We start from the raw sequence: 234,081 nt of genomic DNA, 5'->3' as shown, positions 1-234,081 counted from the left end.
GTCTGGACCAGTTGCTCACCAGATGTGCTGCACAGGTGTCTCTGGGACCCACCCTTCACAACTATCCCTGGAGAGCCTCTGTTCTAGGAACCCATGTCTTTATTTGGTGGGGCATAGTTTTCAGAAGATTCCGGAGAAAGGGGAATGTCTCCTGGGAAAGGATGACTGTCGGGTAAGACTGCTGATGAGCAGTTTTGATACCATGAGTGGGTACCTGCCAGGGTCTGTCTTTATTCTACCTTCACGCTTAATTGATAATTTGGTTGGGTATAGAACTGTAGATAGAGAATAATTTTCCCTTAGAAATTGGGAGGCATTGTTTCATGATTCTTGTTACATGACTAGAGTGAGTTTCAAGGTCTGGGTTGGAGCCCCATAAACTAGGATACAGCACCAGGTGTTCTGGAACAGCATAGAACAGAGAGCATAGCACCCTCGGCCTCACCTTCACAGGCACAGCTTCCAAAATTCTGCTGTTTCCTCCTCCATTCTCTTTGTCCTGTAAGGTTATGTTTAAAATAAAACAAAAATCCTTTACTTTCATTTCAGTGATTTTGGTAAAGAAAAATAGAGGTAAAGTCATATCTTCCCATCTCCATTTTTGTCTTTTCTGTAACGTTTTTGGCTTTAAGCATCAAATTCCTTTCCCACAGTCATTTTGAATATTTTTCACTAATATATTTTGTACAAATAGCCACCCCATAACATCATTCTACATCTTTTCCTTGGGGATGAGGCCCAAAGATGCTGTGTTAGAGCAGTGCTCTTCCTCCAAGGGCTAGTTTTAAGGCTTGACAGAGATGAGGAGTACCTGAGAAAGATTTTCTAAAAGCAACATTTGCAGATAAAGAGTCAAATCTTGTTCGCTATCCCTGTAGCATCTGGACGTATTTCCATTTGTCACTTCTGATTTCTCTCTTTGGTTCTAGTGTTGAACTCTGATCTGGGCTGGAACTGGTCCTCTAGGTGGCTTCAGGCTCCAGTTTAATTCAGAGCCTAGCTGGCTCACACTGCACCTCCAGCCACCTACCCTGGGTACTGAACTTCTCCTGAACACTGAGCGTTTACTTTATGAATACTTTTGACAATAACTGACAATATGAAAAAGAAAATATTGGCAAGGGAGGGCTGCAGTATTTAAAAAAATAAATGTTTCTGAGACATCCGAGTGAAGTTTCAGTATGCAACAAATTCGTGGAATTTCAGTGATTTGTAATGATTATACACAATGGAAAAGCAGTGAAATGTTGTTTGTTTTCACAATGGTACCATCAAGCTTGAGTTTCCTATGTGGTGGTAGAAAGAATTCGAAAGAGTAGTGAGTATACATATCTACCAATATGTAGCAGTTTTTAATTTAAAAATTTTTAAAGATTTATTTATTTATTTGACAGAGAGATCACAAGTAGGCAGAGGCAGGCAGAGGGAGAGGGAGAAGCAGGATCCATGCTGAGCAAGGAGCCCGATGTGTGTCTCAATCTCAGGACTCTGAGATCATGACCTGAGCTGTAGGCAGAGGCTTAACCCACTGAGCCACCCAGGTGCCCTCAGTTTTTAATTTTAATTTACCACATAGAGTTATAGCTTTCATTTCTATAAGAATGACTATAACCCAGCAAGTTACTGTTCCTGCAAGCCTCTCTTGCCTTCCTTTGTCTGCCAGATCTTTTCAGTTCCCTCCTTCCTTCCTTCCTTCACTCCTTCCTTCACTCCTTCCTTCCTTCCAAAAGATTTTATTTATTCATTTGACAGAGGGGGGGGAGCAGCCGAGGGACAGGAAGAAGCAGACTCTTCAAGGAGCAGAAAGCCCAACGTGGGGCTTGATCCCAGGACCCTGGGATCATGACAAAAACTGATGGCAGATGCTTAACTGACTGAGCCACCAGGTGCCCCCCCCCCCCAGATCTTTTCAGTTTGGTCAGTTTTATTTCTGTGCCAACACTTTTTTCTTTATAAACATGAATTCTATCTCTAGTGACACTAAGATACATGACCATTGCTTCTAATTTTCCTGAATGTTATTTCTAAATCCATATAGCTTTGGGGGGAGGAGAAAGAAATAAGGGGAATGCATGTTGGTACAGAAACTTTTTGGTGATATAGCACAAAGTAATTTGTTAGGGACGCCACATATCTTTCAGAAGGGTATGAGCCAGGACTTTTCTGGAATAATTCTCCCCGCCCCACTCCCAGCCACTCTAGATGTTAAGGCAGTTGTGTTTCTGCAAGTTTCTACACTCAGAAATTGGGGTCCAGACCAAGTTGAACCAGGAGAAGCTGTGATCCCTCCCAGTGCTGACACCCATACATGAAGATGCTCAGCTGGGGGTGGGGGGGTGCGGGGAGCGCCTGGGTGGCTCATCAGTTGGGCAGCTGACTTTTGGTTTAGGTTTTTGGGAAATAACCAGGAAATATTTGGGGAAGCATCTAGAAGGAAAAGAAGAGCAATGACATTAAAAATGCAAATAACTATACTTCAGATACAAGTATTTCTGCTGACAAATTCTGCTATTCCTGGTTCGTTTTGACACTGAAGCAGCCTTATTAAAGGACCTCATTTCTCCTGAAGTGACACACTTGGAGTGTCATCTATGGAGAACTCAGATGCTTGTGGGGGTATTAGGTGGAAAGGAGTGTTATCTTTTACAAAAAGCAGAAGTTTGCTGTAGGCCAGGCATCTGGGCAACACAGAGCTGGGCAGTTGCGCTCCCCACAGGGCGGGCTACAGTCACTCGTCGCCACCCACAACGGTGGGTCAGCCGTGAGCAGGGCACATCTGGGCACTGGGACAGGAGGCTGGAGCTGCTTCATTCAGATTTCTGGTGTCTCAGCTTAGAGGCTGACACACCCGGGGGCTTGCCAGGCATCTGTACATGTGGTCTCGCCAGCAGGGTAGTCAGGCCCTGTTACCTGGTGGCTCAGGGCTCCAAACGGGACAAACCCTGTGTGCACATGCTCCACCAGCCACCCTCGCTTGCTAAGATCTCACTGGCCAATGCCAGTCCTATGGCCAGGCCCATAGTCCCCATGAGAAGCGTCAGCATAGGGCATGAGAACCAGGAGGCAGGGATCACTGGGGGTCCTGAAAGTAACGGTCTGCCACAGCCACTGAGCAGATCACAGAAGCTGATGCCACTTGAGACGTGAGCCACACGTCCTGGGCTCTGGGCAGAGTTCTACCCCCAAGACCGCTACTTGAAATGGAACTCAAGCTTTTATAATGATAACAGAACTAAGTACCTTAAATTTGAAGCTTTTCTTTTTTTTTGGCAGGGGAGATACCTTTATTTTTTTTTAAGATCTATTTGTTTGAGAGAGAGAGAGAATGCATGGGGGGAGGTGCAGAGGGAGAGGGAGAGAGAATCAAACAGACCCCTAAGAAGACAATAGTTCAAATCTAAAACCCAAATTCTAGTTGGCAAATGTGGGAGAAGGTTCTGGATAACACTCGCGCTTTGTGGCACACATGTGTGTTTCTGAAAATCTGTTTAAAATTTTATCTTAAACATGCTGGGGAGGGGCGCCTGGGTGGCTCAAAGCCTCTGCCTTCGGCTCAGGTCATGATCCCAGGGTCCTGGGATCGAACCCCGCATCAGGCTCTCTGCTCGGCAGGGAACCTGCTTCCCTTCCTCTCTCTCTGCCTGCCTCTCTGCCTACTTGTGATCTCTCTCTGTCATATAAATAAATAAATCTTTAAAAAAAACAATGCTGGGGAAAGCCACCATTCATACTGCTGTAATGATGTCCAAAGGATGCCCTAATTGATGGGTATACTTTAAGATGAATACAGGGCTGGGAAGCTCTACCCTTCTTGGCCAAGTTTGCCACCAAAGTGACAGACAGACCTCAATTCTTCCTGCCTACTTGATCCCTGGGAATCAGCCAGAATCAGATGCCTTCCGGAACTCTGCAGACTCTTTGTTCCAGGAACTCCTCTTCTGAAGTCCTTCTGAGTGACCGGGTTGTGGCCTTACACCTGCAGGGAGGGTAAGACCCTCCTCCAGACATCCTCTGGCCAACAGCCCCCTGCCTTTCTGTGACCAGGCTCTGAATAAGCTGAGGCGAGAGGAGGGTGACAGAGAATGCAGGGTCAGACCTTGACCTTCCTTTAAAAATGCCTCCATAAGAGAAATACCATCAACAGCAGAAGCAAATATTTACTGAATCTACTGCTTTGATCCAAGCCCCCTAATTGAGAAAATGTGAATGCTGGAAGAAAGAAGAAGAAGAAGGGGGAGGCGGAGAAGAAGAAAGTTCCAGTTCAAACTGCCTGGACTTTTTTTTTTTTTTTTTTTTTTTTAAGAAAACAGACATCTCCAAAGAGACTTTTATGTTCTAAGTGGCAAGCAAAATGATAGTAAATTAAATGTGTACTGTTTATTTCAACTAGCACATTACCTTTCTAGCTCCTGCGTCACGAAGCAGGGTAGTGGCTCTCTTTACATGCTTGAATAATCAGTGATTCCTGTACCTACCAATCTTTTCATAGCCCTTTACACAATCCGGTGTGCTGATGGCTGTTTTAGAAAACTGTAAGGGGCACCTGGGTGGCTCAGTCAGTTAAGTGTCTGCCTTTGGCTCAGGTCATGATCCCAGGGTCCTGGGATTGAGTCCCACATTGGGCTCCCTGCCCAGCAGGAAGGCAGCTTCTCCCTCGTCGGCTCCCCCTGCTTGTGTTTCCTCTACTACTGTGTGCCTCTCTCTTTCAAATAAATAAGTAAAATCTTAAAAAGAGGGGGGGCGCCTGGGTGGCTCAGTGGGTTAAACCTCTGCCTTCGGCTCAGGTCATGATCTCAGGGTCCGGGGATCGGGCCCCACATCGGGCTCTCTGCTCAGCGGGGAGCCTGCTTCCTCCCCCACCCTTCCGCCTGCCTCTCTGCCTACTTGTGATCCCTCTCTCTCTGTCAAATAAATAAAATATTTTTTTAAAGAAAACTCTAAGTATAATTTATTGTTGTAAGGGATTATAATGTTTTGCTGTTGTGACTGTGGTCATTTAATCATATCTAAAATTCTTCTAAGTCCAGTACTTTTTCAGGGCAGTGAGTCATGGTGGCAACACAGGTTGGGGGCCTTGCTGGGTTACATCTGTTAAAAATGGGACATGCATTTATTGGGACCCCCAAGACTAGCACTTAGAAGGAAGTCATCTCATCCAATGTTTACCAGCAGGGGCACCGACAGCATGTTGAGTACAGTCATTTCCCATCATTTAGGACCGTCTTGAGCATTGTCTGAGATTTGGTGCCCTTGGCCCATACCTACCAAATGCCACTTGAATCATCCAGAAATGTGACAACAAACGTCTCCCATGGGGGTGGGGGGGGATAGTAAGGGGCAGCGCTGAGAACTGCCGATCAATTCAATGACCCACGAATGGCTGCATATCCCCTTCAACTGTTCTCTAAAGATAACAGGTCAGCAGAGCCCTGCCCACCACCCCCAGTGGTGAAGAGATCAGCACCCCCTAAAGCCACATTTGAACTCTACTCATTACTAAAAATGTTATTTTTTTATGACCTAACTCCCCCACCCCCATTTCCATCATTAGCCCTTGGTCTGTAACACAGACCTCTTTGTGTCTTATCTCCTTCCACATGAATGCCCTTCAGTCTTTGAAAGTAGCCATTGTGTTCCTGCTGTCTCATGACCGCCTCCCACCTCTCCTGGAAGCTTACTGTGTCATCGTACGTGGGTCTGCACTTCACAATAAGGCACTTTTTCTAGTACCTCATTTAATTTTCACACCAAGGTGTAGGGGTGATCACTTCCTCTTAACAGGTAATGATGTGGAGTCTCAGACCCAGTGACTGACCCAAGACTGCTCTGCTGGTCATTGGTAAAGCAAGAACATGAATGCAGTTCTTCTGAAAATTTAATGCCAGTCACACTTTTCCCAGCATTCACTGAATTTTGTCCAGTCTACCTATTTCGGATCCCTTCTTTCCTTCCATCTCCGCTTGCCTCCCATAGTGGAAGGCATCATGGCCCCAATTTTTTACCCTTTTTTCGTATTCACATCCTTTACCATATGGCTTTGCATTTCCTCCCAGCAACAGGTAGAGTATATTTCTCAGCTCTTCAGCTCTTGATTTTAGGCCCAACAGAATGATGTGAAAATGCCATTATGCTAGTGCTGATACTAGGGCTTCAAGAAGCCTTGTGTTCCCACTTGCTCTTTTGCATTTCTGCCCTCATCAGACACAAGGAGCGGAGCCGCCTCAGCCAGCCCTACCTAGATGAGGTGACTCCAGCCAACCCAAGGACCTGCAAGAAAAAAAAAAAAAAGGTTTTATTTAACTCACTGAGTTTGGAAAGATTTGTCATGCAGCAGTGGCTAGCTGATACATTTCTCCAACCTTCAGAAAACAAAGGCTCCCCTTTCCCATTGTTTTTCTTTCCCTCATTACATGGAAGCCTGTACTAGGTTTCTCAACGTCTTTATCCTTTGTTTATTCCACAAATCACTGCTGCCTTTCTGCCCTACTGTTCCGGTGGGAAGGGGCCCCCAACTCCTAATGGCCAAACACTACTTGGTCCCTGCAGCATTTAGAGCTTTGAATCACTATCCTGCCTTTCGGAAACTCCTTCCTTGGCTTTCAAGACGTGTCCTGTGTTTCTCATCTGCCTCCTCTCCTCCCAGGAGTCTCCTCTCTGCCCTCTTTGCCTCTGGCTTTGCTTTCCTCCACCTGGGGGAATCCCAGCCTCTCACATGACTTCAAGGACCACAGAAGTCTTGGTAGCTGTTTGCAACTCCACAGCTCTTCGAGGTTCCAGCTGTGTGTCCGTGTGTGTGTGTGTGTGTGTGTGTCTGTCTGTCTGTCTGTCTGTCTGCTTGACAGTCTCCCAGGAGGCCCACGGTGTTTTTCACAGGGAATGAACCTGTGCAATGGATTGCATGCCTCGTGGAAGAGGGACAGGGGTGGGGGAGAGCTCCGTGCCCAGTACTCCAGACAGGAAGGTACGCAAGAACCCAGGCAAGAGGTGACGTAGCCAGACTCAGGGTGTCAGGGTCACCAGAAACCCTTGATTGAGCACCTGTGCTTCCTCCTGCAGAGTCGGAGTATTGTTTTTGGACCCAGTGTAGGACTTCATATTTATCCTTCTTATATCTAATCATAGTTAAATTTAGCCCATTACTGCAACCCGTCACACTCCTCCTCAATGTCATTATACCTACTTAATTAGGCATCCCTCCCAGACCCGTGTTGATCCAGTCTTTTGGCCAATGTATTACTTCTCTCCTATCCAAGGCACAGATCACACTGAAAAGAAAGGGCCTGGCGGGAAGATCACAGTAAGGCCTGTTGTTTGTGTTCGCCACCAGAGGGCTGCATGTCCCAGAAATTGATGCAGATACAGCTTGTAAGGGAAACTAGGATTTGAGCATTATTGGATACGTGGGGATTTGGAATTGAGGGGTGTGGGAGCATGGAGGGGACATGGAAGGAGAGTATGGATCCCTGGAACTGCATACATTGTAGTGTCAGCCAGCAAGGAGGAGGAGGCTGGCAGCAGAGAATGAAACCAGGAAGGGCATTTGGAACAATTCTGAGGTGCAATAGGGAGCCATAGAGGGTTGTAAGCAGAAGAATGACATAATCATATTTGTGCCCTCAATCACTCCAGCATGAGTGTGGAGAACCCATCACTGTGGAGTGACAGCTGGTGGTTGGATCAAAATGAGAAGTGATAAGGGTCTGAGCAAAGGTGACGTTTGTGGGGAATGAGAGGAGGGGACAGAAGAATGTGACTGAACTGCGCAGAAATAGGGCGGGACTTGCAGGGAGTTAGCAGGATCCCCCCAGCCATGGTGCCCCTGGGAGACACAAGTGAAATTGTCATTCATAAAGAATGAATCAGTTGTTTCTTCAAAAATATCGATAAACAAACAAATAAATAAAAAATATAATATCGATAAACAAGCAAACGAACAACAACAACAACAATATATATATATATATATATATATATATATGCAATCTATCTCGATTAAGCATTACTATATTCCAGGCACTGGGCTAGACCCCGGGGATGTTTCTGTGAAGAAAACAGACATGGCCTGGCCCCAGGAGGTCTGCCACCGGGTATGAGAGGCAGCCTGAGATGTGGCCCGGAGGCTCCTAGCGCACTGGGGGAAGCCCAGAGCAGATACCCAAGCCGGGGGATGAAGAACCAGGTCAAGACGCGGCCGGCCATGCAGGGAAGGCTGATAAGATAGTTGCAGGCGGAAGGAACAAACAGCCTGGAAGGGGGGAACAGAAAAGCAGCGGGCTTCGCGGGGATCTCCTGGGAGCCAGAGGAGGTAACGCGGTGAGCAGAGGACAGGGCCAGGGGCCAGGGTTTTCTTGTGAGTGTTCAGGGCCGGTTAGGGCCGGGGCCGCTCTGAATTATGAAAAGTTCTGCGTGGACGTGCGCGGAGGGGCCTGGAGGGCGCGCGGGGAAGCGTTCCGGGCTGCAGCCGCCGTCAGGGCCGGGCCGCAGAGCAGCGAGCAGGTTGGCGCAGGACTAGGCAGGTAGACCGCGCCTGAACGGCTGCGGGTGAGGGTGCCCGGGAAGACCCCTGAGGACCTGCGCGCCCCTGGCAGGAACAGCGGGGGCAGCGAGGGCGCCCAGCACGTGCCCAGCTCTGCTTCGGGCTCGTTGCCTTTGCCAGCGAGCAGGAAGCCAGCTTGGAGGTGAGAAAAGGGGCTGGTGGCCGGCCTGCCAGGGGGTGTGCAGGTAGCGGAGCGCCCGGGGGCGGTTCGGGAGAGGAGCGGACCGAGAGGAGGACTGGGAAGGACAGGGCCCTGTGCGCAGCCAAGAAGGCTGAGCTGGAGGAGCTGAGAGGGTCTATGGGGGAGAAAACCAGGAGAAGGAGGGGCCGGAGCAGGAGAGGACACGGCTTTGAGAAGAGGCCGCCTGTTGCCTGCAGCCCGGAGCGTGAGTTAGAGGAGGACGGACAGCCGCCCCTTGGACCCAGCGACAGTGACGTCTCGGTTGGCCCTGGGAAGAGTGTTTTCAGAGACATTGGGGGAAACTGGGGGCGGCGGGGACCGGGTACGTGCCAGGTGAGGAGGTGGGCCCAGAGAGGTGCCTGTGGGAGCCGGAGCGCGAAGGCTGAGGAACTTGGGAAGGTGTTTTTAATCTCAGGTGACGGTGCCGATATGGAGAGAGCAGAGACCAGGTACCCTCCAGGGACGGGGAAGGGCTGCGGACACCTGTGTGATTGAAGGCGACAGCGACTTAAACCAGTGGGATCAGGGCTCACTCAAGGCAGTTCATGGGCAGTTGGTTCTCTCTGGTGGCCATTAGGAACTCAGGCCTCCTGGATTTATCTGATGGAGGCGGAAGAAAGGGAAGCATTAAAGATCACTTCCATGTTTGTAACCCGAAGACAGAGGATGGCAGCGCCACCCAACAGAAGTTGGGGAACTGTTTTTGGTGTCTCCATCTGGTTTAAGTTTTGATGAGTTTGGGGTTTATGGTTAGGTCTAAAAAAGTGAAGTCCAAGAGGCAGTTGAACATGGAGAGAAAAGTGGAATGTTATGGTTGGAAACACACACTTTCTGCGGAAACTACCTGAAAACTTGGTGTTGGGAAGAAGAGCCAAGACCCAAGCAGAGAGGTAGAGGTTCTCCTAAGGAGACAGTAGGATAAGTGAGAGATCTGGAAACAAAGCAGTCCTGCAGTGCTGGTGGCAGTGGCATTGGCAATAGTAAACTCAGGAAGTGTGTAACCCTTTGACTTCAGGTATTTCTTGCAATTACAAAGCAATAGTCATGGATGGGTGCAAAATTAGTTATAGTGATAGTCATTGTGGTATGATTTATAAAAATGATATTCTGGAACCAAGTGGAGGTTGGTCTGGTAAATTATGCAGTGGAATACTACACAGCCACTAAAAATTCAGAACATTATTAAGTAGTGTATACATTCATGAGCTGTTAAGTAATAAAAACAATTTACAAAACTGTATCTATCATGATTCTGTTTTTAAACTTAATAGCTTTGTTGAGATATAATTCACATACCATGCAATTCACTCTTTAAAATGTACAGTTTGATGATTTTTAGGTATATTAAAGGTATCTGCAACCATTGCTAGAGTCAATTTTAGAACATTTTCATCACCTCAAAAAGAAACACTGTGTCTTTACTATTGACCTGGTATCTCCCTATAACCCTCCCCCTGCCCTCCTCAGCTTATGTAACCATTAACCTTTGTCTCTAGATTTAATGAATAGAATCATATAGTGTGATCTTTTACGGCTGACTTCTTTGGGTTTGCATAATGCTTTCAAGGTTCGTCCATGTTGTAGCAGGTACCAGTCCTTCAGTATTTGTGGTTGAATAATGGTAATGAATATAATTGATGGTAATGAATATAAATGAATAATAATTGTAAGGAATATAAATGAATAATGAATACCACACTTTGTATATTCATTGATCAGCTGATGGACATTTAACTTGTTTAGAACTTTTGGCTCTTATAGACATTTGTGTAGAAGTTTCTGCATACACATACGTTTTCATTTCTCTCAGGTGTATACTTAAGAGTGAAATTGCTGGGTCATATGAAAGCTATGCTTAATCACTTGAGAAACTGTCAGGTTCTTTCCCACAACAGTGACACCATTTTACATTTCTACCAGCAGTGTGAGAGGGTTCTGGTTTCTCCACATCCTGGCCAACACCTGTTATTATTGGACTTTTTACTTCTAGTCATTCCTGGAAGTGGTATCTCATTATGGTTTTGATTTGTGTTTCCCTGATGACGAAAGATGTTGGCAATCTTTGCAGGTGCTTACTAGCCTGTTGTATATCTTCTTTGGAGAAATATTTATTCAAGTCCTTTGCCTGTGTTTTTTTTTTGTCTCTTTATTAAGTTGCATATCATGATTCTATTTTTGTAAACAAAAGTTTTGCATCCAAAAAGGCTGAAATGATAGCGTGGTTGACAACTGTTGCCTCTGAATAGTGAATTACATGTTGATTTAATTATTTACTTTTTGCTTCTTTGTATCTCCTAAGTGTTTTGTAATGAACATAGGGGTAATAAGATAAACTTTACGAAGAATAGGAAAAGGGCCAATGAAAGCTACAGGTGCGCTCAGAGGGGCCAGAGAGCTGGGCTTTTGCAACGGCGGGTAGTGGGGACTGGAAACCTTATGACAGCAGGAATCATTTTGCCAGACACTCTTCTGGACTTTTCTGCAGTCTTGAAACATCCCATAGAGGGAAAGGGTTGGCGACAGAGACAGAGCAGGTGCAATTCTATGTGAGGAAAGATGAGTGGGGTCAGCGGGTAGAGAGCCCTAATCATTCAAATGAGTGGGAAACAAGTGTTCATTCCAGTTAAGAAAGATGACTTCAGTCTTCTGTCAGTATCCTCTTCTTGGGGACCCATTCTGTCCCCACTAGAGACAGTGTCAGTGGGACTTTTAATGACAGTGCCCTGTTCCTTCATTCCCCAACACCTTCTCCTGCTCCCCAGCCCAGGAGGGTGGGCATGTGACCAAGCATATCTAGAAATAGAAATAAAAATAAAATTTCTAGAAATAGAAATAGAAATAAAAAATTTCCAGGGATGAGCATGAGACATAAATAGAGACTGTTAGAGTGCTGTTAGGAGATGTGACAAATGAGCACCGGGGATAGAGGAGTGTTTCTCTCTTCCTTCTAAATCATGTGCCCAAAGCATGTTGGTTTGGGAACACCAGTGGCTACTTTCTCACCATGTGGACACATCCTGTCCAAGAATCATACACAAGAGAGCAGGGGAAAGAGTGTAATTTGAGTAACCATGCCTGAAACCGGTATACAATTTGTGGAGTTCCCAGTTATGTGAAGATTTTTACATATGTATGTATGTATATAGGTATGTGTGTATGTGTATGTGTGTGTGTGTGTATTTATTCATTTATTTTTGCTTAAGCTTATTAGAAGTGTGTTTCTTACCTGCAGTGGAAAAGGTCCTAACTAACCCAGGTCCCTTCCAGTCCTACGATTTGGTCACTCTGAGCCAAGAGAAGAGATTGCTCTAAGATGAGTTAGGGTACTGTAAAAGACTGGAGGAGAAAAGATCATGGCTAGAAAGTAATACGGTCAAGTGATAGATTTTTTTCAGTTAGGGCGACCTCTCCAGGTTGGATGGCAGAGCAGGAAAAAAGATGGTGGAGAGGGGCGCCTGGGTGGCTCAGTGGGTTAAAGCCTCTGCCTTTGGCTCAGGTCATGATCCCAGGGTCCTGGGATCGAGCCCCACATCGGGAGCCTGCTTCCCCCCGCCTCTCTCTGCCTGCCTCTCTGCCTACTTGTGATCTCTCTCTGTCAAATAAATAAATAAAATCTTAAAAAAAAAAAAAGATGGTGGAGAAAGAGCAACGAAGATGGTGGACTGTGATAAGCTGGAGAACACTGTCTGAGAAGAGATGAAGGAAAGGCCTTCAGGGTAAATACCTTTGGGTTAATCCTGGAAATGTCAGGATGTCCCCTCTCCCAGCCTGAGGAAAATCAAGCACATGAGCCTGTAGAGCGGGAAAGGGAACAGAGGCTGTGAACTCGGGTTAATGGGCTGGGGTTTCCCTGGTGGTCTACTGCTTTTGGACCCTCACAAGCAGCCCCTGGGCAGGGTCAGACCAAAATCTTGTTGCTGTCCCTGAGTTTAGGCAGTGTTCACAGTCTCACCCGGAGTGTGGAGGGAGAGAAGGGCTGACAGCGGGAAGGGTTTTTGCCGGGCTGGGCAGGCACTCCGTGCATGGTGCAGTCTCGAAGTCCACAGCCCCAGCCTCGGGGCCATCCTGGAAGACCTTTCCACGGTGAATTGATTCCCACAGACTCCTCCCTGATGGCCGGGGGACGGGGGAGGAGCTGCAGGGACACCCGGAGATCAACTCCAGTGAGGCTGCCGGCCAGCTCTTCACTGTGTCTCCACGGGCAGCTCAGGGCAGACTCTAGCTCCCCACCACAAGGCCAGGGCCAGATACTGAGCCTTTCCTGACAGCGACAGTGTGACAGTGTGACAATGCGACAAGCACCCTCCTTTCCTGGCCCCCGCCTCTAGCTGCCAGTTTCCTGGCTGCTTAGGCCACTGACTGCTCCGGGATGCAGACAGGCACAGCAAACTGACAACGGAAAACAGCCACTCTGCTTGGAAATGCCCCGGTCAAGGTAAAGGGCGGCCTGGTGCTGCCAGACGCTGCAAAGCGGCCACAGGCACACCCTCCTCCTTCCTCCCACACGCTGGGCAGCACAGGGTCTCATTCATGCCGCTGGGCCAGGTCGCAGCCACGTGAATGTCATGCTCAGTGCCCAGAAAACAGCAGAGGCTGCTTCCCCCCAACCCCCCCCCTCCCAGCAGGAACAGCAGTCTGCCGTTAGGGCCTTGCCTTTGTTCCTGAAGCTGGTGTCCTGGCCGGGGGCCTCTCGAGGTGGGAGCTGGGGAAACAGGCCTGGCTGGGGGGTCAACCACTTGTTGTCCCAGTGGTACTTTTTGGAAGGTATGTCAGCCTGGTCTTTAAGGCAAGGGAAATACCAAGCCTCTTACTGAGCAGCTCTGGCCAACATAGCTTACTGCATGAGACAGACTCGGATGGATGCGGCCGTGGGGGTGCTGGTGGACAGCTAGAAAGGACGGGAAGCGTCAGGGAGGAAGGACCTAGGGGCGGGGGTGCAGCACCAGCAGCCCTCACCCCTCACTGAAGAAAGGGGGGAGGCTGCAGGGGAAGAACATGGGGGTTTCCTCCTGAGCCTCTGCTAGGAGGGAGGAGAAAGCCCTCAATCAGGACACAGCTACAGAGAACGAAAGAGTACACGTGGAACCTGGGTGAAGGACTGGGTGCATTCTGAGGCCCAAACTACAGACAGAGTGGATGCTTCCTCGTCACATGGACTTCGGGGACCCCCCAGATCAGAGTGACTGGCCCACATGGAAGCAGGAGAGCGAGGTTCTCGTCTCACGCAGTTGAAGAGTGACTCTCACAGACAAAGGGGAGTGAGTAGCATGATCCATTCGAGTTTTATTGAGCAAGGATAAAAAGCTCTCAGGAGAGGGGTCCTGATAGGGTTGCCAGGGTGGGGCCTCTGCTGACAAGTCTTCTATTTAGAACTGACCGGGGAGCCTGTGTCCTTAACATTCTTGTGACGTCTTGGTCTGAGTAAGGACTGGTGATAACAGCTTTAATGGCTTACCTCTTCTTTGGGGTCTGGTTATTCTTTGTTGATAAAAGGTGACGGTCATAAAACGAGACCCCTCCCTTCTGATGCCTGGAGCAAGGTGTTCTGGTTTGTTCCCTTATCTCTGGTTCCCTTACACCTCTGCATTTTGGGGATTTCTGGGAGCCTGATCATGTAGCCCCTAACTATTTCTCCCTACCTAGCCCCGCCTGTCCTGTACTCAATACCGTTCTTGAGCTCCAGACTCATGTATCCACCTGCTGCCCAGACAGGTCCACACCAGACTGTCCAGAGCTGCCCTCACCATCTCTCAGCTCTGCCCCTCGGTTGGGCATGTCGTTGGGCATGTCACCACAGCCACAGGCCTGTGAGGCACCCTCTTCCTCACCCTTATCTTCTAGAAATGGTGCAGCACTAGGTGTGGCCAATATTGAATTGCAGCTCCTGCCTCTGGGTTCTGGGTTTGAATCCTGCTCAGCCATGTGCTCACTGTACGATCTTGGGCAAGTGACCCTCTCCATGCCTCTGTTTCTGCGTCTGCAAAATTAGGATATGGAGCACATGCCTCCTGCGGGGGTTCTGAAGACTGAGTTTAGTATTCATGAAGCACGTAGAGTAGGGGCTGACCCAAAGCAGGTGCTAACTCAGCAAATAGCTGCTTTGATGATGGTATTAAGCCCTTAGGATGCTTTCAAGATTCCCCTCCCAGCCCTCTCCGCGTGTCCACATACCTGACACACAGGACATGTGCCTCGTCATTCTCTGACCATGCCACGTTCCAACCACACCAGGCTCCGACCATGCCAGGCTCCGTACCCCTGTGGCCCCTTCTGCCTGGAGAGCCTACAGGCCCTGGGGATGGTGGAGAGAGCGGACAGGGGGCATCTCCTGTGCTGGCCCCTCGCATAATGTTTGTGAGTGCCTCACTTCCAGAGCCGTCCTCTGAGGCAGGTCTCTTTGCCTCACTTTTTGGGCAGGAAGCTGAAGCTCAGTGATTCTCAGAATCGAAGAGCTAGTAGTGGAGGGGGGCTTAAGTCCAGGTGTGGCAACCCCCAACCCTGTGTCGTTCCACTGTGTGCAAAACTCTCCGTCATTTGAGAGAGAAAGGACAATAAGTAGATGTGGAAACAGTTCCCTTAGTGGTGGGTTTGCAATGTGTTGATTCAGCAAAGCTGAAACATGTTTCCAGGACTAATGAATTTGCACTGGTCTCAAGGGCACGTTGTCAGAGTTGCCAGGGGAAGAGAAGTGGCCACCATCTTTACACCAGGAAGGTCAGCACAGGGGCTGTTGTAGCTCACCTTGCATTGGGTTGTGGGGGACATCCCCCTGCACCTCCTTCTTCAGCTTCTGTGTGTCAGGGTTCAGCCTGGATAGCTCCACCGTGAATTGTGCCGTCTTGTCCTGAGGTCAGCCGCATTCGGGATGATGGAAGATTACAGAGCTTCCTCATGACCTCCAGGTTTGTCTGCCTGCCCTTCCTTTGCTGACTCAGGGTCAGTGTGCAAGGTCGTTTCCCTGTGGTAATCTGGGTGTGTCACTCTGTGGTTGTTCCCTGATCAACCCCTGAAGGTATGGAGAATTAGCTCAGTGGATGCTAGGTTAAAGGAGTAAACACATGATTGGATAAAGAAATATTTTAGTTGGGCTTTATTTATTTATTTTTTAAAGATTTTATTTGTCAGAGAGAGAAAAAGAGAGCACAAGCAGGGGGAGCAGCAGGCTCCCCACTAACCAGGGCACCTAATGTGGGACTCAATCCCAGGACCCTGAGATCATGACTCAAGTCGAAGGCAGATGCCTAACAACTGAGCCACCCAGGTGTCCCTGCTTTGGGCTTTACATTTCAGAACTAAACTTGAGGGGGACTCATGTTTTCCAACCTTCCCTAAAAGACAAATTAATGTGTATTACAACGTGTTCCCCTAATGATCCCCCATGATCACAGTTTTTTAAAGTAACATAGATGACTCACAGTGTAGTGATTAATCTATGATCAGTATTGAATTAATTGATGGTAATGGAGTTGTGAATTTTATGTGGCCTTGTGACTTGATGGTACGGTGTCATTCGTCATACACCCCCCTCCTGACAGGAATCAGATGTGTGTCCATCAGACTGTTGCCTCGTGGCGGTTCTGTGGCACTGGGCCATGGGATGAATGTGAGATGGAAGAATGGCTGGCTGGGCAGCAACCACTCCTATCAGGAAATCTAAGCCAATCTTATGTCCAGCTGAAAAAGCAAGCCAAGAAAACAAAAGCAAGTGCAGTATTACAGTCTGAAATGAATACTGGCATAGAGTCAAGGGATTGCTCAAAATGGTGGAGAAATTCAAGATTGAGTTCCTTATCCTATAGGTCTAATTTGATCTTCCAAACATGAGACAACCAAGAGGAACAAATTTGACCTCCTTCAATGAATCTAGCTTTGGAAGTCTTTTCGCTGAGTTATCCTTGAGCCCTGGAATTCAGGATTCTCGCTTTTCCTTGGAGGCCATGATGAGGGAAGGGTCTACCCCTCCTGGGGTGGAGAGCTGAAGAGCAGGTCTGCCGGGAGGGAGGCTGCCTGGGTATGCATCCTAGTTTCCAAAGATATGGCTTTGGGGTCAGACCTCTCCCTAAATCCTGGCTCTGCCGCTGGCTGTCTGATATGGAGCAAAGTCCTCACCCTTTCTATAATTTAGTGTTCTCCTCTGTGAAGTGGATATGGAGGCCTAGTGCCAGCCAGGCTTATCATGTTTTTCTTTTGCTTCACTACAGTAGTGACATACAAGCACTTTCTGTATTTTAAAAACAACACTGTGTCCTTGCTCACATCCCTCTTCACTTTTTTTCAATCTTCTTAGGAAGACCACAGTCTAGCTTTATAGGTTTCGGACCTTTGTCCAACTGCAGGGCCCACTGCTGTATCCAAAACCTTCCTGAAAGAACATAAACAGAAAGTTGGTGATTTCATGCCAAACATAACACACATAGTGTTTCAGAGAAAACAAACAAACAAAAAATAGAAGATATAAAATCTTAATTTCCTCTAATACAAGTAGACTAGAAAGATCTGTGAATCTACTTTGAAACCTTTCTCTTTTCATATTAAAAATATTGTAGCAACTTTCCAGTTTCATTTTCTTTTACATTATTATGATCTCTTCCGGGTCTTGTGTACTTTCCAGAGAGTACTATGGCTCCATGCAGCTTTGTGTCACTCAAACCAGTCTGGCTGGTCACAGAGGCTTTCAAAAGGCTCTGCCACTCTTCCTCAGTGTATATGCTGCCCCAGAACCGCCAGGAAGAGAACCTGTGGAGGCTGACAGTTGAGAAAGGTTGCACAAGGGCCGTGTGCCCCCTGGCCTTTTCTCCAGGAGTAATCCTAACATCTGGGCAGATGCCTGGCTTTAGCCGAGAGTCTTGTCCAAGAAAATCATGATCTCAATCCCTGATGGCTCACTCTGGGACTGACCCCCAGGAGCCTCCTGGCCGCAGTGAAGGGCACAGAACACTTCCTGACACCCTTGACCTCCCCTCTTTCCCAGGCTTGAGGATCAACAAGGGAGGAAGAGCAGACTTTGGCCTCAGGCCACCATCAGTTTGTATCCAGGTGTAGTCCGTGCAGTCTGGGGGAGTTAAACTGCTCAGAGCCTCAAATATAAAATGGGAGTGCCTCTGGCTGTGATGTATTTGGTGGCAGGCAGGTACAGCTCCGGCAGTGACAGCCTCACTTGGACAACAGGACAGCAACAGGGTCATGGAGTTAACCAAGTGCCAAGGAAAATGGTGTGGGGTCTCTGGACAGCTCGAGCACCCCCCCAGAGGCCAGCCTGCCCTCCCCCTGTGCTCCCTGTCTGGAATGGGGGCAGGAGCACAGACCAGCCACATGCAGAGGAACGAAACTGACCAAGCAGTGTGTGGCACCTTTTTATTTAGTCAGTCTTTATTTAAATGTGTGTTTCGAAATAGCTTATTAAATAGGACTTCTCAAATTTCGATTCTCACAATATTTACAGTGAATTTTGTGCAAACATATTTTGACTGTGAGCGTCTTGCTCCCCCCCTTTCCCATTAATAATTTACAAATTTGTATCACACAAAACCCCAGCTACTTCATTAATGCCTCTTAGGCTCCAGTTTCCTTTCTGATGGGTACTGAACTAGAATAAGGACTTGCAAGCAAAGAACTAATTCAATGTTTTATTTATCAAAGGCCTTGCTTTCCAAATAGAAACATGTGTCCTAAGATGTTGTGGAACAGTGTTAGCAACCATAAACTACCAATGGTTATTGAGCCTTCTCTCTCTCTTTTTTTAATATTTACGGTCTTCTCTTTTAACCAAGTAAGTAAAACCAGAAAAGTCAGATTCTAAGACTCTGGACTGTCAGGAAACATTATAAAAATGATCTGACTTCAGTGAGTAAAGAATGAAGGTCATCAGTTGGCTATGGGCTGACCCTCCATGTTGACGCTGGCCAGAACGTGTCCCTCGGGGCCCACTCTATATGCCTCAGGGTCCACGCTGGGCCCCTGCCGAGAGGGGTGAAGGCCTGCCAGCTAATTCTTCAGATAGAAAATCTACAGAGGGCACTGATCCTGGAGAATGACCCCAGGAGAAGCACCCTTCCCTCTCTCGTGGAGAAACACCTGGTTGAAGAACACAGCACACGATATTCTATAAAGCAAGCGTCCTTACAGAAGGCCACAACTCACAACTTGGAAACAGAATTCTGAAAAAATACACATTAATCGTTATACCCCTAATGTCTTGTAAATATAGCTTTAAAATTTCTTTTTATACACTTGATGTCTGAAATAAACCACAGCCTTTTTTGTTGTTTTTGGCCCATGCCTTTTTTAAAGAACACAAATTAAGTCCTTACTCATACCAGTATGCAAGAGAATATTTGAGACCATATTGTTGTAGGTTTTCTACCTTTTTGATGAAAGCTTTGATGGGAAACTAGAGTGCCAGCTAATTGGAAAATAAACTGAAAAGATAAATTTTAGTCCTCTGAGAAGTTTTTCACACATTTACTCATTTGCCCTCCCAATGGCAAAGTTCCCTTGTCTATAAAAGCGGGCTAACCCCCTGGACCCACAGTTTTGTACACGTGAGGCATCCCAATGCAATGATTCCTACTCTAAGCACACTTTCACCATGAAAGAATTCTCCCATAATGATAGGAATGAAATATTCCAAACATTCCCTAATACTCCAGGAGTCAGAGCGAAATGACAGTGTTTATTACTGTTAGAGCTGTGGTCCTACACCATCTGTTCCAAGTTCTCAAGTGAGCAGGTCATACCCGCGGGTCCCCTATGTCCCCGTGACCCCTGCTGAGCTGATCTGTCCTACTTTGGCCAAGCCAGTTCCTGGCTACCTGGACTGTGGATGCAGGGGGTATGCCAGGAGTGGGGTGCTGAGGATAACTGCTCGGAGGGGGCTCAGGTCATTGAGTGGGACTGTAAGCAGGGAGAGGCCTGTGCTTCCCTAGGAAGTTAGTCACGGTCAAAAGCAGACGGGCAGGGAACAAGGACTTGTGATGACTGAAAACACAGGCCTTATCTTGCCAGAGCTTTCAGCACCATGAGAAATCCGTATGTCAAAAACTAATGATGAACTGTATGGGGACTAACATAACGTTAAAAAAAAGAAGAAGATATCTGTACGTCCAAGTGCAGATGGGTGGAATGGCTTTGCGCCTCTCGCCCCCATCCCCAGTTCTCTGAGGAGAACATAACCTTGAGGGCTCAGGGATGCCCGTCATTCGGGCTTCTACTTGGTGGCCTGTGGTGACTCAGGGCTCCGGTCTGCAAGCCCTCGGCCCTGCTGCCTTTTGTCAACAAAGGGTTAAAGCTGTTTTTATCAACGTCTAAGACAGTGACTCTGATTTCACATAAATCATCACAGACTTGATTCAAATGAATACATTATTCTAGGTTAATCATTTTTTTCATTCAAATGTTTATATTATATCTACCCTGAACAATGAACTGAGAAAAACCAGGTATCTCCTCCGAAGCCTTCCCGAGAACAATTACTTTTTGAAATAACACTTTCTGTACAAACTGAACAAATGAGACAGTGACTGTGGCGGGAGAGTGGCTGAGACCGTCAAGGGGTGGTTTTCTTCAAGTCCCGGATCTGTTTAATCAGGTAGTTCTTCTCATCACTGAACTGCTCATCGTCCGTCCTTTCCTTTTGGAAGCTACTCAGAAACTCAATGAGTTTGGGTTGATTTTTTAGTAGGATCTCCACAATAGGCTGTGTTTTGTGAGGACTGGCCACAAACACCTGAAATGAAAAGAAACAAATACCTCAGACAGGGAACGCACACCAGAGACAACACAGACCCTACTCGGGGTTCCCTGTGCTACTTGTGTTGGTAAAATACAGAAGCCCCACGTTATGCTTCCCTATTGATGAAAATCCGTAGCTCCCCATCCAGAGCCTGTTCTGGAGAGCCAGCTGGGAACTCATCAGCGCTACTGTGAACAGTTTTTACTTTTACTTTGTTTTGATTTTTTTTTTAAGATTTTATTTATTTATTTGACAGAGATCACAAGTAGGCAGAGAGGCAGGCAGAGACAGAGGAGGAAGGAGGCTCCTGGCCGAGCAGAGAGCCCGATGCGGGGCTCGATCCCAGGACCCTGAAATCATGACCTGAGCCGAAGGCAGAGGCTTAACCCACTGAGCCACCCAGGCGCCCCACTTTGTTTTGATTTTAAATGTCTTAAATGTTTATATGTTTATATGTTCTTAACGATACAATCTTTCCAACAGAAAAGAACATCAGACACCAATATACTCACCAACAACTTGAGCAGATTTTTGCCATTTTACTTCTAATCTCTTTTTAAAGGAATAAAACACTAGAAATAGATGCAAACTCTCACTTTCCATCTGTCCTCATCCCCTTGAGCAGTGTGCTTCCATCCCGAAGCATGTTTTTATCCTTTTTCTCCTACGACATACGTGTGTATACATACACCTACACACACGCGAGCGCGTGCGCGCGCGCGCACACACACACACACACACACACACATAAACAACATGTAGTATTTGAGTGCACTTTTTTTTTTTTTTTACAATTTAGTTTTTGAACAGGTAATATATTCATCGGGCTGAAAAATTCAAAAAAGACAAAGATGCAGAGTTCCCCTCTCATCTGCCCTCCCTGGAGGTCACCAACGATATTCTTTCCTTATTAATGTGGAGGTTTAAAATTTACAATTTTCCAGCCTCCATCTCCCAGAGATTCCAACTCAGCAGATCTGGGCTGGAGGTCTGGCATTCTGTATTTTTCTGAAGTTCATAAAAGATTCTTACGTGCACTCCTGTTGAAACCATTATCCTAGACTAGTAACTCAGCTGTACTATAAAAGACAGCAATGGCTATAATAACAGGACACAGTAACTCAAAACTATAATACTGATTGGTGTAATGTTTTTCAATGGACACACTTCTAAGTTAGATGGTATATATATGATGACATGAGAAAACCCCCAAAATTATGTGACTCTTATATACAGCTCTATGGTTTCATGTTCTGGGCATCTCACTCCTCTGAAGGGTTGAGTGTTTTACCACCAGGGCCCCCTGCCCCATCCCAGACTTCCAGCAGTGCATCCTCTAAACACACTATGGACAAGGATGGGTTATGGGGGAAAGTGAAGGCTAAAAACTTGAGCCCTCAATCATTGCTTGATCTCAGCAATCATGAAGAAAGAAAAGAATACACAGGATGTTAAGGCCCTATGAGAGGGTAAGAAAAGACTGTGGAGTGTCGAAGGAGGTGAACATAACATTAGATTTCTGAGTTTACTGTGTGACATGCAAGCTCATCCATGAATCAGATTTTTCTGACTGAAAATAGCCATTTTAAAAAAAAGGGTCCAGCAGAGAAAGTGAACATAACATTTGCTTACTTATATATATGTAAGTTCCTAGGGATTGTCCATTTCATTTACATTATCAAATTTGTTGGTTAGATTACACTACAATTATTCATAGTATTCTCTTAGTGATTTTTAAAAATTTCTATGAGGGGATTGAATTGGTTCCCAACAAAGAAAAGCCCAGGACCAAATGACTTCACTGGTAAATTCTACAAATTTTAAAGAAGAATTAACAGTCTATTTCAAATTCTTTCCAAATTCTTTCCAAAAAATAAAAGAGAAGGGAACACTTCCTAATTCATGCTATGAGGCTGGCCTTAACCTAATGCCAAAGCCAGACAAAGACATGACAAGAAAACTAGAGACCAATATCCTTTATGAATAAAGATGTAAAAAATCCTCCCTAAGATACAAGCAGCCTGAATCTAACATCATATTAAAAGAATTATATGCCCTCAACAAATGGAATTCTAGAAATATAAAGGAGGTTCAACATAATAAAATCAGTCAATATCATACACCACATGTATGGGGTTGAACTGTGTCCCCTCAAAAATATGAATGTTTAAGTCCTAATCCTTGGAACTTATAAATATGACCTTATTACAAGCATAATCAAATCCAGATGAGTTCATACTAGATTACGGTGGGTCCTAATTCAATGAGTAGTATCCTTATAAGAAGAAGAAAATTAGGACAAAGAGACACATGGGGATGCACAGATGTAAAGATGAAGATGAAGACAGATATTGCAGTTACGAATCCAAGGAATCCCACAGATTGCTGGCAATCACCAGAAGCTAGGAGGTAAGCATAGAACAGATTTTCAGGGTGAACCTCTCCAAAAGGACCCACCCCTGCTGAGACAATAAACTTCTGTTGTCTTAACTCATTCAGTCTATGGTACTTTGTTATGGCAGCTCCAGGCAACTGGTATCTACCTCACACTGGAAACAAAAATTAACGCATAATCAATCAAAGACCTTAATATAAGAGCTAATAAAACTTTCAAAGGAAAATATAGGGCTCTATCTTCATGACCTTGGATTCAGCAATGGTTTCTTAGCTATGACATCAAAAGCATGAACAACAAAAGAAAAAAAAAACAGATAAACTGAACATCAAAATGTAAAACTTCTGTGTATCAAAGGACATTATCAAGAGAGTGAAAAGACAGCACACAGCATGAGAGAAAATATTTGTGAGTCATATGTATGAGCAATGCCTAGTATCCAGAAAATATAAAGACCCCTTACAATTCAACAACAACAACAACAACAGCAAAAACTTTTTAAAAAGGGGTAAAGGACTTGAACAGACATTTCTCCAAAGAAGATATGTAAATGGCCAATAAGCACATGAAAAAACACTCAACATTATTAGTCATTAGGGAAATGCAAATCAAAACCACAACGGAGTGTCACTTCACAGGCACTAGGATGACTACAATAAAAAAAAACTGAAAACAACACAAATTGGTCAGGAAGGGGAGAAATTGGAACCCTGTACAATTACACTGCTGGTGGGTGTGTAAAATAGTGCACGCTCTGTGGTAAACAATTTGGCAGTACCTCAATAAATTACACATTTAATTACTGTAAGACTGAAAATTCCATTCCAAAGTATGGATTAAACTGTGGATTAAAATAATTGAAAAAAACTCTGTTCAAATAAGAACTTGTACACAAATGTTTGTAGCAGCACTGTTCACAACAGCCAAAAGTCCATCAACTGATGAACAAATTGTGGCATATCCATACAATGGAATACTATTCAGCCATAAAACTGATTGAAATATTGATCATATTACAACATGGGTGAACCTTAAAAACATGTTAAAGAAAGCAGACTCAAGAGGCTATACAGTATAATTCTATTTATATGAAATACCCAGGAGAGGCAAATCCATTGAGACCAAAAGCAGATTAGGAAATGCCAGTATGGGAAAACGAGGAGTAACTGCCTAATGGGTACAGGGTTTCCTTTTGGGGTGAGGAATATGTTCTGGAACTAGATAGTGATGATAGTCATGTAACACTGTAAATATGCTATATGCCGCTGAACTGTACACTTTAAAATGGTTAGAATGGTGAAGTTTAGGTTACTACAATACAGTAAAATTGTTATTTATATATGTTTTAAAAAGGACCCCTGACTGGTTTACATTGTTAGAATGCCTGACCTTTATATCATACCTATCAGCAGTATGTCAGAAAATCCTTTGCTGAAGCCAAATTCGTGGTTCCTGTGGTTACTGTTTGTTTACAAGGGAGTTGCTGTGAAGTTTTAGGTAGAAATTGTCTGGCATTTTGTGGTAACTCTATAAATAACTCATAACAGTCTTTCTTTCTAAAAAAAAATTAAATATATTGGACAAACTAAGCTTCTCTGTTTCAATCCAAAATAAATGTGAAATGTAGAAGAGTTTGGAGTCAGGCGCCACTGGATTGACTACACTGAATCCCCACACTGTACCCCTAACAAATGTTAAATTTGTTTTCTGGTTTTAAAATTTTCTTATTTTAATTCTTCATGGCTCTTGAACTGTGCTGCCTCTAAAGAGAGTTGTTGATTAGAGGCAGCGAAGGCATCAGTGCACAATACCCCGGGGTGGGGGTGGGGGGTCGGGGGGAAGAGGTTGGGCTGACCGCCCCAGTGAAGGCTGGAGATGAACCAGTACTATAAGGAATGCACTTCTGAATCAAGGTAGGATGAACCAAATCTTCTGAATATCATGTCCAGTATAGGGAGTTTCTTGTTTTTTTTCTCTGCTGGACCCTTTTTCTTTCTTTCTTTTTTTTAATGGCTATTTTCAATCCATCCCCAAACAAGTTAAACAAATGGAACTACCTATGGCTTCTCTTTGTACAGTGTGGTCTTATTGGCTGTATCCCTTAATTTACACATATTTCAGAAATATGATTTATGGAGTTCTCAAGTATGGTTAGAGAAAGGCAAATATCATGACCACAACTCAAATATTTTTAACTTAGAAAACTACGAATACTTTGCTCGCTATTTTAAACCTGAATGCTTTTTATGAAAGAGAAAAAAAAAAAGAGTGTCTTACACACACATTCATTCATTTCATTCAAATTCTATTTTGTCAAGAGGGATTTGCAATAGACAAGGCATTGGAAGGCTCGTTTTCCGTTTTGTTTACCTTACTGTCTGTGAGGCATGCTGTAAGCCTAGAATGCTTTGTACGTGGATTTGAAACTGGGGCTCCCATGACCGTTACATGGAAGTAACTCAAAGCAAAATTTCATTCCACTGAAGTATAAAATAAGGCCTTTTCTTTCTAAAGGCTCACCCTCTTGAATGAATACGAGCTTGAGCAATGTAATGTTTAGAATATCTTGACGTAATTCGTGCTGGTGTTGATCAGAGACTGTAATTTTTTCCTGTTTAAGAAAGAAGGACCTGATTCCTACCTCTGTAAGCTGGCAGATGTCTGTGAGCCCCAATGAGCCCACAAGAGGACCAGACCAGGCCCCACCACCTGGGCAGGGAGGAACAAAAACCCTGGGAAGGAAGGGAGGATGGAGGAGGAGAGCAGGCCGGAAGTTCAGGATGCTCTAAACATCTCCAGAATCTCCTGAGGTCCTCCTCCTCCTTAGGCCACCATCCTTATCATCACACTGACTAGGAAAGTGGCACATGTAGAAAACTAGGAAAACAGAGAAAAAGAGACACAAAGAAGAAAGAAAAAAAAAATCTCTTAAATAATTCCTCCACCCAAAGATAACCACAGTGACATTTGGTGTATATCCTTTTATTCTGTGCATATAGTTATATGTAAATATATTTTAAAACTGGGCTTGCATTGTGTACACGGTGGTTTGTAAATTGCTTTTTCACTTAATATGTTCTTAATATTTACAGCTTCTTCTTACATTAAAGGAGCCAATCACCATTTAAAGAGTAGTCAGGGCTGTAATAATAGACATTATTGTTCTGACAACTGCTTTGGCATTTTGGAATCCAAGTCTTTGGGATCTACAAATTGCACACAGCTGTGGATTACATACGAAACTACAAATTTATTCCAAAATTACACGGAAAAGCCACTTTTAAAAATGTCTTATTCTAATAGTATTCACATTTCCTATATAAATATTACTAGTCTTAATTTTCCTCTATCTTTTAAACTAAGCAATAATATCATAAATATGCAGCCTCAGGATGATCAAACCAAACCCTGAGTCATATATTTATATACTTTTTGGTGATGTTGATAAAGTTGGTCACTAAAACCCATTACAAGCCTTTCTATAGATAAATATAGACTTGATTATTTTATGAATTTTTATTTTATTTTTAAATATTTTATTTATTTATTTGACAGACAGCGATCACAAGTAGGCAGAGAGGCAGGCAGAGAGGCAGGCAGAGAGGGGGGAAGCAGGCTCCCTGCTGAGCAGAGAGCCCGATGTGGGGCTCGATCCCAGGACCCTGGGATCATGACCTGAGCCGAAGGCAGCGGCTTAACTCACTGAGCCACTCAGGTGCTCCTATTTTATGAATTTTTAAAGAAAGTATTTTAAAAAGTAGAAAAGAGAGGTGAAGTCAGGTTTCACGTTTTCTCCTCCACCACTCAGTGAAATAAGGGGAAAAAAAGAATTCAGATGAAGGCATGCCACCATTGAGCACTCTGCGCTATTTAGAATAGTTGATGAAACATTAAGTTGATATGAACACTTTTTCCCTGTCCGTTAACATTTTTTAGAAAAAATTACTAATATTATATCAGCTTAAAGCTGATTCCTAAATTTACCTGGCTCAACGGTTTTCTCTGTCAGTAGACTTAGATTTGGTATATTGTGACTGGAGTGGTTCGCCTGCTGAAAAAACAGGTCCTTAAGGAAGTGGGTAAGGAAGCGGGATGGTTAGGCTTTCACCAAATTAATTTGTAATTCTGCATTCTTTTCAGTAAGACCACACGGAAATGATTCTCAACTAATGTTTCTTGTTCTGTATCCTTTTTTAAGGTGAATTGTCAAACGGGCCGTTGTATTTTGGAAAGGGTGAGGGTGGAGCTTCTTGTTTTCGTGGAAAGAGCTATTGCGGCCAACTGCTAGGATCTGAGTGATGGAGTAGTACACTCGGGAACATTTCTGTCCCGGCCATGCCTGAGTTCCAGCAGTTCTAAGAGGTGAGCCAAAAGGTGCAGACCACCCCATCCCCAAGGATGGTAGGAAGTAGCAACATGGTCTTTCTATGAAGGAAGTTAACAGCGAAAGGAAAGGGAGCTCAGCTCATAGCTGATACTTGAGTTCCTATCAGACACATCTCTGGAAAAGCCAGGATCACAGAGACAAAGGTCTCCAGAACCTAGTGTCTTAGAACCAGACTACTGACTTGAATGTAACTCTTGCACTTTACAAGTGAGGAAATGGATCCAGATGGGTTTGCCCAAAGTCACTGGTGGCAACTAAGCCAGAACAAAGACCCAGGTTTCTTGGCTTCCATCCAGCACTTTCCCACCACACCATCCTGCTTGTCCACAGCACAAAAAATCATGAAATGGTATCTCATTCAATTCCTTGAAATTACCGGCAAGCTAATGAAAATAATCTGGCAAAGACATTTTTAGCAGTGTGTTCCACATTTTTTGCACCTTATGGAAGGTGTTTTTTTGGGGGAAAAAACCAACTATTAATACACAACTGTGGAAAAAAAAACCTCTAGGACTCATTACTTTTTCTAAATAACAAAATATTGTTTTTGGCAAGTGAACAATTCAGTTCATACTCTGGTGGTGGAAACATAGGGTACACGGTAGGCCCAGTTCATACACATACAAGTAAACAAGTGGTCAGCTATTTTTAAATGCACCTACTCTGTCCAGTGATTAGAGGATCCAAATTCTGAGGACGGAAGTAGGTTATTTCTATTTGACCACCCACTGAACATGTCCATAATACTGCATTTTTGAACAAAATTAAATGAAGCTTGTTCTCATCTAGGAGGATATATTAAAATTCCATGGGAGCTGAAGGACATGACACACAGCCTTCTATAGTTTCTTGAGCGGTCTTGAGAGGGTCTATCATTTCTACTGTTTAGACATCTTCCAGTGCCACATCCATCAATTTATGGTTCTTCTGAATTGCGTTTATTTTGTATTAAATAATTCTGACATAGAGCAGAGTATAACAAAACATATCACACTCATGTTCCCACTATGTGCTCTATCAAAATCTAAAATTTTTGCCATACTTGCCTTCAGATTATTTTTAAAAGATTTTATTTATTTGACAGACAGAGATCACAAGTAGACAGAGAGGCAGGCAGAGAGAGAGGAGGAAGCAGGCTCCCAGCTGAGCAGAGAGCCCGATGCACCTCAGGCAAAGGCAGAGGCTTAACCCACTGAGCCACCCAGGTGCCCCTTGCCTTCAGATTTTTTAATAAAATAAAACACTACAGATATAGTTGGAGGCTGTTGTCACCTCTTCAGGATACCATCCTCCTCCCTACCCTTCCCTGCTGAGGTGACTGCTGTACTGAATTTGGTATTTACCAACCCCATACAGGTTATTAGACTATAACTGCATAAGTTTGAATCCATATATAGTGCTCTTTTGAATGTTTTCAAACTTTAAATAAATAATCTTTTTTTTTTTTAAAGATTTTATTTATTTATTTGACAGAGAGATCACAAGCAGGCAGAGAGGCAGGCAGAGAGAGGAGGAAGCAGGCTCCCTGCTGAGCAGAGAGCCCGATGCGGGGCTCGATCCCAGGACTCCGAGATCATGACCTGAGCCGAAAGCAGCGGCTTAACCCACTGAGCCACCCAGGCGCCCCTAAATAATATCTTTTTAATGTTTGTTTTTTCCACTCGATGTTTGGGATTTACCCACATTGATCGATATAACTCGATTAATTTTAACGCATTACTACATGCTACTGTACAAATATAACACAATTTATTTTCCCCATCTCCTTTGATGACCATTTGTGGTTTTTTTTTTCTCATTTTACACTATTCTTTTTTTTTTTTTTTTTTTTTTTAAAGATTTTATTTATTTATTTGACAGACAGAGATCACAGGCAGGCAGAGAGGCAGGCAGAGAGAGAGGAAGGGAAGCAGGCTCCCCGCTGAGCAGAGAGCCCGATGCGGGACTCGATCCCAGGACCCCGAGATCATGACCTGAGCCGAAGGCAGCGGCTTAACCCACTGAGCCACCCAGGCGCCCTCATTTTACACTATTCTAAACAATGTTGTGATAAACATTTTTATACATGATTCCTTGTGCACATGTAGAAGAGTGTCTCTAAAAAATTGCTGAGGGGGCGCTTGCGTGGTTCAGTTCAAGTGTCTGACTCTTGATCTCAGCTCAGGTCTTAATCTCAGGGTCATGAGTTCAAGCCCTGTGGTTGGGCTTCTTGCTGGGTGTGGAGCCTACTTAAAAAAAAAAATTGCTGAGAGATGAGATTTCAGGATTGAAGGATATGTGTACATTCAGTTCTTTATTTTACTAAATTGCTCTTCAAAGTGGTTGTACCAAGTTACAGTATATAGACAGCCTCCACTGCCCTCCAACCTTACCAATATTTGATTTGTCAGACTTAAACATTTTACCATTACAAAGAATGTAAAATGATACCTCATTGATATTTCAATGGCAATTGCCAATTTTACTTAGTAAATGATCATCTTCCCCTATTTATTGTTCAGTTCCCCTCATCTGTAAATGACCAACTTGCCTCCTTTGCCCACTTTTCTATTGAATTCTTTCTCTGAATGATTTGTCAGTTATATGTATCATATTCTATCCTGTCTTTTCACTTTGCTTATTCTGTCTTTATGAACAGAAGTTCTAAATTTGATGTAGTTAACTAAATACTTCCTATTATGTTTTGTGGCCACACAAAATCTTAGGCCATTGTTCTACCACACAAATTTTAGAATCAGCTTGTCAAGGGCCAGGAGAAGTCCTGTTGGGATTTTGAACACCACTGAATGGAATTTATAAGTTAGTTTGGTATTTGAATTGCTCTAGTGACTCTCTGGACAATACAGACCTGGTAGCTGGAAGATGGACTAAAAAAAATTTTTTTTATTAACCTCTCAAAGCAACAATTACATACCTTATAAATTGCCATGTCTCTCCCATTTACAGATTTATAAATTCAGTCACTGAACAGACATTATAAATACCCCAAAAAAGCTTGGAATTCTCCTCTTAATTCTATTCCAGATATCTATCCTAAGAAAATAATCCTAAATATGGAAAAAAAAAAAAACTAGCTGGATATAGAAAATGCTCATTGTAGCATTCTTCTTAGTAGGAAAAAAAATGGAAATAACCTAAATATATATAAAAAAGAAATTTTTAAGTAAACTAGAGTAAACAAACCCAATGATGAACTGTGCCAATAAAACTCCTGGCTCTAAAACCCATACATAACAATAACGGATTAGTGTTCACTTCTGGCAAAGCATTAAGTGATAAAATTAAGATATCAATTTTGTGTACCATGTGAATATAGCTCCAGAAGAAACCGGTGTTATGGGAGCTACTTTCTATTCACAGCAAAATGCACTTAAAAAATATTTCTAAACAGGTAATAAAAGTGAGCAGTACCCCGGTATTTTTTTCAGTGCTTCATTTAAGGTTCAAAGAAACACTTAAGGCAGAAGTCAAAGCATTCAAATTCCAACACTCGGGATTTGTAATCTGGCTCTATCCTGATTATTTTAGTAACTTTGGGAAACAGTATCCACCTATTTTCTCAGTGGAAAAAAATGAAAATATTTAGAGATAGGGATTAGAAACAAATGGGCATTCATTAAAATAACTCTAAAATTTCGTCCAAGTCATGCAAATTGGAAAGACTGCCTATTTCATTTTCTCTCAAGTATAAAGGAGAGTAAACAGCAGGGAGTTTGCCACTGGAAAGCGAAAAAAACAAATGCCCAGGTTATTTCTGCGGCACTTTACCTTAAAGACATGGAAGGCTTCAAACTGAATGTTGGGACTTTTATCTCGAAGGAGGTTCATCATCAGTTTGAGGTTCTCTGGCTTGCTGATGTACTTTGTCATAATGGCAAAGTTGTGTCGGTCCAGGATCAGCTCACCTAGCAGCTATAAAAACAAAAAACAAGAAACAAAGAAACAAACAAAAAAATCAAAATCAGAGATATAATCTATCTGAGAGTCATCTGATTCAAAATCTATCGTACTTTTCTCTGAAAAACAAACGATAGATGTGGTTAGGAATGTTGACGTGAAAAAAAATGAAGAGTCCTTAAGTGCATCTTAACATTTAGCACAGGCATGAAAAGAGTAGTTATTATTAAGTTACTTTAAGCTTTTCACACAGTTTTGCTAAAGTTGGTGATTAATGCATTTCTGAATTTTTTTTTTAAAGCCAGTCGTTGCTGAAGCTTTAAAAAGCTCTCTTTGTAGCTCTCACCCAGAGCTAGCCAGAAACGAATTTATTATTTTCATTGCTCACTTTAATCTTGCTTCCCAGCACTGCATTGCTTCTTAGGCATTATGGTAGAATAAGAAAGGATAACAAAATTGATTCTACAGTTATACCTCCCTTCCCTGAATAAATGTACTCTAGTAGCTCACTGGGGAAAACAGGTTATGTCAAGTGAGTCTTACCTTCCCCTTAACTTCTGTTACAAAACCAGCTAGATAGCTGGGGGGCAGGGGGAAATTAACCCTGAATCCATATTAAGCAACTTTTTTAAAAAGAGTAAAACAAAACATTTTCTGGTGACAAATTAATAGCTCCCTCCAAATGCAGCATTATTCCATGTTATGAGCTGAATGTCTGTGCCTCCCTAAAATCTACATGCTGAAATCCTAACCCCAAATGTGAAGGTATTGGGAGGTAGGACCTCTGGGAAGGAAGGATCGCAGGAATGGGACAGGTGTTCTTATCAAAGAGACCCAGAGAGCTCTCTTACGGCCAGCACCTTGATCTTGGATTGCTTAGCCTCCAAAACTATGAAAAATAAATGTTGCTTAAGCCACCCAGTCTGTGGCATTTTTGTTATAGCAGCGTAAACAGACTAAGACAATTCAAAATAAAATAAAAAATATCCAAGAATAGTCTTCAACTAGCAGCACAGTTGACTGTTCTTTACTCATAAACTTTTATTCTCATACAGGGGTAGCAATTCCTAAAACTTCAGCACAAGGCAGCTGAAATGTATACCCTTCACAAAGTTTTATATATGATCTACTTATTTTCAAATTCTCCTATTCACCAGACTTTTTCTGGATGCCTCATGGTACTGATGCTTACAGAAATCCTGGATGGGCGAAGAAAGCACATGGAACTATGGGCTGGCTGTCTATCACAATACAGTCCAGCAACAGAACCCAAGAGGTGTGCATGTAGTGTGGGGTGTGCGTGTGTGTGTGTGTGTGTGAGTGTGTCTGGCTGCCAGTAAACAACGACCTTGCCTGTGATGCATCTTTTGTCTATTTAACAAATAAGAACTACATACCTTAAGGTTATGTTAGTGCACAGAAATAATTGTTGTTAAATATAAGACATAATGACCACTGTCGGATGTTAGCTGGTCAGTCTCAAACACGGGACAGTAGTCATGTAAACTGTTCATCTTCATTGTCCTTAATCTCTCTGCAGCATCTAAAGCTAACTGAACACTCTTCTGGAAACTTCTTTGCTCTTGGTTTCAAGGCCACTGCATTCTTCTGCTTTCTTATCTTTTGCAGCTTGTTCCTTTGCTCCTGTGTTACTGTTCTCCTTCCTTCTGCTCTACACATGTAGGCGTTTTCCAAGTGGTATACGTGAATCTCTGATCTTTCTTCTCTCTCCAGTCTCATCTATGCCCATGGCTTCAACTGTAACGTCTAGGGAGATGTCTCCCAAATCTACATTTGGAGTCTCAGTTTCTCTCCTGTCCTCAGGTCTATACCAATGCTTCCAACTGCCCGTCTGGTGGCTCAGTGGACCACTTTGCTGGCCAGTCACACTCGGCATCTCTGAAACCAGTTCCTTCCCCTCGTTGTTAATGACGCCATGGCCAGCCAGCCTCCTCGGAAAGAGCTGAAATCTTCCTTGGCTCCTTCTTTCCCTTGCATCGAATCTACATCCAAGGTCTGCCAATTTTCTGTCTGTAAATGTCTCCAACATTCTTCCTTCTGCTTTTATTGCCAATACCCTCTTTGCAGCCCTCATTGCCTCTCGCCTGCTCCTGGGCAAGCACGCTGAATGGTCCCTTCTTCAGGCTAGACCCAACCCAGTCCCTCCTGCTTGTGCCAAACGCACCTTCCTGAAGCTCAGCCCTATTCATGTTAGTAATTCCACCGAGAGAGCACGAATAAACAAATGAGTCCCTGGATGCCTATGGATTCGGGGGAGAAAATTAAACTCCTTAAGATGGCATTCAAAGGCCTCTATGCTCTGGAGTCGCTTCTGCTTCCTTTCCTTGCAGCCCCACTTACTCCTCGTTGTTCTGCCTCTGTGGCCTCACTCTCCTTGACCCCAGTGTTTCCCCCAGCTTTATTTAGACATAATTGACAAAACTGCCTATATTTGAAGAGCACGTCATGATGATTTGAAATATATTTACATCGTGAAACCCTGACTGCGATCCGGTTAATTAACACATCCATCCCTTCACAGCTGCCCTTTGGCTTGGTGTGTGATGAGAGCGCCTAAGATCTTCTCTTGGCAAATTTCAAGCACTCAGCACAGTACTCACAGTACTATTCACTGTAGTCACCAGGCTGTACATCAGATCCTCAGGACTTAGTCTTCTCATAACTGAAAGTGTGAACCCACTGACCAACACCTCCCATCCCCCTGCCTCCCAGCCCCTGCGAACCACCATTCTACCCCTGCTCTGTGCTCTGTTTCTCCCCAGCTGTACTCACTCTGCCTTACAGTACAGACTTACTTGCCTCTTTGGAACATAAGCTCCGTGTGGACACGTATGAACTCTTGTTTGTATTTGTCCCCTTTACAGCTTAACTGTGTGATGTGTGTGGGTGCTGCTGGGGAAATAAAGTCCACAAAATGCAGAGAAGAAAGAAAGCAGTTCGATGATTGAATAAGCGTATCCGCAACACAACATTATAGGTAATCTGTGCAAAAGACATTAGGAAGACAGATAAAACTCCACCTGATTTATATGGCCAAGCAGCCATGATCCCCTACATACGTGTCTCCTCAAGATAAAAGGTAAACCATTCCCTGTCGGAGGGCTTGACAGTGCCTTTCACTATGCACCCCTCACAGTTCCCTCTGAACCCACCTGGCCACTAAGGAAGCTACTTGTTTTAGCTAATTGCCTTTATTCAGGTAATGAAGAGAATCATAAAACTCTTATGTCTCTGACAAGCAAATGGTTACAGCTCCGAGAGAAGCACCAAGGGTAATTTCCCCAACGACATCGGGGACACAGGCGTGCCACCTTCCTACATGTTTACATGTCAGCAGGATGGTTCCCAGACTCTCAAAAAAAGACCCAGCCACTTTTGGTTGTAAAGCTGACAGAATTTATATATGTGTCTATGTATGTAATTTATACCCACTTAAGATTTACATGGGCATTTATATAGCTATGCTTCATTGCAGATATAGATCTGTATATCTACCTACAGATTCTATATTGATATAAAGATATTTTTATATAAAACATATATAAAAATCAAATATAATACATATCACATGTATACAAATACATATATAGTACACGCATAAACGTTATCAAAAGGTCTTTCAACAATACATTGCATTAAAAAAATTTACCCTTAAAATTTGTGCAAACACACACACACACTCAAGAATTTGCTGAAGTGACATTTATAAGTTAAATTCAGATTAAGTTAAGTCACTTAAATTTTTATTACAAAGGGATGCCTACATGTAAGTTTTATCCAATCTGTCCTTTGCTAATATAATTTCACTGCTTTTCTAAAACAATCAATTGTGTTAAATCATTTGACCAACACTGACTCTTTAGCCATTAAATGTTGATCTATTTTAATTAATACTGACAATGACAAAATGCTGCATTTCATCTTAATCCAAAGCATTTAAAATGATAAAATGGAAAAAAAATTGTTTTTAGTTCTCTATCATAGGTTTTATAGGCTTCAATATTACAGAGTAAAGCCAAGCACAGCAAGTAGAAATAATGAGTTTTTTTTTAAACTTAGTGTTTCAATGAAATTGACCAGAACCAGAAATAACCCCCCAAATTCTACAAGCTTCTTTTGATTTATATAAATCTTTCTTGCTAGTAATTAAATGGCTCTGAAGATAGTAAGAAATAAATTCCTAACCTAATAAATTCTGTCATGTGAGGGGAAGGAATTTCTCTGTTAATCATTTTTTATTGACACCAGGAATCTAAGCATCCCAAGGTAGTTCAGGAAAATTTAGAATATGATTACCAAAAGACAGCTGGAAGCAAGGGGAGTCAGAAAATAGCCTAGCTTTAAGACAGCTTATCACTTACAGAATACTGTAAGTATCCTCTTAAAAGAATCTAAACTCTCTTATTTTCTAAAATGATGAAACATCTATGTATAAAATGTTACAGAATTCGGAGATATAAACATGGCTGGGTCAAAACAGAACATATTGCTACCACAGACCTAATTCTCAAAAGGAAAAACCAACAGTGCACCAGCAGAACTCTCCAAAACAACATTTTTCTATTAAGGACAGGAGTACACAGCTCTCTCCTTGAATACAGGGAAATAAGACCATTTTAGTGATGTCTCTGCCTATAATCTAGCATTCAAAAAAGCCAAATCTTTAGTACCCATTTTAACAATTTCTGCATTCTTAGATATCCTTCATCTGTCTTTTACTAGTTTCCTTCAGTGTCCAACCAGTGCTTGGTTTTACCACACTGCAAATAAAATATTTGTGAGACATGCCACTGTCAAAGATTTTAGGCGAGAGTAGCAGCCAACATAGTATATCTGGGTGGATTAGCAAAGAACAGGAAAGAGGCCTTCTGAGTGGGCTGGGGCATCCGTACATAAGGAGGAAGCACAATCAAGTGGGAAAGGAAGCTTCAGTACGCCACGTGGACTCGGTTGCTCCTTGCCTGTGCGGAGGTGTCTGGCCACAGAGCCACGCAGAAAGGGGGCTGGGAAGCGGAGAGCCAGGTGGCAGCAGATAGCAGTGAGGAAGGAACCTTCTCACTGCCCTTTACTACCCACCAAATTTCGATTCCATATTGTACCAATCACACACGTGCTGAATTAACAGGCTTCTATTTTCAAGTGCAAATGCATCCTGCCAGGGAGCTGATGACACCTTGAGAGCAAAATGAGTGCAATGGGCACATGAGTAGGAAGGGATGACAGCGTGATATGAAGGAAGAAGTGAGAAGAAGGCCCAGAAGGGAGATGGTTAGAGGAACACCTGTTAGCTTTGTAACTTCACTTAAGGCCCTAGAGACAGTCAATCAACAGAAAAATTTCTATAACCAATTCCTGTCACTGTTGAAAATGGTACAAGGATAAATTCTAAAGTCTCTGACTCTCAGCTTTCTTGATCCCACTTTAGTTCCATAGCCTTAATTCATACCAATGCTGCTACTTTGGTTCAGGACCTTATAGATTACCACTAAAAAGAGGGAGGATTTAGAAAACGTATGAGAGATCTCAGAGCACTGTTAGGTCTGTTTACTGTTCCGTTTCTCCTTCCCTCTGAGGGCAATGATGTCCTATAATACAGACCAGCTCCCCTGTTTTGGCCGTGCTGTAAAGCCCTTCACAGATAAGGAATTCTGTTCTTCAGGTATGCAGCTGCGGCAATAGGATGCAGCCTTACCTTCAAACGCTCTTAAGCTTTCTGGACCTGGGAGAGCATGGCATGATGTCACTGCCTTTGTCTGAAGCTCGATCTCCTCATCCAGGCTCCAGCAGCAAGAGCAGTGAACCCAAGGTATGTTTTGTTTTCTTTTCTCTTCTTTCTTTCTTTCTTTTTAAAAGATTTTATTTATTTATTTGACAGAGAGAGAGGGAGAGATCACAAGTAGGCAGAGAGGCAGGCAGAGAGAGAGGGGGAAGCAGGCTCCCTGCCGAGCAGAAAGCCCATGTGGGGCTTGATCTCAGGACCTTGAGATCATGACCTGAGCTGAAGGCAGAGGCTTAACCCACTGAGCCACCCAGGTGCCCCCCCCCAAGGTATGTTTCTACATAGATCACCGTGTATGGGTTTCCACACAAGGGGAAACTCAATAAAGAGTGCTGAATGACTGGTTGAAATTAGCATGCTGACCCCCGACCCTCCCCGCCCCCCACCCCGCCACAGTGGGTAATGCTGGAACAGCAAGGGCACAAATTCAGGGGAAGGCGGATCACGGCTAAGGCAAAATCAGGGGTAAAGTGAATTGATAAAAATGTCACACAAAATACACTTTGTTTATCACTTCAGTTAAAAGTGTATTCAAGGGGCGCCTGGGTGGCTCAGTGGGTTAAAGCCTCTGCCTTCGGCTCGGGTCGTGATCCCAGGGTCCTGGGATTGAGCCCCACATGGGGCTCTCTGCTCAGCAGGGAGCCTGTTTCCTCCTCTCTCTCTCTCTCTCTGCCTGCCTCTCTGCCTACTTGTGATCTCTGTCTGTCAAATAAATAAATAAAATCTTAAAAAAAAAAGTGTATTCAATTTTTAGAACCAAACACATTGTTCTATGAATGTCATTATCCCAACATGTAAAACTAATGTGTGATGTTTAGTAAGCTCAAAAATCAGGGCGCCTGAGTGGCTCAGTTGGTTAAGCGACTGCCTTCGGCTCAGGTCATGATCCTGGAGTCCCGGGATCGAGTCCCGCATCAGGCTCCCAGCTCCACGGGGAGTCTGCTTCTCCCTCTGACCTTCTCCTCGCTCATGCTCTCTCTCACTGTCTCTCTCTTCTCTCAAATAAATAAATAAAATGTTTTTAAAAAAATCATATAAGTGCTTGACAAAGCCAGTCAATTAATACCTGCCAATAACATTCTTTGGACTATCTGAGTGGGATCTGAAGGGTAGATAGAGATGCAGCTCTAATGGACATCCCACTCCCACTGGAGCAGTCCTACCTCCTCTTGACCAAATGCCTGCTTCCAGGCACTTTTTTAGAAAATTAATTTATTTAGTTGAGGCCAGGCTGGGAGGTAGGGGAGGGGCAGAAGGAGAGGGAGAGAGAGTCCCAAGCAGACTCTGTACTGAGTGTGGAGCCCCATGTGGGGCTTGATCTCAAGACCCACAGATCATGACCTGAGCCAAAACCCAGAGTGGGACGTTCAACCGACTGTGCCACCTAGGCGCCCAAGAGGGAAGGCTACTCACTATGTGGCTCTACTTTGCTGGGCTGTCTGGGCTGGGGGACAGTGAACTTCCACAGGCATTTCATAGGTGATACAATCTCCAATAGCAAATGCCACACAAACACCCCATCACCTGTCATCACTTCCTATCCTTATACCTTCCTTAATTGTTCTGAAATCACCTGAAAGGGGCGCCTGGGTGGCTCAGTGGGTTAAGCCTCTGCCTTTGGCTCAGTTCATGATCTCAGGGTCCTGGGATCGAGGCCCGCATCGGGCTCTCTGCTCAGCGGGGAGCCTGCTTTCTCCTCTCTCTCTCTATGCCTGCCTCTCTGCATACTTGTGATCTCTCTCTCTGTTTCAAATAAATAAATAAAATCTTTAAAAAAAAAATAAAATAAAAAATAAAATCACCTGAAAGTTATATATTTATCTTTTTATTTATGTATTGTCTGTTCTCCTCCAACAGAATGTGAAGTCCATTGGGGTGTGACTTAATTTTGTTCTTGGCTGTCACTGTAATGTTAGGAATAGGAGCACATAAATATTTGTTGACCAAATGGAAAGCCCTATCACTCTCCTCACCATCCCCAATAATTGATCCAACTAAGCTATTTGCAAATAATTGGGAATTGACTTTATTTTCTTTTCCAGCTGGTGATACCATCTTTTAACCTCTTTCCAAAGTCTGTTTCAGTGTAATAATACTAGCATTTTTTAAAAAGCACAGTTTTGGGTCCATGATCAAGTACCCACATTTATTAAAGATTATTAAAGATTATTCTTTTAACACTAAGTTAATGGTCACTCTGAGAGTGACTATTTTCATATTTCAGAATCTTTGCTGGAAATACAATTTGAAAATGTCATTCATGTTAAATGATGGAGGTGTTAAAGATGACCTACGGTAAAACACTAACCAGAATGCTCAGAATATGAAATCCAGCAGTGCAAAATGGTAAAAAAACAAACAAACAAACAAACAAACAAAAAAACAAAAAAAAACTTTAGAAAAATTTGTTACAAATCTGGGGGTAAGTGTTTCTCAGATGGGGGTAAGCCCCATTACATAACCTTTTCTTCTCCCCTTCTCTATAAAATAGCCTACAAAGTCTAGTTTACAGAGAGATGTCTAAGAGAAATAGGGTCATTTTTTCCTGTTTCAGATACACCGAAAGAGAACTACAGGAGAGCCTTGCTGATTCTTCCTTGTAAATGGTAATTCAGATCTTAATGTCAAGCTAAGAGTGATTTCTTTTCATCTCCAGAAAACACACCCAAGGAGAGAACTGAGGTTGTATTTAAACTAACTTAAGCTTGATTTTCTTTCGGAGCTCCAATATACTAAATTCTACTTTATCATGTACCTATTGTTTATACTCTTACTTCCAAAAAGTCTTTGAGTCAGGGCATTTATACTGTTTTGCTACAAAGTACAGTCATAACATGAAACATATTTTCCAAGTTACAAAAAAAAAAAGGAACACCTTCATTTTTCTTTATGTACTTGTCCACTCAGAGCCATCATTTACCAGTAAGATATCAACTGATAACTTAAAGAAATTTTGTATTACCTTTATAGATTGCCTCTTAGTCACATAATTCTCAGACTGAAGCAATTTCTCATAGTCTTCAAAAATCTAATGAAAAGAAAATAAATATTAGAGCATAAAACTAGCAGTGGTTTCTCCGCATCAGGGTTGCTTGCTCTCTTGCTTCAAAGGTAAATCCCCAACTTGCCAGGCCAGGGCAGCCCAACAGCTGTGCTTTGCATCTGTCTCTGTGCTTAATAACCTTGTGCTGATCACACTGTCCACAGGGAGCTTTCCCCCATTTCGCCATTCTCATTTACACATAAAGATACTGGGGGGTAGGAGGGTCAAGTGATACAACAGATGTACTTGTCCACTTAATTTTAGCTTTGCAAATTAAAAATTGAGAAGAAAAATGGAGTATTTGAGTCCTCTCAATACATTCTTTTGAATAAAACATTTTATTAACTCATCTATTAAATGGGTAACTAAATAACACATTTCATGCCATTTTAGAGAGGTTGGTAGCTAGCTGGTAGCTATTAGCACATGAATAGTTTAGGAGAAAATTAAACACACTTAGGGCTTCACATGATACTCCATGAAGAATCAAACTGCCAAGTTCATAGTGTAGACAGAGGAATAGGGCAACTTTGGCCACCTCCAGCTGGTCTCTCTGGAGGACTTCCACTTTCACCAAAAGCTGGGGGACGCTGGGGTTTGGGGCCCCTGTTTCCCACTGTGGCTGTCAACCATTGCCCAGGTCCTTCATTTTCACACAGAGTGCCAGATGCTGGGGAAGCTAAGCGTGGACCTCCTACCAGGCAAGGACATGCCTCAGAGACCACAGAGGTAGGAAGAACAAGCCCAATGGAGAACTGAAGGTAGGAGAGTCCAGGGGCTGAGGAGGGTGGAAACCATTCCCGGTTCTCAGAGGGCGGAGTGTGAGATGTGTGTGTACGGGTGTGATGAGGGCAAGAAATGCCCACAGAGGATGATTACTGACAGGAAATTAAGAATGTGAAAAGTAACAACAAAACAATATAGCTCACATTAAAATCATAATAATTATACTCTTTTATAGGAAGGAATTACTATTTATTCTTTCAGGATTTTGTGGGACTCAAGTTTTTAAAACTTTTAGTTCCAGTATAGTTAATGTACAGTATTATATTAGTTTTAGGTGTATAATGTAGTCATTCAACAGTTCCACACATCACCTGGTGCTCAATTAAAGAGTGAGTGCACTCTTTAAGCCCCATCCCCTATTTCCCCCATCCCTCCACCTACCTCCCCTCTGGTAACCATCAGTGTGTTCTCTATAGTTAACAGTCTGTTTCTTGGTTTCTCTCGTTCTCTCTTCTTTTTCCTCGTTTGTTTCTTAAATTCCACATGAGTGCAACCATATATGACCAGAAACTTCAAATATGTGTATAAGGTATTACTGACTCCCCAGGATGCCAGTTTCATTATTTTAGAGTCAGATGTCATGTGCTCCCATTTCATAGTTTACTTTTTAAGGAAATATGAAACTCAGAAAGTATGAAATGTCTGAGCGAGCATGAGTTCTCAGAGCTGGTGTTCAGGTCAGTGCAGCAGGCTCAGTGTCTGTGTAGCTACCAAATTACACAAGACGTGACTATAGGTACAAAGACAAAATCGGGTAAATAAGGGATCAAAGAGAATGAGTTTACAGTCTTCCATATTGTTGTGTACTATTTCCTGAAGGCAAAGCATTCCTGCACAAAACGTTTACATCACTCATTCCATAGAAGAGATTAGTAGCTAATGCCGCGGGTCTCGTCATAAACTATCTTAGCTCTCTTATTTTCATTTATTATCAATGGACATCTAATGAGGCTTGAACATTCCATCTAGCTCTACAGTATCTGATCAGGTTCCTGCCTCTCAGGGAACTCAAGAACCAGCCAGGAAGGTACAGACACACCATAATACAGTGTGGAAAATGGAGGCAGCAGGGCGGGGGAGGGAGTACTCGTGCATAAATGTGAATGGGTGGGATTAAGGAAAGCCTTCTAGAAGAGTCATGTTTTAGCAGAATCTCAAAAGGATGGATTGGATTCACCATTTGAGAAGGGAGTTGGAAGACAGAAATATTTTGGCATTTCTACAAGTAAAACTAATTATCAAGCAAGTAAAATGATTTCTTTTAGTGAGGATGGAGTGCTCTTTTATGGATACCTACTGCCCCTTGAGGGCAATGTGGATGCTCTTAAATCAGGGTCAAAGTAAGCAGGTGTCAGTCATTTTCTGGAGCTCAAGATACAACAACAGAAACAGGTGTGAAAAATGAGAAAGCCCCGATCTCCTGCCTTTCTCAATTTTCCACAAAGTTTCCTGATGACCAGGTAAATAGACAAGTTGGGTGCTGGTAGACTATGGTTCATGTCTGTTGTAAATCATAAACAGGAGCAAGTGTCCATAGATCAAAGGCGGGGGGAGAGGGGGAAGAAAAGGAAGTAAAATGTCAAAAAGGACTTCTACTTACAGTGTCATAATTTTGTTCTAAGAAGTCTGCGACCAACGCTTTATGTCTGGTTAGTAAGTCCTAGAAAAAGAACAGTTAAGTGAAATATAATTACTATAGCCAATAGATTTTATAAATCTGGCTTTTCTAAGAATGTTATAAGTCCATTCATTTGAAACATATAGTTTCTGAAGAATATTTTCTTTACATCCACAAAATTATTTTCATTCTTAGTTTAAGATGTGAAATGCAACATCTTATCATGTCAACAACAACAAAGGGTTTTAATTTGTATCATTGTTAAATTTATGATAGGAATAATTTAACTAGTGAAACAAACAGCACCTAAAAGATGGGGTTTAACAGTATATTTCTTCAAGCCATGACTATATTGTGACCACAATTTAATAAATATCCAAATAAAGTCTATGATGAGCTATTCGAAATGTCGTTAATAACTTATTATTTTAAAAGAATGCCTAATGGCTTAAAACCATATCTCACAAGTTAAAAGAGTTTCAGGAATCTCAACCTTTAGTTTTTTTCTTAACCACGTTTAAAACAGAGGTGCCTAGGATACTGGGAAGCACAGAAATGATGCTTAACTGGGCCATCGCAGGCACCTCCTGCTCAAGGGTTAATGGACTGTGTGGTGATGTGTGGTGACTAAGTCATACAACACACTCGTTCAAAGCTAAAGACAAGTAGACTGATCTTATAGGCATAACTCTCAGAAAACTGAACAAAAGCATAAAGGAACATTTGACTGTCTTCAGCTCACACCTAAATTATATCCTTAATTCACCTTAATGTTGGAAGAAAATAAGCCTCACCTAATCCCTTTTATAAGCTTAGAGGCTAAATACCCTGTCTAGATAGAATGTAGAATTTAATTAAAAACATAACAAGAATTTTAAAGTTTTTCCAAATAAGTTCTTATGCTTTAATACACATTTAATTAAAACTTCCTAAAAGCATATAGAAGATCCCAACATAAATTCACAGAGATCAAGAAGGCAGCAGCAAGGGCAAAACTCACCTATTTCTATTTAAATAAGTAAAATATTTAATGCATTTTTGTGCTATTAATTTTCAAGTTCCAGGACAATGAGACTGGCTATTGATATCATTTTATTACTTATCACCACATGTTGATTGAGCACTGCGTCTATCAGTAGAAACCCGTACTTTTTTTCCCCAGTAGAACATTCAGCATTCTTTTGGAACTGGAACTTTAAAATGGGAAAACCCGCTGGAGGAATTCATTCCTGTTCTCTCTGAGGTCAAAATTCAAACTAGTTCCTCTATCACGGGACACCCAAAAGAGCAAGGTAGTTCCACGGCATTCTCTGGGGTCCCTAGTTTTCAGACACCCTCTTCCCTAATGTCCTGAGCAGGACCAGTGATTTTTCTGAGCTGACCCCTGTTAGAAAGGGTTTCCTTCTATGGACTGCAGCAGACCTGGATCCACTTGTTGTAATAGTCAGCAGGCTTGACTGTGGGGACGGTGCCCTCTCACAGCCTCGGGCCTGCACACACCGTGGTGGTGGCAGCAGACGGAGCACTGTGCGGATGAGTGCTGCCCGTCAAGGTTTCCATTCACTATCTGTTAGTGTTACTCTAGGGAAAGAGGAATTGGGAGGAAGTCCTGTTAGTAGCAGCTCCTTCAAATTCCAAAGGAAAGAACTGGAAATAACTTACGTATCCAATAATAGAAAAATAAAATATGATGGGGTAGAATTCCTCCGGCATGTGTACATGGTGGGTACAGCCAATAAATGATTCTCTCTCTCTCTGTTACACACCCACCCACCCACACCCACCCACCCACACACACACACACTCTCACACTTGTGTGTATATATTCCTAGCTACACCCTCAAATTTTTGTAGTAAATGTATGTGTAAAACTGGAGGAATTGACCATATATATACATATACCCATGCATATATACACATAATACAAAGACAAATATAATTGCTTTATCATTATAGATCACGTGACGTGGGGAAAAAAATCAACTAAAATCCTACCCAAAAAGGAAAAAGCAGAAAGTTGCAAAGAGACATAAAGTTCAGATTTTAAATAATTTAAAATTTTAAATTATTTGAAACAGTGTACGTTTTCATCCCACCTCCTCACAATTCTGTTTTGACAAGACTAAGTTTTGCATAGTCTATGCATTATGCTAAAAAAAAATCTGATATTGCTATGGAGGAACTTCTGCAGACCTTGGGAGACACAGGGTGAAGTGACAGAAACACACTCAGTGGCAGGGACGTGACAGTAGATGGGCCAAGCAGCAACTGCCGTTCTTGGAGGATTTACTATGTGTCGGGGAACATGCAGAGCTCTTTACACATGTGATTTCTCATCGTCACAACTCTGCAAGGCAGGGATTATTTTCTTCATCTCACAGGAGAGGAAAATGAAACTCCAAGGTTAACTCCTTGCTCAAGGACATAGAGCCAGTCAGGTGGCAGAGGGAGGTGGAATTCAAACCCCTTCTATCCTGTCATGGAAGGAGGGATGAAAGAAATGCTGATTGTTAGGAATGTTTTCTGGGAAAGGACAATTTGTAGACAATACTGTGACAAAAAATATAAACAATGTTAAATTATTTATTCATTGTTTATTAATGAGTAAACTGGGCAACAGTCATCTTAGAGCTCAAAACAAAAAAGGCAAGTCTAAGAGGTTAAAAACAAAAAGACAAAACCCAAAGAAAATCACACTAAAACCAAGCCAGCCAGACAACCAAAACCCCCTGAAGCCATCTACTTAAAAAGAAACTGACTTATGGTCACTGTTGTATTATATTAACCACAGCATTTTGGAGAAATATAAATTGACATTTCCAATATTGTTAGCATGCTGGAAAACTTTTTTTTTTTTTAAGCTTTATTTATTTGGGAGGGGAGAGAGAGAAACAATAGTAAGTAGAGTCCCTGGGGCACCTGGGTTGCTCAGTGGGTTAAAGCCTCTGCCTTCAGCTCAGGTCATGATCTCAGGGTTCTGGGATGGAGCCCCGTGTCGGGCTCCCTGCTCAGCAGAGAGCCTGCTTCCCCGCCCTCCCCTCTGCCTGCCTCTCTGACTACTTGTGATATCTCTCTCTGTCAAATAAATAAATAAAATCTTTAAAAAAAAAAAATAAGTAGACTCCCTGCTAAGCAAGAAGCCCAATACAGGGATCTAAGAATCCTGAGGTCATGACCTGAGCTGAAATCAAGAGTTGGATGCTTAACAGACTGAGCCACCCAGGGGACCCCCCAACTTTTTTTTCTTTTAAGCATACTAGAAAACTTTTTATGGTTATTTAGATTTTCAGAGACTTAAGTTTGACAGAAAATATGCTGAGGTATAGCTTAAAACATCAATTTATTTTTGATATTTAACATAGTGCTGCAAATTAAATTGGGTTGAACATATGATAGCAAGACATTATTATCAAGTATAGTTTATTTTATTAAATGTTGAAAAATCTTTGGGGGAAATTTTGAAAAATACATATTTGTTTCAGAGTTTGTTCTTTGTTTATAATTATTTGTGAAGCTTTACTTACAGTCTTTTAGAGAAAGAACCAACTCTGTTTGCATGACAGCAGAGTCATCACACAGAAAAGGGAAAAACAATGGGACTACACTGTCTATTAACAGAAAACATCTCCTTAGCTGTTTAGGCACAGACAGTTCGCTAGAAAGAAACAGAATCATGTTTTGTGTTAAGTGTTAGTCTTCAGAGGCTTCAAGGCCTCTCTCACTGTGTGCGCTAGATAGACTGTGGGGGCTTCATCAGTGGCCACTGTACAACCTCTGCTTTGCCGGGGGAGACTGAGTGGACAGTGGAACGGAGCAGTCTCTGGAGTTACACAGCACTCTGAGCACACATCCAGGCCTGTAGGCCTTGCTCCCCCTCCCCCTCCCTCAGCCCACCAGGAAACTCTCCTTAGTGCTGTCCCCAGACTTTTCCTCCCTTTCTTTTCTTCCTTCCCCTCACTCTTTGCTGTTCTCTCTAGTTTTCTTCTTCTCTTATTACATCTTTGTCTTCTAGATCCCCTTCTTCCTTCTCCTTCTTTCCCTTGCCCTTTGCCTTCTATGGTCTTCCTCTGCTCGGTCATGTCGGGGAGAATCTAGGGAGCAGACAGGACTGAGGGGAGACATGTGGAAAATGCCAGCAGGCTGGTGACCCCTCTCCCTTCAAACCCAGATTCTAGATTGGTCCTGTACTTATTTCAGGCTTGGCTGAGGCCTTTAGGGACTGATGGCACTCTGGCTCCTTTCCTCTCCTGTCTCAGGCAGTTCAGCCCTGGTTCCAAACAGGCACACACCCCCGCCCCCCATTTATTAAAACAAAAGTGCCACAGTAAATTGGCCCCCCCAAACAGGATTCTCTCTGACAGGAGTTCTTATCAATTCAATTTTCCTCATTTCATGACATTTCAGAGATATCACGGAAATATCATGATGGACAGTGTCAGGCGGAAGGGGCCCAGCCTTGCCTACCTCTTCATGAGGCTATCTTTAGGGTGGGGTCCACTCACCAGTGGTCCCTCTTCTTGGTCACAGCAAGCTCCTCTCACTGCCCTGCTGCAGGTCCCCCCTCCATCCCTTCCCTTTGCTGAGGTCCCCCTACCTCCTGCTCCCCTCCAGTCCCTGTTGTTTCTTGTCTCTGCTCCCTGGTGCTCTCTCACACTTCCTGCCACCATGCAAGTGTATGCATCTTTTAATGGATTCAGGGCACCTTCTTAGAACAGGCTGAGTAAAGTCCCTAGTCTATAGATAATACATAGTTTTCAGTATAACAAACTATAGCTTTCACTTTTCTTGACCTCTGGAGAGCTGTTAAAAGGAACTATCTATCATTCCAGTTATAGGCAAATTTAAAGTCATTTACATAAAGTTGTAAGATTAAAGTATTTACTAATACTGTTATATGGACTGTGTCAGTATTATTAAATTATTTATTTAAGATAATATATAAAAAATAAAAGTTGTATATGGATTATAATTAGGTAACAGTATTTATATCCTAAAAAAGTAGAAGTAAATTTGGAATGATATAAATGGAGCAAGTAAATTGCTGAAATGCTTTTAAAGAAATGAATCTGAGTATATACATTTAAACAAGTCTTGTCTACTTTGTAATTGACTTTTTTGTCAATAATGCTGTTATATCATCAGCTTAAAATATTTTCAGAAATCTTCTTCTAAAATTGTCTTCAGTCCAATATGGTATACACTGAAGAAAATCGGACTCTATTTTAGTCATTTTAAAATTTATTTTTATTATCATTCCCATTATTATTACCAAGACCAAAAACAGTCCTAGCTACCATGACCACCCACTTTATCCAGTTAACCTGAATGTCAAACAGCTTTGCGCTGTTTCCAGAACTTTTATCTGCCCTCAGAAAGATTTGCCACTACTGGAAAATGAACATGCCATGGACAGTGATACTAGTTTCAAAATATATTAAATAATGGCAGGATCATAAGAATAAGTAAATGATTTTCTAAGACAGAAATCTTTAAGGTGACATCATTCATTGGATGTCTAAGTTCTAGTATTTTTTTTTTAAGATTTATTTATTTATTTGACAGAGATCACAAGTAGGCAGAGAGGTAGGCAGAGAGAGATAGGAGGTAGCAGGCTCCCTGCTGAGCAGAAAGCCTGATGCGGGGCTAGATCCCAGGACCCTGGGATCATGACCTGAGCCGAAGGTAGAGGCTTAACCCACTGAGCCACCCAGGCGCCCCTAAGTTCTAGTACTTAGTTTGCAAATTAGGTACATTATTTTCTAGTATGCTTTCTGAACATCTTTTGAATGGTCAAACTCGGAAACAGAAAGTAAAATGGGGCTGGGGGACTGAGGGGAAGGGAGAAATGGAGCACCGGTGTTTAATGGCTACTAGCTGCACAACATTGTGAATATACTTCACACTACTGAACTGTACACTGAAAAATGGTTACCACGGTAATTTTATGTTATATATATTCTTTTACAACAATTAAAAATTTTTAATATAAAACTAAGATTAAATTCGTATTTAGTAACAGAATAGATAATAAGTTTATAAGAACACAAGGGATTATGAAGAAAACACAATTCATTTATGAGTAATTTGCTTCACCGAGTGAGAATTTACAATTACACTGATAAAGTACGGTGATGTCCTTCAGAGGCAAAGATGTCATTCTCCAGCTCCCATCACTACCCAGTCCCTTCCCCTGCTGGTAAACCCTGTTCCTGTTTCTCTGATAACCTTCTAGAGGTATTCAGTGCAGATACAACTGAAGTGGCAGCTTATACCCTTTGTTTTTAACATAAGTGAAAGCATGCTTTGCAGAGAATATTACATGTCCCTTTTTTCACATATATTGCAATTCATTCTGCATGAGTTTGTGACAAGTATTTTGAGTTGTTTTTTCTACAGTGTGATAGATTGGCCTAATAGAATGCATGACCGATGCTACACATTTTGCATCATAAATCACAGTTGGTTATGCTCAGGCCTAAGGAATAGCCTTTCCTGCTTCTTTAAAATTAAACTGCCTCCTCAGAGGCCAACTGACTTTAACTAAATGCTGAAACTAAATGACCTAGCTGATTCAGAAAAAAAAAAATTACCTTAAAAGTAGCAAAGGCATCAGAAGCAATATCGAATGTTGACAACTCCACATACTTAAAGAAGTCTCGGAACTGATTAGAAAAGAGGATGATTTTGGCAAGAGGTTCGTGTCGAATACATTCTCTCAGCATAATCCCACAACGTAAGGCGATCTGTGGGGCTTCATATCTAAAGCATAAACAAGACAGAAATGCAGAACACTGTTATCCTATTAACAAAATAATATTAATGGTACCAAAAGAACCATTTCAATACTGCTGTTAAAGGAAACATAGATATACCATTTGTCACAGTTTATTCAAATATCATTCATTCCATACCCACTGAATATCTATGATGTGCCTGGCACTATTCCAAATGCTGGGGATATAATAGTAAGCACAACACGCTACTGCCTTCCTAAAGTTCATATTTTTTAGTGGGAATACTATTTAGTGGGGTAAGAGACAGATTATAAGCAATGAAAAGAAATTTCATATTCTGAGAAGTGCTATGAAACTGAAGACATTAAAATATTGATAATAGAGAGTGTAACTACTTAATTTACTTTCATTCAGATTGAGTGGTCAGGGAAGGAGCAAAGCGTTCCAGGCAAAGGGAACTAACCACAAAGGCTCCAAGGCAAGAGCCAGCTTGGTGAGTTAGTGAAGAGTAAGGCCAGTGTGGCTGGAATGTAGGGGAAGAACAGCGGACGGTATGAAATGAAGCAAGAGTGGAGAAGGATAGGGGCCAGATCACATACCGCTCCCTAGGCTAAGCTAAGGAGTTTGGTTTTAAAGTGATAGGAAGACTTTGGAGAGTTAAAAAAAAATAACATGGCCTGACATATGCTTTAAAAAGATCACTCTGGGCATCTGTGGAGAATCTATTATAAAACATGGGAAAAAATGGGGACACCCGGGGCTCAGTTGGTTAAGCATCTGACTTGATTTGGGCTCAGATCTCAGCGTCATGAGATTGAGCTCTACATGGGGCTCCATGCTGGGCGTGGAGCCTGCTTAAGAGTCTCTCTCTCTCTCTGTCTACCTCTGCCCCTCCCACCTCCTCATGCACTGACTCTTTGAAAAAAAAAAAAAAAAAGAAGGAAAAATGAGCTGGAAAGTTAGAGTGGGAGCAGGGGGACTGGGTAGGAGGAGGAGCAGCAGCCCAGCTAGAGATGAGGGTGGCCTGGACTGAGATGGTAGTAGTACATGACAGGACTATGGGCAAATCCCGCATATTGCTTGGAGGAACGATGTAGCTGGGGTAGGGTGGGGAACAAATCTGGGGTGAGGGAAATTGAGGACTCAAGAACGATTCCCATATTTTAGGCCTGAATAATTAGGTAGATGGTGGTACCAGTTTTTAAAATGAATAAAACTAGTAGATGAGCAGATCAGTGAAGAAATTAAGTTTGTTTCTGACCATGTTAACTCTGAGATGCCTGATATCTAAGTAGGAATGTCTCCTTGGCAGTAGAATATATCTCTCCAGGGTTCAGGAAGAAGATAGGGATAGATATTACATGCACATATATGCAGTTGGTATGTAACAGATGACCAGTAATAAATAGCTGGGTATTGAATGACCCCCTGAAATCATGAATTACAGCTTGCAGCAAAAATTGCACTAGAAAAACACAATGTTTATTGTAGGAAGCAATTCAGGACTGGCACGTTAGATCTGTTCCCTTCCTAATTTAATAACAATGCTCCAAGTGTCAAATTCAACATTGAAATAAATCTAGTTTGAGTTACATTCCAGTGTATGATAAGGTTTCAAGAAAATGAACAAAACTTAGCTCAAGTAAAACAAGCTCAATAATAAAATGATGCAGTTGTCCATTGTATGGTAAATAGTAGAATAGAACAAAAGAAGGTATGATGGTAAAAGACTGGGAAGTGCGTATAGGATAAAAAAAATCTTATTTCATTTCATTTCAATTAAATACAATATTAATTTTTTTTAAAGATTTTATTTATTTATTTGACAGAGAGAAATCACAAGTAGGCAGAGAGGCAGGCAGAGAGAGAGGAGGAAGCAGGCTCCCTGCTGAGCGGAAAGCCCGATGTGGGGCTTGAACCCAGGACCTGGGATCATGACCTGAGCCGAAGGCAGCGGCTTAACCCACTGAGCCACCCAGGCGCCCCCTGCATTTTTTAATAGAATAAAATATACTCTTTTTTTCTGCCCCACCTATAATCTTTCAGATTTACCATGACTTTTCCAGGTTAGAAAAATTACAGCCAAAAAATGTTTAAAAGCAAAAATGACCACTGAACAGATGAGAATTGAAATGAACAAATAAGAAGACTGAATAGATGAAAATCAAAACAAAACCACCCTTACACAAAACTTCGACATATAACTCACCAAATATAAGTGGTAACATTCTGTTGAGCAATAAAAAATAATGCAGTATTCTTTAAAAGATAACATCTACATGACTTTTGATTTAAGAATAAAATCTGTCTCCTACAACCTAGGAAACTGGCTACTTTGCAAAGTCAAATCCACAAATACAGTAGGGGAAATGGTAAACAAGGATATTTGAGAGGATTCACTAAACTAGGGTAGTATTTATCATTTTTGTTGTTTTATGCTGAATACTATCTATAACTCCTTTGAGTATTCCCTGAATAACTCATATTAACATTAAATGCTAGTATATTCAGATAGGCATGATTATTTGCAGAATATTTAAAAATACCTATTTATAGTGTTAATAATTTATCTTACCAGAAGAACCTGAAAATCAGCCTGCTAGTACACATGGAAGAGTTATAGATGGGAAAATATTACAATGTTATAAAGAGGGGTGTATTTTCTGAAGTGTGAAGGAGAAAAACATTGCTGTTTATTGGTAGAGTACTTTAGAGAATATGAAATAAAGACTGTTGACCTAGAGAAAGAACCCAAGACCATTAAAATCTAGACTTATTAGTGAGATATTTATGGACTCTTGTAATTTGACCCTAAATTTTTAATTTCATTTCTCATCCCATTCCATACATCTTTGGGGTATGCCATCGTCTCAACCTAGAATGTCCTTCTCCTTACACCTCTACCTCTAAAATTCTCTCTCATCTTTCAAGGCTTCATTGCTGGGGATAGGTTTTACTTGTTACCATCTTGCTCTCTTGTTATATTCTCCTTTCCTCCTCTGCTCCCATCTCCATATGGTTTATCTTACTTGTTACTTTCCCCTATCCCCACCTCAGTCTCCAGTGTGCTTAGCATAATGTTTTGCACAAAGTAGGCACATAGTGAAATTGATGATTTTCTTCTTCTTTTCCTTCTTCTTTAGAGAGTGTGTGTGTGCACAAGTGGGTGGGGGAGGGGGGAGGAAGAGAATCTTAAGCAGGCTCAATGTCAATTATGGAGCCCTATGTGGGGTTCAGTCTCACAACCCTGAGATCATGACCTGAGCTGAAATCAAATCAGCTGAAAGCATCTGGTTAAGCCAGACGCTTAACCAACTGAGCCACCCAGGTGCCCTTGAAGTTAATGAATTTCAAATTCTGACTGAAATTCTTAAGAGTAGAACTCTAATGAAACTCAGACTCTGGCTTAAACAGAAAGCTCTATGATCTCAAGCCAACATTCTTCTCATTTCTTGATTTAATTTCCAGACTGAGACTATCTATAAAAAGTTTATACTTCAAACTTTTGTGTATAATTAGTTCACTTTTTCCTTTCATTTGGTAAAGTTTATTGGAACCATCTGTGATATACTATTTATTCTTGAGGATGAAAAAAATATTTTAAAAAATATTCCTCTGGGTCAGAACACTTATTGCATCCCATTAGTTTGTGCTTAAGAGTAGAAATGTCATTCTCTGAGATGACAGCTTCTTAAAGGTAGGAATATATTGAGATATATAGAGAAATTCTTAGTTTTCGTCAGTACCCTTTAAGCGATCTATAATTTACATATATCATTTCAACCTTACTACCCTCTAGGATATTGGTTTCTAATAGTTTACTGTTCCACAAATTAAGCCTATCTTAAGTTTCAAATCCCAGTAGGATTAATATCCTTATACTTGGTATAGAATAAATATCTCATCTATTCTAGTCCACTTATGACAGGCCTCCAATTAACTAAGTATGGAGAAGGCACACTACTATATATGCATGTTTATTCAAATAATCACAGCATATAAGATCCCTTTTGAATTTAATAACAGCTAAAACATAAGAGCAATTTCCTCCTCTAGCAGTGAGCTACAGTAAACATACAAAAAATGGTCAGAACACCTTGTGAAAGAATATCTCAAGTTAAGAAAGTGTATAAGGGGGAAAATGACTTGTGTTGTTGCTGGGAGCAAACAATGTCAGGCAGTAGTTAGAAAAGTTCTGTAAAATGTCACTTAACAAACACTTGGCCTCCTCAATATAGGCAAGAAGTTTTGCTTTTAATCTAGATATATTTGTTTACTTTATAAATAAGGAGATAACTCTGTCCATTAAAGAGGCTTAGAAGCAGTAATAATCCAATGTCAATGAGAAGCCCTAGCAACCAGATTATAGTCTCTAAGAACCATTCCTCACTAAAAAGAACAAGAGTCCTTGGTAGAAATGGCTGATTCCAAGTCTGTGTTAGGAAATATACAAAATGGGCCTGGTATATCTTGTGCCAAAAAGCAAGGAATCTCACTTGCTAATGTGAGTAATATCAAAAGGTCACGAGGCAACTTGAAGGATAGACAACTGGGCATCAGCAAGAAAAATAAAACATGGAAAAAAATTAAACCCACAAGTTCATAATGATAATAAAAGGATGAGAGGAGGGGAGAGAAAGAGCGAGAGAGAGCAAAGAAACCCAGATGCCAATGGAAGTTCCTAGAGTAACAACTTATTTCTCTCTAAATTGATAATGGAAGCAAAAGAATTAGGCATTTATTCTACTTCTCTGGTATGAATTGTATTTTAAAATAGTTAAATTGTTGTGGGAGATGATGGAAAGGTATTCTCTATAAAACTACATTAGTGAATAAATGCATGAAAAATGACAAGATTCTTTTTGTAACCGCTAATGAAATGACTGCATTGTACGCTGTTTATCAATGAATGGTAAAACAGTTAAGTGTAAAGCTGATGTATTTACAATGGATTAAGCTGTCTCCACCTGAAGCCACTGTTCGACCTTAGCATTACAAAATGTATGTCTCCTGATGAGATGAAATATGAACTACACAGCACCACCTACAAAGTATGATTGCCAAAATAGAACTGAATCTGAATCTAATCAAGTCTTTAAATATAACCTCCAGGACAGAAATACAGGGGACAGTGGAACAAGTTAAGTGACACCATTAGGAAGCAATATGACAAATCCAGAATGAAGAAAATTCTGTACCATAATGAACTCAGTTTTTCAAAAAGTCAATGTCATAAAAAAGGGGAGTGTGTGCAGTTCTCAATGAAAACAGATTTAAAAAAAAGACCAATGTGGTATTACAACCAAATACAGTAAGGGGAACTTGTTAGGATCCTTAACTGAACAACTATAGAAATTTGGGGGAAGGGACAATCAAGGAAATTTTAGTATGGAGCAGGTATTAGTTACTAAAGAATTATTGTGGGGGCACCCAGGTGGCTCAGTTAAGCATCTGACTTTGGCTCAAGTCACATCCACATTGGGCTCTCTGCTCAGCAGGAAGCCTGCCTCTCCCTCTCCACTCCCCCTGTTTGTGTTCCCTCTCTCTGTCAAATAATTAAATTAAATCTTTAAAAAAGTTATTGTTACTTTTTAAGTATAATAATTACATTGTGGTTATATAAAATTTATCTTTCTATTTTTGCAATGCATATCAAAGTAAATTATTTAGGGTTGATACAACAAGATGACATGAGGTTTGGGATTTGCTTTAAAATACTCCAGCCAAAAAAGCAGGGGTTGGTATTTGGGAGATGATGAAACAAACACAGTGAACTACTGATGGTTGTTAAGACTGGTGATGAGTACATAGGGTTTCTTTGTACTCTCTACCTTTGTATATGGTTGAAAATTTTTGTATTAAAAAATTTTTAAATAGTATTATTAGGAGACATTTATGATTTCAACATTAGACTTCTGGAACATCTTTCATTGGCTATGATTTTTAATTGATCACTGAGAGGAGTTTAAGTGACTTCATCCTTAAGTTCTCTCAGTAACTTGGAATGTCACTTGTCTGGTCCAAGAGAAAAGTTCATTTAGAGAAAGTCTTTATTTATAATTGTTTCATAAAATTTGGGTTCCAAATCCTTCATACCATGTTTTGTATCCTATATCCAGATGATCATCTTTGATGGGCAATTACCTAGTAATTTCCTCCTTTCTTTCTTTCTCTTTCTTTGTTTCTTTCTTCCTTCCTTCCTTCCTTCCTTCCTTTCTCTCTTTCTCTCTCTCTCTTTCTTTCTCTCTTCCCCCCTTCCTTCCTTGCTTGTTAGAATTAGGTTCAATCCAGAACATTACTATCATTTTCTTAAATAGTATCAGTTTGATTTGTAAATGCACCAATCAAGGTTTGTCCTGAGTTTTGAAAAGTAGTTTTACAAGAGATAATTCAGTAAAAATGCTGACCTTTAACAAAGGATTTAGCATTTTAAGCTAAACATGTGTGACAGGTAAAGTTGGTTCTGGCGAAACTGTTCTACTTAGGACTTCTGGTCTACCCTGTACTCAACATCTTCTATAATTTCCTTGCTCTTCACACCTGAATGGTCCACAAATCTTATTAAAGATACAGTAATGGTAAAGAACATGGAATTTAGAAACAGATCTGGATTGAAAACTTGGCTCTGTCATTTATTTGCTTTATTACCTTGAGCAATACCCTTACCCTAAGTTTCAACATCCTCATCTGTAAAATGGCAAGAGTAATACTCAGTCCTCACAGTATTATCAAAAGAATTAGATGAAATAACATAAGTAAAGATATTGAATGCAACAGTTAGCACATAGCAAGCACTCAGTAAATGATATCTCCACAACAGGATATGAAGGAATGGATTTAAAGTCTGGGTTAAAAAAAATAAAAGAAGAATCATTACAACAGAGAATAAAGCCCAGAGATATCATCACCAAATTGTTGATAATGGTTTTCTTTGGGAGAGATAATGGTTTGTACTCCCCTTCTATATTATACATTTTTTAAAAAGATTTTATTTATTTGTTTGCCAGAGAAAGAGAGAGAGTACAAGCAGGGGCGTGGCAGGTAGAGGAAGAAGCAGGCTCCCCACTGAGCAAGGAGCCTGATGTGAGACTCAATCCCAGGACCCTGGGATCATGACCTGAGCTGAAGGCAGATGCTTAACTGATTGAGCCACCCAGGCATCCCTATTTTATATATTTCTAAAATATTTGAAGTTTAAAATAATAAGTATGCGCTACTTTGAGTCAGAAAATAATTAAAATATATTTAAAATATCTGTTTTCTTCATTGCCAATATCACCACTAAAGTTTCGGTCCTAATTATCTCTTGCTTGGACTCTTCCAAGCTGGACTCTCAGTACCTCCATGCTCGCTCTAAGCCATTTTCCGCACTGCCACCAGAACTCATCATGTCTAGCCCCTGGGGAGTTCCATGTTACCTACGGAATGACATTCAGACTCCCTGGTGGGACATAGAAGGCTCTTTATAATCTGTTCTCAGCCTTTCCAGCTTTATCGCCCACCCTTCCCTCCCATTCACACTGGACTCCAGCTACACCAGAAATCCTGGAAACCTCCAAACACATTATGCATTTTGATGCCACCTTGCCTTTGCACACAAGACACTCAATGCTTCTCTTTGTGCTTATTTGGCAATTTCCTGCTTTAAGACCTCCATTTTTGATGTCCCGTAAAATAATAACAATGACGTGTAATGAGTTGTCTCTTCTCATTCTAGACTATGAATGCTTGAGGAATGGAAAGCTGGGTAGTATTCTGAGAGCACAGACTCTGGAGCCAGACTACTTGGGTTTAAATCGTACTAGCTATGTGACTTCAGATAAGTTAGTTAACCTCTCTGGGCTGCATATAAAATAGGTTATATTTTATAACAGCAACAGCAGCAATAATAACTATCTACAAGACTATTCTATGAATACAAAGCAAGGCCTCACATTTTATTAAAGGGGAGATGGAGAGGAGAAGGGAGTTGGAGGAAATTGGAAGGGGAGGTGAACCATGAGAGACTATGGACTCTGAAAAACAATCTGAGGGTTTTGAAGGGGCGGGGGGTGGGAGGTTGGGGGAACCAGGTGGTGAGTATTCGAGAGGGCATGGATTGCATGGAGCACTGGGTGTGGTGCAAAAACAATGAATACTGTTAACGCTGAAAAGAATTAAAAACAAAAAAACAAAAAAAATACAATCTAAACTTCTACCATGACTATGACTATTATTAGTGTTATTATTACTAGTACTGTTACTATTGTAGGTCTTTCATAAATGAACTAATAAGCAGTTTTAGCCTTATAAACGAAACTAAATATTAACTTTTTAGAAGAAATGTAAAGATATATAAAACTTTGCTAATGAATCAAAGTTGAGGAAGTTATTCTTAAAGTAAATAGTTCTTATTTTTCTTTTATGTACTATAATTACATGAAAATGGAGTCCTAGAATAAAAATCTGTACATTAACAAAGTGGCTTTTTAATTAAGTGATTAAAAATTATTTTCTCCACATACTAGAAAAAATGAAAGCTATTTAAGTTTTTCTTCTTAAATACAAAAAAATGACATACAATTATCTATTGCAAATTATACATAGGTTAACTGGTAAATATAGGTGTCTAATGAATAGAGAGTTCATATTTCAAATATAAGGAAGTTTACTTACATCAATTTAGTCATCTGTTTATACACTGAATGACTTGTTTTATCAAATAATTTGTATACAAATAGTAGTCCTTTGAATTCACCAGAAAACACCATCAAGTGGGACATAAGCACATTTTTAAATAATTAAAGATATAATATAGATATATAAAGAGACACTAATTATTCACACTCAGTAAACTCTATGTAATCCTAATTTTTTTTTGTAATCCTAATTTTGAAAAACCCAAGGTCCCACAATTTTACAGAGTCACATATAAACATAATCCAACAGTAAAAAGTCATTTTAAAAAAGTCATTAAAAGAGATTCGAGGGGCGCCTGGGTGGCTCAGTGGGTTAAAGCCTCTGCCTTCAGCTCAGGTCATGATCCCAGGGTGCTGGGATCGAGCCCCGCATCGGGCTCTCTGCTCAGGAGCCTGCTTCCCCCTTTTCCATTCCCCCTGCTTGTACTCCCTCTCTCGCGGTGTCTCTTGCTGTCAAATAAAATCTTTAAGAAAAAAAAAAAAGAGATTCGAATTGGGGTGCTGGGTGGCTCAGTTGAACGACTGACTCTTGGTTTCAGTTCAGGTCCTCGTCTCAGGCTTGTGAGATCAAACCTCACAAGGGTCTCAACTTGGGAGTCTGCTTGAGATTATGTTTCCCTCTTCCTCTCCCTCTGCCCCTCCCCCCCATTCATGCACTGGCTCACTCTCTCTTTCTGTCTCTAACAGAAATAATTTTTTTTTTAATACTGACTTATAACTTACAGCATCACTTCTCAAACTCCCTTCCTTCCCCCAATTCACTCTGCAGCTGCTTTGGAGCTTCTCGCCGTTAAGGCTCCCAAAGCCTTCTCATGAAGTGGGTGGTCTCCTCCATCTGATTCTTTCCTGCTCATCTTCCAAGTCTTGTCTGCAAATGGACATCAAGTCTAGCTTAGTCTACTTCCCCTGCTTGGCTTCCCTGTACCAATTCTTTTCTCAACTCTCTCTGCTGAAGGAGGGAGAAGGGGTGGGAGCTGTGGTACACAATTACACATTAACTCATCCCATGCATACCACAGATAAAAAGAATCACTGTAGATCTGTAATGTGTTCCAGCAGTTAAATTATTAATAAATGGCATTCAGAATTAGCTGTTTATCTTCTGTATTATTATTTCCAGAAATGGGGAAAAAAATTGTAAGAAAACAACTTACATTGTTACTTTGAAGAAACAATGTAACATAATTTTGTACCAACTTAATTTTCTAAATAAATATCCAATTATGCTAAATTTCTCTATCTTCCAAAAAGCATATATAATATGCAAATGTATGAAATTTATATACATTTTACCATATCAAAAGGAGTGAAGTTAATTTTATTTAATGAATCAATTAATTTTTAGAGAGAGCAAGAGAGTGCCCAAGTGAAAGGGAGTGGCAGAAGGAGAGAAAGAGAATCTCATGCAGGCCCCACTCAGTGCAGAGCCCCATGCAGGGCTTGATCTCATGACTCTGACATCATGACTTGAGTCAAAATCAAGAGTCCAATGCTTAACTAACTAAGCTATCCCAGGCGTCCTGTGGAAGATAGTGTTTTAGATCATGTTCACCACTGCTCTTCTCCATCAGTCAACACAATCTCCAGGACAACCCATTTCAGCATTCTCAAGGGGTCATTTATTTACAAGTTCATGGTTTTTTTTTTTTCTTTTTTTTTTTTCTTTATTTGTCAGAGAGAGAGGGAGAGAGAGCAAGCACAGGCGGACAGAATGGCAGGCAGAGGCAGAGGGAGAAGCAGGCTCCCCGCCAAGCAAGGAGCCCGATGTGGGACTCGATCCCAGGACGCTGGGATCATGACCCGAGCCGAAGGCAGCTGCTTAACCAACTGAGCCACCCAGGCGTCCCCAAGTTCATGTTTTAAAACTACTATTAATTTATCCTCATTTCCTGAAACACAAATCTGATATTCTTCCTCTCTCTAAAACTCTCCAGTGGCTCCCCATTTCCTTGAGGATAATGTCAAATGCTTTAGAGCTTAACATTTTAGAATCCCGGAAAGTGGGTATAAATTGATCACCTTGGCCTTATTCACCCATGACCAGCCGTGCAAAACATATCCTTGTGGGTCCATTAAAACTTGCAGATCCCTGTGAGCTGCAAGAAAGCACTTTACTTTATAATGTTATTCTGGCACTTGTATATGACCTTCATTGTATTTTTAAAATTGCTCATGTTTCTATAGGAATTGGAGTTCTTGGGAGGAATAGAGATACTAGTTTCTTTGATTAGTAGTTACTGAGTACTGTGTGCTAGATGCTGTGCTTCATAAGCATTATCTCATTGAAGACTCCTAACAACCTACTCATGTAGGTATTATTATTGACTCCATATTGCAATGAGGAAACCAAGACATAAAGAAGTTAGAGAACTTGCCCAAGGTCTTATAGTAAGTGGCACAACACTAACTGAAAACACAAATCTTTCTGATGGTATAGAGTCAATGGCATATAATGCAACATTATTTTAGTGTGAAGGTAATATTATAAATTTTCCTTTTATTTTACCAATAAGAAAACTGAGGTTTGGAAAGGTACACTGTCTTGCCTAAGGTCACAGAACCAGGAAGTGCCAAGAGACAAGAAAAAGGAAAAATCAGAGAACAAAAACGAGTTCTTATAAATTAAGAATAGAGTAGCTGAAATGAAAATTCAATAGGGTTTATCTTCAATTAAATGTAAAACTAGTATCTTCCAACACATAAAAAGATAAGAGAGGAAATGTAGAAGACCTAAGAAATCAATCCTGGAGATTCAACTCTGACTAACAGGAAATTCAGAAAGTGAGAACACAGAAAATGGAAGGGAAGTAATTTTCAAAGAAACAGTAAGCAACAGAGAATGTTAGCAATCCACCAAAATCCACTGTCCTCTTCTACCTGGACACTAGACAACATTTCTCAGATTTCCTTAAGAATTAAGGGGCTGAAAGACTGAGTGCTCTTAAATGGAAGGTGAATGGGAGTAAAATGAGCCATTTCCAGTGGCTGATAATTTCTTCCATGTATTTTCGCCTCCCTGTGAGATGAAATGGCAAAGCTGAACAAAGTGGTCTTGGAAACCATATTGCTTACCCAACTGGACCACCCAGGCGCCCATAGCTGTATACTTTTAACAGCTATTCTATACTCAAACCTACTTTAAAGGAAACCATGAACCTACCCTTTGAGGAGCATAAACAGAATATGAGGATGAGCACTAATGTACTCCACAGTAGGACTCCGAGTACCTATCTGTCTTCTCAGGATGTTGTTAAATATCTGGGTCACATCTTTTTTTCCCTGTTAAAGAAACAAACCACCATCAAATCACACAATCAAAATAGGTAAATTATATGGAGTGTAAGTTGTATCTCAAAAGCTGTTTACACATAAACACACACAAAGAGAAACAGCACTGTTCTTTGTAATATCCAAAACCATTAATTCATTCTTTTTAGTGACTCAACATTTATATACAATATAAAATGATCACCATAAGTCTGGTTAGCAGCTCTTACCATAAAAAAGTTAATACACTATTGTTATCTATATTCCGCGTGCTATAAATTACATCCCCATGACCTATTTATTTTTTAAACTTATTCTTGTCATATATCTTTAGTCAGCTGTGCTCCCAAACATTTAAACAGAGGTTTCTACAAACAGATGCAGCTCTTTTCCATTGGATTTGCACTGTGGTTAATTTGAACAATGAGAAGTCTATTTCTCACAGTTGTAAACGAAATGGCACAGAAGAATTTAAAACAGTGGATATGGTACAATTGAATTCCTAATGCTGTTTTACCTTTTAGCTTTATATAGGAAGAAAATTATGATTAACATTGTTAAACAATCTTAAATAAGGATGGAAAATGGATGAAGAAAATAAAGATTTTAGCAAATGTTGGTTAGAATCAGATTCCTTTTTCTTAAATGTACTTTAATTTTTTCCCCTCCACTTTATCCATTCCCATTCCAAGTTGGTGCATTGAAAAAAAAAAAAAAGAATGTGAGTTTTTCTGTTAGGTAGATATATATGATTTAGGTGATTGTAAGAAATCATATCTAACCTAGAGGAATAGATAGGACTACTCAGTCCTAGCAGCTGAAGCAGAATAACTATAGCCAGTGTTGGATGGGACTTTTTTGAGTCCTCATTTACAAAACTTCCACTCTCACACATCCTACAACCTGAGGCTTGTCTCCTTCTCCAACTGAAGCTCTGAACTGAACAGTTTTTGTTTTGTTTTGTTTAAAGATTCAGTTTATTTATTTGGGAGAGAGAGAGAGAGAGCACGAGCAGGGAGGAGAGGGAGAAGCAGGCTCCCTGCAGTCAGGGACCCCGATGGGAGCATGACCTGAACCAAAGTCAGATGCTTAACTGACTAAGCCCCCCAGGCACCTTGAGTTTTTTGCTTTTTAAGATTTATTTTTAAGTAATATCCACACCCAATGTGGGGCTTTAATTCACAACCCCGAGATCAAGAGTTGCATGTGCTTCTGACTGAATCAGCCAGGCATCCCAAACAGGAGTTTTTTATATGAAAAAAAAGGACGACATTCCATTGTGAGTTACTATGGCCCTGATTTTGGCCTTCATCTCTCAAATGAACTGTTAAAGATTATCTTCCAGTTATGTCCTCTACTCAAAAAAGTCTTCACTGGGCTGAGTGAGCTAACTAGAAAAGCAAATCTGACTGTGCTGTTCTCTTAAGCTCTTCAATGCCTTTCTTTGGCTTAGAGAAAAGTCTGACACCCTCCATGACCTAGCCCTTGCTTACCTCTCCAGCCACGTCTCACTTTTCAATTCCTACTTCAAGTTCTATTAATAACAATGGACTGTACTACATAAAGGTATACACAACTTTCATTTCTATACCTTTGCTCCTGTTCTGCTTGTCCTGAATTCATTTCCTTCCTTTTTGTAGCTAAGTCTTAGTCATCCTGTAACAGGGGCGCATGGGTGCCAAGAGCACCTGACTGCAGGGTTCCCAAAAAGACCAGGTTTCAGCCACTCATCGCTGACAAAATCCAAAGGCAGAGATATGAGTGATGGTGTAACAAGAAAGGAATTTATTTCAGTGAGGCCAGCACCGGGAAGACAGTGGACTAGTGTCTCAGACTATCTCCAAAGTGCTGAAAAATACTTCTGGGTTTATATAAGGAAAATATGGGACAACGTTTGGTGGGTACGCGTAGGCAAGCAGTAAAGATCATTGTCTTGGGGTCAATCACGTGTGGTCTTGCTGACGTCAGGGTAGACGTTTTTTGCTTGAGGGAGTAGTTTCAGTTCCTATCACGGGATGCTTTGCCTGTAGGGGTCTTTTGCTTGAGTTAAGAGATAAGCTGGAAAGAAGAACTTAGAAAGTACAGATAGGTCAAAATGGAGGTCATTGAAGTCCTCTTTTAATAGAACAGATTCAGTTCAGATGTATTCACCTCTAGGATAACTGCCCCTCTCTGTGTGACAAAATCATCTTTGCCTACATATACCAGTACCTTCTCTTCCCTGTCTACCCCTACCTCCATCTCTACCACGGTCATAGCAGCTAACATTAAGTGCTTACTCTGTGCCAGGCACTTATACAAAGAACTTTATATGTATTTTCCAATCCTCCTAACAACCTTATAATGTACATTCTGTAAGCAAAGAAATTAAGGACTAGCGAGGTTACCTTATATAAGTGGGTTGTTGGAGAGCCAGGACTCCCTCCAAAACTGATGGAATCCAGAATCTGGGTTCTTAGCCATCATACTAAACTGATTCCAGCACCAAACACAGTATACTGAAATGAATTTTGTCTCTAACTCCTTCATCACATTGATAGCTCCCAAGGACAAGCCATATTTCAATTCCTGTAGTAGGGCCTGACATATATAGTAGGCATTCAATATTTATTGGACTAATTTATTACTTTAGAGGCATAGGCATCTATAAGCCTTTATCACAAACCTAGACCACTGAATCTCATGCATCTATTAATGTGGCACTTTTTAAAAAGATTTTATTTATTTATTTGATAGAGACACAGAAAGAGAGAGGGAACACAAGCAGGGAGAGCAGGAGAGGAGAAGCAGGCTTCCCACTGAGCAGGGAGCCCGATGTGGGCCTCGATCCCAGGACCCTGGGATAGTGACCTGAGCCAAAGGCAGATGCTTAACGACTGAGCCAGCCAGGAGCCCAATGTGGCAGTTTTTAATACCAAAACAAGTAGGACCCAAAATTAAAAGACACTAAGATTATTCAATTAATTAGTCAATCTTAAAACTACTAGCCATATAAAATATGGACTAAGTACTGATTAAGAATGCTAATTGATATATAGAAAAATTCTTTTTTTTTAAGATTTTATTTATTTATTTGACAGGTGGAGAGAGAGATCAGAAGTAGGCAGAGCAGGAGGCAGAGAGGGAGTGGGAAGCAGGCTCCCTGCTGAGCAGAGAGCCCAATGTGAGGCTCGATCCCAGGACCCTGAGACCATGACCTGAGCCGAAGGCAGAGGCTTAACCCACTGAGCCACCCAGGCGCCCCATAGAAAAATATTCTTAAAGGATTCACTTTATCAACAATTGGCTTGAAATGGATCAGACTTAAATGTAAAACATAAAACTATAAAACTTCTAGAAAAAAAGAGAGGAATATCCTCAGGATCTAGAGTTAGGCAAATAATCTAAGAGCACAGTCTAGAAAACAAAAACTAACAAATTGGACTTCAGCAAAATTTAGCATTTTTGTTTTGTAAAAGATCTTGTTAATAGGATGAAAAGACAAGTTACAGACAGGGAGAAAATACTTCAAACCATACATATGATTAAAAAGAACTAGTGCTAGAATATGTAAAAAAGCCTTTGAACTTAGTAGTATAAAATACAAACCAATTAGAAAATGGGCAAAAGCTATGAAGAGACATTTCACCAAAGAGGATCTACAGATGGCTACAAGCACATAAAAGATGTTCAACATAATTAGCCATTAGGGAAATGCAAATTAAGGTCACCAGGAGAGATTACTACATATACCTATCAAAACAACTAAAATAAATAATGACAACACCAAAAGCTGACAAAAATGCAAAGAAACTACACTTGGACATTGTGGGTGGAGAACTAATGTATATAGTTAATCTGGAAAACAATTTGGCAGTTTCTTGAAAAACTCAACAGGTGGGGTGCCAGGTGGCTCAGTCGTTTGAGCATCCGACTCTTGGTTTTGGCTTAGATCATGATCTCAGAGTCCTGGGGTCAGACCCCACATCAGGCTCTGTGTTGGGTGTGGAGCCTGCTTGAGGGTTTTCTCTCTCTGCCCCCGATGCCTGCTCTCTCTCTCTCTGAAGTAAATAAATCTTAAAAAAAATAAAATAAGGGGCACCTGTGGTGGCTCAGGTCATGATCTCAGGGTCCTGAGGTGGAGCCCTGAGTTGGGCTCCCTGCTCAGTGGGGAGCCTGCTTCTCCCTCTCCCTCTGCCTGCCGCCCCCCCTGCTTGTGCTCCATTCTCTCTGATAAATAAATAAAATCTTAAAAACAATAATAAAATGAAATGAAATAAAATAAAAACAAAATAAAAACTTAACATGCCACTACTATACTAGTAGTTGCCCTCCTGGTATTTATCACAGGGAAATGGAACCTGGCCGTGAATGTTCCCAGCGGCTTTATACGTAATAATCAAAAGCAGGAAACAACCTAGAAATCTTTCCACAGGTAAATGGTTCAACAGACTGTGCTATAAACCCATACCACGGACTCAGTGATAAAAAGGAATGAACTTTGATGCATGCAACAACCTGGATGAATCTTAAGGAATCGTGCTGAATGAAAAATGTCCGTAACAAAAGGTTACACAATCTAAGTGTCCATCAGCAGAAATATGGATAAGGGTGTACGGCCATACCACCCTGAACGCGCCCGATCTCGTCTGATCTTGGAAGCTAAGCAGGGTAGGGCCTGGTTAGTACTTGGATGGGAGAAATATGGATAAGGAAGATGTGGTGTATTTATACCATGGAATATTACACAGCCATAAAAAGGATAAGACTGTGCCATTTGAGACATGGATGAACATAAGGAGTATTGCTAAGTGAAATAAGTGAGACTGAGAAGGACAAATACCACAAGATTTTCCTTATATTTGGAATCTAAAAAAAACCCACAAATGAAGAAGCAAACAAAATGGAGAATTAGATCTATACATGCACAGAACAAAATGATGGTTGCCAGAGAGGAGAAAAGCGGGGAATTGGGTAAAATGGGAGAAAGGGAGTAGGAGATATAGGCTTCCAGTTATGGAATAAATAAGTCAAGAGAGCATAACAAATATAGTCAATGAGACTGTAATAGTGATATATGGGAAGAGATGGTAGCTACACTTGCAGTGAACATAGCATAATGTATGAGCTTATGGAATCACTATGTTGTGCTATGTTGAAAGTAATGTAACATTGTGTGTCAACTCAAAAAATTAAAAGATTACACATTATACAGTACCATTTACATTCAGATTACAAAATGGAGAATGATTTCTGGTTGCTAGAGGCCAAGGATGGGGTGAGAGAGGGTAGCAGCTATAAAAGGACAAGAGGACGCATCTTTGTAGTGATGGAAATTTTCTGTATCTTCACTTTATCAATATCAATATCCCAGTGCTATCACTGTGCTATGGTTTTGCAAGATATTGCCATCAGGGAAACTGGACAAGGTACATGAGATGTCTCTGTATTATTTATTATTGGCTTTCTTGTTGGAGCGAGCTAGAGGAAGAAAGCAGGGGAGGTGCCCACTAGCTCTTTTGGGAAGACCGTAGCCAGCAATTAGATGCATGCTAATTAAAAGCCGGAACCTCAGACAGTCACTTGTAGAGGACGCATCAAACCCCTCACAGGGAAAGACTGGGAGTTGGGTGTTTTTGTCGCGCTTCCTCTGTGCTAGCTCGGGGGAGGCGGAGACAGTTGCAACAAGTACTCTTGCATCCATGAACAACTGCCCCTTTGTTTGCTACAGTCCTGTGGGTCTCATGAATGCGAGCCCTGTCAGCTTTCATACATAGGTGACTTGGGGGACCATTCCTCAGTGGGCAGCCTTAAAAGTTGGGCCACCAGGGTGCCTGGGTGGCTCAGTGGGTTCAAGCCTCTGCCTTCGGCTCAGGTCATGATCTCAGGGTCCTGGGATCAAGCCCCACGTCGGGCTCTCTGCTCAGCAGGGAGCCTGCTTCCCCCCCACCTATCTCTGCCTGCTTGTGATCTCTGTCTGTCAAATAAATAAATAAAATCTTAAAAAAAAAAAAAAAGTTGGGCTACCAGATGTGTGGTCCAAACCCTTTGCTCCTCAAAGAGAAGCTGGGCATTGGGGTACCTCCCCTCCAGGCTATATGGTGCTATGCCAAGGGGTGGGCTTTATGGCCAGTGTGTCTCAGCCTTTCCTACCCATTCTGAAGTGGCTATTTTCTCAGTTGCTCAATGAATAGGACCCACTTAGCTCATTTCTAGATTTCTCTCAGAGGGAGTTCCTGCATGTGTAACTGTACCTTCTGTTTGTCCATAGGAGAAGAGAAATTCAGGAGCCTCCTGTGTGGCCACCTAAGTCCAGAGTCCCAGAATTTTTTTAAATGTTACGTAAAATTCAGTGTTGGTTCTCATATATTGCTGGCTGATGTCCTAGAATCTCAAATTGGGAAATCTAGCCTGAGAAAATAATCCTAAATAACAATCTTAAATATAGAAGAAGAGGTTCAGACACAGAGATTTTTTTTTTTTTTTTTTGAGAGAGAGAATGAGTATGTGTGTGTGAGAGAGCAGGGAAGAGGAGCAGGATCGGGGAGGGGAGAGGGAGAAGGAGAGAGAGAATCCTAAGTAGGCTCCATGCCCAGCACCGAGCCTGATGTGGGTCTTGATTTTATGACCCTGAGATCATGACTTGAGCCGAAATCAAGAGAAAGAGTTAGAAATAATCAATATGTCCAGAATTAGGCACATTTACATAAATTATGGTATGTAACTGGCAGAAATAAGAATATCCAAATGTTGGCAATGATTAAATATAAGAAAAATCTATGACTAGCCACTACTTTCACTTGATTCCATGGAGTGAAACAGAGAAGGGTAGATAAGGGAGAAAGAGAGAGAAGAATTAAGAAGAAAGGAAGGAAAGAATTTTTAAAAAGGGGAGAGAGATAACAACAACAACAACAAAAAACCAGACACATGGGAAAGCAAATTTTATCTTCTTTTAAGAAAAACACAGAATATAAAATTCGAAGTTTTTCAGAAAATTAGGAGCTGAGTCTTCAATTTAAAAGGATACTTTAGGATCAACTGCTCTCATTTTAAAATAGTACAAATGTTCATACTACTTCATAAGAAATGAATTTCATTTACACAAATGTTAAACAATATACTTGTATAAGAGGTACAGCTATAAATATAAACAAAGCTTAAAATGAAAGAAGTCATCTATTCTGTTCAAATCTTTGTAGACTCTACAGTAATCCTGCACAACATCAATCCTCTTTGAAAAGTCATAAGAGCATGTTTTTCATACTTCCCAGTGAAATGCCACAAGCACATTTCCATACGGCATTCCAGTGAACAGTAGACACGAAGCTCCACAGAACTCTATCCAACTTTTACACAGAGGAAAACATTCTTCTGGTTCATTAGCAAATAATGTGCAAAGGCAAAGGAAGCCCCCTGTGGATAACAAAAACAAGCTTGGATACCAGGAACAGCTTGTCAAATCAGAGGAAAGGATCAGAATGGAAAGGATTAGAGAAAACCTTACCAGGTACCAGATGATTAATGATGGGCTTTCCATAATACAGAACCTTGCAGATATCCATTCATTACACTATACCTAACTGGAGTAAAACCTTAACTATTTCAAAACCAGTCTTCTGAAACCCTCAGACTGTCAGATTTCAAGTTCTAGAAGTGGCCAGAAGAAAAAGAAAAAAAAAGAAAAAAAAAATCTTTGATGGTAACGAAGCAACATCTAGAAATGACCCTGAATGCCTGAAACTCACCAGTAATTCTAAGATTACCTATAATTTAAGTGAGCAGATGGCAAACCTGAAGAAGCGCTTGCATTAAGCTGAAAAATTCAAGAAGGTCAGCCCTAACATGATCTAGTCAACAATTACCTGCAGAATGAATGATACATATGGAGGTGTCAACTGGAATTAAATACGGAAAGAGAAAAAGTGAGAAGAAAGAAGCAATGAACAGCAGGCAGAGCAATTAGAACTGCTGATAAAGAGCATCTTTTACTGATAATAGAAGGGAGAAAAGGCAGGGACGCCTGGTGGTTCAATTGGTTAAGCATCTGCCTTTGGCTCAGGTCCTGGGATCAAGTACCTTTCTTTTGTTCGGTGGGGAATCTGCAGCTCCCCTGCTTGTGCTCTCCCTCTCTCATTCTGACAAATAAGTAAATAACATCTTAAAAAAAAAAAAAGAATTGCAAAGGCCAATAAGAGAGTAAAAGAGAGCAGGATTGCAAAAGAAAACACCCATTTTTAAATTGCAGCCACTGACTTATATATAGGATATATAAAGCATTCCCCAAATTCAACAACCAAATAAAAAGAGGGCAAAAGACCTATATAGACAATTCACATGAGAAGAGAGATGGTGGGGCACTGGGGTGACTGAGTGGGTTAAGCCTCTACCTTCGGCTCAGGTCATGGTCTCAGGGTCCTGGAATCGACCTGCACATCAGGCTCTCTGCTCACCAGGGAGCCTGCTTCCCCCTCGCTCTCTGCCTGCCTCTCTGCCTACTTGTGATCTCTGTCTGTCAAATAAATAAATAAAATCTTTAAAAAAAGAAGAGATATGGTGGCAAATAAACACACGAAAATATGCTCAACATCATTAGTCATTAAGGAAATGCAAATTAAAACCACAATATACCACTTATACTTACTTGAGTGGCTAAAATTAAAAAAAAAAAAAAAGCTAAAAGCAAACAAACAAAAAACCCCAACACTACCCAACAATCCTATTCCTAGGTATTTACACAAGTGAGATGAAAACCTACATCTGCACACACAAACTGCGTAAATGGTTATAGAGATTTTATTTGTAACTGGTCAAACCTGGAAATTTCCCCAAATATCCACCAACTGGGGAATGGATAAATGGTCTGCGTACATCCATGCAGTAGAAAGCCATCGACAATAAAAAGGAACAAACTCCTGATGAATCCAAACACAGATGAATCCAAAATCATGATGCCAAGTGGAAGAAGCCAGAATCAAAAGACTACATTTTGCATGATGCCATTTCCACATTTGTTAAGGCAAATTATACAAGGACAGAAGATAGATTAGTGGTTGCCAGAGGCTGAGGGTAGGAAAAATGATTACAATGAGGCATGGGAAAATCTGGGGGGTGATGGAATTGTTCTATATCACAGAACTGTGTATTAAGAAGAGAGAGGGGCGCCTGGGTGACTCAGTGGGTTAAAGCCTCTGCCTTAGCCTCAGGTCATGATCTCAGGGTCCTGGGATCGAGCCCCACATCGGGCTCTCTGCTCAGCGGGGAGCCTGCTTCCCACCCCCTCTCTCTGCCTGCCTCTCTGCCTACTTGTGATCTCTGTCAAATAAATAAGTTTAAAAAAAAAATCTTAAAAAAAAAAAAGAAGAGAGAATGTTACTGTTTGTCAGTTACAGCTGAATCAAAAGAAAAAAAAAAAAGAAACATAACTATAGCCATTGAAGTCATGGGCATCTCTCTTCTGTTCCTCTGTGTTGGCTGGGGGGAGAGGGGTGGGGAGAGCTGTTGTGGGTAGGGCAAATATTTGTGCTGAATTTCAGTAGCAGAACTAGATAGTCTGCAAGGGTTTGGGGGTAGGGAGTGTTCACTGCATGGATGAATGCTTTTGCAGGGGACCAAAATTCAAACTAAACTAATTTACAGATACTGGGAAAGTTTCAGAGCTCAGAATTAGTTGCTCTCGAATTTTTTCAGTATAATTGTATTTACACATGACAGAGCTCTAATGCAGAGCTCCTTGTAAACCTCCTGGCCCTCTCTATCTCTCTCCTCATCTTCATTCTTCTGCCTTTTCTGCATGCTGGCTTCCTCTACTTTTTTAGTTTACGTGATAGGAAACCTGACTACTGATGCGGTTAGAGACTGATGCTCCTAGTTAGAGACTGAGGTTCCATCTCCGTTTTAGTTCCAGAATCCTGCAGACTACTCTGGCCCTGCTTTGATCAGATGACCACTGCTAGTCCACCCTGTGTACTGGGCAGGTGTCATGCTGCACAAAAATGTTGCTCCCACTGTAACTCCGTGGGTGGGGATGGAGGGACGACTCACCAGAAAGCAGAGGGGATAAAACATTTCGTACATTATACAATAGTGTGAACAGTCTTTATCTTTATGGCGGGTTACATTCATTAACAAGTATGGTAAGGTCAAACTAAAATGGTCATTGTCTTAATTTTTATAGGGGGAATACAACCAATTAACATGTTATCGCTTCTGATTAAGGGCCTGATGCCAAATACCATTTTAAATCACCCATAAATTATGTTCCTTTATAGGATAAATGTTTCTGAAGCTTATATTCATTAGTTTAAGATGATGAGAGGGTCATGGTAACACAAAATTCCATTTAATATGCTATAGTATTTCCTCACCTGTAATTGTAAATTCTGTGACTTAATTTGTCTAATGATGGGTGCAAAATACATGAACAACCAATGGACTCAAGAACAACCAGAATCAACACCCTACACACATAGTAAGCATTTCAAATTGTTAAATGCATGTCTTCTGCCCATTTTTGGACATGATTTTCTGTTTTGTGTGTGTTGAGTTTGAGGAGTTCTTTATAGATCTTGGATATCAGTCCTTTGTCTGTATTGTCATTTGTAAGTATCTTCTCCCATTCCGTGGGTTGCCTCTTTGTTTTGTTGACTGTTTCCTTTGCTGTGCAGAAGCTTTTGATCTTGATGAAGTCCCAAAAATTCTTTTTCGCTTTTGTTTCCTTTGCCTTTGGAGACATATCTTAAAAGAAGTTGCTGTGGCCGATGTTGAAGACGTTACTGCCTATGTTCTCCTCTAGGATTCTGATGGATTCCTGCCTCACGCTGAGGTCTTTTATCCATTTCGAGTTTATCTTTGTGTACGGTGTAAGAGAATGGTCGAGTTTCATTCTTCTACATATAGCTGTCCAGTTTTCCCAGCACCATTTATTGAAGAGACTGTCTTTTTTCCACTGTATTTTTTTCCTCCTTTGTCGAAGATTATTTGACCATAGAGTTGAGGGTCCATATCTGGGCTCTCTACTCTGTTCCACTGGTCTATGTGTCTGTTTTTATGCCAGTACCATGCTGTCTTGGTGATCACAGCTTTGTAATGAAGCTTGAAATCAGGCAATGTGATGTCCCCAGTTTTGTTTTTCTTTTTCAACATTTCCTTAGCAATTTGGGGTCTCTTCTGATTCCATACAAATTTTAGGATTGTTTGCTCCAGCTCCTTGAGAAATGCTGGTAGAATTTTGATTGGAGTAGCATTGAAAGTATAGCACAAAGCTTCTGTCTTAAGGCTTTATGATTTTTCATTTTTATGGTAATAAAACCAAAAGTGAAGGACCACTTTAAAGGGGGCCAATGAACAGAAAAAGAGTTTTACAAAGGGACAGAAATTTTCAAATATTTAAGACCATAAAATGGGTAAATGAGAAGCTGATACTGGAGTCCTTATTTTGCTGACTTTTTTTTTTTAATGTAGCAAGAAATAATAGAGATTAAATTATCACAGCAGAAGGTTTTCTGCTTCTTTGGACTGCTTTCTAATTCAGCCTGAACAGATGACTTTGCATCCACACTGGTTTTGCAAGGCACACCTGCCCTTAAAATGAATGCATCAATAAATTCATCCTTTGATCTCTTATCACGTTGTGTTTCAAAACATCAGAGTCTGAAGCTGTGTTTTGAATAGCGGCCAAACCTCAAAAAACACAGCTCTGAGTTTGATCCTGAGCCCATAAAATCTGAAGACTTGCAATCTCAACCACAAGTCTTTTTTTTAACTTCATAAAAATGTGCAGAAGTGGTTCTTTTCTGTCAGCAATTTTAAGGTTTAAAGGATTAGATTAAAAATTTATGGCTATAAAGTAATGAGATTTTCTTTTTAAACAATTTTAACTCAAAGGTCTGCCTCTTCACTAGCCCTTATTCCTGTAACAGTAGGATCCTCTAGTACTTTCCTCATCCTCATGGGCCACTTTGCTCTGGATTCCTGAAGGAGAAATGGGTTCGTCACAAAGACTGCCAAGGCAGTTCCTGCTACCCAGTCTAAGCCATTGCAGCTCCGGATCCCAAACCCCTTCTCCAAGCTCCTCTCAACCCTGTTCACGGTCTTGCCTCCCACCACTAGTTCTTTCCAAAAACCCTTCCTCTGTTATGGTTCTGGAGACACTTTCCCTCACTCCAAAACGTTCTCCTATTTTTCTTCTATTTCCTATTCCTATTGATCTTAGCCAAAGAGAGGGCCTTTCTCAAATTTCTGTTGATTTACTCTGCAAAAGAAATCTAAGCTCTTCTCTTTCAGTCTTTTCCTTCCAGACATTGTTTAGAGACCTAACCTTCCACAACTAACAAAAAAAGCCCATTTAGGTGTCCTCTAAACAAAAATTCATTTTTCTCTGTAAGGAATACTCCATTCTTTTAGGTTATCTGACAAAAGCTACAGCCCAACCCTAAATAATATTTTTTTCTCCCTGTTATAAACAAATACCAAAAATTTAACAGTCAAATAACTGTTGTACTCTCCAACAAACCCCCAGAGATGGCTACGCACTCACTAGAATGCTTATCACCACTTGTGAAATACCTTCTAAACCATTTACTAATTCAACAAGAAAAGTGGCTTATTGCCGTGCTCAGAACATCTTCCTTTGGTCTAATTTTCTTACTTTTTCTTCAGTCTCTCATTCTCAAGCCTACATTCATTCATTCACTCAACCAACCAGTGTACATGGCACTAGCTGTGGGAAACAGGATCCTAGTACTCAAGATACTTTCAGTCCAGAAGGGGCTGTACCAGTTCTACCTCTGAACTAAGACACAAGGAGGGCAGAGTTGTGTGTGATTAGACTGCACGATTAGACTGCGGCTCTAAAGTTAGGACAGGTTTTATCAAGTTGTCATTATCTTATGTGGGTACTTTAGTCTTGAAATGCAAAGGTGCTGCTTGCAGATTAACCATTAGGACTTCCAATCGGTTAAGTGTCTGCTTTTGGCTCAGGTCATGATCCCAGGGTCCTGGGATTGAATCCTGTGTGGGCTTCTTGCTCAGCAAGGAACCTGATTCTCCCTCTACCTGCTTCTCCCTCTGCCTGCCACTCCCCTGCTTGTGTTCTCTGACGAAAAACAAAAACTCTTTAATAAATTTATTTATTTTTAGTACCCCTGTAAAATAAGGGAAACTTGTATAACTATTTCTTATTGTTCCTCTTTTGTTATTTAAGCCAATGCTAAGCAAAGCCATAAGGTACCCAAAGTCTGTCTTGATATACTCGTATTCCCTGATTCTTGGATAGCACCTTGAACTACACTACTCTGTGGCTGCTCAAGACTTCCTTAGTTCACTGGGCCTGATCACATCTCGTGCCTGACTCATTCCTCAAAATATAACCATCCTTGGTCATATTCCTTCCAGCATCCAATGGCATATTGGGCTAATCTCATAAACCAACTCAAGCTAACATATTAATTAATGATAATAATAGTTTAATACATTTCTACTTTCAGGAAAAAGTGTGAAACAATAGGAGATTTATAGAAATTTAATACGATAATCCAATAATAGGGAGTATTTTTCCCATTTATGGTCACTGACCAACTAAATCTAAAATTAAAGTAATAAAAAAAAGTCAAGGGTTATAACAAAAATAAACCAGTTTACATTTAATGTTAGTTTGAGAAAGGGAGGAAAATGAGAACAAGTATATTCTGACATTTGTGTATAGTCTACACATGTATATATTGTTCTTATACCATATATATATATATATATATATATATTCAGTTTAATATTTAAAGTAGTGCTTTAAGTTCATACTTTTCCTATTTTAGAGATGACAAAAGTTGGTCTTAAAGAGGTTACATTACTATCAAATAGCCCAGCAGGGACACTAAACAATTCTAATCCCAAGTATTTTTCCACTGTGCACAACTCCTTTCAGTGTTCATTATCTCACTTGAAACTGAATAGAAAAAACATGAAAACACACAGATGCAATGATAAAACTATACTTCATTCCACATATGGCCAGTTTAAAAAGCGAGGAGTAAGATGGGGAGGGAGAGTGAGCAAGCCAGGCAAGAGAAAAAAGTAGACAAAGAGATTACTGAGTAGAAATGTCAAAGATAGAAAAATAGGTAAGGGAGGGAAAGAAAGAAAAAGACAGGTGTGTCTGAAAGGAAGGATGAGTTGTGGGGTCCTCCAGTCGGGGTCTGTGTCCAGCCCACACACCTGGCTTCCCATCTCAAGAGCAGTCTTGCTCTGTGTTCCTCATCCTGCCAGTCAGCCAAGCTGAAGCCATCCAGAGAGCTGTGGGCTAGTATTTCCACAGATCCCCAGAGCCCTGACCTTATCTTGGTCTAATCACTTAATCACCATAATTAGTTTTCCTTTCCTTTTCCCAGGGATAAAACTAAAAGCTATTTCAGAAATCTGCATTTTTGGGGTGATTGGGTGGCTCAGTGGGTTAAAGCTCCTGCCTTTGGCTCAGGTCATGATCCCAGAGTCCTGGGATTGAGCCCCACATCATCGGGCTCTCTGCTCAGTGGGGACCCTGCTTCCTCCTCTCTCTGCCTACTTGTGATCTCTGTCTGTCAAATAAATAAATAAAAAATCTTAAAAAAAAAAAAAAGAAATCTGCATTTCATCCATCTCTGAGAATCAGTGAAAACTCAAGCTCTTAGTATGAGGGTAGTAACAAAAACAATAAACAAATCAAAACCAAGACTTCTATCACCAAAATAGCCAATGGTCAAACATGCCTTACACACACACTGTTTACTGAAAAACCACCGTTCTCAGTCATATTTATCATAGATAATAAAACGCCTACACCTCTTCACTATTCATATTTCTAAGTTTTTGTTTTATTTAGCTCACTTATTATTCAGGTAAACTAGGTATAACTGCTTTCAAAATGAGATATGTATCCTATATTGCTAGCATTCAACAAACTTCTGAAATCATTGGTATAATATTTTAACTAAATGAACAAGCATGAGAGACACCGAGTTTGAATCCCAGCTTTGGCTCTTAGTATCCAAGTGACTGCACAAATTACTTAATAGCTTTGAACTTTAGGTTCTTCATCTATAAAACGAGGCTCATCGTATAGTACCAATCACACAGGTGATTCTTCACAAAGGAATTCCAAAGGAATTCCTTCCTTTAAGAAGGAAAGGAGATGAGTGCTTAGAACTGTATAACATGTAGTAAGCACTCAATGTTATCCCTTATTATTACCATTATTATTGATGTCCACTAGCCTTGCCTCCTAGTTGCAGAAAACTTAACCATAAGATATCTTTTTACCTTAATAAAGAAATTTGAGAAGTTTTAGAAAAATACTGGGTTTATACGTAATAGATGAAGAGTAATAATAGAAACAAAGTCAAATATTTATGATCATATACACTGAACTTGCAAAGCAGCGGCAGCACCCTTTTACAAATGGTTTACCTCGAAGTCTATGAGCTGTAGGTCAGCAATCAGGGTCACCAGCAGCCCACTATTATAGAGCTCTTGTGCGAGCTGGGCCACAGCTTCTGTGGGGGGTTCCTTGTCATTTGTGCCACACAGAATCTCTTTCATTGCTTGCAGTGATTTCGACACTTCCTCTGAAGCCTGGTGACCAAAAAAATATGCTCACAGTGAAGAGGGAATGAAAATTTTCAAGCCATAAACAAACAAACCAAAAAACCCCACTTCTTGGATTCTGTTCATTTATGATCAAAGAACACTACACAGTTACAAGCAACCAAAAAACTGTTTGACAGTGATTTTTTTATTTTGAAAAATGTTGCAAAAATGTATTTATGTTAAAAAAAGTCTCTGGCATTTCTATTTGGTCAACATAATCAAAACACTCTTCCTTTAAAACCTACTCAGATATAGCCTAACTAATCTAGTCATTAACTATAAATTTTACTCTTAAAAATTAAAATGACTGGGGCGCCTGGGTGGCTCAGTGGGTTAAACCTCTGCCTTCGGCTTGGGTTGTGGTCCCAGGGTCCTGGGATCAAGTCCCGAGTGGGGCTCTCTGCTCAGCAGGGAGCCTGCTTCCTCCTCTCTCTCTGCCTGCCTCTCTGCCTACTTGTGATCTCTCTCCCTCTCTGTGAAATGAATAAATAAAATATTAAACAAAATTAAAGTGACTGTTTTGAAGACTTATCAGTAGCTATGGGTCTTAATTAAAAGCATTTGTCAAGGTTTTCAACAAGTTCCTATCACTCTAATTTTTTAATGGACAATGTAGTAAACCTGAATTGTCAAAACACACGGTCAAATTATCAAAACCCATTAACTTTGTTAATCCACTTGTTTCTCCCACATAATCATCACCTTTTTTTGCTCTCTATGAAACTTAAAAACAACAAAAAAACCCACTTCTCTATATTGTGAAGAGTAATAGGGAAATCCACAGATGAGTGGGTGCTCAGGCCTGGGGAGGGGACAATGAGGAATGACTGCCAACTGGTACAGGATTTCTTTTGGGGGTGATGAAAATATTCTTGAATTAGATACTGGTGATGGTTGTAGAACCTTTGAGAATACTAAAAATCAGTGAACTGTACACATTAAAGAGGCAGATTGTATGGGATGTGAATTTATTCAATACATTTTTTCAAAATTAATACAGGTGAGCAAAAGAGAATAGGCCAAAAAGTTAACAATTTAATCTGCTGAATATTTTTTAAAGAAATATAGTTTTATTACTTTGAAGTATGGTTCTGTGATCATTATAACTGAGGAAGGGAATAAAGAGAATAAGGCAGATTAAATACAAATAATTCATAGTAGCATGACTACTTTAAAAAATAATTTCCAGATACATCTTATGATCTGACTGAAACAATTCTTAATTTATTAAAAGGTTGGAAGTTTCTTTAAGGGTGATATTTAGCCACAAAAGAGTGCTTTAAATTATATGCAGCTAAGAATAATTATAAAGCAAACTTCTGTGTGCCCGTAACACAGATTAACAGCAGAAAACTTCCAGAAATCCTGAAGTCACCTGAATGCAGCCTTTTTAACCTAGAAGTAAATGTTTTCATGTTTTTGACGACCATCATTTCTTTACTTTTCTTTATATTTTCTTACCTGTATTTGCATCGCAAAACAACATAGTTGAGCTCTGCCAATTTTGAACTTTTTGGAATAACACCTGGGACCTCTTACGAGGTGCTTCTGTTGCTATTATAGATGTGAGGTCCATCCATGCAGCTGCACAGAGGCAGCAACGTTTTAATTTTCTTTGCTCTCAAGTTTTCTACTGATGGCTGGACCCCAGTTCATCAGTTCTACTTTTGATGGACATTTAGGTGGTTTCCATTGAGGGATTATTAGGAACAGCAACGTATGAACACTCTTGTACGCGCATCCTGGTACACAAGTGCAAGATCATCTCTAGAGTTTATATGTAGGAGTAGAACTGCAGGGTTTTAACACAGGTACAACCTCAGATTTGACAGATGATACCAGCTGGTTCCCAAAGCAGTGACACCAGTTTATACCTTATCCCTCACAGTGGAGGAAAGTGCCCATTGCTCTCCATCCTCGCCGACACTTAGTATCATCAGACATTTTTCATTTTTGCCAGGAGAGTGAGTGTGTAATATGAATGTACATGATTTTAACTGGCCTTTTCCTGACTACTCATGAAAACGAGTACCTTTTTATATTTTTTTCTATCTTATGCAGATTTACTGTAATTTACTAGTAAATTTGGGTTTACTCTTTTATGAAGGTCATTTCTTCCATCTAATTGAGCCAATATTTGATTCAATACTACAAGTACACAAGAATTAAAAATACACTTCTACATCCCTTACAAGATGCAGGATAAAACATTATATCTCTACATCCCTACAAGATCCAAGATTTTTTTTTTTACACTGGGATAGGAAGATACTGTGAACTGAAGGATATTTATTTTCTAGATCTCTTAAGTGTTGCCATAAACTAACCAGTCATTTTAGAAAGAAATTGAATACGTAGGATCCAACATCCTATGAAAGGAACAAAATAAAAGAAAAGAACAACAACAACAACAACAACAAAAAACCTTACCTATGAGGAAATCCTGCTTAGTAGGACCTTTAAAAAATGTTAAAATGAGGTTGTACTGTCATAGAAAATATCAGGTGATCTTTAAATAAAAATGTTCTATCCTTCCTGTCAGTTTAGCATTATAAACCTGTGGAGCCCCTTAGATTTTTAAGCTCTGTAGTCTAGAGGGATCCAAGTTTTGTCAGAGGCTGAAGATAGTGAACCAAGGGTTCAAGGCAAAAGAGTCAACAACAGCATAAAACCTGAAATCAATTTATATGTATTTATAGAGACCTTATGTGCACATCACAGACCATATTTGGGGATTCTTCATCAAGCTTTTACATTGGTTTTTGGTTTTGGAAAACATGCATCTGAATAATAATATTATCATTTTAGTTCATACCTTGTCGGTTTTTTTTTTCCTGCTTTTCCAAAATCGCCAAGTTGTCTTTCAGAGCTTTCACAATTTCTGCTGGATTTTTGTGTGATTTACTAAACAAAGGCATTTTTTTCATCTATAGAAATTTCCTCTTCCAATACAGAATGCTACAAACAAATAAGCAAACAAGAATCGCGAATTTAACTTTTTAAAATTTTATCTAAAATTTTGTTTACATCCCAGTTAGTTAACAGAAGTGTAATGTTAGCTCCTGATGTATAATATAGTGATTCAACACCTCCATACAACACCCAGTGCTCATCACAAGTGCCCTCCTGAATCCCTGTCATCTATTTCACCCATGTCCCCACCCACTTCCCTGCTGGTAACCATCAGTTTGTTCTCTAGAGTTAAGAATCTGTTTCTTGGGCGCCTGGGTGGCTCAGTTGGTTAAAGCCTCTGCCCTCAGCTCAGGTCATGGTCCCAGGGTCCTGGGATCGAGGCCCGCATCGGGCTCTCTGCTCAGCAGGGAGCCTGCTTCCTCCTCTCTCTCTGACTGCCTCTCTGCCTACTTGTGATCTCTCTCTCTGTCAAATAAATAAATAAAATCTTAAAAAAAAAAAAAAGAAGAATCTGTTTCTTGGGGGGAAAAAAAGAATCTGTTTCTTGGTTTGCCTCTCTCTCTCTTTTTTTTTCCTCTTTGCTCATTTGTTTCTTAAATTTCACATACGAGTGAAATCGTATGGCATTTGTCTTAATCTGACTGACTTATTTCACTTAGTATAATACTTTCTAGATCCATCCACATTGCAGAGGCAAGATTTCATTCTTTTTATGGCTGAATAATACTCCATTGTGTGTGTGTGTGTGTGTGTATGTGTGTGTGTGTATCACATCTTTATCCATTCATCAACTGATGGACACTTGGGCTGCTTCCATAATTTGGCTATTGTTGATAATGCTTCCATAAACATCAGGGTGCATGTATCCCTTTGAATTAGTCTTTTTGTATTCATTGGGTAAATACCTAGTACTGTGATTGCTGGATTTTAGGAGAGTTCTATTTTTAACTTTGTGAGGAACCTCCAACTTGTTTTCCAGCATGGCTGTCACCAGTTTGTAAAGAATTTAACTCTTAACATGATTAAATTGTTATACCAAAATGTCTTATGTTTTCAAAAACCCTAATTCAATAATTTGAAACATTAATATTGATCAAACTAAAATGAGTTTCATCAAGTTTTACACCAAATTTAAATACATATATATATTTTAAGACAGGTATTTTTAAAACTTCGCCTAAAACTTTTTATTCAAAGTTTAAAATTTTTTCTAAAATACAAACACAAGGATTAGGGAAAGAGTCCCACTGGGAAAAGGAGTACTTTTAGAGAATAAGCTAATACTTAAAACTAGATTTTTTAACTAATGAGAGTGCTGCTGCCGACAATGACGGTGATAGATAAAATAAAACATGTAAAACAAAAGTGAGATTAGGATCCACATACTGCGGTAAGGCAATATTTAATGCTACCCATGACAATCACAAAATCGCAAGGTAAAATTATTTTAAAATCTGATCTGTTCTTTATTTACTCTTCAAACATTCAGCTGGCCATACTCACTGAGGAAATGAAGACCACCATGGTGGAGGGTGAGGAGAGTGAGGAAAAGGAGTATTAATTCTTGTTTTTGAGAACATCTATTTACATAGAGCAGAGAAAGCTGAATATGGCTGTCATTGCCCTACCATAACGTAATTATTTAGGAAGAAAATCATAATTAAAGTTTCCAGTTAGGAGAGGCATATTCACATACTTTATAGTTATTGGCAAAAATGTTTCAAACATTACAGAAACATGATATACGAAGTCAAAGTCTTCCATTAACCAACCACTCAGAGATAACAAATATATCAGTTTGGTCTATGTTCCTTCTGAATTTTTTCTTATATATAATATTAGATACATTTTTAAACAAAAATAGAGTAATACTAAACATAGTATTTTGTAACTTTTTTCCACTTGTTATATCTTGAATACCAGTCTATGAGTATATATTTAGATCTCCTACAATTGTATACAATATAGTATTCTATTATACAGACATGAATTATGTGGAAATTTCTTATTAAATTACTATATAATTTTATTAATACTCTATTAATGGACATTTGGGTTAATTTTATTTTTTCTAATATTTTTCTGATTAACAATGATGCAATTAGTCAATGGAGGATATTATACAAATGCTCTTTTTCTGATTAACAATGTTGCACTTAGTCGATGGAGGATATTATCCAAGTGTGTATACACAAATGTGCACCAGTGGATAGCAGCACTCTACCTAGCTATTCCTGTGGCATAACCATAGCTATGGTTCTAAATCCCTAATCTCCCTAAAATCCGATTTCCCAAATCTGGCTCTCTAAAACTTGTCATTCTGTGAGCTACCTTATATCCTTCCAATAAATTCCTTCAGGATTTGTTGTTTATAATCAAGAATTCCAATGGGAGGGGCACCTGGGTGGCTCAGTTGGTTGAAGGTCTGCCTTCAGCTCAGGTCATGATCCCAAGGGTCCAGGGATCGAGCCCATCCAGCTCCCTGCTCAGTGTAGAGCCTGCTTCTCCCTCTCCCTCTGCCTGCCGCTCTGTCTACTTGTGCTCTCTGTCTCTCTCTGTCAAATAAATAAATCTTTTTTAAAAAAATCCAGTGGGACATATATATGTTATGAAGTAGAAATCAAAACAGTTAGTGTGAATTTTGATGATAAAAGACTTAAATTCTCATTTTCAGAAGAAATGGTGTTTTCGACAGGGGTGCCTCAACTCCCCAGTGTGGGGAGACTAAGTCAGAGGGAACCTGTCCACTCTTGGGGCAAGGATAAGTTTGAAAAACAAGAGACTCCAGCGGCCTCTAAGGCAGATACTGAAAGTTGACAGAGTATTCAAAGATAAAGCATGTGAAGATCACAATGATTCTCACAGTAGGCAGTGTCAGGAGCAAAAAGAGAGTCAGAACATTGTATCATGTACCTTTATACAATTCAAGAACAAAACTGTAAAGACACACTAGATTTTACTTTAGTAGTCAGCCCTACACATCAATAAATGAAGGTGGAGTATATTTAAAAGCATATGTACTGTGGTAGTAGGGTGGGTGCTGAACCAATCATTAGGTAAGTTGGGCAGAGCAAGCCAATTGTTGCTTCTTACCTAAGTGATCTTGGGCACAGATCCTTAAGGCTCTGTGATCTCATCTGTAAATGGAGATGATAACATCTCCCTCTCAATGTTGAGACGATTAAAGGTAAGTAGAACATCTTGCACAGGGCCTTGTATAAGTAAAGTACTCTCCAATGTTTAGCTGCTATTATTACAAAAAGTTCTATGATATAATGAATGAATGATTTCACAAAAGAGAAAGGCATACTAATTGAGACATGATATTGTCTTAAGTGTTCTAGACACATCTGTGTCCTTGAATCACTTACACATTTTTTTCTTTTAAAAAATATAATTTATTCTTTTAAGGTTAAATATTTAATGTTTAAATACTTAGCATTAAAAGTTTTTTTTAGGGGCACCTGGGTGGCTCAGTGGGTTAAAGCCTCTGCCTTCGGCTCAGGTCATGATCCCAGGGTTCTGGGATCGAGCCCCACATCGGGCTCTCTGCTCAGCAGGGAGCCTGCTTCCCTTCCTCTCTCTCTGCCTGCCTCTCTGTTTACTTGTGATCTCTGTCAAATAAATAAATAAAACATTTTTTAAAAAGTTTTTTTTAAATGCTAAATGCATTTGTATAATTGTTCATTTCTTCATATAGTTCTACTGCACTAAGGAAAAGATAAGACTGTGAGAATTCCAACTAAATACTCCTGACATCAAAATAGAGTACAAATAAGAATATGGTATCATGCATGGGGTGCCTGAGTGGCTCAGTCAATTAAGTGTCTTCCTTTGGCTCAGGTCATGATCCTGGGGTCCTGGGATCGAGACCCACATGGGCTCCCTGCTTAGTTGGGAGCCTGCTTCTGCCTCTGCCTCTCCCCCTGCTTGTGCTCTCTGCCCCCCTCTCTGTCTCTGTCAAATAAATAAAATCTTTAAAAAAATAAAAAAGAATATGGTCATGTATATGTGATATGACATGATTTTTTTCCAGTACCTGTTGCTCTGCTCAGTTCTCAATGTATCAGGCTAATTCTAATGCTAATTCTGGTAATATCACAAATGTTTTCAGGACTCCCATGGTAGTTAGCCACCATTTTCTGATTTGCTGTCTTCCAACTTTTTATTTGCCTGTTGATTTGTTCATTTATTCATTCACTTGTTCATTGAACAAACAATCTGAGAAAATACTAAGCATGGACACTTTGCTAAATACCTGGGATAGAGTTATGAACAAGAAAAATACAATCCTTGCTCTTTTGAACTTATTATTAAACAGGGAAAGTTAACATTTTGGGGGCAATAAAATTATATAACAGAGGAAAAACACACAGTATAATGCCTCTTAATACAGTACTCCTCTTTTGAATTTGTTATTTTCATATTTTAAGTATACCTATTTTCTACAACTATAATATAAAATTAGTTTAATAATGTTTTAAAATTTCATTGGACCATTATTCTTCAATTCTGGGATCCATATTATGAGGGAAATCAAGACCTATATCTCAAACTATGCAGCTCCAGCCCCCGGTCCCCTATAAATTTTGGCAAAATTCTCCTAACTGCTCTGTTCTCCTCAGACCATAACCAGTCCCGTCCCACCCCCAGACTGAACACCTTCCTGTATCACCCTCAAACCCAGGGCTGCCCTTTCTACTCCCTGGGCAACCATGCTGGACACTTGTATGTGCATCCACCCCAATCACATCATTTACTACACTGTCATTTAAAAAATGAGCCAACTGGCACTCAGCACTACCTACTAAACAAATACAAGGTAGTTAAACCCCTGTCTGGTTCTGAATTGGTAACTGATCCACTATGATTCAGAAATTACCACCCTTGCCCAGCTGTCATTTGTCCTATCTATAAAGTGAGGGGATTCTTTTTTTTTTTTTTTAAGATTTTATTTATTTATTTGACAGAGTGAGATCACAAGTAGACAGAGAGGCAGGTAGAGAGAGAGAGAGAGAGGGAAGCAGGCTCCCTGCTGAGCAGAGAGCCGGATTCGGGGCTCGATCCCAGGACCCTGAGATCATGACCTGAGCCGAAGGCAGCGGCTTAACCCACTGAGCCACCCAGGCGCCCCAAGGGGATTCTTTAAAAAAAAAAAAAAATTTAACTGTGAATTCACCTAGTCATATCATCTAACTCCTATTTTTCCATTTCATTTATGAAGATATCAAAACAAATCTGCCAAATGTTTTGGGAAAGTCCAGATACATTGCCTTTATATTAATACTGGTTTAGTTATTTTATTTATTGCATCCCCATGACTTATTTATTTTTTATAACTAGAACTTTGTACTTTTTGACCCCCCTCACCCATTTCATCCACCCCCACCCCTACCTCTGACAATCACTAATTTGTTCTCTGTATCTGAGCTTGACATTTTTTTTAATTCCACTCACAGGTGAGCCCATACAATATTTATCTTTCTCTGTCTGAATTATTTCACTTAGCATAATGTCCTCAAGTTCCTTCCATATGGACAAATGGCAAGAATTCACTTTTTATGGGTGAATAATATTTATGGGTGTATTATACATATATAAGCACATTTTCTTTGTCCATTCATCTACTGACTGGCATTTAGGTTCTTTCCATTTCTTGGTAAATAACGCCACAACGAACATGGTGATGCATATAGCTTTCCACATTACTATTTTTATTTTCTTCTCATAAATATCCAGAAGTAGAACTGCTGGATCATATGATAGTTCTAATTTCAATTTTTTTGAGGACCTCCATACTCAAAGAGTGGGTTCTTAAAGGGCATCACCCTTTGAAAATAGCTACGTTATATACAGTGAGCTCCAGGTGATTCATCACTGGTCCATATCCATTCTAAATCTTAAACTCCTACTATCTATCCATCATGGCCTAAGATAAAGTGCTTAAGGCAGAAACAAAAGGAATGCCCGAGTCCTTAAAATGGTGCCTTCTGGGGATAAAAGGGTAGTAGGAATTTTTCTATAAAGTCTACCTCAGAGTTTTTAGACTATACATTGTATTTCAGCAAAGCAGGAAGCAGGGACAGGAGAGGATGCCATATTAAGTACAACAGACTAACTCTAGAGGAATGCCTCTTAGGAACTGAAAACTATGTAGGCTGTGCACACCAACATGCCCTCCAGCGTAGTGCTGACAGTGGGCCATGCAGCAAACAAATGTCCGTGGACTAACACTGGCCCTTTTGTACTTTTCCATTGTCAAGAGTGAATAAACAGAATAAACAACAAATAATGTAGGTTCTATTAAAAAAAAAAAAAAAAAAAAGCAGCCCAAGAAAGAGAAGAAATGCCCTGTGGACTTAAGACAGGAAAGGTTGCTTCCAAAATTAATTCTCTGTAAGAGACAGAACAGACATAACTGACAAAAAAAGAAAAGGACTTAAACTAAAAGCTGCAAAGATAAAAGATGAGAAACACACACACATATATATACACACATATACAGATAACACCCCAAATACAGCATGGTAATCCAAATCTTCATAGAGCAGAAATGACCCTATGGAAAATTGACTAAGGACAACTGAGAGGTAAAAAATGAGTGAGGCTACATTTATTCATTCAAAAAATATTTACTGAGCACCTACAATATGTATATTACAGAGATATGGAAAAGATAAAGTGATCCTATAAAAACAGGTATTTTAAAAAGTGAAGCAGAAGCAACAAAGATGTAACAGTTTAAGCAGAAAAAAGAGCTAAACCTCATCACTTAAAGAGCTCTTCTAGTTGAGATTAATGGTGACCCCCCAGATTCAGTGTCTTGTGGCTTTTAAAAGAAACAAACATTATACTTTCAAAACTCATTCCTACAAAATGACCTTAACAACAAAGGATAAAAATCAAGTTGCCTTTGAACGTCCATAAAGCTAAATGTCATCAGAACAAAGAGAAAACCTACAGAGTTCTGAGAGAGTCTATAGCCTCATAACTGAATCCCTAGCCAACATATTTATGTGTGAATAGATTGTGTATGCTTACTAAAAATTTTATAAAAAGATGACATGGAATCAAGCCCACAAGAGTTCAACAAAATAAATGGTAAAAATCAGAAATAATTCTTGAAAGGAAGCCTTGATATTGTTGGTAGGACATGTAGGAGGGTGAGAATCTACAATTATAATTAATTCATAGGGGAATAAAAATAAGTAAGGATTCAAGTTAAAAAGGAAACCATCCCAAAAGTCTCCAAGAAAAGAAGGATCAAAATAATAGCAATAGAAGCAGAAATTAACTGAATCAAAAAAGTAAAAGGACAAGAAAATCTCTGGTAGCTATTCGGTGCCTGTTTCTCGTGGTGATAGACCTGTCTGCTCTACTTCCCATCCTACCATACCCAAAGGGTGGGAACATGACCCAGGTGTAGCCAGAGTATTCTTTCCACTGCCCTGGCTACAGCAGTTGGCTCACAAGTGGATTGTGACAACATCAGGCTAATCAAAATGCTTCAACAGGACTTTTCCCTTAGGTATTTTAATTTAATTAAAATATATGGGGCATACAGATGAAGAAATAGAGAACAGCCTAACAAGCTCCTGTGTATTTACCACCCAGCTCAAAACAGAAAAACTGAAGCAACCCCCTTCATACACCTCCCTGATCCCAGCCCCTTCTGGCTCATTTTGGTGGGACTATTACTTGAATATTAACTTAGCAGTGTGGCTCTAGAACCTTTAAATGTTCACAACCTCTGATTTAGTAAGTAATTCTTGCTTCTGGCAATCTGTCTTAACAAAGTAAACTAAAAGAAGGGTTGTCTTTGTAACATTTTTAAAAACATTTTAACATCTGTGAAATTGAGGTGTTTCTTACAACTGAGGGGATTTTACCTTCCTTAACAGTTTTTTTCTTTCTTTCTTAGTGGTATACAAAGTACATGACTTATAGCCAATCGCTTCCTAGATTTGACCAAATACAGTCTTTGGCTATGAAAATGTTTGCAAAGAATGCGAAATAAAATGGAAATGTTGTTAAAAGCAGTACCCCATACTAGAGAACTATGTAAAAGCAAACAAAACACAAGTACACAAAGGCTATGCATAGAAAAAAATTTACAAAAGTTAATGGTGATTGTCTCTGGGTAATTGGCTTATGGATGCTAAATTTTCCTTTTCCTTCAAATTTTCTTTTTTCCAAGCTTTGTTTAATATCCCATGCAAATACTTTCATAATGGAAACACCTTCTCATAAATGATATTTTTAATGACTAAACAACTGTGTTTTAAAGTTCAAACTGTGGAATATCTGATCACCAGGTCTTTTCAAAGCATTAGTCAAACAAATATGATTTCTGTTAGTTTGGCTATGAAATTTCATAAAGAGTAGAACTTGGCTCAGAATCTGGAGAGAGAGCCAAAATAAATTATTCACCTCTGCTCCCAGGGAACTCAGGCCCTGTAGACTTTATAGTAGATTTTGGCAGCATTTCTTTTTCTAATACACAGCAAAATATTTCATATTCCTAACTTATGTGTGAGCGTCATTAAAGATGGCCCAAAGTTATTCACTCTGAATATGTTCAGTGACATTAAGTGCAGAGGAGTGCTTATAGGGGAAGGGAAAAAGGGAAGCTAGGAGAAAAGGTCATTTGGGACATTCAATTCCCTTCTTTTTATTCCTTAAAATACTGAAAGGAAAATAAATGTTTATTTCTAAATGGCTAATGAGTATTTCCACGCCTTTATGTTTAACCTCCAATTGTACTATTCAAAAATAGTTCTAATTTCAAAGGTTTCCCACAAAAGTTTAAGAGCGAGAAATTTATCTCTGAAGCCAAGAAAAATCTCAAGATTTCCATAGGTAAAACTATAAAAAGTAACGAAACTTCTAACTCACTGTAACAAAACCAACTCAAAAATGAGCCTTCTTTCCTTCCACATAAGTTTATTTTACAATCAACAATGACTGAGAGAGGAACATTTCCAAAATTTTCTTAAAGCTTGCTAATTTAAACCTAAGGCATAAGTACCTTCTCTTAAACTAAAGAAACTAAAATAAACTTAGCACTACATTTTTAAAAAATCACAAAAGTTCAGGAATCACGATTCTTTTATCTGCACTCCAAACAGAACTCACAGGTAGAAATGATATAAATCAAAGTGCATCTGTGGCAGATAATTGGGCCTGTAAGATTCATTTTTCAAAAACTAATGAAATGGAGGTTACATTAGTGTATACATTTGTCAATATTCATTAAACTGTTCTCTTCAAATGGTTTAAGGTATATTTTAAAACTGAAAACATATACCTACAGGTTCTACTGTATTTGCCATATTCAAATAGTCACCTCTCCCCCCACCGACAATGTCATACCTTAGAAGTGCCTGCACAGAAATAATAAATTACAGAGATATCAATCTAGTTACACATGCTATGACACCAAATCCATTATAGAGCGTATGTGTCAAAGTATCATCTAATTAACGTCTTCTATCCTTTAACGATTCCATTTTAAAAAAAGATTTTATTCATTTATTTGAGAGAGAGCATAAGCGAGAGAGCAGGAGAGGGAGAGGGAGAAGCAGACTCCCCACTGAGCAGGAAACCCGATATGGGGCTCTATCCCAGGACCCTGAGATCATGACCTGAGCTGAAGGCAGCCGTTTAACCCACTGAGCCACCCAGGCGCCCCAATGATCCTATTTTAAATACATATGCTAAATGTAATTAGAAGGCACCACAATTAAATACTTTACTAGAAAACCTACAGAAATGAGTGAAAATCTGTAGACAATAAAGTATAAATAAGGACTTTCACTGATAATTCTTTTTCTCAGTTCAAAATGACCAAGAATGATTGTTTTTATTAAGTTTTATTAACACAGTATGAAGGAGATCTTGATGACTAAAAACAGACAATTTACATAGGAACGGAAAACTCATGAGAATTTTAATGGATCCTCATTCACCTGGAAGCCTTGGCCAGACTTCCTTTGGAATAAAAACTCTTTTATAAGAAGAGAAACCCAAGTCCTTGGGAACTACTCCTGAATTCTAATGTATTGTAACCAGTGAAATAATTTAAAAATAGAACTAGTACATGAACTTAGGAAGACATAGAACTGCTAACTTATTTGTTGTTATAAATAACAACCTACTAGACTATTACTATTCCAGGAAAAAACCACCAGTAACTTCATTCATTAGGTTCATAGTGATTCTACTGACTGCTCCAGTCACTTGTCAGAACTAAAATTTTCTACACCTATTAACTATTAGTGATTGTCAATGAGTGATAATTCTATATTAGAATTTCACAATCTCAATTTATAGCAGAGGTCTGAAGCTAGGTCAGTGTTCTCAAAACTAGTACCTGTAGAAAACAACAACAACAACAAAACACTAGTACCTGTAATCAAAGCATCAGATCTCACTGAAATTCACAATTGATATTCTTTACAACAGAATTATCAAGGTAAGTGCGAAATTCACTTTTCTGTTTTAGTCTTTCTTCTAAGCACATATATAATTAACAGTCATCAAATTTTGGTTAAATATTATTATTATGATTATTAAGACAAGGTTTATAGTTTTGAAATAGAAGAAAGTATTTCTTGATCAAATGGAAAAGTTTTCTGCCACTAAAAATCATCTAGTATAAGTGTGCTCTGTGTATTGTTTATTTCATTATATATGTTTATTACATTACCAACTTTTACACTTTGTACTAGAGTACTTTAGAAAAATTTTTAGGACTAGTGTGACTAAACTTGATTTAGATAGACCAAATTTCAGTTTTCCACATAGGCCACATTTCCTCATAGGGGTCCAAGCACACTTAGGCAAATACGTAAAGTTGACACCTTACTTCAGAATGTCCCATGTACTCAAGATACCAAGCTTGTAAACTTGGTATCATCACCATCCCTGCTCACTCAGGGCTGCCACCAAGTCATACAAGGTCTTCTCTTTTTCTCTAAATAGGCCTATTCTGCACTACTATTGCTTTGTTTGTACTTCACAATTCAGTCAATACTTGTCAGGCCATATCTTTCTCATAATGAAAACCACATGCCCCTAAACCCCTTTCCTTTTTTGGACATCTTGGAAAAATTACTCAGTTTCCTTTTTTGTGAACCGAAGAAAAAATTTAGTCCTCATCTAGTAACTATTAGGTACCTACTTAATGTGTCACTGAGCTACACTTCATAAATGGGTGGTAAGCATAGAAGCAATGGCTAGAAATAGGCCTATAATAAGGAAAATAAAAATAGCAAATTATAACATGAGATTAGATCTCATACAGGGTGTGCAACCTTGTAAGCTCTTTAAAGTACCTAGAAATCCTGTTTATAAGCATCCTTCCAAAAACCCATCTATCTTATTAAATTTGCTTTTCTTCAAGCATTAGCATCTAGGATAAAAAGAATGTTTTATTCAACATAATTGTTTTTACATTTAGTTTCGTTACTAGAATTGATTTCCTACTATTTCTCAGGGTGGCAATGGTTTTTCTATAGTGTTGCTAAAATATTTTCTTCAGCTATAATAAAAATCAGACAAAGACTTTTTAAATAATTTTCCAGGGGAGATGGGTCCCAAATTCCCAAAAACCCACTCACAATAAACTTCTGAAGTACAAAACATTTGTAAACTGGGAATGACTTATTCTTTGCTGTCATATTTACATTCCTATGGGCTTAAGAAATGATGCCACCACTAAGGTAATACCAATGACTTAATAGTTTAAAATTAAAAAAAAATATTCTGACAATTGTGAAACTGTGTGCAAATCTGCCATTGGTCTAAGACCAAGTATGGGAAGTTCTGTGAGGAAGAAAAGTTGGTTTGTGATATTACCTTTATTTTATTTACTTTTGATTTTAAGTGTAAGAAACTGGTCTGGAGAAGGTTTCCCAAGACCAGCTGAGTTTCTTCTTATACATAGGTGAAAGGCATTAAGAAAAAAAAAACCACAAAACAAAACCTGTTCTACAGGCTTCTGTACACATAGAGGAAATACAGCCATTTTATATATCATGTCTAGTGTATAAACTCTTTCGATATGCTTACTGACACTCTATAGAAGTTTTCATTCCAGCTAAGTTGTTCTGCCTTAAAGGACTCACTTGAACCACTAAGGACATATTTTTTGATGCTGGCAGAGAGTAAATTCAAAACTTAGCTTAGAATGGTGCATCTCTATGCAATGACTCAGTTTAGCAGCTAACAATATATATTTTCTTCCACCCACAGAGGAATGATTACGTGTCTTCCACTGATGCCTTTAAAAAGACATAAGAAATTAGTATACAATGTTCTATGCTAAGGTTGTACAAATAAAATTTCTCTTGTAATGTGAATACATAATTCACAAGTTTATTTTTCTTTTCTCTGCTATATTGCTGGCATACATATATGCATCTGGCTATAATATTTCTTCAGCAGAGCAACAATTTTATATGAGAGTCTGGAATCAGCAATAGAACAAAATAACTTTGAATCCTTAATTTGAAATCCATGTACATTCATTTTGTATTAAATGGTAAATTTGATATGTAAAGTATCTAATTTTTATATTCATTACAGAACCTTGAAAAAATCACGTGTCACTTACTGGATCTAACAGAAGCATTCAACACTTAAATGATATGTCCTTTTAATGAACGGTATCATTAACACTTCTATTTGAATTATGAGAGAATGATGTAACTTACAATAATTGAGAATCCCAAACATCACAATGATAGTTTTAAATTTATTGAACAATAGACAGAAAGAGATAACTTTTGAATTTTCAGGCAGTTGAAAAGGAAACATGAAAAATGGTATACTGCCACTATTTTATTTTTGGAAACTCTTTGTAAATAAAAACCCATTTCCAGAATAAGATATTCCATGGACACAGAATAGTTGGTAATGGTTCAAGCGCCTTAGGCAACAGAGAAGTATTGTTTTGTAGTTGTTGTTTTTTTTTTAAACCTCTCCTAGTAACAGCAGTTCATCATGCACAAAGAAACAAGGTAACAACATGATTTAAAATGAATATATAAGCACTAGCTATAAAACCTCAGTGAAAACTGAAGTTTACTACATCAATTTCATTTCTATGAACTAGAATAGATAACCTGGCTGATACTCACCAAATGTTATAGAAATGTCCAAGCTTGTCTAAGCAACAAAAAGTAGACACATGGTGAGGTGCTGAAGACAGCTCTCTCTCGGTCTCAAAGCACTTTACATGAAGTAGCTTTATCTTCCATTTAATAGAGGGTGCCTCCTGTTACCAAAAGCGCTGCAGAGCGAAGAGTTTCCACAATCCCCTCTTCACTTTCTCTCTCTCTTTGAAGAGTAACAGTTACCACCGGAAAACGTTAGCAGAAAATGATCACTTGAACACTCGCACAGGGCAGCTGTAAATTTCCACTCTCTTTGCTTGCTCTCAGATTCCAAGCCTTGCCTGTCTCTTAATCTGTCACAGGCAGTTCTGTTTCTGGTCAGACCAGCTTGCTTCTGCCTTCTCCTCTCTCTCTCAAATGCACTCTTTTAGATACATACCACTGTGTAACAGCTCCCTCTTTTTCTTCCTCCCTCCCAACTGTGCGTCACAAGAATGTGTGTAAAGCAATTAAGCTGAGGCAAATTTAAATCTTGCTCCTTCACCGCAAAAGAGTCTAGGGATAAACAAAATATTTTCCTCACCGCGTTCTAAGTCCTATAGTTGCTCATGTGTGTAATTTTGTCCACAGATTAAAATGGCCTGACAACGCTGGTTAAAAATGTAAATAAAAGTTTCTAACAAAGGTGTGTTGATAGTGATAATAACAGCTTCATTTGCTAATATGTTAATTTCTTAGGGAAGATTCTGATTCCCAAACATAATAAAAGTGTAGCAAGGAAATACTCAAGCATCATGAATTTACTCTTCGGATTTTAAAAGACAAGGAAGATTTTTAAATTAGAGTGTTTATAATTTAAAGTATGTGAAAGTATAATGTATTTTAAAATATGGCATATTTTGAGAATTAGATCCAACATTTGCAGTTATAAAAGGGAAAATTACAAAGAACACAGAAAAATCTTGACACCAAAAATATTAAGTAGAGCAGCTTATACTATTTATGTGCAAACCAAATATAATCACTTTGTTTAGAAGTCCCCCTCACTCCACATACACATGCAAAACATTGGTCAGGATGCATAATATCTCTTCAATGAGAATTTAAAAGGCTTAAGAGTATTTTAAAAACTTTTTTCACTATTACACATGTATAATTATAAAGTAAAATGTCTTAAAATTATGGATCTCTGAAAAATCTGAGAATGAGGAATTAGGTAGAAAGCTGAGTGGGGTGGTTGGTGACAGACTTAAATGGCATTTGTAGAATTCTCTGGAATTAGGAGGCAATGTACTCAGCTTGGAATACATGCTGACCATGTGAGAATGCCGGTCAGAGCCTGCTTTAGAGTTTTCTGTTCCTGTCCCATAGCCCCAAAGACTTTCAAGTTCTCGGTTTCCCACTGCATGTTTCCAATCAAAATTCTTGGCCTCTTCTTCTGATGACAGATGCCTCAATTACAGAATGGACAGAAGTTAATAGGCCTATTATGTTTTAATCTTATTCTCTGCTAAAGCATCTCTAAGAATATGAGCTTAAATAAAGTGCGAGGCAAAAAAAATCTATAAATAGTTGGTTATTACCCCTAAGAAAAATAAGCAAATAAATAAAGCTTGGCTTTGTTTCTTAACCTATATATCAGGTGTTTAATATAGATTCCCTGATAGACACATATATTTATTTAAAAATATGTACTTCTTAAGGTGGCTCATTTAAAGCAAGTTTTATTTATTTACTTTTATTTTTAATATTTTATTTATTTATTTGACAGAGAGAGAGAGAGGGAGATCACAAGTAGGCAAAGAGGCAGGCAGAGAGAGAGGGGGAAGCAGGCTCCCTGCTGAGCAGAGAGCCAGATGCAGGGCTCGATCCCAGGACCCCGAGATCATGACCTGAGCCCAAGGCAGAGGCCCAACGCACTGAACCACCGAGGGACCCTATTTATTTACTTTTAAAGACTTTATTTATTTACTGAGAGAGAGAGAGATCATGAGGTGGGGGGAGAGGGCAGAGGGAATCTCAAGTGGACTCTCAAACCGGCGGGGGACGGAGCTGGGAGCCAGATGAGCGGCTCAATCTCACAATCCGAGATTATGACCTGAGCCCAAGTCATGAGTCAGACGGTTAACTGACTAAGCCACCCAGGTACCCCTAAAGTAGACTTTTAAAACTTAAATATATTATAAGGTAATTTGGTTCTTAACACCTAAGAAATAGGCACCAAAGAAGACTAGAAATTAGTCTGCCAATTATTCCTTTAATTTGGACTTTTGTAAAACTTAGAGTTTTATTTCTTACTTAAAGAAAAAAATGTTAAAGGGATATTATCTTAAATCACCAGGGGGCAATTAGTAATAAGTGCCTTGTATCTTCTTGAGTTCAAGATTATACTCAGAGAGTTCTGGTATACCTGGAGAAATTCAGGATTAGTAAGGATGGTGCTTAGACTAACTATGAGGTTAATTTTTTTTTAGGCACTTTAACACTGGGAGACATTATATCAGTCTATGATTCTAAGGCACAAAATAAAGACAAGGTATTCAAAATACACATTCAAACCAACTGCACATGACTGTATGTGTTTATATTTGACTTCTACCAAACACCATTTTTAAAAACACATGCAAAGAAATCACAGAAAGTGACCATATATTAATCCACAAAAAAATTAACAAATTTCCAAAATGGAAATAGTACAAGCTTCCTCCTCTGAAAACAAGATGAGAAAACTAAAAGTTATTTAAAAAATTTTTAACAGATAAGCAAATATGCTTTAACCAACCCTATTGATACTTGAAAATTTAAAAGTACACTTACAATGGACTATAATTCTCTTTCAGGATATGATGAAATAATAGGGACTGAATTTACCCTTCTGTCTTACATAACTGAGAAACTGGGCAAAATATATAAAACAATGGTTTTTAGACACTGGACACCAGGCAGCTCAGCCTAGTAATCCCTGAGAGAAGGGAAACAAAGTAATTATTGCCCCAGGCTGCAGAGCAGGAAGGGGAGCCCAAACAGAGCATGGCAGTCTTTCCGAGTGAAAGAGACAAGGGTTGAGAATTCAAGAAGGCCAATGAGACTAAAATTCACAGGGCAGAATACCAGAGGAGAGAATTGCAGAGAATCCCAGAGATCTGCAGAGGACTCCCTTCAAATCTTCATCTGAGAACTGATTAGCACATCTGTGAGAAAACTCCAAAGACAGGAAAGAATGAAAGGAAAGAATCAGGCTGAAGAATTCACAGTATTCACACAGGACTGAAAATAGTTCTTGTTCCCAAAAGCCAGAGTGAAGAAATCTCATGTGAGAAATCGGGTTAAATATTCTGAAAGATACTGCCTTGGCATTGGGACCAAATTAGCCTTAGATTAAGTGTTCTGGTCCTTCTCTATAGACCTTACAAGTAAGTCCAGGAATGATAAAATTCTTTCCAAATAAATTAACTGCATCCTAGAATAGAATTCAAAAATATCTAAAGGCATTTTTAGAAATCTAGCCTATAGCATAAAACTCATAATGTCTGGCATGCAGTCAAAAATTACTAGGCATGCAAAACCCAGGAAAATACAATAAGCCTTTAAAACAATAATAAAAGTATTTCTATGAGTTAAGGTGACAATAGCAAATTTATTTATTGAAAAGAATTGTTTTCCTTTTTAACTAGCTTGTAAGGTATAAAGTGACTGTTTGTAAAATGCAAATATGCAGTTCTCCACCAACACTTCCTCCAAGAATTCCAGTCTTCACTGATGATCTGTGTCTAAATCAATCATTTCATCAGGGACTGAAAACTGGTCATTTAAAAAATTCTGTTCTTTCTGCTATATTGGCTGACTTGTTTGATAGAGAAGAGCTTCTCCTCAACTATACTTCTAACTGAAAAAGACTGATAATGGCTTCCTTTAATTACCAATTTGGAGAGTAAAAAGCTGGTAACATTCACGTCCAATGGTGGCAAATAGAAGATTATTTTTGGTGAGGTTAAGCCTTTCTCTTCTTCTTCTTTTTTTTTTTTTTTTGGTTAAGATTTTATTTATTTATTTGACAGAGAGAGAAAGAGAGAGAGCACAAGCAGGTGAAGCAACAGGCAAAGGGAGAGGGAGAAGCAGGCTCCTTGCTGAGCAGGGAGCCCGATGTGGGGCTTGATCCCAGCACCCTGGGATCATGACCTGAGCTGAAGGTAGATGCGTAACCGACTGAGCCACCCAGGTGCCTCATCTTCTTTAGAGTATCATTCAAAATGGTTCACAAATCTTTATATATTCAATGTTTCAATAAATTACAGGCATTATTCCATTTGATGCCATCCGTCTAGCTTGGGTTTCCCCCAAAAGTAGGATCTGAAGCAAAAGCCTTATATGATATTATTTTTTTTTAAGATTTTATTTATTTATTTGACAGACAGAGATCACAAGTAGGCTGAGAGGCAGGCAGAGAGAGAGCGCGGGAAGCAGGCACCCCGCGGAGCAGAGAGCCCAACTCGGGGCTCGATCCCAGGACCCCGGGATCATGACCTGAGCCGAAGGCAGAGGCTTTAACCCACCGAGCCACCCAGGCGCCCCTGGGATATTATTTTTAAAAGTAATCCAATCACAATGAGCAGGAGTGAGGGACAAGGGGAATCAAGCAAAGCAGGGAGAGTCAAAATGACATTGCATACCAAGCTGGCCACCTGTTTAATCCGTCAGATCGAATCTCTTAGAAGCCATGTAAGCTGCATTTCAGGACCACCTCTAAGGTGGGAGGAGAAAAGAGAGGAGAAAAATTTACCCACTGGCTTCACTTCCCATTGATCAAAGGCTTTTCCAAAAGGGCATTAATTCCCCTACACTTGAGTCTGGCTCCACTGTACATCCAGGTTGTACATGTGTGGGTCCTCCTTGAGGACACTGCAAAAACAAGGGGCTTACAGAATAGCAGGGAATGAAGCTGTGTATGAGTATGCCTACACAAGAGTTTACATAGGGCTGAAATGAGGAAAGTGAATCCTAGAGGATATGCAATGAGGTATGAGAGGTATCTGTAAAAACCGTGCAAAGTTTCCCAGATTTGGACAGTGGAAGTCCTTTAAAGATATTTCCTGCATCCTTTTGATACAATTTCAGTAATCTTTGAATTTTTATTGCTTTCCAGTTCAACAGAATGTCCCAGCCTCACTTTGTATTTCCTCTGTCCCAGATCTGCAATGAGTCATTTCTCCAGGGAGCCCTAGAGCTTCATAGTGATGTTTGGGTATCGGGCACACTCACTGCTACTGACATGTCACTGCTTCTAGACCTTGCAGTGATGAAAGTTAGCAAATGAGTTTTTAAAAGTCATTAATTTACATTGATATTTCAATTCTAATTTATCATTACAGAGTTTCAACTCTATTGTTTTTAAATTTTATACTCATCTTCTCTTACATAAAAATCTTGGTTCTAATAACACATCAACACAATGATGTGTTTATCTTTCAGTATACCTAATATAGATTCAAAATAGCAATGCCACAATTTCTAACAATAAAACTAATAGAAGAAATTTAAATAATTCTTTGCAGTTAACTTCTAATTTAACTTGCAATGTACTGGTAAGCATATATGACTACCACTATCTTAAGAGAGTTCTAATGTCAAAATGTTGAATTAGGGGGCACCTGAGTGGCTCGGTGGGTTAACCCTCTGCCTTCAGCTCGGGTCATGATCTCAGGGTCCTGGGATTGAGCCCCACATCAGGCTCTCTGCTCGGCAGGGCGCCTGCTTCCCCCTCTCTCTCTGCCTGCCTCTCTGCCTACTTGTGATCTCTCTCTGTCAAATAAATAAATAAAATAAAATTTAAAAAAATGTTGAATTAGTTTACCTGTTGCAAAATCAAAACTTCTATTTTACATTGTTAATTCACAATTGAAAAATTTCCATAGAATGAGATTTTAATTGTTTTATTATTAGATGGGAGACTTTAACAACCCATAAGTAATGCAGTTCCATGGAGCTGTCTCAGTTATGGAGAAAGCAGAGAGGAAAATCGAAAAATGTAAATGATACATAGAGATCAAGCTATGGCCAAATGACATCATGGTACACTAATAAGCCATGATTCTACAGTAACTCAAATACAAAAATGTGGTGGAAAAATTATCACTATATGTGATGGTATAACTATGCAGAATTCCAAATTACCTCCTCCACCTTAGCAGTCACTTTCATGTTATTGATACGTTAAGACTTAGATTCCATCTTGAAATATATCTACTGCATCACTTCACTAATTCTAAGTATTGCAACTAGTTACAGAATTTTTTAAAGGCACATTATTAAATTGATTAGGCCCCCCTATCAAGGGGTGCCTGGGTGGCTCAGTCAGTTAAGCATCTGCCTTTAGCCCAGGTCGTGATGCTGGGGTCCTGGGATCCTGGGGTCCTGGGATCCCAAGAAAGTCCCAGTAGAGCTCCTTGCTTGGCCGAGAGTCTGCTTCTCCCTCTCCCTCTGTCCCACTCCCCTTGCTCTCTTTCTGTGTCAAATAAATAAACAAAATCTTTAAAAAATATGTATTAAAAATAAAGATTTTATTTATTTCTTTGACAGAGAGAGAAAGCACAAGTAGGGGGAGTGACAGAGGGAATGGAAGAAGCGGACTCCCCACTGAGCAGAGAGCCCAATGCAGGGCTTGATCCCCAGACCCTGAGATCATGACCTGAGCCTAATGCAGATGTTTAACTGACTGAACCACCCAGGCACCCCAATAAATAAAATCTTTACAAAACACTGATTAGTCCATCAAAATAACACTGGTGGTTTAAAAAGTTTACTGTCCACAGTAACAATAATTGACACAAAAACTAGTTTATCATGTTCAAAAAAATCAAGATTCTAACATGTAAAATACTAAACACAAATATGTATTTTTATGACTGCTTGATTGGCAATTTACTGGTTTCTATTGGACTAAATTATTGTTAATTTTACTTTATTAGTTTTATAGAGATATTTATGTTTAATGAATACATTTGTTTTTACTTACATAGAAAAGCTGGAGGAGTAAGTTAACTAAAACAATTGGACTGCAAGTGACAAACCCAAGGCACATAAGTTTAGCAAAAAGGGAACTTAAGGATCATGTAACCAAAAGGCCTAGGATTAGAGCCTAGCCCAGCCAGGGAAGTACCTACTGGGGAGAGGCGGGAGATGCTACTGAACATCCTAAAATCAGAGAACATCCTCTCTCTAATAAAGAAATATCTAGTCCAAAATGTCAACAGTGCCAAGGCTGAGAGACCCTGGATCAAAGCTAACTTCAGCCCAAGCTTAAACAATGTCATTGGAGCTCTTTCTCTCTTTGCATTGCTTTCTTCGGTGCTGTCTTCTTTCACAGTTGGGCTCTTCTTACATGGTGGCACAGATTACATGGCCTTGGTCCCCATAATCTCAAAAGAAGAGAAGCCCTTGGGCCTCTCTTTCAATAGCTACATCAAACCTGAAAAACGGCTTTGGTGCTGCTAGTTCAGGTTACCAACTATTAATAACCATATGCATAAGAACCAGGTGCTCTCGTTAACCAGCTTGGCTTCAGAGTGTGTTAGCATCAGTGCAAAGAGACTGATAGGCCTATAAGGCAGGACAAAAGCAAAGTGAGAATCTCACTATGAAAAGGCAACTTCGAGTCAAGAGTCATTAAGTGAAATGTTGGGTGAGATTATCTGCACCACGACTGAACTTCAAAGCTTATGTAGCTGGATTCCCTCAGCTACATTTGTGTTTTACATAAAACCATTCCGGGGGTTTTTATGTTTTACATAAAACCAAACCGGGGCACCTGGGTGGCTCAGTTGGTTAAGCAGCTGCATTCGGCTCAGGTCATGATCCTGGAGTCCCAGGATCAAGTCCCACGTCAGACTCCTTGCTCAGCGGGGAGTCTGCTTCTCCCTCTGACTTCTCCTCTCTCATGCCCGCTCTCTCTCACTCTCTCTCTCGCAAATAAATAAATAAAATCTTAAAAAAGAAAGAAGACATCTTATTAAAAAAAAAATTCCATAAAAAAGTTCAACCTGGCTGCTCAGCACCCACATCTACCCTTTTCCTACATCTATACTTTCAACAATGGCCCTGCCTAACGTCGGGCAAGGTTTCCAAATGTGACTAACGGTACACTCACCCTTGCTCAAACTTGTTTACTGCCGCCAGCTCCGACATCTGTTGAGTATAAATTTCTCAATCAAGTTTGAAGCAGCTCCTTAAGATCTATCATCCTATGGCTCAACTGTAAATTTAATCTCGCCACACCAAGACATATAATAAACAAGGCAAAGTAGAAAAACAGACACCACCAATAAAAACTCCTGCATGAAAAAAAGGGAGGTAAAGAAACATCAATTCATAATATATATGATATTTTGCTGGATAGAAGAGTAGGCATCCCTGTCTGGAAAGGGAAATGAGTTCTTTAGTTACCAAATTGATTGCCCCTGATTCTAATCTCTAATCTCTTGGAGAATCTCCCCTATCAAATATCTCCCAAAATCACGATGAGAAGGTCATTGCAGATGGTTCCTGACTGGGAGCTTTCCTGCTGAAGCAGTCCACTTGTTTTGGAATCACATGCAAGAGAATGGGAGTTTCTGGGGAATGGGAAATCATAAGCCTTTGTTTCTCAGACTTGAATATTTCTGATAATACAACTGTCTTAGATTCTCTTTGACTTTAATCATTTTGCTGCTTGTTTTCTACTAACCAAAATCAACAATTGGTGAATCCGGACCTGTGATTTTTTTCTCTAACTGACTTCGGTGCTCTGTGCATTACTCAAGCCTTCAGGTTAAACTGCTTCTTCCAAGCAAATGAGGGTAAACCTGTCCCCTTAGACCTAGGATGTATCCCAATAGACTGGTTTGTATTCTAGGGTTGACCATTACCTTTGCCCAAGGGAGAAGATGTTTGGGTCTTCAGCTTTCTCAAAGGTTCTGAGCGTATCTTTTCTTTCTAATCATATCTTTCATACCTCCTACTTGTATCTTCTCCTAGGTTCTTTCATATCTTTCTCAACTTTCTGTCTCCCTGCTTTTGCTCATACTAACATAGCTTAGGCCTGTGATCACACTAGGGAGATAAAAATCAAGAACAGTGGGGTTGGAATTTAATATTCAAAAATTTCATCAGAGACTTTTTTTTAAGAAAAGGTAGGAGCCTAATGAAAACAGCAGTTTTACATATGTTAAATGGTTAAGAAGTACATAAATGCTATGATAAATATGACCCTGTACCTTGAAAAAGACCTGGCACTTGCTAATGAAGGTGATGGGTGTTAGAAGAGCTGCATCTTGTGAGTTATTTTGAAATAGAGAGAATAGGGTTATCTGAAATCAGCTGGAAAGTTTTAACATCAAATGTGGATGGACAGGACTCATCACATGTGGTACACTGAGATTGCTGGCAGGTGTCTGAGTGTGCACATGTGGACATTTTGTGTATTCTTATGTGGCTTGGTTTAGCAGGGTGGTTTTTGCATTCATGTAGTACTTCTCACAAATGAAATGACCCAAAACAAACACGAAATGTGTATTATGCTCAAATTGCTCCCTAATATATCAATCATGTTGTAACACATTTGTTTCAAAATAAGTGTTATAGGAGAAATGACTATTACTTTTACCATTATAAAATGTATGTATATGTATATGCATATACATATATATGTGTTAGAGTATGCTAATATGTACTATATACCTATTGTTGCAATTTTGCTAATTTGAGTAACTACAGATCTTTGGGTTTTTTTTAGTGGCATTGACTTCTCTCTTATTCTCACTTCTTTTCTTCACTTCTCATTCACCCTTTTGTTTCTGTTTTTCTCTATTCCTAAAGACCACAATATATATACAAAGTATTACAGCTACACTTTCAGGGAGCCCAGAAATTATATTTGATTTACTCTTTAATAGTCCTTGGCCTTCAATAACCAATAAAGAAGCCCCAAAGCAAAGAACCTGTTTAAAGTCTTTAAGAGCTTGTCATGCTACCCATACACCATAAATATCTCTAGTTCTTCCTTCTCATAATTTCCATTTCGAACATTATTAACATTGTGGCCTTGCAAGTTGCTTAAAGATATTCAAATTGCTTTCATAAAAGCAGAATATAGGAGAAATTCTATAGGAGGAACACTGTAGAGGTTGCACAGCTTAACTGATAAAATAAAACACGTATTACCTGTTGTGCACTTGAAACTAATGTAACACTATATGTCAATTATACTTCAATAATAAGGTTTTTTAAAAACCACACCCACATTCTGATTGTACACTAATTGCTAACCCTTGGCCAAATCTGTAAATCTTTAGAAGGTCTTCCAATTAACTTCAACAAGATAAAAAAAAACTCAGCTATTCTGATTCTTCTTATACTACTGTGCTGCGCGTCTCATGTTCTTTCTTTTTTTTTTAGGAAAGAGGAAGCTGAGTAACAAAAATTAGGCGACATCATTACTCCTACTGGTTGTATTTGCAAAACACCAGAGTAGTCTCTTAAAGCCGAGAATGTCCTGTTTTTTTCTCACTTTTCCAGCCCTACTCTGGCCCCCTGCTGGTACTGAGCTGCTGTGACACCTGCAATATTCAGCCCCAGCATTAAGATCTACGATGCCAGTCCAAGGAATGACTGCTTTGTCTCCCTAATGCTAAGACAGTATCATCTACAGCTAAATCTATTTAGAAATAAATAGATGTACATATATAGCCTCCAAAGGCCTTTCTGTGATAAGCTATTCTGAATATTTCTCAGATATCGAGCGGTAGTTTCACGACTATTGGCTCTTTGGTATTAGGCAGCCCTAGATTTGAATGGAAACCAATTGTGTATAAGTATCTGTCTTTAAACTGGAGATAATAGTATACGGTTCCAGGACTGGTTGCGAGGATCAACTGAAGTAATATGCGTATGTGCCTGGCATTTAGTTAAGCGCTAAATGTTAGACATTTCTCTACTCATGTAATTAAAAAAACAAACAAACAAACAAAAAACAACCTTGAGCACATATTAAAAGTACATCAGCCCACTTGTGGTTGCCCTGTCACTACTCTGGAATAAGATAGATCCACTGGAGGACTCACAAGCAGTGTATCATCAACCTTGTTTGTTAAGCACTTAGTAGATACAAAGTGCTATACTAGGTACTCCAGAGATACACATACCCACATGCCAATAAGCCATTAACTATGTGCTTAAGGACTTTTCAACTTGCCTTATCTACCAACCAGACCAAAATAATTCCACTAAAAGAATTCTGGATGCAGGGACGCCTGGGTGGCTCAGTTGGTTAAGCAGCTGCCTTCGGCTCAGGTCATGATCCCAGCGTCCTGGGATCGAGTCCCACATCGGGCTCCTTGTTCTGTGGGGAGCCTGCTTCTCCCTCTGCCTCTGCCTGCCACTCTGTCTGCCTATGCTCGCTCTCTCTCTCTCTCTCTCTGACAAATAAATAAATAAAATCTTAAAAAAAAAAAAAAAAAGAATTCTGGATGCAGCATTTTAGGAAAGCATGGGATAGGGATAATACAGAAACCCTGGACTTTAGCTTGCTTCGTGCCCAAGTCAATTAACATCTCGGAGCTTTGTTCTATATATTTAGGTAGGAATACTCCATCTATCCCTCACAGGTTTATGGAAATTTTATATTACACAGACACATTAAGTAAATAACTAGACAAATTAGTAAACTACAAAAGTAGTAAAATGGAATGGATTTTAAAAATAAACTTTTTTTCTATGACTTATCCCTCAAATCAAACTAGAAAAACTTCCAGAAGCCATTATTATTGGCTCCACCACAATAGTGCTAAAGGAACAAGGCAAAAAAAAAAAAAAATGTCTATCTCATATCAGGTTATCTTAACCAAAAGATAGAGTTGAAGTGGTGGCAAGAGAAATGGGACCATTACTCAACTGACCTCAGTTAAAAATTGCAACCATTCTCAAATGATCTAGAACCATAAATTTGAAACTAATAGTAAATTGCCAAGGAGATGCTCTATAATATACTTTATTTCACATTTGATTAATCCATAACTTTTATTTCAACAAATAATTTTTGAAAAGTTTCTATGTGACACAAAGTAGTTTTCATAATCACTTCAATTAATTCTATCAGTACTTTCAGGGTTGCTCTTAGCTTATATGATGCTTTGGTAAGAGTAAAAAAAAAGGGACAGCTGCAGTCAAGCAGATGCAGAGATTAACCAGCAAATAGAACCTTCATGTAAAGAACAAGTAACCCGCCTTCCAGGCAGATGCAGCCCTGCACCAGCCTGGCACATATTTTGGTAAGGGGAAGGGGGAATGTGAGCTGGATTTCAGGCCCTGCTCATTCCGCTGGCAGGGGTCTTTGGACTACAAAAACCATACAACTAAATGTAATAGCCCTAGATACTTTACAATGGCAAGGCTCTGTTACAACTTTCTATCATTTAAAGGTACAGGATTCAGGGCACCTGGTTGGCTCAGTCAATAGAGCATGTGACTCTTCATCTTAGGGTTGTGAGTTCAAGTCCCATGCTGGGTGCAGAGACTATTTAAAAATAAAATATTTAAAACAAAATGCACAGGATTCATTCATCCAACCATCTGAGGGCAATATGGTTTATGAGGATATAGGTCGGAAAAAGGAATTTATATTCTAATAGGGGATATAATACATGTACCAAAAATAACTATAGTGTAAGACAAAAAGTTATGAATCACAGAGGAAAAGACCAATGAAATACCAAAATATTCCGTTGAACCAAAAAATAGATATATCTTGAAGAATCAGAGAATGTTTCATAGAGAAAGTGGCAATAGAACTCAGTTGTGAATGATGGGTATGATTTGGTCATGTGGAAATAGGAACAGAGGATTAGGAAGTGCAAGATGTAAATAACAAACGCTTTAGTTCATCAGATAAAAATGCTATGTGAATGATAGTAGAAAAAAAAAAGGAAAAACAGGTTGGAGTCAAATTATGAAGAGCCTTTAATGAATTTAACTGTTAATTTGTGGGCAAAGGGGAGCCACGATGTGGCTCATAAACATGTTTATAAACATTATGTTTCATTCAAAATATGAATTTGGCGGTATATAAGAAGAATCAAAAGGGTAGAGAAACAGTGAGTGATGAAATTAAAGGCAACTGCAGTAGTCCAGGATGACAGTACAGGTGACTTAGCAGATGAACAAGAGGAATATGCGAGTATCAAAGACAATAGTTTTGGCAACTGAATAAATGTAAACGGTAATTAGGAAAAGAGTTAAGATGGCAATGAGTTTCCTTGTTTTCCATGTGAAAGAGTAGACTGGTAATATCTTAAAAGAAATATGGGCCACAGGAGGAAAAAGAATTATAAAATAACCAGTTGCTTGATATGTAGCAAGTCTGAAGTGCCAGCAAGACATCTGGATATAGATCTAGATCTATAACTCCCAGATCTATAACTCCTAGATCTATAACTCTCCCAGATCTAGAACTTGGGAGAGAAAACAGACCCAGAGCAATATATCTGGGGGTCACCCATTCTGCCAATGGAGTACAGGAGGGTCCAAAGAGAGCAAAGGACAGAACTTTAGGGAGCACCTAGAGGGAGAGAGAGAAAAAGTAGCCAAGTAAAGGGACTAAAGAAATGCTCATGGTTAGAGAGGGAAAGAACCAGAAAAATATACTATCCCTATGACCAAAAGAAGAGAACATCAGAAATGTGGAGTGTTCAACAATACCAAATGCTGCAGAGCAGTGATGAATATCCTGCCTAAATCTATCATCTAATTTCTAAGACCCTCTTTCAATTCTTAGAAAGCAGTATTAGAGGAAAAAAGGATCTACAGAAAACCACTCAAAACAAGGAAAGGGATCTCTTAAGAACTCATATTCCCCTAAAATACTAAAGATACAGGCCGATAGAGAGACCAAACCCAAGTTGGGACCACCCAGTATACCACAGTACAGTGAACATAAAGCAGGGAGAGCACTCCAAGGCAGTCAGTCATCCTTGGGAAACTGGTAATATTGGCTCTGATCAGGTAACATGGCTCAACTACCATGCCTAAAAGACTGGATGAAATGTTGGAGTCTTAGTAGTGCCAAGACATAGAACAGTCAGAGACAGAATCAGGAATGTAAGAGGTTAAGTGTTGGAGGCACAAGCATATAATACTGTTTCCAGGTATCTGATAAGGAATGAAAGGAGAAGAGAACTTGAAGGGCTAAAGAAAGGGGTTTTTGTTTGCCTTTTTTTTTTTAAACTTTGAATTCTCAGTAGATTGAGTGGGACAGATACGAGGGAGATGCAAGATGAGAAGAGGATAATCGATGGGGTGAGATTCTTGAACTCACAATGGAAGGATCAAGAATTTAAGTCAAAAGTTTAACATCCTAGAAGAGTGCTACATGTTTTTCTGAAATGAGAAGAAAAGATAAAGTTTGAATAAAGAAACTGTCCAAGTAAAGAGGAATGACGTTAGGGGGCACAAATTTGCCTTAATTTTCTCAGAAAAGAAGGACTCAAGGTCATCTGAAGAGAATGAGGGTAGAGTAATAGAATGTGCCTTTGAGCAGAGTAAAAATTGATCTTATCCAAAAAAAAAAAAAAAAAAAAACAACAACAACATACAAAAAAACTAAGAGTAAAAGCTAAGGGCTGTAATTCATCTATACCAAATTCAAAGTTTATTAGTTACAATCCATGTCTTTCCAAAAAATAGAACCACACTAAGTGAAATGCAGGTTATGATTTTCTTCCAACTTCTCAATTTAAGGAGTAACAAAGGATAAGGTAAGAAAGAATTAATGGAATCATAAAATACAACATATAACCAGCATCATAATCAACAAAAATGGGCTTAGTGCTATAACCACTGTTAGATGGTAATAATTCTCATATTTCTCTGCCCTTATTTGCTAGATCTGATTTCTGTTTTCTCCATAGTTGATACTTTTGTGAAAAGTTCTTGCTTGAATGAGTTAAGAACACAATATATCTTTTAATAAAACAACCCCACCCTATTGAGCACTAATGCACATTCTCTCTTCTTCCAATTTTCCAAGTTTTTTTTTTTTTTATAAACATATATTTTTATCCCCAGGGGTACAGGTCTGCGAATCGCCAGGTTTACACACTTCACAGCACTCACCATAGCACATACCCTCCCCAATATCCATAACCCCACCCCCCCTCTCCCAACCAATTTTCCAAGTTTTTACAAAGTCTCACTTTTCTACAAATTATCGAAATCAGAACTAATGAAAATGTTATGTTGGAAAGTCACATTCTAAACCTGTTATAAATCTTTAAAAGTACAATTTGTGAGCTGGTATTCTGGAGCCAAGAAGAAAAACAGTATTTAAAAAGAACACAGAAAGGAAAAAGAAAGAAGTAGACTGAGTAAAGAGACAGAAAGCCTTGAGTTATAAATTACTTGGTTTAAAATGTCAAGGGAGCAGCCATCCAAATAAATAAATAAATAAATAAATAAATAAATAAATAAAATCTAGCCATTTGCAATAACGTGGATGGAACTAGAGGGTATCATGCTAAGTGAAATAAGTCAATCAGAGAAAGACAATTATCATATGATCTCACTCTCTCACTCATATGTGGAATTTAAGAAACAAAACAGAGGATCACAGGGAAGGGGGGAAAAATAAAACAAGATGAAACCAGAGAGGGAGACAAACCACAAGAGACTCCTAATCATAGGAAACAAACAGGGTTGCTGGAGGGGACCAGGTGGAGTGATGGGGTAACTGGGTGATGGACATTAAGGGGGGCATGTGATGTAATAAGCACTGGGTATAAGACTGATGAATCACAGGCCTGTACCTCTGAAACCAATAATACATTATATTAATAATACATTATGTTAATTAACTGAATTTAAATTAAAAAATGTAAAAATAAATAAAATGTCAAGGGAAACTAGTCTCAAAGTATCTCTTTCTACGTGCTTATGAAGCATGTTAATAATGAAAAGTACTTTTAGCCAAGATATTTAATTTTCAGATTCAACCATAGCCATTTATGACAAACAAACACATAGCATTTATAGTAAAACATATTCAAGTAATTTATCAAATGGAAAAATATCTATAAAATTAGTTCAGTAATTATAGGTCAATTCCATTACCATAACCCTTTAGACTTACAAAACATGATCTGGAGTAGGAAAAATAATTACAATCTATTAATTACTATTAATTACAATACATTAATAACTTTTAATCAAAGAAAAATTTCTTAATAAATGCAAACACAAAATTGCATCTTGTTTTACAAAACAAGCATTTATTGAATCTTTTAAAATGTATCTTTTTGCATTTTGATTTCAAAACAAATGCTAATTGTAGAAAAAAAGTTCTATTTTACATGCTTCTCTATTGCTTAAAAAAATCTCCTGCCTTCCTTTTCTCTAATTCCACGTCCTAAAGTTAACTACTGTTGACAGTTTAGTTCTGTTCTTTCATTTTTTCCCAGACATACACAGACATGATTTATTTATTTGTTTAAAACATGGTTTTAAAAACTGGTTTCATACCATACATTCTGCTTTATAAGTTATTTTTGTTTCTTAACAGTAGATTCTGGTTTCCTTACATGGCAGATTTAGCAGAAAGACCATTCTTTTTAAGAAGCTGCATGGTGTTCCTTAATATTGGTGTGCCACAATTTATTTACCCATCTCTCTATATGTAGACAGGTTGATGCTGCTTCATTTTTTTCTTCCTATTTTATAATCTTTTCATAACTTATTCAGGGATAATTTAAGCATAAGTTAGGATCTAAAAATCACGATGCTAGTTCTCCTTTGAAAGAAGCTATAAAATGATCATCTAATAGTAATAAACTTTTTCTCATTTTAAAGAAACATCTTGGCTTTTCATAGCTGATAAACATATACAAAAGTTGTCACTGTTTTCAAATCAATGTCATATCAATAATTCGGAAGACTTAGACATGCAGCCAGTTTTCAAACTAACTGCACATTATAGCCTAATTCTCCACTATTATATTTACCAATTTTTATTGGTATTTTTACAAGCCTAGTGTAGTACCAAGCTCTCTAAAGAATTCAAAAGAACTCGCTGATAAAGGACCTGCCTTCAAGAAGCTTATGACTCTTGGGAAAAAAAAAACACAACACAGTTATCTGTATGAAATAATTATACTTTTTTTGAGAATAAAAAGACTGAACAAAATGTAAAAGGAAGAGTAAATAATCAAGGGACCAAGTATCACAATATCTAGAATATAGATATTATCTAGTGAGGAGAGAAAAGGTAAAGGGTTAATGGAAGAAATGGGAATTTAGATGCACTTTGAAAAAGTACTAGGATTTGGATATTAAGATAGAAGGAGGGGGAAGATATTTCCAGCAAGGGGAAATGTTTTAGCAAAAACATGAAGACTGGAATGAAAGAAGAAAAAAGAAAGAAAAGGAAATGGGAAAGAGAGCTAGGAAAAAAGGAGAAAAAATCATGGTTAGGAGGAAAACATACAGGAAACACTGTTCAGGAAATCCTCCAATAAATATCTCATTGGCCAGAAAAGGCTAAAATGGCTCCCCCTAAGTGCAAAAGAACCTAGAAAAAAAATGAATATTTGGCATTTTTCAGCCTCAATCATGAGAAGAAGTCATGAAAGTGGGAGGTTTGGTATGACTTTTGCATAGACAATCAATAGTCTGCCATAAAAGTTAAGTAAAAAATATAGTAGAGATATATAAATTAGTGATCACAACTATGCTTTTTGAATATATATTCCTAAATTTCAGAAATTAAATGGCTTCCTCAAAGATGTTTGCAAAGTTGTTTTTAAGTTCGTACAAATTTGAACAAAATCCTTGAAATTAATATTCATTATTATCTATACAGCATTTTATAATATCAAACAATGTTCATATATATGTTCTTTACAAAAGCCTTGAAAAGAACAAGAAGGAAATATTATCATAGTAGCACCACTTTACAGATAAGAAATAGATAACAAATGTTATTAGTACAGCAGATTCAGATTTAAAAAATTGAAACTGAAAGGTTTAAAAGCTTGACTTGGATGCCAGCTTGTTGGTGGAATCACCAGGGTTCAAATCCTCTGGCATTTCTACTAATATCAGCTATTTGGTTTTGTACAGCATTATATTTGAAATAACATTTCGCTAATTGTGATTTCAAAATTACTGTAATTTTGATCTTTTATATTTAAAAACATCTCCTTACTAGAGGAGATTATTTTGTGAAGATATGTGCACCACAAGATATTTTCTGAATAGATGAGTTTATGAATAGTTTTAATTCATTTTTGGTTAACTCCCACAATCAAGAATTATCAAGAATTTTGGCATAAATATTGCTTCAAAAGTTATTTTAATAACCATTTCTCTGGCAACAAAAGGGAATTCTTTCCTTCCCACAAATCAAAGTTCTTTATTTAGACTTCTTTTATTTTCATTATTATTCATTAATTCTATGTTCATATCTGCTCAACATTGCTTATTGTGCACTGTTATAAAATGATAACCTCACAATTCTTCATACTTTGTATATATTTTCTTTCTCTTTTGTTTTGACAGCAAGTACACGGAATTTATTCTGGGATATCACACAACTAGTGGGCTGAATGTTTTTCCTGGGTGACTGGCTGGACCGAATGGTGATATTGTCTAACAAATACTTCTTTTTTTTTTTTTTTCATTTTCCATTTATAATAGTTATCACTTAATAATTCTCTTAGTTATAGCTGCCTCTTAGAACGTTGCTTGATCTTAGTCTTCACTGGCTCCACGCCCAATTAACTATCATTGTCTCTCATCACCCTCTTAGTACACTGCAAATCATTTCGCATTTCTAGCCACAAACGTTAGAAGAAATCTAATGATTTGGACTCTTCTGGGTTTTTAGATCAGAAGCTTGTGAGAGTTCTTTGTAGTTGGGGAATAAATGAAAGTCAATCAGGTTCTGCAGTAACGGAGTGGAAAGATAACTGAGATGCTAATCATTTTCCTCATTTTTCTGATATACATTTCTTTCTTCATAGCACTTGGGTCTGTTCTTGTGGACACATCTCCTCTGTCTTCTCCTGTGTTGAGTTAGGAAGAGTATACTGGTATTCCTGACTGGTACTGCCATATTTGACTTTGTTGATGCCACACCGGAGTTTCAAAGGTTCCATTTCACACTGAGAAATGGGTAAAGTTTCGGGAGTGCTGTTGTGCCAACACCAGTGTCTGCTGGGTGGTGGGGGGCGGGAAGGAAGAGAAAAGCCCTGGGGCTACAAGACCTGGCCCAGCCCCAGAGGCCAAGACCTGCTCAGAGTGTGTGGCCCAACACCTATTTTCTCTTATTTCTTAAAATTTATTTTCTTTCAAAAAAATTTATTTTCTTTCTTAGCTACTTAGTAAATTAGATGCAAATGGTGTTTCTATAAAATAGCAAGATCCCTGATTCAATTAAGGGGAAAAAAGAGCCTTGAATATTTCATGGAAAAAAACATTTTTCACAAATTTTTCCTCTCCAGAGTATTCCTGTTTCTATTGATAAATACAGGAATGAAGAGAATATCTTAAAGTGTTCCTTGTAACTTTTTGGATATAAGCAGGTGATAATATTAAAAAAGCCATAAATCATTAAATGCCAATAAATACATAGAGTTAAAAAATAAACCGAAATAATAAACAATATTTATTGATAGTCACATAATGAAATACACATGGTGTCATGAATATTACCAGTTTATACAACCAACAGAAGATTTTGCAAATTGTCTTAAATTGCAAAATACATGCACTATATTGATATTTGGATATGCCGGCATCCACAAGGTAATGTGCAAAATTTAAAGCTCATTTCTCTTTCTTCTTTCCTCATACTTCCTCTGTCACCCCTCCCTTCCAAGTCGCTAAAATACAAAGGGCCTCCAGTTACCTGAAGGGCTATGTATCCCTATCCAGTAAGTCTAAGACTGATGCTGCCTGGGCCACCATTCTCCAAGTCTTTTCCTTTTTTAAGTCCCTTGAGATGCACTTGATAATAAATCCAGTTCTTGAGTTCTTACCCAACATCCCAAAGTAACGAACATTTCTCAAGTGCTTTCTATGTCCCAGGTACCATGCTAGGTAGTTTCAACTACATTATCAATTCTCCTGAATGTTGTAAGACACAATTCTACCCAGAAAACAGTCCTGTTAAAATAACTCTCCCCATTACTTCATTCTGCCTCTCATTATGAAGTCTGCACACTGTCCCATAAAGCTACTATGATAGGTGATTTAGATTGCTTCCTTTTTCTCTATCATTAATAATGCCACACATATCCTTTAAGCAAGTCTTTGTGTCCATTTCTGATAATTTTCTTAGTATAGATTATATGGTGATTTGGCCTTAAAGATCACTCTTCTGCCCAACTATTCATTCTCTTCCTCCCATGTCTTTAGGGTGAGGCATTACTGATCATGTGCCACACGCCATCACCTACTATTTCTGGACATCAGTTCCTAGTTCAGTTTTCAATATTTCTCTTTATCTAAACTGCAGTGTCTTGCTATCATTCCTTTGGCCAACAATCCATAGCTTCTTGCTTCACTTTCTCCCACCTTAAGCCTCGGACAGTCAGAATACCTAGAAAGGCAGCATGGTATAAATTAAAGATGGGAGTAATTACTGTTAAATTAAGTCATAAATTTAGTACAATTCTGTATCATAAGAAAGCCAATTTCGAGTTAAGAATGTGATCTGTAGCTCTAGTTGTAAATTACTTAGCAGAGGGTAAAAATGATACGAAGAAAAAAATTACGAAAAAATATAATTATGGATATACTTACAACTAAACTCATAACACTTTCTGATTTTCTATTTCAAAAGCATAATTCAGAAGTCTACAATATACTTTTATTGCAAAATAGAGTGGTGGTATGTTAAGGCAAGAATAAAGGTCATTTAGGGCCATCATTTAATTCTTTTATTAAATATTCAGTGTTCTCAAAGAGACATGTTTCTCCATTAAAAAGTTCTATTTTGGGGAGCACCTGGGTGGCTCAGTTGGTTAAATGTCTGCCTTCAGCTCAGGTTATGATCCGGGGTCCTGGGATCAAGTCCCGAGTTGGGCTCCCTGCTAGACAGGGAGCCTGTTTCTCCCCCTTCCCCACTTGTACCCTCTCTCTCTCAAATAGATAACATCTTTTTTTAAAAAGTTCTATTTTTTTCTTTGAATATCCTAAGCCCCTCTTAGCTACAGTTTTAAAAACTTTTTATATCTGACAAGGGGTTAAATCCAAAATATATAAAGAATTCATTCAACTCAATAGCAAAAAAACAAACAATCCAATTAAAAAATGAACAGGGACCCCTAGGTGGTTCAGTTAGTTAAGCATCCGACTCTTGATCTCAGCTCAGGTCTTGCTCCTGGAGTTGTGAGTTCAAGCCCATTTTGGGTGTAGAGCCTATTTTTTAAAAAATGGACAGAGGATCTGAATAGATATTTTTCAAAAGAAGACATACAGGGGAACCTGGTTGGCTCAGCTGGTTAAGCATCCAACTCTTGGTTTCGGCTCAGGTCATGATTTTGGGATTGAGCCCTGTGTCAGACTCTGCACTCAGCATGGAATCTGCTTATCTCTCCCCCTCTGCTCCTTCCCCTGCTCACTCACTTTTTCTCTCTCAATAATTAAATCTTAAAAATAAAGAAAAGACATACAGATAGCCAACAGACACATCTGAAGATACTCCACATCATTAATCATCAGGAAAATGCAAATCAAAACGACAAAGAGATATCACCTCACATCTTTTAGAATGGCTATCATCAAAAACACAAGAAATAACTGTTGGCAAGAATGTAGAAAAATGGAAACCTTTATGCACTGTCAATAGGAATATAAATTGGTGCAGTCCCCATGCAAAACAGTACAAAAAAAGAGTTTAAATAGAACTACCATATGATACAGCAATTCCACTTCTGGGTATTTATAAAAGGGAATGAAAACACCAATTTGAAAAAAAAAATGCAACCCCATGTTCATTGTGGCATTATTTACATAGCCAAGATAGAGAAACAACCTAAGTGCCCATTGATGGAAGAATGAATAAGGAAGATGTGATCTATATCTGTATCTACATATCTATCTATATATCATAATGGGATACTATTCATAAAAAAGAACGAAGTGTTGCCATTTGCAACAACATGGATGGAACTTGAGGGCATTAAGCTAAGTGACATAAGTCAGGCAAAGAAAGACAAATACCATATAATCTCACTTATACGTGGAATTAAAAAAACATAAAACAAAACCAAGCTCACAGATAAGAGAACAGATTGGTGGTTGCCAGAGGCAGGGGATGGGGGGAGCACAAAATGGGTGAGGAGTCTCAAAAGTACAAGCATCTAGTTATAAAATAATTCATGAGAATATAATATACAGCATGGCAACTATAGTTAACTCTGTATTGCATATTTGGAAGTTGTTAAAAATCTTAGAAGATTTTTACATCTTACATAAATCTTATAAGACATCACAACAAGGAAAAATTTTTGTAACTATCTGTGGTGATGGACATTAACTAGACTTACTATGGTGATGACTTTGTAAAATATAGAAACATCAAATCATTATACACCTTATGTTATATGTCAGTTTAAAAAAAAAAAAAAAAAAGCTTTTTTAGAACTCAAGCCCCTAAAGATAACTTGTCAAACTTCCCTTTGGAACTTTCTGTATCAAGACTAACAGAATAACTTATGTGGTTAAACCATCTATACACATAAGTTTCATTCTGTCTCACAGCCCTTTAAACTATAGCTCACATACACATTCAATTCTCTGGACGCAAGTTATCTATTTGAAAATGATAGATTCATGTCTGAGTCAACCCCAACCTCCCATGAGAAGAACTAAGTTATGATCTGCATTACATTAACATGGTTTCTGTGATATGAAAAACATATACAACACAGAATTTAGTTCTAATAACTGAGATAAAAAATATTCAAAAACCCTGAAGAGAGGACATCTAGCTCTCTAACTAGATAAGCACTTAACCAAATTAAGGTAAATGATCTCATGTGGCTTGAAGATAAGTCAAATTAACAAGCTCTTTGATTTAAATACAATTTGCTCAGCAAATTAACAAAATAAAGCACCAATTCCAATCAAATCAATGACATTTCTATATACTAGTGATAGAAACCTAGAACAGGCAAAGTAAAATGTAATTTTATTTTAAAACTTTTAAATATCTGAGAATTAATTTAACTCGGGACTTCAATTAAGTCTAAGAAAATTATATAGCCCACAGTTTTAAGTCAGTAAGTATTCATTCACTTAATTCTTTTAAGTTGTATTTTTTTCCCACTGAAAATTCATTTTTAAAAACTTAGGGACAGGGACGCTTGAGTGGCTCAGTTGATTAAGCATCTGTCTTCGGCTCAGGTCATGATCTCAGGGTACTGGGATGGAGCCTGCTTCTCCTTCTCCCTCTGCTCTTCTATCTGCTTGTACTCACTCTCGTTCTCTCTCTCAAATAAATAAATAATATTAAAAAAAAAAAGAAGAAGAAGAAAAGATAGGATTTTTCATGGTACCAAGAGAAAGGGGGAGAAGAGTAAAAAAAAAAAAAAGAGTAAGGTAACTCAAATAATGTGAAATACTATTAGTAATCTGAATACTATAAATTCAACTGTAACATTTACCACAGAAAACCAGTAGATATGTATAACATTACCTAAAGAGATAAAATGGCTTCTAGGGCTGCATTACTTGGTTATAGCCTAACTGAAACTGTTAACCTATCTATTTTAAAAAATGAATGCAGGACTCTTGGGTGGCTCAGTCGGTTAGGCGGCTGCCTTCAGCTCAGGTCATGATCCCAGGGTTTTGGGATCGAGCTCTCCATCAGGCTCTCTGCTCAGCGGAGAACCTGTTTCTCCCTCTCCCTCTGCCTGCCTCTCTGCCTACTTGTGTTCTGTCAAATAAGTAAATAAAATCTTAAAAAATACATATATAAAAGATGAATGCATCATTCAGAGGAGACACTGGTTAGCCACTCAAACATATGCTGAGAGGAAAAGGTTAAATTTGGCAAGGCTGATTCACTCTAGGAGAGTTGTTTGGTACCTGGTATTTCTGCTATATAGTAAGATTAGTATAGAGATGGCTGCCCGAGGCTATCTTTGCCTGATGTCATTAAATAGTTTAATCCTAACTAATAAATCCTGTTGTTCAATATTTAGATGGTCACATCTATTCCCTCCATTTTCATAGAATCCCCTGGTGCATCCACATTTGATATTCATTCTGCCACTATAAGTTAAATTTTTGAGAATTTTTAATAAGTGGGATCAAATACTGTGTATTCTTTTTTGTCTGGCTTCTTTTATGTATTATAATTGTTCTGAGATTCCTCCTCTTTGTCAGGAGTACAGCTGAGTAGTATTGCACTAGAAGGATATACCATAACTTGGTTATTCATCTTCCTGTTGATAACCACTTTGGAAAAACCTGGCAGCTTCTTAAAATGTACAACACCCACCTACCACATGATGCAACTATTTCACTCCTACATATTTATCAAGAAAAAAGACAGTATATGTCCATATAAAGACCTGTACATGAATATTCATGGTATCTTCATCTGTAGTAGCTTAAAATTGGAAACAGCCCATTTCCATCCATACATGAATGAATAAATAAGTGAATTGTGGTAAATCCATAAAATGACATATTACGGGCACCTGGGTGGCTCAGTGGGTTAAGCCACTGCCTTCGGCTCAGGTCATGATCTCAGGGTCCTGGGATCGAGTCCCGCATCGGGCTCTCTGCTCAGCGGGGAGCCTGCTTCCCTCTCTCTCTCTCTCTCTCTGCCTGCCTCTCCGTCTACTTGTGATCTCTCTCTGTCAAATAAATAAATAAAATCTTTAAAAAAAAAATGACATATTACTCAGCAATAAAGAGGAATAAACTGTGATACATTCAACATAGATGAATCTCAAAATGCTAGGCTGAGTAAAAGAAGACAAAAAATGAGTACTTACTTCTTGTCTTCTGTTCATTTTGTTTTTTCTTTTCCCTCATTTCATTGTTTTCCTTCTCTGGTTTAAAAAAGAAACACTCTAAGGGTGCCTGGCTGGCTCTGTTGGTAGAGCATGTGACCCTTGATCTTGCGATTGTAAATTCAAGCCCTATGTTGGGTGTAGAGATTACTTAAAAATAAAATCTTAAAAAAAAAACCACTCTTATTTGTCTTCTACCATTGGTTACATTTGAAATGTTTTTACCTTTGGTTCACATAGCACATGGACCTTAGAATACTGAAATTCCAATCAATCCCTGATTTACATGGCACAGTGGGCCAGTACAATATTATAGTTCTGCCTTGCTTGTTAACAACATATTAGACATTACAGTAGTGCCTGGTTACCTGTGGGGGATGTATTCCAAGACCCCCAGTAGAGGCCTAAAGCCACAGATAGTACTCGACCCTATATATATATACCATATATATTACATATAGAGAGAGCTCATACACACACAAACACACACACACACACACACACACACACACACACACACCTTTGAACAACACGGGGCTTGGTGAATGCAGTTGAAAATCCATGTGTAACTTTTGACTTGCCAAAATCTTCCCTTCCCTATTATTGACTGGAAGCCTTACTGATAACATAAAGAGTCGGTTAACACATATTTTATATATTATAGGTGTTATATACTGTATTCTGTATACTGTATAAAGTGAGCTAGAAAAAATGTTACTAAGAAAATCATAAGTTAGAGAAAACACATTTACTGTACTGTACAAAACCTGCAGTTTAAACCCATGCTGTTCAGGGGTCAATGTGCTATATTTTTTCTATACATACATACCTACCTATGATAAAGTTTAATTTATATATAAGGAACAGTAAGGGATTAATAACCAATGAAATAGAACAATTGTAACAATATACTATATTAAAAGTTATGTGAATGTGATATCTTTGTCTTTCAAAATATCTTATTGTGCCATATTCACATCTCTTCTTGCAATGATGTGAGATAATAAAATGCCTACATGATCAGATGAAGTGAGGTGAATGATATAGGCATTGTGATACAGTTATTATGCCACTAATGACCTTCTGATGATACATCAGGAGGAGGACATCTGCTTTTGGACTGTGGCTGAACAAGGGTAAGTGAAACCACAGATAAGTGGTCACTACTATAGGGATGCCTGGCTGGCTCAGTCAGTGGAGCATGAAACTCTTGATCATGGTGTTATGAGTTTGGGCCCCATGCTGGGTACAGAGATTACTAAAAATAAAAATCTTTTAATAAAGGGGGGGGAACGACTATATTATTATTACTGTTTTTTTCTTCCACCAATGTTGGCTTAGCTTTACTCATGTTTTCTTTATTTTCTATTTCTTCTTTTATTTGATACCTTCCTTTTAGGACCATTTTCCTTCTTGAAGTATACCATTTAGAACAGTATTTTTTAAAGTGTGGGTTGTGACCTACTGGTCTCTCTATGCTTGGCATTCTACACCTGGACAACCGTAAGATGTATTTCTCTTTATTTATCCTGACTGGGATTCACTGGGTTCCTTAAAACTGACAACTGAGTCTTTTATCAGTTCTGGCAAAATTTTAAAGGCAACTACAAATATTGCCTCATTCCTATTTCATGTTGGGTTTTTTTTTTTTTTTAAACTCTTGATTAGATCATCTCACAGTCTTTTATTTTCAATAACTTTTTTCTCTGTGGATGGTCTTCTATGTAGTCTCTTCTTAACTGTGCCTCATGTGCTGGCTTAACTTAATCTTTAAGTTCTGTTATTATAATTTTCATTTCTGATATTCTAATTTGTTCTTATTTTAATGTGCTTTGTCACTTTTAAGTTCTATTATTCTTTATATTTTATTTATTAAACATTATTTATTTTATGTATTGGATATTTCTGATAGCAGAAGTCTCTGTAGATCTGTTTTAGTTGTTTATGGTTTCTGCTCTTTGCTCACAACATTTTGATTTTTCCCCCTTGGCATTTTTTTAAATTTTTAAAATTTTTTTTTTAATTTTTAAATTTTAAAATGATTTTTAAATCTGTGATTTTTAAATTTTTTCTGTATTTTCAATGCCTTTTTAAAAAAAATTTTTTTTTAAAGATTTTTTTTTTTTTTTTTTTTAATTTGTCAGAGAGAGAGGGAGAGAGAGCGAGCACAGGCAGACAGAATGGCAGGCAAAGGTAGAGGGAGAAGCAGGCTCCCCGCCAAGCAAGGAGCCCGATGTGGGACTCGATCCCAGGACGCTGGGATCATGACCTGAGCCGAAGGCAGCTGCTTAACCAACTGAGCCACCCAGGCGCCCCCTAAAAAATTTTTTTAATCAGTATGTTCAATTAGCCAGCATAGAGTATATCGTAAGTTTCTGATATAGTGTTCAGTGATTCATTAGTTGCATATAACACCAGTGCTCATCATGTGCCCTCCTTAATACCCATCACACTATTACCCCATCCCCCCACCCCCTCCCTTCACTGAACAGGAAGAAATCAGAGAGGGAAATCAGAAAGGGAGACAAACCATGTTCTGTGATTTTTAAAAAATGAGTAAGAGTCTATTTGTTAGAATTTTAATGATGATACTTTGACAACTGGGTTAGTAACTCCCTCCACGGAGGATTTTTAATTGATTCTGCCAAGTACCAAAAAGTGTTAGATCCAGGCCCATTCTAAATTAAAATTCTCCATTTGTGGGAGACTGTGAAAATAGGTATTCAGGGATCAGGAAAATAGGATAAATAAAGGCCTCAAATCCAAGTGAATGTGAACTGGTAACTAGGAATTAGCAGGAAAGATTTTACTTTATTTTTGTTAAGTTTACTTATTTTTTTTAGCAATCTATACACCCAATGCAGAGCTTGAACTCACAACCCTGAGATTAAGAGTTGCATGCTCTTCTGACTTAGCCAGTCATGTACCCCAGTAAGACAGATTTTAACACCACCCAGAGCTGTCTGCCTCTCCAAGATGGTCTCTGATGAGGATCCCTACCCTTTGGAGAACCCAAGGAATTTTCCCAATCCCCATCCCTCTCCCTTCACAAGATTCTATCCCAGCAGAAAGCCAAGTAGACCTCCCTGCAATTTTCCTTTATTTTTTTATAGGTTCATCAATTAGGTTTTTAAAATACTGAATCTAAGGGCACCTGGGTGGCTCAGTGGGTTAAGCCTCTGCCTTTGGCTCACGTCATGATCTCAGGATTCTGGGATCAAGCCCTGTATCAGGCTCTCTGCTCAGCTGGGAGCCTGCTTCCCCCTCTCTCTCTGCCTGCCTCTCTCCTACTTGTGATCTCTCTCTCTCTGTCAAATAAATAAATAAATAAATAAACTGAATCTAGTATTTTAGGTATTTGGTGGAGGGAGGGATTCAAGAACTCTTGTCTTTCATACTGTCGGAAATAGAAGTCTATTTAATATTTCTGCAATTGCTTTATGAAATTTAAATCAGGATATTATAATTATTCCTGATAATTTTATTTTAGTGTGTTAGTGTAATCTATGAGTCTGCCAAGAACATTTATATTCTTGATTGAGTTGTTATATTAGCTTACCTTAGAAGTTGTATATCATCTGCAAATTTGTTTCAACTTTCTTAGCCTTCACCAAAGTCACAGATCAACACAGCTTCTGACAAAAAGAAAAGCTTCAAAATTAATTTTTAAATTTTTATAACAAATCCAATATATTTTCTTACTGTTATCAGGTAATAGAATTACAAATTAATTTTCCATCATTATCATATATAGATAAGCCAAATTAAAACAGGGAAATCCCTCTACTCCAATTACTTCAAGTGCCAGAACTTTTCGAAAGTAGTGTTGAACTGAATGAAAACATTTTATCATTGGGGAAACCAGTAGTAGTGTGAAGGAGTGGCTTGGGTGAGGGGAGCCCTAGCATCCCCAAAATCTCCATCAGCCCTCATCTTCCACAGGTGGAAACATAAGTTATTTAAAGTCATATCTTAAAGGCCAATTTTTATAAAAAGGCTGTGCAGAGCTTAGAAGAGCTTTTAAGTATCATAAAGGGAAGCTTTGAAAGGTGTTTTTTAGCTTTTCACAGCATCATGAAAACCCATGCCTACCAGATTTTTTTCTTTTCTGCTTTGCCATACTTTCAGTTTGTGTCTTTCACTAAGTCATCAATGGCAACTTTTACAAAATTTGTATCTCTAACATCAATGTAAGGATATTTGTGTACGTGTGTTTACATTTTCCCGTCAGAAATAAGAGAAAACTTACACTTCTCTCCTTCAGTGCATTGCTCTTGCATGAAGAAAATATAAACACTGACTTAGGGTCTGCATAGTTGGGTATTTTCTGAGCAGCAACTACTGCTTTAAATAGAACATTTAGCTCCTGATGTTCTTTCTTCTCAATATTTGGTGTATATCCTGCAATAATGTAGTAGAAAAAGCACAGGCTCTGGAATAACATAGATCTGGGTTTAAGTCTCAACCTCCCACTCAGTAACTGTCTAATCTGAAGCAAATTACTTAACCTCTCTGTATCTCTTAAGAATAAAATATCAGAGTCTCAATGAGTATCTGCAAGAGTCAAATGATATACCTAGTGCCTGACTTAGTGCTGTGTAACAGGTACTGTTATGTAGCTGTCCTGTGTATTTTTGTACTTCACTTCCACTTTGCTCAATCTGTCAAAGAACTTTCCAGACTGCATTTTCCTGATTTACAGCCTTGATGAACCTCTGTGGTTTTGTTCAACAATTACTGACATTTTGCAACATCTATTTTTCCCAACAATATACATAAAATACTTTAAAAATAGCAACATAACATCATACTGTTGAACACCCTGCTAAGAAAATGCAGTCCCAAATCTAGGTTCTAGAATTACAAGAAAGCGTTCCTTTTCTTGTATCGTTATGACACCAAAATGCTATATAGTTATGTAAACTTGTTTCCATTCCTTTTTAGTTTTTCTTTTTGTTCTACTTTTTAAATTTAACTTTTATTTTTTGGAGTTTTTAAAAAGATTTTATTTATTTATTTGACAGAGAGAGAGAGAGAGATCACAAGTAGGCAGAGAGGCAGGCAGAGAGAGAGGGGGAAGCAGGCTCCCCGCTAAGCAGAGAGCCCAATGCAAGGACCAATCCCAGGACCCTGAGATCATGACGTGAGCCAAAGGCAGAGGTTTAACACGCTGAGACACCCAGGTGCCCCTAACTTCTGAATATGTAAACATACATGATTCAAAGATCAAACTATATAAATAAATTATAAGAAAAATCTCTTCCGTTGTCAGCACCTTTCCCATTCCCTCCTCCTACCTATAGATTACTATACATATTATTCCATGCTTTGGTTTTTTTCCCAGTTCACAATATATTCTGCAGATCATTCAATGTTGTTGGTACATGCAGATTTTCCACATTTTCTTTAATGATTTCTGGGGGCAAGAGTGACTTGGAAGGGGAATGGAGATTATTCCATTGCTGGATGTAGTTTAGTTGCCTAGTCCCCTATTAATGAGCATTTAGGTCGTTGTCAGTCTTTTGCTAACGTAAGTATTGCTGCTATGAATAACTTTTTAGAAATGCCAGTTTATATTTTATGTCAATGTGTCTTTAGAACAGCCTCCTAGAAGTTAGGTGCCTGGTTCAAAACGTTAATGCATATCTAATATTTTTGGATACTACCAAATTCTGTCTCAAGCTTTGGGCTTTTGTATCCCTACCAGCAATTCATCAAGATGCCTCTTTCTCCATAGTCCATAGAGCAGTATTACGTACTTTTGGATTTTGGTGAGAAAGGCTTGAGTGCAGCTGTAATTTTTAGTGTAGCTTTTAATTTGTATTTCTCTTTGTATGATTTAAGCTAAACATCTTTCATATGTCTATCATCTGCATTTCTTTTTCTGTGAACTCTCATATTGTTGGCCCATTTTCTGCTGGGTTGCTGGGCATTTGCTTTGACTTCTAGGGTAGTTTCATTAAGGAGGTTAGCCCTTTGTGATAGAAGTTCAAATATTTCTTCCTACCTTGTCATTTGTCTTTTTGCTTTGCTCATAGCACTTTTCATTATGTAAATTTTTTTAGTATATTGGAATTTATCATGGCTTTAATTTTTTCTGGGATGGAGTCATAGTGCTAAAATCCTTGACTTACAATTTCACAGACTTTAAATATGCTGTTCCATGGTTGTTCTGTTTTGTATGTTGCTGTTGAGAAATTTATTCCTAATGTCTTCTGCCTGGAAGCCCAAAGGAATTTTTCATTATCTTCAACGTCCAATAATTTTACTAAGATATGACTTGGATTGGACCATCCTAGAATAATTTTTACATTACACAAGGAGACTTTCCGAAGATTTGAGTCTTCTGTTACTTCCAGAATGTTTTCTTAGATTGAAGTTTAAATATTAGCTCTGCTATTGTTTTTCTCTTCTTAGGAACTCTAACTTTTACATATTGTCTGTATCATTGAATTTTTCTCTTTTTACCTTTCTTTAATTTCCATTCTTTTGGCCATCTTCAAGTCTTTCCTCAATATCTCTTACATTTAGTAAATCTATTCTCCCTTAGGTATCTTGGATGTTAGCTTCATTTTGAAAGATGATTTTTTTTTTCATTTTACTTCCTGAGTTCAGTAAATCTACTTTTCATATCTTCCTTTTGTTGTCCATTTACTTTGGGGTTCTGAATTTGTATTTGAGACCTTATTTCTGCAAATGCTGGTTCAAGGATATTTAATTCAGGTAGGAGTATTATGCTGTGGTCTTCTTTAGCTCTGTAGTTTAATTTTGATTCTTATTTTACATTTTCCACTTAGAGTAATTTTTTTTAAAAGATTCTCTTTATTCATTTGTGAGATAAAACGAGCAGTGGGGAAGGGCAGAGGGAGAGGGAGAGAGAGAGAGAGAGAAAGAAAGAAGCTGATTCCCTGCTGACCAGGAGGACACAGGGCTTGATCCCAGGACCAGGAAATCACAACCTGAGCTGAAGGCAGACCCTAAACTGACTGAGCCACTCAAGTGCCCCTTATATTAATTTTACATGAATGTTGTGTACCAGAATTTACTCATTTTGAAGTGTTTTAATTGTCCTAAACCAGATAACAATAGCATATAGACAGGAGTGAGGGATTTGGAGAAATTACTGGATTTTTTTTGTTCAACAGCTCCTTCTATTGGTTTAATAAAATGCAGTTTTTTAAATCAATGATTTCTTTTTGGGTGAGAGTGGTTGATATATCTTTTATTCTTTTTCAGCAAGATCACTGATTTCTACCATCTTTTCTTCCTCTTACCACCTCTTACCACCAAGCCTCCAGGTAAATGGTGTCCCTTCAAAGTCATATCTCAAAAGCAATACCCCTTATCAGACTGCTGTTTGGTCCCATGCACTTTCAAGTCCCTTCTATCTAACAGGTCTCAAACATCTTAGTATCTTCCTCCTTAGGGTGGGGCTTTCACTTTCTGGAGTTACTTTATTTGCATTCTACTGACTCTATGTCCTGCTCTCCTCTCCTGTTTTAACAGTCTCAACCTTACTTGCCACTTTAGCATGGGTTTCAGAGCTTACTCTATGCATTTCAGTGTTTACTGCCCTCATACCCATAATTTGAAATTATATTAGTTAGGCAAGGATGGTGGTGGTTTAATTTACTCTCTTTATGAATCTGTATGGTTTTTTTCAAAGACTGTATGGTAAGATCTGCATTTAGACAGTTACCATAGTCCTATGGACACCTAAAGTCAGGTTTTTTAGTTATTTTTTATTTTAAAAATTATTTTCTAGCTTTACTGCATGGGATCAAAAATTTGATTTTTGGAACTGAGTGTTCTTTATGGTCTACTTTAGAACAGATTTTTTTTTAAAGATTTTATTTGTTTATTTGACAGAGAGATCACAAGCAGACAGAGATACAGGCAGAGAGAGGGAGAAGCAGGCTCCCCGCTGAGCAGAGAGCCCAATGTGGGGCTCGATCCCAGGACCCTGAGATCATGACCTGAGCTGAAGGCGGAGGCTTTAACCCACTGAGGCACCCAGGTGCCCCTAGAACAGATTTTTTAAACTGTCCCCTGTGCACTTAGAAAGAGGTATTCTCTATTACTGGACTCGAACTTTGATATAAATCTGGATCTACCTTACAATATACTTAATGGTATTTATTTTGAGAGAGGTGTGTTAAAGTCCTCCATTAGCCGGTTTCTATTTCTCCTCACATCCCTTGTAGTTTTTACTTCATGAAAGCTGTTGATGTGTTGTTTAGTAAATAGACGTTCTGAAAAATCATTCTGAATACAGCTCTTTGCTTATAAAATATCCTTTATTTTAATGCTTCTTGAACTAAATGCTGCCTTGTCTGATATCGAAATGATAAACCTGTTTTAAAATTTGCATTTATTTGATATATTTTGATTTCCCTTATTTTAAATTGTTCATTCATTAATTCCCTTTATTATTAATTTTTATAGCTCTACCTTTTGTATACAGCAATCTGAAAATCTTTTTCTTTAAGTTGAGCCCATATATTTACTAATACATCTGATATTTAGGGTGTTATTGGTAACTTTTCATGTTTTACACATTTTGTATACTTTACACACAAATACAGAAACTGTGTGGTCTGTTTGCTCTTTTTAAAGAACATATTTTATATTTTAGTATTTAGGAAACTTTTGTGTATTTTATTCTTGGGGTTAAGTCTGTAGTAATATCTTTATATTATACTCATTATTCTCATCCCTTTTTTAAAGATACTATTAGTTCCCTGCTATTAGCAGTAACAAAATTATCAATTTCTTCTATCCTTCCTTCTCCCCCACCATCTATAGTTTTGATCACTGTATTATTTTTATCAGTGTTTTATATATCTAAGCATGTATATATACTTATGTTTAAGTATATATAAGTATATACTTCCTGTGTTTATATTTTCCTCACACCTAATTCCAAGAGGCAATTATTTTAAAATGTATTTATTTAAAAACTATTTTATTTACTCTCCCCTTTCTCTCCCATTTTTTGGTGGATTATATTACTTCTACATTGTCAGACTATTCACGTTATCAGTCTATCACCATAATTCCCATCTTTTAAAGCCTTCACCCTACATAAAATATAGTCAATGCTTACCACCTGACCTGATGTTGAAGGTTCTCCAATCATTTCTTGGTTGTCTGAAATTTTTCTCTAGAATATTCTTAGGAAGGATTCATAGGAACAACATTGTTTCATGTTTTTAAATGTTTGCTGATGTCCTGACATCTTGAAAGATAGTTTTGTGAGACATGAAATATTTATTTCCTTGGATATTTAAAAAAAATGTTTTGTTCTTATCTGCCAAAAAATGTTGCTGCTAAAACGAATTTTTAAACCCAATTTTTCTTTCCAAGTGGACTTTGTCTTTGTTTCCATGGAAGCAAGAAAAAAATTTTGTTTCCCCTTATTTTTAAAATCTAACAATTCTACAAGAATACATCTTAAGTGTTAACTTTCCTGGGTTGAATTCCCCAGATTCACAGTATGCCTTTCAATATATATAAACATTATTAGTGTTAAGTGCTCTTCAAGTCTAATAGTTCTTTGTGCCATTACTACAGTTTATATTTTTATTGTGGTTAAAAAAAAAAAACAAACGTAAAATCTGCCATTTTAACCATTCTAAATTCAAGTATACAACCAAACGGCATAAGGTACATGCAAATGTTATGTAACCAGCACCATCGTGCTTTGGTTTACATTTGGGCAATTCCTTATAAATACATTTTAGCTCTCTTTGCCTATCTTGTCACTTTCTCTTTACTCCTTTAAAATGTTTGATTTTTTTCAATTTTCTCCTTTCTATTCTCTGTTTCACTTACTGCTTTCTGGGATGTATGGTCACTCTTGTTTTCTTTCTCACTTAATCATTATTTAAAAATATTTTTCAGGGGCGCCTGGGTGGCTCAGTAGGTTAAAGCCTCTGCCTTCGGCTCTGGTCATGATCCCAGGGTCCTGGGATCAAGCCCCACATCGGGCTCTCTGCTCAGTGCGGAGCCTGCTCCCCCGCCCCCACCTGCCTCTCTGCCTACTTGTGATCTCTGTCTGTCAAATAAATAAATAAAATCTTTTAAAAAAATAAAAATAGGGGCGCCTGGGTGGCTCGGTGGGTTAGGCCGCTGCCTTCGGCTCAGGTCATGATCTCAGGGTCCTGGGATCGAGCCCCGCATCGGGCTCTCTGCTCAGCAGGGAGCCTGCTTCCTCCTCTCTCTCTACCTGCCTCTCTGCCTGCTTGTGATCTCTCTCTGTCAAATAAATAAATAAAATCTTTTAAAAAAAATAAATAAAAAAATAAAAAATAATAAAAAAATAAAAATAAAAATATTTTTCATTCTCCTCCTCCTTGAATTCTGTCAGCTCTCACTTCACATCCCCATACAGCCTAATCATCTCATTTCTGAGCTCCTTTTATTTCTGATTTGTGTGGTTCTTTCAAGGGTGTCATCTTTTCCTTAATTTCTCTTCACTTATTTTAAATATTTAGATTACCATTTTCATCAGCTTTATGGTCATATTTTTTTCTGGTGTGTTTTCACTATATAATGTAATTTATGGCTCATTTTTATTTTATTTTTTCCTCACTACAACTTAGTATGTAGTTCTAACATAGGTCATTTTCTCAGGTATTTATGCTATCCTACCAGGAAGAGATTTGTTTTGTTTTACATTGCATGGATCCCAGTTTTTATTGTATTTTTTTTTAAGATTTTATTTATTATATGACAGACAGAGATCACAAGTAGGCAGAGAGGCAGGCAGAGAGAGAGAGATGGGGAAGCAGGCTCCGTGCTGGGCAGAAAGCCTGATGCGGGACTAGATCCCAGCACCCTGGGATCATGACCTGAGCCGATGGCAGAGGCTTTAACCCACTGAGCTAACCAGGCACCCCGGATCCCAGTTTTTAAATACCTATTCCCCAATTAAGAGACAGCTGGGTTGTTTCCAGGTTTTGGTGTTTACAAATACAGCTGCTATAAATATCTGCAGAGAAGTGATTATAGGTTTCATTTCACTTTTCATGAGAAAAGCATGTAATAGTCTTTGGGGATATGCAAATTAAAACCGTAATGAGATGCCATTACATATCGCATATAATGGCTAAAACTAAACCAAACAAATACAATTACTGGTGCCAATTGCTGGCAAGAAAGAGAAGCTAATGGAGCTCTCTTACTTTGCGTAAACGTCAACAGAGGAGTGGGATTACTAAATCACATAAAAAAAGGTATGCTTAATTTTATACAAAAAACTGTGAAACTGTTTCCAAATGGCTGTGGTATTTGCATTCCCACCAGCAAGATCTGAATCCTGTTGCTTTGCATCCTGGGAAGTCCTTGCTATTTTTTCTTCTTTCCTCCCTTCCTTTTTTCCTTGGAGGATGAGGGGGCATTCTAAGAGGGTGCATAACAGTATCTCATTTCATTTCCTCAATTACTATTCTATACTTTTTCTCATTTAACACAAAATGGTGACCTTTTTCCACTGCCATTAAATAGCCCCTATCACTAAACAGTTTTTGGAAATAATCCTTTTTAACAGGCTGAAATATATCTATCACGATGGATGTATAATAATTTATAAAAACCATTCTTCTACAATTGGTTATTTTTTTTTATCTCCAATTACTTCCAAGTAAAAAATTATACTGTGATCATAAAGCTTTGACTCCATCTCCATTGCCATAGAAGTTTACTTAGGAAGGGTCAGAGATTATGCACAGTTTTGTCTTGATGCATTCTGACAAACTGCTTATTTAAATGTTTATTTCTTTAACTACGTGTTAAATATTTTCCATGTAAACCATTTGTGTTTGTTCTTTTGTGATCATGAGCTCATGTCCTTTGCTCATATTCTGTCAGGGTACTGATGTTCTTATTTTTTGATTTGTAAGAGATGAATACACTCTCCAAAGGTATAGATACTGCTTTACATATAAAGCAAGCTAGGCCCACCACTGGCCTCCCCATCCAATTCTTTATCCCATTTGTAATATGAAATATATTTCAAATGAGCAAACATATGTCCAATACCAATTTCATGCAAACTTGTTCATGACTCAGGAAGGAGTCTTGCCTTCCATGGAATTATTTTATTCGCCACAGCCAGCAAGAAACAAAGTAATATAAGATATGCTTAAATGAAGAATCTGAGTATATGGCAAGAAGAGGTTGTGATTAAATTAAACCTATCTATACTCCGAAGAGAAGTTAAGCTAGGCATCAATTACTTTCAAAGGTAACTGTGGGCAGTTAGAACCATTAGAAAGAGAAAAGGAAAGTACAAAGTAGTTTCTAGGTCTGCAAATGATGTAAGCCACAATCGAAGCATTTGAGGGTCACAAGCTGCACACCCTACTCCTCCAAAATCTAACTGTAGGAACCTAACAGAATCATCAAAAGTTCACAATAATCTCACAGAAATGAAATTGTTACTTAATTTTGGGGGATAATATAATTTAAAAAATTAAGGTAGAGAATAAGATCCTACTCCTACCACCCCTTGCCAAGATTCTGTGCTTTCTAACTTGATACGTTTTAGCCTTTAACTTAAGCACAAGGCATAAAATGGCAGGAAGTCAAGCAGCCATCTTGGTCCACAACATGAAGCTGCATGATGAGGTGGCAGAGTAACAAATTAGGAGGAGCTTGGGGGCCTCTGACAACTTATTGCAGCAAAGCTACATGATCAGCTCAAATTTTTACTTAGTTTAGAAATTTTTTATTTTATTAAAAAATTGGGGGGGGGCATGGAGCACCTGGTTGGCACAGTCAGTTAGGAGTCCAACTCTTGGTTTCAGCTTGGGTCGTGATCTTGGGGTCTTGAGATCAAGCCCTGCATCTGGCTCCACGCTCTGCATGGATTCTGCTTGGGATTTTTTTTCTTAATCTCCCTCTGACCCTCCCGCTTGTGTTCTCTCGCTCTAAAAATAAATAAATAAATCTGAAAAAAGATTGGGGGGGGCACAATTATTTTTTAGGTTGTCACAGTAGCCAAACTTGTACCTTAACTAGTACAAATTCCAAGTTGAGAAGTGGGGGATTTGTCAATAATACATAAAATATTAAGAAAAGGGGGCCTAAATTAGGCAGCAGCAATGACTGTAGAAAAATGAGAGGCAAAGCCATTTTGGAGGTTGAAGCTACAGATTATACAGTTAGGTCACAGGGAGAGGTAAGAATTTGAAGTTTTAAATCAGAGCCATTCAGAAGATACCTATACCATCAATCATGATAGGAAACTTAAATAGAGTTGCATACAAATTGAGTAGATCTAATTGTCCCAAAGGCTGTGAGAAATGAGTGTTAAGTGCTTAAAAGAGCAGAACTTGATATAGAATCAGGACTTATTTGCACAAAAATTAAGTTTAAGTGGCAAGAGCAAATGAGATTATTACAAAGGGAGAAGTCATCATAACGGGGAAATTGTAGTGTTTCAATTCTGTCATTTAAAAAATGACATATATAATACTGTCATTTAAAAACAGCTACATATATAATACTTCAAACATTTTCTCTTTAAGGGAAATAATCTGAATGTCCCATGTGTTTATCTCACAAGCATTTTCTGTAGATAAAAGACATCCTCATGACTCAGGCAATCAATTTCATTGATTAACGAAACACCACAAACTGCAATGGTAAATTTCATCTCCATGGTTTTAAATCATTTATTTTTAGTCGCATTATTTAATTTATCCCTTAAAATCTTCACTAATAACATCATTTATATCTTTAAAATATCAAATACAAGAACTGCAAACAGGTTGAGAGCATTTTTTATTGATTTTTTTTATGAAGGTAAGTAGATTTTAATCTATATTCAGCCACAAAATATTCATTTCAAAGGTTTTATCAAATGTTTTCTAATTAAACAGCATGCATCGATTGATAATGGGGAAAAAATCTAAACTTGTATACATTATGAGACTGCAATGAAAAATAATCCTTAACAACCAATATAAGTTAAATCATTTTTACTTAAAGTCATTTAACACTGTTCATACGAAAGTAATATTTTAAAAAAATCTCTAAGGATCTTCGGCTTATATATTATAAAATTCAGAGATTTGTATTCTTCAAAGAAAAATATCATACTTACCTAACTTATTATTTAAAAATTACTTAAAATTACAGAACATATTTACGCAATATAGTAAACTTAAAGTTTCAGTATTTTGACTTTAAGCAGTGTTAAAAATAAACTAGAAAAACAATACATCTTTTTCTTCAGAAGAGAGCTAAAGCACTGACAAGTTTGATACTCATTTATGGAAACTTTGAAGAAAAAATGGCAAACAGAGCATTATTACTTTAGGGCTCACCTTCATTATCTAAATTTTTCTGTATTATGATTTCATAAAAAGACCTCACATAAAAAGGATTATGAACCTAGCCATAATATTATTTGTATGTATAAACTGGAAGCAATAAATTTAGTTCAAGAAAATGAAAGTCAAGTTTTCTAGAAAGCAGGTTAAATTCTTTTTCAGTTGGGCAAAAAAGAAACGTATATCCACACTTTCCAATTATCATATTGTTTTATTTATTCATTCAACAATTATACTTCTGAACACATGCCAGGCATTATTACATGAGAACGCTATGCAAAAGTTTCAGCGAACATTTTCTGAGCTGCTCTTATGTGCTCTTTGTTTCTTAGCCACTGATCTCCTACTTGTTTCTGATAGCCACATGCACCTTGCCATCAACTAAATTACTGACACTTGAACTCTTGCAACTTAGGCCTTATAAAACTCATGATTTAAGAAGCAAATTTTTAAAAGAAAATTAAATTTTAATCATTCAATTACTGCTGTTTCTTTGATATTCCTGCCACAAAACACATGGTACTCTTGACTAGGCTGAGCCACCACTGGGTAACCAACTGAAAACTTAAGTATTTTTGTTTTCGTCTAATGCGTGTCAAAACAGCTAACCACAAAATACTAGTTTTTTATCAATTAGGTTTTCATATCCGATCATTTTTCCTCTCAAATGAAAGAATGTGTGCAGTCTACTTCGATTCAAAACAAAAACCGAAATGGAGGAAAAGGAAGTAATTCCTTTCTTTCTCCTATCTCAAAAAGAGCTCAGAAAATACCTTCCCTTACACACGCCTCCCCTTGCCCCTGACGAAGCAACCAAGCAAGTCAAGGCAGACCTAGAAATTCCTAAATCTTCCAACAGATCCTAACCAGGGAAACAAAGATTTGCCAAAAGTCTTCCTTCACTTACAGTTTCTAAAGAGACCACCACTTGGTAGATTTTTTTAAAAAACCACTGCAGGAATGCTCGCTGCATATTAATAAACCTGCCCAAACGCAGAACCAGATGCCCACAATTATCAAAGGACGACCTTAATCAGAGGGTTAACTGCCGAGAAGAGCCAACACTTTAGCAGTCACTCCCTCGCAAACGACACAAAATGAAGACGTCTCTTTCTAACCTGAGGATAGTGGTGAGGCATCTCCCTCTCTCCCCTTCCATTAATGACCATCCTTGTTCCTTTCTGAATGATGCAGTCCATCAGACAACCTCTTTAGGAGAGGTGATGGTCAATCTTCCGACACAAAGATTATGGGAGTAACTCTCTGGAACCAAAGGAATCAGCGTTAAGGCATCAGAGCCCCCAACAAGCCCTCCACAATGACCAACTAACCAAAGCCTGGGATCCCCACCACCACCATTCATCATCACTCTCTCGAGCCAGGGCTGATTCACACCAAGAAGACCTCTCCCTTTCAGGTAAGTGAGAAGGCACCAGGTGTCTGCCCTCAGATCCCCCTTCTCCTCCACTGCTCTCTCAGGACCCCTCCACACCTGTAGCCACTAAGTAAGCTTTCAACCGCCGAGAAGCCCAGTCCTAGCCACACACAAGATGGCAGCGGAACACCTACCAGAGGAAACAGCTGCGCCACCACTCCTGCAATGCCGGCCTTTCGACTGCGAGTATTCCCATTGGCCCCGCCAGAGAGCGCGAGACAAGCCGAGAGCTCTGACAGCCAATCGGAAGGCGGCTCAATTGGGCGCCGCCGCGCTGCCGGGGATACGCGCGCGGAGTCTCTGAGGCGTGGAGCCAGTCGGATGTCCAACCAATGGGCTCTCGGCCAAGTAGTGGGAGCTCTGGGTGTCCAGCTCCTCCCATTTAGGATTAGCGTTAGGTAGGCCTGGGCGTTGGAGATTGGGCGGTCCTCCTTCCCCGCCTGCCTGAGGCGAGGCGGGACAGTTGTTGCTGAGGTGAGGTCTGGTAAATGGTGAAGTACTTCCTGGCCTGGGGGCATCTGGGACCTTGCGGTCTCGGTGGCGTAGAGTCGGAAAGGAGCCCGACCCGCGGGGAAACCCAGCCTTACCAACGGAACGGGCCTGGCGCAGCCCTCAGGTGTGGCGGGCGGCGTGGGGAAAGCAGTGGTTAGTGGAGCGGAGGCACGGCCTTGGGGGGCCCCCTGACAGCTCCTTCCACCCAGGACCTGGGAACGCGGCGGAGCTCTCGGCTGCGTGGACCCCAGCCCTTGCAACCTCCCTTTTCCTTTTAGCCACCTGCAGCCCCAGGCTGTAGCAGGGACCGTGGGCGTTCTGAGTTCTCAACCCCCATTTCATTTTCTGTCTCCGGGTGCATACCTTAATGTGAGGTGATTCCTAAGCAGCTGGGAACCTGAGGCTGTAAAAGGGGCTGCAGGAAATGGACTGCAGTGTAAAATCCAGAAGCAGAACTGGAAGGTTTAACCACTGACCCATTTCACAGGTAAGACTTAACACGAGTCCTAGATAAGTAGAATCATTTGTCCAAGATCACGGAATTGAGATTAGATCCGAAAGGCACCTGACTCTGTTTAACCACAACCCCATTAAGTAATTAAAATAACGAACAGTGTGTAATGAACTGAGCGCTTCAACATGTGGAAACCTGCAATGAGTTCTGCATGAGGCAGAAAGGGAACTTTGAAAAGGTTGAGTGGAATAACCAAAAAACGGACTCTGAAATCATCCTGCCTGGTTCCGTATTTTTGGTCACTGCCACTTACAGTGTGACACGCCTTAGCTTCCTCTTTAGAAAAAATAGACATGCTAATTTTCTCATGATCGTTATGCAGTTCAGTAAGAGTAAGTGAAGTACTTAGAAGTGTGCCTGACACATGGTTTATACTTAATAAATGTTCATTACTCTCATCGTAGTTAGAACGTGAGAAATAGAAATGTTCAGTTTCATAAAAAGCCTGGTCTTAAAAACAAAGCAACCAGAAATTGAGGTAAAACAAACCCTCCGCTTTTCTCCAAAATGAAAAAGTGAGAAGGGGGAAAATATGACCAAATTTAAAAATCCCTGTTTCACTCCGGAATACTAAACCAGGTGTCTCTGGGTGATGAGATTATGAGTGATTTAGCCTCTCTTCTTTTTGCTTTACTATATTTTGCAAATTTTCTTCAGTACACATGTTTTACTGTTCAGTTATTTTTAAAATTTCAGAAGATATGAACAACATTGGTGAGATTTTTCTTCAAAAAGCTATTAGTAGGGGCGCCTGTGTGGCTCAGTGGGTTAAAGCCTCTGCCTTTCCACTCAGGTCATGATCCCAGAGTCCTGGGATTGAGCCCCGCATCGAGCTCTCTCCTCCGTGGAGAGCCTGCTTCCCCCATCCCGCAGCCCCGCCTGCCTGTCTGCCTACTTGTGATATCTCTGTCAAATAAATAAATAAAATCTTAAAAAAAAAAAGCTATTAGTATGCATGTGTGCTGTAGGTAGAAATAGAAATTGGTAGAACCATTCTAGAAAGGAGTTTGGCAGTCTGCTTCAAAAGCCTTTAAAATGGACAGTCCTTTTTTGAAAATTATATACTTAAATTTTAAATTAAGTGCACTATTACATTCTTTTTACAAAATTAGATCCTTACAGGGAGCACAATCCACAACCGCTGAATTACCCCTTGCTTCCCCAGCCCCCTGTTAAAGAGTTTGGTGCAAAACCTTTAAGCCTTTTTTTATGCTTCTATATTCTCAATGGGTTCATATATGCATTTGTAACTTTAAAAAATGTTCATACTATCATACTATATCATGTTTTAATTTTATTCATTTGACAGTGTTTTGAAGTGTATACCTGTTATAGCTTATTCTGTATTTATGGCTCATTTTTTATACCTGCTGGATAGTGTTCCAGTATATGGCTGAATTATTAATGTAACATATTTATTTTTGTCTCTTTCATTGGTTTTTATATTTAAATTCTATCTTGATAGGTACTATATAGCACATTTTATTTGCCATTCTCTTTTTGATGGACATTGGTGGTTCCCAGTTTTTCAACTTATAGACGATGCTGCAGGTAAATCCTGGTATGTATTTTCTTGTGCACGTGTTTTTCTCAAGGATATATATATACCTAAAAGTGGGATTGCTTGGTTTTAAGTTACAAACACTATTTTTTTTTTTTTTTAAGATTTACTCATTTCTCTTGAGAGAGAGAGAGAGAGCACTAGTGGGAGAGGGAGAAAGAGACTCTCAAGTGGACACCCTGTTGAGCAGGGAGACTGAAAAGGGACTTGAACTCATAACCCTAAGATCATGACCTGAGCTGAAATCAAGTCAGTTCCTTAACTGACTAAGCCACCCAGGTGCCACAAAGTTATGAACATTTGTAATTTTAATTGGTCTTGCCGAATTTGCCTCCAAAATACACTAATTTAAATATCCCCAAAATAGTTTTGAGACTTCAGTTTTCCTACACTGTACACCAACACGAGATATTAGCTGCTTTTTGTCCATCTGATCAAATCATTTGTCATTTTAAAAAAATTTTTCATGCTCTGATTACTAGTAGGTTTGCAGTATCTATTCATATGTTTATTAATTTATAATTTATGTAAATTTCTATAATTTCTTTTGAAAATTACCGATTTTTCTGTTGGATCATCTTTTTCTTAATGATTTAAAGTTTTATGTACCCTGGATATTGCATATCCTGTATAATTTTTAAAAATTTTTTCAGTGTCAGGGTGCCTGGGTAGCTCAGTCAGTTAAGCATATGACTCTTGATTTCAGCCCAGGTCATAATCTCAGGGTCATGATATCGAGCCCCACTTCTGACTCTGCACCGAGTGATGAGCCTGCTGCACCATCCCCCTAACCCAAAGTTCACAAGCTCTATTTCTCTTAGCTCTTTGCTTGGCTTTTAACTTTATCATGTTTTTGTTTGTTTATTCTACAGATAGATACTGCTTTTTTTTTTTAAAGTCTTTAGATGTTTCTTTTATTTTACTGCATTTCTCTTAAGACTTCCAGTATAATACTGAATAAGAGCAGTGGTGGCAAGTGTCCTCATCTCTGTGCCTGACTTTAATGAAAATGCTTCTGATGTGTTATTATATGAGTTTTAGTAGAGAGTTTATCAGGTTAAAGAGGTGATCTTTTCCTCCTAGTTAAGGTTCTCTCATCTCCCAGCCTCCAGAATAGTTGCTGACTTTTATTGAATTGTTTTATTTACTGCATCTGAAATGATGGTTTTCCATTTATATGTTAATGTAGGAATTTACACTGATAAACTTTCCAATATTAAATTTTTGGGATATTCCCAGGATAAATTGTGTTTTAGTAATATACTTTTACTCTACAGCATATTTTACTTAGTATTTTTGTACAGAAGTGCTTTTGGCCTTGAGTTTCTTCTCTTATATGTCATGATTATACTAATCTAAAAAAAAATGTTGAGTGGCTCCCATTATTTTTCCTGACCTGGAACAGTTCATGTATGATAGAATTTGTCTGTTCCTTGAAAGTTTTGTAGAATTCATCTATAAAACTGTTATAATAGGAGTGAGGTGGGGATATGTGGCATGTAGCTTTCCTAAGATCTTGTTTAAACTTTTTTTTTTTATACTTTTGCCTCTAATTGGGATTTCTACTTCTTGAGCCTATTTGATATTAAGTCAGAAATTTCAATTAGATATTCGTGTGAATTGTTCTATCATTGTAAAATATTTCTCTTTGTCTCTTTTATTGGTTTTCATATTAAATTCTATTTGATATGAACATTTCTTATATTTGCTGGTATGTCTTTTTTCACATACTGTTATTTCAACCTTTTGTTGACATTTTGTGTGATTTAAGTGGGTCTCTTATTTTAAAATATAGCTGGGTTTTGCTTGCAATCCATTTTGAGAATCCTTTAATAAGTTAGATTAACTCATTCACCTTTTTTGTGATTATTAACAGTTTGGCCTTTTTCTTATCTTATTTACCATGCTTTTCTTTGTATCTTTTATTTATTCATTTATTTATTTTTAGAAAGATTTTATTTATTTATTTGACAGAGAGAGAGACCACAAGTAGGCAGAGAGGCAGGCAGAAAGAGAGAGGGAGGGAAGCAAGCTCCCTGCTGAGCAGAGAGCCTGATTTGGGGCTTGATCCCAGGACCCTGATATCATGACCTGAGTTGAAAGCAGAGACTTAACCCACTGAGCCACCCAGGTGCCCCTCTTTGTATCTTTTATATCCTATTTTTCCATTCCTTTTTTTAATTGAGGTTGGCCCCAAATTTTCTTTGTTCTACATGTTTTTTTAAAATACATTACCAGGGGCGCCTGAGTGGCTCAGTGGGTTAAGCCTCTGCCTTCGGCTCAGGTCATGATCTCAGGGTCCTGGAATTGAGCCCCGCATCGGGCTCTCTGCTCAGCGGGAAGCCTACTTCCTCCTCTCTCTCTCTCTGCCTGCCTCTCTGCCTGCTTGTGATCTCTGTCTGTCAAATAAATAAATAAAAAATCTTTAAAAAAAAAAATAAAATAAAATACATTACCAGTGCATTTTCAACATAGTTCTTAAATTTATGTTTCCTAACAAATCTAAATTTAATTAGTATTGATATCCTCCATATGAAGGACTTGACAGTGATTCTACTTTACTTTCTCTAATCTTGCAGTAATCCCCTTCTGTCCCCATTCTATAAAAGAACATAATTTCCCATGATTCTATCATTTTGTTTCATTTGGTATTAAAACCCATTTTAAATCTGTCTTTAGCATTAATGTGTTTTAGCCATTTGCTCATTATTGCTTCTTATACCTCAGAACTTCCATGTATGTTAGTTTTTTTCATGAAGTTTGGGTACTACTTTATTTCTTTCAGAGAGTCCCTAAATGGCTTTTTGAATGTCTATAAAATTCTCTTTTTTTTACCTTCACTTTTCAAAGATAGCTTGGCTGGAAGGCATTCTGGGGTCTGACTTACTTTGCCTTAACTTACTACATCTGGCATTTCTGATAAGAAGTCTGATTACCAGTCTGATAAGAGTGTCTTTTAGATAGTCTAGATTTTCTGGAAACTTCTAAGACTTTCTCTTTGTTTTTGATATTCTAAAGTTGTATTTTATCTTGCTTGGTACCCAGTGAATCCTTAGTTGGCTTATGTGTTTTTCAGTTTTGAGAAATTCTTGGTCATTATTGCCTTTTCTTCATTCATTTGAGGTAGTTAGTGTTACTATCCCCATTTTAAAGTTTTTATCAAGTATTTATAAGAAATAAGAAAACCTTAAAAATATTTATAAAATGGGGATAGTTTATGTGAATTAACAATATTTTAAATACGGGTGATTCTTAATTTCTCTGTAATTTCCTAATTTTGATATTTTATGTATTTTTCCATTTAATATTCTTGTTTCTGTAATAGTTTATACTATTTTAAAAGATAGAGCTATTGTTAGAACAGTCTTTTTTTCTTATATGTTTTATTATTTGCATATATGTGCCAATCTTTATTATTTTCTTTACAGAATGTCTCATGCATCCATGGACCAAAAGATGGAGTTGGTTTTTATTTTTAAAAATAGATTATCAGTGATCTGATATGACTGTAAATACTTGATGAAGTTGCATGGACTCGTCATCAGGTTGGACTAGTGGTTATTTCTAAAGGTTTCTTCAACTACAGTTACTATTTGAAAATTCAGGCATGCAAGAACATTAGGGTTTGGAGTGGCATAATGATGTATTTTCTCTAAGGACTGCAAATTTCATAGAGATCACAGTTGGATTCCAGTTGGATTCCAGTTATATTCTTCAATCAAAGTGATTCAGTCCTTTGATAAAGTTAATTTTGAAGAGTTTTATGTTTATGAACGACGCCAAAAGATGGGAGAAAAAAATGGTAGGTTTGGAAACCATTGTTAAATATTATATTTAAAAGTGTATAGACTACGTAATGAAGCTGCAGTATGATTTTCAAGATTTTTCACTGCAAATGACTTTTCTACATTTGAAGGAATTTAGGATATACATTTTCATGTAGCCAGCAATTTTGACAGTCTGTATAATTAATTGTGTCTGGAAAACTAAGTCATTTCTTTAATATACATTTTTAAAAATACACTTTATTTTTTAGAAAACTTTTAGATTTACTTTTTAAAGAAAAATTGATGATAGTACAAGTTCCCATATCTTATACATCCAGTTTTGCTTATGATTAACATCTTATATTTGGCTGGTACATTTGTTACAATTAGCCATTATTATTAACTAAAGTCCATAGTTTTTTCATATTTCTGTAGTTCTTACTTGATGTCTTTTTCTGTTCCAGGATCCCACATTATATGTATTTGTCATGTCTCCATAGGGTCCTCTTGGATGGAACAGTTTCTTAGACTTGGGTTTTATTTTGTAGTATGTTGTATCCCAAGTATTTTGTAGGATGTTCCTCTATTGGAATTATTGATTGATTTTTTTTTTTCATGATTCAATCAGGGTTTTGGGTTTTGGGGAAGAAGACCATGGGGTAAAGTGCCATTTTTACCACATTATATCAAAGGTATATGATTTCTCTCTTACTGATACTGAGCTGGATCATCTGGCTGATATAGTATTATGTGGTTTCTACACTGTAAATTACCTTTTTTTCCTCCCTATATGCAGCTCATATTCAAGGAGTGGGGATTATGCTCCCCCTCTCTGAGAATGGAATATTTACATTAATTATTCAGAATTCTTCTACAAGGGAGATTAATCTCCTTTCTCCCATTTATGTATATAGTCAACCATTTGTTTATTTCAGTATGGAGTCATGGGTATTTATTTTACCCTATCCAGTACTGTTTTGTTTTGTTACTCAAACTGTCCCAGGATTGGCTTTTGGGAACTCTTTCAGTTGGGTCTGTGTCCCTTTGACATATCTGTATCAATGTAGGTGAGTTTTTGTTTTGTTTTGGTTTGGTTTTTTTAGCACTTCCTTATTTTCTGGTAATGTAAGATGCTGCAGGTTTATCTTGTATATTTCCTGCCCCAGTCCTAAAGTCAGACATTTCTTGAATGAGCCCTGGTTCCTTTTAATGGAAGATAGTGTCAGAAACCAATATCTGGCTATAGTTGTTACTGGGCTGTCTTTGCTTCTAGGCCTTTCAGCTGACAGAGCAAGGAATATATGTATATGCTAAGTTTGTATATATGCATATCTATAAATATCTCTATATGTAGCCATCTGTATCTATATTAAGCCAAACATGAATTTATTCTGATGTTCCCAACTCTAATCCATTACCACATCTCTCCCAACAGTGAGAAACATGGCTCCCACCATCTGTTATCCATTTATTTAGTCAGTTCCTGTGTGTGTGTGTGTGTGTGTGTGTGTGTGTGTGTGTGTGTGGAGTGTAGCTGTATCAGAAATGTAAACTTATTCCCAGGTAGGAAGCTACTGTGCTTGTGCACAGTTCCTTTTGCCTTTAGTCTTGCAGACTCTTACTTCTTTCCAGTTATTTAGGTTAGCACGTTTGTACCTAGCCCTTCAGTGAGGTTGTATATACAACTGTAATACAGTTAGATGTTCTTGTCATGGTCAGCTTTCCTACCTGGATTCCCTGACCTCTTAAATGGTATTTTAAAATTTCACTACCCTTTAACATACTTGTAATATCTGAATTGTTACACAGATCATACTATTGATCAGTGGTCACTGCACTGTTTATGTAGGCCAGTAGTTCTCAAACTTTCTTTTGGTCTCAGAACTACTTTATATTCTTAGAAGTATTTAAAATCCCTAACAGTTTTAGTTTATGTGGATAATATCTCTTTATATTTACTGTGTTAGAAATTGAAACCGAGAGGCTTCAAAAAATAATAAACCCACTATGTTAACACATTTACATTTTTGTGAACAATAACTATTCTCTAAAACAAAAAAATTAGAATAATATTGTTTTACATCTTTACAAATCCTTTATAGTTGGTTTAATAGAAGAGGGAGTCTCATATCTGCCTTTGCATTCAATCTGGCGTGAAATGTTGCTTTGGTTGAAATGTATAAAGAAAATGAAGCTTCATGCAGACAAAAAGTTGGAAAAAAAAATATTTTAATAGCCTTTTGGATAATTGTGGACTTTTTTTGATACAGCTGCAAAACTCAACAAATAGTTATTCCTTCAAGGTCAGTTGTAGCATGAAAGCTGAACGTGTATCTGAGTTTTTTTTATGTTCTGTTGCATTAAAACCCATTGGTCTGTCTTGCACATTGAATAGATCTTTTATGATTTTATAACATCATGCATTGGCCACTTGGAAGATATTGACTCAATGAATTATGCAGATTCTCCTGATGTTGACACATTTCATCATACAGTATTAAAATCACATTTGTTAATATTGCTACCAATCTCTTCAAAAAGTGATTGATTATTGAGAAGCTATCAGGCTTACTATGGCACATAAAAGGTTTACAGATTTCCAATTTTAACTTTGTAGTGTGAATTTTATCATTAAACAAATGCTGTCAATATTGAACTTCCAGGGGTAGGCTCACTTTGTTTTTGTTTTTGTTTTTTTAAAGATTTTATTTATTTATTTGACAGACAGGGATCACAAGTAGGCAGAGAGGCAGGCAGAGAGAGAGGGGGGAAGCAGGCTCCCTGCTGAGCAGAGAGCCCGATGCGGGGCTTGATCCCCGGATCCTGAGATCATGACCTGAGCCGAAGGCAGACCCTGTTGTTGTTTTTTTTTTTTCAAGGAAATGTGTGCCAAACACCCAAGTCTAAGAAACTATAATTTCTATTAATGGTTGTTTTAAGTAAAAATAGTCTTCCATGAAAAAAAAAAAAAGCTAGTTTAACCTACAACTCAATCTCACTAGTGCTTTTGCTTGAGACCGCCATTATGCTGTAGTAATCATTTATATCCTTTATCAAAGACATTTAGTGAAATTGATGGCAAAGAATATGCTGGTAGTATACTGGAAGACTTTAAACTGGTAGTGTCTTGCCACTCCCTTGATTCATGCTAAGACATCAGTGCTTTTATCATTAGTCGATGCCATTATAAAAAAAAAAGGGTGCAAATAATGTCTTATATTACTATTAAAATAGTTTGACCTAGCATATTGTCTAAAGGGATGTGAGGACCCCAAGGGTTCATAGTCCACACTTTGCTGATCATCGACTCAAAGATATAGAGATATTCTAGACTAATGCAATGAAGCTCTTTAAGGGATACGTGTGTGTCTGAGTGTCTTATTATCAGCGTATTTGGTAAGTACCCCCAAAATAGTTGGCTAATAACTCCTATAGCTGTGATTCTTGATTATTGCCTATTTACAAATACAGTGTATATCAAGGGAGATTGGTAGACATACAATGTAACTATATAATTTGTCTTTCTTCCTTTACAAAGCTGCTATACTTCCCACTTTGTGATCATGCTCCTGCAATAAATAGTCATATCTAGCTAAGTGAGGAGCAGGTTGGGACAAACAGTAGAGTTACAAGATGGTATTCTTTATTTCTAGAGGCAAGTTGCAATGTTAGTATACTGATTTGGTTTCCAATTCAAGGACCTACTATTGTACTTACCAGTGTTTTCTAGTGAATATACTGAAATGTTTACAGTTTCAGATTATAACCCTGAACATACATACAGTACAAAAAACAAGAAACTGAAATTGTTTACCTTGTAATAACCATCTAGATGGTCTACAGTTGAAATGAAAACGACTCAATTGTTTCTATCTGTGATACTCATTTAGCCTCTTTGTTCAAGAAAGTTATTAACTGGATCTGTTAATCTCATTTTTCAGATAAATTGGTTACCTTTTTTCTTGATAGTACTGTGGTTTAAAATTTCCATAGCAAAAAGTGAAAAATGATCAAGAGGGAAGACATGAGGAATAAGAACCATTTAAATGAAAATTAAACCTAGCGGTATGAAATAATAAGGATGCCATAAAAACAATATTAAAAACCCAGAGCAAATAAATATGAATTGCTTAAATCCATTCATTTATTGTACAAGCAGACAGTTTCAGTATTTTCTGATTGGCTTTATTTTCTCAAATTATATTGCCAATGTCCTTTTCATTAATCCATTCCAAAACTAATAATTTAGTTTTGTTCAGTTCTGTTCTGTTCAGTTGTCCAATCAGTTGTCTTAAGTATTTCCTATCAGAATAATTTGGTATCATGTGTTGACATTTCAAACACAGTTTTCTTATTTTTTTCTTATTTTTTATTTTTAAAGGATTTATTTATTTGAGACAGATACAGGGAGAGAGCATTACCAGGGGGAGAGGCAGAGGGAGAGGCAGGCTTCCTGCTGAGCCAGGAGCCCGATGTGGGGCTCCATCCCAGGACACCAGGATCATGACCTGAGCTGAAGGCAGACACTTAACCACCTGAGCCACCCAGGGGCCCCTCAAACAAGTTTTAAATGATAACCACTGAGAAATAAAAATTCACTTAAACCCTAATTGTGGTTTTTCAGCATCACTGCTTGTTTTCTATGATCCCAGGTTATAATGCTGTCAGAAGCTATTTCTAAGTACCTTTCAAGGGCGCCTGGGTGGCTCAGTGGGTTAGGCCTCTGCCTTCCGCCCAGGTCACAATCTCAGGGTCCTGGGATCGAGTCCCGCATCCGGCTCTCTGCTCGGCAGGGAGCCTGCTTCCTCCTCTCTCTGCCTGCCTCTCTGCCTACTTGTGATCTCTCTCTGTCAAATAAATAAATAAAAATCTTAAAAAAAAAAAAATTTAAGTACCTTTCAAAATCCTTCCTGTTTAGATATCCACCTCAAATAAAGATAAATGCCTACAGTGGAGTATTGATTCATATCCATGAAAAGAAACATAATAGGGGCGCCTGGGTGGCTCAGTGGGTTAGGCCTCTGCCTTCTGCCCAGGTCACAATCTCAGGGTCCTGGGATCGAGTCCCGCGTCGGGCTCTCTGCTCAGCGGGGAGCCTGCTTCCCTTCCTCTCTCTCTGCCTGCCTCTCTACCTACTTGTGATCTCTGTCTGTCAAATAAATAAATAAAATCTTTAAAAAAAAAAAAAAAGAAACATAATGACTAATTAAGTGCTTTCACAAATAGTTTTGTCTAAAAGCAGTGATTTTTTTTGGTTATCTGTCAGTGAAAAACTTAATGATTTTAAGGATTCTGGGAAAGGCCTTCAAATAATACTTGTCTACTCAGCTGAATAATATCTAAAATTCCAGAGTTACTAATATCTAAAATTCCAGAGATTTATTTTGCTTAAGACTATAGTCCCTGTTAAATTATATATAGTAATTTCTTTAAAAAAATATATTTACTATAGGGGCGCCTGGGTGGCTCAGTGGGTTAAAGCCTCTGCCTTCGGCTCAGGTCATGATCCCAGGGTCCTGGGATCGAGCCCTGCATCAGGCTCTTTGCTCAACAGGAAGCCTGCTTCCTCCTCCCTCTCTGCCTGCCTCTCTGCCTACTTGTGATATCTCTCTGTCAAATAAATAAAATCTTAAAAAAAATATATATATATATACATTTACTATAAACATACTGTATGTGTATATAGTATATATATGTGTGTGTGTGTGTGTGTAGGTATGTATGTATATTTATTCTTTATATATAGTAATTTCTTGCTAAAGGCCGCATGCTTTTCCACACATCAGTTCCATGTGTAGATGCTGTTATTCCCATTTCATCCATATGGTCATACAGCTTAAACTGGCAGTGTGGGATTCAAACAGAAGTGCATCTGAATTCCAAAGCCCAGATTGTTAATCACCACTTCTGTTTTTCCATTGACCCCTGATAAGCTATTCTCCTGGATTTTCCTTATACCTGTTTGCTCCTTCTCTGTCTCCATGATTCTCTTTTCTTATCCTTATCCCTTATATACAGAAGACCCTCTTCTCCTTGAACACGTTCTCCCTGCTCACATCTGCTATGTGACTTCAGAAAGCATTTGTATGCCATCGACTCCAAAATTCATGTAATTGGACTGGATCTTACTTTGGAGCCTGTGTACCCAATGTACTTGCCCTACTTAAATTTTCTCACTTGTTCCCTATCTTTATTTCTTATCTCAGTGAATACCATTACTATGCATATGGTCACCAAAGTCAGAAAATTAGAAATCATTCTTTTTTTTAAAGATTTTATTTGTTTATTTGACAGAGAGAGAGCACAGGCAGAGAGAGTGGCAGGCAGAGGGAGAAGAAGGCTCCTACTGAGCAGGGAGCCCAATGCAGAATTTGATTCCAGGACCCTGGGATCAGGACCTGAGCTGAAGGCAGATGCTTAACTACTGAGCCACCCAGGCACCCTTAGAAATCTTTCTTGACTCCTCCCTCTTCCCATTGCCACCTGAGTGACTTTTCTAAGAAGCTAATCACATCATAAGAATGCTTACATTTTTTGAGTGGTTCCCATAATCTTTCATATAAAAATGGAGTTGCTTAGCATGGCCTAAGGGCTCACCATGTCATGGTCCCTCCACCTCTAAAGCATCATTCCTCATCAGTTTTGTCCTCTCACATTGCATTTATTTCAAATCTTGAAACCTTGTCTTAGCTGTGCTACAGGGAGTTAAAAGTAGGCTTTGTCTTATGTTGTAGGCATCGGGCCAGAGTGTCAACAGGGAAGCAACACCCCTTCTGAGGCTGCAGTGGTGGCAGCATCCCTAATTAGCCAGAGAGTCCCTTTGGGTAAGATGACTTTGCCAGGGAGATTTGGGACTATGAGACCTGAGCCTTTTATGAAGGTTCTTACCCCACTGCCAAACTTAGAGGTTCTGGGTTTAATTTTTATTAAGGAAAATCTATTTTTTGTAAACTTCATAGGCTTTCTTCTTGTTTTTTTGTTTTATTTTTTTTAAAGATTTTATTTATTTATTTGACAGAGATCACAAGTAGGCAGAGAGGCAGGCAGAGAGAGAGAGAGAGAGAGGGAAGCAGGCTCCCCGCTGAGCAGAGAGCCCGATGTGGGGCTCGATCCCAGGACTCTGGGATCATGACCTGAATTGAAGGCAGAGGCTTCAACCCACTGAGCCACCCAGGTGCCCCGGCTTTCTTCTTGTTAATCCTCCTAATGGCTTCTCAAATGATCTTTCTAAAGTACAATAATTATTGTGTCCCTCTTTTGTTTAAGGCTCTATTAATTAATTTTGAACATTTTATATATTTTAACATTTTAACATACATAAATTTTAACATTTTGGGTATTTTTATTACTTTTAAACATGGTTCATGTATGCAATTTGCTTTTGTCAGTGTAATTGTCTTTCTTGTATTTCTGTTTTCAGCTTTGAAAGAATTATTTCCTCTAGGAAGTTTTTTTTAAGTAAACTCCACCCCCAGTATGTGACTCAAACTCATGACCCCAAGATCAGGAGTTGCTGGGCACCTATCTTTAGGAATTTTTGATTAAGGTGTTCACTTGCTGGACATCTGAAATATTGGCTCATCTATATAGCTATATATAAAAAGTTTAAACATTATTTGCTTCATATAATTATTTTAAAAATATTAAAGACATTTAAAAAAAATAATGTTGGACATTTAGTTATTTTAGCAGTTGTTGAGATGTTTCATTCTAAAACCATCCACTTCCATATTCAGTGGAGGTTTTTTCCCTGAAACTTTTAAATGCTTATGTGTCTATACATGTATCTACCACCACTCTAAAATGAAGCCATTCCTTCTGTTTGACTGGGACACTGAAATAGCATCACTAAAGTTTTCAAGGTATTTTTATGTTAGCAGAAATAAGTGAAATACTTAGGTCATATTCTTTGTTTCTAATTCTTTATAAAGAAACAATGACCAAAATCTTTTTCTCAAGGTAAATTATAGACCAATTAAATCTTGATGTTATTTAGAAACCAGGTGGATTCTTTGTAACATGTGCCTTAGGGAGCTTACAGTCTGTTTCTATTGAGCTCTTAAGCTATGCACTTATTTTTATTTTAGGTGATGCAAAAACTTTCTGGATGGAACTGGAAGATGATGGAAAAGTGGATTTCATATTTGAACAAGTGCAAAATGTGCTGCAATCACTGAAACAAAAGATCAAAGATGGGTCTGCCACAAATAAAGGTATGAAGCACAAAAAACTTTCAGTACATTTAATGCTGAATATTAACCACTGGCAGTGGAGTACAGTTCTATTTCCAGTATTCATTTTTAAAGTCAAATAGTTTCTTTTGTTTTCTAAGAGCCTACCATGCATCCTGTTTCCTTCATGTTTGTGCTCTGATTCCAAAAAAACTTGCTTTTACCATATACCATAGATACTTTATAAAAGTGGTTGAAGATGATCACTTTGAATAATAGCTACTGAATTTATCTCTTTTTCTCTCAGGCTACTTTATTCGCCCCCCATTTTATCTTTTCTTTCTCTTTGTAACCCTCTTCGAAGGGTGATGGGTATTGCAAAAGTAGTATCTGCTCATTGTACAACATTTAGTACATATAGAAAAATAGAACAAAAATTATCCATCACCCTATTACTCAGAGACACATAATGTCTTTTAAAATATGAAAGTACATATAATTATTCTGCCTGCTTTAAAGAGAACTTGACCTACTAGTCTTCTGAAACAATTTGTATTCTACATCGGCAGTCAGTTCTGTCAGCCAAGTTTTAACTTTTTCTATTTCTTTGTTTTCAATCCTGGTTGGTTGTAGAACATAAGATTTTTATGTAGAAGCCTCCCTCTTTCCTCCAGGACATAAGATTTTCAAGCAGATTTTCTTTTGGACCATTCTTTTTTTTTTTTTAAAGATTCCATTCATTTGACGGAGAGAGATCACAAGTAGGCAGAGAGGCAGTCAGAGAGAGAGAAAGAAGGAAGCAGGCTCCCCACTGAGCAGAGAACCCGATGCGGGATTTGATCCCAGGACCCCGAGATCATGACCTAAGCTGAAGGCAGAGGCTTAACCCACTGAGCCACCCAGGAGCCCTTTTTGGACCATTCTTAATACGTTTTCTTGGATGTTCATATGACATTAATCTTTTGTTTGCTTGTCCAAAAAATAATATTGATTTTCATTTTAATGTTCCTTCTCATTCGTTTGTATATCTAGTTTTGAATCCAGGTTTACCACCTCCTTGCTGAATGACCTGGAATAAATAGTGTTTTTTTTGAGGTGTGTGTATGTGTGTGTGTGTGTGTTTTATTTTGAGAGGGAGAGAGAGGGGCAGGGAGGGGTAGAAGGAGAGGAAGTAAGAGAATCTTAACCAGGCTCCATGCCCAAGGCAGAGCCCAACACAGGGCTTGATCTTACAGCCCTGAGATCATGACCTGAACTGAAACTGAGTTGGATACTTAACTTAAATACCCAGGCGCTCTTGGAATAGTCTCACCTCTAAACATCAATTTCTGTTTCTAATGCTGGTAATCATTGGAACCTGTCAGAGGAGTTAATGAAGACTAAATTAAATACAATTTGTAAATTGTTTAGCAGTTTACAGCTGGCAGCATAAATGAAAGTGATGCCGCTAATGATTGTTTTCATACTTTTTTCCTTTCCTTAACAGAATACGTCCAAGCAATGATTCTAGTGAATGAAGCAACCATAAATAACAATTCAACATTGATAAAGGGTATGTGCATTTCTAATCCCAATCTTGAATGTTTTGTTATTTTCTTGACTTGAAGCAGGCGTAATTGACTTAAGTCTGTCAGATTTAACATATAAGATCTATATTGGTAAATTACATAATGAGTTTCCTTATTAAATAAAAAGTTATACCTATTCAGAGATAGGAAATGCACATTCTTCTGAATCTCTACAGAAAGAATGAACAAATATATCTCTTCTTTAAAAAATTCTGAGACTCCAAACTACTACAAACCCACTTTGTGAAAAAAACAGTATTAGATATATTGTGGCATAGATAAGTTGGTGTAAAAATTTTATATTTCTGGATTGTTATTATACCATCAATCTTGCAAACTGTAAACTAATTCATTTTAGAAGGAATTGATCAAAGATAATGTACCAGAACTAAGAAGAGGAAAATTAAAAAGTTATTTTATCAGAGTCACTCTCCAATAAATCTTAGTCTATCTCCAATTTCCTGAAATGTTGAGGAAGTACTTTACTGGATTTTATTTAATACTGCTAAATATTGTTAACAAATTATAATAATTTTAAGTGTCATAATTTGGAGCCTTAAGGTTTTAAGTCTCTGAAAATATAGCCCACCATCATCAGTCTATTTTATTTTTTATTATTTTTTAAGATTTTATTTATTTATTTGTCAGGGACAGAGGGAGAGAGACCGAGCGAGCACAGGCAGACAGAGAGGCAGGCAGAGGCAGAGGGAAAAGCAGGTTCCCTGCCGAGCAAGGAGCCCGATGTGTGACTTAATCCCAGGACACTGGGATCATGACCTGAGCCGAAGGCAGCCGCTTAACCAACTGAGCCACCCAGGCGTCCCTATTTTAAAGAAATCTTTTGTTATTCAAAAGTATCCTCAATTTCAGTAGCTAATTTTACTTCTAGTTTTAAAAGAGTAGATTCTTTAAGAAAATAGCCCATCTCAGTATCTTTTAGGAGCACTTGGAATCAAAACACTCAAGAGATTATACTAGTTTTGTGAGAAAGAGGCTTTTAAATTCAGGAGGTGGTAAGATGAACTAATTCTAAATTTTTTTTCTATCTGAAACAATTTATTTCTCAGTAATAGAAAGTAAGTTGGGTTTTGGGTTTTTTTGGTAATAATTTGATCAATAGAAATATTGACTATTATAATTTGATATTTTTATATAGTTCATTTGAGATGTAATGAATTTATCAAAGTAAAATTATGTGTTTGCCAGGGGTAGAGCAATATTTGTTACTAAGTAATTGGGGAGTTCTATAATTGACATTGTTGGCAAATGTAAAGGATTAAAAGCTTCCTAGTATTAAGTTTCATTTTAGTATTTATTTTAAAAAGAATATTGAGACTGGGAAAAACAAAAGGACTTGGTGTTGAAATCAAAATAAGCTATCCCAGATCCAACCTGGACTGCCCAGACCACTAATTACTTTCATTTTCCTTGCTTGTGTATAATTGTAAATATGTGTTATATCCTCAAACAAAGGATTGGATACTCTTTTCTTGAGAGGAGTTACTTCAGCTTTCCTCCTTATCTAATGATTAATTTTAAAATCTCCATGTTTTTTCAGTAAGACTTATTTCTAATTGTGCTTATATACCTTTATTTTATTTATATTTGTTAGTATGGATTTATATGGCTCATACAAAAGAAATTAGCTAGGAAAAAATCAGAAATTCTTAATTTGTGAAACTTAATTTTTAATCTGGAATTATAGCTCTTACCAACTACCAGATTTTAAATCTTTCTTCACCTTGATAATTGAAGAGGGTAATTATTTTCCAATTAGCGAGGTAGTGACCTTGTATTATAACTTAAACTATTCTTTTTTTTTTTTTTAATTTGACAGACAGATCACGAGTAGGCAGAGAGGCAGGCAGAGAGAGAGAGGAGGAGGAGGCAGGCTCCCTGCTGAGCAGAGAGCCCGATGCGGGACTCGATCCCAGGACCCTGAGATCATGACCTGAGCTGAAGGCAGAGGCTTTAACCACTGAGCCACCCAGGCGCCCTAAACTATTCTTTTATTAAACTTTTTTTCCTACACTTTTTTTTTCTGCATTAGAGGACCAATGCAATTTAATAATCTAAGGCAGGATGAGAATCACTTTTTTTCTTAAAGTCCATCAGTACATAAGAAAAAACACATTTAAAAAATATCTTTAGGGATGCCTGGGTGGCTCAATCAGTTAAGTATCTGACTCTTGATTTCAGCTCAGGTCATGATCTCAGGGTTGTGAAATTGACCCTCATGTCACACTACACTGGGTGTTGAGCCTGCTTAGGAGTCTCTCTCCCTCTCTCCCCTCCCCAACCCTCCCACCTCACACTCATGCTGTCTATAAAAAAAGGGCAAAAATATATGTACGTGTGTGTATGTATATATGTATATATATCTTTAAACCAAACATATCCATTTTTCTTTTTTTTTTTTTTAAGATTTTATTTATGTATTTAACAGTGAGAGAGAGCAGAGGGAGAGGGAGAAGCAGGCTCCTGCTGAGCAGGGAGCCCAATGCAGGACTCGATCCCAGGACCCTGGGATCATGACCTGAGCCACCCAGGCACCCTCACATATCTATTTTTCAAAGTAAGAACAGGAAATCCATAATTTTTCTCATTAAATACACAGCTTATTTCTATATTATAGTCATGATAGAGAGTAAGAATAGATGAAGTAGAAAAGACAAGACAAGACATGGGATGAAATTAAGCACAGAAAGATAGACTAAGTAATATGAAAAGTCAGATGGAAATATAAAAAGAGGTACCCAAATATACCACCCTCCAAAAATGAAGGTAGCATTTGAACAATGAGAAAGCAAAAAATACATAAACTTTCCATTCTGTGACTTTTAGTAATGATTTTTTTTTTCTATAAAATACAAGCAGAAATAAGGATACCCAGAGTTCAGGCCAAACTAGATTTTTCTCCAGGAGGTCTCTTCTATCCTCGGTCTTTTACTTTATCCTATCTTACTTTCTTAATGTTTTTGAAGATATTGACACCTTAATTTTTGGCTTAATTTTGAAATTTTACTGTGTTTGCAGATTTAAGAGCTCCATGTATCTCTAATAAATAAAGATATTATTTAGATATTACAATAGGTGATTTTTTTTTAAGATTTTATTTATTTATTTGACAGAGATCACAAGTAGGCAGAGAGGCAGGCAGAGAGAGAGAGGAGGAAGCAGGCTCCCTGCTGAGCAGAGAGCCCAATGCAGGGCTCAATCCCAGGACCCTGGGATCATGACCTGAGCCGAAGGCAGAGGCTTTAACCCACTGAGCCACCCAGGCGCCCCACAATAGGTGATTTTTAACTTGGTGTACCTGTTACTCATGTTTTTATTTTCTTCATGTAGATCATACATCTGTGACCCAGAATGAACAAGAAAACAAATCAGGTTCATTGCCCTCTACATCATATGAAGACTCCTTTCCAGAAGCCTGTACATTTCTGTATGTATTCAAGTTAAATTTATTCATGTTGTTAATACTTCCTCTCCCAGAAGATTTGCTCTTTCTGATCATTTGACGTAAGAGTAGATAGAATCTATTAAACAGATTTTTTTCCCCATCAATAGCTTTAAAAGTTGTAAATTTTAGTATTTTATGTAGGATAAAGGCTCATGAGTCCCTTAAGTTGTTTATTTGCTAATATCTCTAGGTAATCAAGTCTTAACAGTAAAATTTAGTTTAAGATTTCTTTGTGTAGGGGTGCCTGGATGGCTTAGTCAGTTAAATGTCCAACTCTTGATTTCACCTCAGGTCACGATCTCATGGGCTCTATGCTCAGCAGGGAATCTGCTTGAGATTCTCTCCCCGCTCTCCCTCTGCCCCTCCCTCCACTTGCATGCTCTCTCTCTCAATAAATAAATAAAAGATTTCTTTGTGTAAATTATTAATATACTGAAATCTACCAAGTTGGCAATTTTTTAACTAAAAAAATTACTTTTCTTGGATTTTTTATTTTTTTAAATTTTATTTTATTATTATTATCTTTAAAGATTTTATTTATTTATTTATTTATTTATTTATTTGACAGAGATCACAAGTAGGCAGAGAGGCTGGCAGAGAGAGAGGGGGAAGCAGGCTCCCTGCCAAGCAGAGAGCCCGATGCAGGGCTTGATCCCAGGACCCTGAGATCATGACCTGAGCCAAAGGCAGAGGCTTAACCATTGAGCCACACAGGCACCCCTTACATTTTATTTTTAAGTAATCTCTACACCCAGTATAGTGTTTGAACTCACAACCCTTAGATTAAGAGGTGCATGTTCTTCCAACGGAGCCAGTCGGGTGTCCCTGGATTATTTCTTTTAAAGGAGTGTTGGAAAAGGGTAAACAGTATTTCTTTCAGTATCAGTTCAGCTTCTCAAATACTTTAACAGCTCTAAATTAGTATCAGAAAGCTTATGAGAATAGGCTAAATTTTTCTGACCCTTTCTTTCACCTTTTACCATTTCAGTAAAGATTCCTTAGCATAAAATTGTATAAGAGGAAACTTGACACTCTCACATAGTCTTTATTTTTAGAATGTAATGCCAGTACTAAAACTTTCAAGAACTAGTTTAAGGTAAGTTTCTGAAAGTATTTTGTGCTAGCCCTAAGGAATAGAATTTCAAAAAAAACAAAAAGTGTCTTTATAGAGAAAGTTCTTAAGTTAACTGCCTTATTTTGTTTATCCTTTCAGCTACATATTAAATTGACAAAAATATTGTTAATGTAGAACTTTTTTTGTTGTTATTCCTCTAGGGTTTATGAGAATTATAGATTGACCCTATTTTACATATGATTTGCCACTTGCAAATATTAGAGATTTCAGTATAGTTTAAGTCTAAAAGACTCATAAAACTTATTTTACAATACTTTCAGAGAAACCTAGAAATTCTGATCTTCTGATATATAGCATAAAGTTTCATTACCTTTTTTTTTCTGTTCATTACCTTTTAAAAACAAGTTCAATCACTTTAAATCACTGAAGTATGAGGTTTTTTTTTCATACAAATTACCACCAGTCTCCCTTCTTCTATTTATTTTATTTTATTAAAAATTTTATTTTAAACTTAAATGCAAGAGTTGGTTTTTTTCTTAAATGTCTCTTTTTGGTTTTAAGTTCATTTTCCTGGCTTGTCAGAATCCTTTTGAATTTTGAATCTCCTTTTATATTTCTTTCTCTTTTAGCTTTTCTTCTTCTATAAATATACTAAACGAGTTTTCTAGTCTTTATTATAGTCGCTAAAAACAGTATTAGATAGGACAGGACCAAAGATAAAACCTTTCTGGCTCACTGCTCCTTCATTACTCTTTAGAAAGAACTGTTGGACCAACTCTGAATTTACATACCTCTACCATTCTCCCACCTACATTTGTCTATCTTACTGGCAAGGCTATTAGAGGAAATCAAGATTTACTGCAGTAGCATTCAATATCATGCCAGACATTATCAAACCTTGCAAAAAAGGAAAAATAGTTTTAATTTGTACTTTTCTTATATAGTCCATGTTGGCTTTTCAAATTCTGAGTATTTAAAAAATCACATCCTTGATTCTCTCTTCTAGAAATTGTTTAGAGATCAATATTAAACTAGTCATTCTTTGCTTTCTGCAAAGTTCCCTTTTTACCTATTTTTAAAAATCAGGCAACATTTTCTCATTTTTCATTTATATTTGAAGTTTTTTTAAGACCTTGAGATGATTTGTTTGGGCCTAGAATTATAAATGTTTAAATTAGCTGTGTAGGACTCCTTTTAAATTATCACACTTTAAAAAAAAATTATCACACTTTAATTTCTTCATTTAATTTTTGTTTGGTCTTTCCAACTTGAGGACAGTACTTATGGATGGAAAAGATGAAGACACAATTGATTTTGAGCTCTTCTTTCTGTTATCAGTCTTGTTCTTTCTTTCCCCTAACATATTGTCTACTTGAGTTTCATTGCTGTTTTATTAGAATTTTGGGGAACCTCAGTTCTTAGTAGGCTTGAACTTTTCTGAGACTTTTCTTACAGGTTCACATCAAGACATAGTATTCTTAAGTGGTCATTTTTTTCTTTTGTACATGTTGTTTAAAAAATCTGAGCTTCCCAAATGAATTAGTTTCTCTAACTGCTTTCTCATCTCATTAGGATTATTTGTCATTACATAATCAGAACTTCATTTCCTTAGAACCTGAAGCTCTTCTTGTGCTGTATTACCCTTAGAGGTTTTGTCTGTGAGATCATACCTAACTTTGAGTTGAACTTGCTGAGATCTTTTCAAATAAAGGGATATTTCTATTTAGGCTCAGTGTTTCCCATTAAGAATTCCAAGGCCATGTTTCATTCTTGATCAGAATTAGCTTTAAATAATTCCTTTTAGGAGCACCTGGGTGGCTCAGTTCATTAACTGTCTGCCTTTGGCTCAGGTCATGATCCCTAGGTCCTGGCATCAAGTCCCACTTTGGACTCCCTGCTAAGTGGGGAGTCTGCTTCTCCCTCTCCCTCTGCTGCTGTCTCACTCTCTGTCAAATAAAATATAAATAATTCCTTTTGTATTTCCTCTGTAGAGTATGAGCTTATTACTTACTCTACTTTCAGTAATTAAACATCCAGAAAGCCATTAATGACATAAGCAGACTAGCAAACTAAATGGGGAATAGTTTAAGCCAAGGGTTTTCAATCCCAGCTGAATTGCTCAAGGTCATACAACTTGTCAATGACAAAACCAGAGTGAAAATCTTGGGTTGATAAAAAACTTGCCTTCTGTGTTTTATTCTATAGTTGATTTAAATTTCTTCTCCTTTTAATTAAGCTATGACATAGGTAAATGTAGAAACAAAAATTTTATTCCAATAATAATTCAAAGGTGTCTGCTTTTGTGATGTTAAGAAACCTGGCTTAATTCTTTTTCTTAGGTACTTTGTCAGGAACACATACCTACTTAAGCCAGTTTAAGTAGTGGTACTTATTAGAGATAAACCAGACATGGAGCTTTGGCTAACATACATGGTGGAAATAGGCTTGCCCCACTGTGAAAAGACAGAGATGTGAATTTAAGCCATTTTGCTTTTCACATGACATGCATACAAACACCCAAAAAAGATTTTTTAAATGGGTGCATACACACACACACACATGCATCCCTAACCTAAATATAAACACACGTAAATAAAGCAAGGTGTAAGAACAGAATATGTAATATAGCAGGTTATATAGGGACTAGAATTGGAACTGGGGTGTCAGTACCTGAGGTCATGGTCAGCATTTTTTGGCTCTGCTTCTCTCCATCTGTTACCTATTGGTTCTTCTTTTCCCACATAGTCTAACATAGTTGTCCTAGCTAAGCACTGTGCGACTGCTAGTGCTAGTGTCACCTCATGGTTTGAGTACACTGAAATTAAAAAGGCTGCCTTTCAGAAGAGGATGAGCAAAGAAAAGATTGAGCAGAAAACAAATGTATCTACGACAGTTAAGATAACTATAGTTTATAAGGTTTAAAAAAAAATTTTTTGGCCCTTCAGTGGACATCAAGGATAGAATGACTTTTTATCTCAGACTTGCCAAAAGCTAGGACCTTTGTTGGCAAGTCTCTGAAGCCTTGCAGTTCAAGGTATCTAATAACAAAACAGTTCTCGGGCCACATCCAAACTGAGCAGGCCCTATCTAGAAACTAGTCAACAGGTGCAGACAATACCATACTTACCTACTTATCCTTTGTTTACCTCGAGCATTTTTATATTTTTGGGGGGTCAGGAACTAGGTTTACAGCACTATGCATAGGATTTTTTTAAAATTTTTTCTAGTAATGTATCTTCGTCTGTATAAGAAAGTTAGCCTTTCTCACCATAAAATGGGATTGAAACTAGGTTACTTTACTTCTAGAGCTTGTAGTAAGTTGGTTTTCTTTGACTTTATGAAATGAGGCACAGATAAGAATCATTTCTAAGATTCATATCAGTGTTTCATTTCATGTTTTTCTACTTCTTGTTTTCTAACTCTGCTTCAGTATAAAAGGTACTTCTCCTTTGTTAACTGCCAAATAAGTCAAGCCTTTTTACCTCTTAATTTTAATTAATTTAATCACTGGAAGAGTACACTTAAGCCAGCCTAGCTAACTTTTTTGAAATCTTAAATTCCAAATTACCAGTTTTACCAACATATTTACTATTACAAATTTCGGTCCTGAGTAGGTCTAATTGTGCATTGTTCCAGTAGTGACTAACTTGGAGCTGTACTTATTGTCACATGAGGAGATTATGTAAAAGTATATTATAAACTATAAACTGCTTTACAAACATTAGTTATTCTTTAAGAACTAAGGATAACCGGGGCACCTGGGTGACTCAGTCGGTTAAACATCTGTCTTTGGCTCAGGTCATGATCCCAGGGTCCTGGGACCAAGCCCTACATCAGGCTCTCTGCTCAGCAGGCAGCCTGCTTCTCCTTCTCCCTCTGCCTACTGCCTACTCTCTCTCTCTGTCAAATAAATAAATAAAATCTTAAAAAAAAAAAAAAACGAACAAACGAATGAACAAAGGATAACCCAAATACTTTCTCCCTCACATATACCCTAAGTTAATCTTTTCATATTCAGAGAAGAAATTTTTGGGTCATCAAATTAGTGTTCCATATTTCCCTTTCCCACAAAAAGCAAAACAGGAACAGAAGAGCATAGTTGAAATAGGGGAAATCAAATAAAAAGATTTGGAGAAAAGGATGCCACAGAAGCCAGTCTGAAACATAATTTATTTGTTTAAGGCAAGTCAAAAAGGAAAATGAAACATTTGGTTTACTGGTTATACAACCCTGTAGGTGTAAAAAATCACTTGAGAGTGAGTAACCTATATCAAAACAAAGAACAAAGCTGTGAGAACCTAAGAGAATTTATTACAGTGAACATTGAATGAAACAAGACAGAAGGGAGGTTATTTCTCAAGTAGAGAAATAAATAGAAGTGCTCAGAATTTGGAGTGTACTGTGCTTTATAAGAAAAAGTGGTAGGAAGGAAGGTAGCACTTAATAATAAGAGAAAAACAATTCCAGGGACATGCTATAAAAAACAAGGAAATAAGGGTGCCTGGGCCTTTGGCTCGGGTCGTGATCCCAGAGTCCTGGGATTGAGCCCCGAATCGGGCTCTCTGCTCACCAGGGAGCCGGCTTCCTCCTCTCTCTCTCTGCCTGCCTCTCTGCCTACTTGTGATCTCTGTCAAATAAATAAATCTTTAAAAAACAAACAAACAAGGAAATATTGGATACCAAAATAAACAATAAAAATAATACTAAAGTGGACTGGGCTAAAGTAGATACAAGTTAAATGGAAGAGTAAAGCAAAAGGTGCATTATAGAATATATTTCTTACTATGGAATATGCCCCCAACATTATCCAAAAATACTAAAACAGATTGAAATTATTTAAGGGGAAATAAAACCTTTTGTCATGATTCTTCATTTTTCCCCCCATTGGATTTGCCTTAATCTTTTAGCTACATTCTCATCTAGTATTTATTTAACTGTCTTTAGAAGAAATTTAAAAGATCAGAAACATAAAAAAAATACAGCAAAACCCAAACACAATCTAGAATTAACAGCTATTAACATTTCATTGTACTTGCTTCCAGTTTCTTTAAAAATATGTAGAGAGAGACTGTCTCTTTGATTCATATCTAACTTCTTGCCATGACAAGTTCCATTCGCCTATCTGCCTTCCCAAGAGCATCACTATCATCAATTATTTCTCAAGTTAATTTTTTAATATTTATATAGCCACAAACAGTATGGTACTATTGTAGTTTTAAAATGTCATGGAAATATTCATACATGTGTCATCTTGTTTTTCTTAGTGTTATCTTGAGATCTAGTCATATCGCTGTGTATAGCTCTGTTTTATTCCCTTTAACTCTTATGTGGTTTTTCATAATGTGAAATACTACATTTTTTTTAAATCCATTTCTTTAAGGATGGGTAATTAGATTGGTTTTAAATATTTCCTATTAATAATAGTACAGTGATCAGTTTTATCCTAGTCTTTCCTTTTTTTTTTTTTTTTTAAGATTTTATTTCCTCATTAGAGAGAGAGAACACTCAAGTGGGGGTAGTGGCAGTCAGAGGGAGAGGGAGGCCCCCTGCAGAGCAGGGGGAGCCTGACGTGGGACTTGATCCCAGGATTCCGGGATCATGACATGAGCCGAAGGCAGTTGCTTAACCAACTGAGCCACCCAGGTGCCCCATCCTAGTCTTTCTTTTAAGAAAAGTATTTGTTGTGAAAGTCACCTATTAAGGAGATTAAAGATGTAATTTGGAATCTATAAGATTATCCAAAATGTAGAAGAAAAGGACAAATGGATGAGGAAAAAAAAAGAGAATTATGAATAATTACTGTCCTAAAAAAGAAGCTACTAACAGAAAACCAGTAACTACAGTGAATGCTATAAAAATGCTTTTAGGATCATCCCTATGTTACAATGTTCTTTAGAAAATGTAAGCATTTCAAGCAAAAGTGGTAGGATTAGGGTCAGAATGCTGCTGTTCATGGTGGAGGAAATCACAACATCTAAACTAGGATTCAAAATTGCTCTGACAACTCTGAAAATAAAAATACATTATCTTTTCCATTTATAAATTTGGTTCTTATAAAAATATGAAATGTAGCTACTTTCAATATATTAAAAAATAATGTAAACCTGCATTAAAAAGCATTACTTTTGGAAAAAACTGCCATATTTTATTCTGAACTAAAACAAAAACACTAGAAGCTGGAATAAATGAGACAGAAACAACAAAAAAGATAACTTCTGAGTGTAAGAAAATATCAAGTGTGGAGGTAAAAGCCTTCATCAAGTACCATAGTAATGAAAATTACTATTAGAGAAACACTTGTTAAAAAAGAAGTTTTAGGGGCACCTGGGTGGCTCAGTGGGTTAAAGCCTCTGCCTTCGGCTCGGGTCATGATCCCAGGGTCCTGGAATCGAGCCCCACATCGGGCTCTCTGCCCAGCAGAGAGCCTGCTTCCTTTCCTCTCTCTCTGTCTGCCTCTCTGCCTGCTTGTGATCTCTGTCTGTCGAATAAATAAATAAAATATTAAAAAAGAAAAGAAGTTTTAGTATCTATTAAAGTATAAGTATGTTAGAAATATTGAGACAAAAGCAAAAAAAAAAAAAAAATTAGACTTAACCCCTGCGGATGATCAGAAAACATACCATCCATATCCCCTTCTGGAAAACTCTCTCATACATCCTCTTGCTGACCAAAAGATGAATCAGAATGTAGAAATTAGGATTGGGGAGGACATAATATTTAAGATATGGCAGTGGCATGGAAACCATCTAAATAAGAAGTTAACCATAATAAATTCATGAGTCCTTAAACTCAGGGCTATGGAGTCCCTTAATGGTATGCAAAATTTTATGTTTTGCAGAATTTTTTGTGCTATATTTCTAGGGAGAAAGTTCATAATTTTCATCAGATTATGAAAAGGGTTCATGACCCTAAAAGTTTAAGTATCACTATTACATATAGGGGTCTTAAATAAAATTTTAGCAATTCTAATCCCGAGAAAATTAGAAGAGTGAGATGACCAAGTAGAATTTATACTAGTCAAGCAAGAGTGATTTAGTATTAGAAAATCATTATTTTAACAAAGGAAACCATAGGAAGAAAAACTTAGCAGATGCCAAACGACTTTAACAATGAATTGAATACCAATAATTAGAAATAGAATTATCTTTAATGTGATAGACGATATATTTCTCTAACATCTATACCAATGTATTGATGAAACTCTAGATGCATTTTCTTTAAATTAAGATAGGAATGCCTGCTATCATAATTGTTATTCAGTATTTTCCTAGAAATCCTAAGCAGTACAATAGAATATCAAAGAAAACATTATTGAAATGTACACAGTAAAATTATTTGTAGATGATCTTATCTGCCTTGAAAATTCAAGTGTAAAATTGTTGAGCTAAAATAAGGGTTTAGTAACAGTCACAAAAAATAAACATGTGGAAGTCTGTACCATTAGAAAATGTGGCATAAAATTCCCATTCACAATACCAAAAAGTAAATAAATGGGACTAATCACAAGAAATGTCTAAGTGAGGAAAATTAAACCTAAAAATTTAAATAAATGGATAAACTTACTGTGTTCCTTGATGGGAAAGCTATAAATAACAAAAATGTTAATTCTTTCCAAATAAATTTTAGATTTAATTTAATATGAAATCCAGTCACTTGGATTTTTTTAAGTTGCCAAATACTATAAATTTAATCTCAAAAGACAAAAAATCATAAAGCAGAACATGTTCAAAAGGAAAAATAGTGACAGAGGACTTCCCCTGATAAACCTCAAAATGTCCCATCAACCTATGGGGAAAAAAACACATTGGTATTGGTTTGCATCAATTGGTAACAGTTGCATTAGGAGACAGAATAAGCCTAGAAATAATAGAACATTTCATGTATTTATAAGAATGTAGGCTATGATTAAGTTAGTCAAAAGTTACACAGTAAAAATGACTCTGGAACAATTGAATATCATTTGAAAAATTTAGGTTAGATCTTCATAGTACATCAGAATAAATTCCAGATGAAACTGGACTCCCAGCTCATGGAAAAATTAATTATAAAATTAGAGTGAGTCCTAATAAAAATTTAAAAATAATAATAAAGATTAGATGTCCTCTCATGACATTATGTTATCATGGCTTTATTCATAACATTATTTACACTTTATTATAGATACTTAGTTGTCTGCCTAAAATGTAAGCTCCTTGAGATCATAGAGCTCTCATCATTGTTTCCATAGCACCCAGTGTATAGCAGGCACTCAAGAAATCTGGTGGAAGAATGAATGCGTGAACAAATAACCCCCTAATAGGAAATTGGACAAAGCATATGAATAGTTAACCAAAGGGGGAAAAAAAAGAAACCAGTAAACAAAGCTTTGTTCAAATTCTCTATTACTTAGAGAAAAACATTAAGGAGGTAATAAAGTACTGTTTTTCATTAATCAAATTGGTTAAAAATTTTAAAATAATCATATCAACATTCATATGGTATTAATTGGTCCAGCCTTTTTGAAAAGCAGTTTGGTAGTCTGTATGGGTTAAAATGTGTGTACCTCCTAGCACCATGATTGTGATCTCTAAATGTTATTTCTCATTAAGCAGGAATGACTTTGGAGGAATGGCTGATTCTAGACCTGAGACTTCTTAGGACAGAAAGAAAGGAAGCTATCAAAGACTACCAAGTGTGTTAGAAAGATGTAGAAGCAAACTTGGAGGAGCTCCCACTGGCCAAAAATCACACAATTTGAACATCTAAAGGAATAATCACTGTGACTGATTTAAACACATTAAAACATGGATTAAAAATCCATGGGTTCCTGATAACATTTTAAAAATCAGTCACTTTGGTAGTTGCTGGGATACAACTCACCATTCTGAATTCTAGTAAATAAAGATAAAGAATCAAGCATTTATCCTGCTTCTCCTATATTCACTGTATTTCAGATAACCCAAGAGTTGATGAGGAAAATCTCTTCTTTATCAAAGAATTCCAGCCAGGAAATGCAGTAGAAATGGTAGAATTAGAAAATCGTTATTTTTACAACATCTCCCATCCTCAAAGAAATTAGGCCAGTGCTGTCAAATTAATGGTGATAAGCACAGGTTTTTGTTTTGTTTGAAACTTCAAATTTTTTGAGAAGTACATGCAATGAGATGTTCCAGCAATGTTAAATTGCTGTAAGTTTCTAAACTTTTGCATCTTTGTATTTTTGTACTTGTGAATTGGTAGCAAACCACTGGGGACTGACACCACCACACCTTGAGTAGCATTGGCTTAGACAATGATCATGACTGAATAACAAAACGATTAAGTGAAAGAAAAATCTAGAACAACCCCTCCCAGCCTAAGAACTTAAATCTAATCAAGCTTCTAGAACTGACTACTGATTTACCAAATAGAGGGACAGAGGGATGAGTTAAATGACACCACCACAAGGAAAGCATCAACCAAATTCTGGAATGGGGGAAATGCTATAGGACAAATAACACAATTTATTAAACTTCAACAAATAAATGTCATAAAATGAAGAGGGAGGGGATATTGCCATAAGATTAGAGGCGAAAAGACATCTGAATCAAATAAAGTGTGTGGGACTTTTTGAATTCTATTTCAAACAACCAAAACCAAAATGTGAAGATGAGTCATTGTGATTGTATGTTTTTTAAAAGCCTTATTAGTTACACATACTAAATTATTTCAGGTAATGTTTAGGATTTGCTTTAAAATACTTAAGCATATTCTAGTGTGGGGCAAGAGGAGGAAGAACAGAAGTAAAACAGGCAACATGTTGATAGTTGAAGTTTGGTAACAAGAGTCAAAGATAAACAAAACCAGACATTAAAGTGATGAACTGGTTTTATTCAGTCACTACTGACAGTAGGGGAAAAGCTGAGCTCCATTCAAATTTATGCTGGGGTGACTGGTGTTTTAGAGGTGAGTGAGGAAGTAGAGATAGAGGAAGAAAGGAGCTCAAGTGAAAAATTACAAAGAGTCAGTGTGAATACCTCTGAGGCCAGCTGTATATGCTAGCTGAAAACCATCAAAGTTAATATTTATTATTATTATAAAATCTCCCACAGAGACTGGCAGACAGAGGCTCTATGCTTCCTGGATGATTAACTTTCAAGGGAAGGGCCTTCAGGACCTGGAGAAATGTACTCCTGAGTAGTAAGAATTAAATACACATCTTTGAGGAATGGAGGAAAGATTCACAATTGTAAGCCCTTTTTAGTAAATGCTCTAAGAAAGGTGGAGGGGCTTATCTTCAGGTGTTGGCTAGAAGAAACCTTAAAGTCTCCTGACAGCCTTGAGCTTTCTCAGGCAGCACTTCCATGGGAGACTTGGGTCCTCCTAGAGACATGGCCTTATGCTGCTAGAAGCCTTGCTAGAGTTTGGTTGACTTAGCGTACCAGTTTGGATAGAGATACTGTGTGCTGAGTGTTCTACAGTGCTTACAAGTATGTGGGGGTCCAATATAGCAGGTTTTTTTTTTTTTTTAATGAGAAAAATACACAGCTATATGTAAGTTTGCACGTTTTATTAATAAGAGGTTATTTTATTTATTTATTTATTTATTAAAGATTTTATTTATTTGACAGACAGAGATCACAAGTAGGCAGAGAGGCAGGCAGAGAGAGAGGAGGAAGCAGGCTCCCTGCTAAGCAGAGAGCCCGATGAGGACTCAAGCCCAGGACCCTGCGATCATGACCTGAGCCGAAGGCAGAGGCTTTAACCCACTGAGCCACCCAGGCGCCCCAATAAGAGGTTATTTTAAAATGTGTATTCTTGTTACCCAGTAATTCATCTTAAAGGATGTATTGTACGTTAATAATCAGGAATTTGGTCAAGGATATGTATGAGGATGTTCATTCATCAAAATAGTGACCTATAGGAAAATTGAAAACAAATATTTTTATCATTAAAAGATTTATAAATACAGTACATCCTTTCATGTATTACATTGTAGGACATTCCAGAGCATCAAGAGCCATTGACTGATGAGGCTCGACAAAAGCAAGCACACATAAATTGCTGGAAGGACTGACCCCATGGAGAACAGTTTGGCATTCTTTTTTTTTTTTTTTTTTTTTTTTTTACAGATTTTATTTATTTATTTGACAGAGAGAGATCACAAGTAGGCAGGGAGAGAGGGAGAACCAGGCTCCCCACCGAGCAGAGAGCCCGACGTGGGGCTCGATCCCAGGACCCCGAGACCATGACCCGAGCAGAAGGCAGAGGCCTAACCTGCTGAGCCACCCAGGCACTCCCAGTTTGGCAATCTTAACAAAATTACTAATTCATTTACCCTTGACCTAGTACTCCCACTTCTGGAAACATATTCTGAAGTGTTATCTTTACATGTTTGAAATTGTTATGTACAAGGTTATTCATTACTTCATGATTTGTGATAGCAAAAGATTGGAAACATTAGAAGACTAGTTAAATAAATTGTGGGATTTATGCAGAGGAGTGCTATAGCTGGAAAAGGGATGGAGAACCTCATATTGGTGCATTCAGTATAGTAGCCACTAGCTACATGTGACTATTTAAATTTGAATTATTTGAATAAAATTAAATTTGAATTGATCAAAATTAAATTTAAAAACCAGTTTTCTGGTTACATTAGCCACATTTAAAGTTCTCAATAGCCACATGTGGCTAGCGGGGCTATGAAATTGAACAGCCCAGGTACAGACCATTTCTATCAATGCAAAAAGTTATTGATGGTGCTGCTTAATATAGTGAGCATAAAAATATCTCTAAAATACCTATATAACTTTTATAATAAATAACAGATACCTAAAGATAAAAAATATTAGGTAAAACAAAACTTAAGTACTTTATGAAAGATTAAATCTCAAGTTCTATACACATGGAATCTTCTCTCAGATTTTTGTTTTTTTTCTTAAAATCAGTAACCTCTCCGTTTTCTAGTGTCAGCTGATCATTTTCATATATGTCAGTATGAGGCCAGGTGGAATACACATTACAGAAGAAATCCAGTTGGCATAATTATTGCAGGATTCTTGATGAATTAGTTTAGTTTTATTTTGTTTTTTAGCTAGCCCTTCCTGGTTTTTACAAGCAAGAATTTCTAACCAAGCATGCGTAAAGAAGTAACATTCCTCAAAGTGCATGCTCTAAATGGTAGGTGCTGTAGCACAGAGTTGCAGCTATCATCACAACTTTCTGGGGATATTCTGAAATTAAGTGGTGGTATAATAGGAAGAATATTCGGTCTTTGTCCTGGTCGCTCATTTAGCTTCTAATACTTTTGGAATTTCCTGAAGAATGAGTATCTTTGGCATGCTAATGAAATGACTTGGTAATGGGCTCCCAGTTAGCTTCAGGGTGGAGGCTGGTCACGAAAAATTAAACCTCCACTAGAAGCTTGAAACTTGGGCGCCTGGGTTGCTCAGTTGCTTAAGCGACTGCCTTTGGCTCAGGTCATGATCCTGGAGTCTTGGGATCAAGTCCCACATCAGGCTCCCTGCTCAGCAGGGAGTCTGCTTCTCCCTCTGACCCTCTCCCCTCTCATGCTTTCTCTCTCTCTCTCTCAAGTAAATAAATAAAATCTTAAAAAAAAAAAAGAAGAAGAAGAAGAAGAATGAAACTTTCATTCCTACCTACCAGCTTCCAGTGAGGGGAGAAGGGCTGGAGATTCAGATAATCTCCAACGGCAAATGATTTAATCAGTGGTGCTTACATAGTGAAGTCTCCATAAAAACCTCTAAGTGGACAGGGTTCTACAAGCTTCCTAGTTGAAGGCTTTGAGGTGTTGGAAGGGTAGCACACATGGAGAGTGTAGGCCAGCTCCATGCCCCTTCCCACTTCCCTTGCTCTATGTACGTATTACATGTGGCTATCCCTGAGCTGTATCTTTTATTATAAACTGGTAATAGTAATTAAAACATAGTAATATTACTGTAATAGTAATTAAAGTGAATCTTTCTAGCAAATTATCAAACCTGAGGAGGGCATGTGGAAACGCCTGAGTTGGTCAGAGGTTTAGGTGGCCTGGAACTTATGTTTGGCATCTGAAATGGGGACAATCTTGTTGGGACTGAGGCCTTTAACTTCTGGTATCTGAGGCTAGCTCTAGGCACATAGTGTCATAACTGAACTGAATTATTGTACACTCAGTTGAAGAGGTGGAGCTGGAAAAAGACACCATGTATTTGGTGTCCAGAGGGGAAAAAACCCTTGAGGTGTAACTTTTATATGGTTATAGAACATGATAAGTAAAATGTTTATATCAGAGTCTGGCTTGTTTTAGTGATATCTCAAAAAAAATTGGAATTAATTTATACCTTAGTGTGCATTGTTTTTTAAAAATGGGGAATTACATATATTTGAGATACTAATGAGTAATTAATTTTAAACAGATCCACAAAAAATAAGGAAATTCCTCCTTTGGCAAATAAAGTTGCATACATCAGAGAAAAGAAATCATCTTTGAATCTATCTTACCGAAGTCATGATTGCTCTCGAACTTGTCTAATGAAAGTACCACTAACCTTCAAGGGAGAAAACCCTCTGCAGCTACCGATCAAATGCCATTTCCAAAGACGACATGCAAAGACAAACTCTCATTCTTCAGCACTCCATGTGAGTTATAAAACCCCTTGTGGAAGGAGTCTACGAAACGTCGAAGAAGTTTTCCGTTACCTGCTTGAGACAGAGTGTAACTTTTTGTTTACAGATAACTTTTCTTTCAATACCTATGTTCAGTTGACTCGGAATTACCCAAAACAAGAAGAAATTGTTTCTGATATGGATATTAGCCATGGAGTGGAATCGGTACCCATTTCTTTCTGTAATGAGATTGACAATAGAAAGCTTCCACAGTTTAAGTACAGAAGGACTATGTGGCCACGTGCATATTACCTAAACAGCTTTACCAACATGCTTACTGATTCGTGTGACTGTTCTGAGGGCTGCATAGACATGTGAGTAGAAAAACATGACATTTCAAAAAGTCTTCTGAATATAGGGGTACTTGTCAGGAAGTCTTGCTGTGTATCAGTTTGTCCGTTTGTCAGTCTAAACTCCGTTCACTAGGAATCTAAAATGGAAAATATACTCTATCATTAGCAATAGAAAAGAGAACTCTTTTCCAAATATTATAGTAATTTGAAAGTTATTTCTTCCAAAGATGAGTATTTCCTTTAATCTAGTACCATAATCATAATAGCAACAAGTCTAGGTAATGCCATGTAGCAGTGCCAGATACTTACAGTGTTACACATACACTTGTTACACAGTGCTTTACATATAGTTTTTTCTGTAATCCTCACAAAACCCTGTGATGTAGGTAATACTACTTCTGTGTTATAAATGAGAAAGTTGAGAAGCCAATTTTAAGGTCATAGGGCAAACAAACTAAAGAGTCAGTGTTTGAACCCATTCTCTTTACCATTTTGTTATATGTCTTATTTTACTTTTACAAATATTTCCTTGCTACTTCTTTATAAAGTCAGAGATGCTTTTAATTCATATTCTCATAACATTGGCATTCCGCTAAAAAAACATGTTCTAATATAGTAAGAATTTGAAAAATTTATTTTAAGGGTATGTGAGATACATGTAGGTAGGCATATATGGAGTGGAGTTCTATTATATACATTTAATTTAATGCAAATTTAGCTACCTGTACTAGGCAAAAGAAAAAAAAAGAGAAAAAGAAATAATTTAAATAATATAGACAATAGTTTCACCATCTCAGTTAATTGAAGTATGAGAGGAGATATATAAATCTGTTACCTCAATTTGGCTCAGTTCCTTTAGGCCTGTCATAGAGCAAGTCTCTCACAGTGCCAGGTTTTATTCTGTTTTAAAATAAGGGGTTTTTTTGTTTTGTTTTGTTTTAATATTTTGTCTAAATATAATTGACGTGTGGCCAAGCCCAGTCTCTCAGTCCTGGAGAAAAAAACTGTTGCACAATGTTTACTTAATGGTCAGTTTATAAGATTTTTTTTTAAGAAATTTGACTATATATGATTTTTTATAAAAATTTATCTGAGAGAAAAATTTTGTTTGAGAGGGAGAGAAGAAGAGAGGAAGAGAAAGAATCTCACGCCCTGTGTGGAGCCTAATGTGGGATCCCCAATTTGGGGCTCGATCTCATGACCCTAAGATCATAACCAGAGCCGAAATTGAGTCAGACCTTTAAACCACCCAGGCACCCCGACTCTGTATGATTTTTGCTTTAACACTGTAGACACTAACCTTTATATAACATGTACCACCATTATACATATTTTCATCTATATGTCAGAAACTACAACAGAAATCACAAAAGCAAAGGCTGAAACCTGCTGGGATCTGGAAATGACACAAGCACTGTGGCTAGGGATTTTAACTCTTAACAGGAGTGGGAATTAAACATGTCCCATGCATGGCAGAGAGTGGGCACTGAGTTCTCCAGGGGATGGAAACAGGCAGGGACCTCTACAGGACTGGAAAGTAAGCTAATTATCTCACATAGCCTAGAATGGGATTAACAACAACTGGTTTTAGAGCAGTGAAACCCATAGTCACAGCCAGAGCAATGAGGAAAGGAGTCAACATAAAGGAGCACCCAGGAGTAAACCGCATAGAAATGTAGGATTTCAGTAGCACACAAAGGTGTGTAGGACCATGAAGGCAGCATGAGTCCCAACAAATGGGAGCATTCACACATGAAGAATCTGAAATAAATATGATTAAAAGAGACTTTATTTTTTTAAAAAGATTTTATTTATTTGAGAGAGAGAGAGCAAGAAAGAACATAGGAGAGCAGAGAGGGAAGGACAAGCAGACTCTACTGAGTGCAGGCCTAACATGGGGCTGCATCTCACAACCCTGAGATCATGACCCACGCTGAATTCAAGAGTCAGTTGCTCAACTGACTGAACCACCCAGGCACCCCAAAAAGAGACTTTAAAATAGATATGTTTAAAATGTTCAGAGAGATTACAATGTTAACATCCATGAAATAAGTAAAGGCTATTAGGGGGCCAGGGAAAGGTGTATATATTAAAAAAAAAAATTTTTTTTGAAAATGTGGGAAATAAAACGTGTGGCCACAGAAATAAAAAAAACTAAATAGATGGACTCAATGGTAGAGCTCATATAGCTGGAGAATAATTAGAAAGCACTAGTGAGTTGCAAGACAAAATGAAAGAGATCTTTCCGAATGAAAAAAGATAAAGACTTGAGGAAGACAATTTACAGATTAAAAACTGTGAAGGATAAAATGAGAAACCCTAGAATATATCTGAGAAGAAGAAAAGAGCAACATTTAAAGAGCTAATAGCTGAAAATTTAAGAAGTATCTATGGTAAAGAATATATTCAAACACTGTCAGAAAAAAATTGACTAACAACACAGTTCTCATCAGAAATACAAAAACAGAGGCAGATTAGCTTAAAATGCCAAAGGAAAATAAATGTAAAACTAGAATTCTATACCAAGCCAGACCAGTCATTTGACAGGGTGATGTTCAAATAATTACATAGCCATTGAGGACATGCATACATATTTCCCAGCAATAGTACTTTTAAGTATATCTAGAGCATTGTTTTCCAGCTACATATTTAATGGGAGGTAAAATCATTAAAGCGATTGTAACTAGCATTTTTAAAATTTAAATAGTAAAGAAAATACCAAAGGGGGACCTGGCTGGTTTAGTCAGTAGATTGTGCTACTCTTGATTTCAGGGTTAAATTTGAGCCCACGTTGGGTGTAGAAATTGCTTAAAAATAAAATCTTGGGGCACCTGAGTGATTCAGTTGTTTAAGCATCTGCCTTCGGCTTAGGTCATGATCCCAGGGCCCTGGGATAGAGCCCAACATTGGGCTCCCTGCTCAGTGGAGAGCCGCCTTCTCCCTCTCCCTCTGCTGCTCCCCCTGCTTGTGTGTGCGCGCTCTCTCTCTCTCTCTCAGTCTGTCAAATAACTAAACAAAATCTTTAAAAAAAATCTTTAGGGGTGCCGGGGTGGCTCAGTCAGTTAAGTGTGTCTGACTCTTGGTTTCAGCCTCGGGTCTTGATCTTTATGTTGTGGGATTGAGCCCTGCTTTGGGCCCCATGCTTGGCACTGGGTCTGCTTCAGATTCCTCTCCTACTCCCTCTCCCACTCATATTCTCTCTCTCTCTCTCTCTCTCTCTAAAATAAATAAATCTTTAAAAAATAAATAAGTAAAAACAATAAAATATTTTTTAAAAAGAAACTACCCAAATACATCATACACAAAGGTAAAATTTCATGCCACTGTTTCAGTTTATACATATACATAGAGAAATATATTTGTATGCCTATATAGGATCATGAAGAAAATGTATTTCTTATTGTTGGTCCATAGTCAGAAATATTTGAGAGATCCTACTCTAGATATGCTTACACATATGCATAAGAAAAAGCTGTTAATTGCAGTATTGTTTGTAATATTTGAAAACTAGAAACAACTTAATTGTATACCAAGCAACTTCATTAAGCAACTTAATTGCTTATCCAAATGCTATCAAAAAGTTAAAAGGAATTAAATAGATTTGTATATAGCACATATGAGCCTCAAAAACATTTTGAATGAAAAAGGCAAATTGTAGGATAATAACTATAGTGAATTTTTAAAAACAGTACAATATTTTGTTTGTAGGTACATACACATGTAAAAGTATAAAGGATGCAGCACCAAACCTCTTGAAAGTTTAGTTTTATCTGTAATGTTTTATTTTTAGAGATGATATATACAGTGTATATATAGTGTTTTTCTCCATATCTTTACCAACACTTGTTATTTCTTTGGGGTACTAAATATTCTGATAGGTGTGAGGTGATATCTCATTGTGGTCTTGATCTGCATTTCCCTGATGATGAGTGATGCTGAGCATCATTTCATGTGTTTGTTAGCCATCTGGTGTCTTTGGAAAAATGTCTGTTCATGTCTTCTGCCCATTTCTAAATTGGATTATTTGCTTTTTAGGTGTTGTATAATTTTTTAATATATTTTGGATAGTAACCCTTTACTGGATATGTCATTTGCAAATATCTTCTCTCATTTAGTAGGTTGTCTTTTAGTTTTGTTGATGGTTTCCTTTGCTGTACAGAAGCTTTTTATTTTGGTGTAGTCCCAAAAGTTTATTTTTTGCTTTTATTTCCCTTGCCTCAGGAGACATATCTAGAAAAATACCGCTTCAGCCAATGTCAGAAATTGCTGCCTGTGCTAAAATTCTCTTTTAGGAGTTTTTTGGTTTCAGGCCCCACATTTAGGTCCTTAATCCATTTTAAGTTTATTTTTTATGTATGGTGTGAGAAAGTGGTCCAATTTCATTCTTTTGCATGTAGCTGTCATGTTTTCCTGGCACCGTTTGTTGAAGAGACCGTCTTTTTTCCCATTGCATATTCTTGCCTCTTTTTTCAAAATGTTGGTTGACCATATAATCATGGGTTTGTTACTGGGCTTTTTATCCTATTCTATTGATCTGTGTGTCTGTTTTTGTGCCAGTACTATTCTGTTTTGATTCCTATAGCTTTGTAGTATAACTTGAAATCTGGAATTGTGATCTTTTTCAAGCTTGTTTGGCTATTTTGTGTGTATGTGTGTGGTTCCATACAAATTTAAGGATTATTTGCTCTGTGAAGAATGCTGTTGGTGTTTTAATATGGATTGTATTAAATCTGTGGATTGCTTTGGGTAATATAGACATTTTAACAATATTTGTTCTTCCAAGCCATGAGCATGGAATATCTTTCCATTTATTTGTGTCTTCTTCAATTTAATCAGTAGTTTTCAGGGTACAGGTCTTTCATCTTGGTTTAGTTTGTTCTTAGGTATTTTACTATCTTGGTACAATTGTAAATGAGATTGCTTTCTTATTTTCTCTTCCTATTGCTTCATGTAGAAAAATGCAATAGATTTCTCTACATGGATTTTGTATCCTTTAACCTTACTAAATTCATTTATTAGTTCTAGTAGTTTTTTGGTGGAATCTTTAGGGTTTTCTGTATATAGTATCATGTCACCTGCAAATAACAACAATTCTACTTCTTACCAATTTGGATGCCTCTTCTTTCTTTTTCCTGTCTGATTGCTGTGGGTAGGACTTCCAGTATTATGTTGCTTAAAAGTGGTGAGAATGGACATCCTTGTCTTGTGCCTGATCTTAGAGGAAAAACTCTCAGTTTTACACCATTTAGTATGATGTTAGCTGTGGGTTTGTCAGTTATTCATGCATGGCCTTTATTATACTGAAGCATGACCCCTCTAATCCCACTGTGTTGAGAGTGGGGTTTTTTTTTGTTTTTTCAATCACGAATGATGTTGAATTTTGTCAAATGCCTTTTGTGAATCTATTGAGATGATCCAATGATTTTATCCTTCCTTTTGTTAATACGGAGTATCATGCTGATTAATTGCATATATTGAGCCATCTTTGCATCCAGGAATAAATCCCACTTGACCATGGTGAATGATCTTTTTTTTTTTTTTAAGATTTTATTTATTTATTTGACAGAGATCACAATAGGCAGAGAGGCAGAGCAAGAGGAGGAATCAGGCTCCCTGCTGAGCAGAGAGGCTGATGCGGGGCTCGATCCCAGGACCCTGGGATCACCACCTGAGCCAAAGGCAGAGGCTTTAATCCACTGAGCCACCACCCAGGCGCCCGTGAATGATCTTTTTAGTATATTGTTGAATTTGGTTTGGTAATCTTTTGTTGAGGATTTTTGCATATGTGTTCATTAGCTACATTGCTCTGTAGTTTTCTTTTTTCCTAATATCCTTTTCTGGTTTTGATACCTAGATAATGCTGGCCTCATAGAATGTATTTGGATGTTTTCCTTCCTCTTCTATTTTTTGGAATAGTTTGAGAATAGGTATTAACACTTCTTTAAATGTTTAATATTAACTCTTCTTTAAATGGAGTTTTTGATTGACAATTCAGTTTTGTTACTAGTAATCATTTTTTCTATTTTTTCTTGATACTTCTGGAAAATTATGTTTGTGAATTTATCGATTTCTTCTACATTGTCTAATTTGTTGGCTTGTAATTTTTCATAGTTATCTCTTGTCTCTTATAATCCTTTGTATTTCTGTGGTGTCAGTTATTACTTAACTGCTTTCATTTCTGATTTTATTTGAATCCTCTCTCCCTTTTTTTGATGAATCTGACTAAAGGTTTATCAATTTTGTTTTTCTTATCAAAGACCAGGCTCTTGGTTTCATTGATCTTTTCTATTTTTTTTTTCCTTGTTCTCTATTACATTTATTTCTGCTCTCATCTTTTTTATTTACTTTCCTCTACTAATTTTGGGTCTTGTTCTTTTCTACTTCCTTTAGGTGTAAGTTTAGATTGCTTGAGATTTTTCTTATATTTTTGAGGTTACTATATATTTCCCTCTTAAATCTGCTTTTGCTGCATGCCAAAGACTTTAGACCATTTGGTTTCATTTGCTTAGAGATATTTTTTAATTTTCTCTTTGATTTTTTCATTGGCCCATTGGTTGTCTAGTAGCATGTTGTTTAGTCTCCACATGTTTATGGTTTTTCCACTTTTTTTCTTGTAATTGATTTCTGATTTCATTCCATTTTGTCAGAAAAGATGCTTGATATGATTTCAGTCTTAAGTTTATTGAGATATATGACCTGTCATGTGGAATGTTCCATGTGCACTTCAGAAGAATGTGTATTCTATTGTTTTTGGCTGGAGTGTTCTGTATGTATATTTCAAGTCCATCCAGTCTACTGTTCAAAGACACTGTTTCATTACTGATTTTCTGCCTGGATCACCTATCCATTAGTGTAAGGAAAATGTTAAAATCCCCTATTATTATTGTATTACTGTTAGTTTCTCCCCTGGTGTCTGTTAAAATTTATATTTAGGTGCTCCAGTGTTGGGTGCTTAGATACTGAACAGTGCTATATCCTGTTGTTAGATTCTTCCCTTTGTCATTATATAATGCACTTCTTTGTCTCTTAATACAGTCTTTGTTTTGAAGTCTATTCTGTCTGATACAAGTATTGCTACTGCAGGTTGGTTTGTTTGTTTTTCACTTCCATTTGCTTGGAGTATCTTTTTCCATCTCTTCACTTTCAGTCTGTGTGTATCTTTAGGTCTGTAGTAAATCTCCTGTAGGCTGCATATAGATGGGTCTTGGTTTTTTATTTTGCTCTGTTTTTTGTGGGGTTTTTTGTTTTTTGTTTTTTTAGAGAGGGAGGGGAGGGGCAGAGGGAGAGAGAGAGAGTATCTTAAGCAGGCTCCATACCCAGCAAAGAGCCTTACGTTGGGCTCAGTCTCACAATCCTGAGACCATGAACTGAGCCAAAATCAAGAATCGATCCTTAACTGACTGGGCCACCTAGGCACCTGTCTTATCTTTTGATTGAAGCATTTAGTCCATTTGTATTTAACATAATTATTAATAGGCATGTACTTACTGCCATTTTGTTGTTTTTGTAGTTCTTTTCCATTCCTTTTTTCTTCTCTTATTCTCTTTCCTTACGGTTGATTACTTTCTTTAGAGTTAGGCTTGGCTGTCTTTATCTTTCTCTTTTGTGTCTCTGTTACAGGTTTTTGGTTTGTGGTTACCACGAGGTTTATATATAACGTCCTTAGGGGTACCTGGGTGGCTTAGTCAGTTAAGCAACTGCCTTCAGCTCAGGTCATGTTCTTGGGGTCCTGGGAACGAGCCCATGTCAGACTCCCTACTCAATGGGGAATCTGTTTCTCCCAGTTCCTTTGCCCCTCCCCCCACACTCATTAGCTCATGTGCACATTGTCTAACTCCCTCTAAAATAAATAAAATTGTGACATATAACATCCTAAGTGTATAACAGTCTATATTAAGCTTATGGTGTCAAGTTTGAACACACTGTAAATGAGCTTCATTTTTATTTCCCTCTACCTCATTTTATATCTATGTTGTCATATTTTATATCTTTTAATTTTGTGAGTCCCCTTTCATAATTTTCCTCTAATGGCCTTTTCTTTTCCACTTCAAGAAGTCACTTTAACATTTCTTGAAAGGTCAGTTTGATAGTGATAAACCCTTTAACTTGCTTGTCTGGGAAAATCTTTCTCTCTCCTTCAGTTCTGAATGATAATCTTGCCAGATAGAGTATTCTTGGTTGTGGATTTTATTCTTTAAGCACTTTTTTTTTTTATTCTTAAGTTTTTGCTAAAAACCAGCTGATTGTGTTATTAGGTTTCCTTTGTATGTTATTAATTGCTTCTCTCTTGTTGCTTTTAAAATTCTATCTTTAATCTTTGACATTTTAATTATTATATGTCATGGTGTGTATCTCTACGGGTTCATCTTGTTTGGAACTTTCTGTGTTCTCAACCTGGATGTCTGTTTCCTTCTCTAGGTTAGGGAAATATTCAGCTGCTACTTCTTCAAATAAGTTTTCTACCTCTTTCTCTCTTCTGCTTGCAGGACGTTTATAATTCAGATGTTTGTTCACTTGATACTGTCCTAGAGGTCCCTTAAGCTATCCTCCTTTTTAAAAATTCTGTTGTCTTGTCATTAATTAGCTTGGATAGTTTCCATTACCCTATCCTCTAGATTGCTAATATGTTCTTTTGCATCCCCTAATCTATTGATTCCCTCTAGTGTAGTTTTCAATTCAGTTATATTCTTCAACTCTGACTGATTCTTTTTCATATTTTCTATCTCTTTGATGAAGTTTTCACTGAGTTCATCCAGTCCTCTCTGCAATCTGGTGAACATCTTCATGATTGTTACTTTGAACTCTGTCAGGAATATTGCTTATATCCATTTTATTTAGTTTATTTTCTGAGGTTTTGTGTAGTTCTTTGTTTGGAGCATGTTCCTGTCTCCTCATTTTGCTTGACTTTCTGTCTTTGTTTCTATGAATTAGGCAGAATGTATGCTTCTCCTAAACTGGAAGTTGCATGGTTATGTCTATGGAGACTATGTACCTGGTGACTGGCTGGCTCACAGGAGCTGTGGCTGGCTATTGTGGGCTGGAGGCCCCAGGGGACCCTGTGCTGAGGCTGTCTTAGTGGGATGCCTGAAACTGAAGTTGGTGTGGGACGAGCCGTCCTAGGGCTTTCAGTGCATATAGCACATTGGCCAGATAGCTGAAGCTGAAGTGGGTATGGGCTGTAATGTCTCAGGGCTCTTTATAGAGAGGGCACCCTCTGAGTACAGCTGAAGGTTAAGTGGGTATGAGGCCAGGGGTCCCCATAGTTCTTTATTCAGGAGAGCTCTGGTAGGGTGGCAATGGCTGAAGCAGGGCATGGGTCAGGATGTTCTAGGATACTATGCACAAGGGGTGTGCAGACATCATCTGGAGCCAAGGTGGTATGAGCCTGGACTGTTCTAGGATACTTTGCACCTGTGTCATCTTGACACACCTTGAGAGATGGCTGGAGCTGTAGTGAGAGTGTGCTTTGTGTGCTGCACTGGGGCTGCTTCGATGGGATGGCTAGGGCTGGTGTGGGTTAGGGGCCCAGAGTTCACTGCAGCAATAGACCCACTAGGGTTCCTGGACCCTTTCCCTGTCTGCAGTATCAAGGGAGAGGGGGAATATCAACCGTGGTGTTCACCAGCCCCTCTGACTTGGAGAGAGTTTCAGCAGCTCTCCTCCCATTTTGCATAGTTCTAGGATTGAGTCCTTTGTATTCTAGTAGCTCTTTTAAACTGAGGCTTTTTTCTGTGCCCTTGCTGAGGTCGCAGGCAGACTAAGACATCCAGATCCTACTCTGATCTGTGCTATCAAGGTGGAGAGGAAACGTAAACTGTGGTGCTTGCCAGCCTCATAACCCAGACAGGATTCCAGCAGCTGCTCCCCTGCCAAATGGCAGGGGTCTAGGGCTAGTTCCTTTATATTCTAGTTGTCATTTTAAGCCACAGTTTTTTTTCTGTGCCCCAGGGCAGACAGATCTGCTCAACAGTCCCTCATCATTGCAGTTCAAAGTGTCAGAGGTGGTGGGGGTTCCCTTTGTTACTGTCTCTCTCTCTCTCTCTCTCTCTCTGTGGTCTCTCTTGTGTGTGTGTGTGTGTGTGTGTGTGTGTGTGTGTGTGTGCAGAAGCTTTTCAGTCAGCCCTCAGTTCTTCAGGAGGCATTGCTCTATAATAATTAGGTAGATATAGTATGTTCATGGAGGGGGTGAATTCAGGGTCTTCCTACATTGCCATCTTTTTTTTTTCTTAAGATTTTATTTATTTATTTGAGAGAGAGAGAGGGCATGAGAGGGGAGAGGGTCAGAGGGAGAAGCAGACTTGATCCCAGGACCCTGGGATCATGACCTGAGCCATAGGGAGACACTTAAGGACTATACCAACCAGGTGCCCCAGTTTTTGTCCTTTAAAGAGATCTCTTCTTTAGGGAAGAAGTCCAGCTGTCCATGAGCTAAGTGACTATTCTAAATACAATTACATTCTTTACTATATTATTTACATTTTTATCAAGACTCTCTTTACTAAGTTGGTGCTTTTTTATTCTCACTTCTTCATCCATTGCTTTCCCTTTAGAACAAAATGTGCTTGTCTTCAACTGACAGCAAGGAATGCCAAGACTTGCCCCTTGTCAAGTAATAAAATAACCACTGGATATAAATATAAAAGACTACAGAGACAAATACCTACTGGGTAAGATACCTTGAGGATTTGTTGCAGGGTGTTTGTATTTTTGAAGGTGGGTACTTTATTGTTGTGGTCTGTAGTCTTATAGATATCATTAAATATTAATTTTTTATACCAAAAATATATATTAAGGAATAAAAAACCAAATTTATATATTGTTCTTGGAAATAAAAGAAAAGAAAAAGAAAGAAAGAAATGTAAGTCAGAGAGCACACACAGCATGCAGAATGTACTTAAACACACATCTGCTTTGAGTCTGGCTCTTACCCTCTAGGGTTAGACTCCTTTGGGCAGCTCTTTCCCCATTGAGAAATAGAATTTGCAAAGCTCATCTAGGAATTGGGAATTTTCAAACTTTCAAAATTGTTGTTATTAAAAAATACAGAGAAATAGAAAAGCTTTCTTCCAAAATATTCTTTCCCAGACATTACTAGACATTTTTAAAAAGCTAACATTTATTATGTGCCAGGCATTGCCATAAGCACCTTGTAAATACTGACTCATTTAATCATGAAACAACCCTACAACATAGGTACTGTTATATATCCCCATTTTAGAAAATGGAAAATTGATAACTCATCCAAAGCTATGATGAGAATCCAGGCAGCGTAGCTTAGGGAGGCTTCACACTTAGTCTGCCTCCTGTCCTAAGTATTAGTGAGGTAGCAGTGTAAACTGCTTTTGCTTTTAATTTAGGATATCTGATTGATTTTTTTTCTTGCATATTTTATTGACAGCATTTATGAATGCAGCCTATTATGCAAGTGTAATCGACAAATGTGTCAAAACCGAGTTGTCCAGCATGGACCTCAAGTGAGGCTACAGGTGTTCAAAACTGAGAAGAAGGGATGGGGAGTACGCTGCCTAGATGACATTGACAGAGGGACATTTGTTTGCATTTATTCAGGTAAAGCAAAGGTTAATTATTCAAATTATTATAGTAAGATCTGCATTTCTGAATCTCCATTTTACTAGATCTTATAGCAAGGAGCAACAATATAGAGGAGGAGCATCAGAGGAGGGCAGGTGACTGGGAAATCGAGCACTCGCAGATGAGGAGACACTGGGTATTCCAGAAGAAAAAAAAAAGGCTCAGAGATAAAACTTGGGTTATTATGTGAGGCATTTTGTTTTCTCCATCGCTATAGATGCTTTAGGATAAGTTAAGACTTTTTGAATAAGGAAGCTAAATGATTGACTTCCTAAGGTAAAGATTATCAGCCAAAGATGATCTTGTTCAATAATTTGAACTGTTAGATTTAACAAGTTAAGTCTGTAATAAATACCTGCACAGGATGATTCAGGCAGTGACTTTAAGCAGCTCCCTCCATTTCAGGAACTCAAGTTGCCCACCTCTAAGCAAAGCTTCCCAACCAGTGTTTTATGGTTGTGCCATTACTGATTTTTTCTGGTCACAACCCCTCGGTTGCAGAAACATCAGTTGCAGTAGTCTCAGCCATTTTCCCTGGAGTATCAGGCAAAAAGCCTCACTCCCTGTGTGTACCATGAAATGAGAAAGGTTGAGGATACGTGGCTCTGGAACCAGTCTGAAGGAATTCTGCTAGACCAAGTCTTGGCAGGAAAGCAACAGGGACCAGAGCAACCATCCTCATCTGAAATTCCAGGTTCACTTCAGTGAAAGCAAGAATTAGTATAATTCATAACAGCCACATTTGGATCCACATACTACACAATTTTCCTACACATTAATCTCTCATATTTCTCAAAATCACTCTTTGATGAAAGTCAGCTGCCTTATAAGGAGCCACATGGTGTCCAGGAAGTATCATTAGCTTTGTCTGCATTAATAGAAAATGTACTTAACGTACCTCTCTAATTTAGCTGCTGATTTTGACTTGGTAACTATAGTTTTGAGTCCCTTAAAAGAAAATGCATAAACTTTAAGTTTTAATATTACACTAGAACTTAATATGAGAGCAATAGGCACAATTGCCTTACATTTACATAGGTCACTTTATTAAAAAATACAGGTTTTTTTAAAAGATTTTATTTGAGAGAAAGCAGAAGTGGGGATGGAGGGGGAATGGAAAGCAGCAGAGGAAGAGGGAGAAGCAGACTCCCCACTGAGCAGGGAGCCCAACATGGGGCTCGATGCCAGGACCCTGGAATCAGGACCTGAGCTGAAGGCAGATATTTAATTGACTGAGCCACCCAGGAGCCTTAAAAAAATACAAGTTTTAACTGATAAAGCATTTTAACTAGACTTTTTTTTTTTTTTAAGATTTTATTTATTTGACAGAGATCACAAGTAGACAGAGAGGCAGGCAGAGAGGGAGGAGGAAGCAGGCTTCCTGTTGAGCAAAGAGCCTGATGCAGGGCTCGATCCCAGGACCCTGGGATCATGACCTGAGCCGAAGGCAGAGGCTTTAACCCACTGAGCCACCCAGGTGCCCCTTAACTAGATATTTTAACTAGACACAAAAGCTGCAATCTTAAGAGTGGAGCTCACTATGGGGCGCCCTTCATTTTATATCAAAACAGACAAATGCTTTTTTTTATATGGCCAGTGTTTTTTCATATACTGGAAGATAGGAAGTCTCTTAGGGGTCTTTTATTTATTGTTTCTTACAAGAGTTTCCTAGGGTGAGTTAATTTATTTATTTTCATTATAGAAATATGGTACATTTCACAGAGATCTTTAGCAATGGAGCAGAATGGAGATGTTCTTTTGTTGCTTAGCAATTATATTATTTTTTTCTTAATAAACTCTTTTTTTCTTTTAGGAAGATTACTAAGCAGATCTAACACTGAGAAACCTAATGCTATTGGTGAAAATGGAAAAGAAGAGAATACTATGAAAAATATGTTTTCAAAAAAGAGGAAAATAGAAGCTGCAGATTGTGAGGTTGAAGTTATCCCATTAGAACTGGAAACACATAAGAGTGCTGAGACTGAGGAGTATCTACCTACGTTCAGTAATAATTTAAAAGAGCCTGTTATGTAAGTAAGATACTATGAACCAGTCAAGATTGATCTGTATTATTGAACAAGAATGGTTCCTTTTGTTTCTGACTCCCCCTGCCCCCACTACTCCTATGTATCCTATATATCAACTTGCTTCACAGTTGTTAAGTTTAACTCTGAGAAATCTAGAATGCTTATATTTTAAAAGCTAGCCAACATATTTATCTCCTCAGTGTCCCATTTGTGGAGTTTTACTTTTAAACTTTTATTTATTTATTTATTTATTTATTTTATTTATTTACTTGACAGACAGAGATCACAAGTAGGCAGAAAGGCAGCCAGAGAGAGAGAGAGGAGGAAAGCAGGCTCCCCGCTGAGCAGAGAGCCCAATGCGGGGCTCAATCCCAGGACCCTGGGATCATGACCTGAACCGAAGGCAGAGGCTTTAACCCACTGAGCCACCCAGGCGCCCCTGTGGAGTTTTACTTTTAAAAAACTTATCCCTTTAATCAGAGTCTTTATGGATGTCACAACTTTTGCTGTCCTTTTTATTTTCTGTCATCTTATTCACAAACCTTTTTACAGATGCATTTTTAAAAATACTTCAAAAATGATTGTAAAATATATTTCCTTCTTTAGTGGGAGATAAGCATAGGTGTTACTAGATTAATTTCTAAATGGATACTTATGTAACAGTGATACCTATATTTCAAGGTCCAATAAAGAGAATTTTTAGTGATATATAGAATAACTTTTTTTTTCTTTTCAGAGAAATGAAATATAACAATATTTCAAGAATTCAATATCATTCAGTCATTAGAAGTCCTAAAGTGAAGACAGCCATTATTCAACGCAATGGGAAAAGGATGGTAAAAACTGCAAAATGTCGATGGGGCCCTTATGAGAACATTAACTGTGATTTCAACTTTCTGTCTTTTACTTAATTGCAGTTGTTTGTGTAATTTAATGTGTAGGATTTCTTTTATTACTTTGGAAGGGGCATACTCTTGAAGTATTAGGATCGTGTTTTATTTATTTAGTGTCCTCCAGGGTTATTGGCCTGTTCCCAACTTAGATACATAAGGAGACTGTTGATCATGATCTAACAGCGTGTTCCACTGAAACTGAGAGCTGTCTAGTTATGAGAATTTATAGAAAAGCTAGAATGTTCCAGAGTTGGTAGTGATACATAATAAGAAAAAGATGAAGTAATTTATGTTAAGAAGATAAGGTTGAGAGGTATAAGAGAAAGCCTAATGAAAGAATCATCCAGAACACATCATTCTACATGATAACTTCTGAAGGTATACTTTTCAGTCTTTATTGAGGAAAACTAGCCAGAGACTATAACTTGGAAGGAATGAAAGATGCAGGAAAAAGAACAGAGGAAGACATAAAGGTAGTTCACAGTAGGGCTTGTTGATAAAAAATAAAAACTCTGCCCTACGTGATGTGCCAATATTTGCCCTCTGCCTAGTGATGTACATACAATAAGTACCTCTTCAAGATCACATAATTATGAAAAGGTTAGGCCATTAGACCACATAGAACTCCAGTTCTGCTGCTTTCTACCTGGGTCACATGTCCATGTCTACATTCCTTTATCTGTAAAATGAGAATAGTATCTGTCTCAGAGTTAAGAAGATTAAATGAGATAAGCTTCAGAAACTTGGTGTAGCATAGTATTTGACACCCAAGTGCTCAATAAATGTTGACTATTTAAGTAACTTGAATACTACTAATAATAATGGTCAACACTTATTGAACAGTTAGTTGAGTGCCAAGTGTGGTGTTAAGCTTATAACCTTTTTTAAAGTTATCATTAACATATAAAGTGATTGCTATATTTACAACTCGTAAACACCAGCAACTCCTTTAACGTCCTTGAAGTAAAAACTGGCCAAAGTGTGCTTTTATCTTTGCACATCTTATAGTTGAAGCCGAATTTATAATCTGGTATCGGAATTGAGGGATACAGACAGATGTCTTTGAAGTTTATTTTAAATTGTAATGCCTAAAGACTGTCTTGACAGTTTTGATAAATAAAGTCTATAATTTGTGGCTTACTGGAGTGCCCAGAAGTAGAACACAGCCAAAAGGGCTCCATCACTCCAGAGATTTCTTATGATATCAGCTTTGAGTCTTCCAAAACTAATGTGGTAGCTAGAGCTTATGAAGACTGACACTTGATGAAAAGAGGTTTAACTGCTACATTAAATTGTTTGTCCTGACCTAGAAAGTAAAGACATCTTACCTGTTCTCTTTTAAGGGATTTGCTTCCTCAGAGCCTGTCATCTCAGAAGATAATGATGGATTTAAACCAACCCAAGTACATCTGAACTCCAAAGCCAAGGAAATGAAAAGTAGGCTTTGTTTCACTCTGTGATAGCCTGCCTCTTGTGCCTTTTTGTCTATCTTGCTCAATACCTGTGGCTTATTTTCTCAAACTTAGAACAAACAAGCTGCATTCGTTATAAAAGTTATTACTTGTGCAGATCAGAGGGTGGCACACTATAATTTGTGGACCAAATCTGGCCCACCATCTGTTTATGTATGGCCCATGAGCTAAGATAATTTTTACATTTTTAAATAACTTAAAAAAAATAAGATGAATAATATTTTGTGACAAGAATTATATGAAGTTATGTTTTGGTGTCCATAAACAAAGTTTTATTGGAGCATAGCCACTTTCATTAATTTACATATTATCTCTGATGACTTTCACATTACATCAGCAGAACTGAATAGTCACAACAGAGACTGGATAGCCTGCCTACAAAGCCTAAAATACTATTTGGCCCCTTGCAGAAGTTTGCCAACCTTTGGTCTGTTTTTGCCAACAGTGACTCTGAGGCATGGCAGGAAGAAGTGGAGTAGACAACTCTGTGTCTGCATAGTTCTCAGTGTTATCTGTGGCTTTGGAAGCATTGTCCAAAGCAGCCATTTCCTAACTCTTTTAGGGACTCCTTTAAAATTAAGATACATCATTCTGTAGTACTCCACAGCCAACAGTGCTGTAGGGATGCTCAGTGAAAAGCGAAAATATTGCTATTCTGAGTGCCTGTCTTTCAGTGTTACTAGTCTTGTAGTGGTTTATGTTACAATTTGACAAACCTGGATTTTCGTACTTTTGCTTTTCATAATATCCCTCACTGGGGAAGATACTGCTGAGAGATGACCCTTTTTGAATAACTGAGCCATTGCCTCTTCTCCTTTAGAGTATTTTTGCCTCTGTATACCCAACTCCTCACCTGGTTTTAAAAGATCAAGATTGGGGGCACCTGGGTGGCTCAGTGGTTAAGCCGCTGCCTTCGGCTCAGGTCATGATCTCAGAGTCCTGGGATCGAGCCCCGAATCGGGCTCTCTGCTCGGCAGGGAGCCTGCTTCCTCCTCTCTCTCTGCCTCTCTGCCTACTTGTGATCTCTCTGTCCAAAAAAATAAATAAATAAATAAAAGATCAAGATTGGGGCTGGGGAGCAGGGCAGCTATTTGACAGAAAAGGTCTATCAGAAAGGGCATTTATGTATTATAATTATTTTATCACCAAAGGGGAGGAAAATCTCCTCTTTACCCATTTTAGTTATCCAGCTGGGACCTTGTAAATTAGACTGACAGATTGACAAGTGAAAAACAAGCAGAAACTTATTACTAGGTATCACCATTAGCATGTGTATCACATATGTAACACATGGGAGTACTCAGAGATAAGTAACATAAAGAAGTAGCTTAGAGGGTGCCTCAGTCAGTGGAGCATGTGACTCTGGATCCTCAGGGTTGTGAGTTCAAGGCCAATTGGATGTGGAGATTACTCAAAAGTAAAATCTAAAAAAAAAAAGGACTCTGACTTATCTAGCATCTTTGCCAAAGAACAATAAATTTTTAGAGGAGTGACAAGACAAAGGAAAAGGACCTTGAGTGGGTAAATGCTCATTAGTGAGGTTCATTATGTAGGTTCCTCTCCTTTGGTTTCCAGCCTGATAAAGGTCTAAAGCTGTCTCTGGTGACTAACTTTTGTCCTTCCTGGTAGGAGGAGGGAGGATATATTTGTAAATTTATGTACTGCTTTTAAACAAGTGGGGGAAGGCAAAGAAATTTTTTTGCACAGGCTACTTAATCACTCTTAGCTTAAAATAATTCTTATGTCAAGGAAGCATATTTTGGCATGACATACTCTGATTTTCTTCACCATTAAATGCATGTGAGTCATAATGAGTACTCTTGCTTTTGGTTCTTTTGTTGTTTTCATTAATTGCTACAGTGTGTGTATATATTTATATAGGGTAGGCACTACAGAAATCAGTTATGTACTACTATGATTCATGAGTAACCCATAATTAAAATATGAGAACATGTAGAAACAGCAGGCAGTAACAGTAATTAGATCAAAAACATTTAGAGAAATCCAATTTCTTTGTGCCACTAAGTTAGGTGGCACAAATGACTTTTTAAAAATAAATGATTTTACTTACTCCATTTGACAAGGATTCACACTTTTGAATATTCTAAAAAATTTTATTTCCATTATTGGATAAGAAAAATGATTAAGGCAGTTCATCTTGTTCTAAAATATTATTGTTTGTAAAGGTATAAATATTGAATGTTCATCTCGCAAAACATTCAGTCACTAATGTGTGCAAAACCCATGGCAGTACAGTTATTATTACTCTTGGGACTTGCTGAAGGTGATACCAAGAGGGTCTTCTCAGGCCTTTCATTGGTGTTCTAAAGGCCTAGAGTACTTCCCTAAACACCTGCTCTGTTTCAGGTGTTTAGAATATACTCAAATGCAGATTCTGGAGTTGAGAGATAAGTCAGTTTATGAGGAGTAGAGATTAAATATAGTGACAGGAGGCAATAGGTACATTAGTAAAAAGGTAGTAGGAAGGCAGACCTGGAACCAGACATTTCTCAAACATTTGAGACTCTTCTGGGTTTCTCACCCCACTTATTATATTACAGGTCAGGTGAATCTCTTACCCTCTCAAAGGCTCAAAGTTTTCATTTGTAAAGTTGGAGTAATGTCTACCCTCATATATTGTAAGGATTAGTAATAATTAAAGCAACTAGCTTTTAATTAGTATGTTAATCACAGGACTATTGATCAGCCAAATATATTTGCTGACACTTCCTTCCAAAATATTTATTAGAGGATTCAAGCTCCTACCAAGTTAAAGACTTTGAAGACAATCTGCTGATTGAATCGGATGTGATAGATATAACTAAATGTAGAGAAGAGACTCCATCAGGGGGCAGATGTAACCAAGCAACCACATTGGATAAACTGAATATTACAAAGGAGCTCAAGGCTCAAATGCAAAAGCCCCAAGAAGAAACTCCAGCATATCAAAATCATCAAGTCTTTTGTGAAAAAGAGTTCCCAAGTGAAACCAAAAATATTTCACCTGATTCTCTAAAGAAGTTCAATAAAGGGAACATGTTTTTATTGGATGCCACAAAAGAAGGGAATGTGGGCCGCTTCCTTAACGTGAGTATGTGGGCTGAGATTCATATTTCTAAACTTTTTTTCTGTGCTACTTTGAATGGTTTGAAATTTATGTGCAATCATATGTAGTTCATCTGCCATCAGAAGAGAAAAAGATTCTGGAGTTGGAAAATCTTTTTTTCTTTTTCAAATTTTTATTTAAATTCCAGTTAGTTAACATACAGTGTAATATTATTCTCACCTTAGTCATTTGTCACTTACATACAAAACCTTGTGCTCATCACAGGTGCTCTCCTTAATACCCATCATTCCCCCTCCCCACCCCCTACCCTGCCCACCTGAGGTCAGAAAATCTTTAAAAACAAAGAGCTTTTCCTTGCTAGGTGGTCTGTTTATTTGGTTTGTTTCTTTTCCCCCTAGTTAGGAGGATACTTGGTTAACAAGAAATAGAATCCTTTACTTTCTTCTTCTGTCCCCCAACTGCTGCTTTTTCTTCTACTTTGACTGCTTTTGTACTATTACCAAACATGTCGAGAGCCATTAAACATGTCTGGAGAACCATTAAAGAAGTATCCCCAGCAAAGGACTGTCATAGCTTTATTTCAAAAGTCAGTTAAGTTGAAAGTGGCTGCACCATAACAGTATGTTTGATTTTACCCTCCCAGTCAGCATACCACCTGAGCTAGTCTCTTGTTTAGAGGGAAAAAATAGGACTTTTCTTTCTTTCTCTATTCCTTCCTTCCTTTCCTTCTTCTTTCTTTTTTCTTTCTTTCCTTTTATTTTTTTTACATAGAAAATACATTCATGACTTAAAAATAGAAATAAAATGAATACATGAAACAAAAAGCCATTCAGAATACATACATACAGCTGAACAAAATTCTGTTTCAAGGTAGCTCCAAGCCTGCCTCCATTCATGGTAGGCACCATGAGTAAAGGTTACCAGCCCAATTGAAAAAAATGTATGGACAGGAAGTTGTCATTGAAATTGAATGGTGGCAGACATGTTCAAAGAGTATTGCAAGGATTTGGTCTCTTATGAATCCGGCATAGATGAATGTGTAGAGGCGGGTGCTAGTGGGCAGTAGGCAACAATATTGGAATGGTGGTAATTGGATAAAATAGTATCATGTTAGGAGCCTTAAGCAAAGGTAACTAATGGTTGTGTTCAGCAGAGACATCAATTGCTTACATAAGGTCCTCTTTCCAGAGGGTCTGTTTGACAATGACATAAAACTCAGTTACATATATTCTTCGTATTAACCTTTTTTCTTCTGGTAAAACAATAACAACAACAAAAAACCCTAAAATTTAACTATGCCTCTTTTCACCTTGTCCCCACACTATATGTGAATATATATACACGCGTATATATATATATATTCTTATTCCCCCCCTTTCTTACATAAAAGCATGTTATATTCACTGTTCTGTGCCTTGCTTTTTGAATTAACAATATACTCTGGAGATCTTTCCATATCAGTACACAGAGAGAGCCCCTCATTTTGTGTTTGTTTGTTTTTGTTTATAGCTACATAGAATTCCATAGTTTGGATATACCGAAGTTCATTTAGCCATTGTTCTTTGGACAGACATTTGGGTTGTTTCTAAATGGTTTAGAATAATAATGTTTATTATTAAAAACAGTGCTTAATGAATAATCAAACACATAGATACATGTACATGTACAGATATATCTGTGGAATACATTCTCAGAGATAGGATTGCTGAATCAAAGGATAAATGCATTCATTATAATGATAAAATTGACACATTATCTTCTATAGAAGTTTGTACCATTTTGCATTTCTACCAGCAAGGTAAGAATGTCAGAAGAGGGCTTTTCTGATTGAGTTCCTACTATTAAAAAATCATAGTCTGTGATACTTTACAGTGTAGGTCAGCAGAAAAGGGAAAGAAACAAAAATAAGTAAGATATGTTAGAATGGTATTTTAATGTTTCAAAAACAAGGTATCAAACTCTTTGCTATATCTAACCTCTGTGTTTATTTATGTACTTATTTTAACAGCATAGTTGTTGCCCAAATCTTTTGGTACAGAATGTTTTTGTAGAAACACGTGACAGAAACTTTCCATTGGTGGCGTTCTTCACCAACAGGTTTGAAATTTCTTCTGTGATTTAATTTTGAAATTGTGAAAAATAACAATAGAAAAATATTTTTAGAAATATGTGTGATAGCCCCTAATATCTGCTACCCTAAAATATTCATTTATCCCAAACTTCCTAGCCAATAAAATTTTAAACAGCTAAAATTTCAGTCCTTATTTCCCAGAGAATTAATGCCCAAAAGGACAAAAATATCAGTTCTGACCCAGTTCAGTTCAGGGAATAAATGATGGAAAATGCTACATCTCCTATAAGTCAGAACTGCCTCTAGCTGTCACACCACAGGCCTCATACCACAGACATCATCACATCACTGGGTTCCACTGTTTGCTAAACACTTCCTTTCTTGTGGATGTTGACAGGTTTCTTACTTGGGATTTTGGTAGATTTGAAATAAAACTCAAATGATTATTCTTAATAAAAGAGCATGCCTAACTGGTGGGGGGGGTAGTTGTTAGAAGAAACCAGATTTTTGAAGGTTTGTAATGTTAATAAATTGATAGATTCAAGTTTGATTCATTTGGTAGTTACTCAGAGTAATTTATGTTTGCTTTTTAATTTCTACTTTCTAGGTATGTGAAAGCAAGAACAGAACTAACATGGGATTATGGGTATGAAGCTGGGACTATGCCTGAGAAAGAAATCCTCTGCCAGTGTGGGGTTAATAAGTGTAGAAAGAAAATATTATAAATCTGTAGCTAATGCCTGTTGATGAGATTAGCTTTTCATGCTGCAATTAGAGCCATGTAAGAGAACCTTCAGTCATCAGTGGAATTAACTTAGGTTGTGATCCATCAAGAGAATTCTTTTCAGTTTACCCTTTTCAGGGAATTCATTTGTATGACTTAGAAATGCTAGGAACAAAATAAGGACATTTTCATATGCATAGGCTCTCTATCCTTTCTGCTGTTCAACTTTACAAGAGTGGGATGGAAGTGTATATTTTATATGAAATACCATTATACAGTTTGTAACTTATTTGCGAATTATATATTAAGAGAAACAAATGTTACAATAGAATTCAGTTCTTATTTACTTTTGTGATTATTATCTTTGAGCTTATGCCCCCAAAGGGCCAAATTTCACATCTTTACCTACAAAAATCTATGTTTAATTCTTGGCAAATAATTTACCATTATGAGCCATAAGGTGGACAACATAACCTGAGGAATAGGTAAGAACTAACTTTACACATTTTACTTCCAAGTATTTTAACAGTAGTTGGAGCAGCTCTGGCTGCATGCAACTCTGTCTCATCAAACCATTTGAGTGCTAAGAGGGAGGGTTTTGGCACTCCTTGAGATGGAACTTCTTATCTACATACTCTCCTTACTATTCCAGTTCAAACACAGACAAGAAAAGAGGGAATAGAAACCTGGAGGAATTGGAATATTTTTGTTCTAGGTAAAGGAGAGCCATAAGAGAAGAAAACTTAGAAACTAGTCAGACTTGGCTTACTTAGGCCCTCTAGAAGGGATTGTGCTGGACAAGAGTTTTCACTTACCAAAACAAAACAAAGCAATTTGACTGAGTTTGTAAAGTCTGGAACAGCTTCTTGGATTCTCCTGGGTATGATGTGTAAATTGCTTTTGTAGAGAAAAAAAGGAGTTACACTCAGCTATAGGTTACCCAGCCCTGATTATGGAGTGGAAAAGGACTGGGAATCTCCAAGCATCAAAACTAATTTTATCCATAACAAAGTTGTACATTTGGCTGCCAGGAACTTCCCCCTTGGAACCTGAAGAGGAATACCGGCTCAAAAAGAAATAATTAAAAGTAGTTCTGGCTTTTGAGAGGTTTTAGATCCTTTTTTTTCTTTTTTTCTATACTCGTTTCTGGGTTTAGTTTGGTTACTGTTCAAATAAAACCCTCTTCTAAGTTTGGACTCAATTTAATTGCTTAAAAATATTGAACTAGATGAAAATTTAACTTGAAATTGTTTTAGAGAGTGGGAAACCCAGGAACTAGGAAAAGGAGCAAAAGGTATAACCTAAAATCCTGTTCAGATGAGAAAAGTCCATTTATTCACATTAAAGATGTAGGAATTTTAGGCTATACACTGAAAGTGAAGATACTTGGTAAGTATGGGAAATATTTTTGTACATAAGTCCTGACATCTTGATCTACTTCACAGCTGTCACCATCCATCAGTGTGCTAGGGATTCCCTTTGTCTCTCTTAGGTCAGATCTGTCCAGTTAAATTCAATTATTTCCCTTTCCCTCGGTTTTCTCCCACTTACTGGTAAAGGACATCTTCCAGTTGTTTTTGAAAAGGAAAATTGAGGGGTAACTATTTTAAGACCTTACATGTTTGAATATTTTATTTTACCCTTACACTTGATAGCTATTTTTTTAGGATATAGAATTCTTGAGTAACCTCCATAATACAATTTTGAAGGCTTCTGCTAGCTTCTGATGCTGCTGCTATGAAATCTGAAAATGGTCTGATTTCTGGCATCCATGGTGACTACTGAAGTCAGATGTCATTCTGTTCTTTATCTTTTAGTTTTTATATCTCTTGAAGCTGACAGAATGATCTTTGTCCCAGTGTTTTGTTTCTGGTAAGGTCCATCTTCATCCTTCATCCCGGGTGCTTGGTGTGATCTTTCAATCTGAAATCTTTGTCCTTCAATTCAGGGAAATTATCTTGAACCATTTCTTTAACTATTCCTCATGTGTTCATTCTTTCTTTCTTTATAGAATTCTTCTTATTCAGCTGTTAGACTTCCAGGATTGGCTCTCTAATCTTCTCTCTCTCTCTCTTTAAAGAGTTACGATTTTTTTTTTTCAAGTTTACTTATTTATTTAAGTAATCTCTACACCCAGTGTGGGGCTCAAACTTACAACCCTGAGATCAGGAGTTGCATGCTTTCCCAACTAAGCCAGCCACATGCCCCAAATTTTCTCTTTATTTTCAGCTTTCATTTTGCTGTGATTTCTGGGAGATTTTCTCAATTTAAATCTTCCAGTATGGGGGCACCTGAGTGGCTCAGTCGGCTAAGCGTCTGCCTTTGGCTCAGGTCATGATCCCAGAGTTCTGGGATTGAGCCACGCATCAGGGTTCTTGCTTGTTAGGAAGCCTGCTTCTCCCTCTCCCCTGTTTGTGTTCCCTCTCTTGCTGTGTCTTTCTCTATCAAATAAATAAAATCTTAAAAAAAGAAAAACTTCCAGTATTTCAGTTATGCTTTATTTTTCTGGTCTCATATTCTTAATTGCTAGAGCTCTCTTTTCTTCTCTGGATTTCTTTAACAGCATCCTATTTTGGGTTCATGGTTTCAATATCTTATCTCTTTGAAAATACCATGATGTGTATTGTATAGGTTTGTGTGTGTGTATACACATGCATTCATATCTATATTCTTCCTGCATGTTTTACAACCTCGAAGGTTTATTTCTTGTTTTCCGTGTATGTTTACTTTGGTCTTTGTCTTTGATGTTATAGGCTTTCCTCAGTTTTTATCTTGGCAATCTACTCATACCTAAGAGTAGAACACTATAAAAGGCTGAGATTAAAATCTGAGAGTGGGAGATGGGTCTCTTCAAGTGCCACATCATAACTGAGCTGAGCTATCAATCTCTAATTGTCTCTTTTAGTGCTTTGTTTTGGCTGATTGAAGGGCAGAAACTTGGCTGCTGAAGTCTGCTTTTATTTCCCCTTTGGACTCGGTTCTTTAATCCATTTCTATATTTGTCGAGACTACCCAAGTTATCTTTTTATATATTATTTCTCTTTAATGCTGTCTCCGATTTTCCTTTCGTCCCTTTAAAAAAAAGCCTTGGGGCGCCTGGGTGGCTCAGTGGGTAAAGCCTCTGCCTTCGGCTCGGGTTGTGATCCCAGGATCCTGGGATTGAGCCCCATATCGGGCTCTCTGCTCATCAGGGAACCTGCTTCCTCCTCTCTCTCTCTCTCTCTCTCTCTCTCTCTCTCTCTGCCTGCCTCTCTGTCTACTTGTGATCTCTGTCAAATAAATAAATAAAATCTTTTAAAAAATTAAAAATTAAAAGCCTCAAAATAGAAAAATAATAAGACCTCAAAATGCAAGAAGTTTCCTTTAATTCCTCAGCAAACCACCAACTATTAGATGCTTCTTTTCCAAAACAGGTTTTTTTATCTGTAATTATATGCATTTGTGTTCTCTACATGTATATTTTGTTACATGCACTGAAAACCTCGTCTTGTATGGTGCTGTGTACCCCATGGGTGCTAAATAAAGATTTGCCACTCACAACTGGAATTATAGTTAATTCTGCCTACGTTTATGACATACCTATTTAGGCCAAACTTGATGTTATACAATTTAGAAGAAATGGGTAATCCTTCAGAAGAGCAGTCACTTCTCCAGCTGATCCCAGGCGTTTGGGCTACCTTTCCTCCCCATCTGAAGAGGAAAAGTCTGGGGAGGGTGGCGACTGCCTGCATATTAAGAAACAAATCCGATTCAGACTCGGATCTGTAGAAGATGCGACCTCCATTTTGAATGAGAACTCCGTCTGCAAACCGTCCGTGTCTCTTGCCCTGAACTTCCCCTGGTTAGGGGAAATGGGTCATCGTAGCTTTTACGAAAACGAAACTCTGCAGCCGCCTGCGAACTTCCGGAAGTGCTGGCGCTGCGCGCCTCCGTCGGGCAGCAGCTGAGGTCGCAGCCATGGACCAAGTGCCGTCTTCCTCGACCAAGTCAGCCCACGGAGTCAGCTTGTCCGAAGCCCACGACACCCGGGACCAGCTCCCTCATCCCACCGGTGAGTACCGCCCCAGTGCATCTCGTGCGCGCGCTCTGAGGTGGGGGTGCTGTGTCCCCGCAACCACAGGGCGGGTCCCCGGCCTGCTCGCTGGCTGCTCTCCTCCACACCAACCCGCCTCCCGAGCCCCTGCGGCACTGCTGTGAGGGAGGTTAGTCTGCATTCACCTCCCGAGGTCCTGGGTGCAATTCCGCTGGGGGCTGTGCGCCCAGACCACTGCCCAGGGCTTCACTTGCAAAATGTGTGTCTTACGTTTACTTCCCCCACTGCTGATGGACCACCCGTTGCTATTGTCCTACTCCACTGGGGATAGAGACATCAAGGGAAATAGACATAAACTCGGGTTTACTCTGCTCGTGCAGTCCACTCACTCCTAAGACTGTTGCCAGAGAAGTGGCATGGGTGAAGTAGGAAAGAAGTACAGAAGTGGTCTTCACTTCTTGAAAAAAAGTGGTCAGGTGGGTCTCAGGAAGCAGTTGGGAAAGTTCTTGCCGAGAATGTGACTCCTTGGAACCATCCACTCCTTTCCATTTAGTAGTTCAGATCCTCAGCAGCCCTCTTTGTGCATAAGGCAACAGTCTTATGAGCCTGCACCATCCCTTCATTCAAATAGGTGTAGAGCTCCTGCTGTGTGGCAGGGCTCAGAGCTAGGGATAGAGAGAGGAGTTAGACCCTGTCTTCGAGGATGGAAAAGGCAGCTTGCAGATGACCTGGTAAGAACCACAAAGTCTCAGATGAGGGGTTTCTAATTCAGCCTGGTGTTTTGGGAAAGCTTTATGGAGGCACTGATGCCCTTAGTTTTAAAGGACAAGAGTCAGCCACAGGTAGAGAGGTTGAAAGGGTGTTGCATACAGAGGTGATGACACAAAAAGGCACCAGCCCCAAAATGTCACATGGCAACCACAAGTCAAGCAGTTGCATATATTCGTTCAGCTAGTGTTATCCACAGGATATTATTGGAGATGAGGTTCTTTTTTTTTTTTTTTTTAAGATTTTATTTATTTATTTATTTGACAGAGAGAGAGATCACAAGTAGAGAGGCAGGCAGAGAGAGAGAGAGAGGGAAGCAGGCTCCCTGCTGAGCAGATGCGGGCCTCGATCCCAGGACCCTGAGATCATGACCTGAGCCGAAGGCAGCGGCTTAACCCACTGAGCCACCCAGGTGCCCTGGAGATGAGGTTCTATCCTGACTTTTCCCCAAACTCCAGACTGGTATAACCAACTTCATCAATGCCTAGAATAATCTCAAACTGTCCCAAAGAAGTGTCCCAAAGAAAATTCTCATCTTCCTGCATGTACCCACATGTTCCAAACCTGTTCATCCACCAGCCTTACTCCTTGCATTCATCCAGTTGCTCAGGCCAGTACCTTTAACACAGCCCTCAGTGCCTTTCTTCCTCACTTCCCATCTAATGCATGAATCAAACCAGTCAGTTCAGTTTTCAGAATGTATCTTGAGCCTGACCACTTCTCACCTGTGCTGCCATCCAAGCCCCAATGCACCATCTCCCATTTCCTGCCTAGAGTATTGATCTGGCTCCTACTCTAACGTCTCATACAGACAAGCCTGCACAGGAGCCAAAATGATCTTTAAAAAACAAAATGAAAATGTGATTCTCCTACTCAGAGCCCTTCAATAGTCTCTCATTACCTTCAGAACGATCTCTGTGGCCTACAGTGTACCCCATGTCCTGATCTGATCCTCTCCCTGACTGTCTTGATGACTCTGCCACACCTCACTGCGTTATGGGTCCACCAAGCCCCCAAACCTATCCCTTTCTGGGCTCTCTTTGCCTCCCATTTCTCAGTTCCCCACCATAATTCAGGTCTCTCTCAAATGTATCCTCCACAGCTTTGCACGCCCATCCTATTTAAAAGAGCACCCTACCACCGTCATGACACTCTGCCTCCTTTCCCTGCTCTAATTTTTTTCATAGCCCTTATTGCTAGCAGGAGAAATACTTGTCTGTCTCTATTACTAGAATGTAAGTTCCTTGAGAGTTGAAACTCTCATCTCATTCTCTATTTTATTTGTAGTGCCTAAAACAGTGCATAATAGGTTCTTACTAAGAATTTGCTGAAGGAATGAATGGACTTGTATGTACCACTAAGGAGCTTGGCTTCTTTTCTCCTGGTGATGGAGAAGGTCTTTCACAGGAGGGAAACCAGCCCAATCTGAACTAAAATCTTCTATTCTGAATTCTGTATATCTGAGAGTTGGGCAGGTAGGTCCTATGGGACTATCAGCTGTGCCTAGGGAAATGAAGTCCTATAGTACAAGCATGTCTGCTGAGAATCATCCCTGTTTGTGACTAAGTTAGGTGATTCTAAAGAAGTCCACTGAACACCCTATTTCTCGGCTGTCCACCGCTCCTCTCCTGCAACACACACACCCTTATTCCTGTTTATACATTCTAAAGCTGTCCCCAGTAATGTTCTCTGGCTCTCCCAAATACGTACACACTTCTTCCAAAGTTATATACAGTCATATTATCCAGGGACAATCTGATGAAGCCATTTATTTTCTAAGTTCATTACCAAGTGTCTAGGTTATGTCTACTCCTCCTGTTTTGGTCTTTATCCGTTTCAGGTGTACAGTCACTGGACTCAGTGATAAAATTGACTTCTCCCACTTATCTGATATCTAATGGAAGTACTAAAATAGTAAGCTGCAATAAAAATTGAGTTGATCAAAGAAGAAAAGAGGAAGAAATTTCCAAGCCAGCACCATAAATTAATTGCCAGTCCAGAACATAAATCATACCCTATCAGAAAGGGATTGTAAATGGAATTACAGGATTAGTGACTCTCCTTCCATTATCCACTCATTTAATGGTGAAGTGTGTTTCTTGGCTGTCCTATCTGGCTACTCCAGATTCTGTGCTCTGACTGGATTGCCCTTGTCTGGTGGGCTTTAGGACAATATCTGGGAAGAGGAATATTTGGAAGATATCTCTGATAACTCTGCAGAGGCTGTGGCCTTAGCAATCCCTTCCCGGGTGGAGGTGGACCTGGAGAGACCTGAGATTCACTGTGTGGGTTTGAGTTAGTCATAGTTCATGTGTTCCCAGCCTATCATTTTCCTGCAGCTTCATTCTGTAGAACTTTTCTTGGCTACCAGTTTCATTTTTTGAGAATTGTTAGATCAGTCTCTGTGTATCCTTAGGTCTGCTAGACACAGTAGAAGCACCACGGGGAGCCCTGCTGTTCTTCATTATTCTTGGTGTCAGCTGCTGATAGAGACCAATGGACTCTTCCCTAAAATGCCCTAGCCCCCATAATACACCTGTCTTACTTCACTGTCTAAATCTGTATAGTCCCCGAATTCTGAAGTTGAGGAGTATCAGTTATCCAAGTGTATGTGGTCCAGGAGTTTCAGATAACGCATAGCAAGCATTCAGGTAAGTGGGGGATGTCTGTCTGTGTAAAAGGCTCTAATGTGATTCCCCCAACTGCAGCGAGTTCTGTGCATCCTCCAGTCTGGAAGAATGAACAAGGTAGAAGAGCTAAGATCTCTTAGGGAGCGATGATGAGAAGATGTTTTACCAAGGAAAAGCCATTAGGGGGAGCCTGTGTGCCCCACTTTGGGTTTCTGTCCATCAGCAGGAGAAAAAGTACTCTAGGTCAGAAGGCAGCAGTGTTGCTACTACACCTTTACTTCCAGGTGCCAAAACCCTAGAAGCCTGTGGACTTGGGAGTGCAACTCAGATGGGCAGCATCCCCAGAGCAAACACAGGGGGCCATGTGCACGTATCCGCAGCCTCCCAGCTCAGCCAGATACTGGTCTGAAAGCCCTGCTTTGCACAAGGAAAGGATAACACTGTGCAAAATTGTCTAGCTCTTATACAACAAGAAGCATTGCATGCCTATCAAATGTTATCATATTATTTTATTGGGGATTTTTATTCCATCCTTCTAATTGTCTGATGCTTTTTTTTTTTTTAAGCCTGTGCTTTACAAATTTTCATGTCCAGTTTGTGTGTCCTTTAAAATAAGAATATAGTATTTTTTCAAAATAGATTTTGGGACTGAAGTGAATAAAATATTGGGATTTTTTTCTGATTTTCATCTAGGATGGAGTATTATGTTGTCAAATATTAATATATATGCTAAAGCATTGGAAACTATAAAGTTTGGTATTGGAGGAGGAAGTGATCAATGGAACAAATAGAAATATAGGAACAAACCTAAACATACATAATAATTAAATATATGAAAAGGAGATTAAAATCTGTGGCTAACCACTATGAAAATAAGTTAGATCCTCATCACATACTTTATAATAAAATAACTTACACATTAACATTTAATATAAGAATAATATTTTAGAAGGAAATAGAGGGTTTTTTCTAAGTTACATCTCCTTCACCCAAGAGTAGAAACCATAAAATAAAAGATTGATATATTTAATCAAATAACACATTTAAAATTCTGCATGTCATAGAACATTATAACAAAATTAAAAGACCACTATATAACTAACAAATGGTCATCCTGAATACATAACAAGCTTGAAAAATAGTGAATAACCTAGTATAAAATGGGCTGAGGACATCAATGCCAGAAAAGAAATGCAAATACCACCTTACGGTATGTTAAATTCATAATTATAGATTATGTTCTACTTCTCTCTGCACTTTGTTGTCCTGTCTTTTGATGTAGTCATCTACTCTTCTGTCCTAGTTGTATCTTTAATAATACGGTTCTAAATCGAGTAGGCATATACCCTTGTATTTTTTTTCAAAGTTTTCTTCACAGTCCATGCCCTTTTATTCTTCCAAATAATCTTTTCTTTTTTTTCAATTTCTTTAACCTTCTTGGGATTTAAATTGAAATGACATTAAACCTAAAACTTGTTTGGGGAAGAACTGACAGCATTATAATGTGTAGTCTTCCTACTCAGGAACATAGTATTTCTCTTCATGTGTTGAGACTGAGCTTAAAACAACTCTTTTCTTTCCCCCACAATTTGATTTATTTAGACCAAGAAAAGCATACACATTGATTGTCTCTTTGTCTGACAGCTTTGTAATATCCATTTTTACTCCACGCTGTGATTTTGTTTTTCCTTTTTTACTGAAGTTTAGTTGTTTAAAACAACTCTTTCATCATGTTACTCCCCTGCTCCAAAATCCTTCCTGGCAGTCTTTCACCATCTGTTTCTCAAATTCTTTACCAGCTTCCTCTGCACAGACTCTCCTCCTCAGCCTGACTGGTTTTCTGCCTTCAGGTCAAACCTCTTGGCCAGTTCCCACATCACTACTTATGTCTCAGTTCCTCCTAAACCCTCTCCGCTTTCTCTGTCTCCAGTTAAAGCAGCTCAAGGCCCATGTCCTTGACAGCACTCTCTCCCACGGGAGAAATTCCTCCCCTGGATCCATAGCTTATATGGCATTTTCCACCCAGCAGTTATTTTACTTTGTGGCATTTGTTCTGTTATTTTATTTTGTTAGCCCCTTGCAGGCAACAATTCTGTCTCCTATTTCTTTAGATCCTCTGCTGTGCTCTTCCCTACAGTAGCCAGTCCCTACACATGGCTGTGGAGCTCTTAAAAATGTGGTTTATTCAGTTAAGACACAACTATAAGTACAAAGTACACTGGGTTTCAAAGACTCCATACTGAAGAATGAATTTTTATATTGATTAAAGGTTAAAAGGATCATATTTTGGAGATATTTGGTTGAATAAAACATGTTATTAACATTAATTTCTCCCCCCACCCCAACAAGGCCCCTAGAAATTTTTCAGCTGTGGCTCACATTTGTGGCTCACATTACAATTTCTGTTGGATAGCACTGGTCTAGAGTGCCCAGAGAAATGACTCTTCTACAAGAGGTGCTCCCAAATTGGTGGGGATTCAGAATGAATGAAAAGAAGCAGCTAGCTAGTTTCATTTCATTTGAGGGTTTTTCTCTCAGTCTCTCCCGTTTTTTATGGTTGGTGGGGAGCAGAGGAACTACAAATTTGTATTCCTACTAGTTAGGACACAAATCCAGGAAACAGAAATTAATTAAATAAGAGACTCATCTGAATGTGAGATAAATGCTGCTCCAAAGTGCAGTCTTGTGATTTCGTGCAATGCACGATCTAATTTCAGAGAGACACCAGAGATCTTATACTTTGGGTAACAAAAAGAACTTCTAGGAACCCTGTAAGTGATTAGCCTCATCTAAATTTAAAACTCTCACCAATAAATGGTAAAATAAATCTTTGTTTCAAAACTAAAAGTTTGATTAAAAGCAGAATTGTGTTCTACAGAAAACCAAATCAATAAGAGGATAAGCATTGGGAAGGGCAAACAAGTTGTTAAATGGATGCTTATAGCCAAATTAATAGCAAACTAATAGGTTAGAGAAGGTTACCCCACACTGATATCCCCAGTGGGATTGTGGAAACAAGTGACTTCTTTTTCATCTCTTTCCTTTTCTTCCTAGCTCCCCTTCTCTTAGGTTCCTCTCTTTTCTTCTATTCATTTCTTCAAAAAAAAATTTATTTTCTGCCTTTATGTATTTTTCTCTCATTATCATGCTAGATTACAGTGCATTTAAATTAAAGTACCTTGCTCATTTACTTCTTAAATTCACTCAAAATTTATTTTTGAATATAGTATGATACAGGGATCTGAAACTTTTTTTATAGGCACTTAACCAGAGCACTATTTCTTAAGCACATCATTGTTTTATTATTGATTTGTATTGACAATATCAATAATTATTAAAAGCTTATTATTGCCAAGGCAGTGTTTTGAGAGCTTTGTATTTAAATTCTTGGTTGTGTTTCTTTCTTTTTTTAAGTTTATTTATTTAATCTCTACACCCAACATGGGGTTCAAACTCAGAACCCCAGATCAAGAGTCACATGCTCTTCTGACTGAGCCAGCCAGGCACCCCCTGGTTGTGTTTCTTGAATAAAATTATCTTCATGTTTAGACACTTTAAATGAATTCATTATTGTTCTTCCTTGTATTAAACCATTTAAGAAGTACACAATAAGTTGCTTTTCCAATGGGTACATTTTTTTTTCCTCTTTGGGAGTCGAGAATCTCTCATAAAAACAAGTGCCCTAGGGCACCCGGGTGGCTCAGTGGGTTAATGCCTCTGCCTTCGGCTCAGGTCATGATCCCCGGGTCCTGGGATCGAGCCCCGCGTCAGGCTCTCTGCTAGTCTGCTTCCCTTCCTCTCTCTGCCTGCCTCTCTGCCTACTTGTGATCTCTGTCTGTCAAATAAATAAATAAATCTTAAAAAAATAAAATAAAAAAATTAAAAAATAAAATGCCCTGCCTTCTACTTCAGGACTGGTGGAGGAGTTACGGAGACCAAGAAATTCCACTTTTCCATTTCTCATCAGGGATGTTACTTATAGGTGTCTTTCAGGTTGCAGAAAAGATGGAAAAAAGGACATGTGCACTTTGCCCCAAAGACATCGAGTACAGTGTCCTATACTTTGCACAATCAGAGAATATAGCTGCTCACGAAAATTGTTTGGTAAGTTACTTGAAAACACATGAGTCGTTTTAGGGAAGGACATACTAAAATTGATAAATGTACTTTGGAGACAGAATGACAAGTTGGCCATGAATTGGGCTTTTAAGTGGGGATTTGGAGAGCATCTTTTTCCAACTTTTTATACTGTTTCAGATCTTATCATCTTATGATTACATTTTAGCTTTATTTATAACAGGTCAAACACAATTATGAAGAAGTTTCTTCAAAAATATTTTAATGAGATATTTCAAATATAATCAATACCCATAGACATTGATAGACATTGCACCCAGATTTGTCAAATCATACTGTATTTGCTTTACCTTGATTTTTTTTTTTAAAGGAAATAAAAGACAGTTAAGGGATCTCCAGTTCTGTTCCCCTCCCACCATCCCTTGAGATATAATTGCCATCACAGATTTGGTGACTCTTATTATTTTGTATTTTTTATTTTATGTTCCCACAGTGTATATTTAAGTGCTTATAACAAGAAATATTGTTTTACATGTTCTTTGACTTTGTAGAATTTCATCCAAATTCTGTGGCTACTGAGATTTATCCATGTGATAAATTTGACTTTTAAGTGTTTAATTTTAAATGTTACAGAATTCCATTTTGTCACTGTCAATACTAAACTATTCTCATGTGAATGAACATTTAGGTTTTTCCACTTTTTTTCATATAATTAACCAGCTGTCATGAACATCTTTGCCTAGGTTCCTAATTTCTGGGAGAGTTTCTCTGGTATAGGGCACATAGCTAAAACCAGGGAGTGTTTTGCACCTCACTGTATGCGCCACATTGCTCTCCAAAAGGATTGCACCAAGTTTGACTTCCACATTATTTCAGAATTCCTTCATCTTCTTCCTTGCCATTCATGATATTATGAAATTTTAATTTTTTCCTCTCCGATGGATATGAAACAGTCTCTTGTTTGCATTCCTAGATTATTAGTGTGATTGTGCCTCATTTGGCTGTGCTTATACTTCTGTGACTTGTGTTCATAGACTGCATTTTGTCTTTAAGATACTGACTTTGCTTACATGTATTTATATATGTATATAAATAGATTCTGATGCTTTATTATATACGTTGGCTTTTAATTTGTGGCTTTCCTGTCAGAGGCTTATAATGTAATTAAATTCATCATTTTCCTATATAATTTATAAGATTTTTTCCCCTAAGAAATTCTTTCATTTACTAAGGTTCTACCTTTTTTCCCCCAAATTTTAAAATTTGGCTTTTCTCATTTAGATTCTTAATCCAACTGGAATTTATTTGGACTACTCTGTAGAGTAGGCATCTCCCTTTTTGTTTTTCATATGATTAACCACTTTTCCCCACATTATTTATTGACTAATCTGCTCTTTTCTCGTTGATTTGTAGTGGATAATAATGATAGTTATCATTATTACTCAGTATTCACCAGGCATAAGGTAATGTTCTGGGAGCTTAAAATGTATACTATTAATCCTTACAACAACCCTAAAAGGTAGGTATTATTATTATGCCCAAACTAAAGATGAAAGAACTGAGGCACAGAGAAGTTAAGTCACTTGCCCAAGGTCACACAGCTGTAAGTACCTGAGCCAGGATTCCTACCCAGGCTGCCTACTTCTAGAACCCTCACTCTTAATCCAGTGTGCTAACAATATAATATTTGTGCACAGATCTGTTTCTGGGTCTATTCAGTTCCAGCAGTCACTTTGTCTCTCCCTAAGCTGGTACAACATTGTCTTAATTACTATGATTTTATAATAAGCCATGGCTATTTTTCAGTGTTACAAGGTTTCACACAAATTTTAACTGGGATTCCATTGAATTTATAGATGAATTTGAGAAAAAAATGATATGAGTATTTCCATCCATTAATAGGCTGTCTCCAGTGATTCATGTCTTCTTTTATGAATTTCAGAAATGTTCAATAATTTTTTTCTGTAGAGGTCTAGAACTTTGGGTTAAGCTTTTCCCTGGGTTTGTTGTTGTTGTTATTGTTTCATTACCTTTTTCTACTACTCTTTAAAAAAAATTGAAGTATAAAAAATTGAAATATGGTTGACACCCAATGTTACATGTTTCAGGCATAAACATATTGAGTAATTCTATTGCTCTACGCATCATGCCGTGCTTACCACAAGCACAGCCATCTGTCTCCATACAGCGATGATACACACTCCCTTTGCTGTGCCTGTCATCTCTGTGACTTACTCATTCCCTCACTGGAAGCCTATACCTCCCACACCCCTTCACCCTTTTTGCCCATGCCTTCCCACCTTCCTCTCTGGCAACAACCAGTTTATTTTCTGTTTATGGGTCTGTTTCTGTTTTTTTGTTCATTTATTTTTAGTTTCCACATATAAGTGAAATCATATGGTATATGTCATTCTCTGACATTTCACTTAGCATGTTACCTTCCAGGTCCGTCCATGTTATTGCAAATGGCAAGATATTATTCCTTTTTTATGATTGAGTAATATTCCTGTGTGTGTGTGTGTGTGTGTGTGTGTGTGTGTGTGTGTGTGCGTGTGCGCGCGCGTGCGTGTGCGCCCGCGCGCACATACACCACACCTTCTTTATCCATTCTTCTACCAATGGATGCTTAGGTTGCTTTCATATCTTGGCTCTTATAAATAATACTACAGTAAATATAGGGATGAGTCTATCTTTTTGAGTCAGTGTTTTCATTTTCTTTGGGTAAATACCCAGTAGTGGAATTACTGGATTGCGTGGTATTCTATTTTTAGTTGTTTGAGGACCCTTCATACTGTTTATCATAGTGGCTCTGTAATTTACTTGCCCACCAGCAGTGCATAAGAGTTCCTTTTTTTCCACATCCTCACTGACGCTTGTTATTTCTTGTCTTTTGGACACTAGCCATTCTCACAGGTGTGAGGTGATATCTCATTGTGGTTTTGATTTACTTTTCCCTAATGTTGAGTGATGTTGAGAATCTTTCATATGTCTGTTGGCCATCTGCACATCTTTGGAAAAATTTTTTGGGGTTTTCTGCCCATTTTTAATCAGATTATTTGGTTTTTTATTGTTGAGTCAAAGGAGTTCTTTATCTATTTGGGATATTAACTCCTTATCAGATACATCATTTGCAAATATCTTCTCCCATTTAGTAGGTTGCCTTTTCATTTTGTTGATGGTTTTCTTTGCCATGCAAAAGTTTTTATTTTGGTATGGTCTCAATAGTTTATTTTTGCTTGTATTTACCTCCCCTGAGGAGACAGATCTAGAAAAATGTTGTAATGGCTGTGTTTATTTTTTTAAATTTACTTATTTGACAGAGAGAGACACAGCAAGAGAGGGAACAGAAGAAGGGGGAGTGGGGAGAGGGAGAAGGGAAGCCCAATGCAGGGCTTGATCCCAGGACCCCAGGATCATGACCTGAGCCGAAGGCAGATGCTTAACAACTGAGCCACCCAGGCGCCACATGGCTATATTTAAGAGATTGCTCCCTGTGTTTTCTTCTGGAAGTTTTATGGCTTTAGGTCTCACACTTAGGTCTTTAATCCATTTTGAGTTCATTTTTGTATGTGGTGTAAGAAGGTGGTCCAGTTTCATCCTTTTTTTTTTTTTTTAAAGATTTCATTTATTAGAGAAATGGAGAGGGAGCACAAGCAGGCAGAGGGAGAGGGAGAGGGAGAAGCAGCCTTCCCGTTGAGCAGGGAGCCCGATGCAGGGCTTGATCGCAGGAGCCCGGAATCCTGACCCGAGCCAAAGGCAGCTGCTTAACCGACGGAGCCACCCAGGCGCCCCCCAGTTTCATCCTTTTTCATGTGTGTGTCCAGCTTTCCCAGCATCATTTATTGAAGAGACTGTCTTTCCCTGGTTGTGTATTCTTGTCTCCTTTGTTAACAATTAGTTGGCTATAAAATCATGCATTTATTTCTAGTGTTTCTATTCTGTTCCATTGATCTATATATCTGTCCTTATGCCATACCAGACTGTTTCAATTATTATAGCATTGTAGTGTAACTTTAAATCTGAGATTGTGCTATTTCCAGTTGTGTTCTTTCTCAAAGACTGCTTTGGCTATTTGGGGTCTTTGTGGTTCCATACAATTTCAGTATTTTTTGCTCTAGTTCTGTGAAGAATGCTATTGGTATTTTGGTAGAAATTGCATTGAATCTGTAGATTGCTTTGTGATTTCATTCTCTAATGTTGATCTTCAATTCAGAGATAGGTTGGATTCACGTAGCACATGGAAACTTGAGGCAACCTAAACATAAAAGTGGGTTTTTAATCAGACTGTAGGGGCATTTCATGGCTCCTGAAGGCCGGCATGCAGGCAGGTCTAAGAACAGTGACTAGGAAGCCATCAGGAACCCATTCTGTCCTCTCTTGACCTCATTTCAGTATTCCTCTTTGCAGACTGGCTTGCTCTCTACCATGTGGCTCAGAGTCTACTCCACTCTCTCAGTATAGGGAGTCCAGTTGACTCAGCTTCAGGTCAGGGCTCCAGCCACATTCACTTAACCACTAGGGGTCAGAGTTAAGCAGTATAAAACCTGCCTGGGGATTGGGGCCACTTCCAGAGAAAAGCAGGGTGGCTTGTGATCTGCTTACATATCCCGAAAGGTGGTCACTGTTATACCCCAATCCATCTTCCACTCCTGGTAAGTATTATTTTGTGATACCATTTTCTGACTTGCAGCTTTCAGTGGTACTTTGTGCATATTGTGAATTTTTGTTTTCTCAATTTGTAGCTGTACTCTTCAGCACTTGTGGAATGTGAGGATACTGATCCATGTAATAAAGACAGAAATTTTGATGTGGAATCAGTAAAGAAAGAAATCCATAGAGGAAGGAAGTTGGTAAGTATAAATGATTTTATTAGTCATATGAGATAAACAGATCTTGAAGGGGATGTTTCCAAAAGAAAGTCTACTTGATTGATAAACCGGGGATAGAGACGCATCTTGGAGAGCTGAAAGACATAGGACCTGTATTGGAAACTTAAATTCAACTGAACAATTAATATTTTAAAATGAGCTACAACATACTTCATCAGCAGACTAGATACGCATTAGAATGCTTTTGGGCTGTAAGTAGAAGGACCCTCAACTCAAACTGGCTTTAACAAAAAAGATGCTTATTTTCTTACTTAGCCAGAGGGAACACTGGCTTCAGAGTTGGTCGATTTAGTGGCTTAGTGGTGTCATCAAGAGCCCATCCTCCTTTCTGTCATCCTGTCCACAACATTTAGTTGGTCCTCTTGTGGTCATAGGGTGGTCACAGACAACTCCTGAAGTGTCTTTCTTATTCCTATCTGGTAAAAGAAAAAGTTCATCCCAGGCGCCTGGGTGGCTCAGTAGGTTAAGTGTCTGCCTTTCGGCTTAGGTCATGATCCCCAGGTCCTGGGATTGAGCTCTGAATTGGGCTCCCTGCTCAGCGGGGAGTCTGCTTCTCCCTCTGCCCCTCACCCCACTCTTGTACTCTCTTTCTCTCTCGCTCTCTCTCTCTCAAATAAATAAATAAATAAATAAATAAATAAATAAATAAAATCTTAAAAAAAAAAAGTAAAAGTTCATCCCCAAGCATTGAATAAGAGCCCTTCTGAAAATTAAATGAGGCCACATCTGCTCTAGTTGCTAGAAGTGGCCATAATTAATCAGGATCAACCCCCTTGGACCTGGGTCAGCTCCCCTTGGGAAGACAGAGTGTGGAGTAGTTACCCTGTTGGTTCTGTGACAGTAGACTTCCTCTAGGAAAAGCCCTTCATGGCTTAGCAAGTGGTACAGCAGGTGTGAGCACATAATGCCCACCACCACAGTACAGTTTATGATCTGGAACAAACATTTCCTTAGTCTTTACAAGGCATACACATGTATGAGGGCAGTTTCCGTACAACCTGATGTACTTTGAGAAGGGTCAGCACAGTTCACTCAAGCAATCAAGCACCTTAGTGCAGGTGGAGCCCAGGAAGCCTTCCTAGCTGGGAAGGAGTGAGGGTAATGAAGATGGGAAAGGAGGAATTCCAGGGAAAGGGAATAGGATGTGCAAAAGTTGGGAAGGCAAGAGAGACATGGCATGTGCCTAAAACTATAAGGATATGACTGTGGCACCCTCTTTACTGACTCCATGGGATTCCACGGGATAGACCAGAATGCATGAAACCATTCCCTTGTTGCTGGATAATGAGTTGACTCTGGTTTTTCACTATAATCAACTAATGCTGCAGTAAACATCTTTCTACACATATCCTGTGTACTAGTTTGAACAATGCTGTACACTGTATTCCTAGAAGTAAAATAGCTGAGTCAGAGAGAATTCCCTTTAATAATTTTGAAACATGCAGGGTACCTGGGTGGCTTAGTCGGTTATGCATCTGCCTTCAGCTCAGATTATTATCCCAGTGTCCTGGGATTGAGCCCTGCACAGGCTTCCTGCTCATCGGGGAGCCTGCTTCCCCCCTCTCCTGCTCCCCTTGCTTGTGCATGCTCTCACCCTCTCTCTCTCTGTCAAATAAATAAGTAAAATCTTTTAAAAACAATAATAATTTTGAAACATGCTAATAAACTGTCACCCAGAAAGGTTGTATCATTTTATACTTATGTGGATGAAAGAACACTTTCCTAGCCCTTAACAAAAATGAGTATCACGAATCTTGTTACTTCTTGCATCTGACAGGAAGTGTTACCTTGCATTTCCCTCATCACTAGAGAGAGGCTGAATGGTAGCCCTCCTTAGGCATCTGCCTCCTTCCCAACACCCCCAGACCCAGCAGTTCTTTCATGATCCCTCTACAGTCAGTGACCCCACCTCACAGCCACTGTCCTGCAAATAGCCTGGACTCCCTCTCCCCACCACCCCGACACACATTTCCTTACTCACCTAGCAAACCGCCCCCCGCCACCTGCCTGTTGCCTGCATATGCTGAGTAGTACTAGCACTTGAACAGTTGAACAACCGGACAAAAACCCACAAATGTGTTGATTAATCTCAGATTCATAGCCACAAACCTCAAAAGGAACCTTAACATGTCACCCTCACCCTCTACCTTTACTGTTTCATATCCTCTCATTTCTTTTAAAACCTCTCCCCACCCCAACTGCTCATCCCCAAATTGATGACTATGCCTTATTTTTTTTTTATAGACTTTATTTTTTTAGAGCAGTTTTAGGTTCACAGAACACTTGAGGGGAAAGTACAAAGACTTCCCATATACTTCCCACCCCCACACATACACAGCTTTCTTTTTATCAACATCCCCCACTAGAGTGGTGCATTGTTACAACTGACGAACCTACATGGACACAACATCAAAACACCCAAAGTCCATAGTTTACATTAGGGTTCACCTTGGTGGTATACATATCTTTGTCTGATTTTTATTGAGAAATGGGAGCCATTAGCCAGGAACTCCTACTATCCAAACCTCTGCCAATTCACCTTTGTCCCCAGACTCTGGGACCTCCTGCTTGTCAAAGTAACCCGCCACTTACACTTTGGAGTCATCACCTGCCCCTCCTTAAGGATTAGCCTCTTGCATTTCCCTTCATCCCATTCACATCAGTATCCCCCTTTGTACTAGATTATTTCCTTCAGCATATATCCATGATCAACTGATAATGTCATCTTAAATCCTCCTCTGTATACAAAAAAACCTGTTCAACTACAATGTCACTTCTGTCTTTAGCTGACCTTTTAGCGGGATTCATCACATAGTTGTCTCTGCCCCACATCTTGAAGCACTTTCTTCCTCTGACTTCCTGCACACACTCTGCTACTATGTCTCTCACCTTTCTGGCTACTTCGTCCCAGACACCTTGGCTGTTTTTCCTTCTCTTCTGAACCTCTAAAGTGTGCAGTCCCCATAACTCTCCTGGGCTCCTGCCTCCATCTGAATATCTTTCCTGTGTGACCTCTTCTAGTTCCCTTGGCTTCAAGTCCATACTTACGCTAGGGACCAACCTAGCTAACCAACCTAACGTATCTACACAAACATCTAATAGAAGCTCATATTAAACTGGCCAGTGAACACAGTCCCAGCCTCTGCACACACACACACACACTCCATCCAAACCTATTCACTCCTCACCTCAGTGAACTGTCCACCATTCATCCATCATCTTCTCATAAACATCCCAGCCCAGCATCCAGCCTGCAGACTCTCTATCCTCCCTTTCTCTCTGTCACTAACCCCCTGTAGTAAAGTCATGGGTCTCCCTCAAACACTTGCTAAACATCACTGATCTTTGTTCTGCATGCTCTCCTGCCCATCCCTACCCCAGCCTATGCTCTACACAGCCACAATAGTATCTTTAAAATACTGATCTCTTGGGACGCCCTGGGTGGCTCAGTTCATTGAGCATCTGATTCTTGATTTCAGTTCAGGTCATGATCTCAGGGTCATGAGACTGAGCACCATGCTAGACTCTGTGCTCTACATTCAACACTCAATGTGCTTGGGATTTTTTCCTTCTCCTTCCCCCTCTCCCCCTCCCTCAGCATGTTCTCTCTCTCTCAGTAAACAAGAAAGAAAAGAAAGAGAAAGAAAGGAAAGAAAGAAAGAAGGAAAGAAAGAGTCTTTTTATAAAAATAAAATTTAAAAAAACTGATCACTTTTTGTTCCCATTGTATGAAGACAAAAACCCCAATACCTTACCCTGGTTTGTAACCCCTTACATGACTCAGCCCTTACCCTTTGGATCTTACCTCTGACTCTTCCCTTGCCCTCCTCTTCACTCCAACATCAGCCCACCCTGTATGGGGTGGTAAATGTTGATGTCGGTAGTCTTATTCCTAAAAGTGCTAGAGCTGTTCTTATTTATTTATGTTAAAATTGAAATTTAAGTTCATTAAAAGATATCATTAAAGAGAGTAAAGAAACAAAACACAGATTGGGAAAAGATACTTAAAACACACGTATTGTTATGTTTTTAAGTTTGCTTTATGTGACCTTGGTTTTCTCTCTCCACTAGAATGTTAACTTCACAAGGACGGGTGCCTTGTCCCCTGCTGTTTCCCTCTACCCCAGAACAGTGCCTGCCACATCACAGTAACTTAGTAGTCTTTAAGTGAATGAAATTTTATTAACCATTTGTTTCTTCTGTAATTTGCCTTTTCTCATTTTTTTCTGAGTTTATCAGTCTTAACCCTTTATCAAACATGCAGCAAACATTTCTTTCTTTATTGATACAGTTGACATACAATATTAGTTTCAGGCATACAACACAGTGATCTGACAAGTATATACATTATGAAATGATCACCACAATAAGCCCAATTACCATCCATCACCATATTCCAGTATCATTGACTGTATTCTCTGTGCTCTGCATTATATCCCTGTGATTTGTATTTTTAGTAACTGAAAGTTTGTACCTCTTAACCCCTTCACCCCACCAGTTCTTTGTATTAATGAGTCTGTTTCTGTTTTCAAAAATTTTGGCTTTTTGGTAGCTGTCACCATAAAAATGGAAGTTTAAATTTTTTATGTAGTCATATCTATCAGTCTTTTTCTCTGTGGCTTCTGAGTTTCCTTCCTTGCATAGTCTTCCTGACCTTAACGCCATACATTTTTATTAACTTTAAAACTTGTCTCTCAGAGCCTTAATCCATGTGGAATTTATTTGGGAAAAAATTATAAGGTAGGGATGTGACTTTATTTTTTTCTATACATAAAGCCAGATGCCCCCCAAATTAAATCTTTCTTTGTGCTGTGAGTTGAAATTCCACCTTTAGCGTAATCTAATTTCTTACCCATATTTGAATTTTCTTTATGTGTATGGTTGCTTGTGCTGACCTTAGGATATTGTTTGAGCTATTTCCTGTTTTGCAAGGTGGTTTCATTATGCTTCCCCTTCATTCAGACAAAGCCTGAATCAAATCAAATCAACCTTGGGCATGGTTTGAGACACCCCCCGCCCTCGCCAAACCAGTTAGATTGCTGTGGCCACATACTGTCCTAGCCATGTCTACACCACCTTCAATATATAAAATGCCAGATCAACTAATATATAAAAGCAAGAGATCAAATAAATTGAACTTAGAAAAAATTTGCTACTCAGGGTTTGTTTTATTTTAATTTTAGGTTTTTGGCCCCACTACATAGACTCCAGAGAGGTTTCACTTATTTATCTCACATTGTCCTCAGTAGAAAGTATGAGACAGGCAGTGTTCTCCCCAGGGAAGGATCTGGGTCACAGCTCTCCGAGGCACCATCAGCTCACCATGGGCCCCAGTGTCCCTAACAGGACCCTTTGCCTAGTCAGGACAAATCTTTTTGTAGAAATCTCCTGTAAAAAGAGAAAGGTTTTATTTGTTTGTTTTAAAACAAAAGGGTTTTCTGCTTTTAATCAGATCATTACAGGTCAGTGCCAACCAAGTACTTTACTTAGCAGAGGTTTTACTGAAATCTCAAAATGAGCAGCTAGATGTTAATACCTAACATTTATGGCTGAGGACATTAGGGCTGCTGACTTAAAAATAACATTTAATGACATCTTTAAATGTTAACAGAAATTAAACAGGTGCTTACTCAGTAAAATTTATTCTTCTGTAGAAATGTGCATTTTGTAAAAAAGGAGGAGCCACCGTGGGATGTGATTTAAAAGCCTGTAACAAGAGTTACCACTTTTTCTGTGCCAAGAATGACGACGCAGTTCTACAAACTGATAAATCTCAAGGAATTTTTAAGTATGTATAATTAAACAGTTCTAAAGCTACACTTGGGGGAACGGAATAAGGAATGGTTAGATTAAGACAACGATTTTTTTTTTTTAAGACTTTACTTAGTTATTTGACAGAGCGCACAAGCAGGGGGAGCGGCAGGGAGAGGGAGAAGGAGACTCCCCACCCAGCAGGGAGCCTGCTGCGGGATTCAATCCTAGGACCCTGGGATCATGACCTGAGCCTAAGGCAGACACTTAACTAACTGAACCACCCAGGGGCCCCAAGACAAAGAGATACTTTTTAAGGTTTTTATTTGAGAGCAAGCAAGCTAAAGAGAGAAAGGGAGGGAGAAGCAGTCTCCCTGCTGAGCAGGTAGCCTTATGGGGACTCCATCCCACGACCCTGATATAATGACCTGAGCAGATGTTAAACCAGCTGAGCCACCCTGGCACCCCCACAACGAGATTTTTTTTTTTTTAAGATTTTATTTATTTGACAGACAGAGATCACAAGCAGGCAGAGAGGCAGGCAGAGAGAGAGAGAGAGGGAGAAGCAGGCTTCCTGCTGAGCAGAGAGCCCGATGCGGGGCTCGATCCCAGGACCCTGGGATCATGACCTGAGCTGAAAGCAGAGGCTTTAACCCACTGAGCCACCCAGGCACCCCCACAAGGAGATTTTTAAAGGTAATTTCATGCAAATGGTTTCCAAGTAAGAACAGGGTTTGGGGGATGCTCAGTTGGCACCCAGACCTCACAATACCTTCCCTCAATATTATAGAAAGAAAATAAGCAGAATTGGTTTTTATTTTAATCTTCCTACATGCCTTCTTTCCCAGTAGAAAGCACTGGTTGCCATACTGGCATGAGTGACCTAATGGGTGTTCACAGGACCTGGAACCAGTTCACTGTTGCTCTCTTCTGCAAACAGGAGTCTTGTTAGCCACAAGTCCATGGTCTATCCATCTTGTCTGTTGAATGAATGTTTTTTCCCACCACTCTCACCACTGTCTTACCTATGAAGAGCTTTTAGAAATGATAAACTATGCAGCAAATATAGTAATCAGTCATTAAGTTCTTGAACAAATTAGTCCTGTTTCAGTTGCCTTGGGCTTTTAAATCTTGCTTCCCTTCTTTCAATAATTCTTTAATGTTAATTTTGACCCAGTAAGACATATTTCAAGTCCAATAGAATTGTATTCTATCCAGGAAGAACTTGATCTTCCTTCTGATGAAAGATTGCAGTTCAGTTAAATAATTAGACAATTTAGATGAAATCAATAAGCCAGTTGTTAACTGAATTGATTCAGGTCATGTTCAGTTTTTTGGTATGTGGATGCAGTCTAAAACATGTCATATAGGGGCACCTAGGTGTCTCAGTTGGTTGAGTGTCTGCCTTCGGCTCAGGTCATGATCTCAGGATCCTGGAATCGAGTCCCACATTGGGCTGCCTGCTTAGTGGGAAGCCTGCTTCTCCCTCACCCTCTCCCCCACTTGTGCTCTCTCACTCTCGTCAAATAAAAAAAATAAATATATCTTTAAAAAAAATAAAACGTCATATAAAAAGATATCTAGAAGAAGTTTTAACCTTTTTTAAAGTTATGAAATGAAATTAAAAATTAAATGATGGTCTGAAGTTGAAAAGCCAGGCAGCTGCTTCTCACTTCTTTGGGGCATGTGCATACACTCTGATGGAGTATTTTAAATTTCAGTGAAATAATATTTTCATTCACAATATTCTGAATGAGAGCATTATCTTTTTAATAATGATTTTTGTGAGAGCCTAAGTATTTTAAAATTGGATTTGGAAGCTAGATTTTTCCCTTTGGGCACACACCCCCGGTTTCATCAGTGTTTCAGGTACTAACGATACTGTTTTATCTAATAATCACTCTCTTTGTGCCAAAAATACTTTCAAGTACTTTACAAATGTTAACCCATGTAATCCTCATAACAGCCTAGTGAGGTAGATATTATTATCCCTGCTTTACAGATGCAGACACCGAGGTCCTATGAGACTTAGTCATTTGTCCCCAGGTCACAGCTGATGAGTGGCTGAGCTGGCCTTTAGGGCTCTGGAGTTCTTGCTTTTCACCACCATATCCTCTTCAGGCTTAGGGGCCTATAGTCTATTCTTTTTTTTTTTTTAAGATTTTTATTTATTTATTTGACAGAGATCACAAGCAGGCAGAGAGGCAGGCAGAGAGAGAGGAAGGGAAGCAGGCTCCCCGCTGAGCAGAGAGCCTGATGCAGGGCTCGATTCCAGGACCCTGGGATCATGACCTGAGCCGAAGTAAGGGCCTATATTCTAAAACAACATGGGCAAGCCTATTATTAAAAGGGATTTGTTAAATAATTTTACATGACTTTGAGCAAGTTCCATAGGTATTTTATTGCTTGAGACTAGAAAGTGTAAATCATGTTACTTTTATACCATACTTTTTATATTTGATTTGCTCAGAAACCCAGATTGTATTATTCTTATTTTTTTAACCTTCTCAGAGTTCATTTTATTATGATTTCCATAGTGACCTCAAACACCCAGTAGACACACTATTAGGAAAGCTACAAGACTGAGCAAAAAGGCATCAATTCCCATTATATCTTAAAATTGCAAGCATATTGGTCTTGTAGAACCAATGAATGGAGACTCAATGAAATAATCATTTTTGTCATTATCAAGTATCAGGTGAACTTTGATGCACTTTTTAATTGAATTTAAATATTCAGTTGTTAGAGTGCCTATCATACACAAAATATCTCGCTAGGTGCAGTAAGAATATAAAGAGGAACAGGACATGGGCTAATCTCAGAGAACCTAGTACCTTGTGGAAGGACCAGAGAGGCCAGAACCAACAGAGGCACGTGGCATGATGGGAGCAGGTGGGGATTTGCATGAAACTGGCTTGGCCTTGAGTTGATGATTGTTGAAACTGAGTGATGGGTAGGGAGCCATGGGGCTCATCATCTCTCCTCCACTTTTAGATATATTTGACATTTTCCATTAAAAAAAAAATGCCTGGCAGACAAAAGTGTTCAGATACTGGAATCCAAAGGGTGAGATTAATTTTGCTTGGGGCAGGGATAGGTTGCCAGGAAGATTGCATGTAAGAGATGGAAACTGAAGAATTTGTACAGTTCCCATAGGCAAGAGGGATCCTGTCTTCTGAAGCTCAGCACCATAAGGAAAGGAAGGGAGACCTAGCTGGGGCTGAGGAGGATAGAGCCTGGGGAAGAAATGGGATCTAAGCAGCTCCTCAAAATTCACTCACTCCATTTCTTCTCATAGCCTGCTGTGCTGCTTGCTTTCCTTCCCTGCCCTTGATCCAATGTAGATGCATGCAATTTAGCTCTAAAGTTTGGGGGATATAGCTGCTGAGTTAGAAAACTACTTTCCCCAAAATTCACGCATGCAATTTTGTGCTATTTATTGTTGAAGATCAGTAGAACTTTGTGTAGTCAGATGAAATGTGCCTTAGATGTTGGATCTTTAGATATCTTTCTTTATACAGTAAAATCCCACTGACCACTATATATGAGTTACTTACCATTGTTCAAATGTTTCACATGCACTCCTTCTGAGAGCATACCAGTTTGAGGGCTCAGTAACTTACACAGCTTCGGACAGCATTTTTCTTTCACAGATATTTAGGGTAAAGCCATCATGAAAAATAGGTTCATTTTTAAGTCATAATAGGCATAATAGTTAAAAATGTAAGTAAAAATACTTAACAGTTCTTTGAAATTGCATGTTTCAGAGTGTTTTGCAAACAACATGCTTCACTGAACAATGCTCATAATGGTAAGTCTCTAAAATTTACTACTATGGGTTTAAAGAAAGGTATACATTTAGGTAAGACATGGAATATCCTGATTTGATTTACTAGCCTCCCTGACTTAAATACAAATTTTTGAGTTAAATTTTTATATATTTACAAAATTGCCAGTTTCTTTGTGCAGTGTGCAGTATAATGGACTAATTTTTCTTCTTTGCAAACTAGACAAACTCCCAGGAAATTCTCTGGCTGGAATCTTCCATCCTCACTACAATCAGAGGGCCAAACGAGGACGTGGTAAAAACCTTTGACTTTTGTGACTGCTTCTTTTCTAAAAGAATATCAGAATTTCCAGTACATAAAATTGATAAATTGCTGCATATTCCCTAAAATTCCCTAAGAATACATGATTAGCATTTCAGTTATAATTAAAGAAAACTGGGCCCTGGCTACCTGGAGTTATGGGATGTAAATTCACTCATGAATGGCCTCTGTGCTGCGTGAATAGCAGTGTCTCACCAGCACTAAATCTGGAATGCTTACTGTAGGCCAGAGACAGGACCTCTTTGGAAAAGGCTTAGTTCTGTGTCATGCCAACTGCATTTTTTAGTGGTAAACAACACTCTCTAAACAGTATTGTTACCCTCATTTTTCAGTCAGTACACTTTTATCAGAAATTATTATAAAAAATATAGTTTCAACCAGTGTTTACTGATAGGGAAAGGTAACAAGAATGTAGTTTTATTTAATTTTTAATTTTTTTTTTTTTTTTTTTAAGAGAGTACACATGAGCTGGAAGGGAGGGGCAGAGGGTGACAGAGAATCTCAAGCAGGCACTACACTCATCATGAAGCCAGACACAGGGCTCAATCTCATGATCCGAGCCAAGAGTCAGATGCTCAACTGACTTAGCTACGCAGGTGCCCCAATATTTTAAATTAAAAAAAAATTTTTAATCGTTTTTAAAAGCAGATTATAACATGGTTATGAATCCTCTCCCCAGAAGAAACTCAGTTTCATTTGAATACTTATAAAAATTTCCTTTAAAAACATACCTACTGCTATATTTTGTTTTCACTCAGACATCCTTCCTTATCTGTACAAATGGATCTACCTCATTTTTGAAAGGCACATAATACCCCATTGTGTTATTCAGTTGTGAGGCTGAATTACAACTGAACTAGTCTCTGCATGATGGACACTGAGGTTATTTCTATTTTTGTTTCTATCACATTGAATAGATTGATTCAGTCTATTCATTGATAGAACAGATTTGATCTATTCTGTAGAATAGATTGATTCAGCGACATTGATTCAGTGTCGCTAGCATTTTTCTCATCTTTGTGCCTTTATGCAGCTGTGCCATTTGGAAAACTTCGTGTAGATTGCTAGGTCAAAAAGTATAAACAATGAAACCGTGATAACTGGCTAACTCTCTTCCAAAGAGGTTGCCCCACCATACGCAATTATTCCAATCCTTGCAAACCTTATATATTAAACACCTTCTCTTTGTCAGTCTGATAGGTGGAAAATTATTTTGCATATCTTTATTTATGAGTAAAATTGAGTGTATTCCCCTATTTTTTGATCAATGTATCTGTTTTCCTGTGACACAGTCTGTTTTTCTATTTAATGAACTCTTCCTAGAGGGTTTCCCATTTGCCTATTTTTCTACTCGTCTTTTTTATATTGAAATATAAGATTTTTATATTGAAAATTGGTGCTTTATCGTAAGTGTTGCAAACATTTAGTGCCAAGTTTGTTGTATCTTTTGACTTTGTAATAACTTTTAGCATAGAACAGTTTTCTATTTTACGTAGTCAAGCATCAGTCTTTTCCTTTATGGATTCTGGTTTCTACATGATTTATATTTTCAACTGATTTTTCAGGAGTGAAAAGAAAAAGAGGAAGGAAGAAACGTCTCTCAACAGACATTCATGTACAGGTAATTTGACTTCATTTTACTATATAGCTTTCAGTTTCTTCACACAGTTTCTTCCTTATTTTAAACATTCACATATCTGGTGAAATTGTAACAGAACCATAATGAGATGCATATAAAGGCTGGATGTGTTGGGTATCCCAGCACATGATCTTCAGGAGGCGACAGTCCATGGCTCCGATAACACATGCACCACATCAGTGAACGTGTCAGAGCCCGCGGTGTGCTTACGGCCTTCAGAGGGGCAGAGCTGCAGTAAACCATCCTTACCCAACCAAGAATTTCTCAGCTCGTGATGCACACTTTGACCTAATCTGTAATTTTCATAGTTTTCCGTATTACTGTTTTGTGCAAAGTGAATGAAATGTTTTGGGGATTAGAGACCACTTTTTAAACATATACTCATATAAGCTAAATTAAAAGAGCCAGCAACCTTCACCTCTTACTGTTTATACAAAAGGAGTTTGCCATGCCTCTTGATGTTTTGTTACACAAAAATGATTTTATGTTTACATGTAAACTACCAATGAATATGGGGCATGATTTTCACCACAGGCATATCATTGAATTGTTTGTAACAAAAGACTGGTTTTCATGTTTCACAGTATTAAATGTCAACAGTAAATCAGTGTAATCTTGATTTTTCTCTCCCTCTAGCTACCTGAAACGTTGATATTAGACAGATTCATAAAACAAATAAAGGACGAGGATGGCAGACACACAGGTTTGCTATAAATTTTGTATCAAATATGACCTACAGTACTTACAAACATAACCCATTTATTTCAAAGTTGGTATCCCACTTAATTCATCTAGACTTATGGTAATTCTAAGAATAGAAACCTTTTATCTTAACTATCCACTCTATCATAGCCCCAGCTCAAAGTAACTGAGATGGGGATGGTCCACTGTTCTTTGCTATTAAGAAAGGATATACTTCCTGGTCTAGAAGCCAGGGTTACCTGAGCTCAGAATCCAGGCCCCTGCTACCTCTTGTACTGTGACCCCAGAAAGGGGGTCCAGGAAGCTGAAGCCACTCACTGTCTTTTTCTGTCAGGGAAATAAACATCCCATAATGACACACAGTAACTGTGACAGAAAAAAATGATGGGAGCTATTATCTCAAAAATCTGAAGCTAAATTTTAGAAAATCCTCTTGATTCAGATAATTAGGCTAAGCAGAGAAGTTTTTATTTTCACTTTTTGTAACACAGTTTCGGTGAGAAAAACATGAGGTATGATGAAGTTATAGTAGAAGATAAAGGTGCTGAGATGCCTGGCTGGCTTGGTCAGTTAAGCAGCAGCCTTCAGCTCAGGTCATGATGCTGGGGTTCTGGGATGGAGTCTTGCACTGGGCTCCTTGCTCAGCAGGGAGCCTGCTTCTCCCTCTGCTTGTGCTCTCTCTGACAAAATCTTTAAAAAGATAAATGTGCTGTATTTATAATCCTACTGACTGTGCTCATCCAGCACCAGGCAAGGTCTGAAGAAATGACCATAAAGGGATTTATGAGAGCTGCCCTAAGATCATTTCCTCCTAAAATGTTTTTCTTATTCTTAGATGCAACTGTGAAGATTGACTTTCTTAAGAAATGTAAGCAAGTGGGGCTTCTTAATGATTTATTTGAAGAAATACTAGACAAACTTCACTTGATTCAGGAAAGACTCCTGGGTGACACTGCTTCTGATTCAGGTACCGAAATAGCCACATTTCTACATGCAGAGACTTCTTGCAAACCTACTTATAAAACAGACCAAACCAAAAGTACACATTTTCTTTCTATACAATTTATGTCATTCTTTAATACAGTTCACTGTTCTAGATCCCTAGTCTTCTATGTATCAACAGGATGTGGGTAATTCACAAACTCATTAATTCAGGAAACAGCAGCCTGGTGCCCGGCAAGCTGTGATGGGTTCTGCAGAAGTGCATAGCTGAGAGTGACCACTGACAGCATGTGGACACTCAGAAACACAGGCAGTCACACATCTGCCCCCTTAGCGCTTGCTGCTAACATCTGAGAATAGCATCATATTAGAGTTTTGATTTGACTCAAATTCTGTTCCTTGTCTTTTTTGATAATGTCAACTCAAAGCTTATAGAAGAAAAGAGGAATGTTTTGTCTGATGTCTCACTTAGTTAACGTGACCTTTCAGAAGGAGCTCTTTGGGAAGCCAAAGTTCCATTTGTATGTGCAGGTATATAGCCACTTAGCTTTCTTAGACCCTACAGTGTAAGCTTAAAAACCATGATAAATGCAGTTATTTTACAAGGAAAAACTTGACAGTCTATACTGTAGGCACCAATGTAAGGTATATAATTATTTGAAAGGGATTATTTTCTACAGGACAAAACTAAAAAGTGAAATTAAAAGCAAACATCCAAAAATTCATTCATTACTTTCTTTCATTCATTTCCTCTTTACCGGAGACTAAGTACTTCTCAAACATGATCCCCTCAGAATCCCTGGTGGGCTTGTTAACACACGTGAGTGGGCCTCTCCCTGCAGCTTCTGAGGTGGTAGCAGAGCCACCTCTGCATGTGCATTTCCACCATGTCCCCAGGGAGGCCGCTGCGCAGTGCTGGACTGTTCTGTGTACCTCCTTTACCTGGAGTTAGTTTGTAAGGGGTTTCTGCCTACATCAGTTACTAAAATTAAAACTGAAAATATTTTTCTTCCTACAGACTATGAAGAAATCGGGACTTCACTTTTTGACTGTAAATTGTTTGAAGACACATTTGTCAATTTTCAAGCAGGTAGGTAAATTTTAACCAAGCAGCATAATTTATATATAATGAAGTAATATAATAATATTGTGTATAAAGTGATAAAAATCATTTTAGAAGAACGTTCATCATCTTACTAAATGAAAAAAGCCCACCACATAGCAATAGGAGCCCACACACCCACAGAAAATATACCCAAATGGGAATAGGAGTCAGCAGTAGGTGGCTGGACAGTGCTGCATTAGATTTTCCACCTTCGTATATGCAATACCTTAGTCATCAGAAAAAACTCAATTTTTTGTTTCTACTCTTTTAAACGATTGCAAAATGGGAGGTTGTTGGGCCCCATGTTCAGGACTCAGCAGGAGCTGGGGAGGTGGCAAGGCCGTGACCACACTGCTGCTTGACTCCCTCTCACTTGATTTGATGTATACAAATTTTAGTTCTCCCAATATTAATCTTCAGTCTAACTGGGGGCAGGAGGGTTGCAATTCACTGATTCTAAGGACGAGCAAGAAAAAACCAGGTGAGACATTTTTGAAAAAGAAGGCAGGCTGGTGGGGGCAGGGACTTAAGTGGTTGATATTTAATAGAAAGGTTTTGTTGAATCATATTGTACACCTGAAACTAATAGGACACTGTATGTAATAATACTTCAACCATTCAGTGAGTAGGTCCTCCCACCTTTAAGATGCTTTCAAAACCAGCTAAATTTCCACTTATGGATGAGTTTGATCTGACTTCTTTATCAAGCCTCCACACAGCTGGACAGGCTGTGCACTGTACATCCTGGCCAGAGTGGGACACAGAACTGAGCGTAAACAGCTCCACCTAAAGCTGCACAACCCCAGCGTCCTACTCTCCATTCAGATTTTGTATTACATTTATAATCAGCCTATCCTTTAACAGTCTCTTGAGAACATCTGATCACTGCTAATGTGAGTATGTGAGTACATATTTTTTAAAAGCAGCCTTTAAGCTCCAACATCGACAAATCAGCATGATACAATACATTAATAAAAGAAATAACAAAAACCATTGATATTCTTAATAGATGCTGAAAAAGCATTTGACAAATGCATCCTGTCTTGATCAAAACTCTTCACAGTGTAGGGATAGAGGGTACATACCTCAATATCATCAAAGCCATCTATGAAAAACCCACAGTGAATATAATTCTCAATGGGGAAAAACTGAGAGCTTCTCCCCTAAGGTCAGGAGCACAGCAGGACTGTCCACTATCGCCACTGCTATCCAACATAGTACCAGAGTCCTGGCCTCAGCAATCAGACAACAAAAAGAAATAAAAGGCACCCAGACTGGCAAAGAAGTCGTCAAACTCTCACTCTTTGCAGATGATATGATATGTTATGTGGAAAACCCAAAGACTCCACTCCAAATCTGCTAGAACTCATACAGGAATTCAGTAAAGTATCAGGATATAAAATCAATGCACAGAAATCAGTTGCATTTCTATACACCAACAACAAGACAGAAGAAGGAGAAATTAAGGAGTTGATCCCATTTACAATGGCACCCAAAACCATACGACACCTAGGAATAAATCTAACCAAAGAGGCAAGCATATGTATTCAGAAAACTATAAAGAAATTGAGGAAGACACAAAGAACTGGAAAAACATTCCATGCTTGTGGACTGGAAGAACAAATACTGTGAAAATATCTATGCTCCCTAGAGCAATCTGCACATTTAATGTAATCCCTATCAAAATACTATCAACTTTTTTCAAAGGAATGGAACAAATAATCCTAAAATTTATATGGAACCAGAAAAGATCCCGAATAGCCAGAAGAATGTTGAAAAAGTTGGTGGCATAACAATTCCAGACTTCAAGCTCTATTACAAAACTATAATCATCAAGACAGTATGGTACTGGCACAAAAACAGACACATAGATCAATGGAACAGAATAGAGAGCCCAGAAATGGACCCTCTATGGGCAACTAATCTTCAACAAAGCAGGAAAGAATGTCCAATGGAAAAAAGTATCTTCAACAAATGGTGTTGGGAAAACTGGACAGCCACATGCAGAAGAATGAAACTGGACCATTTCCTTACACCACACACAAAAATAGACTCAAAATGGATGAAAGACCTCAATTTGAGACAGGAATCCCATCAAAATCCTTGAGGAGAACACAGGCAGCAACCTCTTCAACCTCAGTTGCAGCAACTTCTTCCTAGAAACATCACCAAAGGCAAGGGCAGCAAGGGCAAATATGAATCATTGGGACTTCATCAAAATAACAAGCTTCTGCACAGCAAAGGAAACAGTCAACAAGACCAAAAGACAACCCACAGGAGAAGATATTTGCAAATAACATATCAGATAAAGGGCTAGTGTCTAAAATAGATAAAGAACTTATCAAACAACACCCAAAGAACAAATAATCCAATCAAGAAATGGGCAGAGGACATGAACAGACATTTTTGCAAAGAAGACATCCAAATGGCCAACAGACACATGAAAAAGTGCTCCATATCACTCGGCATCAGGGAAATACAAATCAAACCACAGTGAGATACCACCTCATACCATTCAGAATGGCTAAAATTAATGACAGATCAGGAAATGACAGATGTTGGAGAGGATGCGGAGAAAGGGGAACCCTCCTACACTGTTGGTGGGAATGCAAGCTGGTGCAGCCACTCTGGAAAACAGCATGGAGGTTCCTCAAAAAGTTGAAAATAGAGCTACCCTATGACCCAGCAATCACACTACTGGGTATTTACCCTAAAGATACAAATATAGTGATCCAAAGGGGCATGTGCACTTGAATGTTTATAGCAGCAATGTCCACAATAGCCAAACTATGGAAAGCGCCTAGATGTCCATCAACAGATGAGTGGATAAAGAAGATGTGGTGTATATATACAATGGAATACTATGCAGTCATCAAAAAAAAAAAAGAAATCTTCCATTTGCAACGATGGGGATGGAACTACAGGGTATTATGCTGAGTGAAATAAGTCAATCAGAGAAAGATAATTACCGTATTCTCTCTCTGATAGGAGCAATTTGAGAGGACAGGGTGGGGGGCTGTGGGGGGAAGGGAGGGGAAAAAATGAAACAAGATGGCACCAGGGAGGGAAACAAACTGGAAGAGACGCTTAATCTCAGGAAACAAACTGAGGGGGGTGAGAGGGATAGGGTGGTTAGGTGATGGACATTGGGGAGGGTAAGTGCTATGGTGAGTGCTATGAATTGTGTAAGCCTGATGATTCACAGACCTGTACCCCTGAAACAAATAATACATTATAAGTTTAAAAAAAAAAAAGAAAAAGATAAAAAAAGCCCTTAAAATCTTTTTCTAAAAAGCCTTATTTTGTAGGGGACTTTCATCTCTGTTACTTTTCTTTCATATATAATTCACATTTCCACTACAGGTATGGGTTAGTTGGGAGGATCTACGTTACAGTGTAGTACTTGGGGGGAGTGGGTCACCAGGAGGAGACACTATTTGGAATTGCATTAGAACCAACTTTTAAGGGGCACCTGGGTGGCTCAGTGGGTTAAAGCCTCTGCTTTCGGCTCAGGTCATGATCCCAGGGTCCTGGGATCAAGCCCCGCATCGGGCTCTCTGCTCAGCGGGGAGCCTGCTTCCTCCTCTCTCTCTGCCTACTTGTGATCTCTGTCTGTCAAATAAATAAAATCTTGAAAAAAAAAAAAAAAAGAACCAACTTTTAAAAGATCTAACTTGACATCCCTACTGATACAGACTCTCTTACTTAGTTTAATGTTGCTCAGTTCTAACGTTCCAGACAGTTAACTACAGGTATTCTAGAGAAAGCTTCTATGTGTGTTTTGATATTCTTCAACCTTGAAGTTTTCAAAAAATGACACTGTCACTGAGTAATACTCTTATTTATAAAGCCTAATTAAAGTATCTTCTTCCTAAGTTTCCACCGTAAAGGCCTTCCTATTTCTAAATAAAACCAAAAGCTTTTATGTAACATTAAAAATTGGATGCATCTTTATGAAAGTTTGCCCTTATCTTGATATCCTCATCACGTGCTCTTTCCACTTATTATCTCTCAACAAATGGGTAATGTGTAGCATGAAAGTTATACAGTTTCTGCTTCTGAGTTCTCAAATATATACAAAGGGGTCTCAAGCTCTAAAGATGTACTGAGTGGCTTTATGTGATAAAAACTAGAATTCTGTCCTGAATTCGAAGAGGAAGCAAAGGTATAAAAGAACCAGTTCCTGCTCACAAGGCCCTAGATTCTTTTCATTTGGGGCACAAAGTGTGTATTACGCACTTGCAAGTGAAAGAAGCTAAAAACAGTACATTGTTTATAAAACAGTATACTAACCTGAAATTTTTTTATCATAGCAATACAGAAAAAAATCCATCAATTTGAAGAAAGGCAGCAGCAACTGAAGGAAGAAATTGAGGTACTTCAGGACTTAAACAAAACCATGTACTTTCTTCAAGAAGATAGAGACGCGAAGTCAAGTTCTACTTCAGTATCTTCTGTGTCTTCTAAGGATTACCATTCCCTAAACCAGGAATGAGACTCAGTTGCAAGCAGGCTGCAAACTGAAGGCCTGACCTGTGGAAGCCACACATCTTTAGAACTAGGCCTCTCTTGTCTCTCTTCAGTCCTCATCAACTCTTACCTGTCCTTTGCTGATCAAGATTTCATTTGATCCTGCCTCTTATCATCTCACTTCTGCTCTCCAGTAAAATGTTTCTGAGATTCTGCTTGAGTAAACTGGATCATACCTCCCATCTCCCTCCCTCTGCACTGAAAATCCTCTGGCAGCTTCGTGCTGGTGTATCCTCACCCCCCTCAACCTCCTCCTCCGTTCCCCCACTCTAGTGATCAACGTTGATTCTAGTAACACACAAGGTGCTCCTGGAATATAGGCTCCCCAGGGCTTTTCCTCATCTTGCTGTGAAGCTTTAACTGCTTTTACCTTTCTCTGCCTGTTTCTCCTGCAGATCTCATTATACCATTCCATTGGAGTACTTTTCCTTCCCTTCACTTCCCAGTGTAACCCACTGTATCTTCTATCACTCCATTATCGTACTCTGAGGGCAAAAACTCACTATTCCTGTGTGTTATTCCCAATACATTCCCAGCACCTAGCATGCTCAATAAATGTTGAATAAATGCATAAACTGTTCTTATCCTTTCAGACTAGTTCCAGCTTATAATGACAGATATAATAAATTTGAATATTTTTACTCCATTTGTATCAAATTTACTGCTCATCACAAAGTCTGCTTTTTAAATTTAATTTCAGCCACTATCACTACATAGGCATATATCATCTTCAAAATAAACATTTAAATTTATAACAACGCTTTGAACATCAGTGGAAATATGCGAGAATGAAAAACCAGGGGTACCAGGGTGGCTCAATTAGTTAAGCAGCCGACTCCTGGTTTCAGCTTGGGTCATGTCATCAGACTTGTGAGATGGAGCCCCACATCATGCAGAGTCTGCTTGTCCCTCTCCCCGCTCTCTCTCTAAAATAAACAAAATCTTAAAAAAAATTTTTTTCTCAACCTAACAATATAAAATTGGATTCTTATGTACAACCACCATGTGCGATCCCTGAAAACCTCACATTTCTGATTTATCACAGTACTCTAAGATTCACAATAATGCTATGTTTCGGTGTCTAGAATTTAACAGTACTTTAAAAATACCCACTGAAGGAAGATGGTAGAGGTGAAAAAGAACACGCCCATTCCTGTTTTAATGGCAACCCTAGCTGAAATCATAATGACCTGAGGGACAAAATGTCAATCGAGTGGTTTCCAAATTCAGCTGCACATCAGAATTACCTGGGCATTTAAGAAGCTACAGGATGACCCAGAAGACGGTGGGCAGAAAAGATAGGTAAAGATTTACTGATTAACTTCAGGATGTATGCCAGCGGGGCAGGGATCTGCAGACCTTTGTTCTCTGGAATGAAAGTGTGGCCGGGGCTATTTTTCTTGCCCCCCACTCTGGCTCTCTAGGGAGCCATTTCTGACACTCTCCATCTATCTTGCTAGCTCCATGTTTTTGCCTGCCCCTCTTTTCCCCTGAAAAGCCAGCCCATCCAACCCACCTGCCCACAGGCACCTGCACTGCCTCATCCAGTGGGGTGTTCACTTACAAACTAGTAAGGAGGTTCGATTATATATACAAAAATTATCAAGGGATACACAAAATAAAAACATGCAAAATACGACATATATAAAACATGGAAGAGGTAATAAAAATTTAATATGCTTTTATAATGTGTTTGAATTTAACTGAGCATCAACCAAATATAGACTGCTACACACACAGGATGTTACATATGAACCCCATGGCAATCACAAACCAAAACCCATAATTAATACAAAAAAGTAAAGAAACTGGAATCCAAGCATGACACTAAAGAAACCACAAGGGAAAAGAGCAAGAGAAGAAGAAACAAAACCTAGAAAACAATTAACAAAATGGCAGTGAGTACATACCTATCAATAACTACTTTAAATGTAAATGCACTAAATGCTTCAATCAAAAGATATTGAGTGAATGGATTAAAAAAAAAGGTCCATTTATTAGCTGCCTACAGAAGACTCACTTCAGGTCTAAAGACACAGAGGGTGATGGGACAGGAGAATATACACATTACAAATGAAAGTGGGGGAAAAAATGAGGGTAGGTATACTCATATCAAATAAAATAGACTTTCAGGAAATGACAGATGTTGGAGAGGATGCGGAGAAAGGGGAACCCTCCTACACTGTTGGTGGGAATGCAAGCTGGTGCAGCCACTCTGGAAAACAGCATGGAGGTTCCTCAAAAAGTTGAAAATAGAGCTACCCTATGACCCAGCAATCGCACTACTGGGTATTTACCCTAAAGATACAAATATAGTGATCCAAAGGGGCATGTGCACTTGAATGTTTATAGCAGCAATGTCCACAATAGCCAAACTATGGAAAGAGCCTAGATGTCCATCAACAGATGAATGGATAAAGAAGATGTGGTGTATATACACAATGGAATACTATGCAGCCATCAAAAGAAATGAAATCTTGTCATTTGTGATGACGTGGATGGAACTAGAGGGTATCATGCTTAGCGAAATAAGTCAATCAGAGAAAGACAACTATCATTTGATCTCCCTGATATGAGGAAGTAGAGATGCAACGTGGGGAGTTTGGGGGGTAGGAAAAGAATAAATGAAACAAGATGGGATTGGGAGGGAGAAAAACCATGAGAGACTTTTTTTTTTTTTTAAGATTTTATTTATTTATTTGACAGAGGGAGAGAGATCACAAGTAGGCAGAGCAGCAGGCAGAGAGAGAGAGGAGGAAGCAGGCTCCCCGCTGAGCAGAGAGCCCGACGCGGGGCTCGATCCCAGAACCCCGAGACCATGACCCGGGCCGAAGGCAGAGGCTTAACCCACTGAGCCACCCAGGTGCCCCAAAACCATAAGAGACTCTTAATCTCACAAAACAAACTGAGGGTTGCCGGGGGGAGGGGGGTAGCGAGAGGGTGGTGGGGTTATGGACACTGGGGAGGGTATGTGCTATGGTGAGTGCTGTGAACTGTGTAAACCTGGCAATTCACAGACCTATACCCCTGGGGCTAATAATACATTATATGTTTATTAAAAAATTTAAAAAATAAAATGGACTTTAAAACAAAGACTAACAAGAGACCAAGAAAGGTCATTACATAAGGATAAATTGATCACTCCTATCAGAAGATGTAACAAGTATTTATATACCTAACACAGGAGTACCTAAACATATAAAGCAAATATTAAAGGGACATAAAAGACATAAAGGGAAAAGTTGATAGTATTGCAATAACAGTAGAGGGCTTTAACACCCTACTTATATCAATGGATCACTGAGACAGTAAATCAGTAAGGAAACCACGGCTTCAAATGATATATGAAACCAGATGGACTTAAGAGATATAGAACAGTCCATGGAAAACTACAGAATACACGTTCAAGATCACATAATAGGCCACAAAACAAGTCTTCATAAATTTAAGAAGACTGAAATTATATCAACTGTCTATCCAACCATATGAAACTAGAAATCAAGTACAAGAGAAGTGGAAGAAACACAAACATGACTAAATAACATGTTACTAAACATCCAATGGGTCAACATAAAAATCAACTAGAAAAAAAATACCTGAAGACAAATGAAAATGGAAACACAACAATTCAAAATCTTTGGGACACAAAAAAAGCACTTCTAAGAGGGACATTTATAGCAATACGGGCCTACCTCAAGAAACAAAAATCTCAAACAATTTAACTCTACATCTAACAGAGCCAGAAAAAGAAGAACGAAGTCCAAACTTAGCAAAAGAAAGAAAATAATAAAGATCAGAGGAGAAATAAATGAAATAGAGAAAAAAAAAAAAAAGATCGATGAGACTAAGAGCTGGTTCTTTGAAAAGCAAACAAAACTAATAAAGCTTTAGCTGACTCATCAAGGAAAAAAGACTCAAAATCATAAATGAAAGGACAAGTTACAAAAAACAAATTTTAAAAAATGAGATTTCTACAAAAAATGACATGCCAACAACAAACTAGACAAAATGGATAAATTCCTAGAAACATAAAATCTTACCAGACTGAATGAGGAAGAAATAGAAAATCTGAACACGCCAATTAACAGTAATGAAATTGAATCAGCAATCAACAAATTACCAGCCAATAAAAGTTCAGAGCCAAGCTGATTCACAGGTAAATTCTACCAAACATTTAAAAATGAGGTAATAACACTCTTTAAACTAGTCAAAAAACAAAAACAAAAACAAAACAAACAAACAAAAAAAGAGGAAGGAATGCTTCCAAACTCATTTTATAAGGCCAGCATTACCCTAATACCAAAATCAGACAAGAATGCCATGAGAAAAGTATAAGCCAGTATCTCTGATAAATGTAGATGCAAATAAAACATTAGCAAACCAAATTTAAAAATACATGAAAAGGATCATTCACCACAACCAGTGGAATTTATTCCAGGGACGCAAGGATGGTTCAATATATACAAATTAATCAGCATGCTATATATTACCAAAATCAAAGATAAAATCATTCAAAAGATCTAAAAAAAGCATCTGACAAAATTCAACATCCACTCATAATAAAAATTCTTAACAAAGTGGGTACAGAGGTAACATACTTCAATATTATAGAGATCATATAGGACAAACCCACAGCTAACATCCTACTCAGATGAAAAACTAAAAGCTTTTCCCCTAAGATCAGGAACAACACAAGGATGTTCACTCATGACCATTATTCAACATAGCACTAGAAATCCTTGCCATAGCAATCAGATTTTTTAAAAATTTAAAAAATGTCTAAGTTGGTGAGGAGGAAGTAAAACTGTCACCATTTGCAGATGACATGGCACTATACAGAGAAAACCCTAAAGACCCCACCAAAAAATATTAGAATAAATGAATTCCGTAAAGTTGTGGGAGGTAAAAAACAGTATACAGAAATCTGCTGCATTTCTATATACTTAGTAACAAAAGAGCAGGAAGGGAAATTAAGAAAATAATAACATTTACAACTGCATAATAAAGAATAAGATACTTAGGACTATATTTAACAAAAGAGGCTGAAGACCTATACTCTAAAAACTATTAAGACACTGATGAAGAAATCAAAGACAACACAAATAAATGGCAAGATATACCATGCTCATGCATTGGAAGAATAAATATTGTTAAAATATTCATACTATCCAAAGCAATCTACAGATTTTTTTTAAAGATTTTTTATTTATTTATTGTCAGAAAGAGAGTACAAGTAGGCAGAGTCACAGGCAGAGGCAGAGAGAGAAAGCAGGCTCCCTGATGGACAAGGAGACTGATGCAGGACTCGATCCCAGGACCCTGGGATCATGACCTGAGCCGAAGGCAGTGGCTTAACCGACTGAGCCACCCAGGCGTCCCAGCAATCTACAGATTTAATGTAATCCCAGTCAAAATACTAATAGTATTTTTCACAGAACTAGAACAAACAACTCTAAAATGTGTATGGAACCACAAAAGACCCCAAATAGCCAAAGCAATCTTGAGGAAGAACAACAAAGCTGGAGGTAGCACAAACCAATATTTCAAACTATACTACAGAGTCACCATGTTCAAACAGTACTGGCACAAACACAATGGAATGGAACTGACAGCCCAGAAATAAACCCATGCCCTTATGTAGTCTGCCAATCTACAACAAAGGAGGCGAAAATATAATGGGGGAAAAGACAGGCTCTTCAAAAATGATGTTGGGAAAACCTTACAAAGAATAAAACGGGGCCACTTTCTCACAACATACATAAAAATAAACTTAAAATGGATAAAAGTCCTAAATGTGAAAACAGGAGCCATAAAACTAGAAAAGAACATAGTAACCTCTGGGACATTATTTTTCTGGCTGTGTCTCCTCAGGCAAGGGAAACAAAAGCAAAAATAAACTAATGGGACTACATCAAACTAAGAAGCTTTTGCCCTGCAAAGGAAATCATCAGCAACATGAAAAAGCAAGCGACTGAATGGAAGAAGATATTTGCAAATGATATCTCTGATAAGGGGTTAATATTCAAATAACACCAAAAAGACAAATAATCTGATGGAAAAATGGGCAGAGAACCTGCATAGACACTTTTCCAAAGAAGATATCCAGATGGCCAACAGACACATGAAGAGATGCTCAACATGACTCAGCATCCGGGAAATGCAAATCAGAATCACAAGGCGGTATCACCTCTCACCTGCGAGCAGGGCTAGTGTCCAAAAGACAAGAGCGAGCCAAGTGCTGGCGAGGAGGTGGAGGAAAAGGAATCCTCAGGAACTGCTGGCGGGCATGTAAATAAATGGGTGCAGCCACTGTGGAAAACAGGATGGAGGTCCCTCCAACAACTAAAAATAAAAGTACCATACAATCCAGTAATTCCACTACTGGCAATTTACCCAAGTAAAACTAAAACACTAATTTCAAAAGATGTATGCATCCTATGCTTATTGTGGCATTATTTACAATACCTGAGCTATGAAGGTAACCTAAGTATCCATCAACAGATAAATGGACAAATCAGATATAATACATACATGTATTATATCTGATCAAGCGCGTGCGCGCACACACACACACACACACACACACACACACACACACACACAGAGGGGAATATTACTCAGCCATAAAAAAGAATGAAACCTTGTCATTTGGAACAACATGGATGGACCTAGAGGGTATTACGTTAGGTGGAATAAGTCAGAGAAAGAGAAATACCGTATCATTTCACTTATATGTGGAAACTAAAAAACAAAAACGAACAAACAACAATAACAGAAAAGAGAAAGAGCCTCATGGAGAACAAATTAATGGTTGCCAGAGGGGAGAGGGGGTGGGAGACAAGCAGAACAGGTGTTGAGGATTAAGAGGGTATAAATTTCCAGTTATAAAATAGGTTACAGGGATCACGAGTACAGCAGAGGGAATATAGTCAATAGTATTGTAATTACTGCATGATAATAGATGGAAACTACATTTATCACGGTGAGCATTTCAAAATGCACGTAACTGTCAAATCACTTGTTGAAAACCTGATTAACATCAATTATACTTGTTTTTTAAAAAAAACACTGAACCGTACATTTAAAAATGGTTAAAACAGTAAATTTATGTATGTTTTACCACAAAAAAGAACTCTAGAAGTAAAACCAGATGCCAAGAATCCATTCCAGATGCACTGAATATTCTCCTGGTCTAGCTGATTATTGTAACTTGGACTTCCTCCCCTGATGGTACATCTTAGAGCAAAGCTTACCTGAGTTTTAATGTCACTTAAAAGAAAACCTGTGTCCCTCACTTTACCTTCAACTTTAATCTGTCATTCTACCATGGTAGGTAACTTGGCACAATGGAGCAATGTGTGTTTGACGGTCATCAAGTAGGCAAATATTTAGCAAACTATCGAAACAGACCCAGGTTTGTACTTGCTATGGCACTCCCTACTGAAAAACTTCCATCACATTAATCAATCTACCTGCCTGCCTTGTGGGCACTGAAAAAGAAATTAAGTGAAAAACAGGGCACAGTTTCTGGCACCAAAGGAAATAAATGTAGAGACACACACACACACCCTCCTCGCCCACGTTTCCTTCTAATGGGCCCTGGTTATGTTCTCCATTCTAAACAACTAGCTTAGGATAAGTTCTGGAAGGCTCATCGGCCCCCACCTCCAAGCTTTTACTTGTGCCACTTGCCTGCTATTTTGGAATGAGCAAGAAGGACATTTTATATTTCCCCACCTTGCACAAACATTATCTTTGGAGTATCTGCTTTTCATATTAACCTATTTTCTCTCACTACCTATTATGAAAAGTTGCTTATAAATATGTTTTTGTGTTAATTCCTAAACTTCTCTCTCCTCTCTCCTAATAACGTGTATGTTCCTTGAGAACAGGGACTATGTCCTTCCCTTCACTTATAAGTACAAGATCCAGATACATTTTTCTGCTATGACAGCTCAATTGTATTATCTTTCAGTGGGAATAAAACTATAGGATTTCTCTGGGGGGAGGGGACACAATTGAGAAACAGGTGACATATTCATTGTGGTACCTATTTTTAGCTTAACACTCGCTAAGAATCACAGTACTGATTAGTGGCAAAAAACAGGTAACATGAAATTTACCATGCTAACCATGTTCAAGTACACAGCTCAGCAGCATGAACCACATTCACCCTACTGGGTGGTCATCACCACCATCTACCTCCAGAACTCTCTACTTCTTGCAAAACTGAAACTCTGTATCCATTAAACATTGACTCCTCAAGTCCTCTCTCCTACCTCCAAACTGGCAACTAGTGCTCTGCTTTCTGTCTCAGAGAATCTGGCCACTGTTTCCGTTACCTCCCATAGCTGGGCCATTCAGTATCTGTCCTTCTGTGACTGGCATACTTCACTCAGCATAACGTCCTCAAGGTTCGTCCTGGCTGTACCACGGGAGAACTTCCTTCCTTTTTAAGGCTGCACGTTACTGATTTTTGAGGGGGAAAAACAACCCTACACATGTCTTAACAGATTATTTATTAACATGTCATTCTAAACATTACATAAATACAGCCTATATACTAGAGTATCAAACATTGTTCCAGTAAGAATTTCAAGATTACATTTAGGGCTATCTTAAGAAATATGAATACTTTGGCTTTCATTATTACATCAGATGAAAAAAAAACAATTCAAAGAACAGTTTTCATTTCCTGCTACAATTAACAATAAAACCAAGTAGGAAAATAAGAGTGTATTAAAAAAAAAAAAAAGATACTTTTCAAAGGACTTATTCCCATTTTCTTCACTACATAGATACTCATACAAATTACTCAGTAATCTACTATGAGAAGTGGTTCTTCACCTATATAAGGAACTTCAGTAAATATTTGTTGAATGAGTGAACAATCTACGGAAATTTATCTACTACTTTAATTTGTGCTTTTTTTTAATTCTTTTTTCAAGTAAGAGCAATAGTAAACATACTGAAGTTCTTGTTTGTCCAAATCATAAGCCTACAGAACAGTGATTGTTACAAACACTACC

General features: G+C 38.4%; 2 protein-coding genes across 10 annotated transcripts; one reads left to right on the top strand and one right to left on the bottom strand.

Moving 5' to 3' along the window:
- Positions 1-18,057: 18,057 nt before the first annotated feature.
- Positions 18,058-133,705, bottom strand: CAB39L (calcium binding protein 39 like). The gene is given in 12 exon segments (XM_047723387.1): positions 18,058-20,442; positions 30,999-31,142; positions 39,890-39,955; positions 42,357-42,416; positions 48,965-49,133; positions 60,947-61,065; positions 76,471-76,635; positions 79,466-79,480; positions 79,482-79,608; positions 121,287-121,362; positions 121,977-122,128; positions 133,636-133,705. Coding segments are annotated over 9 exon segments (1,014 nt in total). The 5' UTR covers positions 79,578-79,608; positions 121,287-121,362; positions 121,977-122,128; positions 133,636-133,705; the 3' UTR covers positions 18,058-20,262.
- Positions 133,706-133,821: 116 nt separating this feature from the next.
- Positions 133,822-225,698, top strand: SETDB2 (SET domain bifurcated histone lysine methyltransferase 2). 9 transcript variants are annotated; one of them, XM_047723386.1, is made up of 22 exons: positions 133,822-134,480; positions 135,973-136,068; positions 139,497-139,870; positions 147,923-148,048; positions 149,493-149,558; positions 152,923-153,019; positions 167,489-168,052; positions 178,582-178,698; positions 179,430-179,599; positions 181,437-181,653; positions 182,387-182,486; positions 183,887-183,980; positions 201,291-201,412; positions 206,128-206,235; positions 211,929-212,062; positions 215,793-215,836; positions 216,036-216,107; positions 217,700-217,755; positions 218,410-218,476; positions 219,311-219,442; positions 220,436-220,507; positions 224,836-225,698. In XM_047723386.1, the coding sequence occupies exons 3-22, from the start codon at positions 139,855-139,857 to the stop codon at positions 225,015-225,017; spliced, it is 2,556 nt and encodes an 851-aa protein (XP_047579342.1). In that variant the 5' UTR covers positions 133,822-134,480; positions 135,973-136,068; positions 139,497-139,854; the 3' UTR covers positions 225,018-225,698. The 9 variants fall into 9 exon arrangements, with proteins under 9 accessions (XP_047579342.1, XP_047579336.1, XP_047579335.1 ...); XM_047723380.1 differs by lacking the exons at positions 201,291-201,412; positions 206,128-206,235; positions 211,929-212,062; ... (5 more) ...; positions 220,436-220,507; positions 224,836-225,698 and adding exons at positions 146,570-146,659; positions 186,765-187,102; positions 189,091-189,179; positions 193,465-193,820 and having other exon boundaries at positions 139,497-139,613; positions 139,726-139,870; XM_047723379.1 differs by lacking the exons at positions 201,291-201,412; positions 206,128-206,235; positions 211,929-212,062; ... (5 more) ...; positions 220,436-220,507; positions 224,836-225,698 and adding exons at positions 146,570-146,659; positions 186,765-187,102; positions 189,091-189,179; positions 193,465-193,820 and having other exon boundaries at positions 135,973-136,058.
- Positions 225,699-234,081: the final 8,383 nt, after the last annotated feature.

Source organism: Lutra lutra, chromosome 3, assembly GCF_902655055.1.
Source record: "Lutra lutra chromosome 3, mLutLut1.2, whole genome shotgun sequence".
Taxonomy (NCBI): domain Eukaryota; kingdom Metazoa; phylum Chordata; class Mammalia; order Carnivora; family Mustelidae; genus Lutra; species Lutra lutra.
Note: the sequence above shows the minus strand (reverse complement) of the source record. Positions and strands in the feature narration are given on the sequence as shown.

Coding starts and splice junctions, on each gene's coding strand:
- SETDB2 (XM_047723386.1), top strand. Junction 206,236..211,928: donor TCCATAGAGGAAGGAAGTTG/GTAAGTATAAAT, acceptor ATTCTTCTGTAG/AAATGTGCATTTTGTAAAAA. Junction 219,443..220,435: donor TGACACTGCTTCTGATTCAG/GTACCGAAATAG, acceptor TTCTTCCTACAG/ACTATGAAGAAATCGGGACT.